The sequence below is a fragment of the Talpa occidentalis genome, unplaced genomic scaffold, assembly GCF_014898055.3.
Source record: "Talpa occidentalis isolate TD23 unplaced genomic scaffold, MPIMG_talOcc4v2.1 talOcc4.7, whole genome shotgun sequence".
Lineage (NCBI taxonomy): Eukaryota > Metazoa > Chordata > Mammalia > Eulipotyphla > Talpidae > Talpa > Talpa occidentalis.
The window spans coordinates 135,441,727-135,710,050 of NW_023605083.1; the positions used below are offsets into that span (position 1 = coordinate 135,441,727).

The 268,324-nt window shown below is 68.9% G+C and overlaps 9 protein-coding genes across 16 annotated transcripts in view; 5 read left to right on the forward strand and 4 right to left on the reverse strand.

The window, feature by feature from the left end:
* The first annotated feature begins 30,658 nt into the window (after window positions 1-30,658).
* Window positions 30,659-147,465, forward strand: RPTOR (regulatory associated protein of MTOR complex 1). Its single transcript, XM_037494972.1, has 34 exons — window positions 30,659-31,616; window positions 45,469-45,571; window positions 49,072-49,154; window positions 66,455-66,613; window positions 73,587-73,733; window positions 79,412-79,587; window positions 89,585-89,644; window positions 101,425-101,525; window positions 101,883-102,027; window positions 107,924-107,999; window positions 108,595-108,696; window positions 112,007-112,090; window positions 112,874-112,984; window positions 115,716-115,790; window positions 116,542-116,607; window positions 116,770-116,961; window positions 117,822-117,962; window positions 120,386-120,503; window positions 121,027-121,167; window positions 121,418-121,576; window positions 128,051-128,169; window positions 130,384-130,487; window positions 130,967-131,150; window positions 132,257-132,367; window positions 136,607-136,712; window positions 138,184-138,298; window positions 139,211-139,335; window positions 139,760-139,864; window positions 142,047-142,153; window positions 143,093-143,220; window positions 144,348-144,434; window positions 145,078-145,194; window positions 145,363-145,492; window positions 145,779-147,465. The coding sequence occupies exons 1-34, from the start codon at window positions 31,455-31,457 to the stop codon at window positions 145,845-145,847; spliced, it is 4,008 nt and encodes a 1,335-aa protein (XP_037350869.1). The 5' UTR covers window positions 30,659-31,454; the 3' UTR covers window positions 145,848-147,465.
* Window positions 147,466-152,990: 5,525 nt separating this feature from the next.
* CHMP6 (charged multivesicular body protein 6) lies at window positions 152,991-156,589 on the forward strand. The gene is made up of 8 exons (XM_037492115.2): window positions 152,991-153,114; window positions 154,041-154,150; window positions 154,237-154,324; window positions 154,673-154,759; window positions 155,411-155,476; window positions 155,618-155,698; window positions 156,134-156,188; window positions 156,459-156,589. Exons 1-8 carry the CDS (start codon window positions 153,052-153,054, stop codon window positions 156,512-156,514), a joined length of 606 nt encoding a protein of 201 aa, XP_037348012.1. The 5' UTR covers window positions 152,991-153,051; the 3' UTR covers window positions 156,515-156,589.
* Window positions 156,590-161,615: 5,026 nt separating this feature from the next.
* LOC129144830 (uncharacterized) lies at window positions 161,616-163,763 on the forward strand. The gene is made up of 2 exons (XM_054689031.1): window positions 161,616-162,009; window positions 162,395-163,763. Exon 2 carries the CDS (start codon window positions 162,398-162,400, stop codon window positions 163,301-163,303), a length of 906 nt encoding a protein of 301 aa, XP_054545006.1. The 5' UTR covers window positions 161,616-162,009; window positions 162,395-162,397; the 3' UTR covers window positions 163,304-163,763.
* Window positions 163,764-170,635: 6,872 nt separating this feature from the next.
* Window positions 170,636-197,379, forward strand: BAIAP2 (BAR/IMD domain containing adaptor protein 2). 5 transcript variants are annotated; one of them, XM_037491905.2, is made up of 14 exons: window positions 170,636-170,726; window positions 178,448-178,523; window positions 179,366-179,452; window positions 183,954-184,015; window positions 184,285-184,356; window positions 184,538-184,675; window positions 188,969-189,121; window positions 190,595-190,819; window positions 190,941-191,142; window positions 191,444-191,645; window positions 191,728-191,796; window positions 191,880-192,042; window positions 192,542-192,576; window positions 197,260-197,379. In XM_037491905.2, the coding sequence occupies exons 1-14, from the start codon at window positions 170,673-170,675 to the stop codon at window positions 197,327-197,329; spliced, it is 1,608 nt and encodes a 535-aa protein (XP_037347802.1). In that variant the 5' UTR covers window positions 170,636-170,672; the 3' UTR covers window positions 197,330-197,379. The 5 variants fall into 5 exon arrangements, with proteins under 5 accessions (XP_037347802.1, XP_037347803.1, XP_037347806.1 ...); XM_037491906.2 differs by having other exon boundaries at window positions 191,447-191,645; XM_037491909.2 differs by having other exon boundaries at window positions 191,061-191,142.
* A 67-nt stretch (window positions 197,380-197,446) lies between these two features.
* Window positions 197,447-219,927, reverse strand: AATK (apoptosis associated tyrosine kinase). The gene is given in 16 exon segments (XM_037491911.2): window positions 197,447-199,222; window positions 200,098-200,191; window positions 200,193-200,284; window positions 200,595-200,754; window positions 200,827-203,347; window positions 203,665-203,814; window positions 204,839-204,960; window positions 205,020-205,104; window positions 205,973-206,106; window positions 206,529-206,578; window positions 206,581-206,615; window positions 206,707-206,825; window positions 207,308-207,387; window positions 209,043-209,190; window positions 211,322-211,455; window positions 219,885-219,927. Coding segments are annotated over 15 exon segments (3,876 nt in total). The 5' UTR covers window positions 211,367-211,455; window positions 219,885-219,927; the 3' UTR covers window positions 197,447-199,181.
* A 7,649-nt stretch (window positions 219,928-227,576) lies between these two features.
* CEP131 (centrosomal protein 131) lies at window positions 227,577-241,166 on the reverse strand. Of its 2 annotated transcripts, none has more exons than XM_054689233.1 (26): window positions 241,148-241,166; window positions 239,982-240,181; window positions 239,646-239,755; window positions 236,780-236,894; window positions 236,472-236,578; window positions 236,072-236,185; window positions 235,797-235,946; window positions 234,971-235,088; window positions 234,555-234,671; window positions 234,347-234,449; window positions 233,538-233,632; window positions 233,059-233,226; window positions 232,646-232,822; window positions 232,461-232,580; window positions 232,244-232,369; window positions 231,259-231,375; window positions 230,572-230,674; window positions 230,052-230,253; window positions 229,819-229,926; window positions 229,593-229,710; window positions 229,375-229,449; window positions 228,707-228,849; window positions 228,457-228,634; window positions 228,182-228,378; window positions 227,736-227,796; window positions 227,577-227,665 (listed from the first exon to the last, which is right to left on the reverse strand). In XM_054689233.1, exons 2-26 carry the CDS (start codon window positions 240,165-240,167, stop codon window positions 227,591-227,593), a joined length of 3,183 nt encoding a protein of 1,060 aa, XP_054545208.1. In that variant the 5' UTR covers window positions 240,168-240,181; window positions 241,148-241,166; the 3' UTR covers window positions 227,577-227,590. The 2 variants fall into 2 exon arrangements, with proteins under 2 accessions (XP_054545208.1, XP_054545207.1); XM_054689232.1 differs by lacking the exon at window positions 241,148-241,166 and adding an exon at window positions 240,440-240,727.
* A 1,634-nt stretch (window positions 241,167-242,800) lies between these two features.
* On the reverse strand, window positions 242,801-250,820 carry TEPSIN (TEPSIN adaptor related protein complex 4 accessory protein). The gene is given in 14 exon segments (XM_037494343.2): window positions 242,801-244,429; window positions 244,785-244,919; window positions 245,080-245,158; window positions 245,234-245,347; window positions 245,434-245,604; window positions 246,068-246,281; window positions 246,708-246,779; window positions 246,859-246,934; window positions 247,065-247,120; window positions 247,123-247,131; window positions 248,479-248,572; window positions 248,648-248,739; window positions 248,930-249,002; window positions 250,761-250,820. Coding segments are annotated over 14 exon segments (1,752 nt in total). The 5' UTR covers window positions 250,809-250,820; the 3' UTR covers window positions 242,801-243,910.
* Window positions 250,821-250,905: 85 nt separating this feature from the next.
* On the forward strand, window positions 250,906-252,670 carry NDUFAF8 (NADH:ubiquinone oxidoreductase complex assembly factor 8). Its single transcript, XM_037492614.2, has 3 exons — window positions 250,906-251,221; window positions 251,304-251,414; window positions 252,336-252,670. Exons 1-3 carry the CDS (start codon window positions 251,138-251,140, stop codon window positions 252,360-252,362), a joined length of 222 nt encoding a protein of 73 aa, XP_037348511.1. The 5' UTR covers window positions 250,906-251,137; the 3' UTR covers window positions 252,363-252,670.
* The window catches only part of SLC38A10 (solute carrier family 38 member 10), a 23,756-nt gene continuing 7,658 nt past the window's right edge, over window positions 252,227-268,324 (reverse strand). Inside the window, exons 7-17 of one of the 3 annotated variants that reach the window (XM_037492611.2) lie at window positions 266,542-266,644; window positions 265,866-266,048; window positions 264,497-264,608; window positions 264,089-264,195; window positions 261,833-261,989; window positions 258,423-258,590; window positions 257,790-258,206; window positions 257,218-257,337; window positions 256,531-256,554; window positions 255,378-255,539; window positions 252,227-255,182 (exon numbers count right to left, since the gene is read on the reverse strand). In XM_037492611.2, the coding sequence (XP_037348508.1) occupies window positions 254,164-255,182; window positions 255,378-255,539; window positions 256,531-256,554; window positions 257,218-257,337; window positions 257,790-258,206; window positions 258,423-258,590; window positions 261,833-261,989; window positions 264,089-264,195; window positions 264,497-264,608; window positions 265,866-266,048; window positions 266,542-266,644 (2,572 nt within the window). In that variant the 3' untranslated portion in view covers window positions 252,227-254,163. Of the gene's footprint in view, window positions 255,186-255,377; window positions 255,540-256,530; window positions 256,555-257,217; window positions 257,338-257,789; window positions 258,207-258,422; window positions 258,591-261,832; window positions 261,990-264,088; window positions 264,196-264,496; window positions 264,609-265,865; window positions 266,049-266,541; window positions 266,645-268,324 lie in introns of all 3 variants that reach the window. The other 2 variants (XM_037492610.2, XM_037492612.2) reach the window with 2 other exon arrangements.

Consider the following 268,324-nt stretch of genomic DNA (forward strand, 5'->3'; position numbering starts at 1 on the left):
AGGAGCTGGCTGGGGTGGCACAAAAAGGATTTGGGGGATCTGGGAGGGCTTGGGAGGATCTGGGGAGTCGGGAGTGGAGGGGTCGGGAGGAAGAGGAGCAGCAGCCCTCGCGGACTGGGTGCTGGTGCTTGGCGCGTGCTGGGTGGAGCGCGGACCCCTGGGCTGGAGGTCGCCTGCCGTGGGGCGCTGCTGGGGGCCCAGGGCCTGGCCCAGGAGGGAGGACTCTCCGCAGGAGCCTGGCAGAGGGTGCTCCAGGCCCACGGGGACCCTGTGCACTGCTCCTGAGTTGTCTCTGTGTCAGCAGCCCCCACCCGGGCCGGCTGCCCTGTCTGAGGGGCCTTTAGGACAGCCGCAGGCTGCCCGCAGCTGGCCGGCCTTGTGCCTCACACGGTGTCACACACCTCGCATCGTGGGGCCACGGCACAGCCCGCTCTGGACCCCAGGACACGGGCTTCCGGCCGCCCCCAGGAGAACAGGCCCTGTGGGTGCAGCCAGACTGCCAGAGACGGCCCGCCCTGGGCTCTGGCCTCCTGACAGGTCCCACCTGCCGCATGGGCTGCACACCTGCACACACACCACGCTCTAACATGCAGGGCACACACGTGTACACATGCTCACGCTCACACAGCACACCCAGTGCATACCTGCAGACACACAAATACATGTGCATACAACTTGCACATGTGCACGGGCTCACACGTGTACACAACCTGTACACACACCACGTACACGGTAAAGGCAGAGCGCGGGGTCCTGCCCGGAGCCCTAGTGCAGGACACACCCCACCCCTGCAGGTGAGACAACTGGACCCAGGGCTGCAGGTGGACAACTGGACCCCTGCCCAGACTTGGCATGGGCATGTCCCTGCCACAGGGCCCCTCGCCACGGGTCTGCCGGCCCCAGCCACGTGCTGATCCCCTGACGCTCGCAGCGGCCATGGGGGACGGGGCTCCGGGGCCTCTGGGCAGGGAGCATCTCCCACCCCCAAAACCACAAGAGGCCGCTGGCCCCATCTGGCCGGGGACTCGGTCCTGGTGGTTCCCTCCCAGCCTGGCCCTCCCGGGACCAGCCCGGAGCTGGCCACCGGGGTGGGCACAGCACGTCTCCCAGTTACGGGCAGTGCGAGCCCTTCTGGGACAGACTGGCCTCGCTGTCCTCCAAGCAGGTTTCTGCGCGGGGCAACCTGGGGCCTGGGACAAAGACCAAGTGCTCGTGGGTTTGCCTGGCTCAGCACGTGTTTCCAGAGGTGCTGCTGCAGGCAGGCAGGGCCGGGGCCAGGGCTGGGCAAGACGGCTCCTGCCAAGAGCGCCGGGGGGTGTGACCACACCTCAGTGCAGCCCATGAATCCACGGGAGGGGCCAGGGATGCAGGGGGGGGGGCGACGGGGTGCAGCAGTCAGGGGCTCTCCTGAGGGCCTGGGTGAGCGCGTGGGGGAGGGGGGGCTCACTGGAGCACTGCCTGGGGGAGGGCCCTCCTCTCCCAGAGTGCAGTGCCAGTCCCGGAGCCCGGGCGCGGGTGGTGCGCCGGGTCAGGAGGCCTAGCACCCGAGGCAGGCCCCGTAGGCCCCCTGAGGGGAGCAGGCTGCAGGGAGGCCGGCGCAGAAGGCTGCGGGGAGACAGGAGGCTGGGCTGGCGGCTGTGGAGGAGACAGGACGGCTGAGAACACGGAGGAGATGAAGTGTCAGGACAAGGCGGGGACGTGTCTGCCGAGGGAAGCAGGAGGAACGCCAGGGAGGGAGTGCGTCTGGGGGTTCACCCTGGGTCAGGCCCTGCGAGTGGCTGTCGGAGCCAGGGGTGAGACTGACCGGTGAGGTCCGAGTTCTGGTCTCCCAGCCCAGGACCTCAGTGCTGTCTGACAGGAGATGGTCCTGGGCCGAGCTGAGCCTGTGGGGCCTTGGGGTCAGGAGGAGCGTGGCGGCCACTGGACCCCTAGAGCCCATGGGCAGGGAGACCGCCAGGGAGGGCTGGGGAGGGGCGCTCCCTGTGCTCAGCCTCGGGCGGGGTGTCCGGTCTCTGAGTCTGGCCACGGTGACCAGGGCCAGCGCTGGCCTCTGCTGCCTGCCAGGGGCCGTCTAGACTCCAAGGACCACCGCACACTTGCCCGCCCTCCCCGGGCGCTGCCGGCCGCCCCCAGGCCCGGCTTGGATGAAAGTGCCTGCTCCTTCAAGTTAATGGCATCTGGCTGGCGCGGTGGGTGCCAGCGCGGGTCCTCGCGCATCAGTTTCACCATCTGCCAAACCCCAGGCGAGAGCACATGAAATATAAAATGAGTCGAGGCATAAAAGTGTTTCGGGATAAAAATGGCACCTGCCGGCGAGGGATTACAGTTATTACAGGCCCGGGGGCCAGGCCATCGCTCACACCTGAGCGGCGCGCGGCCTCCAGCTCTGGCCCCGCCGGGAGAAGCGGGGCGGCGCCGGGAGGGTGGTGGCTGCACAGGCGTCTGGGGTCCAGGGCGGACAGAAGCCATGCGTGCTGGCCTCATCTGGCCGCTGAGCCGGGGCTCCTCGCCGGGGCGCGGGCTTCTGCCCTCCGTGTCCCGCACCCCGCGGGCCGTGAGCGCTCGCCTGCCGGTGCCTCCTGGACCGCGAGGGAAGTTTTCCCACGGAGCTCTCCCTCAGTCGATGTTTGGAATGTTCTTGGTTTTAGGTTTCACTGTCAGGCACTTCCCTAAATCGGTGGCATCTGGTCGCTGCTGCGGAGCTATATTAAGATCCCACCGGCTGGCGTCTGGCTGGGTCGGGAGCAGCAGCACCGGGTGACCTGCCATTTCCCGGCAGGAGCTCGGGGGTCTCACTGCGCGCCCTGGGCGCCCATCCTGAGTAACGCGTCACCCCTGCGGTTGGAGCCCTGCAGAGGGCCGGTGGCCGCGGGGGAGGTGGCTCTGGGCAGAGGGCCTCGTGGGCTGACGTCAGACACTGTGTTGTGGGCTGCTCTCAGATGCTGTGACGTGAGCTGACCTCACACTGTGACGCGAGGCTGACATCAGACGGCCCGGCGGCACCGTGGAGGCCTGGCAGGTGGCTGCCGTGGGTGGGGCCAGCTGTTCTGTGACCTCGGCGATGTGGCCGGGCAGTTGGTGGGCTCGGACCCGTCCGGGAGGGCGCCCGTCAGAGGGGCACGTACGGGCCGGGAGGCGGGGGCCTGGCGCTGCATCTCAGCCAGGCTGCACACAGCCCTCTGGCCGGCTGCGGACAGCAGGAAGCTCTCAGGCCCTGCAGGGTGCGTGGCCCTTGGGAGCAGCGCCGGTTGTGCGCGCATGCACGCGTGAGGGAAGTCTCAAACAACACACGTGGCTGGGAGCCAGTGGAAGGAGGAGGTGGCAAAGCCCCCTTTCTGGCAGGAGCTGGCTTCCTGCGCGCCTTCTGCCCAGGCCAGAGCCTTCGAGGCAGGGCTGCGGCAGGGCGATGCGGCCACACCAGCCATCAGTGACCGTTGCTCAGGCTGGTCCCCCACGCTAGCAGCAGCCCGATCTTAGCTCCACTGGCCCCGCCGACCTCCAGGAAGGGACTGGGGCCAGGTGAGGTTTGCTTCAAGCTCCGTGACCCTCTGATCGCCTGCTAGGGTGTCTGGGGAGTACCCTTCAGGGCCCTGGCTCAGGCTGGGGGCCCAGCAGGGTCTCCTAGAGGGAGTGACATTTAAGCTGAGCACTGAAGCAGAAGGGGGAGTTGCCAGGCGGACGTGTCCTGGGGAGTAAAAGCAGCCGTGCAAAGGCCCTGAGGCACAAGGTAGTGGGGACACCCGTCCCCAGGCGAGGGCCCCCCAGAGGGGTGGGTGTGGGTCGGCGCCTCCTGCGTTGCCCTTGCTAAGGCTCCAGCTTGTGCCGGGGTCATGGGACACGACAGGCAGGTGAGGAGCAGGTGACTATTTTATACCCGCTCTGCAGCACTTGGTGGAGACCCGGCCAGGGCTGGCACCAAAGGAAGCAGGAAGACCGGTCGGGAGGCCGCCCTGGTGACCGGGGAGCGCGACCCGCGGCCCTGGGCAGGAGCAGGCACAGCTGGGAGACCCTGGAGGGGGGACCTGGCCCAGAAACCCCCTCCCGACGGTGCCGCCTGCACAGCCCCTCCGGGCCGAGGCACCAACCCGGAGCCGCGGGGGCGGCGGAGCGCGGGAGCCGGGGCGGGGTGGGCACCGACCGGCCTCTGCATCCAGCCGCGGCGCAGCAGCCAGCGTGGGCGGCAGCTGGGGGGGGGCCGCCCCCTCTGTCTCGCGCTCGGGCCTCCCCCGCGCTCGCCCGGCGTAGTATTGGGGTGCGCGGAGTCAGGCTCCTCCCGCCACGCGCACAGCAGCAGTAATGGGGAGCCCGCGCCCCGGCAGCGCCAGAGGCGCGCGCCCCTTTGTTCCAAGTAATTAATTCGGCTCCGCGACGCGCGCGACGCCCGGGCGGCCCCGCTGGCCCCTGACGCCGGGCGCTCCTGATATGCGGGTTCATTAAAAATTTAATTTGAGGTTTGAAATCTGCCGTGTTTCCTTTAAAAGGACGGCAGAGATGCTGGGGAGGGAGCCCGGGGATGGGGGCGCGGATCTGGGGGAGGGGGATCCCCCGAGGGCGGGGCCTTCCCAGGGCCTCTCTGATTGGCCTGTCGCGGCCATGCTGGGGGCAGGGCGCGGGGTTCCGGCTGCTCCCCCACCCCAGCGGCTGCCCCTCCCAGCCGCTGCGGGGAGGCTGCTCCGGGGACCCGGGGACAGCCAGGGTGGGGGGGGTTTCACGACACCCCCTCCCGCCGCGTGGCCCTCCCGCTCCCTGCCAGGTGGTTGGTGCCATGACCCCCCAGGAGATTGAAAGAAGGGCGCCCCACCTGCGATCACCTGCGTGGCCGGGGGCAGTGATGGGATGGGGGGCAGTGCACGACACCCCAGGGAATCACTGGTACCCCAAAGAGTGCAGTTGGTCCTGCTTCTTCATCTGGACGCCCCCTCCCAGCGCCCCCTCCCAGCGAGCAGCGCCCACAGCCCCCCCACAGGAGGGCGGGTCCAGCGCTGGGGGATGCAGGGGGGTAGGAGGCACTGACGCCCCCTTTCCTGGGAGGGGGAGGGGCGTGGAGAGAGGGGTGGGGGGAGGGCTGGGGTCCCGGGAGGGAGCTCGGGAAGGCTCTGGCCCAACCTCTCCCGCAGGCCCACCAGGCCTGGGCGCTGGGCGGGCCGGGCTTGTGCGTTCCGGCGGCCCCACGTCCTTCCAGAGTGATGAAGGCCAGCGCCTGCGGCCAGCTGGGGAGAGAGGACAAATTGCTTCGCAAAATTGATCTGCTGCCCCGGCAGTTACAGCCCGCCGGGCTCACGGGGGGCTCGCGGGCCTGGCCAGGTCTGGCCGCGTCCATGCGTGGGGCGGACTTGGGGACTGGCCGCGGCAGCACCGCAGGGCACTCACGGGGCCCATGGCGAGTCCCTCGGGGGCCTGGTCACCACCTCCCCAAGCTGCCCCTGCCCAGTGGCCGGCGGTCCCGTCCCCTGGCGAGCCGCGGACTCTGAGGACTGAGATGGGCACACTCCCGAAGACGGGCTGGGCCTGCAGCGCCTCCCGGGGCTCCCGCACTGTGCCCGGCCCCCAAGCCTGGAAGGAGGATGGAACCGGCTGCCCTGGCACACCGGGCTTGCAGAGGGTGCAAGCGCTCAGGGGACCACGGCGAGGCGCGTGGACCGGCCCATGGGCGGAGGGGTCTGCCCGGGAAAAGAGGGTGCGCCCCCAGGAGAGAACACCGGCAGCCCCCACCCCCAGCCCACTCCAGGTGCTTGCCTGGCTGGGAGAAGCCGGCCCACCGCAGCCCCGCAGCCCCGGGGCGCCGCTCTCTTCCCGCCTCCAGGCACTCCTGGCTCCGGTGCCCTTTGCACATGGCTGGGCAGCAAGAGGAGGCCAGGGCGGCCGGCGGTGAGAGCTGTGGCTTCAGGCCCCTCCTGGGCCAGGCTGACCTCCCGCTTGCCCGCTGCGTGACCTCCTGCTGCAACTTGGCCTCTGCGGCCCTGTCGAGGAGTGCGTCACCCCACAGTGGCATACGCTTTGGGAAGGCGCTGGCCCAAGGGGCCTTAGTAAGTGCTGAGGTTTGTTGTGTCCCCCAAGATGCTCAGGTACCGGCTGTGATAGGGAGCGATACAGGAGTGATATGGGGGCTGGTTGGTGCCAAGCCAGGACGCAGGAAGGAACCCGGGCCTCCGGGCAGCACTGCAGGCTGGGCCCTCCCCCCTTAAATTACAAAAAAAAAAAAAAAAAGGATTTGTGGTGAAATAGATCCAGCATAAGATTTACCATTCTGACAGTTTCTAAGTGCACTAAGCACGTCCATGGCTGTGCGGCGTCTCCCCTGTCTCGTCTCCAGAGCTCTCTAGTCCTCCCAAATGAAGCTCGGTCCCCAGGGGACCCCACTTTCCTGCCCTCCCCCAGCCCTGTGCCCCCACTCTCTGGATCTGAGGACATTACATCTCCCCAGTGAGTGGATCCTCCAGGGGGTGTCCTTGTGTCCGGCTTATCTGACTCAGCACCATGTCTCAAACTTCCATCATGGTGTCACGTTCGTCTTTCCTGTTTAAGGCTGTATACTATTCCCCCCACATGGCCAGACCACACCTTGCATGTCCGTTCTCCCGACAATGGACACTTTCGTGAGTGTGACTAACCTGCCATGAACAATTGTCTCTTCACCTGCTTTACCTTGTGGGGGTACATACCAGAAGTGGGGCTGCTGGGTCGTGTGCCACCCTGGCCCAAACGCAGAAACAGAGCTGCCCAGAGGCTCCCAAGGGCTTGCTGGGTCCTCGCTCCTGGGTGGGAGGCAGCATCCTCTAATCCCAGCTTGCTTGCTGAAGCCAGGCCTCCTCCACCCTCTCCCAGGGCCTATTCCCAGGCCTTCTGGAAGGTTCTCCAAAGGGGTGATGGCTGCACCCCGGCATTTATCACAGGAGGAGGCACGCTGGGCCAGGCGCAGTTCTCCTCAGCCTCAGCTTGCCCCCGTCCTTGGTGCTGGGAACCAGCGGGCATGGGCCAATGAGGGCTTCCGGGGACGGACAGATGGAACTGTCAGGAAACAGCAGTGCCTGGGCGCAGGCTTATCACCCAGACGGGGCGCCACCCTGACCCTCAGCTGCTGCTGCATGTTGGGCGTCCTCGTTTCGGCTTGGGTGGCCTACATGGCTCCCTCTGCCCTGGCCTGCCTGGCCTGGGGTGGGAAGAGGACTCTGCCCTCCCAGGAGCCGGGTGCCGGCCAGGGGCCTCAGCTGGCCACAGCACCTGCAGATGGGCATGCTGGCCCTGGGGTCAGGGAGCAGACACTGGCAGGGCCTGTCATGCCCAGCCCGTACTCTTCTGCCCTGAAACAGAGGCTGGTCCCCGAGTGACGGGGAGGAAGGCAGCCTCTGCCCACCATGTGATGTCCGGGGCCGGGGCAGGTAGGAGGGCCTGTGGCTCGTCCCCGAGGCCTGCGTGGTAGCTACCGGGCCTGCTGTCCTGCCATGGCTGCAGCCTGGGCTCACGCTGGGTCCTGCCCAAGCCCCTGCTGTGTCCCCTTGGAGGCCACCACAGCCCTTGCTGCCACCTCCTTTCGCTGATTTTGGCCTTCGCCAGCCTCTGCCCTGTGCAGGCACCGGCCCGGTGGAGGGGGCTGCTCAGGGCGCCTCCAACCCGCACCGCCCCGGACCTCTGGCTGGCCAGGGGTGGAGAGGGGCTGGGCTGTGGAAGCAAGAGTCACGGGAGGGGGGAGATGGGCCGGGCGTGTGCACACGCGTGCTGGGGACGCCCCGAGCCCGCTGCACAGGCTGCTGCCGTGGCTGTCAGCGCACGTCACTGCGGACGCAGCAGGCACCTGTGTGAAGGCCGGCTGGGCACCTGGACTGCTGGGCGGGAGGAGAGGAGCGTGCGCGGGAGCGGCGTCCACACGACAGACTCCGGATTCACCTCATGGCGCTGTCTGTGGGGCCACGCACCCTGGCCATGTCCTCTCCTCGCTGCCGGCTGGGCTCTGGATGCCCCTGCTCACGCCCACCCTCCCTCCACGGGAGAGCCGGCAGCCCTCCTGGCCCCCCAGGTCCTCCCCAAGTCATCCCTGGCCTCCCCAGGTCCTTCCCAGGTCCTTATCGCCCCCCCCAGTTCCTCCCTGTCCTCCCCAGATCCTCTCTGGCTTCCCCAGACCTCCCCAGGTCCTCCCCAGGTCCTTCCCAGGTCCTCCCTGTCCTCCCCAGTTCCCCCCAGCCCCCCAGGTCCTCCCTTGCCTCCCAGTTCCTTCCCAGGTTCTCCCTGTCTTCCCCAGATCCTCCTCAGCGCCCCCAGGTCCTCCCTGGCCCCCCAGGTCCTCTCTGGCCCACACCCCGGAGGCTGACCCCGAGCACAGTGCCAGCTCTGGACCCCCGAGCTTGGCTCCCTGAGCTCCCTCCGCTGTTGTTGAAGTATTTTGCTTTGGGGGGGTCTTGAGCGTCTCCAGAGACATCAATCAAGGTGACGACTGGACCTTAGGAGGCTGCTGTGGGTGTCCACCCTGGGGCGCCCCAGGGAGCTGAAAGTGGGGAGGGGCGCTTTCACATTCTCCCTTTCTGGGTCAAATACCTCTTGCCTATGGAGTGGGGTGGGCACAGCAAATGCACCCCCCGGCAGGATGGCACGGGAGGGGAGGCACCTGTCCCCAGGTGGAGCACAGCAGCCCTGGGAGGAGGGGGAGAGGGCACCATCTCCGGGGGCCACCCCCCGCGGCCCCCAGCTCCCTGCAGCTGGATGTAGGCGGCAGATGGGGCGCCCAGCTCACAGCCAGGAGCCGGAGGGGGCAGCGCACGAGGTGAGGGCATGGACAGCGCCAGCCTGGGCTGCACAGACCCCCCAGCCCTCTAAGTCCGGGTCCCCAGGAGCCAGCCCAGAGCTGCGGCACCAGCCACACGCCCCCCGCCACCCGGCCTGGATTAAGCAAGCCGGCAGCCTGCCTGTGGGGCCCCTCCACCCCCGCCCCAGCGCAGAGGGGCCCACCAGGGGCATGTCCGACCCCCCCTGAGGCCAGAGATGGGACTAGACGAGGGCTGGCGGCGAAGCCCCCGGGAGAGTGCCTGCAGCCCCAAGGGCGGAGGGGGTCCTGGCACAGTCGGGAGGGTCTTGGGTGCTGGATAGACCCAGCGGGCTGAGTCTCAGGGCACAGAGGGCCGGGCTGCCCCTGAGGCCTGGCCCGCGCCCTCCCTACGTCACACGTTCTAAAAGCCCAGCAGCGTTTCTGCCCCCGCGATGACCAGGCTGCGCCCAGTTACCGTGCGGGGCCCTGAGGCCCAGAGCCAGCGGCCAGGGGAGGGCGGGAGCCTGGGCGGGAGGGTCTCCCGGGCCTGAGAAAGGGGCGTGGAAGTCTGAGAGGAAAGTTCGAGATGCGGGGGGCGCGGGCACAGGGGACAGGAATTCACTCAGGGCTGGGCCATCCCAGGGCCCCGGGCAGGGAAGTGGGGGGCTGGGGCTGAGTTAGGGAGGGAGGTGAGGCCGCAGAGGGGACGACCTCTCATCTGTGGGTTCGCTTGAGCCCAGAGCCCCCAGGAGTGAAAGCGGGGGGGAGGCAACCCCACACCCAACCGTGTCCCCCACCCCTTCCCGCAGGAGGCGGTCGGTTGGGTCTGAGTTCCCGTCCCCCCCCCAGTGGGGCCGGGCAGCATGGAGCGTGCCCGGAGCCGGCGCAGGCCCGGGAGGCCGCCGACCGGGACCTTCCCCAGGCCCCGCCGCGCCTCTCGGCACACGCGGTAACTGGGTCTTCCGGGGCCTCGGGCCCTGACCTAGTTGTCCGTCCCCGCCTCCCTCTGTCCCGAGTGTTTGCCCCTGGGTCCCGGCCATGTGCCCGCTCTCTCCCTGTCTCAGCCTCCACCCTGTGCCGCCGAGTGGGCCAGCCTGGCACCAGAGCCCGGAGCCGGGGTTCGGGGTGCCTGGCAAGGTATGTGCTTCTCAAGCGTGTGAGGGCAGATCCCCGCCCTGCTCCAGGAGCACCCTACGCCAAGGAGGCCCTGTCCACGCCCAGGCAGCCGAGCAGCAGGCACGCCGGCCCCGCCCCTGCCCCCACCAGCATCCTCCTGCTCCTCGCAGGGCGGCCCAGGGGACGGGGGCGTCAGCAGACCGGCCACAGCGACACAACACAGCGTGCAGGGCGGGGCCGGGGGCCGGTGCGTCACAGCACTGAGCACAGGGCAGCTTCGAGAAGGAGTGTCCACCTGTCCGTCTGTCCATCTCCCCCTCTGTCGCTGCCGCCTCTGATGGGTGGAGGGACGGGGCAGTCCAGGGAGACCGTGTCCACTGTTGGGCACTGACGGGGTGGCTGCCACGAGCTGGCTCCTGGCAGCATCTTCTTCAAAGGCGGGCACCCCAGGGGGAGGGGCTCCGTCTGGGAATGGCTCGGGCTGGTCCACGACCCTGGCCCCCCACGCCTGCCCCCCGCCCAGCGCCCGATTCCTTGCTGCTCGGCAGTGGGCACAGCTGCTTCCCGCAGCGGCGACCAGCCTGAGACGGGACGGGGGTGCCTGGGGCATGGGTACCTTGTCATCCGCGGGTCACTACCCCGGTGCTGCCCCGCACCCGCAGGCTGACAGGAGGCTCCTCGGGACCTCGCGGGCAGGGCCGCGCGGGCACGGGGCCGGCCTCTGGCAGTGACGTCTGCCCAGGACCCCCCAGCTGACACCCTCCATGTTGGATGATCTGCACCGCCGAGGGGGACCCCAAAGAATTGGGGAACACGGGTGACTTTTGAGTTTAAAACGGGCCGCAGCCTCACCAGCACCTGCAGACGGGCTTCCTGTGTGCGGAGGTTTGTCTGACACGAGGTGGGCGACACCAGCGGCTGCTCCCCTCGCGCCGGGATCCCCCGCCGCCCGCCCCCAGGCCCGTCTCTGAATTCAGACTTTGCTCTGCCGTCTCACCGCCTGCCAGCCGCGCGGAGCTGCCCTCCCGGGCTGCATGAATAATAGAACTGAACTCATCCCTGGTTAAAAATAGATACGCTTCTTAATAAATATTTCACCTACTGTCTTCGGGACACGCAGATTCTCTGACGGGAGCTAGAGCAGACCCTGGGGTCGCGGCCCGGGGCGGTGGGGAGGGCCCGGCCGGCTCTGGCCCTCCTGTGGCCACGGTCCCGCGTGGGTCCGCCCGGGCTGGTGACGTCTGCGCCGGCCCACGCGGGGAGGCCGGAACCCGCACCGGGGCGGCTCGGGAGCTCTGGGCGTCTTAGTCACCTCTGAGTTTTATGAAGGCAAGTTCGCGGTGAACTGCCTGGGGCCCAGCGAGCCTCGGTGCCCAGGAAAGCCAGGAGCAAGCGCTTGTGCCCGCCGCACGGGCCTTCCCGTGAGCAGAGCCAGGTGCCCAGGGTCGCCTCGCGAGGGAGCGGGCGTTCGGGGTGGGGTGGCAGAAGTAGCTGGCCCATTTCAGAAAACTTTGCAAATGCAGCACCGCCTGAGTCCGCGCTAATTAGGACACGCGTGACCCAGATACGGGAATGATCTTCAGGAGTGACTCGCAGCCTGCACCCCTGCGTGGGCTCCCTGGGCCGGCACAGAGGCCAGCTCAAGGTGCCTCCCACCCTCCAGGCTGCGAGAGCATGCGGAAGGGTCCTGCTGACAGGCAGGAAACTGGGCACCGGGGGCGGGGTGCACTGGGGCTGGGCCCCAGGGGCCCCAGAGACGGGGGACCCTGCTGGAATGGCACCCACCCTACCCACTCTCCTTGGACTGAGCCATGGGCCCTTCTCTGCGAGCCCTGCCTGCCCCAGGATGCCCCACCCTCTCCCTTATGCCCAGCGAAACTTGTGGGCATTTTGGCTCAGCACCCAGCACCCAAGATCACATGTAGGGTTCCAGGTCTGTCTCCCTTCAGAGAATGACCTTGAGCACCTGACTTTTAGAGCCTGGCAGAGGTCACGGTAGATGTTATTTCATGGATGTGTGGACGAATAGGTGGACACAGCGGTGGGCGGATGGATGATGGAAGGATGGATGGAAAGATGGGCAAACAGACAGGTAAAGGGGGGTGGGTGGATGATGGATGCGTGGGTGGATGGGTGGGTGGGTGCGTGGATGAACGCATGGATGGGAAAAAACGTTTTATCAGAGTTTAAAGGTGCAGTGATCACAGGGAGAAAATGGGAGCGCTGTCGCCTCCCTCCAGGGTGATCACGTGGGGCTGATACGCTCCACCCTGCTCCTCTCCGCTGCCCGCAGCGCTCAGCTCCTCAGTCGTCGACTGAAACGACGGGCGCGGGGCAGGGGAGGAGGGCCCAGCCCCTCCTGCGGAGGACGAACAGTGATATTTCAAGGCCTAGCAGCTTCCCACGAGGCCCACTCGTGCTGGGGGCGAGGGACAGGCCCGCCAGCCCGGCCACAAGCCAGGACCCTCGGGGCCTCATGCTGGCCCTCGCAGGGCAGAGCTGGCCGGGGAGGTGGCGGCGGGGGGGCGGAGGGTGTCCCGGCCTCATGTGGGCCAGCCCCGTGCGAAGACCGAGACGTCAGGCGTGAAGACACCAGGTATTCTAAGAGAGAGGGGTTTTTCGAGCCCCGCACCTCTGTGCCCACCCCACTGTGCCCACCCTGGTTTAGGGCTTGTGCTCGGACGACACAGGGGAACTCGTGAAATGTTTTCACTTCTCTGTGGCTGAGCAAACTCTTGAAATATTAAACTATTGCTTAATAATTGATTAAAACTAACCTCAGGGGAGCCAACCACCCATTTGGCAGGATCGCCTTCAACTTTTAGGGGCTTTTAGCCCGGCCGCGCCTCTCCCGCTGACTCCCTGCGCCGCAGCCGGGCGTCCTGCGCTGCTGCCCGGGGCTGCGGGAAGCAGGCTCAGGCCCATTCAGGGAAGCGAAGTCTGGGGGATGAGTGTCTATGAGACTGCGTGGGGCGGCGGAAGGGAGTCAGGCGCCGTGGGCATCTACGCCAAGTCCCGGGCCTCGGCAACCGGCGTCAGAGCAGCCTCGGAGCCGCTAGCTGCCAGGTCTTGGTTTCCGGCAGGATGACGGCCGTGCCCGCCTCTGCGGCTTTCACGCCAACACGGAAGCCATCAGCAAGCGGTTCAGAGTTGGGCTCAGGAGGACCGGGGGCCAGGCCTCCCCCGCAGGCCCTGCCTTGCGCCCCGGAGCCTGTCCTGCCCTCCCTCGACCGCCTGCTCAGTTTTCCCCAGGCCGGGGAGGACCGGGTAGCTCATCAGCTGGGAGACTGGCTTCCAAGCAGCTCTGAATTCTGCGAGCAGAGGGGTCCGCTCTCCCCAGCGGCCCGCGGCTCTGCTGTGGACACAGGTGTGCACCTAAGCACACCTGCACCTAAGCACACCTCCCGCGGTGCGCACCGGGTGGACAGGAGCACAGATGCCAGGCAGGGCCTCTCACTGGCCCTGGAGGGAGGGTCCCACTAAGCGTGGCTGAGCCTCGAGGGGACGGAATGAAACGGGCCAGCAGGGAGGGGCCCGCGCTGGGGTCCCCCTCTGGGAGGGCCGGGGAAGGGACACAGAGACACAGACGGGGTGTCCAGTGGTGGGTGAGCTTAGTGCCGCTGAAGTGAGCTCTTAAAAATGGTCAAGATGGGGGCCTCCCCGGTGGCGCAGTGGTTGAGCGCTGGGTTGCGAAGCTGCCCGCAGCCTCTGCGACGCCGGTTCGATCCCCGGCTGCTCCCCGGCCACCAGAGGAGGGTCCCGCATGGCGCGCAGACCCCTCCTGCCGCCCGCTGCTCCCCTCAGCAGTGTCCTTCGGTCCTTCTGCCTGCTCTGCTCCCGCTCTGGCTCTGGTGAATTCTCTCACCCTCCCGCGCTTCTGACTGTACCCAGTGCTTGTATAAATAAATAAATAAATAAATCTTTGGGAAAAAAAAAATTAAAAAAAAAAAATGGTCAAGATGGGGCCTCCCCAGTGGCGCACGGGTTGAGCGCCGCGCTGTGAAGCTGTCCACAGCCTCTGCAGTGCGGGTTCGATCCCTGCCAGCCGGCGAGAATCCCACATGGCGTAGCAGACCTCTCCTGTCGTGCCCACTGCTCCCCTCAGCAGTGGATTTCTGTCGTCTGCTCCCCACTCTGTCTCTGGTGAGTCCTCTCACCCTCCTGCGCCTCTGGCCTGTACCCCAGCTCTTGTATAAAAATAAACAAATCTTTAAAAAAAAAAGGTCAAGATGGTAAATTTTGTGTTGTATATTTTACCGCAGCTAAAAATATTAACGAAAAACAAAACAAAGCTACCAGCCCCCCAACCTGTGTCACAGCGCATCCCCTCTTGCCCGGCCGCGGATCCTTGGCTCTCTGTGGGATGCTGTGGGGAGACTCCCAAGGGTCAGTGGGGCTGCGGACGCCCCTCCCCACCTGCAGGGCGGGTGGGTGGATTGATGGATAAACACACTCATCAAGCTGGGCCAGGTCAGAAGCCACCAGAGTATCATTTTCTGGGTTTTATGGAATCTGACCTGGACCTCGGCTCAGCCTGCTCTCCGTCCCCACGGCCAGTCTCATCCTGCAAGGCCTGTCCCTGCCGCTCTCCTTGCTCCGAGGGCACCAGCTGCCATGGTGTGAGCTGGAGAGAGGCAGCAGCCAGCAGTAGGTGGAGGGGGGGTGCCTAGCCAGCAACCAGGGGGGCTCAGCCAGCAGCCGGGGGGACTCAGCCAGCAGCAAGGGGGCTTGGCCAGCAGCCAGGGGGCCTCAGCCAGCAGCTAGCAGAGAAGTGAGGCCCGCAGCCCGCAGCCCACGCGGCCCATCCAGCCCACACAGGAGTGAGCTGGCGAGTGAGCAATTGTCGCCCTGATCTCAGCCTGGTCCAAGCCTGTGGGGGGACCTGGGGCTGAGGGCCAGGGGAGCCTGAGCTCAGGCGTGCTCCCCCACAGGAAGCAGGAGCTAAATGAAGTCTGTTGTTTTCAGCCTCTTAAAAAAGAAAAACTATAGACCCTTCGCCTTGTAATTTCCTTTCTGGGGCTGTGTTACGAGGAGACAGAAATACTGGAAAGCGCTTAGGAATCATGGTGTTCGGAACACGGCAGCGACCGACTGACGGAGGGGTGGGTGAGATCGGGCGCGCCTGCAAGGCTGCGCTCCTCGTGGGGAGTTAGAGCAAACGAGCGCGTGCATCTGACAACGGGGCACAGACAGCGAGTCCCCGGGCGCGAGGTCCACCCGCGAGAAGGCACCAGAATTTTGCCGTGGCAGTTCTGTGTGGAGAATTTCCCTCCTGCTTAGAAAAGTCTAACCCTCCCACGACGACCACGAGGGCCTCGGGGTGTCCTCCCAGCACACGCGGGGCACACGCATGTCTGACGCGCTCCCGGGGCAAGAAACCCCCGTAGACTTAAACCAAAACCACTCACGGTCTCCGGTGCCGGGGCTGGAGCCACCCAGGCGAGTGGCTGGGCACCCGGCGATCCAAGGGCCCCAGACAGGCTGGCGCGGCCCTGCCAGAGGGCCTCGGGCACTGGTGGGGGCAAGGCTGGTGGCCGGCCGTGCAGAGTCTCCACGCTGGCTCTCCCGCTGCGCCCACGGCTGCCCTTGGAAGTGAGGTTGGGCCACGGCTCCAGAACAAGCAGAGCCCCCACAACCTGACTGGACACCACGGATGCCAGTCGCCAGGCTCCTCGATGGATGCTGCTGCGGCCATGCCGGGCAGTTCGCGCTGCAGGAGGCCATGGCTGGCGTGTCTGAAATCCGTGGGTGGGATGGCACCCGGGGTCCAGCGGGCCCACTGCCACTGGGCCTCCCTCGCATCCCACCAGGCATCAGGGGGCTGGGCCTCCCGCGTGACGGGTCGTCTTCTTCGCTCACAGCCACCCAGTCGACTGCATCTGAAAACAGCCACAGCCCCGGCCAGGCCCAGCCAAACCCCCTTTCCGGGGTGTTGTCTGCCCGCTTCAGGCCCGACCCAGCACCACCCGCTCAGCGCGTGGTCCCCCAAACCTGTGATCACCAAAGAAAAGCGGCCCCCCCCGACGTAGGCGGGGCTCTCCTGGGTGGAACCCTCGGTGCAGCGGCCTTGGGGGGGCAGCCTGTGTGGGCTCCAGCTCTGGCACCCGGCTCTGGGGTCTCAAGCTAAGGGAACACCCCCCGCTGCTGGGGCCTCGTGGGGCCCCCACGGTGACCAGCCGCCAGGACCCGGCCGCCTCTGGCGGACACCACAGCAGGGAGCTGGGAGCCTGCACGGAAAGGGGGTGCCCGTGATCGCCCACAGCCACGGCCGGCTCGGGACGGAGCGGCGGACAGAGCCGTTGTCCCCCCCGCCCCCAAGGTGAGTCCGCGGCTCAGGTCCGAGGCTCAGGGACGGCAGGGCCCGTGGCGTAACCCTTGGTGTTGGCCGGCCTCCTCAGCTCACGAACCCCAGGCCCGAGCGTGCTGCACCCTCCCCTGGGCTGCGGCGGGCTCCTTCCTGTCCGGCGGCGCAGCGGGCAGCCGCCCAGCGCCTCAGGGTGCCCTGAGAACAAAAAGTGGTGCTGAGCACAGCCCCCTTTCTTTCCAGCCCCGCCTGGGTGCCTTGGTCCAGAGCCCCGACCAAGTCAAGGGAAGCTCTGCTCCCCGCCGCGTGCCTGGGGACGCCCCCACTGGCCCGGCCAGCGCCCAGCGGGGTCAGCAGGGACAGGGCCCACAGGGAGGCGGGGACAGGGACAGAGACGCTGGCGCAGGGGACGCTGTTCCTCCTGCTTGGCTGCAAAGCTCACGGCCCCTCCCCCGGGCCACCAGCCTCACCCTCTCCTCCTACCCAAGGGGCAGGAGGAGCGTCCAGCCTGTCACAGCAAGCGGCAGCGGCTGCCTGGGGGTCACCACGACTCCAACAATCTGCTGCAACTGGGTGTTTCCTTGCTGGCCGCCGAGCCAGGCTCTTGGTATAAACGGGCTCACACACAGCGAGGGGCGCCCCCCACCCCGTCCCCTCTGGAGTGCAGGCCCCATGTCCTGCCTTCAGCTGGGGTTTAGGGGAGGAGAGAGTCAGAGCAGCGCAGGCTCCAGACCCAGGGCTCAGCGCGTTCCCCGCTGGTGTTTCCGCGGCGGCAGCGCGAGCATCCGGCCTCCCATACCTTGGCTTGCTTGTTTTCTGGAAAGCGCTGCCTTAGGGATTTGAGTGCCTACTAGTCTCTCTTTACCACGAGGACAAGGACAGGCCTGAGGCCCGGTGCCCACCCCTCCCAGCTCGGTCTTGCAGGAGACAGAGGAGGAGCAGGAGATGACCCCAGCCCTGTGGGTCTGGGGTGTCAGTACAACTGCAAGAGGCGGGGCGCAGGGCCGGCCGGCCTCGGGGCTGTGTGTGAGGCTTTCTGGCCTCTCTCTGGACACTACGAGGCAGCAAATCTTCTTTGGATGGATTAATGGACCGAAGTGTCACGGGGGCTCCTGATTCCCTGCCTGCGCCCCGGCAGGATCCTGGGGCGGTTCTCGGGCAGCAGGGTCGAGTGAAGGTTGATCTTTAGAGGGAGCGGAGAGCTGTGCCTGCGCAGTAGCGAGGTGACGGGGCCGGGCGGGCAGCCTTCACGCTGCCAGGGGGCGCGTCAGGGGGCTTGTCGGGGCGACACTCCCAACCTTGCAGATCCAGACTCAGCCCGCTAGCGCTCGGGCTCTGGACAGACTTGGGGTATGCCAGCCCCAGAGACTGAGTGATGAGCCGAGTGGCCCAGGCTTCTTTCTCTCAGGGGGCGGGCGGCCCTGGAGCCCGGCTCCCCTGGAGCAAGCGGAGCCAAGGGCGCATCACCCTGCCACCCCCAAGGCCTTCGGGGCCGGCAGGGGCGGTGTCTGACGGCGGGGCTGCAGGCCCGGGTGTGTGTGCAGGTGTCGCATGCGGCCAGGACTCCCTCCCACTCTCCCCTCCCGCCCCTCCCACAGCGGCTCCCAGGCCTGGCCCTGGCAGAGGGTGTTGGGGGGGCTCAGTCCCCGCGCCTCCCTGGGAGACGGCGGTGCAGGCCGGAAGTCTGCTTGTGTCGGGCGCATGTATGACCTGGCGCTTGAGAAAGCAGCCGGCGCCCATGGGTGCCGCGAGTCACAGCCGGGATCAGCGGGCCTGGCCGAAGGTGGGACCAGACCGGAGCGCGTCAGCCGGGCGTCCTTAGGAGACGCTTGGGGAGCGCTTCCGCTCAGAGGACAAGGGGCATGTGCATGTGTGCGTGGTGGGTGTGCGGTGTGTGGCGTGTGTGTGTGTGTGTGTGTGTGTGTGTGCCATGTCACTGGCCGCCAGTGTGGGGCAGGGCTGGCTGGGGAGGGGCCAGGTAGGAGGTGGAGCCTGTGGGGGGACGGAGGGGGAGGGGGGCCGGCGGAGGAGCCACAGCAGGGGCGCCTGGACTCTGCCTCTGTGTCCCGCCGGCTTCCCACACACCGTCTCTCGTCCTCCACAGAGTCCTTTGGGGCAGGTTCCCCTCGGCTCCCCCAACCCAGGGTGCCCCTGGCTGGCTGCCCTTCCCGAGGGCCATCACCCTGTCCCCCCACCCCCCCGGGAGCGGGCCAGGTGGGGAGACCTGGGAACTGGCCCAGAGAGCTGACAGAAAGCCAGCCGCCCGCATCTGAGGCCGCCCCGCCTGCGCCCTGGTGGGGAAGGGCCGAGCTGCCAGCAGAAGCCCTTCCAGCGGTGAGGAGGGACGAGGGTCAGCGGTTCTGGGGAGCAACGGCCAGCTGCCAGAGGTGGGGCCTGGCCCTGTCCTGAGTGGTCGGTCGCTGGCTCTGTAACCACGCGTGGCGCCCATCCCTCCCCGCCCCTGTTCTGCCGGGCCTGGGGGCCCTTCACCCGCGTTCAAGTTGGGCGTCTCGTCCCCTGTGGGTGACCGGCTGGCTGAGCAGAGGCGAGAGCCGCCACTCAAGCCCCGCCCAGCTGCTCTTGTCCCCCTGCCAGCGTCTCAGTGGCCCAAACGGGGCTGGGCCTGGGCCCTGCCGTCCCTCCCACACCCGCAGGAACAGCTGCAGGACAGTCAGCAAGTCTGCCCCTTCCCGGAGTGCCCGAGGAAAGCCGAGGACTGCGGCTTACCCCCCGCCCGACCCTCCCGGCGCTCCGCTCCCAGCCTCAGCCCTGCGGGCCTGGTCAGCGCCCAGTGAGCCGCTCGGCAAACACACCCGCTCTCCCCAGGGCCGGGCCGGCAGTCCTGGCGCCCTGCAGATTCATCGTTGTTTTTTTTTTTGTTTTTTTAAGATTTATTTATTATTTATTTACACAAGCACTGGGTACAGTCAGAAGCGCGGGAGGGTGAGAGAATCCACCAGAGCCAGAGCGGGGAGCAGAGCAGGCAGAAGGACCGAAGGACACTGCTGAGGGGAGCAGCGGGCGGCAGGAGAGGTCTGCGCGCCATGCGGGACCCTCCTCCGGTGGCCGGGGAGCAGCCGGGGATCGAACCGGAGCTGCAGAGGCTGTGGGCAGCTTCACAGCCCAGTGCTCAACGGCTGCGCCACCGGGGAGGCCCAGATTCATCCTTTTTATTCCAGGCTTACTAGGAAATAAAAGATGGTGACTGAGCGCTGGTGGATGTTAGCAGAGCTGCCCGGGGCTCGAGTGGAAGGCAGGGCGAGCGGATCCAAGCCGGCTGTGCGCCCGGGGCTGAGACCTGCCCGAGTGGAGGCTGTGAGAGAGAGAGTGTGTGTGTGTGTGTGTGTGAGTGTGTGTGTGTGAGAGTGAGTGAGTGTGTGAGAGTGTGTGAGTGTGTGTGAGTGAGTGTGACGGGTCATGCGGACGTTTCCTTGCTCTTGGCTTTTCCGTGAGGGGCTGCATTACCGAGGAGACCCCGCGTCCAGGCCCGAGCAGCCTGTTTCTGTGCAAGGCCCACGCTCCGTGCTCTCCTCAGCAGGATTTACGTCTCCCCAGATGGAAGGAAAGCCGGGGACGTGGCGTGTGCAGGAGGTGCTGTGGCCAGCACATGGCTGGCCAGATGCTCGGTGCGGATGCTCGGAACGGGGGTTTCCCCGTGTGCTACAGATGCTGCCGCGGGGCCTGCCCTGCCCCTGCCCTGCCCCTGCCCTGCCCCTGCCCTGCCCCTGGCGGCAAGTGGCGGCTCCGGCCTTTCTGATGGGAGCTGGGGCTGGACGGGGGGCCAGGTGCCGGCGCCACGCCCCTCGGTGGGGCGGGTTGACTTTTGGGGCGCTCAGGCACATGTGGGGGAGACCCATGTCTGCCTTTGGAGATGAGCCTGCCGGGATACAAGCAGTCCCGTCTTCACCTCCCCTTTCTCATCCTGCCTGTGCTCTGGGGGTGCTTGTGGCCTTTGCAATGGGAGGAGGGGTGTCTGCAGCGCCTTGAGGCCCTGCTGGGGTGCAGCTGCCCCCTCCAGGGCAGAGTGCGTGTGACAGGGCCTGGGGGTGTCGGGGGCGCCAGGTGTGGGGGGCCAGGGACACCTCTGGTGGCCAGAGGAGCTCCTGCTCTGCGGGTCTCACTTCCAGAGTCTAGCCTCCCGGTGCCCTTGCCGCCTCGCCCGGCATGTATGAGTCACCTGGAGGGAGCCCAGGTGCCCCCACTGCCCCCACCGCCCGCCGGCCGTCAGAGGCCACCAGAGCGAGGACATGCGGGAGGTGGCCATGCGGGGAGCAGTGGGCAGGGCCCCAGGGAGTCGGGGCGGCCAGCCTGCCGGGGGCTGGGAGGAGGGGTCCTGGCAGTGGGGTGAATGTGGCTTGGGGTGTCCTCGAGTTGCCCTGAGGTCGGCTGCAGCTCAGACGGGGACCGTGGAACAGGGGAGAGAGGCCCCGGGCAGGGTGATGGCTGGGCTGGCTTGATCCTGCAGCAGGGGCGGTGGGGGCCAGAGCGCGAGGGTCCTGCCTGGCAGAAGTTTCAAGAGGATCACTCTGTAGACTCGAGGGGCTGGTCTGCCTCAGGACCCCTTCACCGTGCCCGTCCTGCAGAGAAGAGCCCTGCCGGGGGAGGGAGAGCTCTGGGGGCACCAGGCCCTCCTCATTCCCAAATCCCTGCCCCCCTGCAGCATGGACGGCGTGGTGAGGGTGGGGGCCGTGTGGCCAGCCATGGGGGGTGTGCACCGGGTTCTTGTTTTGTTTTTTTTTTAAAGATTTATTTATTTATGCAAGAGGGGCCAGAGGGGCAGGCCAGAGGGGCAGGGGTGGGGTGAGAGGACTCACCAGAGACAGAGCGGGGAGCAGGACAGGTGGATCCACTGAAACACACTGCTGAGGGGAGCAGCGGGGAGACAGGAGGGGTCTGCTGTGCCCTGGGGGTGGCTCCCTGGCCGGGGATGGAACTCTTGCTGCAGAGGCTGCGGACAGCGTCATAAGTCTCGACTTAACCCCTTGCGCCCCCAGGGGGTCCCTCTTGTTTTGTTTCTGTAATGAGGATGTTTGTTACCAAGGGCTTCATCTACACTCAGCGCTGAGGCGAGGAATCAGTCAGCATGTTTCTAGGCATCACACTACTCAGCGGGCCCCACCACTGCGGTTTGTGACTGTGACTAACTCCTGAGGCAGACGTTCCTGCTCCAGGGACTGGAGCGCTGGGGGCGCCTGGGCGAGACGGCCCCTCGAAGGGCCGGTACCCTGAGCACGCGGTCGGGGTGGCCGCAGGTGTGTCCACACTGTCACGCCCCCACCGCTCCCCAAGCCGCAGGTGTGTCCACGCTGCCCCCTGCATGCGCTGCGGGCATGTCCGCGCCGCGCACCCCTGTGCCTGGCTCCGCGTGGTCACCAGGCGGCTGTGAATCGGGGCAGAGAGCTGGCCTCGGCCTAGCCCGGTCACCTTGCGGGAGCCAGTGGTGGGGGGGCTGGCAGCAGTTGTGTCCCTGCGAGAGGCGAAGGGCAGAAGAGGCCCAGGGAGGCTTGTGCTCAAGACGGACCCTCTCGGTCACGGTTCCCCCCGCCCGGCCGGCGAGCTCGGGCCTGCAGCCTGGAGAGTCTCAGTGACCCGGAGCCCCGCCCGCCTCCGCCGTTTCCAGGAGCTTCCATCGGGACGTGGCAGTGACGGGATGTGGCAGTGACGCCGTCAGCCCCAGCTCGGGTGAGGCTTGGCGCCCCTCAGGCTCGTGTGGGAGCGGGCGAGGGGGGTCCCTGCTGGCCCCCAGGAGCGAGCCCGGTGGGCATCCCTTTGGGGGTGGCACGAGAGGCAGTTTTCTGCAAGTCTGCCCAGCCGCCCCCCCCTTCGGGGCGCAGGGATTGGGAGCTGCGTAAACACCCAAACCTACTCAGAATAAATGAAAGGAAAACACACTGAAGGAGGCGGTCACGCAGCGATCACTTTCACTCACAGGTAATAAAACCTGTGCCGCAAACAGCAGCTCGGAGCTGCGGGCCGCGCCGGCCCCAGGGAGCCGCGGCTTCCGGAGAACCGAGGTGGGCTGGCAGACAGCCCTTGATTAAAGCCCGACGTGGGAATTACGGCGGAAGATGGAGTCGTGCGGGAGAGAAACGACCGGAACATGACGAGGATGGAGGAAACAAATCACAGTCACGGATTCCTCCCTGGCCACGCTCGGGGGAGGGAGCCGCAGGCGGGCGCGGGCGCGCTGGACCGGGCGCCTTCTGGCCGCGCTGCCCCCTCGCTACCGGGGCCGCTGGCCTGTCTGGCGCGCCCTTCACCCGAAACCATCAGCCCGTCCTGGTGGCGACGGACCAGCCAGGCCCCTCCCGGCCACATGCCGTCATGGCTCGGCAGCTGCTTCTGATATTTGCCGTCTGCAAAGAGAGCGCTGTGGTCTGGGCCTGACCCGCCGCCGGTGGCCTGCTCCTGACCCACAGCCGGGCTCCACGCCCCAGGCCCAGCCCACCCGTCCCGGCCAGTGACGCTGGGGCCACACGCGCGCGAGGCCCCTCCCCGGGTGCCTCCGGAGGGAGTCTGGCAGCACGCAGACAGGAGCTCTGTTCCCGGATGACGTTGGCCAAATCAGAGACGAGGCTAAGGAAGGAAGCCAAATGGCGCTTCTTGGATTGGGGAAGGTGGGGCGAGGCCCACGCCTGGCGCCGTGCAGGTGTGGTCTGGGGACAGCGGCCGGGACCACCACTGCCGCCCGCACCTCTGCGCCTCCCACACCGGACACACCTGCCTCGGGCGCAGGCCGAGCCGCTCCGGAGCCTGCGCGGGTCCCACCTGGCCGTGACGGCCCCGCCGGAAGGCTCAGGCGAGTTTCCGGCCTTTCTTTCCTTCGCGGCCGCCCCTGGCCCTGACAGCCTGTTCCTGTTTTCTCCCTGCTGGGAGGCGCATGTGATACCGGACGCGACCTCAGTGCCGCCCGGCCAGTAAAAGGAAAGAGTTTGAGGAAAAGGAAAGTGGTTGAATCTGTGGGCAGACGAGGAGGGCAGCTGACCCGGCCTGCTCTAGGGCACAGGGCGGGTCTTTATGCGGAGGGAGAAGAGGGCGAGGGTCTGCAAAGGGGCGGCGCCGGGTGGCGCGGGGCCCTGGGGTCAGCTCGCCTTCTCAGCCGCGGCCGCTCACTGGCTTTCGCCTTGGAACGCGAGGGGCGAACCTGTCAGACGAGGGGGACATTGCAAGAAATACGGGAAAGACAAACTTGTTCGTTCTTCTGCGAGAGATGGGTCCTTTGTAGCTGCATCTCTGGGGCTCCGGCCGGGCTGGGCACGCGGCCTCACTCTGGGCAGAAGGAAGGTGTGATGTGAGCGGGATGTTACTGACACGACTCTGAAACTGCCCGTCCCTCGTGGGCAAATGCCCAGCCAGAAAGGCCTGGCCTTGGCTGGGGCTACTCGGTTGCGGCTTTCGCGCGTCCAAGGGCCCTTCCTCAGCAGACCAGGAGGCGTCGGGCAGGCGCGGCGAGCCGGGAGGGGAAGGCGCAAAGCACGCGTTTCGGGATGCAGCTGCCTTGGTCCCCGTCGAGGCCAGGAGCTGCCCTCCACCTGCTTCTCACCCGCTGTCTCCCAGGTGTCCCTACACATCTCGCCCCACGTCACCGAGTGCGGGCTGAGCCTCAGAGGTGAGAGCCATGGGCCCGCCCGCCTGCCAGTTACATGGGTTCAGCCCGGTGCCCAGTGCTACATGGTGAGTCCAGGGCGTGACACACCAGGACTTGTGCACCAAGGAGGCTGCGTGTGGGGGCAGGGAAGTGGCACCTCCCTCGTGGAGGAGAGACAGATGCACGGGAGATGAGGCCCACGCGGTGATGGAGACAGGGCTGGGGTGCGGTGCTCCCGGCTGGGAAGCTCCGAGGTCTGGGGTGACGCCTGCAGCTCATGGAAGCACCGACAGGTTCCTGGGGGGGGGGGGCTGCTTTGTTTCAGACCCGGCCTCCAGAGCCGGGACACGACATGTCTCCGTGCCCTCGGCCTCGCCAGCGCCTCTGGCTCAGGGAGCTGAACGGGCCGGCGCAGCCTTTGGCTCTCGCTCTCTCTCGCTCTCCTTCCGAGGAAGGACCTTGGTCCGCTAAAAATAAATTGAGACAAATGAATTAAATGAACTTATTAAAGCCTCGAGTGAGGACTCAGGACCGAGAACAGTCTCCAAATAGTTCCAGCTGCCCCAGTTCTCAGCACTCAGCGAGGCTGGTCTCTCATTCAAGGGTTTCTGCAGAGGCCAAGAGACTCGGGTAGGGGCTGGGCAGCCTCCGGATCTGACCTCACCTATGCGTCCAGGGAAACAAGGAGGGCTGTGAAAACCCCGGCAGCTTGGGGCCTTGTCTTCGGGCAGTTTTGATGCCTCATGACCCCCTCCCCCGCCTTGACTATCTAGAAGTTACTGGTTTGCCTGGAGGCAGGTTTGGGGTGAGGGCGGGCAGGGGTGCCCTCTTGTTGATCGTAGCTGACTTCTCATAGCCCCTTCTGTGTGGAGCGGCTTCCCGTGCCTCCTGGCGCACGCCGCGTTTCCCAGCCTCCCTTGCTGCCAGCGGCGGCCACATGGCCGAGCTCCGGCCAGTCGAACCTGGAAGGGATGTCAGGCCCTGGCCTGGCCAGCGGTGACGTCGGCTGCCCTCCCAGCCCCTCCCCCTGCTGGGTGTAGACCGGCAGGGGACACTGGTGTTGCCAGACCAAAGGGTCTGTCCCTGAGGCCCGCCAGGCCTGCGTGGAGCTGCGGTGTGGGTGGCCAGCGGCCCTCTGACACAGGGCCAGACTGGGCTCATCTAAGGAAATGCTCGCAGACGGTTGGGGGTGGACAGTCCCTTGTCCCTTGTGCTTGCTTGGGTGTTCAAAGCAGCCACTCCTCTCCCGGCCTGGGTCGGTCCCGTAAGTCTGGCCCTCCCCCCGCCGCACCCCCACCCCCCGCAACTGTTTTCTCCCCCTCAGGCTCAGTCCTCATGGCCCTGGCCCTAAAATGGGATGACTGTCCAGCTTGGTGCCGCCCCGGCTCTGTCCAGCCCTGGCACCCTGGGGTCCTGCCCAGGGGGGTCATTTAGCGAGGCCTGAGCATGGCCGCCAGTCCACCTGTCCTGAGCTGGCTGCCGGCGCCAAGCGGGCAGGGAGATGCCCCGGCCCTGCCTTCACAGCGCTGCTGTCTGGGCCCAGGGAGTTAAAACCAGCAAGGGTTCTGGTAGGGCAAAGGGGCAGCGTGGAGGAGACAGAGTGGGGCACACAAGGCGGGGTGGTGGGGCCTGGATGCATGTTGCGGCCGAACCAGAATGTTTTGAGAACGCGGGTGCCACGGCCGTGGTGTGTCGGTGCCAAAGGGTAAGGCCTGGTCTGTCGGGGCAGAGACCCAGCCTCGCCCGCCATGAGCCCCTGCCAGCTCTCTGCCAGCCTTGGGGTCAGGCCCCCAGGTCAGCGGAGCCTGCACTGCCCATGCTGGGCGCCAGCGAGGCACGTTTCCCCTAGCGTGACCAGGGCTGGCTTGCGGGCAGCGCTCTCATGCTCCTGTGTCTGCAGACAGCCCGGAACAGCGCTGCATCTGGGCCTACGCTCCCCAGGCCCGGAGCTCCTGGGGATGCAGGCTGCTGCCCGGCTACGGCCCCTCCACCTAGTGGGTGAGGGCAGCTCGGGCACGGGAGGGCAAGGCCAGGACGGAGCCCCTGGGCTCTCGAGCTCAGCTGCCGGCTGGGTCCTGGGGGCGCCTGGCAAGTTCCTCCACTGGGCGGCAGCCCCTGGTCTGCAGGGACAATGGGTGTATGTGGACACTGAGGACCACCAGGGTGGGCACGGGGCTGGGGCGATGTTGCTGCAGCTGTGATCTTAATCCAAGCTTCTGCAGGCGGGTTGAGGCGCCCCTGGGCACCTTCCCAGCCATGAGTGGGCGGTGCTTACCTCTTTGTGACCTGACACTACACCTGACAGCGGCCTTGGGCAGCCGCAAGGGCTGCGCCCCAAGGAAAAGTCAAAATCCTTCATTAACAGCCCCTGGTGTTTTCTAGCTGCCATCTGCACCAGGGGCACGGAAGCCCCTCAGGGCTGCTCGGGAGAGCGCCGGGGAGTGGGAGCTGGAAGATGCTGTAAGTGCAAAGGACGAGTCACCGGGACGAGTCCGTGGGGTCCCCTTGCTGATGTAAGAGGCGGGGGCTGCGTCTGTATCCACCGGTGACTCACCGAAACAGTAATAGTGACGTCTGGGCAACAGTGAAAGTGTCTTTGTTCTTTGTCTTATTTTCAAAACAATGTTTCAGAATGTTATTTTTCAATAGACAGCAAGTAGAAATAAGTATCTAGCTGACCGGGCGCAGGCCAGAGGCAATAGGAGATGTCGCTGTGAAATGAAATGGATTGTCTAGAAAGCACGCGTGTCTCCAGGCCCCGGTGCAAGCCCACGCCCCGTGTTCATGGGGTTTTGATAGACGCGCTGGAATTTGGTTCTTGGTGCAGTTCCGTGGAAACTCGTCCGCCTTTTCGCACACCCACCACGTCCTGCACGCGCATTTCACACAGTGTCTCTGCGAAGAAGCGGCGTCTGTGCCCCTCTTTCGTGAAATCGAGGCTGAGTCCAGCTCGCCGTGCAAGTCCGGGTCTGAGCTGGCAGGTGCCAGAGCAGCTGTGAGCTTGGGCCGGCGACGCCAGGGGCGCGGGGAGCCCCATCCTGGCGACAAGGGGGGCGCAGGGTCCCGTCCACTTGGCAGGTCCGAGTTGGCTCCTGTCGGCACCCCCAGGCCTGGGCAGCAGAGAGCTTGAGAAACTGCGTGGTCCCCTGTGTCTCGTTTCCTTTCTGCTGAGATGGATCTAGAACACGAGCTTGCAAATGAGGATATCAGGAGATTAAGCGAGTTAATGCCCATGAAAGGGCTTGGCTCGCCGTCAGAGCTCTCATGCTGTCCTGGAAGCCTCGCTCCCCTAAGCCCCTAATTCCAGCAGAGGCGACGACTGGCTGGCCTTGGCCCCCCAGGATCTGCTGTTCCCCGAGAACCTGCACATCGTTGATGAGACGTGACTATTACATGAAACCTCGAGTGGGAGCTTAAGAAGAGGCAGCGCTTCTCTCACTGCATTTTCATAGAGGAAGGCGCGCTGCAGGCAGTGCTGTCGAAGGAAAACTCCATAAATTCAGTTTGCATATTTTTTATTGGATAATGGATTTGCTCAATATAGCCCCTACCCTACAGCCTTTCCTTCCCCTTTTTGTTTCTCAACCCAGTCTTCAGGGGCCACGTCTTGGTGGTGGTGCCACCAGGACCCTGAGACTTGGGCCAACGTTGCCTTCGCCCCAGCTCCACAGAGAGCTCCCCAGGGCCCTGGCGGCGGTGCCTGACTGGGAGCGCTCGGAGCTGGGGCGTTGGCCATGTAGGTGCACCTGTTGGGGGCCTGAGCCGGAAGCAAGGCCCATGGCCCTGTCTGGGCGGCTCCCTGGTGGCCTTGCCGTAGAGCCCGAGCTCCGGGCAGGCCGCGCACAGCCCTGACCAACAGCCCCCAGCATGGGCAGGAGCTCTGGGTGGGCTCCCGGGTCTGAGAAGTTTCCCTGCTGTCCCTTGGCTCTTCCTGGGGCTGCGCTGTAAACCTGGGGCGCATCAAACTTCTCTGCTGTGAAGGAAGGAATGTGGGTGACATTTCTTCATAGGCGGTGCTTTTCACCAGAGCCCTGAGATCCTTAGGTCACCCCTTTATTCAAACGGAGAAACAGCATTTCAGTGTATCAAATCATGCCCCTCGGTGCAAAAGCTGGAAAGGAGCTCGCAGGGCCGGGAGCCACGGAGCGAGCGGCCCTGTATTTCCAGGTGGCTGAGCCGGGAAGCAAGGGAGACAGCCTCATGGCGGCGCGACCCCCAGGGGCTGCCGCGCCCGTTCCTTCTGTTCCGCGCTCTTCTCACTTCGCTCTCGACTGAACACCTGACCTGCGGGGGGGGGGGGGGGGCGGCTTGGATCCTGCTAAAAACAGTAATGAAGCTCTGACAAAAGCAAAGCGCTTCGTGTCTATTTTGGTTACCTTCAAGCTAAGCATGGGTTTTTCTGGAAAGAAGGGGCGCTGGCCTGTCTCTCTGCGTGGAAAACAAGAGCTCAGCACAGCCGCGGCTCTCCTGGCTGCCTGACCTCCAGCCCAGCTCCGGATTCTTGATGACAAAACACATTCAATGCCCTTGATTGACTGAGCGGAGAAACCGCAGTCCCGAGGGGGACGCAGCCAACTGGGGCGTCGTGGTGGGCCGGCCGCTCGGCTCGGAGGCTGCGGGCATCGGCCTGCTCTGTGCTTTCTGGGAGACATGATACAGACCCCCGGCATTCGCTCAGACCCCTCCCTGCCCCCGCCCTGGCTTCTGCTGCATCTGGCCGGCACCCCGGGGCTTCATGCCTGCTGGCGCCCACCCGGCTGTGTCTGTGGCTGCTGGTGGCCAGATGTCCACGCTTGAAGGCCGGACACAGGCATCTGCATATGCTCACTCTCTAGGGCGGGTCCCCCTCTGTCCAGGGCGTCAAGGTGGTTCTGTTGTTTCAACCAGAGCTGGGCCAAGAGGCCCCCTCCGTAGCCCCCCAGGTTCACCCCGCACGGTACCACCAGCACCCCACCCCCTTCCGTAGCTTGCCTTACACAGTCTGGTGCATTCTGAGATTTGTAGAACTTATTTTCAGATTAAAGCAGGGTGTCCTTGCTGGTGGGGACAGAGACGCCGACAGTTGGAAAGTGGCCGCTCGCTGGCGCGGGACCAAGATCAGCCAGGTGAGACTCGTGGCCCTGGAATTCCCAGACTGTCATCAGTCATGGGCGCGCTGCCTCCTGGAAGCCCGGAGCCGCTGTCCCAAGTGCATATCTGGGGCGTGAATAAGTTTCCTTTGAATATTGTGCTGTCGTGAAAGATTCCAGCCGTTCCAGAAACTTCAGGCTGGGGTGGGCGGCCCCTCCCCTGCTGGCTTTCTCTGCAGTATAGGCTTTTGACCTGAGTGTCCTTAGAAATTCACCTTTCCAGCTCCTCAAATCACGGAAATGGCAGCTAAGGACACAGGGCAAAGGCTGCACTCATGCAGAGATGGATGGGAACCCCGACATGTGACTCTGACCCTCATTCTGGGACAAGGACCACACGACCTCCTGGTTCCGGGTCACGTTTGTGAAGCAGTGCAGGCAGGTTCTGTCCTGCAGTTTAGGGGGCGCTGAGTCTCCTGCTGCTGCTGGAGGGTGGCTCTGTCCTCGGCAGAACGTCATCGAGGGCCTATGTGTGCCCCAGACGTGATTGCCGGAGGAGACAGCAGCAACAGCTGTTGCCTGCTGGCCCTAAGCCCTCAGGGGTCACAGACTGGACAGAGCGGACCTGCCCACACCCCGTGGCTCAGTGGGTCTGGGGGCGACTGGCAACTTTGGCTGTGGTCTCCCTGGTTACTCTGACAACTTGCCCCAGGGGTGCGTGGGGCCCTTCTCCACCCGCCCTGAGAACACCCAGCCAGGAGGCTGAGGCTCTGCACCGGTGGGCTCAGCACTGTGGCGATGCAGCTGCCGTGGCCTCCGGGGAGCATGTAGGGGCAGAGCGCCTGCGGCCCAGGGTGCCTGGGCCTCACTGCCCTCCACAGGGTGACAAGGCCGCAGAGTCCCAAATCTCTGCAGGTGACTGTGAGGGCATTTTGCAGACAGAGAGCTGGAAAAGGATGGTTCTAGATGCCACGTGTGTTGGTGGATTTGCCTTCGGTTCTAGAATTGGGCTGGAGGGGGGTAGTGATGGAATGATGACGTTTAACCTAAGGACTCTTACTAAATGCTGTAGGTGCTGGGTGAGGGAGTCGGGTGGGGGGCAGCGTTCCTGTGATGCTGGCGGGACACGCCTGCTGGGCACCCTGCGGAGCCCTGGATTCCTCTGGCCCCAGACCCAGGGTGGAAGGAGGGGGTCTGTGGGCACACCCAGCCCCGTGCAGGCCATGCCCGCTGCCCCCCCCCCCCGCACATGCTCCCCGCCTGAACCCCAGCAGGAAACGGAGAAATCAGTGTCTCCGGGGGCTTGCCCCACACAGAAATCTGTCGCTCTTCGCTGTCTGCGCGCGGGCTCCATCAAAATTCAAATGAACTGCTCTGAAAACAAGGCGGCTGGAAGCAAGATTGGAATTGAGCGACGCATTTTTTTCATCTGCTGTCCCCTAAAGAAGATAGAAAAGAAAATCCGATTGATAAGGTGGGGACACGATGTGCACCAAAACAAAAACAACAAAGTCGACTAAGGGCCGCATCTGTCCGTGGCGCGGCCGGCGGCCTCCGGGCCCCGCGGCCTCAGCGCCGGCAGGAGACGCGCTGCGCCCTCCCGGAGGCCCGGGTCTGAGGCAGGGACGGCCGCCTTCCCACTCAGTCAGTTCTCGAGGTCGCGCTGGCGGGATCGGCCTGGAGCGCGAGCTGGTCTGAGCCCGGGACTCGGGGGGGGGGGGGGGTCCCCCCCGGGTGGTAACCGTGGCAACGGGGGCGGGGACTTGCTCCGCCGCCTCGCGGGCCGCGCGGCCGGAGCGCGCCGGGGAAGTTTGGCCCGTCCGCCGCGCCGTAGGCCGCGGTGCATGCTGGGCCCTGCAATATGGCGTCCTCCTTGATGTGCTGATGAGAGGAGTTTCACTGTAGCCCCAAAGCAGAGGGCAAACTCCCCTCGCCCCGCCAGCCCGCGCGACTCGTCCTCTCCGCGGCTCCGCGTCGCCCGCTTCTCAGGACTCGCTCCCGGGCAGGGGAGAGCCACGGGATCGGAGGCCGGGCCCGGCTAGGCCGCGCGGATCGGGGCGGAGAGCCGGCTGCGGCGAGCACGATGGGCCGGTCCTGGCTCTGGGCGCAGCAGCCCCGGCGAGTGCGGGACCCCCAGGGCTGAGAGTGGCCGCAGGAGATCCGCGGCGCGCTGGGCCTCTCCCCGCGGCCGAGACTCAGTCCCGCCGGCGCACCGGCGCCGAGAGCGGGCGGCCTGCCCGTCCTCCGCTCGGCCGAGGCGTTGGAGGCCGGGAGCCGGGTCACCGCGACGCCCGGAGCCGCGCGCGCCTCTGACAGCTGCGATCGCAGCCCCACCGGGTCGCGCAGCCGCGGCGGCCGCCAGGGACTTGGGGCCCGGGGGCGTGAGGGTCCGTGCGGAGCTCCTTGGGCTGCCCTTTACTCCACGTCTCCCCGCCCCCCACCCCGACTTCCCGCGCAGAGCTGGAGATAAGGATCTCAGACTTTTGCCCGAGGAAGGGTCTCCGCACACTCCCCGTCCGTTTCTTTTCCTGCTCTCCCACTTCTGGTTCTTATTTCACCAGCACTGGTACACACTAGTTTTTAAGGCTGGAGGTTCTCGAGCGCTTGCTGCCCAGGACTCCCCCACCCCCTCCCCCCCTGATGGAGTCCGAAATGCTGCAATCGCCTCTTCTGGGACTCGGGGAGGAAGATGAGGCCGACCTTACCGACTGGAACCTGCCTTTGGCTTTTATGAAAAAGAGGCACTGTGAAAAAATCGAAGGCTCCAAATCCTTAGCTCAGAGCTGGAGAATGAAGGATCGGGTAAGTGGATTCCGATCGCGCCCCTTGGATCGTCGTAGTTTTTTCAGTGAAGAAAGTTCAGAGCCGGGTAATTGTTCTTGGGAAAGCCACGATCTTTTTTCCCCAGCCACAAGTTGCAAATTAACTAAGAAACAGTAGCCATTTCAGACTCCATTTAGGGGGTTAAAAATGGAAAAGACTCTTTTGGTTAGTAGTTATCCACTGGAGTAGTTTTAATTCAATTCAAACTTAGTTCTAATTCAGACAAGGTTAAGTGAGTTAGAAAATACAGCCTTGAAAGTATTTACAGACTCTTTGATATATTATACTAAGTACTGTCAACACATAGGGGAACTTGGGATACAGCACTTGTACCCACCCCAATAGTCTGCTTTTTATTGTCCGAGCCAGGTGAAGTGCAGAAGTCTAATAAAGTATGCTAGGAAACAGGCTTACTTACAAATGTTCAGCTAGTAACAAATTAATGAAAAGTTATTTTAAAGTTACAATGAACTCCTCACAGCAGTCTGAGCATTTATCTTCTATCCAAACTTTCCTCCCCTTATGTGTTGTCTTGTCACTGTCACTTGCAGACAGCATTTCTCCTGTGGGAGTTAAGAGTACGAGGGGTTCATGGTTTAAGGGTTCCCTGTGGCTTTGCAGTGTAGACAGAGATTCGCAAGCAGCTGAGCCTGTTTTGCTGAGTCTGTCCTTAACCAACCACCATCAATTTCCTCCTTAGCAAAAGTGGGACTGTCTCTGCTATGCACAAAAAAAGTAAATGTCTTTTTGTGATTTATCTTCTCCTTTAAGACTGCCTTTATTTACTTGAACATGTCAGTGGTGGCAAAAGGGGAGTGGCTGTTACAACTCTGGGCTTCTGAATGTATTTATAGCAGGTTATTATTTTTAAGTATATCGTGTCAAACATGTAAGATTAACTCAAGGCAATTCTAGTTAGTCACTAGTAAGCAGTATTTCAGTTATTGATCTGGTCTACTTTGAAAAGGGTTAAGAAAATTTGTTTAATCCAAAAGTAGTTTAAGGAGTAAAAGAGATGATCATCTTAAGTATTAGTTTCGGAGTTCAAAACTGTGGTAGTTGCTATGGGCAGATAAAAAAATATTTTAAAAAGTCACTGTCTAACTTTTTAAAGTTCTATCTGAAGGTTTTTTTTTTTCCTTTTGAAATGTGGATCTTTCTGCTATCCTAAACCTGTGCTCAAACTGGTCAAAAGTAACTAACGGCTGTATTTTTGACCTTTTCATTAAAATATTAACGTGCGAATGATCAGTGTTCCCTGATAAGCCCCTAGTAGGTTGTTTAGAGAAGGAAAGTCCTGTGAGTCCAGGCACCTACTGAGAAGGCGCCTTGGAAAATGCTGGGGCGAGGCCTGCTGGGTCTGACTGGGCAAGACCGCGCGGGCTCAGTGGAGAGAACTGGCAGCGAGGATCCCCAGTAGCTTGCAAGAGTTTGGCATTTTAATGGCCCCTGTGGTCCCTCTCCTCTAGTTAGACTTGAGGGATCTTTTTGGCACATCCTTCTAGGCCGGAGGTTGCGATTCAAGTGATGCTCAGGCAGGCGGCATATCTCAGTGGAACAGCCCAGACGTGAAAATGGCGTCCGGCCGCAGGGAGCTGGCAGCTCACACTCAGCTCTGGGCGCTCTTCAGGAGGGAGGACATGGACTGCAGGCCGCTGCTAAAGAGCAGCTGGGCCTCGGGCACGTCCTGCTCGCTGTCCTTCCTTTTTCTTTGAGAAGTCAGAAGTAAAAAAAAAAAAAAAAAAAAAAACCAATGAAGACTTCCAATTTGAAAGTACTGGCTCTAATTCAGATATTGCAAAACATGAAGCAGCCCAACACCGCAGGCCAAACACACCCGTTGGTGGGGCTGGTTCTGGCAGGTGGCAACGTGCGTGGCTCCGGCCGGGTGATGGCTCCTCCAGGCAGCCGCTCTGGCTCCAGGCAGCTGGGGCCAGAGGTGGCGACCGCACTACTGTGCGAACCTGGTTGTCCTGCCCTGGGACCGCCGCCCACACGTCTCCTGGTGGCCCACAAGCTTCATCCTGGACCCGCGAGCGGCCCCAGGTGCTTCCCTGTTCTGTCTGCTTGTGGCGCTGGGCCTGCTGAGTCAAGTTGGGGGTGCCTGGAGCTCACGGCTTTCCTGAAGTGGACAGCGCGCCAGCGTTTCTGCCTCTTGGTTTTCGGCTCCTGGTGGAGCCACAGAACTCGCCTCTCGGCTGGGATGCCCGCGGTCTTGGCTGTGAACCAACCCTGGTTTTCACATGCCAGTGCAATTGTGGTTTCATTACTAAGTCACAGTTACTATCAAGTCTGCATGGCGTTGGGCCGATTGTCTGTGTGGTGAATGACAGGCCCGGCCTCGGGACACTTTGGCTTGTCATTTTCAAATGACTAGACTTAGAGGAACAACAGCTGAAACGAAGCTGTCATCGGCCTCTGGCTGGGACAGATGTGTGTTCATTGCCCCGTTTGCTCTTGCTCGTCATGCTTCAACATCAGCGCAGCGCCTGATGTAGGGTTAGTGGCCTTGGTGCCCTCTGGCCTGTGTCCGTGGTGGGCTTGGGTGGGAGAGCTGCTGCCCTGGGAGCCTGCGGTCGGTGCCCGCTGGTCTCTGAGCCCGGTCAGACTGCTTTGAGGCCACATGTGAGTTGCAGGAGCGAGCGGGACGGCCCATTAGCCATGGACAGAGTGAAGCTCGCCGCCCCTCATGCCCCCATGTCCTCCGGCCAGGACTCCAGGCCACTCGGAGGCCTCCCACCACCGTCACCAGACCCAAGGGGCACACCCCTGCCCTTGCTGGATATCAGCAGCGTGCAGCAGTGGGCCATCCCCTCCCCAGCTCGCCTGCCTCCAGGGCTCCCGGCCACCCCGGCTGGTGCATCTTCCCCTCTTTGTGACCCCAGACTCTGCTTCGAGGCCCAGATCCCCTCAGCCCCGACTTCCTGCTGTGCTTTTGCTCTCTCCTCAACGTGCCACCCTCGGCATAGAGGCTAAGGTATAGATGGTGGCCTGGCCTCAGCCCCTCCCATGCTCTGCTCGTGGCCCGCCGCAGCCCTGCTGCCAGGCCTGTCACCTGCCATCCTCGCCTTGTCCCTAGCCAGGCCGGGCAGCCGCCACCTGTGGCCAGACCCCTGCGGTCCCATGCTGACCGGTCCCCCTCCGCCCCTCGCGCCTCCCTGACATCACACGGAGGTCACAGGGGTCTGTTCCAAGTCCCTCCCTCCAGCTGGCCCCACCTGCTCTCCCAGCTTCGCCCTCTGGTCCCGCGGCCTTTTCTGCTCCGTGGCTGGGGAGGCCCGGGACGCGTGTCCCTCCTGCATGTGCTTCCTCCAGTCGCCTTCGCTCTCAGCCCGTCCACCTCGTCCCCAGAGAGCCGCCCCTCCAGCCCAAGCAGCTCCCCAACGGCTCCCGGGCCTCTTCCTCTGGTGGTGCTCTGCTGCCCGCACCCCCCCTCCCCGCCCCGAGAGTGCTCTTGCCTTAGAGTGAGGCCGAGTCCGCCGGTACGAGGCCCACAGAAGGGGCGCAGTGAAACGGACTGGCAGCCGGGGTGCGGGGTGCCTGCCGGGGTGGTCCCTTGGTGCTGAGCAGCCCCGTCATCCCGTGCCTGATGGGGAGACTGAGACGTCAGGGGGACCATGCGACTCACAGCCCTCCCTGCCCTGGAGCCGTCCTGCCCTCGGCATTTGTCACCGAGTCTCAGCAGCCACAAAGCAGCATCTGTGGACTTTTCCAACCTGCTTTATTTATTTATTTTTAAAGATTTATTTATTTATGCATACAAGAGCTGGGTACAGGCCAGAGGTGTAGGGGGTGGTGAGAGGACAGAGACAGAGACAGAGTGGGGAGCAGAATGGGTGGATGTACTGAAATCCACTGCTGAGGGGAGCGGCGGGCGAGGCAAGAGAGGTCTGCGCCATGTGGGTGGCTCCCTGGCCAGGGATCGAACCCACGCTACAGTGGCAGTGAACAGCCTCACAGGTTGCGTCTTAACCCCTTGCATCACCAGGGAGGCCCTCAACCTGCTTTAAAAAAACGTGCTGCGCTCCATTTTGGAGGCCGCTGCGGGCGCGTCCAGGAGTGCTGGGAGCGCCTCCTCCTCGTGTCGCCTCGCAGAACGCTGGAGGCGCTGCCGCTGCTGGACGTCGTGGCTGCATGTTGGGGGCGTCCTCGGGCCCCAATATCCATCTAGGCTCGGGCAGTGCCAGCACCTGGCCTCTCGCCCTGGCAGAGCCTACCCCTCCCTTCTTTACAGCCTCCTTAGAGAGGCGCACGTTAAGGAGTTGGACGGCCACTAAAGAGCCAGCGGTGTCCCCAGTGCCTAGCCGACCTCGCCGCACGGTGACCCGCAGCACGCCGAGGTCAGCAGATGGCAGCGGCGGAAGCCACGTCTCCCACTCCTGCTGAGACCGCGCAGGGCACACCCGCTGTGGAGAGCATGCCCGGGCCCCGGCCTGGCCTGTCACCCCTCCCAAGGCCCGGGGTCCCCCGAAAAGGCGATTCCAGGCATGAGGCCGGCCTCACCGGGCGGCTCCTGCGCTGGAGGGGTCTCGGCTCGGCCACCGCTTGCACGTCCTCCCGAGAGCTTCGGCTCTGGAAATGGAGCATCACACTGAAAATGGCCGTGGCGCTGCAGAGGCCCGTTGTTTTCATGACTTCCCTGAAAACCTGATTCTCTTCGCTTATAAAAATAGCGCCTCATTGCAGACACGTGTCAGTAAGGGGTGGACATAGGAATGGCCGACCCCGCTGGGCTGTGGTTCGCTGGACGTGCCTGCGCCCCTTCCCCCGCCCTCCCCGACTGGACTCGCCCCGGGTGCTTCAAGGATTATGGGGTTGTCTGGTCTTGAAACGCTTGCCCTTGTGGGATCTGAGGCACAGTGATGCCCCCCACCCCGCGCCCTCACAGGTACTGACCCGTCTCTCCTGCCGCCCGAGTGGTGGGGGGCGAGATTTCAGGGGAGCTCGGGCCCTCGACCCCTCGGGCAGCCCGGAGCGGGTTGGCCCCACCCTCTGCAGTGAGGAGTGGGGGCCAGAGCGTGCATGGTGGGATGCCTGGCTCCGGCCCTCCCCCCCCCCGGTGCGGGCTTCTCAGGGAGGACGGGCCATAGGCGTCCATCCCGGCGTGCGGGGTCCTCAGCGTGGGCCGTTGACCTGCCTGCCACCGTCGGGGACCTGGGCAGCACCTCCGGGAATGACAGAGTCACCGTCGGCCACCGCAGGAAGAGGCATTCTGGGCCAGTGCTGAGACCCACTCACAGGAAGGGGGGTTCTACCGCGGGCGCTCGGGGAGGGGTTTGGGGAGAGGGGTCTGCGGGGGAGACTTGGAAGGGCGGGGTGCCCCAGGTGGGGTGGGGAGGCAGGGCGGTGCCGGGGGCAGCCCGAGGATGCTGGCCAGGCAGCGTTAGGCTGACACATGGCCTGGGCAGTTCAGGCCTTGCGGAGTGGGAGTGTGAGTTGGATCCAGTTAGAACTTTCTGCTGGGGGGGGGCGGGGCAGAGCCCCCCACACTGGGGGAATGAGCCAGCCTTGGGGGCTTCTCATGCTGCATTTAAGGCAGGCAGAGCCACGTGCCACCAGGGTCTGCCGGGAAGCGGATGTGAGCGGGAGGGGCCCTGGTGCCCGAGGTGCAACTGGGCAGGGCACAGGGACTCCCGGGGGCAGCCGGGCCGGGGAGCACGCCTGGGGTCCTCCCAGAGAGGCGGAGACCCCTGGCTCCACGATTCGTGGCCCCAAACCCGTAAGGCTGCCGCCTCTCTCTGGAGCCTCAGCTGACTCAGCTGTAACCGTGGACGGCGGCCAGGGTGCTGTCAGGCCCCGCAGATTAATCCACGTGGAAAAATGCCCGCAGATCGTGAAGCAATAAAGTGGGACCGTGGACGCCCTGCCCGACTCCCCGCCCCGGCCCCTGCCTGCCTCCCCCCAGCCCCTGCCCGCTATCCCCCCGCCCTCCTCCCCTGCCTTGGCGCCGGCGCTTCAAGGTGCCTTACCAAGCAAAAAGCAAAAACACCCCCCCCATAAGACAACAGAGCAGACTATATGCGCAAAACCATAGCCCTATTTATGTTTTAAAAAAGCCACCTGTAAAGACGATGACAAGTGTTCAGTCTGCGTGACACTGTTCCAGCAAGTCACCCCGGGACACGGGCGGGAGGTGCCGTGGTCAGGGCTGTGTCTGCAGAGGTTGAGGTAAACGCACCCAAGTTGTCCTGTCCTTAATTTAAAAACCACCTTCATGACTTTTAATATCAGTTCTTTTTTAAAAAGGGGACCTTGGGCCTCCCTGATGTAGTTGAGCGCAGCGCTGTGGAGCTGTGCGCAGCCTCTGCAGCACAGGTTTGATCCCGCCCGGCCGGGGAGCTACCCACATGGCACGGCAGACCTCTCCTGTCTCCCCGCGGCTCCCCTCAGCAGTGTAATTCGTCAGTCTGCCTGTCCTGCTCCCCACTCTGTCTCTGGTGAATCCTCTCACCCTCCCCGCCCACAAGAAATTTAAAGAAAAGCCTTTTTGAACCCACCCACCATTTCCCTATCCCCCCCGCCTGGCCTGGAGCAGGGGCCACCAGGCCTCCGCATCCGCGGTTTGCATTCCCGCAGCATTGAGCTTTGCTCTCAGGGGCCACGCGCTCGCGCGCCAGCCTCCCCCGTCCAAGCCTGGCTCCTCGCGCTGTCAAAGCAAACTGCGCTGCTTGTTTTGGGAAAGTGAGTCTCTTGGAACTGAGCCCGTAGCTTCTCGCTGTCCCCGTCGCTCCGGCTGTAACGGCAACGGGGAGCAGGACACGAGACTCTGTGACCCGCGGAGCCTAAAATATTGACTCTCTGGCCCTTCCCAGAAACAGGATTCGACAGGTCATGGAGAGAAGCCCGTGGCCTGGCCCCGGCCGTCTGGGGCCCTGCTGGCTGTTCAGGGTGCTCAGTGAGAGCCTCTGTTCTGGCCTGGAGCCCGGTGATTGTTCCCTGCCTGGCTTCCCGGAGGCTGCCCCACTGCATGCTCCGCCTGTGCTCGGCCCAGGTGGAGGTCCTCCCATCCCGGGCTCCGGGATCCCCCTCCCCAGCCCCCGTAGTCTCCTTTCTGCTGCCCCGGCCCCCAGGCCCAGCTGCCACAGCTTCCACAAACATGGTTTCTGCCTGAGCTCGCGACCCTGCATTGCTCACTGCAGCTGCGCCTCTGGGTGCAGAGCTGGGGCGCACCCATATGCCTTCCTGTGGGGACCCCACTCCCGTGTGTGTCCTGATTCCCGTCTGACAGCGTGTGATGTAGTGTGGGGGGCGAGGCTGGCACAGTGACTGCGTCTTTCCGAGGTGTGGAGGTCCCTGTGAGTGAGGCGGGCCAGTCCGAGCCGGAGGTGGTCGACCCGGCAGCTCGGGAGTCCCCAGTGCGGAGCGGCCCTTCCACTGGACATCGTTCTGCAGAGGGCCCCTTCTGGTTTAAGCGTGACCCGGAGGTCTCGGGGTGTATCCATGTCTCAGCCTCACAGTGGAGACTGAAGTCGGAGGTGTCAGCCCGCACGACCCCGGACAAGGACCCCACAGGCCTGGAGCAGGGCCCGACCGCTCGGCCGGAGCCCCTCTGTTCCAGCTTCAGGGGGCCGGCGGGTCGGAGCTGGGGACGGGGGTGCTGTCGAACGTGTGAGGGAGTCAGGAATAAAACCCGCCTGTTTGGGCTGCGGATCCAAATCGGGCACCTTGTCACGCTGCCACCCGCCCAGATCCGACTCGCCTGCCTTGCGGGCTTGGCTAATTATACAGAAGCCTCTTCCGGCGTTGATGTTCATTAGCGCCCCAGAGGGTTGTCTGATGACTCCTTCTGGTAGCCGAGTTGTTTAGGAAGGTTCTTCCTGGTCTTGTGTGATTTGCTGTTTTTTCTTTTAAAAAATGATGAGGTAAAAATGCCTGAGCCATCCGTGTACAGTTTAATCAATATTTATAAAAAAGGCCACCGTCCTGCCCCCGCCCAGGCCTAGAGCAGACTCTGTCAGCCCCGCCCCCCCATGCTGACGGGTGCACTCACCCCTGCACTCCTGCACTGTCTCCGTCTAGGCCTGGCCTCTGCAGAGGAGTGGGCTTTGTGGGGTCCTGCCCACAGGCTGGGGGCCCAGACGAGGCCCGCCTGTCTCCCGCAGAGCAAGGGTCGGCGAGGGCAGGGCCTTGTGCCACGGGTACCCCGCGTACGCGCAGCTGCCTCCACCGTGGGTGGACACGCCCCGCAGTGCCTGCCTCTGTGGGGCCCAGACCCCGCGCCGCCTGCTGAGCGGGAGTGCCCCACGCGCTCCTCGGGCCGCGCTTGTCCGGGGGACATTTTCGTCAGGAGAACATGGGAATGTGATGTTTCAGCTTTGAAATCAGTCAAATCTGTGGTGGTTGGTGAGTCATGAAATTTTATAAAAACAAAGGGTCTCTCGGGTGTTTGCAGACCAGATGCCACCAGCGCCCAGACATGTAAAACGAGCCGTATCACTCTGGTCGGCTGGTGCAGCGGGGCTGGGCGCTGTCAGGGCGGAACCGGGCGCTGTCCTTCCCCGACTTCTCGATGCTTCTGCGCGAGCGAGCGGAGGTGTGCGCCTCTGAGCCCGCGGGGGCCAGGCATTCGGCTGCGGGCGAGTCCAGCCAGTCGTGTGGCTGTTCTGGTCTGGGCCACCTGTGGCGCGGGCCTCCGGCCTTCCCCAGCGTGGCGGAGCCCTGGCCCCGCCGGCCCCACGTCGCCCATCCAGCGCCGCTGACCCAGTGGGTGCCTCGGGACCATGTAGCTTAATGGGTGTCCTCAAAGTGAACGTTACTTCGGGGGCTCGCGGGTGGTCTAGGAATAGGATGCTTCACGAGGTGTGTTTGTGAAGAGGAACGGAGTCTGGCTTGACGCGGAGGCTGTTATATTTGATTAGGGACTTAGAATGTCTGCGCACCTCTGAGATTCCACAGCGACTCGAGGCCCAGCTATTGCAGTGTCTGGGCATAAACACGCCCCACACACGGCCCTCAGTGTGGCCCACGCCTGCCTTGTGCCCTCAGGCCCCCACGCCCCCCAGGCTCCCGTGCCCGCTGCATGCAGTGTGTGGTGCTGGCGGCCGGTGGAGGGGCAGAGGCAGCTGCCGAGAGCCTGTGGGCCTCGTCTCCCTCTCGGCGGCGCAGACCTGATTGTTTGGCTCGGCGGGAGCCATCCGTTACCTCCCCCCGCAGCCCCTCCCACCGCCGCCGAAGCCAGCTTTATATGGGCCTATTTGTCACTGAAATGGAGCCCGAGAGACCAAATCCACACTTGGCTTGTCACAGGCCTTGCTAAATTGCGCTCGTGGACGGGCCGGGCTCTTCCGCCTGCCCTGGCGCCTGTGCGGGAGCCGCGTCTCGCCTCGCGGGGGTAGGGGGGCTGCGCTGGGGTGCGGGCGTCTGTCTTTTACTCCACTGTCTGCACAGCCACACGTCTGCACTGAGGTTTCTTCTGAAGAACGTGGAATTAGAAGATTGTGCAGAGAAAGACGTGGGGGAGGCCTGGCCCTCCCATGCCCTGGGCCCTGCCCCCCACACCTGCTCCCCTGGGCCCGGCTCCAGTCCCGGACAGATGCAGCGCCGCCCATGGGGCCGCACCGGGTCGCGCCCAGGCTGGTGTCCACCGCGCCAGCTCCTGGCGGTCCGGTCACATGCCCATCCCACATGTGCCGCCTTGGCCAAGGGCGCCCGACGGGTGTGCACGTTCCCGATGGCGAGAAAGCCCTGCGCCCCGTTGGTGAGCAGAGCGCTGGTGACTGGTCTTCAGAAAGTTGTTTTCTGAGCAAAAACATGGACAGTCCTGTGCTGCTTCATCTGTTTCTGTGACCTTTATACATTTTTAAATGCGCGCTATGTGCAGAAAGACATAAAACAAACACAGAGAAAGGGTCCCCGACAGCAGCGCCGGGTCGGGTGGGCCTTGAGGTAAATCCACGCTGCTCAGTGCGGCCATCGGCCTCGGCACCCCAGGCAGACACTGTCCTCTGGTCGGGAGCAGCCCGCTGCACATGCTCCTGCACATGGAGTCCATGTTGCGTTCCTACGTCACCCTTGTGGGGTCCCGCCCGCGGCTGGTTCCTGCACACAGCTTCCTTTCCGGCATCGTCTATGCGGACTCAGGAAACGATCGCAGTAGTCTTGGCTTGTGACAGACCGGCCCAGATATCAGACCCACCCCGCACCCCACAGTGAGCCCTCCCCTGGGTCCCGGCCCCTTCGCGTCCGTGCTGCGCCGAGTGGGCGCTCGGGCCTGCGCGGGCTCTGCGAGGGCGCCCGGCCTGCCACTCACAGCTTCCGGGTTCTTGAACCGTGTGACCTGTCACATAGCCACACAGAATAGAAGTAGAAGGTAAACAAAATAGCCTATCACTCTCAAAAACCCAAGGAGTTAAGTGACACTAAGTTAAAAGGTCTTAAAATACCCGTAAGTTCTTCTAACCGTTAACTACCGCGTTAGCAATTTACCATCAGCAAAACCACAATTTGTCACGTTAAATTTATGGTGTTCATTTGGATTTTACTGGCTCTGTGGCTGGATTTATATTTAATTTGTTGTTTGTTTTGCATTTATAGCTGCATAAAATTCTTACAACCATAAAGAATTTACACCTAGCTTTGCCCTTACATACTTGAGTAGCGCTGTGATGACGCTCGCATCTCCTCCGGTGAACAAGGGCTTAATCAGTCCATGAAAAGGAACACGGGGCCCCGGGCAGGACGGGTCCTGGCCTCTAAGCGAGCCGGGCCCAGGCTCTGGGGCGCTGGCGCACGTGGGGTGCGAAGCCGAATCCAACTACGAGCTGGTGAGGGCGGCCGCCGCCCCCTGGAGTCGGGCTTGCTGCCGTTGGTGGGGTTTTGTGTGTTGTTGTTTTTTTTTAACTTTCCTGTGTTGTTGCTCATTTTTGTACAGTATTTGATTTCTCCCCTCAGGCGTAGTCCCTATAAACTCCCACCACCACCTCGCCAGGGCCCCGTCTCTGCTCCCCACTTGCCCCCGCTGCCCCTCCCCGCCGCGTCTCAGGTCCGTAGCTGCCTGCCTGCTTTGTGCTTTGTCCCCTTTCCCTCGGGGCTGTTGTTGGAGCCGCCCGGTGGCGGCCACCGTGCAGGACGCAGGACCGCCCCTCCCCCCCACCGTTCAGGCGCCCTGGGCACTGGCCACTCGGACCCTGCTCCGGCGCTGCCGCCCCTGGGGCCCGGCCCACAGTCTGCGGACGTCGGGCCCCTGCACTCAGCGACGCCCGCTGCTGCCAGGCGGGGTCAGGGCCAACCTGCCCCTTGGCGCGCCTGGACGGAAGTCTCCCTGCAAGGGACACTTGTCTGCAGCGGCGTCCAGGGCCTGTGTCGACACCACAGCCATTTGAGGGAGACACAGATAGGAATGCTCGGGTCCCCCCCCCGCGCGCCTTCTCTTTTCTGCTCATATTTAATTCATAACAACGTTTATATGTGGACATGTCCGAGGCCTGAAGTGCTGCCGGGGGGCCTCTGGTTTCACAGTGGGAGGCGTTTCTTGGAAGGGCCCTGAGACTCGGCTGGGCCTGTGCTGACCACGGGGTAGTCACCTCAGCCCTCTGTGCTGGGCAGCTGGTCAGGTGGGTTTACTTGGAAGAGCGATGTCCTTCTGCTGTTTGTCCCCTGAGGCACGGCTGGGCCGTGGGGTGTGCCTGGCTGGCTTCTGGCTTCTGGAAAAGCCCAGCCCCCCTTCGTTCCGAGCCCCCGCCCCACCTCCAAGGGGACAGGTGTGGCTGGCGCAGCCTGGTGGCCTGGAGGTGCCCCAACAGCGGTGGCACTGCCCTGGAGGCGGCTGCCTGGGTGTCAGAGGCTGACCCCGTCGGCACTTTCCTGAAGGGGGCATTTGTGACATTGGTTTGTTTTCTGTTTTGGGTTTTTTTTTTTTTTTAAGAAAAAATAATCTAGATGCTGTGTTTTTGAGGTTCTGCTTGGATTTGTCTTCAGAATTACTCTGTGCGAAGCGCTGTTTCTGCATCAGCATTAACTCTAGTTCTCCTTCTTCCCTTTTAAATGATGTTTTGCTGCAGATATTAATGATTTTGTGGCTCCTTCAGGAACGCTTGCGCGGAGCCTGGCTGCGGGGGCAGGGAGGCCGGCCCTTCCACAGACCCCACCTGGGGAGCTCTGCTCGCTCAGATGGGCCCCGGGTGTGCTGAGAGGCGGCTGTTGGCGGGCCCCACGCCTTCCCGCGCGGTCAAAGACCAGGCGAGGGAGACGCAAGAGAAGCCTCTGGCTGTCGGGGCCTTGGAGAGGAGCTGCAGGGCGGGGGCTGCCGATCCCTGGGCCCTGTCCCTGGGGAAGGTGGCTTTGAGGCCTGGTGGAACCTCTGCCAGGCTGCTCAGAGGGGGGCCTGCCATACTATTTGTCATCATGTTTCCTACACTCCCGGCTCTCTGTGCACAGGACAGGGGGAGGGGGCGCTGTCTCACGGTGGGGGGCGCTGTCTCACGGTGGGGGGCGCTGTCTCATGGTGGCGTTGGGGCTTGGCCACGGCCTCCTGTCTCATCCGTGCTGAGAGCCCTGGCTGGAGGCTCTCCCTCCTCCGGAGAGCCTCAGGATGGTGCTCTTTTCAAGTTCAAAACTAGCCTCCGGGGGTGTCGCTGCTGCATCCTTAATTGCACTGCGTTGGGGAGAAAGTTTTGAGGCGGAGGCGGCCTTTTGAGCTGCCCGGTCTGTCGCGGAGCTGGCCGGCCCTCGCGCTCTCTGTGCTGTGCTGTGTTATTAAAAAACATTCATCTGGAATTTGGGAATGAACTTATCACAGAAATGAAAATGAAATACCAGAAAGAAGCTTTTGGGTACAGCTCAAATTTAAAGGCGCCGTGTCTGAAGTCAGCGGCGCCCCGAGGGCCAGGACTCGCCTTGTGGCCGGCTGGGGCGCCCTCCTCGCGTGACCTCTGCCTCCCGCAGGCAGCGAGGGCGGGTGGGCTCGCGTGCCGATGTGTTCTGGAGGCTTTTCCCTCCCACGGGCAGGCGGCTGTGTGAGAGGGGGTGCTGCGGGTTCCACTCTCCCTCGCCCTGGCGTGTGGAGGGGCCCCGGTTTCACCCTTCCTCTCCGAGGGCCTGGGGCTCACCCCCAGAGCGTGTCGCTCAGCGGGACTGCAGGGGTGATGGCTGGGGGGCGGCGGGACTGTGGGGGTGACGGCTGGGCACGGCATGGAGGCAGGCGCTCTGGCTCCCCGAGGGCCCACTGCAAGTGTCCGTGAGTGTGGTCTGAGGGGCTTGGAGGATTCTGGAGCTGGTGCTTTTGTAAATCAGAACTTACGTATTTTGCCTAGGGTTGTTTAAGCTCATTGATTGCCACCGAGGTAGAGGGAATGTCATTTGGCTCGAGGGTCAGCCGAGGAAGAAGAAATAGGCTGATGACCGGGATGCTGGGCACGCTGTGTGGACGCCCTGTGCCCAGAGGAGGGCCGAGAGGATCCACCAGCAACAGCTTTGCAAGGCCAGGGCTCGGCTCAGGCCAGTGGCCCCAGACCGGCCCCGGGACACCTGGGAATCCTTGCTTCCCCCACATCCCTGGGTCACGGCCCTGCAAAGTGCTTAGTGATTTTAAATAATCAGAATGGCGGCTCTTGCAGGGGAATGTGGCGGCATGGACCCGGTGCCTTAAGATGGCCGTATCTTTTGATCTTCAGTCTGTTTCTGGAAATCACAAGGAAACCTGAGACTAGCCCCTCCTGCCACGGTGCACACGGACCCCTGCATCTGCCCCCCCTCGTGAGAGGAAAGTTTTTGCTGAAATCACCTGGGGGTGGGGGCGGAGGCTGGAGCTGTGCCGGGCACATTTTAAAAAACCTGGAAAACTATATCAGGGAGTTTCATAGTGATGTACTTAATTTTTTCTGTGTTTTTCCAGATGAAGACGGTCAGTGTTGCGTTAGTTCTGTGTTTGAATGTTGGCGTGGACCCCCCAGACGTGGTGAAGACCACCCCCTGTGCACGTTTGGAATGCTGGATCGGTAAGCAGGGCCCTCCTGGCCGGTCGCGGAAGTCCCTGTGGAGGGCTCCGGGTGTGGGGGTCCAGAGTGCAGGGCCTGGCCCTGCTGTCCCCATCCAGTGCGGCCTGGCACTGGTTTGTGTAAGCCTGGGAGTTTTATTTCCTCACAGGGTGATACAGCCTTTTAGTTATTTCAGGTGCATTCACTTGTGATTAGTAGTAGAAAAAGTACTTCAAGGAAAATAAATGGGGTAATGATTATTGAATTCCGTTATTCCTTAAATTTGCCCTGTATCTGGCACACAACAGTAGCTATATTCACTTAACAAAGAGCGGAAGGACCAACACTGCAAACACCCACATCCACAGCAGGAGCCTTGGGTCTGAGGAGGAGCCGGGCCCTGCTGCCCTCCCCGTGGGTCTCCAGGACATGCTTAGGGGGGTGGGGAGACGTTCAGAACCTGCACTTGTATCTGATCGCGGGAGAAAGCACTGTGCTCCACCATCAAGGTGATACCAGCCAAAGGCTTTTTTTAGACGTCTTTTTATAAGATAAGTTTACATCTATTCTTAGTTTGCTGAGAGTTTTTGTCAAGAATCAATGTTGAATCTTACAGAAACACTTTCTCCATGTCTATTGGCACAAGCACCTGGCTTTTCTTTTTAGTCTCTTGATGTGACTTATATTGATTGAATTTAGGCTGTTGAGCCAACCTTGAATTCCTGGAATCAGCCTCATCTGAATGATCATTTTTATGTATTTCTGAATTTGATGGCTAATAATTTGCTAAAGAAATTTGCATCTTTGCTTTTGAGGGATAGTGGTTACAGTCTTCTCACAATTTGTTTGGTTTTGGCGCCAAGATAACGCTGACTTCATTCAATGAATTGAGAGACAGCCACATTTCTTGAGTCTTGGAGAATGAGGTAAATGGTATGTAGGCATAGAGATGGGCATGGACGCAAGGCCACTTGGGGGTTGGGCAGTGGTCAGCTGGCAGCCGGGATGGGTGGTGGTGTGGGTCAGCCTGTCACCGCAGCAGCTGAAGGTCTCAGCGGATCGTGGCTTCTCGTGTCAGCCAGGGCTCTGCAGAGTGGGAACTGACAGCGCATGGCCTGCGTGTGGCCCAGCTCCTATGTGCGCCTCCTGCAGCAGCGGGGGACCGGCCCACCTTGGCACCCAGCAGCGACAAAATGTAGGCTGAACCCGAGTAGCCTGCTGTCCACAGGCAATAGGGAGAGGTTCCTTGTTTGTGGGTGCTGCTGCCATATCGCTGGTGAGATGCCACCAGTACCCCCAAGATGGTCACCCTCCAATGATCTGGGAGCCAGAAAAATGCTGCAGGATTGGGGAGGGAGGGCAGCAAGGAGACTGGAAAGGATTTGTAGGAACTATGTCCTTTTGGTCCACTAAATGGGTCAGTGCTGAATAGTGTTTACACTGACATGCAGATGGTATTGATTTAATTCAGATGTCAGGTGGCTGTGCTGGAAGAATGGGGGAGGGGAGAGAGGCCGGCCCTTCTCCCCCGACGGGTGTGGGACACAGCTGCAATGAGAACAAGGAGGGGGGTGGGCAGGAGATGGGCCCTGGAGGGGCATGCCGGTCCTCCTCTGCCCTGACATGGACTTGAGGGGGTAAGGGAGCCTGCCAGGAGACATGGTGAAAAGGAGGGAAGACCAGGTGAAGAGGCCAGGCTGAGAGCCCAGGAGCCTTGGCAGATAGGGTGGTTCCCAGGAAGTGAGACATTTGGTGTCCGGCCCCAAGGGGAAGAAGCCGTCTCGCCCGGAGGACTTGATGAGGGACAGCCCCAGCTTGCTCAGCCAATCTGGGGGTCTGGCCTGGGAGGCGTCCGGAGGCCTTCAGGGCCCAGCGGGAGGAGCTAATTGATGACTTTATGAAACTGATCCTGACCCCGGCCCTTGCTGCCCGGGCCCCGCAGGAACAGAGAGAGGGTCCCACTGCCAGCTGCTGGCCGCCCCTGCTGTACAACAGCCCCAGCTCCCGCAGAAAGCCCTTGACAGAGCAATAAAGCCAATGAGTCTGCTCAGCTCCCCCACAGGCTGCATTCCCCAGAGTGCCTGCGAGAACCGGGGAGCGGGCTGTGGCGCAAGGCTGTGAGTGGGCGGTGCCTCCTGCTCACCTGTTCTACCGGGAGGAGACACAGACTGGCACTTGCAGATGCTTTCTGGAAAGTGAGTGAAGTGAGCCAGTTGCTCTAAGGAAAACCACGCAGGATTTGTTGCCAGGGATGGGATTTGTGGGGTGCGGGCGTGAGCCTCGGAGACCTGCAGCCCAGGCTGCAGCCGTCCCCAGAGCCGTCAGTGGAAAAGACCATCCACCGCGCAGGGCGGCAGGGCCCTCGGCCATGCCTTGGTCAGGGCTCACTGACACACTGTAGGGCGACATCCTCCGGAGCGGTGTGCAGACCCATGGGGCGGTGGGGGAGGGGTGAATGCCTTAGGGGGCTGCACTTGCTCCTGGCAGGTGACACAGGACAGGGCTCGTCGGGCAGGAGGAAAGACCTTTGCTCAAGTGCAGAACAGGCTCTTGTCAGGTTGGGGGGGAGGAAAACTCACCTGATGTAGTAAGTGTGTCCGTGTGTTTCCGTGTAAATGCGGTGGAGGTTCTTTTTCTTAAAAAGAAAAGATTTATTTATTTATGCATACAAGAGCTGGGGTACAGGCCAGAGGCCCGGGAGGGTGAGAGAATTCACCAGAGACAGAGTGGGGAGTGAAACAGGCAGAAGGACCGAAGGCACTGCTGAGGGGAGCAGCGGATAAGGCAGGAGAGGTCTGCCGCGCCATGTGGGACTCTCCCCGGCTGGCTGGGAATCGAACCCGTGCTGCAGAGGCTGCGGAGAGCTTCACAGCGAGGCGCTCAACCCGCTGCGCCCCAGGGATGCCCTGTAGTGCAGTGTTCTTGTGCTAAGTGAATGAAGAATTATCTTTTATGTTTCCACCTCGGTCTCTGGCGTAAGCGATAGATACAGTATCTGCCCAGCCAGGACCCTGCAGGGAGCCCGGGGACATGCTCCGGGGCTGCTGGCTGGAGAGCATCTGTTCCAGAAGCCCTTCCAGGGCCTGCGGGCCCCCCGCACAGGGCACACTCGCCAGATGAGCCTCCGAGGACACAGAGGGCCTCCGCCATCGCCTTGCTGTCCTCGTGCCCGTCCGGCCCTCCCCGCCACAGGCCTAGCATTTGGGTGGGAAGGAAGGGCCCCTGGCCCATGGAGCCCTGTCTTGATGGAGGCACAGCCGCTGCCTTGTCAGGGGACGCCAGCGTGACGGAGGAAGAGTCAGGCCGCCGGTGGCTCTGACGGGGCCAGCTTTTTCCAGAACAGTGGGCTTGGGGGCCAGTCGGCCTGTGTGGGCACCCCCGCGGCAGAAACTCAGACAAACCTGGGCCCTACTGAGCGGTCCCGGGCCCAGAGGCCCGAGGGGCTGGGCGGGAGGAGGCTGCAGGGCCCAGCTGGGCGGAAGAGCGCTCGTGAAGAACCATCTCTTCTCTTTGCCCCCCAGATCCCCTGTCGATGGGCCCTCAGAAAGCTCTGGAGACCATCGGTGCCAACCTGCAGAAGCAGTATGAGAACTGGCAGCCCAGGGTAAGCCATCCGTGTTTGCTCTTCTCCTCCCGCGGCGCCCCAGCTCCTTGGTGGGCAAGGCTGCACCCCCTGGGGCCCGCCCGGGCCGTCGCGCGCGCCTCCTCCCTCAGCCCGTCCTCCGGCGACACGCACCCCCGGGGCAGGAGCCGGCTGGCCTCGGTTTTCTTTCCCAAGTTTTCCTCTAAGCTCTTTAAAAAGGAAAGTATTTCTCACCCTCCCCCCGAGCTGTGGTTTTTATTTTACACAGAAAATGTGTTCTCGTAACTTCGCTGCAACCTCAACTAGTTAGAGTTATTTCTCCCCTCTTCAGTTTCAAACAGCGAGAAACAGCACTCGGCGTTCAAAGGATGACGCCTGTGCGCGCCTTGTCTTTGATTCTGAAGGTGAGGTTCTTCTAGGGAGCCGGTCCCCAATTACTGTGTCTTTCATCGCGTCGCTCTTAAAGCTTGTCTCCCCTGAAGGAGGCGGCCTGGGCCGCGTGGGCCGTGTCAGACTGCCTTGAAGACCCTGCGCTGTTTGTGCGCCGCCGAAGACCTAATTCCTTTAGCTTTTCTCATTAGCAGTTTTGTGGCTTTAACCATTTAAATAGGAGAGTAGACACTGGGGGTGTTTACAGAGGTGCCTTTCCATCCAGCTTGGCGCGATGGGCAGCTTCTGGACTCCACTGAGGGTGGGGAGAGGGTGGCCTCTCGGGCGCCCGTGGAGCCTGCTCTTGCTCTTTGGATGGAGGCAGGCGCTGAGGGCTCACCTGCTCAGGCCCAGCCGCAGCCTTCCCGCCTGCCTGGGCCCGGGCCCCTGCACCTCACCCGCATCCTGGGAGAAGCGGGGGCAGAACCGAGCCTGTTCCTCACGTAAGGGGCCTGGTGAGTGCTAGGACCTTTGTGTTTTTAAATGCAGGGAAAGCAAGCGTTTCCCGCTGCAGCTTCAGAGTCTCAGGCTGCAGGGGGTGGGTGGGCTGTGCCGCCCGGAGCCCCTGACCTGCTTCTCTGCTCTCAGCAACCTCCTGGGGCCGTGGGCCCGGGCGGCTGGCACCACAGCAGGGCCTCTCCTGTGGGCACACCTGGAGCCTCCCCCAGCGCTGGCACGGGACACCGGGCGGTCACCTGCTCGGCTGTCTGTCCCGGGTGCCACTTCCTCATGTCGGTCATGCCTCTGAGTCAAGGCGGAGCTGAACACGCGTCCCTGTTGCGCTCCACGGGCTCTCTTTGCTGCTGCAGTAAGAGAGGCTGCTGTGCCGTCTGCAGCGAGGTGACAGGGACCCGATTACACTTCTAGACCTTTGGCGCAGGTGCCGGAGGGAGGCCTGGCTTTGGCCCTCACTGTGTCCTCGCGTGGCGTCCTCGCCAGGGCGGGCACAGGACGTGGCGGCAGGGCTCACGGAGCAGCCCCTCGGCCCGCTCCCCGTCCTCCTGGTTTCCTGCCTTATTCACATTTAAGCATTTTGATAGAGGTGGTTTGGGGTCAAGAAGGAATTTAGAGGAGTCCTGACGATATTTTTTCTGGAGGCTGCCAGACGGTCTGGCCCAGGTTTCCCTGCCAGGCCCATCGAGCCCTTTGCTAGATAATTTACCAGCTTGCCGCTGGCGAAGTATTTCTTCTGATTAAATGTAAGACTTTGCCTTATTACTTCCTGGATGGCATAAATATGTGTTCTGTAGGAGATTGAAGGAAAATGCCAGCTGCTGTTTCAGCTGGAAGTCGTGCAGGCCGGTGACCTCGCGGTTTGCTCAGCAGGCTCCGTGGGCGCCTCCCCCTCCCCACCCCCAGCCCCCGATGGAAAGGCTGGATACTGCGACAAGATTTGCGACATGATGCTTGGGCCTTGCCTGCACACCCTCCCCTGTCACCGTTGCCCGGAGCGTCCCCACAGCCTGGCAGCGTCTCCACCCACCCGCCTCAGCCCTGCCCACCTCCTGTCGCCTGTCCCCGGAGCCCTTGTGTGCAGGCAGCACCTGGTGCAGAGCTGGGGCTCAACCTCTCCTGGCCCTTCCTGCAGGCCCCCTCCCCCGCAGCGTTCCTCTGTGTCTGCCGCGGGGAGCCCCCTTACAGAAGCGGGGAGCCCCCTTACAGAAGCGGCAGACAGTCGGGGGAGGAGTCTCTTTGTGTACCCCCTCTTGGGCAGGGAGGGGCGCGGCCCTCGCCTGGTGGCGGTGGACAGAGTCTGGGCTGGCTGGACTTTGGGAGGGCCCTACTTAGTCTGTTAAGTTGCGTGGATGCGTCCACAGAGCCTGCTCCCAGCCCCTCCCCTGCCGGGTGCTGGAGACCCCTCGGCGACCCCTCCCAGCTGCTCTGCCATCTCAGCTCTAGCCTCGGCCTGGACGCCTTTCCCAGTGCTCCCCGAGGACCGACCTTCTTCAGGGACCGCTGCTGGAGAAGGGAGGGCCTCCCCGTGCTGAGCGAGCCCCTCCAGGCCGTCGTCTCGCGCCTCGGCAGCCCTCCCAACAAGGGGCCGGGCTCCTCTGCGCAGTCAGCTTGAGGACTAACTCTGAGCCCAGCGTCTGGTGGGGCTGGCACCTGAGTGAGCCGGCACCCCTGGCGGGGGCACCACATGTGCATCTGGGCACGCGTGGGTGGAGGAAGCTGCCCCAGCTCACATGTGGGCCAAGGGGAGCTGTCGGGCGCCCTCCCGGCACAAGCCGGCACTGACAGGCGGGGGCCCTGGGGGGAGGCGGCCACCCTCCAAGCTTGGTTCATTGTGGGGGAACCGTGTCTCAGGGCATCTGTGAGCCTGGGGGCCACAGAGACTTCTGGACAGCCCTAGTGTCAGGGACTTGCTGGTTGGTGTGATGGGGGCGGGGGGCACGAAACAACTGAGCTGAAGCTCACACCCCAAACACCCCGAAACATGGACTCAGACAAGGCAAGGCCTTCGGTGTCTGCCGCCACCTCCTCAGTGCCTGGCCCTCCTGGGCCATCTGAGCTACCGCCTGTGCTTTAGCCCTTCCTGCCGGCCTCCCTGCCACCCTGCTCCCTCCCACCGCCCCCTGCCCTCCTGCCTTTGGCTGTCACAGGCTGAGCTGTGTGGGCTTCTGGTGTGCCCCAGGTGTAGCCGCAGGGCACACGCGACCCCCCCCCACTCCAGCTCTCCGGGTCACTGGTGTATGCCGGGGTGCAGCTGTGGGGTGCACACAGCGGCTCCCTGTTCTCCACAGCGGCCCCCATCGCCCCTTCCAGCTGGCAAAGCACAAGCACCCCCTGCCACCCCCGCATCCAGGACTCCACGCGTGGGTCCTGTGCAGGCCCTGGGGCGCAAGTGTGGGTCTCCCCAGAGCGCGGATGCAAGGCCCGTCTGGGGCGGTGCTCTCTGCCCGCAGCTGTTTGGAGGCGGATCGTCTTCACTGTCTGCGAGGATGCCCGTGTGGCCGCGGCCCTCCTGTAACTCACTTGCTGGGACATTGTGGTCTGTCGGGTCTGCCCCACTCAAGACCCCAAGCGGTTCTGGGGTGCCCTGACTCGTGGCAGGCCCGCGGCTCCCGCCGCTCTGCCTCCTGTGACCTGACCGTGGTGGGCAGTGGCAGGCGGGCAGCGGAGCCATCCCAGGCCAGGGAGGGCCATCCCTCCTCTGCCAGTCTCGGCCCGGGTCGGGAGCAAGGAGCCGTGTGGGGCGCCGGTCACTTCATTGTCATGTGGGCCTGGCCGGTGGCCTGCCCCAGGCCGCTGGGAGCCCGTGTGTTTCACGCTGCGTGTCCCGACTCCTATGGGATCCTGAGGGGCTGCAGTCCTTGGCCCCTGGGCTGTGCGCCAGGAAACCCCCCAGTCGGCCCCTGTACGAGGTCGGGGCTGGGTCTGGGACGGGGTGCGGGAGGAAGGGCGCCTTCCCATCCAGTCCTGGCCTGCAGCTTGCCTGAGTCTCCTGCATCGTGGGGGCTCAGCCGCCTTCCTGTCACCCTGTGACACCCGCTGGGGCGCCACCGGGAGGGGGGGGCCCTCGGGTGGGTAGCCGGGGCCCCCACGTGCACTCCTGCCTGGTTCCCTGCGACTGTCCCCCGCAGCCTCCCGGCCTTCCCGCTCTTGGTCCTCCACGCCGGCTCTCTGCTAACTGCATGTTTTTATGAGGTTTTCAAGATTCAATTTCCTCCGAAGAAGAGGGTTTCATCACTCACGGGGCAGCCAGGCTGTGGGCCAAGGTGAAGGCAGCTGCGTGCCACTGAGGGGAAGCAGGTGCAGGAGGCGGGCGGCACAGCGCTCCTCGGGGTGCAGCCTTGCCCTGCCGCTGGGGGAGGGGCACCGGGCCGCGGCTGCATTGCTGGCCCCAGGCGCCTGCCCCTGCCCTGGGTGTAGAAAACTGGCTGTGCCCGGGTGCCCTGGGGGGCAGGTGGGGGGCAGAGGCTGGGAGCGCAGGGTGGCGGGAGCTCTCCCCTGGAGGGAGGCGTCCATCCCGAGGCTCAGGGCCGGTCCCCACCACCTTCCCACAGGGCTTCGGAGCAGCCCAATGCCCTCTTTCAAAATTTATTTTTACTGAGGCTCTGCAGTAGCTGGCCAGCCCGCAGGCCAATCCTGACGTCAGAGGCAGGTGAGGCGATGGTGGCGCCAGGCTACGGGCTGAGCCGGGCTGGGCGGTGCCCGTAGGCAACTCTCTGAGAGGGCCCGCATCTTGTTAGCTTTGCTCCACGGAGAAGTCTGAGCCAAATTTTCATAAGAGCCAAGGAAAGAGCACAAATAATCAAGGAAGAGTTTGAGGAAATCAGGATTCTCCAAAACTGCAAATACCTTGGGAACTTGCGTGAGGCGCAGATTGCCCGGGAAGCTGGCAGGGCCGTGACTGACCTCAGAGCAGGTCAGCCAGACCTGAGCACGCAGGATGGCTGCGAGCGCTGTCGGGAGTCCCTTCGTCTCCTCCGCCCGAAGGGTTCAGACTGGGAGGGACATAGGCTCTCGTGGCTGTCACCCCTGTCGTGGCGGGATGTGAAGAGCATGTGTGTGGAGAGCAAGGTCAGGGAAGAGACCGCTCGGCGGCGGGAACTGCACGGGGCCTGTCGGGCACCCCCCCGAATGCTGGCGTTGGGGTCTCTCCAAAATTCATTTCGTCTGTAAACTAATGCAGTTCTAAAGGGGTTTCTCTTCGTTGATTTAGCGCGGCAGAAAAGCCTGTACCAACAGTTAAAGTTGGATCCCACGTGGGGCAGGCCCCTGTGCGGTGGGGCTGAATCCCGCAGGACGCAGGGTGCGTGTCCGTGCCCCTTGCTCAGTCACGTGGAGAATGAGAGGTTCCTTTATTCTCGCTGCTCTGCGAGTGCCTGTTTCGATTGGAATGTGTTTCACTGGTATGAATTCTTCACCTTTTAAGTGGAGGAAGAAGAAAGGAGAGGTCGACAGGGACTTTGGGGGATTCCACAGGCCTCAGACCCCGTTGGGGAGGGCCCTGGAGACAGGCTTGAGTCCAGGGGAGAGCGGGCCCCAGTTCCGAGAGTGGGCGAGCGCGCTCTGACCGCGGCCAGGCTGCCTGCCTCAGGGCGCAGAGAGCCCAGAGTTGCGAGGCTGCGGGGCCTGGGCGCTCGCTCCTTTGCTGCAGGTGTGGTCTGTTAAGTCTTTCCAGAGAGGGGCCTCCCCGGTGGCGCAGCGGTTGAGCGCTGGGTTGCGAAGCTGCCTGCCGGTTCGATCCCTGGCTGCTCCCCGGCCACCGGAGGAGGGTCCCGCATGGCGCGCAGACCTCTCCTGCCGCCCGCTGCTCCCCTCAGCAATGTCCTTCGGTCCTTCTGCCTGCTCTGCTCCCCGCTCTGGCTCTGGTGAATTCTCTCACCCTCCCACGCCTCTGACTGTACCCAGTGCATGTATAAACCAAACAAACAAATAATAAATAAATAAATAAGACATGCCTCTAGAAAATTTAAAAAAAAAAAAAAAGTCTTTCCAGAGAGTAAGCGGCTGGCTTTGTCCCCCCACAAAGTACACAGTCGGACAGCAAAGGTACGCATACAGCCAGCTGTGGCCTCTTGCTTTCCGGGGCAGGCCCAGGCTGCTCCTGTCACCCTCAACGATGCTTTAGAGCCTGTCTGGAGGTGCAGCCGGGAGTGGAGGGCCAGAGGCCGCTTAGCCTCCCGGGTACTAGGATTTTAATTGGCTTATTTAGCGCATTTACGTTTAATGGAATTATTGACACAGCTGGGTTTGATTCTGCCATTCCATTTATTTTATTTTTATCTTGGCTATTCTTGATTTACTTTTACCCTTTCCTTGATTTCTTGTGATTAATTAGGTTTTGAGACATGACTCGTCTTCCCCTCTGTTGGTGACACCTGCATCGGGTCTCAGTTTCGCATTAGCCTAATGTCACCCCCAGGGCCGCGTCTGTGAGCTCGGGCCGGCTCTTCCCGCCTGCCGCTGTGTCTTGTCGACTGGTGAACACCACAGTCGGCAAAGCGCCGCCCCTCAATGCCGGCCGCGACCCGCCCCTGAGCGCGCTTCCTGCCTATGTCTGTCCTTGCGTCCGGGACTGGTTTCCCTCAGCCTGAAAAGCGTTAATACTTCAGTGTGAACCAGCTGCCCACAAATCTAGGTTTTACTTGTCTGAGAATGTTTTGATTTTGTCTCTATTTCATTTTTGAAGGCTGTCTTTGCTGGTTATAGAGTTCCACAGTCACGCGTTTCCATTTGCCCAGTGGAGGCGTTTCCTATAGGAGTGCCTCGGGGCGGGAGCCACAGGCACGGGCGGGCGGAGAATTAAGCTGGGTCACCAACTCCCTGACAAGAATCGCTCCAATTGGTTTGAAGGTTTAGCTGTGAGGCCTGCAACAGTGAAACACACAGAGGAACAGTCTTGCGCTGCCTTCCCCGACCCCAGTGACGGCAATGTTTCCGCAGCCTCGCCCTCCGCGGCAGGGGAAATAAAAGCAAAATTAAACTATTGGGATTGCCTCAGATGACATGGACGGGACATGCAGGCCCTTTGTGAGGTTCGCACTGGCCTAGACCCGCGGGGAGGAGGCTGCAGGTTCACGCTCTCTTCTTGCCCCAAGATCCTGGTCCCACCACAACCTGACCCAGCTCTGGACTGTGCAGACCCATTCCCAGCCCCCTCTGCTTGCCCCTCAGTTCTGGATCAGCTTCCTCCAGTGCCTGTGCCCCTGCAACTCCCGGCCTCCCCGCCTCTCCTGCGTTCTGGGTTCTCCCTCATGTGTCGGCCCAGATTGGGAGCTCAGGAGCAGGACGGGGGGAGACGGTCAGGCTCCAGCCCCGCTGAGGGTTCGGTCGCCACATGGCACGTGTTGAGAGGTGGGAGACCTAAGCGACCGTCCTTGGAGTCAGTGTTGACCCCGGAGCCTCCAGCTGTCAGGGGCCAACAGAGCCTGGGCGGGTGGGTCAGCGGGAGGCGGACCCTGGGGCTCTCCTTGCTCCCCCGCCACCTTCCTCGTCTCTGCTGCTGTTGCAAGCGAGGCTTTTCCTTGCGCTTTGTCTGGTGGGTTCTAGGACGGTGTGTGGCGCTCCTGTCTGCGGTGTGCCGGGAGCCGCTGGCCCGAGTCTCAGGCTGTGCGTGGGGTCTCCTGTCTGTGTCCTCAAGGCGGTGCCGAGGCCTGGCCTTCACCGCGGGCAGCGCATCTGATCTGGGCGCTCCGCGTCTCCGAGCCTCCGGGTTGCTCTGAAACCTGCACTTCAGAACGTCCGTTTGCAGGAACTTCGGGTCGCCCGCACCCGGCAGGCCTGGGGTGCCACTCCCTGGCCCCTAGCCCTGTGCCCGCTAGGGTACCCCAGGCTTGCTCAGGCGCTGCGGGTGAGGTCAGGGAGGGCTCCGAGCACACCCGCAGGTCCGTGCCGGCCGACAGCTTGACCCCACGAGCGCGGCCGGGCGCCAGGTAGGTCGGGGTGGCCGTGCGCCCCCATTGTACTTCGTGAGCAGCTGTGAGTCGACAGAATGGCAAAGTTCCCGTTTCTCCTTGCCAAGCCCGTGACCTGCAGAGAAGCCACCGCTTTCTGCGGACTCTGAGGCGCGAGAACGAGCCTGGAGCCGGGTGGGGTGGGGTGAGGCGTCCCGTTGCTGAGCGAGGCCTCGGGCGGGCCTTGGGCATCCTCCCCCACCGCTCCTGCCGTGTGGCGAGAGCAGGCCGGTGCCTTAGGGGTGCCTGCGTGCCCCCACAGCGGCCCGCTTCGGTGCTGCCACCCAGCGCGGCGCCCAAGACACAGAGGGGCCTGTGACCTTCCGGCCCCGCGATCCCCACGCGCCCACACCCTTGCCCAGAGACTCCCTGTGGGGCGGCCCGGCCTCCCGCAGTCATCCTCAGAGCTTGAGACAGACCCTGACGGGCCTGCTGTGGCTCTGCGGCCCACACCTGCCCTGGATGCCCGAAGCCAGTGGTGGTTGGGCCTGGCAGAGGTGGCCACCTGGTGCAGAAGGCCGGGCGGGGCATGTCCTGCAAGGCCTGCTGGGTGGTCATGCTGGGGGAGAGGTGGCAGCGAGCTGAGAGAGCACTGGGGACATGGTGGCAACCTTGTGCCCTCTGAAGGAGCAGCCCGGCCAGCTGGTCAATGGCGGCTGGGGTGAGGGCAGGGCGGTCCGAGAGGAGGGCACCCTGGCCACCTGCTTGGTGAGGGCAGAGGCTCCTGGGGACAGGAGCCGCAGGACAGCCCAGGTGCCTGCGAGCGCCCCGTACCCGCCTGCGCCTGCGTTTCCAAAGTGCATTTCTCGAGCTGCTCTGACGAAGATGCACAGATTTAATAGTTGAGGTTGAATAATTTATTTCCCGGTGGAGAGGCCGATGGGAGCCCTGTGCTGAGTCATGACAGCCGTCGCCCGCTCTGCTGCCCCTCAGGGCCCTCCGGCCCCTCGACCTGTGGCGCCAGCCTCCGGGACTGAAACCATTTGCTGTGGGCAAGTCAGAGGCGATGCCAGCCTTCTCCCGGCTCCCACGGGCGGTGGGCGCCGCCACTTGCGGCTCGGGCGGGTCGGAGGGGCTGGGGCCCGCCCGCGTGACTGTCAGCGCGGCTCTAGCCCTCGGCCCCCCAGGCCCGGCCCCTCCGGCAGCGCAGCCTCCTGGTGCGGCTGCAAGAACGGAGCACCCTGGGGGCCGAGGGCTGGTCCCCTGCTTCCCCCGCTCCCCCATCTGCTGCCTTTCATGACGTGCAGCTGAGTTTCACCGTCTCTGGGCTGAGGCCCCGTGCCCAGCCCTCCCCAGCCGTCCACGTTCTGGGCAAGCAGAGACGGCCTCTGGGGTCGCGGGGCCCCGGCGGGGGTGAGCGTGCACGTGTCATGGTGGCGCCCCACTGCGCCCTTCTCGTAGTCCCTCTCCTCGTTGCTCTTCCTTCTGCGCGTCCTGTTTCTTCTCTGTCTGGCTCCCCTGCAACCTTTGCTTCTGCCTCTCTCTGTCCCCAGAGCCCCATTTCGGGGCAGGGCAGCGGCGTGGTGTCCTGAGGGCGGTGGGCAGGCTGGGCGGGTATCGCCTGTCTGGGCCCCGCGCCTCCTCTCCGTGTGGCAGCTGGGCACATGCCTGCCGCCATGTTCTTAAAGGACGAGCAAGGGGAGAGTTGTGGGGTTGCGGGGACACCGCGGCTGCCACCCCCCTCCAACCCCGGGCGCTTCCCAGACTCCCTTGCAGCCAGGCCTCCTCCAGCACACCCAGAGGTGGGGCCTGAGCCCGCTCCCTGCACAGCGACAGCAGGTGCTTCCCTGCCCAGGCGGCTGTCCGGCCCCCCCGGAAGCCCTGCCACCGCCTGTCCCTCCGGGCTTTGCTCTCGGCAAGGAGTAGACCAAGGTGAAGGCCTGGGGGGTTGGTTTAGGAACCAGTTCAAGGCAGACCAGAGGTGTAGAAAGGCCCTGGGTCCCTGCCTTGCACCCACCCCCGCCCGCAGGGCTCTCCTGCGGGTCCCTGGGGCCCTCCCCTGGGCGCCGTGGTGGGAAGAAGGCCCTCCTACCCCTCTGCCGGGAGCACACCTCCCTCTGACCTGTCTCCGTCCCATGAGCTCTTGGGGCCACTTGGTGCTTTATGCTTTTCAGGCTGCCGGCACTTCCTGGGCGCGTTTGCAGTGCAATGAAGAAAGTGTAGCCCTGAAACCACAGTCATTCCTAGACTTGGCACCTCTTCTCCACCGGGGACATCAGCGCTTCCGTCCAGAGGGGCTGGGCCAGCTTGAAGCATTAGAGTGGCTGTTCATCAGCCCCTGTCCCTGAGGCCTGTCCCGAGCCCGCCTGGGCCTGCTCAGCTGCCGGCGCCCTCTGGGCGCGTCTCCCCTGGTACTGTTACCAGGCAGGGAGAGGGCGCCCCAGAACCCCCAAACCTGCCCGCTCTAAAGGGGCTCATCCTCGCCATCGAGACAGAACACACGCTTGCGTGCGAGACCGTCAGCGGAAAGGAGCTTGACCACGATCCGCGTGCCGCGCAGACGGGGAGGAACCAAGTTTCCAGATCCAGCTCCCCGGTCCCCCGTCCCCTCGCGGGTGAACGCCCAGCCGAACGGGGCTGGCCCAGAGCAGGGGGCCTAAGGCACCTCCCGGGCGCTCAGAGAAAGGGGCGTATCCGGGAGGAGAAGAGCAAAATCAGATCAAGACCCACGCTGCCTCCGTCCCCTCCCCACGGTCTCACCGCGTCGGCTCCACCCGTCCAGGACCCAGAAGCCAGCGCGGCCTCCTCCCGCGTCTCTGCGCCCCGCACTCCCCCAGGCCCCTCCTGCTCCCAGCCGCTTCCTTCTGGCCAGCTCCACCCTTTCTTGGGGCCTCCCCTTTTCCTGGGGACCCCCCGCCCCGCCGGCGCTTGGGGCATTCGTGAGCTCTGTGCTACACCCACTGCAGCTCTTAGGCGGGACTCCCTGGCCTAGGAGATGGGTCCATGTGGCCCGTGCTGCTGACCTCCCTCCCTGGGTGGGGGGATCGCTTTATCCCGTTCAAACTTTCAACCTGGAAATGAAGTGGGGGTAGCAGCGCATTCAACACTGGGTGTCTCACCACCCCCCAAGTCCACTGGCTGCCCCGCAAGTGTCTTTCTGTGCCTGTCTCAGAAGGTGAGGCTGAGCCTGCACCCCGACCGCCCGGGTGCCAGCCCCGTGCCTGCGCTCGCCCGGCGGCCCGCCCACCCCTGCGCCCGAGCGCACGGCCTGACCTGGGTGCCACACAGACGGGAGCCGGGCAGGGCTGCCGCGCTTTCGTGCCTCGTGCCTCGTGGTTGTAAACACTGCACACTTGAAAGTTTTAATTTTATGGAAAATTATAGATGTTTTAGGCTTTTATTGATATAGATACAGCCAACAGTGTTGGTTCATTTACATATGTTTCATATTAAGTGTCTGTTGACTCTGTGAGTCAGTGTGCTCGGCGCTGTGACAAACGCAAAGAAATGGGGAGGCCGGGAGGCCCCACAGTCTGGAGGAAGCAGCCGGCGCGTGTCCTGGGTGGCAGCGCCAGGTGCAAGCGGCAGCCGGAGGGGTCAGGGCGTATCCCAGAGACACCCACATCCAAGTAGGGGGGACACTTTAAGAAGGGAAGCCCCGACGGGCTGCGCGCCCGGGACTGGGGGAGACGGTGGTATTCAGAGAGCCAGGCTCTTGCTCCTGGCTGTCAGTGACTGGTGGGGTGCGCTGAGCCCTGGGTGCTGGCCTGAGTAGGTCTCCAGCGTTAGCTCTTTTCCATCTTCACGAGAACCCGCCCGTTTTGCAGAGGAGCGAGCGGAGGGAGGGAGAAGCGAGCGCACCTGCGGGGTCACGCTGCCCCCACTCGGCACGTCCGGTTCCTCCACAGCCGCAGGAAAGACATTTCAAGAGTAGCTTTGTGAGCAGTTTGGTGGGTCAGGTCCGATGAGATTCTCGTTTCTTGACTTTACTCTCACGATGGCAAACCGGCTGCTGCAGCTCCAACATCACATCATCGCAGTTGCGTTCAAAGGAAGAGAGAACAGCCGTGGGTTTTCATCAAGGAGAACGTTGTTCCAGGAGCCTCAGACTCTCTCCTCCGGTCTCCCTGGTCAGGCTTGATGTCCGGGGGACTCCAGCGGGGTGTGGCTCTGCTCGCAGAAGGGGCTGGAGAAGGCACCCATGTCGGCCCCCGCTACCCCACTTCCACTGAGCCAGATGCGTCTGGGGCCTTGGCAGGGGCAGCCTGTGGCCTCTCGAGGTTTGGGCTGCAGCCTGGGAGGACGGCCACGCCGCTTGTCCCCCAGCCCTGGGCCCTGGAGGCCGGGCCACCTCCCGGGGCTGCTGCCCCCCGGTGCCGGCGTTCTGGGCAGCTCCACCCAGCTGTGGGAACTCTGAGGGCCGCTGTGTGTCTCTGTTTTCGTGCCTTATTCATTTGTGAGTTTTATTATGGAAAATTCCCGCATCTCCCGTCCTCTGCCTTCACGGTTACCAGCTTGTTCCTCTTCATCTCTGCCACCTCCACTCCCGCCCCCACGCCCGCCCCTGGCTTATTTTGAAACAAATTTCAGACATCATATAATTTCATCCCAAACGCTTCAGCGAATCCGCAGACAGTCAGGATTTACACACACGCAGGGCGGATTTGTGTGCACCAGGGCTTGAGTGAGGGGGCCGCGCACATCGGCCGAGGCGCCCACTCGCCCTCAGAATCCACCCGCAAGTCGGGCCCAGCCGGCCTCCCGCCCTCCCTTCCCGCGCGCCGGCCCCGCCGTGTGCTCCCAGGGGTGCTTGCCGCTGCATTTGGCCAGTGCTGCTCCTGGGGGCTCCTTGGTGGGCTGCGCGGCTGCCCCAGAACCCCCAGTGGGCCCACCGGCGTGGGAGGCATGTTGGGGCCGTGCCCCCGGCGGGCAGCGCCCCGCCTTTCAGGAGTACGCGGCGGTGGGCTTCTCTCCGGAACGCCCCGCGGGCCCCGGCGAGCCGGCCGCCGCGGCTTCCTCTACGCACCGCTTCCTGCTCGGGATCAGTTTTTCTTCCAGTTTTGTCCTGGTCGCGCACATTCCCTTAAATGCTCTCCGGCCAGGCTTCTCCCGTGGCTCGGGGCGGGAGGACACGGCTGCCGACAGGACACGCCGAGCACGTGGTGTGTTGGTATAAGGTGACCCCTGTGGGCGGGGGTGCCACGCGCAAGCCGCTCTGTCTGGTTTTCAGGGGCCACGACACCCTTCAGAGCCGCCACCGCCCCCCATTCCCACAGACTGGACTCCGCGGCCGGTGGGTCTGACCTCGAGGCCCTCAGGTCCCCGCAGGGGCGCGGTACCGGGCAGCTCGCTTCAGCTCTGAGAGGGTGCGGCAGGCACATGGGAGCTGCCCCTGTGGGTGCAGAGCTCTCAGGGGGCAGGAGCTGGCCTGGGAGGTCCCGGCCTCCCTTGGCGTCCCCCCTCCCTAGCTCGGCTCGCGCAGCCCGTCCTCCGGGGGCGTGACGAGTGATGCTGCCGCGCACGCGGCCGCTGTCTCAGCCAGGCCGGCCCGAGACCCGGCCCTTGGCCACCTGCCTGGGCGGGGGCGCCGGAATGTTCCACAGGCCCCGGGCTGGCAGGTGAAGCCGCAGGGAGTGCAGGAAGACAAGCTGGAGCCTGGGTTCGGGATCACAGGGGGGCCCTTAGAAGACAGAGCATGTTTTTTAAATAATTCACGGCTTAGCAGCAGCGGGGAGCCCTGGGCTGCGAAGCAGACACAAGTCTAAGTCAGCCCGGCCCCTGCACAGCCTACGGTGCCCAGGGTGGGAAGTGAGTCTGTGGGCTCCCTTGGGCGCCTGACTCCGCCGAGGCCTTCCCGGCAGGCAGCCAGCTTGAATTCCTTGGGCCCAGGTGTCCTCAAGGCCGTCTACGGGCAGGACCCAGCACCTCGTTCCGCACTTCAGGGGCTCAGGGGCCCAGGTAGCCGTAAGATGAGTGGCCGTTGGATTTTTTAATTAAGGGATTTAGGGAAAAACTGTCACAGTGAAAGCACCAGGAAAGCCAGACAAGCTGACGTCTTACTATGAAATAAAAAAAACCCCTAAAGAGAAAGCACAGGTGCAGGTGGGGGCATGTTGCGGTGCCCCCTGGTGGCCACGGCCCCAGGCACCCTGGGACGGGTGGGCCCTGCGGCTGGGCAAGGGTGGTGGTCGTGGCAGGGAGCAGGATACTGGTGGTGATGGCCACAGCTTACTGGGCACAGAAGGGACCAGCACGGCAACAAGGGGCACCCCTGCACTGCCAGGGCTCTCGCTTTCTCGTGTGGGTCACCACGTCTGACGCAGGGGTTCTCTGAGCAGGCCCCCTCCCGCCCTGCCCAGGGTTTTCCCGGGAGGCCCTGCTTCCTACCGGGGCAGACCAGGGCAGGACTGTCCCGTCCCATCCCCCCACCCCCCGGTGGCCTGTTCTTCCCGGGCCATCGCGCTCACAGCCTTGGATCTGAACTCGAGATGTGTCCATGGCCAGAGAAGGACCGAGGGCAGCAGGACAGGGTCCAGCCCCGCTCCTCGTCGTGCGATGGCCGTGGCCTCGCCCAGGAGCCCGAGAAACTGGCAGGTCCGGCCCCATGGGCTCCGTCCAGAGAGGAGACCCCGCAGAGCCCCGGTCTACCCTTCCCCGCCAGCTGCCTGCGCGGCCTCAGAGGCGGGCTGGCCGCAGGCGCTCCCTCTGCATGGCAGGGCCAGGGGAGACCGCCAGCCAGGACTGCAGCGCCCCAGCCCCCACCTGGGCCTCACTAGCCACAGGGCCCCCGAGTCACCGGGCCAGGCCACACCAGGAGGGAATGAGCGGGCAGCGCCGTCTACGCCCGGGGGCTCTGTCCCGCCTCTCACTCTCGGCTCCCCCAGTCCTCCTGGGGCGCCCGTGTCCCTCACCTCTGCAGGCTGGGCCCAGGGCCGCCTCGCCCACCCAGCAGCCGGCAGCATCCCACTCACTTGTCACATCAGGCCTCGGGCTGCCGCCGTCCCTGTGGGTGCCCCCCCACCTCCCTCCCCACGCTCCCCTCGCGTGCTGACACCTACTGTAGCGCTGCTGTCCCGGAGTCCATGGGGTGTCCCCCGTGAGGCCCCAGAGGTGGCGTGGGCATCAGCACAGGCCTGGGCACTCTCGGCATGGGGGCAGGGAGGGCGAGGGACCAAGGGCAGATGCGGGGCGGGAGGTGGGAGACCTACGTCCTGTTTGGGACGGACCTGGGGGGGCGCCCCTGCCCACGTGCCTGGGGTGGGCGCGGGATGGAGTCCTGCCTGCCTGCTGCCCCGCACGGTTGCGGCCCCTGCCGGCTTGCTGGTGTCTGGGCCTCACCCCCAGCGGCTTCTTCTTGTGTCCCGCGGGCTCTGGACTGGGGCCAAGTGCGCCGTAGGGGTGCGCCCGATGCCTGGGGTTGGCCTGCCCCTCCCCGTTCTCTGCCCCCTCCCTGCACGTGTCCTCGGTGCCCGCTGCCAGGAGCTGGCACCCCGTGCACGTGTCTCCCCACGGCCCCTCCTGGCTGGCCCCTGCTGGAGCGGCCACCCCTCCCCGCCGTCTGCCTGAGGTTTCGGGGCTCAGGTGATGGTGCTTCCAGGTGCTGTGCCCAGATGGCCGAGGGCTCAGCACCCGTGGCACTGAGTGGGCGCGGTTCCAAGGAGAGTGGTGAGGCCCCAGCCACGCCACGGGGCCACTGTCGCGCTTGCTGGAGCAGAGGCCTGGTGGGTAGGGGTAACACGTGCGCTCAGGGCTCCCCTGCTGTGTTGTCCTACAGCTGATAAGCTGCCAGGGCGCCCGAGGTGAGAAGGGCCACCCCTGTCACCTTGCGGAGGGAGAGGCCATGCCAGGGTGGGGCCAGCCCAGCCGCTGTGGCCTCCAACCCTTGCCTCAAGGGGCCGGAGTTCTCAGCAGCCCCGCCAGCTCTGGCCCCCTGGCGTCTAGTGGTGAGAAGGGCAGCCCCTCGCCGCCTCAAGGGCTGGTCAGGCCGGCGCTGCTCTCAGGGGAGGGGCTCATGCCTCTGTGCGTGCTCCGGTTTGCGGGGGTGGCACTGTGCTGCCCAGAGTGACTGGCCAGCCGGTGCTGGCCCCTGCCCTCCAAGGGCCCAGGGAGGCCACCAAGCCCATCTGAACCCGGTTCCCACAGTACCACTTCCCGGGGCTCTCCCGGCACTAAATAAAACGCTGTCAGGTCTCTGTGCTCAGGGGGCAGGAAACCGCAATGACTTTGCGCTTTGGCCTCTGCATGGAGGCCGCTCCCCACGCGACCCCCGAGGCATGCGCGGCATGGGAGCCCCCTGCGTTCTTCCCGCCCCGCTGCCCAGCCCAGCCCAGGGCCTCCCCGGGGCTTCTGACACGGACGCACTCATCCCGATCCCTGGGCGGCCCCGTCCCGCGGCCTGGCGTGTGGAGCTCCCGCCCCAGAGCCCAGCTCGGAGGCCAGGCCGGCGCCCACGTGGCTCTAGGTCAGAGGGGAATGTCCACTCTGGCTTCCTCCAGGCGTGTCCCCTGGCCCGCGGGGTCCTGTGGAGGAGGGGGCGGGACAGGGCGAGCCCCCAGGGCAGCCCCTCTGCAGGTCTCCCCCTCCTGGAGGCAGAGTCTCGGCTTCAGCGCCCTCTCCTGCCAGGGAGCCGCGTGGCGGTGAGGACGGGTCCTGGCCTAGGTCTGAACACCAGCCCTTGCCGCCTGGCTCCTTGCCAGGCACGATGGTCGTGGCACAGCCGGTCCCCTCTGCCGGCAGACGGTAAGCGCGAGCCTTGGCGCTTTTATGGGGCTCGAGCCGTTAGAAGGCCCTCGAAACCCAAGGGGTGGGAATGTGGAGCCCCTCTGCTGAGACCCCCACGCCTGTACCCCTCCTCCCCCCCCCCCCGGCTCATCGTCAGCTTCCCACAGTGTCAGTGAAAGGAAATCACGTCCCGGACACCAGGGCCCCGGGGGCCGGTTCGGCGGAGCCGTGGGACGCGGGCCTGGCGCCATTCGAACGTGGGCTCGTGGCTCCCCGCTCCGGACCCTCCCCTTGAACCCCGATCTGAGTGCCAGGGTCGCGGGAGCCCGGGTGTCTGGAGGCCCCTGGTGCCCCGCAGTCCCCCGTGTCCTCCGGCTGCTTCCCTAGTTCGTTTCCCACGTGACCCTTAGCTGCCGGCTGCGCCCAGGAGGCGGCGCCCTGCTCCGGGAGGGGCCCTGCTCCGGGAGGGGCACACCGTGGCTTTCTTGCGGGCATTTGGGTGCCGTTGCTTCAGAACGGGTCCTCTGGCCACGCCGCGTGGCTGTCCGCGAGTGTGAGGCTGTCGGCGCTTGCGTGTTAGCGTTGGGTCCTGACAATACCCTCGTCCTTTCACCAGCGGGGTGCGGCCACGGGCTGGGCTGGGGGCCTGGGAGGACCCTGTGCCGTGGCCCTGGCCTACCGAGTGTGTCCGTGTTCACGCACACCCCCCTCCCGTCCGGGAGCCCCACGCTCCTGGGGGTGCTCTCGCGTCCCTCAGCCGGGGTGCGGGCGGCGCGGACGGCTGGGCTCCCTGCAACCCACCCTCAGAGTCTCGCTTGCTCCCACCAGGCCCGGTACAAGCAGAGCCTGGACCCGACAGTGGACGAGGTGAAGAAGCTGTGCACGTCCCTGCGCCGCAATGCCAAGGAGGAGCGGGTGCTGTTCCACTACAATGGCCACGGGGTGCCCCGGCCCACCGTCAACGGCGAGGTCTGGGTCTTCAACAAGGTGGGTCCCGTGGCGCCTGCTGCTCTCGGGCCGAGGCAGCCAGATGAGGGATGGCAGGCAGCGTCTGCGGGGCTCGGGCCTTCTCAGGGACCCAGAGTGACCACCCCCTCCCCGCCCCCGCCCCCTGTGGCACCTGCGCTCTCACCGCCCCCCCCCGGGGATTCTGCTCTACTCTGCGGCCTCGGGACCGTCTGCTTCCGACGTGACCCCGGCAGGATTTCTCAGCCGACAGTCTTCTTTTGAGAACCAGTGATTTTCCTAGAAAATAAAATGACGCAGCATTCCAAGGCGCTCGTGCCCAGCTCGGCCGCCATGGCCTCTCCCGCACCCTTGGGGGGTCCTGGTGCTGCCTCTGCTATGGCTCCTTGAGGCGAAGACAGCGCGGCAAGGGTTGGAGGCCCCTGTGCGCCTTCCTTGCTGTGGGGTGGCGGGTGGGACCCTGGTCCCCAGGAGCCGGGCTGTGTGGCTCTCGGCTCCTGCACGAAGGCCGCGCGGTTTGCAGGCTCAGCCCCACGGGCCTCTGCTGGCTCAGGAACGGCACCTTCCACACCCCTCGGACGCCCCCCTCGCTTCCCTCCCCAGGAGAGCTGGGGCCGCAAGTCCCATGCACGTCACCCCCGGCTTGTGTCGGTGGCTCCCCAGACTGGGGCTGGGGCCGGGGGTGTGGTGGACAGGGCTGCACCCGTCCCTCAGGGCTCGGGGAGACGTCGGAGATCAGGGAGACAAGACGGCGGCACTGGGGACAGGGCGGCGCCAACACCCGCCCACCGACAGCGCGCGGGCAGGGGGAGCGGAGATTTTAGACCCTAAATTGCATGGGAAGTGCCCAAAATGAAATAGAAAATCTGAATTAGCTTCGTATCAAAGAAAATGGGTTTGGAGACGTTTCCCCTCACAAAGACTCAGCGGCGTCAGCCCTGCCGGGCTGGACGCTCCTCATCCACCAGCACCTGCAGCTCCCGAAGCGGCGTCTGCCTTGAGCGGCCTCGGCGCAGCTGCCTCCTGCCTGGGCGGGCGAGCGGCTGTTTTGATGTAAATGCCATGAGCTGCGGGTTCCCGTCACCGGGAGAGCGGGCATGCGCGGCCTCTCGGATGCTCTTGCTGCCAGCGTGGCTCGTCCCCGCATCCCTGTCCCCACGGGCCTGTCGCCCCCGCCCCCAGCTCGTGGGCAGTTGTGGCCGCGAGGGCGTCTCAGCGCCTGGACTGCTGCGTCAGGGCGTCCACGTGGGCCTCGTGTGCTTGCACGTCCGTCAGGGCCTAGAGCTCCGTGCCCGCGGCAGAGCCCACTGGGGTCCCGGCAGTGAGGAGCGGAGGCGTCGGGGAGCCCCGAGGCGTGTGTAAGCGGTGCTTCGCTGCTCTGCTCTCCCGGCTTCTCCCGCTGGCTTTCCTTCCCTTCTCCCTTTGCCTGGTGTGTCGTCGGGGAGGGGCGAGGCTGCGGCCGCGCAGGTGACCTCAGCATTCAGTGAGACCCGCGGTCCCGTGGCTAGGCCTGCCCGCTTTCAGGCCGGGCCAGTGATGCGAGCCGTGAAGACCGCCTGCCCGGGGCCCCTGGCCGGCCTGGAGGACCAGAACAGAGTCCGCTGTGGGATCACAGTGGAAAACCAGGAGCAACTCCAGAAGATGCCTCCGAAACCCAACCCCCCGTCTAAATCACACAGGGGCTGGGCCTCCCTGGTGGCGCAGCGGGTTGAGCGCAGCGCTGTGAAGCTGTCCGCAGTCTGCAGCGCGGGTTTGATTCCCGGCCGGCCAGGGAGATGCGCACATGGCGCGGCAGACCTCTCCTCTCTCGCCTGCTGCTCTCCCGTCTGCCTGTTCTGCTCCCCGCCCTGTCTCTGGTGAATCCTCTCACCATCCCGTGCGTCTGGCCTGTACCCCAGCTCTTGTGTAAAAATAAATGAATCTTTAAAAAACAATCACGTTTAAAAAATTAATAAATAAATCACAGAGGGGCGAAAGAAGCCGTGAGAAGTTCTGAAACATTCTGAATGACATGAAAACGACACAACCTGCACAACCTGCGTGGCATGGGCGGCGGCTCCGAGGGCACTTGGCAGCTTGTCCGGAACCGCGCGCGGGCAGTCGCGCTTCAGGCCTGCACTTGAGAGAGCGGGGAGAGAAGAGCAAATTAAACCCAAAGTCGGCAGAGGAAGAGAATACGAGGCGCTAGAGCAGACGCGGTGACACCAAACATGGGAAGTCAGCAGAGAAACGGCGCTCCTGTGGAGACCCAGGAAGTCCGCGTGCTCCTACTGGGGGCCCAGGGGGAAAGGCAGGGGCCCGAGGGGGGCACTGGCACTCCCAGGGCCGAGGGTGGAGCACGGCTTCCCTCAGGCCCGTGCCAGGAGCCAGCTGCGGGCCTGGGCGTCGGCCGCGCACACCTGCTGTGCCGCCAGCACCACGCGAGTCTACCAAGTAGGAGCAAGAGCTGTGGGGAGGAGACAGCTCTGGCGAGTGAATCAGGACGAGTCAGCGAATGGAGAGTCCACAGGCCTGGGCAGCAAAGCCCGTGTCGCAGGATGCAGCCCAGCCTCGACCCGGCCAGCTGTGTGGACATCGACAAACTGACAGGTTTCGGTGTAAAGGAAGGTGACCCAGAACGGCCCTCGCCATGGTGGAGCAGAGCGGTGCCTGCCGCAGGCCAGTGCCGCCCACGTGAAGGCTAGAACCACGGCATCCGACAGTGGACGACAGAGGACAGACAGACAGAGGGGCATGGGACAGAGCGCCCGAAACAAGCCTGCGAAAGGCTGCCAGCTGACCCTGGATGGAGGGGCCCCGGCCAGCAGGGGAGCGAAGCCAGGACCTCTGAGGTGGTCCCTGTCGTGGAGCCCGTTTCTGGCCGCAGCCCGCCAGCATGTCACAGCCGCAGACAGCACGGCCCCGGGAACACGCCGCCCAGGGTGCCTACTTGCAGGGAGCAGCTGCCGCGCGAGCTCCCGTGAGCCCAGCCCCAGTCCTCAGCCTCCGGGCCGCCCTCACTAGCTGCCCGTGCAGGGGAGAGCTGGCGCCTTCGGGCGGCGGCCACCCGCGCTCCTCCGCCCGGGCCACGGCCGAGAGCTGTGCTTGGGGCAGCTCACGTGCCAGGCCCTGGAGGGAATTCCAAACCCATTGGTATTCAACCAGGCGCCCCGCGGGGAAAGGACTGAGCGCCAGCTGCGCGGACCGGATGCTACTGCCCCATGGCGCGGGGAGAGCCGGGCAGACGTCGGTGCCCGGGACCCTCGGCTCGCCCAGGCCGCCTGGTGACGCGTTGCAGGGAAAGCACAGACACCGCTGGGTGATGACCCCAAGCCCCAGCGACTCCACGGGGAGGCGGCGGCGCCCAGAGGACACCCAGGGGTCTGTCTGCCGCACTTCTGCCCGCAGTGGGTGCCGGCAGTGAGGACACATTTCATTGTAAAATATTTGATGCTGAAAAATAATGAACAAAATCAAAGAGGAACAAACTGGATGGAGAGACAGTCCATATTCGTGGGTAGGAAAACTCAAGAACTCTGAAAGAATCCAAGGAGAAATGTCTCTCGTTTTTTTGCATGATGAAATCTCAGCATCTCACCAAATCTCTGTTGGAACGTTGGTAAATTTGGTTGCACAAAAATGGAAGCTTTTATATCGCATGGAAATCATCGTGAGGTCACGTGAAGGGAGCGCTGGCTTTGCGTGGGGACGCCGTGCTGGCCTCAGTGCACAAGCCGCTGTCTGAAGCCAAGGAAAGCTCCACCAGAGCATCTCAGGAGTGGACAGCACGCAGCAGGGCTTGGAGGTTCAGAAATGGAAATGTCCAGAGCATCCAGAGCACACAGACTGAACTCGCCGTGACAGCTGATGAAGAGGCGGGGGCCCCAATGGAGGCAGGGGCCGCTGCAGCCGCAGCCTGGGGGCCCGGCCTGTGACCTCGTTCAGCACCTAGGAGTCAGTTCCGTCGACAGGTGTAGGATAGCGACAGAGGTGTAGGATAGCGTGTGGCTCAGCACAAAGACCATCAGTGCCAAGCTGTCCCCAAAGCAAAGCTTGGGGAGCAGCCGCCGAGGCCACCGGGGCCTGCTAAGCCGCCTCGAGTCTCGAGCTGGAAGCCGCATGGGGTGAGGCGGTGCCGGCAGCGTGCGCACCCGCAAGTGTGCAGGGGCTGCAGGGCGCTGCCAAGCACGTACCGTGCGCTTAAAACTACACGGCCTTCCAGAAATGCACATGTGAGCACGGCCGTGGAGTGGGGCGCAGAGGCTCCCGCCAGGGAACAGGACAGGACTCTGTTCAGGCCACCCTACCTGTGCTGGAAACCTTAGGGATTTTATAACCAAAATCAGACACCTGGTCTGGCCTGGCAGCTCCGCGCCTTCAGATCTGTGAAGACAAGACGGCGCTCGCCCCCACCCGCGGCTGTGACGGCAGGGCCAGGCCTGCGGTGCAGGGGCCACGGCGAGGGCTGGGGAGGTCACTGACTCGCCCTGGCTTACTAGAAACCCAGGTAGACAAACAAGCGATCTGACAGATAAAACGGATCATAATGAATAAATTATCTAAAACCTACTTTTGTTTCTTTGAAATGAAAACACGGCCTTGAATATATTTTTCTTTTTTAAAAATTTTTTATTTTTAAAGATTTATTTATGCACACAAGAGCTGGGGTGCAGGCCAGAGGTGTGGGAGTGAGAGGACCCAACAGGACAGAACGGGGAACAGAACAGGCAGACTGACTGAAATCCACTGCTGAGGGGAGCAGTGGGGAGACAGGAGAGGTCTGCTGCGCCGTGTGGGTTGCTCCCTGGCCAGCCGGGGGTATCGAACTCGTGCTGCAGAGGCTGCGGACAGCTTCACAGGTTGGGTCTTAACCCCTTGCGCCACCAGGGAGGCCCTGAATATATTTTTCTAAGAGAAAGGAGAGGTGCAGTGATTAGGAATTCTCTGTGCTTGCTGCCTTATTTGGGGGGGCAGGGAGGCAGGAACTGCAGCTTAGTCTGAAAGGCTCTTGGGGGCTGCTGCAGCCCTGGGTGCACGCAGGGGTCTGAATATACTGGCTGTCAAGGCCGGTGCAGCCAAGAGGACTTGGGGTCACGCCGCACCCCCGGCCTCTGCATCTGGACTGCAGGGGGCCTGGAGCCTGGAGCTGCCCTTTGCAGGCCTGCAGGGCCGTAATTCTGCCCCAAAGGAAGCTTGACAGGTCACCCGGGACCTCTGGGAAATGAGATCTCCGCGCTCAAGTTCTAATAAGGGTTCATTCTCAAAGGTCGTTTCCTCCCCGCGGCTCACGGGAGGTGCTTCTGCGCTCCCTCGGGGGCGGGCGGCCAAGGCCAAGCTGGCTCGTTAGACTTGACTGACGCGGACCTGGGGAAACGGCCGCTCCTCAAAGTCGTCTTCTCACCGGGTAGAGTCCCCGTCGGGACACATTCTACCGAGTCCTGAGGCCTTCTTGGTCCTCATGGTGGGGAGGCTGGGTGCCGTCCAGACCAGACCGGTGCCGTGAGGCGGGGTGGGGCAGCAAGTATGGTGGCCCGTGGGGGCCATGGTGCGCCCAAACCCTTCCCGGCAGCAGCGCGTCCCCTGGAAGGCACTGGGCGAAGGTCCCTCCCGTAGAGGCCATGAAGCTGAGCCCAGTTCCGGGCAGGCCCGGCCGCTTCCTTGTCCAGCTCTTGGGCATTGGAGAACCCAGAGGCACTGGCCTCCAGCAGGACTGGGCCTGCCCGGAGGCCTGAGCGCTGCCCATGGCACCGCGTCTCGGGATCCTCCTGGAAAGCAGCATCAGGCATCAGGTTTCGCCTTCACAGGCGAGACTCAGGACAGGTGCGTGGTTGACACCTGGCTTCGGGCACCGGTGCCAACCTGGGCCTGGCGGCCTGGCCCCGCCCCCTCTCTGGACCCACACTGCAGACACGGGCGCTCCCCAGGCCAGTGCTGAGGCCCCTCTTCGCAGCGTGGGGTCCCTGGGTTCAGGAGGCGGCGGGCTGCCTCCGTACCCAGGGAGAAGGGCCTCATGTCCTCATGTCCTCGCCAGAGCCCGCATTTGCTGAGGGCTCTTTGCTTATTCAGATGAGCGTGTGTCACCCCACCGTGATGAAATGTTCCCGACCTGGAACAGATTCTAGTAAGCCCCGGGGCTCCCCCCATCCCTGTGCGGCGTGCGCATTTTGTCCTTTGAAGAGACACGAGTCATTCCTGTCACCAGAGCTCCCAGAGGTCAGCCCGACACCCCCGGCCCTGGCCCCCGACCCCAGGCATTCCCGGCCTCCCGCACCCCCGCCCTCGCCCCGCTGCACTGTTCTCCTGGCACTGCCTGGAGCGCGCGCAGTGGAGGGGCCAGCCCCGGGCCCCCCCGGCCGGCAGTGCCACGCACAGGGTGTGCTTTGCACGCGGCTTTTCCTCCTCTCCCAAACGGCATCATGTGTACGTGGTGCCCAGCCTGCGGGTTACACAGTAGTCGCCTCTGACAGGCCTCGCCACGCTTGCAGGGGTCTCGGGCCTCAGCCTCCGCGGTGCCAGATGCTGCGGCCACCGACTCCCTCATCGTGGGCATTCAGGGCCCCGACAGCTGCGGTGGCCCCTGTGCCCCCGGGCCCGGAGCTCTGCCCACACCCCCCAGGAAGCGGGCGCGCAAGGCGGCTCGAACGTGAGCCCTGCCCTCTCATTGCACCTTTCCTGCAGTGGGCGTGTCTCGAGGGGTCTCCCGCTCACACTCGCGGCCGGGGCAGGGGCAAGGCCTGCACGTCCCGTGCCCTGGGGTCCCAGCGCCGGCCCCAGGAAGGCGCCTCCTCTCGGGAAACAGCCGTGCCCAGCCCTTGGGCTGTCCGCGAGCTGTGGCGTCCCGATGTGCTGAGCTCTCTTCACGCCGTGCCAGAGGGGACAGACCAGGGAGGCCGTGGGGCCCCTGCAGGCTCCAGGCTGTGCACCCCGAGCTGCTGCCGGCCACAGCGTGTCCGCTGCCCCGCCCCGGGAGCACACGGGCGGCCGTCGGGCCTGCTGACGCCGCGCTGTCTTACAGAACTACACGCAGTACATCCCGCTGTCCGTGTACGACCTGCAGACCTGGATGGGCAGTCCGTCCATCTTCGTGTACGACTGCTCCAACGCCGGCCTCATCGTCAAGTCCTTCAAGCAGTTCGCGCTGCAGCGGGAGCAGGAGCTGGAGGTGAGGCTGCGGGTTTGGGCGCGCTCCCCGGGGCAGGGGCAGGGTCAGGGGTTTGGGGGCTGCCAGGGTGAGGGGGGCAGCCAGGCCAGGGGCAGGAGGGAGGGTTGCGGGGTGGGGGGGCTCGTCCTCCAAATGAGCGCCGGCGGCGGCATCAATGGGGCTGCCCGTGCCCCCTCAGCTCCACCGTCTCCCCTGCGTGTCACGAAACAACCCGCTAAGCTGAAGAGGCGGCGTGCGGCCCTGCAGCCCTGGCAGGCGCCGGCCTCCTGGCCCCCAGCCTGCAGCCAGCGTGCTCGATATGGGGTGGCCGTGCGTGCGCCTGGGCCTGCGTGGGGTGTGGCTGGGCCGGCGCAGGCAGCGACTGGGCAGGGGACACGGCCTTGGCCTCCTGGGGCGGGCTGGGCGTCCTGCGTTCCCAGCTCGAGGAGGGCGTTGCCGGACACCCAGCAGGGGGTTGAGCCTCTGCTTGGTAGACGTGGATGCCGCGTCCTCAGGGTTCACGTTCTGTCGTGCTGGTGAGGCCTTCTGCAGCTGCGGTCAGGCGCCGGCCGCCCAGGCTGGCCTTGAGGTGGCTCCAGCTCCTGAGGCGGCGCCATCACCATCATCCCGTTGCCGTCGCCTCTGGAGTGGACAGCAGAGTGGCCGCGCGCCTGGCGTTGCTGGCTGTGGGCCTCTCCTGCGTTCATCCTGGGGGGGCGGAGCCTCGGGGGGCTCGAGAAAACCCACAGCCGGGAGGCCCCCGCCCGCCCCGCGTTGGCCATCGGTAGGCAGGGTGTTTGCGCTCGGAGCACGGCGCCGGGGGGCCCCCATGTTCACGCCCGCGTTTGAGTCAGGGCGGGTGGAAGGACCTGCCCATCGGCCCCGCTGTGGGAAGCCTGTGAGACACAGCCCCCCAGCCCCAGAGAGAGCCCCTGCCCGCTCTCCCCCGGCACACGTGTGGAGACGGGGCGGCCTTGGGGGTCTGCTCGCGGCCCGCCTTCCCCGTGCGCGGCCAAGGGTTAATCAGCCTCGGAAACTGCTCATTTCCCTGAGCGCGAGGAGATTTCTGTGCATCGTTGTTGGGGGAAAATGTTTCATTGCCTGATTCCTCGTGGAGGAAGCAGTGAAGACTCGGCTCTCCGCGAGGCGGAAGAGGGTGATGAAAGTCCTGCCGTGTGTTTTATAATTAGCTCCGACTTTTATCTTCATTTTTTTTTTTTAATTACAGTGTCCTACGTCTGTGTTTTCCCTGAGACTTACTGGTATTGGCTGTTGTGCGTTGGTCTCTTGCATAAACAGCGGAAATTAAAATGATAAAATTGGCTCCTGGCTAATCCCGGGGGACTCGCTGTGCAGCGTTTCCCGCGGACGGCCGCTCCCCCACGTGGCCTCTGAGGGCTAATCTTTTTTTGAAAGCCCCCCCTTCCATGAGCCCAAAACCTTCATGACAGGAATGTGAACGCTTGCGCTGGGAGACAGTGATGTGCGAACAGAAAGAAATTGGCAGCAAACCGGCGTGTACCAGTTTTCAAAAAATAAAGAGAGTCAATAAGTGATTGAGCGAAAAGAAGAAAATGATGCCCTGGGCCGGCGGGCTTCGCGGCAGTGACCGCGGGCGCGGGTCTGAGCCCCGTCCAGAGCGGGCGCCCTGCCAGCCCCGCCGCCCTCCCGCCAGCCCGCGCTGTGCCGGTGGCCCTGCGTTGACGATTAGGGAACCTTCAGATCGCTCCTCTTCTGGTGTTCTTTAAAACAAGATTTTGTTTGTTTGGCTGTTTGCCAGTTTGGTACCTGCAGGGTTTTAAAAATCAGCAAGTAAAAAGGGCTCACCAGCGGGACCATTTGGGGCTGCCTGTGGGCCGTCTGCTCCCCTGCTCTCGTCCACCCCAAACCCAGACCTGCCGGCTGCCTGTCCTCGGACAGAAGAAGGGCGGCGCGGGATTGGACGGGAGGAGACGGTCTGCCGTCCGTGCTGGGGGCCTTCCAGAGGGGCCGGGGTGCCCCTGGCTGCGCTCTGCCCCCACTGCCCCCCATCTGGCTGAGCACCCACGTCCGGACTCGTCTGCTCTGGAAGCGTTGCGATCTGCGGTAATGGCCTCGTGCTTTGGTCGCTGCTTCCGCCAGTGATCAATATCTTTGGGTCTTCGGGCTCTTAGCTTCCTTCGATTTGCCTTTGCCTCTCAACCTTCCCAACTTCTGTCCTCTGCGCTTTGGCTTCCAAGAACACCGTCTATTCCCCAGGCGCCCTGGGGGCCCGTGTTGGGGGCTGGGGTTCCTAAAAAATGTTTTCTGCTTCTCTGACTATGACCAGGCAAACGTCGTTCATCCAGAGGCTAAACGGGTGTCGTGGTTCAGCCATTTGTCGGCCGGGCCTTGTGGCTTTACCTTTCCTGGAGATCCCCTCTTCTTCCTTGAGCTCCAGCTTTACATGTCCTCGGTCCCCACATTTGCAGGGGGCTCAGGACCCGGAACACGTCCTTGTCCTCGGGGCCTCTTCTCCCCGTCCCGTCGTTCTGCGGCATCCTGGGTGTCGCTGTCTTCCAGATGCCGCGTTTCCTCTCTTGATTCTCCCCTTTGTTCCGCTAGAGCACGTCCTCAAGCAGCACCCTCGAGGGGGGGGTCTGGGATTCGTCCTTCTCAGACCTTGAATGTTTCCATCCGGACTCTTGTCCCTGTGAGGAACGGAAAAGCTCACTGTAGCTTTTCACAAGCAGCAGCTTGCTGTGTCCACTGCAGTCCCTGAGGCTCATGCCTTACTCACTCGGTGGTGCCGTCAGGACCACCTGGCTTTGACTCATCCCTCGGCATCCTGAGCCGGCGTCACGCTCTTGGTTACAACATTCCTGCCATGGCTCCAGGTGTTTCATCAGCCTTTGAGGCAGGAAGAGCTGGGAGGGGCAGTGCTGCCCACTTGTCTACCTTCCTAGGACAGGGGTGCAGACTTCCTTGACCTCTCACGCCAGCCGGGTCGCACGCCACCCCGCCTGTGCGCCAGACGCTCATTCTCTCAGAAGCTGCTGGCGTTGGGGTCGTCGGGCGCCTTCACGAAGGGCAGGCGCATCCTGCAGAGCATTCGGGCTTGTGTGAGGCCCCTCGGGCCAGCGGGAGGGGCTGGTGCTGGCTGGGCGTGGGGGGTCTGCGAGCTGGACGTCACAGCTGGCCCTGGCGGCCCCGCGGGTCTTGTCGCTGCCGCCTGTCCGGGGTGTGCGTGTGAGTCCGTGGGCGTCCCCTGTGCACGCGCCCTCGTGGGGCACTGGCGTCCGCGGGACCCGCAGCTGCTCGCTGGTCGCCGCCCTGGCGTGGCGAGTCCTCCCTGCCTCCCACCCTTTCTCCCGCCCCTTCTCAGGAAACACTCGTAGGCAGGAAGGGAATGAGCAGGCGTCTGTCATGGGATAACGTTATTCACTTTCCCCCTTAATTTTTAAATATCAATTTGTGGGTTTTTTCAACGAGTTCCCCCTTTTCCTAAGTTACCTCCGTTTCTTCCACAGTGACTTTCCTCGTAGACCCCCCCCCCAGCCTCACCCGCGCGGTCACCGCAGGCCCTGGGCAGATGTGGGGGCAGGGGCCCTGATTTCCCTCTCCGGCCTGGTGCTGCCCCGGCCTCCAGCTCCGCGCTGAGTTAGAGGGCGGGCTGCCTTGCTCCAGATCTTGGGGCGACCCATCTGAGGATGGCTCACGCTCACACTGGTGCTCTCCCCATGGGGTGAACCCGGCCCACGAGAACTCTCTGGCTTGCCCTGGCCATTGGGGTCACTCCGCGGGGGCTCTTCCCGACGCGGGCATCTGCCAGCCCCCTCTTCCTTTCTTGTTGATTGGGGGAGGGATTGGCTGGACTTCCTAGTCAAGCATTTTTCCTACACTACAGAAGGTTCCAGAACATGGTAGAAGCAGTATGAGCAGCTACACTTTAACACCGCCTGCCCATCTGGGTAAACGTGCAGTGGAAGGTGGGCAGAGGGTTTCTCGCTGCCACTGCCAGCCCTCGGCCCACCCAGGGGCCCTTGGCTCTCCGGGCGCAGGCTTGGGCCCCACTGTAATGTCGGGCACGCGGCTTCCACCCACCATTCTCGGGGGCCCACCAGGTGCAGCTCCCAGCACCCTCGCCCCTTTGCCACCTCAGTCTCCCTGAACTTGGCGTGGGTGTCACTGGAAGTCAGCGTTGTTGCATCGAAAACAAAAGCTACCTTCGGCCGGAGCAGGAGTTGCTGCGAGTGGGTGCTGTTTTAGTCTTGCTGGAGTCTCCCCCGGAGCGCCCGCGCCTCCTCTCTGCGCCTGCGCGGGGAGGGAACAGTCAGGGCCTGTTCGGGAACAGGAGGCGCAGTGCCCAGCCCAGCACGTGCCAGAACAGATGTCTCCTTGGCCCAGGTTGCTGTTTATCGTGTACTCTGGACCCTTCCCAAATTCTCCAGAAGGCTCGAGTGAGCTTTTGGAGATGACAATCTTCCTGGTGTCTGCATCTCAAGAAACCCTTCGGGAGCAAGTGCCTCTGGGCTGCCTGGGGGGCCGGCTAGGGGCTCCCGGAGGGCCCCCTTCTCTGCCTGCTCCTCCCAGGCCCCTTGTGCACGCTGCTCACCCCCTGTAGGCTGTTTCCAGAGCACACTTTTAACTGAAGATCAGTATTTTAGACACACACAAACTGACAACAGCGCCTGGGAACTAGCTCGGCCATTAAGATAGTGGGTTCTATGCCCCCGGGTTTGCAGGCCGGAGAGCGCTGGCTCCTGCGTGGAACGCTTTCCTCGCACGTCACCATCATCGGTTCCGACCGTCCTCCCTTGGCTCGCCGAGCCCGTGTGCCCTCTGCGTGGCGGGGCAGCTCCCTTCAACCCCCGCCTGCCTCCTGCCCCCGCGGGGCCAGGTACCCGGCCCGGCCCGCGCCCCTCTCCCGGCACGAGCCCGAGCCTCAGCGCGCGGTCAGTGCCTCCCGCGTCAGATTTCACCGCGCAGACGCCGGAGCCCCATGTTCCCCGCCGTTTCCAAAAAGGCAGCAGAACCCGCGGGGGTCTTGTCACACGCAGGAGACCCGTGGGGCGGCCGTAGGAGCACATGGACCGCGGCGCCTCAGGGTCTCCCGAGCTCAGGGCGGCTGCGGGGACGGCGGGCTGCGAGCCTGCCCTCGAACCCCTCGCCGCCCTGCTTTCCAGAACGATTTACGGTTTAATCCGTCTTCATGCGGGTGGGAACGGGGCCCTGTGCGCACCCTGCGGACGATCAGACAATCAGCTGGGGTTGCCCCAGGCTGCAGTGCGCCCGCTTCCAGGTCTCTGGAGGAAGCATCGGCGAGAGCCGCTCTCCCGCCTGCTGGACAGAGAAATTGGATTTTGGCTCAAGACAAAAAAATTGTTTCTCCCTGATTCCAGCAAAGGGAGGCGCTCTGCCGGGGGTGAGCCCACTGTTGGACAGGCCTGGGGCGCACCCTCGGAGCTGGCCCCTGCTTTCGGCGGGGGCACTTTCTGAGCCCCAAGTCGCATCCCTGTCATGTGGTGGATGAAAGGCTGAGCCCAGATGCCGGGGAAGACCTGGAGGGAAGAGCCCGGGCAGGACAGCTGTGGGCACCGTGGACGTGCCGGACCAATGGCTGGGTGCTGGCCGCCACCCCGTCAGGGGCCCTTGGGGCCCACGCGCCACACCAGGTTCTGTCTTCCCTTTGCGTGCCGTTTCCTCCCTTCACGTTCCTCACCAGTGCTGTGTCCCCGCAGGTGGCTGCCATCAACCCCAACCACCCGCTCGCGCAGATGCCGCTGCCGCCGTCCATGAAGAACTGCATCCAGCTGGCGGCCTGCGAGGCCAGCGAGCTCCTGCCCATGATCCCCGACCTCCCAGCCGACCTGTTCACCTCGTGCCTCACCACCCCCATCAAGATCGCCCTGCGCTGGTAAGTGTGCCCACCCGCCCCGTGACACCCGGGCCTTGGGGCCCCGGTGCCAGCGGGGCCAGCTGGCGGTGGCCAGGCTGCCACTGGCGTTCCCAGCTATACCCTGGCTGAGCTGGGAGGGCCGGTCACGCCCAGAGCGGCCCTGGGGGAGGTAGGCTCGTGATGAGGGCCCCGTGCCTGCACGGCCGCGGCGCTCCCGTGCTCAGCAGCCAGGGAGGACCGGCTCTTGCCTCAGACACGCCGCCCTTCCCCCCCAAGTCCAGTGCCCTCTGAGCTGGCTGAAGAGAGCCTGGTGCCAGGCGGTGGCAGCTGCGCTGGGCCGTGTGCAGAGAGCACCCTGGGGTGGACCCCTCCTCAGGGTCAGGACTCATGCGAGGCCGAGTGCACGGCCGGCCCTGGCCCCCTGCCCCCCTGGCTCCCGCTTCCCCATCTCACGTTCTGCTGGAGCTGTGGCTGCTGCCAGCCCCGAGGCTGCTCTGCAGTGAGGCGGGTGCCTGAGAGCCCAGACTTAGCCTCGGTGCCTCCCCCCACCCCTCTGGACACAGCAAGACCAGTGTGGACCCGGGCAGCCCCGCAGCTGTCTGCCCTGCGGCCCAGAGGACGGCTGCGGCAGGGTGCCCAAGGCCCTCTGAGGTTCTGGCTGGTCAGAGTGCGACGGGTGCTCAGGCTCCGTGTAGCTGGCCCAGACCCGGTTCCCCAGTTTCCTTGCAGACCCCTCGGCATGGGGTGGGTATGTCCACCTCAGACCCTCCGACTCGCTTAGCGAGCATCACTGGGAATGATGGCCTCCCTCACGGCACCCGTGTCCACATTTCACATGGACCGTTCCTGACTTCGGATACAGGTATTTCAAGGTAGAAAAGCTCCGAGTCGCTCCAAATAGGAGGACATGAGCTTGTTATGTAACAGGCCAGATGGTAAATGGCTTGGGCTGTGGGCCAGAGGTCCCGCCAGAAGTGGTGAGCCAATGCATGCGGCAGTGTTCCAATAAAACTTTATTTACAAAAAAGCAGGCTTGGGGCCAGACTTGGCCTGTAGACTAGCTTGCCAACCCCTGCTTTAAAACTGAACCAGGGTTTTAACTGCGAACATGATGGCTGTTCTTTTCTGATGCTCAGTAAATAACCTAAAAATGTTTTTTACCCAGTAAGTTTTCCTCCCTTCCTCTCTTACCCCCCAACCCCCTCACTCCCTCGGTCACTAAGAGGACAGCTTTTAACTGCACTTGTTACATAGGCACAGCAGCTTATGCCTTAGCTTGCTCGTAGACAGCCCTGCGTGCAGGTTCTTGCGTGTGTGACGGTACAGTGTGTGTGTGAGATGCGGTGGTGTGTGTCTGTACAGTGTGTGACGGTACAGTGTGTGTGTGTGTCACGGTACAGTGTGTCTTGTTAAAGAGCCGAGGGAAGCGCCTGCTGTGTTCCAGCCCAGAGGTCCTCCGAGTGAGGCTGTCTGGACACGGCTGATGGAGTGGTCTCATGTGCGTGTGCTGCCGCCGCGGCTCTAGCCACAGTGGCCAGTGGGTGTATTTGGGATCAGTTGAGAGGGTTTTCTCCCCGGGAGGCCCCACGACGTGGCCTTGGCCTCAGCTGGCCCTCCTACCCGCCCCAGCCGCGCCGTGCTCGCTCGCTGTCCCGGTCCCTGGCGTCCACACGGGAAGGGGATGCCCCGGTGTGGTGATGACTCCTGTAGGCAGACCGGCCTGCAGGCGGCCCAACCCTTGCTGCCAGGCTCAGGGCACAGCGGCCACCACCCTTGGACGCCACCAGGGTCATAAGCTCGAGGGTCCAGCAGGGAGACCCTGCAGCACAGCCCCGTGGTGCAGGGCCCGGGGAATGCCGAGAGCACTGGGCGGGGAGAAGAGGCAGGCGCAGGGAGGATGGCTGCGGGCGACCGGGTAGGGGTGCCCCGGGCTCTTTGCCCACTGCCCTGCCGGGCACAGCTTGCTTTGCTGTGTCTGGGGCTGAGAAGGAAGGGGGCAGGGAGGCGGGAAGGCAAGAAGGAAGCGCTGCTTTCCCTCGCAGACTGGCCGGCACCTGGGAGGCCAGCGAGGGGAGCCCACACGCTCCGCAGGCACAGGAGTATGTGGGCTGGGGACAGAAGCCGCCCTCAGGAGGAGAGGACCCCTGCAGGTCTGGCGAGGGCCCCGCCTGCCCCCAGCGCCTCTGCGCAGTTTCTCCAGGACTCTCCCCACCAGGAGGAGACACCCCGGGACCTGCACACTCCTTTCTGACGGCGCCCACACGCGACCCTCCCCAGGGTTCCTCCAGGAGCTGCTGCTCCCCCTCCAGCTCCTCCCACCAGGGTGGGGGCCAGTCCCCTGGCGGCCACTGCCGGTCCCTGCAGCGCCCATGTTCGCTTGAACTTTCCACATTTCGGGAGTGAGAGCGGTGGACATTTCCTGTGTCCTTGGTGCCCTGGCACAGACTGCCCCCGCCCCTCCCACAAGTCAGGAGGTGGCAGGACGGTGCCCGGGAGAGCAGCTGGGCCCCAGCCCGCCCACACCCACAGGCCGTCCAGTCCCCGTCGCACTTCGCGGAGCCTGAGGGCCGGAGAGCCCCGGCACGTTTGGCCAGGCCGCGGGGACCCTCGGGCCCTCGGTAAAGGGGACACCAAGCTCTGTGCAGACACCACCCCGGGGGCCCACGGGGCCAGGGCCTGCGGCGGGGGGGGGCCGCTCGCAGCCTGCTCCTGGGTGTCTCCGGCGGGCCCCCAGCTCCCGCGCAGGCCAGCAGGGGCAGCTGCTGGACGGGCTCCCGCTCGCCGACAGTGACTCACGTCGTGACTGTGGCGGCGTTTATGGATTTTAATTAGGAAAGTCTGAGACCTGTGGCCGAGCTTTCCCCGAAGACAGAGTGAGCAGCACATGGAACGGGGAAGAGCGGACACGGAGAACGCCGAGGCCCTCGAAGACCGTGAGCTCGGCGGGCAGCAGCGCGGTGTGAGCTCTGGCTAGCGAGGGCCAGAAGGCAGAAGACCCAGATCACCTGGACCAAAAGTGGGTGGGCTACCGCAGACCCCACGGCCCTGAGGGCCTCAGGCGCCTCCACACCCGAAGCACCAGGGCCAGTGAGCGCCGCGCTCCAGGACGGCCGAGGAATCCGCAGGAGACGCGAGCCGCCGAAGCTGACCCCGGAGGAAAATGGAGTCTGGGCGGTTGAAGCAAGTGTAGAAACAGAGCTCCCTCGAGAGAGAAGGCCAGGCGCCGTGCGCTTGCCCCAGCTCTGCCGACACTCACCAGCAGCGCCCCAGCCCTCGCACAAGCTCGTTCAGAAATGGGGTTCAGGCGGCGCCTCGCTGCTGCCCAGCTCACGGAGGCGACACTCGTCACCAGCCCAGGAGACCCCATCAGGACCCAGGTGTGGCTCCCTCGGGCCACAAAGTGCTGGCGCCGCCGTCCTGGGGGCCACCCGTGTGGCGCGTCACCGCCTACCAACGCTCGGGGCGTCTGGGAACAGTGGGTCACGCGGAGGTGGACACGGGCCCCCAGCCAGGACGGCCGGGCTGCGATGGGCTATGGCCCTCCCGGAGCCAGACAGAGGGCTGGGTGGCCAGGAAGGAGACAGGCAGCGGTTGGGGTGACGGGAGAGCCAACGGCGACTCAGGTGCTCCAACTGGAGTCTCAGACCTGCCTTTCCTTGTGTGCCAACCGCAGCCCATTCACGGTGATTGAAGCGGCTTTAAGTCTTGAGCGGGAGGACGGGTTTGGCTGCACGTGTACGTGAAAGCATCGAAGGGCTCAGCTCAGAAGGTGTGGGAGCCGGGGTGTCAATGGGGCCTGGGGCACAGGAGAGAGGCTCACGGGACGGAGGGGCAGGCCCGGTCCTGCGGCCCTGGGGTGGCGGGCGGCTTCCTCGCCACCGCAACCTCTGGTTGTGCTGTGGGACGCTGACTAGACAGCCCTGGGGGGTGCCCGTGGGTCAGCCGAGGCACACCGATGCAGGACCAGTGGTGGTGACGCCAAGGAATGACGCTTGTGAGTTATTGCACGAATACTGACTAACTTGGCCAAACTTGAGGCTCCTGTGGCCTCTTGGAAATCAGCTGTCCCGAAGGAAGGGTATCGCGGTGAATCCTTCCGCACGCTTCCGCACGCTGGCTGCCTCCTCGGTTGGCCTTGTCTGTACCTGGCGGCCGGCCCCGCCTCTCCCCTCCAGTGCCGTCCCGCCAGGAAGCGCGGCCTGGCTGGCTGTCCAGGCCTCAAGTGTCCAGGCCTCTTGTTTTCTCCCTCGCGTCCCACAGACCTCGAGTGACGGGGCCGGGCCAGACTCAGGGTGGCCAGCGAGGGGAGATTCGCCACCCCCTGCTCGCCAGGGCCCCGGGGCAATGGCTGCAGCCCCCATGTGCCCGAGGCCCTCCCCGCAGCCGTGTCAGACAGACCCGGAGGTGCAGCCATGGCCAGGGTGGGACCCGCTCAGCTCTCCGTGTCTCGTACCTCGCTGCCCTTCATCATGGGCCAGCCCTCGCCCACGCGAACTCCAAAGCGCGCCCCAAAATCGGGGGTGCAGGGCTCGGAAGCCAGAGCTGTTGTGGTCTGTGTGGTATGTGGGGGCGCTGGCTCGGCAAGCCTGTGGGGGAGCAGCTCTACCTCCTCCTTTGGTCCCCACGCCTGGCATCACCAGAGGAGGCAGTTCTGGCTTCCAAGGCGGGTGGGGCTCGGCTCCTCCCTGGTGGGCCTCGCCGACTCCTGGCACCCGTGCAGGTGTGGAGGCCTCGGCGGCCAACCCTGGGCCCTGGCCTCTGCCGACATGGGCAGCAGCCAGGAGCCTGGCAGGAGAATGCGCCTCCTGGCGGTGCCCCAGCTCCGGTGTAGCCTGGGCATCCGGGACACGTCACGGCACGTTCACGTGGTGACGGCCATGGGAGACCCATGGGGCTCACATGTTGGCGTCCAGCCCATCCCCGGGGCTCATCCATAGCCCCTTGGCTCGAGCTGGTGGCTCTGACAATGCTGAGGGGCCTCGGCCCCTCGCCCAGCAGCGTCACGGCCCTGCCGCCTTCGCCACCTCGCGCCAAGCGGGCAGCCGGTGCCCGATTTGTCAGGGGCTCCTGAGGACGCGCCATCACGTTGGTGTCTTACTGCTCGGACACGGCCGGGCGGTTTCTGCGCCGTGCACTCCTCGGGTGTGGGTGGAGAAAGGCGCTGAGGGGAGGGCGCTGGCGGGGGCAGGGGAGCATGCGGGCTGCTCGGGCTCGACTTTCAAAACTAGGCGTGAAGACAGCTGTCCCCCACGGGCCTCCCCTCCCGCCCACTCTGACCAGCAGTGGCCCAGCCCTCCCTTCCTTGCAGCCTTCACTCCCTGGGTTTAAGACCCAGCCCTGCAGCGCCTCAGCCTGCTCCCCTGTGGGCACTGGGGACTCCCACCTCGGCTGGGCTGTCGGGGTCGGTGCCATCTCTGAAAGCTCAGTGCCCTGGCAGCCTGGCTCCCCGGGCAGGCGCCTCCTCTGGCCTGCCCTTGCCCACCCTGTGAACTGTGGGGCGCAGAGGGAAGTGGGGGGCCAGGGGCGTGGGTTTACAGTACAGAAAGAGCAGCTCAGAAGCAGGAGAGAACCGGCATTAAGAAGGAAGGAGGTGGCAGGGCTTCGGGGCTTGTGTTTAAAACATCGCTTGTTCTTCATGTAAGTTGAGCAGATGGGCCTGTGGCTGAGGACAGCGGAGGCCTCGGCGCCCTGGGGCCTGGCTTTAAAAAGCGCCCCTGGCGGCCCTCAGCTCTCTCCCCTCACGCCACAGCCCTGTTCCCAGTGGCCGGCCCCCAGCCATTCTCCGCCCGAGTTTCTGGGCTGTGAAGACGCAGCTGGTCATCAGGCCGCCCACTGTGGGCTGTGACCCGGCGGGCAGCCTGGGCGTCCCGCGAACCAGCACGCTGGACTGCAGGTGGCACCCCTGCGGAGAGCAGGCTGCAGACAGAGGTAAAGCCGTCGCCTCAGAGCTGACTATCCCCAGAAGTCCAGCGCCGTTAACAGCGTCGATGGCTTCAGAGCTGGCCAGCTATCGTGCTGAAGTCATGGGCCAGAAAGGCCACCAATGCCCTCGGTACTCAGGTGTGTGCTGAAAGCGACACCACCCCAGAGGCCGAAGCCAGGGGTGCCCGCCCAGGTGCCCTGTCACCAGGTCCTCATGGCACCGGGGCTGCCCCCGCGCGCTCGCAGACAGGGCCGGCCTGGGGTAGTGTTCACGTACACGGTAGGGGGCCAGGCGGTACGGACGGCCTAGTCGGAGGACCTGTGGCGCGGCCTCGTGTGCCGGGCTGGCCGGCGGGAGCACAGAAGCCAGAGCCGCCGTGTGGGTGTGGCCTGCGAGCCTCCCTCCCAGCACCTGGGACAGATGCGCTCCAGCCAACTGCTGGCGAAGTGGGAAACCACAGCAATAAATCTTGTGTAATTTAGAAAAATAATCTTTCTCCTTTCGGAAAAAAAGAAGAGAAGATCCTTGCGTGAGGGTTCTTAGCCGCGACCCCAGAAGCGTAATCACAGAAGGAAAAGATAATGAGCTGTGCTTTATCATAATTAGAGGCCTTTGCTTTGCAAAAACACTGTAGAGAATGAAAAATTAGCCAGATTGGGAGAAAATATTTGCAAATCACAAGATAAAGGACAAGTACCCAGAATTCACAGAGAACTCTCAAAACTCAACAATAAAAAATAACCCATTTGAAAACTGGGCAAAAGATTTGAACAGATAGTCTGCCAGGCGGGGAGCTGAGCTGCAGAGGCCGGCGGGCGGGCGGGTGGGCGCTCGCCGGGATGCACCTGGAAAGCCACGGCCAGGAGCCCACAGCTCTTCCCGGAGACCTGCTGTGGTGCGCCCACCCCCAGTGTGCCGCAGTGTGCCCGCGCCCGCTCGCAGTGTGCCGCAGGGACTGAGGAGGAAGCGGCGTGGCCGGCGGGCGCTGCGGGGTGTGCTCTGCCCCCGCAGCCCTGTGCTCCAGCAGCCGCCGTGCGTCTCACCAGGGAAACACGGGTCACGGGCGCATGGAACCCAAGTGCACTGTCCGCAGCGCGTTGCTCACGGCCCCAAGCAGGAAACCGCCCTGAGGCCTGTGGCATGGGGAGGGAGGAGCGGGGGGGGGGGGTGCTTCCACAGATGGGGACCCCCGAGCAAGTGAGGCAGCCAGCGGGGCTCTGAAGCTCCGGGGCGCGGCCAGCGGAGAGCACTGTGCCGTCCCAGCCGCCCGGGCTGCCCGGAAGCTCCCTGGGTCATGCGGGCACCCAGCGGACTGGGACTGAGGCACAGGCTGCAGCCTCCAGAGATGGGCGGGCACGGGGTGGCGGGGGTGGGGGGTGGTAGCCCAGAGCCTCAGGCGGCCAGACTCAGCAGCTCTGTGGGGGCTCTGGGATGATGGGATAACACACCCGGTGGGAAGAGAACCAGCGGGAGGAAGAAAGCTTTAAGAGGTCGTATTTAGTCAGAAATCACACGCGAGTTTAAAATCAGCCAGAAGGGGAGCAGGCACCGTGAGGACAAGGCAGCGGGGGCCAGGGGGCACTGCAGGGCCAGGCCGCAGGGCGCAGAGGCCAGTACAGGATGTGCGGGGCACTCACGCGGGGACACACTCACCGTGACACAGACAGACACAGCCACTGGAGGTGAGGGCTCAGCACGCCCGGCTGGCGAGCCCCTTCTGGCCGTGCCGGCCTGTGTCCGGGCTGCCTGTTCGCGGGGTCTGTTCTCCTGGTCGGCAAACGGAAAGGGTTGTTTGGTAAAATTAAAAATGAATTTGAATGAGAACCCTAACAGTGCAAACAGAGGGAGGCGCCTGGCCCGGCAGCCGCCCTTGGGCGCCCATGCCCATGAGGACAGGGAGGCCGTGTCCGGCTTTAATTCATTCATCAAACTGGTCTAGAAATTCTGGGCAGTGTGATAACTACCCGAAATGAAAGACATCCATATTCTAAAGCAAATTTGAATTATGTATAATCTGATTTCCTCTTTGCCCAAAGAATTCCAATAAAATCCATTAAGAAAAGACCAGCGATGACGGCGCGTTCAGCCGAGGCAGTCACAGCTCCGTGAGGGTGGACGTGCAGGTCCACACCTGGGGTCGGGGCCGCCCGTAGGGTTGTCCCCCCCTGCATCCCCCCGAGTGGTGGTTCTGTCCACTTCGGGGCGGTGCTTGTGTCCACTTTCTTATTCCCTCTTGTCTTACCTGCGCTTCTGCGCGGAGGGCTCCGAGTAGCTCATACTTCCCTGCGTCCAGGACACCCAGCCAGGAGATGCCGGGGAGGGGTCGGCTGCTGGAGCCACGCGGGGGCCGTCCGCGGGAGAGGCGGGCCTGTGTTCCGCGGCGGCCGTAACTTCTCCCTAACTGCAAATACTGCGCAGTATTGACAAAGTGATTTTAAAGGTCACCAGGGAGACTAGATGCTTGAGCATCACCAAACGTTTATTAAAAAAAGATGGATTTATGAAAGACTCGTCCTGCCAGCTCCAAAGTGCATTTCGAAGGTGCGGTTGGAATGAGAATAGCCTCGAGAGCCCACGGAGCAGGACGGAGAGTTCCAGAAACAGCATCTGTGCAGAGAAGGAGCTTTTCTTCTGGGAAAAGAACGAATATTGTTCCCTCTAGTATTGGGGGCACATGGATGACTTCAAAAATGTTAAATTCCTACCTCTTGCCTTAAAATAAACGCGCAATGTACTGAAGATTTAAATGCAAAAAGAGCCTGCAAGCATCCGCCCAGATTATCGGCGGTGGACTCAGAATACCATGAACGCGGCGACTGGGCTTTTTATTTTCTGTCGGGTTCAGCTTAGTTGAAGGAACGGCGCCGACGAGGCACTGGAGTGGATGTTTCGCACAGCAGGCAGGAGGCGAGGCCTCCCCCATGTGCATGCCCTGCCTTGGGGCCCAGACGCGCCCAGGACGGAGGGAGCCTTGTCGGCTGGCACCGCCACACTGGACTTGGCCCCACCTCGGAACGCGTCTACCCGACCACCCGCTGCTTCGGTGAGGTGGCCTGCCCGTCCAGGGCCCGCCTCCGGAAGCCACGGTGGGCGCCCCAGTCGGGCGAGTGCCCGGGCCCTGCGCTCAACCCAGTCCTCACACCAGCCCCTGGGCTCGGCACATCTGCGCCTCCCCGGTTTCCCAGCGTGCTCCCTTCCTCGGGAGACAGGTGAGGGAAATGCTTGACAAGGTTCTTCCAAGCCACATCCTCAGTCAAAGCAGTAAGACTTGGGTGAGAGTGAGACCCGGGCGGCAGGCGGAGCGCCGCTCGCTGGCCCTGAGTCGGCTCGGCCCGGGTGGCTCCCGCGTCCGCCCGGGGACTGGTCTGCAGGGCAGGGGCGGCGGCCCCAGGCTGGCTTTGAGCAGCCGGCCAGGCAGGGTCGAGCGGGGTCCTCCAGCCTGGGGCAGGACCAGCATCCCCTGCCGCCTGTCCGGGCCCTGCCTCCGTCCTCCACCCGCGCCGCGTCTGCCCCGAGCTCGGCCCGGCTCACGTGTCCTGGCCCGGCTCCCCCGTTCCCCCCGAGCCGCACGCCTGATGCGTCGGTGAGTGTGAGCACTCGCCGGTGCCCCTGTTCTTAGAAGGGTTATTTGCTCTTAATTTTCTGGGCGAACTCAACATCCCCTTGTGCCCGTGAAAACAGGAAGCAGCTTTCCCTCTCTCCCTGCGCCGCCTGCGAGCGGAGGTCGGCGGCCACACTCCCGCGCTCGGCACCTGCGCGGATGCTCGGCCGCACGCCGGCTGGCGTGACGTCACGATAATTAAAATGACACGATCGAGCACGCGCCTCTTCGCCTTCTCCCGCATCTTTCCTCTGTGCGCCCGGCGGCAGCTCCCCCGGCACCTTCCGAACAGGGAGGACAGCCAGGCCGGCGTCCAGCGAAGCTTCCTTCCCGGGCCCTGCTGCGTGGGCGCCTCCACCCTGAGCCCAGGCCGCGGAGGGGGAGGGGCGGGCGGCGGGGCGGGCTCCCTCTGCGCCCACCCACCCTGACCGCGACCCCGTGGCAAGCGCCCGATGCCCTCGGTGTGACCCGCTCTCTCTCCTCCTCTGCAGGTTTTGCATGCAGAAGTGCGTGAGCCTGGTGCCCGGCGTCACCCTGGACCTGATAGAGAAGTGAGTACCCGCCGGTGCCCCCCAGGAAGTGTGGGCCCATGCAGGCCGTGCTAAAGACAGCCAGAGAGCTGAGTGCTCTGATCGGTGAAGGCCCCACACGGAGCCGGGCGGGGCCGGCGCTGAGGGGTCTCTAGACAGCGTGTCACCGCGACCTGAGTGCCCATGAAGGGGTCTGGGTGACGCCCCGGGGAGGGGCCATGGGGTGCGGAGCCTGAGATCGCGTCCACCTTTTAAAGAAGCTTTTGCAAGGCCGTGGACTATCAGGTGCACGTATGGACACGTTTAAGGGGAGTCCGCCTGCCGCGCAGGCCGGGAGCACGACTGCCCGGGGCTGGGTGCTGGGGGAGCCGGTCGCGTGACCACCACTGCCCCAACTGCCTGTGACGCGGGGTCGCTCCCAGATCCAGCTCGCCCCAGCACCCTCTGTTCTGTCGGGACCGGCCCACGCCGCCCGGAGCCGTGGGCCGGCGCGTGTGGGAGGCGCGTGGGCCGCGGGCCGCAGTCACAGGCTGTGCGGGCTCAGGTTCAGGGCCGGAGCCGCCGCGGGGCAGGCACAGGCCTGCTGGGTGTGGCCTCAAGCGCAGGACACCGGGCTGGGCAGTGTGGGCCGAGATGCTCCACGAGAGGCTGGGGGGCACGTCAGCCGCGGCATGTGTGGGTGTCTGCTCTCGGGGGGTGCAGCCCAGAGGGGGCGTCTGTGAACATGTGGGGGCGAGGGATCGTACCCAGAGTGTGGTTTAAAAACAGACAAGAGGCAAGAGACGCCTTCCCTGTGGGGCTCAGGGCGGTCCTTTACCCCGGGAGACGCTCAGGCTGACAGCGTGAGGGCGCCCCTGCCGTGCCCTGCCGGGCCCCCCACACTGGCGACCTCTCGGGAGGGCGCCCTGGGAGACGCACCCGCCCCACTCTCACGGCTCCTGACTCCACCAACCCCTCCCGGCAGCACAGGAAGTCCGTGGGGGGACGCCCCCAAGAAGGAACTAGCAGGGGTCCTTGGGGTTCTGCTCCCCAGAAGGGAGGCCTTGCCTTACCCCACACGGTCCTGAGGCACCGCGGGGTCTGCTCTTGCCATTCCAGGGCAGACAGGCCGGGCAGAGCACTGAGGGGCTGGCAGGAGCCAGGAGCTGCGAGAGGGGCTTGGGCCCGCACCTGCGGGCTCTGGGCCGGGCCAGAGCCGGTGGCCACATGGCAGCTGGGAAGGCGGTGGGGCTGTGGGGGGCTGTGCAGCGTAGGGGAGAAGCGCTGAGGCCAGGCGGGGGCATGAGGCCGGGGTGGAGACGGCCCCATCCTCCTTGGAGTCTGCGGCTCCCTCCCCAGCGGGAGAGGGCGATGCTAAGTCTCCCTCTGGGAGACTCCAGGCACCCACTCCCACCGTCCTGCCTGCTCTCATCTGGGGGGGGGGGAGTGGGAGGGGAGTGGGGGGCTGTGCTTTCTCCATTTCAAAGGCACCCAGCACTGTTGTGGGGCAGGGGTGGAGTCTGAACTCTGGGGCGGGGCGGGGCGGGTCCTGCCCCTCCTGAGCGGGGGCACCACAGGGTCTGCCTGGCAGTGATGGCCCCAGCAGCAGGGCCCCCTGCCCACGTGGGGCTGCATGTCTGTCTGGTGTCTGGGGCTGCATGTCTGTCGGGCCCAGCTGTGCCTCCCGAGAGGGGAGCTGGGCTTCTGAGGCAGCTGCAGAGCTTGCCGCAGGGATGGCTGGGCTGCGAGTGTGGGGGAGGGAGCTTTGTGGCGCTCCAGGTGGGGTGACAAAGAGGGAGTAAGAGCCAGTCACCGGAGGAGCCACAAGTCCTTGCTGTGACTCACTTCCTGAGCCTGTGGACGAGGCCCTGAGTCACCGCTCTGCACGCAGCTCGGCAGAGGCCCCGCTGCGGGACTCAGCCCCCCAGCCCGAGGGCCCCGAGACTCGCGTGCCCCTCCTTCCCCAGAGAGCCCTGCTGAAGCCTGGCTGGGCAGAGGTGGGGAGCCTTGGGGCGAGTCCAGGATTCCACCCCCTGGCGCCCTCGGGTGGGAGCCTCGGCCCCCCGGAGGAAGCACCCGCTCCAGTCCTCTGACTCTCGGGCCCCAGCTGCCCCGCGGGCTCTGCGGAGGAGAGCACTGGCGCTCAGCCTGGCCGGGCTGGCCCGGGACGGCTTGTGGAGCCGCACCTCAGCCCCAGAGCCCCAGGAAAGTGGCTGGTGCCTCCACCCGGCTCAGTACCGCTCTCCCCCTACCGAAGCTCTCTGCCCTGAGGCCGGGCCGGCCCTCCCCTTCCGCGGCACCCCCTCAGCAAGGGTGGGCCTCCGCCAGGCTCCTGCTCTGCCTGCCCGGACACTGCTCTGGCCACCTCACCTCCCAGCCACAGGGCAGCGCGGCCTTTGGGAGGCCACAGGCCTTTGCCCATGGCCATGTCGCTGAGCTGGGCTCCACGCCCCACCCAGGCTGGTGCTGCCCTTTAACTCAAAACACGAGTGGGACTGCTGGGCGCTCCCTCACCGGCCATGGCCGTGTCCAGGCTGCCCCTCCGTGGGCGCCACTCTGCGTGGGCCCAGTAGGGCCAGCTCCCGGGATCGCGGTGCGGCTTTGGGTGCCCACATTTGCCGCCCGCCTGCTGTGACCACGTCCCGGGAGCCCCGCAGCCCAGGACCCCAGGAGGACGAATTCTGTCACGGCCGTGAGATTGGTCACCCCTGGAGCCGTCATCTGTATTGAGAAAGGAGAGGCGCTGGCCGGGGAGGCCAGGGTGGCGCAGGGCAACCGCCTCCCTGCTGCCCCGCCCATCGGTGTCACGGCCCTCTCAGTCGCTGCGAAAACGGGCTGACCAGCGCGCGGCGATCCTGCACACGCATGGCGTGCTCTGAGCGGCTGCCCCGGACCTGGACCCGTGCCCCTCCGCCCTGCCCCTCCGGGGTGGCGGCTCTGGAGAGCGGCCGCGGGTGTCATGATTATTCACCACGCTTTAAAGCCCGGGCAGGAGTTTGTTTTCTAATTAAGCTGCTGTGTCTGGAAGTAAATCACAGAGCGCCTCCGCAGCCCGGCCCCGGTCACTGCACCGCGGCCGCCTGGCCCTGCGCGTCATGCCGGGTCCTCGGGGTGGGCGGCGGGAGATCCGTGCTTGGAAATGAGAGGCTCTTTTTCAGCCCTGAAACACAGTAATGAAAGGCTTAAACAGTGCGGGGACCAGGGCGTCGGGAGCCTCTGGGAATCGGGAGGCTCACACCGGCCGCCAGGCCAGCGGGGAGCTCCCCATTCCTCAGCTGAGCATCTGGGTGTAAACAGCGTATTTGAAAGCTGAGACCTGCACCTTGAACAGGATGAGCCCCACACCCCGCCCTCGAGCCCGCCCCGCGGCGGCCAGCGGACGCGTGCCCCTGACCCCGGCGTTCTGCGACCTCCCTTCCGTCTCCCTCATGGGAGTCCTGGTCGGTGCCTCCTGGAGCCGCGGCGAGGCCTTTCGGGGCGTGAGGCTAAGGCTCGCAGTTTCTGGTCGAGAATTAGGGAGCATTTGCTGAGCCCCGTTCTGCGCCAGGACCATGCCCAGGCGTTTTCCATGTGAACCCTCCACCTCCAATCTCAGCTGCAGCCCTAAGGGGTGCAGCTGCCGTGACCCGCCTCTTAAAGATGGGGAACCCGAGCACCCAGATGCCAAGTAGGGTCAAGGAGTGTGCTTCCCCTTGCTGTCGCACTGCGCCTGGTGCCAAGCCCCGCCTGGAGGGGGAGCAGGAGGGGACCAGGGCCTGGTGGGGGTGGGGCCGGTGGGGGCTGCAGGGGCGGGGAGCTGCGCCTTGGGGGCCATCTGCGGCCGTGGGGGCTGCCCACACCGGCTAGCACAGGCTCGGCAGCTGTGATTATAATTTGCTCCACTGTCAAGGCGGAATTGTACACATGTATTATGTTTGAAGAAAAACCATCAAAAGATACCAGTCTCGGTTCACAAAGTACCTTTCTTCCCAACATAAATATGCTATATCGGCTGGTTGAAGGTGAAAAATCAGTAATTCATTAACGCCTGCCAGTCACTGATAGGATGAGTGATGACTCACTGGCGCTAATTCAGAAGTGGGGCCGCTGCCAGGCACCACGCACGGCCCTCCTGCCTGAGCGCCCGCGGGGTGGCCGGGCGGGCCTTCCGCAAGGTCCGGAGGTGGCATCAGGCCGTGTCTGGACTCGCCCTCAGCCAGTCAGCCTGCGCCCTGCGCCCAGGCCCAGGGAACGCTGCTGAGGCTCACAGTGCTGCCCCCCGCAGGGAGGCCGTGCCAGGCTCCTCCTGCTCCCCCGTTTTGTCGCCTTGCACTGAGAGCTCGAGGTTCCAGCTCCAGAACAGGCCGGCAAGAGCAGGGGCACCCTGCTGGACCCCTCGGGGGGGGGGGGGGCTCATAGGGCTGTCCCGCCCCCCGTGGAGAGGAAGGAAAAGGAGGCCCCACAGGGGCCTCCACACAGAGCCCAGGAGCGCCCGAGCCTGCCCTCCTCCCGCCGCGCGCTGCCGTGACAGAAACGGAACTGGGGACGTGACCACTGCAGCGGCCTTTCCAGCGCCGTTCGTGGGTCCAGCCGAGGCATTTTGGGTGGTCTCACTGTATTTTTCTATTAGGATCTAATTTCCACGCTCCCCTCGAGCGCGCGATCGGCGCCGCCCAGCGGTCTCCTACGCGAGCCGCCAGCAGCGACCACTCTCGCACACGCCACCCCTCTGACGCCCCGGCCAGGAGAGCAGCCCCTCCCCACCCGCTCCCGGCAGCCTCAGCCCTGTGGACGGTCCTGGGTAAGGGAGCCAGAGGGCGGCCGTCTGGCCGCTCGGTGGGGCATGGGCGTCTGGCTTCCTTTCGCTGCTGAGTGCTGTCCCTTGAGCCTGCCTGTGGCCGTCACCCAGCGTTGTCACCAGCTGTTCGGGGCCTGACGCTGCGAGTCTCCATGCCAGCTTCTGTGTGGACGTGTATTTTCATTTGTCTCAGGCAGACACGTAGGAGCAGAATTGCTGGGTCCGAAAGTAAAGTCAGACGTGATGTCTCAGTGACTGCCATGCTGTTTGCCAAGGTGCCTGTCGGCAGTGAGTGCGGAGCGCAGGGTTTCTTGCACCCCCCAGTCCCCTCGCGTCCCGTCCGCTGCCCCTCTGGTTCCACCCTCCTTGCTGGAGGCAGGTCCACTGTGGCCCCCTCGGGTGTTTCCCCAGTGGCTGAGCGTGTTGGGCATCTGCTATGGGCGTGTTCTCCTTGGCGAGGTGTCTGGAGGCCGTTCACCCCTTCTCTACGCGGGCGCTCTCGTGGTGTTCTAAGAGTCCTTTGCATGTTTTGGATATAAGGTCGCCATCAGGCCCAAGGTATTGTCTCTGAGGCCACGTTTTAGATTACAGACATGAAACTGTGCTGTGTGTAACTCAGATCTCACGTAGCCCAGCAGGACTATCCCACAGCTAAGAGTGCATTGGTTTGGGACTTCCAACATTTGGTTTGCCCAGGAACGCACGTCGGCTTACTGTGCCCTGCCAGGAACGCACAGAAAAGAGCCATTCCAGAAGACCTGCTCCTGCTGGGGCTGTCTGTGGTGCTTTCACAATTCAAGGAGGCAGCAAGGCTCTCCACAGACCTCTCCTCGCTCCAGGAGTGACCATGTGCTTGGTCTTCCGGGACAGAGGATCACCCTCAGCTCGGCAGGGGAGGGCGTCCAGGGCCACCACACGGAGGCTCCCAGTGCTCCACGCCCTCCTCCCACCTCCCGCTTTCTTTGGATTCAATTTTTACAAAGATGCTCCCTGGGGAGGGCGTTCAGCACATTCCAAGGGCGGTCTGGGGCAGGGGAGGTTCTCCCGGGGGCTAGTCTAAGGCAGGGGTGGTGCTCCCGGGGGCTGGGCTGGTGCTCTTGGGGGCTGGGCTGGGGCAGGGGAGGTGCTCCCCAAGGCTGGTCTGGATTCTGCGCTGCCACATTTTTTAGAAGCTGCCTCTCCCCGAAGGCCGGGGCTCCTTGGTGAGCTCTGCTGGGAGACTTCCCTGCTCGGGCCTGCAGTTCTCAGGAAGGCATCTGGTGAGGACCCCTCCTGATCCCTCCAAACACAATCAGCGTTTTCAGGAAATGAGTGAGGAATCAGCTCAGGCTCAGCCATTTCCTCAGGGCCCAGGCGTGCTGTGCATTGGCAAGGCGCCTGCCCCCCCGCCCCCCCACCCCTGCCAAGGACGCGCGTGGCACTGCCCCGCTGGCCTGTCCCTGTGCTCCGGTCACAGCCCCCAGCGGGGTTCCGTCCTGTGCTTGGCGCCGCTGCTGACCATTTCCTGATCAGTCCTGTGCGAGCCCCAGCATCCCGTCACTCCGCTCAGCTCCGAGCCGCCGCCCCGCAGAGTCGGGGCACGCTGCCCTGTCTGCACGGCTGCCTTCCCCGGGGGCTTGCGGTGCAGGCAGGTCTGAAAGGATTGGCGCAGTAAATAAAAGGGAGAGCCAGGTCAAAATTTCTGACAGGCAGAAATTTTATTTGCGCCCCCGGGCGAGGCTCACCAACCCCCACAGAGGTCAGAGAAGTCGCTGGTGGGGGATGAGGGTGGGAGGTGGAGAAGGTGGCGTGAAGTTGCTCTTTAAAGAAGTTGCTTTCTCACGGCACTGCTTGTTCTCTCATGGCTGTTCCCCCCTGCCCTGGCCTCAACCTTACAGGTCCCGGGCCCCTGTGGGTGCTCTGTGGCCAGGTGCAGAGACCAGGGCGGCCCTCAGCGGCCACCGTGTGGCTCCCAGGTCTGCGTCCTCCCTGGGCGGCAGGATGAGGCGCCCCTAGTCGCTGCCCACCTGGGCCCGAGCTCGCCCCCCGCCACCTTCCAGCTCGGAGCCCGCGTCCAGGCTGAGTCTTCAGGCTGCGGCCAGCCCATGGCCCACAGGTGGCGCCAGCCCTGGTCCCTCCGGCCACTGGTCTCCAGGGTCAGCCCCAGCTGTGGTGTCTGCCCGGATGTGGGGTGGGCCCCAGATCGTGGATGTGCCAGTTCCTACCCGGCTGTCCCGAGCTGCTGCCCTCTGAGCCCTCTCCCTTCCCCTGGGGCCAGTTGGGGTGCCCTTTCCAGTTGGGGTGCCCCACCACCTTCCTCTGCACCCCCCTCGGCCCCGCCTCTGTCTCCCTGCGGCTGACTCGGAGGGCTCTTCCGAGCCGCCTTCCATCCCCCTCCGGCTGCGCCTGGTCTGCTGTCAGCTCTCCTGTCGGGTTCCCATGCAGCAGACCCTGCTGAGGGGGGTCCAGTTCTAGAATTTAGGGGGCTCTTAAAAAATGACTTTCCTGTTTGCTACCAAAATTTTCCATCTTGGTCTTATAAAAATTAAAATTTTTGTCTTTAAAAATCACTTTCCTGGGCCTCCCCAGTGGTGCAGCAGTTGAGCACTGGGCTGCGAAGCTGCCCGCAGCCTCTGCAGCGCCGGTTCGATCCCCGGCTGCTCCCCGGCCACCGGAGGAGGGTCCCACATGGCGTGCAGACCTCTCCTGCCGCCCGCTGCTCCCCTCAGCAGTGTCCTTCGGTCCCTCTGCCTGCTCTGCTCCCCGCTCTGGCTCTGGGGAATCCTCTCACCCTCCCGCGCTTCTGACTGTACCCAGTGCTTGTGTAAATAAATAAATAAATCTTGGGAGTCTGGCGTTTTCTGGGGACTGGTTTCCCAGCCTCTTCTTTCCTCAGAGCTTGCAGGCTGTCCACGGGGCTCCCTCGCTCTGGTCAGCGCGGGGGGCGGCCACTGTGCCCTCGGCCTCGTTCTCATGGCGCTGGCCCACGTGAGGATGCAGCAGGCACTGGGACTCCGGCCAGGTGCAAGGGGTGTCTGCCGGGAGGCAGAACTTGAGCTGGACTTGACGGGACACGCCGTGGCCCAGCGCCCACCTGGGCAGCGTGTCTGAGAGGCCGCTGCGGTGACCTGCTGGACGGGGCTCATCTCTGGTGAAAGGTGGCAAACGTGCAGGTTGCAAATCCCCCACACACCTCGTGTTCCAGTTGGGTGTCTGGGGAGCAGAAGCCGAGACAAGGGGACCTTGCAGGGGCAAGGCAGGGAGGAAGCGGGCCCTGCACAGCCCAGCACAGCCCTGCAGCCACACGGAGCCGTGGGCCGTGGCGGTCCCTGGGCCAGAGAGGCCAGCCCCCATGCCTGTGGCTTTTGCTGGGAGACCTCAGCCAACCCCTGGGAGGACTCCGAGTGTTCCTGAGGGCTAGGACAGGGCACCCCCACGCGAACCGCAGCCCTGAGGCGCTGGGGAGTGGTGGGCGTGCATGGGAACAGTTGTTTTTAAATAGGGAAGCGCCGTGAGTCAGCCAGGCTGTGGCGCGCTCAGCAGCCCTGCGGGACCCCAAGGGGCTGCTACTCGGGAGCACAGGCTGCCATGCTCAGGGCCCAGTCACCAGGAGGTTGGCCCGGAGGGTCCACTGGAAAGCGCAGAGCCGCGGCCAGCGAGTACCAGGTGGCCAGACACACGGTGCATCTCCGTCTGCTTGAATAGGGCGCTCGTGCCAAGCAACCAAGGGGTGGGCTTGTCTCCTCTGGGGATGGGGCTGCCCAGGACAGACCTTCATGTGAGCCGGGCAAGCCTGGCCTCCTGTCAGCAGCACGGGGGCCTGGCGAGCGGTCAGGCGTCAGGCCCTTTCCGATGGTCCCAAGACCACCCCATGGGCCTGCCTGCAGCCCCGCTTGGGGGCAGGTGGAAGAGGCCGGGAGGGCCCCTGAAGGTGGGAGGACAGGTGAGGGGCCACAGCGGAGGTCTCCAGCTTCCATGAAAAGCCCACAGGGGCTCTTGAGGGGGACTGACCAGGGCCTGGTGACGATCCCGAGCTCACTTGTGGGGAGTTACCTGGGAAGACAGGTGAGCTGGGGCGTGGAAGCACCTCATTGCCTGGTCTTGTAAGCTCCGCAGGGAGCGCTGGGGTGCCTGTGTGGGGAGGGCAGCTTTTGCAAAATCAGTGGAGATCCAAACTGGCCAGGGCAGGGCCTGGCCGGCGGTGGAGTCAGTGGCTTCTCAGGGGCTCTTGAGGACAGCGAGGACAGACCCACTGTCACGCGGTGAGTCTGCGGGGCAGCCCGGTTAGCAACGCCGAGAGAGACCTGCAGCCACAGCTCCGCAGCCAGCTGTGCCCTGGACCCCTGTGGCCTCCACCCTGCATAGCAGTCATGGCCGGGACTGAGGCTGCCGAGCACCTGCCTCAGCACCCCTCGGTGATACTCATTGTCCTCAGTGTGCACCGGGAGGCTCCGGCAAGGAGGTTCGTGGGGTGGGCAGGAGGTGAAGCCCCAGGCCGACCTCCAGCTGGATGTCCGAGCCAGCCTGCCTGGGCCAAACTCGAGCCCACGCTAGCTGGGGGTCAACCCAGCCTTCCCTCCGGCCTCTCCGCTTGCCCCTCCAGCTGGACATTCATGTGTGAGGCCCTGAAGCAACCTAGGCCGGGCTGTGGCCTTGCCCTGCTGCAGTCGCCATCTGTGTCCTAGTTCTCGGAGCCATGACAGAAGCAGCTGGCCACGCAGAGGCCGTCAGCAGATGCGGACGCCAGAGCAGGGACGAAGGAAAGATGACAGGCGACGGCTCTGGGCCAGGACGCGCAGCCCTGAGTTGGCCCAGGGAGCAGTTGCTGTGGCCCACAGGGCCCAGCGGGGAGGCCGGACATGGGGGGATACCACTCGACCACCGGGGCTCCCCAGTGGCTGCCGCGGCCCAGGGGGTCAGCCTTTCGTCTCATTCTATACCCTTCGGGTGGGGAAGCGGGGCTGGAGGCCAGCCACAAGGGTGGCCAGGCAGAGCTGGAGCCGTCCGTGCCATCTCTGCCAGATCTGGTCGGGCGATGACAGCGGGCTGGGGCCACTTGAGCAGCTGGGTGACCGGCCCCTGCTCACGCCTGGCGGGGGCTGGGGAGCTGGCGGGCAGGAGCCCAGCCCGGGACCGGCCACTCTGGCCTGATGCTTCCCAGCACCACGAAAGGTGGGCGTGGACACTGAGGCACAGCAGGCGTGTGCCGACCATCTCGGGTCACCCTGACAGCCTAGGATGGAACCACGGAGGTCAGCCTGTCCGGACTGAGCCGGAGGGGAGCCAGATGTCGGGGAGAGGCAGAAATAACCCTGAGCTGCGGCGGCGCTGAGGGTGAGGAGGCGGTGGCAGGAGCCCCGAGCCGCGGCCGCGTGTCTGCTGTGGGAGCTGCCACTTTATTTCCGTCCCCGCTTGGCACGGGAGCTCGCAGCCTCGTGACTCAGAGCAGGGAGCAGCGCCCGCGCCGGCAGCACAGCTGGCACCAGCAGGGCGGCCAGCGGCTCCTCGCGCACCTCCCAGCACTTAGTCCTTGACGGGGCGGAGGCTGAGCCTGAGGGCGCCGCTCACTCATGAAGGGACATGCGCGGCCCTCCCTGCAGCCCCTCCCCGGCCGCCCGCCCTCCGGCGGCTCTGCTGGGCTGAGCCTGACTCGCTTCCTCGCCCCGTGTGCCCTGCTGGGGTCAGCCGTCCAGGCCCCTTGCCACCTGCCCTTGTGCCCTGCCACTCCGGCTCAAGGCACGGACTTCAGAGCCGCCTCTGCTCCCCAGGAGCTGCTCGGGACTTCACCCGCAAGGCACAGGCCCTGCAGCAGCCTAGCCACATGCGGGCACAGGGCTGGGCCCTGGGCCTCAGCCTCGGCCTGGTGCTGGACAGTCTGTGCCAGAGGAGGGCCTGGTCCACAGCGGCTGACCTCTGCCTCCGTGCGCAGGAGGCCATGATGGTGACCTGGCCATCCTGACTAGGCGGAGCCTCCAGCAGCCCAGGCTTGAGCAGGGTCACCCCACAGTGCACCTCACTGGAGGCTGAGGTCAGTGTGTGGGTCCTGCCAGCTGGGCTCCGTGGGGCTCCTGGGGGCCCGGCGGGCACACCCCGTGGCGCTGTCACGCGGGTGCTGGGGGCTGAGTCTGGGGCCCCCAACGCCGCCGCAGCCCTCTCTGTGCTGATGCGGGCATGTTGCTCCAGCTCGTCCTCTGCAGTGACCGTCACCTTGAGGGGCCAGCCATCCTGGGTGTCCCCAGTCCTCGTGGTGAATTTCCAAAGCAGCGGCCGGTTCCCCAACCTGCTCTTGGTGTCAGAGGCGAGGGTGTGGAGGCCCTGGGTCGGGGCAAGCCTCCTGGGAGCTTGCTCCAGGGACACGCAGCCCAGCGCGGGGCACCCTCAGCAGCAGCCGTGGGCCCAGGGACTTGGCGGTCTGTCCGGAGTGTGGGGAGGGCAGGCAGGGCCTGGCTGATGGTGACGGTCTCGTGTGCCCGCTCCTTGAAGGTTTCAGCGCGAGGGTCCTGGTCTCCACAGAGGCCTGGACACAGCCAGGAACCTGCGGGCTCCACGCCCACCGTGTGTGCCCAGCCCGTGTGCCCACTGACGACTCTTCCAGGCCAGTGACCGGCGTCCATGGCATGCAAGGCAGGGCTGGGCCTGGTCAGGTGCCTTCCCGGCTGTTTGTTCACGCCCCCCATGCCCACCGCCTGGCAGAGCCCCTTGGCTGTGCTGGCAGAGGTCCCGGCTCTGCTCCCGGGCACTGGAGCGCTGGTCACCTGGCACCGGCCTGCATGGCTCTCCCCTTTGAGGGCAGGAGGCCCCTCCTGAGGACTCCAGTCCGTGCATCTGGAAGAGGCCCCGGAAGAGCCTGCGTTTGTGTAGCTGTGGAGGGACAGGCTGGTGGGGAAGGGGAGCCGAGGGTGCCGGCCGCGCTGCTCCCTCAGCCTCGAGACCCAGCGGGCCAGGCGCCCCCTACGGCTGCTCAAGCCCTCGGCCTGCAGCTGTCCGCCCCCCGCCCCTCTCTCCCACGCCCTCTGTCACCTGTGCAAGCGTCAGGACGCCCCTGAGGCCGACCCTTGTCCCCCAGGATTCCCGGCCGGCTGAATGACAGGAGGACTCCGCTGGGCGAACTGAATTGGATCTTCACGGCCATCACGGACACCATCGCCTGGAACGTGCTCCCCCGGGGTGAGGCTGCAGCGCCGGGGCGGGGGTGCGCTCGGGCCGCGAGCTGCGAAGCCGAGTGGCGGGACTCCCGGGAGGAAGCCGTGGGCTGGCGCTGGGGCTCGTGGAGAGCGAGCCGAGGAGCCAGGGTCCCCGGGTGCTGGGGCGGGGTCACGAATGCCGGGAGGGCAGGGCTCAGCGCCTGTGGGCCGCCTCCCTGACCCTGCTCGATGCGTCCTGACAGCCGGGTCACGGCACCGGACTCGTGGCGTCCCCATGCACGCTCACCCTTCGCTGCAGCAGGCGTCGACAGTGCGTGTGTGTGTGTGTGTGTTTGTGTGTGTGGCTGGGGACGCCCTTTCATGTCACATCTGCCCCCAGATCTCTTCCAGAAGCTGTTCAGGCAGGACCTGCTGGTGGCGAGTCTGTTTCGAAATTTTCTGCTGGCAGAAAGGATCATGAGGTCGTACAACTGCACGCCCGTGAGCAGCCCGCGCCTGCCCCCCACGTACATGCACGCCATGTGGTAAGTGGTCACGGCAGGCGCGCGGGCGGCGGGGCCGGCACGTCTGCGTGGAGCAGCTCTGTGGGCGGCGCAGCCTGGAGAGCGGCCCCGGCCCAGCAAGGCAGGACAAGAGCTAGCGGGTCCCAGCAGGGGCTTCTAGGGTGGCCGGACGCGTTCTGGGGCCCGCAGCTCTCAGACTCGGGCTGGGGGGTAAGATCAGGAGCTGCTGCCGAGCTCTGGATGCGTCCTGAGGCTGGTTCCTGGCCCGAGGCCTGCTCGTGGCCCTGCGCCCGCACACGCCCGCAGGCCGCTCCCCAGCCGGCTCCCAGCTGCTATCCCCGAGGGCAGCAGCGTGCAGCATGTCGGCGTTATCTCCGGCCCCGGCTTCTCCCCATTTCCCAGCTCTTCTAACACCAGTGGAGTTTGAGGCCATGCCCAGAGGTGGAGGGGAAGCAGGCGGGGAGGAGCCTCTGGGGGAGCCCTGGCACCGTCGTCAGACAGAGCGTCCCCGACCTGCGCACCCCAGAGCCATTCCACAGTGCACACCTGTGGCTGGGCGTGTGGGCGGCCCCTCCCGACGCGGGCGCCCTGCCCCTCCCCGACGGCCCACGGGAGCCAGCCCTGTCATCTGGGACGTTACCCAGACGCGCCACACAGGCCGCGCCACCCCGCGGAGCAAGACCGTCCTGCGCTGCCGGCCCCTCGAGGAGCTGGGCACGGGGTCAACGCGCAGCTCCTGGACATGACCGGGAACCCAGGCTGGGCCTGGAGAGGGCGTCGTGCAGAGCCTTCCCAGTGACAGGATGAATAACGAGCAGGACACACGTTCCTGCAGGAAGAGACCCTCAGAGCAGCCTCTTCCCTTAGGAAAGCGAGGCGTTAAGTCCGGCCTGTTTGCTCTGACCCAGGCTTTCCGAACACCTGCTGTGAGAGACGGGAGGAAGGAGAGGCTGGGTGGAGGCAGGGCCCTCTGGCTGCAGGAGCAGCCGTCAGGCTGTGGGAACCGGTGCCGGGGTGGTTGTGGCACGTGGGCTCCTCCAAGGCGGCGGGAGCCGCGCTGCTGTGGGCAGGAAGCAACCGCTTCGCCACCCCACCAGGACCCTGGATTCGGGCGTCAGCTGCAGTGTCTGGACGGGGCGGGACGCAGTGCTGCCGCCGCTGCTGCTGCTCTGCCGTGCCCGAGCCCAGCTGCCCCTGCTGCAAGGCCCCGCGGACCTCAGGGCCAGCTCACTGTGTGCGCGCACGTGCGGGGCGCTGCTCAGACGCCCGATGAGAACGCCGCCGTCGGGAGCACGTGGGCTTGGGGCCGTCACGGTGGACTCAGCTTCTGCTGCGTTCCTAACCAAGGCCAAGGAGCCTTGGCCTCGGGCTCTGCACTGCGGAGCGCTGGGTGGCCTCGCCCACCCCCTCCAGGGGCCCCTCCCCTCTCTCCCCCGTGTGTGCTGGAGCTTGGCTTCCACAGGGAGCAGCCTGCGTGAGGCTCGTCCTCGGGTGCTCCTGGGAGCAGGGCCATGCGGCCTGGAGGCAGCCTGAGGGGAAGCTGAGCTATAAGACTGTCCGACTGGGCCCCGGGGCCCTCCCTGGCAGTCCGAGGTGCACTGCCCCTGGGCAGAGCGCTCGGGTGCACGTGGGCGTAAGGCAGGCTTCGCAGGGCCTGGCCCCGAGCACCATCTCTGCAGTGGCGGGAGAACCTTGCCCCGGCCGGCCCCAGCCCACGCCCAGTCGCCTCGCTGGGAGAAGCCCCCGCCGCCCCTGCAGGCTCCCTGTCTGGGGCTCGTCTCCGGGCCTCGCAGCTCAGAGTGGAATTTTCTCCTCCAAGCGTCCAGCTCTGTGCCCCCGGCAGCCTGTTCGCAGGGAGCAGCCCCTTCCGGACCAGAGCAGCAGCCTCTCCCGGGGGCTTTGCTGAGGGGTCGCCAGAGCTATGGGCCCTGGTGGTGGCAGCAGGACACTCTAGACCAGGGCACCCCTGGGGCCAGCTGCCTGCCTGGGGTGCGGGTGGCCTGTTTTCAGGGGAAGTGAGTCTCGTCCGCCGAGTGTGTCCTTCGAAGTCACCTCCCGCCCAGATCTTGAGCGGTCTCAGTTGTTTAAACGCTGTCCCTAAGCTCCTCTTCAAGAATGACCCCCATCCCAGGGTCCTCAAGCACGCCGGCTCCACGCCCAGCCGCGCCCCCACAGAGCCCCTGAAGCCTCCCCACCCGGGGACAGCAGCTCAGCCTGCCTTCCCCTGCGAGGGCGGTCACGCTAGGCTTGCTGGTGGGGCTGTTGTCTGGCAAGTCTCCTCCCAGCAAACAGCAGGGACACTCCCACCGTGCATGTCCACCCTGCCTTCCCACCACTGGCCATGGCGAGACGGGGTGATCGGCTCAACTTCCTCCCCGTGCCGGGCACTGCGAGGTCCAGTCAGTGCCCCCCACCCCAGCCGCCGCTGCGCTTCACTGTGGAGTTACACCTGCTGCTGACCCTGCATGTCCACACGCAACCTGACTGCCACCGTGATCCTGACTGAGCCAGTTTGGTGGGCTGGAAGCAAGAGAGGGCCCCGGAAGATGAGACCTGGGCCCTGGCATGCACCGTCAGCCAAGCCCAATGCATCCTCGCGGCAGGGTCGGTGCTGGTGGCAGGGCCCATCGCATAGGCCCAGCTGGCCCAGCACTCAGCCTGGCCATCACCTAACTTAGAGACTGGTCCCAACTGTTCTGCCGAGTCAAAAACACTGGAACACTTGCGGCCCGGGGTCTGGAAGGGAAGACGGGGCGCCATCCACCGTGGGGAGTGCCAGTGGGTGGAGACCCCTAAGGCCACGGCCTTGCCATGCAGCCCCTCTCGGGGTCATGTTCACTTCCACTCCGTCCTTCATCCCAGAGGCTGGTGGTGTGACCCCAACCTGGATGGCATGTGCCAGGCGGGGAGAATCGGCCTCACCCACGGTCACTGGCCAACTGGCATGGAGGTGTCCGGTGCCAGGTGCCGGCCAGTGCCAGCTCCTGGCCAGGATGACCAGGCCCCATGAGGCGCGCCCAGGCGCCCGCCCCTCCCATGAGCAGGCCCAGCTGCCACTCCCGGGGAGCAGTGAGGAGCCCCGGAGTGACTCATTTGCCCCTGGCCATCTCGGCCTGGCTGGTGCCGGAGGCTGAGTTGTTACTGGGCGAGGAGAGAACAAGGCCTAATGGAAATCAAGGTTAAAACCAGGTGACAGGCCCCCGCCCCCCGCGCAGGCAGCGGTGATGAGGCGCCGGGCTGCGCCCTGTTTAATTTTTGATGCGGAGCCATCAGGGAGCCGTTCTCCTTCCTTCCAATTCAGCAGGTCTGGAACCCTGAGTCCCGCCAGTCACCTGCGTGGGGCCCCATCGTGGGGGCTGGCGCTGCCGCCCGGGCTGAGGGAGCTGCGAGCGCCCCCCGGCACGCTCCCCCGCCCAGCCTTCTGCCTTCTCAGGCCTGTTTCCTGAAAACCCCAGCTCATGCCCGGATGGCACGTTTGCAGCAGTGACTCATGCAGCAGCCCACAGCTCGCGTCCTGCGCCGCGGTGCCGGCCGGGACTCGCTTAGCTGCTCACAGCGCCTGCCTCCCGGATCCGCCGAGCAGAGCGCCCCTCGCGCGGCGTGGGAGGTGCGAATCCAGACACCTCCGCGGGGCTCCCGCACCAGCCTCCGCGCCAGCAGCCCACCCAGCGGGATCCCGAGGCCCCTCTCCCACCCCCCTGCTGAGAACCCCAGATAAGGCTCCAAGTTCATTTTGACTTTACCCCAGGAGATGCAGCCAGTTTCAATCAAGAGTAAAACGCTCAGTGGAGGCGAATCTGCAGATGAAAGGGGTGCGCAGGGGGTCTCTAGCGCCTCCCACCCCACCCTCTCCCTCTGTAAAAAAGAACCCAAGGGGGGCCTCGCCCCTCTCCCCTCTGCCTCCGCTCAGGGCTGACTGCCCCTCCCCAGGGCCGGGCGCCGCCCCCGGCCCTAGCCCCCTCCTGCATGGCTGCCCCCCACCCGCAGCCCCCCAGCCTGCACATGAGCCGAGGCCCTTGGGCTGCTGCGCAGGGGATGGCTGCTCTGGCTCGGATCCCGGGATTGGCAGGGATGGGGCCAGCCTGACGGAGCTCAGGTCGCGCTTACTCGCTCGCGCGCGCGGGGCCACTCTGTGGGTGTCTGCGCTCCCCACAGAGGGGTTGAGCAGCCGGAACTGGCCTCTGCATGGCCTCGTTCTTCACAGCCTTCCAGGAACAGCCGCCCGTCCCCCGGGGAGCCTTAGCGGGAGGCTTAGCGGGCCGTCAGCCTTCCGGCCTCGCGGTCTTGACGATTGGCCGAGGAGGGCCCGGAAACTGGCTTTGCGGGAGGGAAGGCTCCAGTGGAAGGTCCGGCAGCAGGACCCCAGGCTCAGGGCCCGGCCGGCGGCCGGCCTCCGCCCCAGCCGCACGCGCCTCCTCGCCTTCGGGGGGCTGCTCCGTTACGTTCCGGCGTCGCCCAGAGCCGGGCTGCCGTGGTGGACTCTGCCTCCCTCCCTGCTCCGCGTCCTGCAGGCCCGTTTGCGGAGCCCGTGGGGGTGTTTATCACCCGTGGCTGAAGGCACTTTTGATTATCTCCTGATTGCCGCTTAATTACGTTGGCGGGGGAAGGGCACACTTGTGCGGAGGGCCAGCTGGGAGCGAGGTTTATTCATGTATTTTAATAACGAAAGGCTTTTTCATCTTGTTCGTGCCAGATTCTTGCTCGGGCCCTTATTAAGGGGTCCTGAGAGGCCACCTTCTGGCATTCAGGCCGCAGGCTGGACGCCCAGTCCCCATGCTGACCGCCACCCTGTGTGCCCCAGTTCAGAGCGCGAGGATCAGGAGCCGCTGGGTCCCTGGGAGGCCACCTGGCCAGTGGCCATGAGAGCCTGGGCCACGTTTGCAATGTGGTGGCAGGACACGCAGCTCCGGGTCCTTGCTGCGGCTTCCTGGCCTCCAGGGCCTCCCACAGGCCAGCAAGGGAGACATGGTTGGGACCCCAGCCCTAGGGAGGCGAGCACATGCGCGGTCTCACAGCCACACCCGAGGCCAGGGCTGGCTGCCAGCGCGGGGTGGGGGTGGAAGCCCCTTCTCCAAGACTCCTTAGACCGCTCTGTGGGCGTTGAAGCTGTCGCCCCCCCCTCTCGTGCAGTAAGTGCTGGCGAGGCCCCCTGGCCTGGGCCTCGGTGGCAGTGAGGTCCGGCCGGACACAGCAGCTTGGGAAGCAGATGCGGGGGCCTGGCACCGTCGCATCCTCTGCGGGGCCAAGCGTTCCTTCAGAAGGTGCCTTCAGTGCCTTCAGTTCTCACGCGGCACCCTGGCTGCCTGGCTCGGAGCCAGCCCCGTCGGTGCTCTGGCCTCCCAGCTGCACAGGGGCCTGCCTCACAGGGGTGGAGGAACACCTTGGAGTCCCCAGGGTGTCGGGAGCCACAGCCACCCCTCAGGCTGAGCCCGGAGCCAGAGCTGGAGTGGGCTGTGGCCCCTCCGCCTGGGCTGGGGCGCCAGGTCGGCACAGGACGAACTGGGAGGATGGTGCCCAAGAGAAGGTGTGGAAGACCGTCACCTCCGCACACCAGAGAGTGTGGTCTTTCCGCCTCAGGCTGCACCACCAGTGCATGGGCCCCCCTGTACACCCCGCCTTTGGGGGCCCAGGCCCTGACCCTGGGGCTGCTGGTGCCCACACCCGCCCAGCTGGCTCTCCGGCTCATGTCTGGGGCTGCGTCTGCTGCCACCCAGGGCTCTGCTCATGGGCGCTGCCGGGCCAGGGGGCACGGGGGTGGGGGGATGACCTTGGAAAGTGGGGGGGGCATCCCTCTTACCCCAAGCTTTGTTCTGACGTTGGATACCAGCGGCTGGCAGGTGCCGTGGGTGCCCGTGCGGCTAAGCTGGGGCCGCCCAGTGGCTGCTGGTGACCCCTGGGCCTTCCTCTGCCTCCCTAGGCAGGCCTGGGACCTCGCCGTGGACATCTGTCTCTCTCAGCTGCCCACGATCATCGAGGAAGGCACCGCGTTTCGGGTGAGTCCCTAGGTCACCGGGGTTGGCGGGAGCCCCTGCAGGCCCAGCCGTCTGACCGGGCCCAGAGAGGAGACTCTGGGCTCCCGAGGGTTCCCCATGGCCTCCTCTTCTCAGCAGTGAGGTGCCGTAAGTGGGGGAGTCTCAGCCCTGACACCCAGTCCCTGCGTGTTTGGACAGGGCGGCAAGCGGGACACGGGGGGGCGCTGGGCTCACCCACCACTTAGAATAGCAGAACCTCCCCAGGGCCCTCCACCGCGCCGACCTCGCTGCCTGGCTCCCCAGGACTCTGCACCGCAGCTCCGGCTCGGGGTGGGCTGGTGATTTGGCCCCAAATGCAGCTCTGACGTGCCCCTCAGACATGTGGGGTGTTTTCGGGTGCCCTTTACCTGCCGGGAGGCTGCTCTGTGCATCGGCCGCAGCATGAGGAAGCGCGACAGCTGGGCCGGGGCTTCTCCCGGCAGCTTTGGGTGGAAAAGGTGGGGTGTGTCTGCGTGTGGCAGCGTCTCCAGCTGCGGACACCTGTGAACCCGCCCGCAGGCCAACCTGGGAGGAAGTGGGGCGGTGGGGCCCCTGACTGCCCACTCTGTGTCCACAGCACAGCCCGTTCTTCGCGGAGCAGCTGACCGCCTTCCAGGTGTGGCTCGCCATGGGCGTGGAGAACCGGAGCCCTCCCGAGCAGCTGCCCATCGTCCTGCAGGTGCGTCCCAGGCCAGCCCAGGCCGCGAGCCGGCGCGCGCGTCACCAGGGAGCCCTGCCGTGTGCAGCCAGCCGGCCATGCAGGCACACTTCGGGCGTACAGCCCCGGCCTGCTCCCACGGGCCCGCGGCGGCGCGGGCGACTCTCACCGGCCCCGTGGGACTCCCCTGCCAGCACCTTGAGGTTTGGGTCCCAACCCCACTGGGTGCGGTCTCGGCTGCAGCCCCACCTGGCGTGAGAGTGCTTTCTGCAGGGGCTGACCCATCGCCCCAGGGAAGGGAGGAGGGAGTGGCGGGGGCGGGGGGCTGCCACTCTCACAGCCCGCTGTGCTTGCGGGGCAGCCGCAGCTCGGGAGGTTGGCGCCGCAGTGAGTGGGGGCGGTGGCGGAGAACCGACATCCATCGCAGGTGGGCGGCTCAGGGCCCCTCGGGCTCCGGCCTCTGGTGTGTTCTTTGGGGGGTGGCAGTCGGGTCACCACCGAGAAGAGCCGTCTGCTCTGGAACAAGCCTCAGACCGCGCTTTGTGCCCCGAGGCTGATGTCTCGCTCTTGAGCCTGGAGATCGGTTTGCGGGTGGGGCGGGTTCGCCTGCCCTGTGGAGTGGGGCGAGCGTCCCCACGTCCAGCCGGAGGACCCGGGCCTCCCTCCCCACAGGACGCTGCCACCCTGCAGCACTGCCGCCGCCACCCACGCCCGCCCTCCAGCCCCCCTCGCCCGGAGGGTTCGTGGCACACAGGCGACCGCTCCCTGTGGCCCTAGCGAGCGTGGCCGCGCCTTCCCGCTGCTGGGCTCTCCCCAGAGCCACCCGGCATCGAGGCCACTCACTTGGCACAACTGAGGTTCCGCCCCGTCCAGGTCACCCCCACCCTGGCGGGAGGAGTGCTGACCGCCCCGCCCTCTCCACAAACATCACCCCCTCCCAGACTGGGGCGCCCACCCGTGCCGCGGGCCCTCGTGCACATGCGGGCACAGCCACCCCACTCCCGAGCAGCCCCCATGTCCGTTCTGCTTGTGTGGACAGTTGGGGGGCCTCCAGGACCTGCCGAACTGCAGAGAAGGAAGAACCCCAACCCCTGGGAAGAGGACAGAGGGGTTTGGGAGGACTGTGCAGTCACCCCGGCGGGCGTCCGCCCAGAGCTCGTCCCCGGGTCGCAGCCGCGGCCGCTGCAGCGGGCGTGTGGGGTGTCGCCATCACACACACGGGGCACACTGGTGGCTCCCATCTCACTGACCTGGGGGGTGCCTTGGCCCCCGCGGTAGGCACCTCTCCAGGCAGGTGCCGAGTGCTCTCCAGGGTTGGCACCTGGCTCACAGTGGCACCTGTTGCTGCGGACGGGAGACCCCAAGGCCCACTCTGTTCACCCGCGTTCACCTCGACTCCCGCAGGCCCGGGCGCGGCGGCAGGAAGTCTGCTAAAAAGTGCAGACTCGCCGAAAGGGTCCTTGTCGTAAAAGTCCTTTGGACTTACACCGGCTTCCAGTTTTTAAAAGTACGAATAACGGAGGGACGGGAAAGAGGCTTGCTTGACAGCTGCGCGGCCGGGCCTGCTGGGGGCTGCAGCAGGACTCTCCCCGCGCCCGGTGATGGCCCCGAGAGACCACTCATGGCGGCCCTGGCACCGCCGAGTCCAGATCGCACAGGGACCCTGAGGCCGGGCCCGCCTGCCAGTCTTGGGATTGTAGCCCATGGCGCTGGCTGCCCGAGGGGAAGGCCACCCAAGCCACACTCACGGCATGAGGGCGCGTTGGGCCCTCTCGGCGTGACTCCGGCCCCCGCTGTCCAGCTCCGCCGACTGCACCCTGACTGCACCCTGACTGCACACCTGCACCAGCTGGCAGGTGACGAGCAGAGGTAGATCAGGAGGTGGACCCACGGCACCTGCCAGCTTCCGCCCAGACCCCCTGCGCCCCAAGACGCCACTCAGGCGTCGTCCGAGAAGAGCAGGGTGGCCGTGCCCCAGACCACGGGCCCCGGTCTGAGAAGCCTCCCCATGGCTCTGGCCCACCCAGCGGCCCGCCCGGTGGAAACCTCAGCATGCACCCCTTCTTGACTCCTCCCAGCCCCTCCCTGGAGCCTGGTGGCGCTCAGGCCCTCCCTGCTCTGTCCCCACCTTGCGTGACCCTCCCTCCACCCTGCCCCTGCAAGGGACCCTGCCAGCCCCTGCCCCACCCTGCCAGCCCCTCTGCCCCACAAGGGCCTACCCACACTGCACCTGTCCCCAGGCCCACACGGAGCCCAGCAGGTCCTCTGTGCAGGGCCGCCGCCCCCCGGGGCAGAGGCCCGGGGCCCAGGGGTTGGGGCGGAGCGGGCGCTGCCCCACAAACACCCACGTTACAGCGGGCCGTGGCCGTGGCTGTGCGGCCACCTGGGGGTGGGAGAGGCTTCCCAGCCCACATAAGCCAGCACCCCAGAACCTCTCGGGGAGTGGCGGACGTCGGGCAGACATGCTGTCTGCCGGAGGGCCCCGTGTGGCGGCGGACGGGGCAGCATAGACGGCACCACGGAAACTTAAGACTTTGATGTAACTTAAAAAAATCGTGTCTGCCAGAGGCTGCCCTTTCTAATTTGTAAGACTCTTTCATGGCAATTAGGAAACGCTGAACGTCGAGTAGGAAATACGGACACGCGTGGGCTGTTTACCAGAGAAACAGCCAATTAACCTGTGGGGAAAAAACCCAACCTCGCTTGTCATCAAAGAAATTTAGATTAAAAGGGTATTTTATTTTTACCTATCAGCCGACAGCCACGCAGCACAGGCTGTCACTGTCCCAGGAGCTTTTAATTTGTGAGCTAATTGAATGGACCGGCTGGGCAGGCTGTGGCCACCCGCTCTGGGAGTGAACATGAGGGGCAGAGAGGTTCAGTGACTGGTCCGAGCTCACACCTCTCCCCGGCCCGCCTCCCCCGGGCCCACCTCCCCGCCCACCGCCTTGCTGCCCTGAAGGGAGGCCATCCTGGGGGTGGCGCCACGTCATGGGGGCGGCCGAGGTGGGGCGGGTAGCGAGCGGCGAGTGCAGGCTGTGTTCTGTGACTGGGCCTGGGCCTCGGAATTTCCCAGGCAGGCACTCAGAGCGCCAGGGGGTCCACCCCGAGCTGTCCACAAGAGCCTGCCGGCCTCGGGCCCCGCCCATGCCTGCCGGGAAGGGCGGGAAGGGCGCTGTGGCCATGCTCCTGGCCGGCCAGGTGAGGAGGGGAGCAGGAACAGGGGCAGACGCCGGCATGGCAGCTGCGGCACGGCTGGCCCTGCCCCGGTGCTTTGCGGCGGCTCTCCCGCGGCTGGAGAACAGGCTCCCTGACGCCCCCCCTCCCGCAGGTGCTGCTGAGCCAGGTGCACCGGCTGCGAGCCCTGGACCTGCTGGGAAGGTTCCTGGACCTGGGCCCCTGGGCAGTGAGCCTGGTGCGTAGCTGTGCCCTGACCACGGCGGGCGGGCGGCCACCTTCTCCGTGGGGGGGTCTCAGCACTGCTGTGGCCGTGGGCGGCCGCTGCCTTGCAGACGCTGGCCCCGGGGTTCTGCACCGCGGAACCCACGAGAGGGGGGCCATTATGGCGCCGCCTCATCACCTCAGTGAAGCTTGGCGGTGGCACCACGCTCCTTAGAAGCAGGGGACACGGCCACCACTCAGAGTTTGGTTCACGCGATCACTTTTGGTTTTGATTGAACTTGGCCCCTTGACTGGCGCTCCTGCCACGGGAGCTTCTGCTCGACGTGAACAGAGGCTGGCACGTGAGCCGTGGCTGCAGCCCGCCAGGTTGGCCTTGACCAGAGGCGCCGGGGGAGGCGGGGGACACAAGGCCCAGCCAGCCTGGTCACAGCCCCAGGTGCCAGCCGGCGCCTGTGGGATGGCAGCCGGGCTGAGGGCAGAGCAGGAAGGGAGGCAGCCCTGGGCCAACCGCCCTCTGATAGCCCTGCCGAGAGGGCACCTTAGTGGAGCACCCGCGCCAGCCCCACCCCACCTGACAAGACCCCAGCTTCTCCTGCCGTCCCCGGAAGGAGGTCAGCTCAGGGAGGTGGGCACAGCAGGGTGCAGGATGGTCCATCGATGACCGCAGCCTCGAGGGGCCTGGGTCCTGCCTGACAGCGGTCCCTGCGCCCTCCGGGGGCCTGCCCGGCTGAGCTCTGCCGCCTCGGCCCGTGCCCACGAGTGAACGAGGCGCCCCGCCCCGCCCCTCTCTCCCCAGGCCCTGTCTGTCGGCATCTTCCCCTACGTGCTGAAGCTGCTGCAGAGCTCGGCCCGAGAGCTGCGGCCGCTGCTCGTCTTCATCTGGGCCAAGATTCTCGCCGTCGACAGCGTGAGTGGCCTGCCCTCCGTGGGTGGGAGCACCGTGGGGTCACCAGCTGCCTGGCCCCCAGAGCCGAGCCGAGCCCGGCCGTGCGGTGTAGGGGCCAGGCCTCGCCGCCTCCTCGCTCCCCTCTGAGGGGCCCAAACCGCTCATCCTCCCCCCTCCCCAGACCTCCAGGCTTGGCACCCACCACCCTCCTGTGGCCAGGCCAGCGCGTCCCTTCCAGAACAAAGTCGTGCTCCCCTGGGGCCTCTGGCCCTGCCCTTGCCCCACACCCATCACCCCCCCCCCCGCCCTGACAGGAAGGCTCTCTGGTCAGCAGGTGACCCTGACCCCACTTGCCCCCCGCGGCCTCCGGGGGCATGAGAGCTCCACACAGGGCTGGGGCACGCGCCGGGGGGCAGGGGCAGGAGGTGGGTGTGGCCGGGAGGAGGCTGGTAGGCCAGGCACCCTCCCGGAAGGCTGGGGGGCCGCGTCCTGTTTGTGGTGACGGACCTCGTGGCCCCAGGCCCCAGGCCCGCCCTGTGCTCAGCTCTCCCGGCTGGGGCCCCCCGGGGTGCTTCGCCAAGGTGGAGAAGGATGGGGGCCCCCTCAGCGGGACCCTCCTCTACCAGGCACGTGTCGCGCGCCCACCGTGTCATGGGGGGCTCCTGCAGAGTCAGGGGAGACTAGGAGGCCTCTACTGCAAAGGCAGGCCTGTCTGGGGGAGGAACACCGCTCCCGGGGGTGCAGCATGGGAGAGCCCCGAGCCACCAACAGCAGGGCCGGGGGCACTGCGGGGACGCAGGGGGCGCAGCTCAGGGCAGCCCGGCCCTGAACCCTCAGGGCGGATTTCTCCAGAGAACCCGTTTCCAGAGGTCTCTTCCCAAACCAGCCGCGTGCACGTGACGCCACGCTACGCTTCTGCGGGAGACCGTCCGCGGAGCGGAGGCCTGGCCTGCGCCGTCGCATCCCATGATGCCGGGGGCGGCAGGCGGCGTTAAAGCCCTTACGATACGTCTGTTCTGCGCCAGACTGTTCAGTCAGGACATGGAAGACGTTAACTTCTAGAGATGAAAACGACAATACGTGACGTGAAGAATGTACTGGACGGGATTACCGGCCAAGTGAACAGCGGAGGGAAATCTGGTGGGCGTGAGTTGCGCCAGACGAGGCTCGGGGAGATGGCCTTGGGCCCAGCGGGCGGCCCCGTGCGGGCGGGCCCTGGAAGGGCCGCCGAGAGAGTAGTTGAGGACGTGCTGGCTGGACACGTGCAGGTGTGGCCAAAGCTGTGAGCCGAGCTCTTTAAATCTCTCAGAGATCTGCCCGTTCAGCCAGAGTGGGCCCCGCGCAGTGCTGGCCGCGTGCGCCCGGCGGGGCGAGGAGACAGCGGCCCGCGGGTGGGGGGCGTCGGGTCAGCCTGGCCGGAAGCCTCGTCGCAGGAAACTCTGGAAGCACAAATCTAGTCTGTGCCGTTCCTGCCCTTGGGGCCCTTCAAGGAACGGTGGGTTTAGTTGGAATGAAACGACGTTTCTCCTCGGCGGCTCCTAAGCCGGAGCTGCAGCCCACACCTTGCAGCAGCACACGATGGCCGCAGACCTGTAGCCGCCACTGCGGGGCCCAGGAGAAGCCCCAGGGGCCCCTCCTCGGGCCAAGCAAAGGCTTCCACACGCACCCCAAGCTCGGCGTGGAAGAGCGAGCTCGGGAGCTGGGCCTGCCGAGCGCGGAGTCTGCTCACCACTCCAGCTGCAGGGGCAGGAGCGGGTGGAGGGGCACGGGCAGCGGGGCCACGCGGACATGGTGCAGGCAGGGGCAGCGGGCGGGCAGGGGCTTCGACGGTGCAGTGTTGGGGGGTGGCCCGGGGGGCCGGACGGTGAGCACCACCGTCAACAGGGAGGTCAAATGAGCCCCTCCGTCAGGTCCACTTGAGAAAGCCAGCCCCTGGCTCCTCGAGACCACGCAGACGCCCCCGCCCCAGGGCAGCGGTCAGAGGACACCGCCAGCCCCCAGGGGAGGTGCCGTGGCCTGAAGTGTTACCAGGCTCGCCGTCCGAGGCCGTCACAGGGCACCGTGCCGAGCGCCATCTGTCAGCGGGCACAGGAGCGCGGACTCCCAGCGTGGCCGCCCCCAGCAGCCTGCCCACGGCCTACCCTGGGCCCTGCTGGCCGCCTCTGGGAACCCACACTCAGCCCGCGGGTGGGCGTGATCAGGGCCGGGGCCACCCTGGGACTGGTGGGCAGGCGCAGGGAGAGGGTGGGAGCAAGAGTCCTGGTGAAGACAGAGAAAGGTGGCAACGCCCCCACGGCTCCACCCCGTAGTAGTTCCCATAGGGTCCAGACCCCAGAGGAACCGTCCTGCCCACTTACCCCGTGGGGAGGAGCCCGCAGAGGGGCGCAGGTGCATCCCTCGGGGCGTCTCACGTGGACGAGGGCCCTGGACCCCCGCCCTGCTCTCTTGTCAGGCGACAGCTGCAACTGCGGCCTCTCGCCAAGGACAGGCCCCCCCCCCCGCCCCCAAGCCGCCCGCGGGGTATTCCATGGGCCGTTGCTTCTGCTGTTAGCCCCCAGGTCCCTGTACTTGCTGGGGCTGCTGGAGGAGAACGTGGCTGCGACCCCGTCCTTCCCGCCCCGCCTTTGGGCCCTCCCGGGGCGCGTCGGGAGCCTCCTTCCAGCTGCTCTTTCGGTTGAGGCCAGGCTGCGGGTGCTGTGTGGGGTGCCCACCCTCCCTGCGGAGACTCAGGCCTCCTCTGCTCTCTCCCCAGTCGTGCCAGGCCGACCTGGTGAAGGACAGCGGGCACAAGTACTTCCTCTCCGTGCTGGCCGACCCCTACATGCCTGTAAGTGGCACCGCCCGCCCGCCCACTCACTCACCCAAGCGGGCCGAGGTGGGCGCGGGCGGGTGTCCAGTGGCCCCGCCCAGCTGCACGCTCTGCGGGCCGCCTGTCACTTCTCTGCTGGGCGCAGTCCTGTCTCCTCCGGCCCATGAGGGGCCGGCCCAGGCCCTGTGCCCGGGGACCACGCCCAGGCGAGCCCGCACATCCCTGCTGCCGAGCCCTGAGCAGGCCATGGGGAGGGGGGACGCCGTGGGGTCGCGGGTGCATTCGCAGCGGGAGGCGGAGGAGCTGGGCGCACCTGGCCCGCGCCAAAGAGCAGGGGCTGTGAACATGGAGAACAGAAGCCTCTGGGGGTGGAGCGGGAGGGGCCGGGTGAAGTCTCCTGGCAGCCGCGGGCGATCCAGGAAGGCCAGGGATTGGCTGCCTGGGCTCGTGAGCCGCGGAGGGCACCTCGTAGAGCCAGCGGGGGAGGGTGGCCAGAGCGGGCCGGGGGACAGAGGCTGGGGACTGGCTCCTTCCACCGTGCACGCTGGCCAGGACCCCCCAGCCCCCTCACCGGCCCAGGGTGAGGGGAGACGTACGGAAGCTCGGCAGGCTTGGTGGCGACGTGGCACATCCTGCGGCCTCGGGGCCCAGAGGACAGCCGGCCCCTGACAGGCCTCCTTCAAGAGGCTGTGCCCACACCACAGAGCTGGCCGCTGCCGCAGCAGAGCTCCCCCTGGGACCACCAGGGCAAGCAGCCTCTGTCTTGCAGGCGGAGCACAGGACCATGACGGCCTTCATCCTGGCAGTGATCGTCAACGGCTACAGCGCAGGGCAGGTGAGCCGCTGCCCCGGCCTGGGTGTCTGAGCGGCAGGGAGACGGCCATGCGCACCCCGGCCCCAAGGGGAGCGGCCCTGCGGCTTAGCCAGCCGTGGAAGTTGGGGTTTGAAAGGGACGCGCGCGAGCCCTGGGGTGCACGGTGTCCTTGCTCCCCCGCAGGAGGCCTGTCTCCAGGGCAACCTGATCGCCATCTGCCTGGAGCAGCTCACCGACCCGCACCCGCTGCTGCGCCAGTGGGTGGCCATCTGCTTGGGGCGGGTCTGGCAGAACTTCGACTCGGCCCGGTGGTGCGGCGTGCGGGACAGCGCACACGAGAAGCTCTGCAGCCTGCTGTCCGACCCCATCCCCGAGGTGAGGGCGCCGGCGCTCAGGGTGCGGGGAGGGGCCATGCAGTTCTGGGTCCTGGCCGGGGGGCGAGGTGCGCAGGCTTCAGGCTCTCTCCAGTTTGTTTGGTTTCCCAGTTTGTTCAGAGAGATGCAGGGCACCCCGAGTGCAGCCTGGCGTCGTGGGGGGAAGGTGGACAGGGAGAGGAAATGCCGGCGCGGCGCGTGTCCCTTCTGCCCGCCGAGCGTGTCCCTCAGGCCCTGCCCACCCACGCTCCCCGGACGCTCTGTCCACACCCATTTTAGCCTCTTTCTGGGGGTCACCTTCAGGGCTTCCGCGATGTTCCCCCCACATGCTCTGACCGCAGGCCCAGGTGAGCCGAGGGCGGCCCCTGCCTCCACCCCCTGCGCCCGGCCCGGCTCATGGGTCAGAGCTAATTCCAGGTGGAGCCCAATCTTTCGGGACCCGGGGGCCCGATCCTGAATTGCTCCACATGGGTCTGCCAGGAGCCGCCAGACGGGCCCGGCTCCCTGGCGTCCTGGGCGCAGTGTCCAGTGGGACCATCGCGGGCCATCTTACCCCTCCCCCAGCTGCCCAGGACAGGACATTTTAGAAACCAGGGGACGGGTCAGCAAGGTGGAGCTTTTCTCCTGCATCCGACGGGCCAGAGGCAGGCGTGGAGCACGGATCCAGGCCCCATGGGCGGCCACACCCGAGGCCCGTGGGCTGGGGAGCGGGCTGCTGGCCTTTTGTTCAGGGAGTTTGACCTCCACTCCCCATGCCTGGGCCGGGCCGCAGGACCCCAACCTGCTCCAGTGCCTTTCCTGGCCGTGAGAGGGGCCTGGGCCAGGCGCTGGTACCCCACGTCCTGCCCGCCCGTCTCACAGGTGCGCTGCGCGGCCGTCTTTGCCCTCGGCACCTTCGTGGGCAACTCAGCGGAGAGGACAGACCATTCCACCACCATTGACCACAACGTGGCCATGATGCTGGCCCAGCTCATCAGTGACGGGAGCCCCGTGGTCCGCAAGGTACGTGCGCCTCCCTCCCCCAGCCCGGGTCTGGCCAGCGTCTGTGGCCATGGGGCAGGCCTCTGGTGTCTGTCCAGTTCCCTGGCCGTGGCCTCTTCACCAGAGACTCGAGTGGCCTCTGGCAGGCCCCCGCCCGCCCTGCTCGTGGCGGCCTTGCTCACCACACCAAACTCACAAGGGCAGCCAGTGCGCCGTGCCCTTCCCACCCCGTCCAGAGATCGCTGCTCACCGACCGCGCCCACTCGTGCCATCCCCACCGTGACCCGCCCCGCCAAGCCGCCCTCGGGCAGAGCATACACCAGTGGGCAGGGAGGCCGCCAGGCAGCGCCATGATCCCTCGTCCCCAGACCCTGGGGTGCCTGCTTTCCCGGGTGCTGGCGGGGAGACTGGCTGCGGGAGAGGGCACGGTGGGGGTGCTTGCTTGTTTGGGGGCAGACCCCCAGTTTACTGGGGAGGCTGTGACCTAATGCACATCCTGCAGCCCGATCCCAACCCCTTTGGCTTGCCCCTGCTTGCGTGGGACTTACAGAGGCAAGCTGAGGGCCTGCTGACCCGTCCTGGGCCCTGCGCTGAGCACAGGGCCCAGCTGCCTCCCCAAGTCCAGCCGCTGGCATCAGAGCCCCTCCCCCACCCCCAAAGCCTCCCAGGGCCTCGGCAGAAGCAGCAGATCCGTCCTTCCCTTGAGTGTCCATTAAAATTCTTGGGGCGAGGAGAGGCCACCAGAGAGGCGGCTGGTCTGAGCCCCAGCGTGGGCTCCGTCCCCTGCAGGACTCAGTGGCACCAGGTGCCCAGGGCCTCAGCTGCACGGCGGAGCCGGGTGTGGCCCCCGTGGGGGGAGAAAGGCTCCCTCCTCTGTCATCCCGGCCCTCCTGGGCTCACAGGGTGTGGAGGGGAGGCCGCGCCTTCCCTGAGCCGGCTCGGCTCAATGAAGCCAAAGCCCTGGTCAGGAATCAGGGCCCAGAGGCTGGCCTGGCACTGCCACAGGCCCTGGGTGGCACTTGCCCACCTCCAGGGAGGCGTCTGCGGGGAGTGGGAGGAGCCCTGTCTCAGTCCCATCCTGCTGCCCTTGGGGCATCTGTGCCCGCCCTCAGCCTGCTCCAGCCTCAGTCCTACCAAGGAGATGCAGAGGCTTGGGGGAGCGGGGCCACAGCTGTGGGCATTCCTGGGGTGTCCAGGAGGCCTCCCGGGACCTTGCGAGCCTTTCTTCACTAGAGGACCCAACTGCCAGCAGCTCCTGTGAGTCGCCAATCACATGTGACACTGCAGGGCCCACGGCCTGAGGCCTGGGAGCCAGCGCCAGGAGCCCCGGGGCTCCGTGCCCCAGCACTCGGCCACTACCTGGCCTGTCCACCCACTGTGGGGCCACAAGGCGCCTCTGCTGGCCCCAGCCAATGGCCAGTGAGGGAAAGAAGGGCCTCATCCCAGGTCCTCAGGAAGTCACGGGTCCAGCATCAGATAGGCCATCCCAGCAGCAGAGGGCTCTGCATGCAGACCTGATGGGGTCTAGTCAGCACGTCCCGCCGCCCCCCTCTGCAAGCTGTGCAGTCCCGGCTGCCCACCAGCGGCCGCCCCTTCGAGCCCAGGGCCAGGCTGCAGGCACCGTGTGACCCCCACGCCGGCCACTGTCTGAGGCCTAGTGGGGAGGGGCCACGGGCCTCTCCCTGTCACCACTTCAGCAGGGGGGCACATGCGCCCCCACAGGCAGTTTGTATTTGTAGATGTGGGTGACCTCAGGCCTCCCAGGTGGTGTCCTGTCCACAGCAGCATCCAGCAGCGCCTCCCTGACCAGCCCCTGGCCACACCCCTGGCGTGACGGTGCCTGGCCCCAGAGCTGGCCTGGTCTCCAGGCGGGTGCCCCACTCTCCCCAAGAACTTTCTGGGCAATGGGGTTGGAAGTGAGCAGCCCCAGGTGGCAAGGCGGGGCCCTGGGCGGGAAGGCAGGACAGCAGGTGGGGCAGAGCACCCCTGGGGCCAGGCCAGGCCGGGGGCTGGGGGGCCAGCCTGGACTGGATGGAGAGAGCTGGGGCCCAGCGCTTTTGAGCAGCCCACGGATGCGGCGGCTGAGCCCCGTTGCACCCCGGCGGCCCCGGCCCGGAGCTCCCGCAGACTGGCTTTCTGCCGAGTCTTCCTGAGACAGAAGTGGGAGCTGCTGGGGTTTTTGGACAGCCGGCCGGCAGGCTTGCAGGTCCCCGAGTGCTGGTGCAGGGTCCATCTCCCTGGACTGAGCTGTGTGTACCTGGGCAGCCCCTCGGGCTGCTGGCCCCTTCCTGACCACACTGTGCTGGACACCGGCGCTCGCTGAGAGGCCCGAGCCCCGCCAACCTGGCCGTCTGAGGCGGCTCAAGCGTCGGGTGCTGACTTTCCGGGCTCGCTGCCCCCGCAGACGGCTGCCAGCGCCTAAGGGTCGCGCTCTCCTCCCGCAGGAGCTGGTGGTGGCGCTGAGTCACCTGGTCGTCCAGTACGAGAGCAACTTCTGCACCGTGGCCTTGCAGTTCATGGAGGAGGAGAAGAGCTACCCGCTGCCTTCCCCGGCCGCCACAGGTGCTGCCGCCCGCGCCCTGCCCACCCCACCCCCATCCCGCCTGAGCCCTGGTCCCGCCCCCGCCGCGGGCAGCCCAGAAGGGCCCTCTGGGCCTCTGCCTTTTTCCCTCCTTTTGACCCAGTGGGGGGAGCAAATCCCTGGCAGCAAAGAGCCGGCCTCCCCTTCACACGCGAGCCCCAGCCCCACGTGGCCGCCTCTGCGGGGCCGGGGCTGCTGGTCAGCAATCTCTGCTTGGGCACTGGGGAGGGGAGGGCCGGGCGAGGCCCCCCGAGACCGAGAGCGGCGCCTGTGCTGCCCCTGCGAGCCCACTTCTCAGGGCCCTCCCCGCGGCCGCCGGCTTGGACGGCCCAAGCACACACCCAGCCAAGGTCTCTGCTCCTGGCAGCCGGGCCTCTCCGGCCCACCCCCACGGTCCCCGGGGCCCTGCGGCTCCGTGGGCATCGTGCCGTCCGGGTTCGCCGCTGTCCCAACGCGTTGGAGCTGCGACCCGGGCAATCAGCTCCTCTCCTCTCCTCTCCCCAGAGGGCGGGAGCCTGACCCCGGTGCGGGACAGCCCCTGCACCCCCAGACTGCGCTCAGTCAGCTCCTATGGCAACATCCGCGCTGTGGCCACGGCAAGGAGCTTGAACAAGTCTCTGCAGAATCTCAGCCTGACGGAAGAGAGTAAGGGCCGGGCCGCGGGGGTGGACTGTCCGGGACTCCTGTAGGCGCCCTGCCCTGCCCGCCGCCCCCATGTGCAGCCGGCAGTGGGTCTGCTGACCCGTGGCGCCCTCTCCCGAGCTGGCCACTGCGGGCGCGCCACACTGCAGCCCCGCCCCAGCACCAGCTCCTGGTGGGTGCCGGCTGCACGCCCAGCAGCTTCGGCCAAGGTGGGTGGGCGCTGGCGCTGACCCCTCCCTCTGTCCATGGCCAGCGGGCAGCTCGGCGGCCTTCTCCCCCGGGAACCTGAGCGCCAGCAGCAGCGCCAGCAGCACCCTGGGCAGCCCTGAGAGCGAGGAGTACATCCTGTCCTTCGAGACCATCGACAAGATGCGGCGTGTCAGCTCCTACTCGTCCCTCAACTCCCTCATCGGTGAGCCCCGCGCCAGACCCCCGCAGGCAGCTCCTCGCACTGGGCTAGCGAGGTCCGGCCGTGCTGCTGAGACCAGGACGAGCTGGGGTGCACGGGGGCAGGGCTGGCCGCCCAGCTGCAATATCCCTGCATGGTCCACCCGGTGCGTGTGGGCCGGCGCCTCCCTCAGCACACACGGCGCTCCCAGCAGGTGCCTGGCCCCTTGCTGAGTGTGGCGCAGGCGGCTGGCATGGGGCTGCTGGCTTCCTGTGGGAAGGCGGCTCTCCCCATGCTCTGTGCTGCGTGGTGGGCCCTACCGGGCTTCAGGCCCCCTCAAGATCTGACAGCCCCCACCCTCAGCGGGGATCCCAGCTGGGGCTCAGCTCTGCCTCCTGCTCACCTCGAGGGGCCTGCCCGGCAGATGAGGGGCGGGCGTTCACCCACCACCCCCATACAGGACGCGCCCGGTGGCCCCTCTGCCGGGGTCTGACCCAGAGCCACGGCACGGGCCCAAGCAAGGCCCTCCTCCAGTGGGGAGCCCCGAAACTCTGGCGGTCGAGACCCACAGAGCCAGCTCCAGCCATGCACCCCAGGGTGCCTCTTTGCAGGCACACCCTTGCACATCAACTCTGTCCTGAGCCCCAGGAGTACCTGCCCCGGCACAGACTTAACCGCAGCTCCGGGCACCCCACCCTGGCTGTAGGAACCGAGGTTATGCCAGCCTCGCCCTCTGTTTACACCTGCTCATGGCAGTCACCGCTTCCCCATTCACGGTCAGACACGGTCCGCTGTCCACACCTGTCCATTGTCCGCTGCCAGCCGTCCTCCTGCAGGGGTGTCAGGCCACCCTCTCTCGCTCCTTAGCTGCATACTGGGGGTGCGGGCCCCCCCTCTGGGCCCCTCGCCAGCACCCCACGCCCGCACACTGGGCCGGCCCCCACCCACAGAGCTCTGATCCAGACCCAGCGCGGCTGCCCGGGGCCCAGCAGGGTTCTGCCCCCTCACCCGGGACCTAGCCAGCCGCCCCACCAGTCATTCTGAGGGTGCTTCCTCGGCTCCCTGGCCCCGGCTCCCTGCCTGCTTCTTCTCCTAAGAACACCCCACTGCCGTCCTTGCCTGCGCGCATCCGCCGCCGTGCCTGCCCTCTCTCCAGACACCTGCCCTCGGCTGTCCCGGGCTCCCCCCGCCCCAGCCTGTGCCGGGGGTGGGCGGGGTCGCGTGCAGGGCGGCTTCCCAGGAGTGAGCGTGCTGGGAAGGAGGGCGCGCCGTGCTGCTTGCTCTGCGGCAGTGGCCAGCGGGCCTGCCCCTCCCCTGGCGTGAGGCCAGGCTCCAGGTCGGTTGGTCTGTCCAGTGTCCACTTGTGTCAGTCACCTGTCCAGAACCTGACACTTCCCAACGTGTGTCACCTGTCTCTTCATTTTTAGCAGTGTGTCACAATTCTGTTTTGTTTGTTTGTTTTCCATAGAAGAACTGGGGTGCAGGCCAGAGGTGTGGGGGGGTGAGAGAACTCCCCAGAGACAGAGTGGGGAGCAGAACAGGCGGATCCACTGAGATCTACTGCTGAGGGGGCAGCAGGGAGATAGGAGAGGTCTGCTGCGCCGTGGGGGTCACTCCCTGAGGGGGATAGAGCTCAGGCGCAGTGGTGACAGCCTGAGACTGACCCCGAGGCCACAGATACTAGTTCCTGATCACGCGGAGCCATTGAAACGCCCCTTCCCAGCTGTGGTTTTATTTATCTGATATTTTTATCTGATCTAAAAGTGTTACATTTTAATTTATCTTTTTCTTTAAAATCTACCCTTTGGTGTCTTGAATTCTTTTTTTCCTCACTGTCTCGAAGATATTTTTCTACATTTTCTATGAAATTCAGGACTGGCGTTTTCCTTTTTCTCCCTAAATAAGCATGCACTGGATCAAGTCTCTGTGGGGAGGTTGTGGGTCCGGCGTTGTTGTCCCACGCGGGTCTCCAGCTGTCCCAGCCCCTTCCGCAGAGGCCTGTCCTTTCTCCAGCAGGTCTGGCCAGGCCCGTGATGGATAGAGCCCCCCAGGATTGGGCCAAGCGCCCAGAGAGCGGCTGGCGGGCTACAGCCCGGGCCAGGGCCTCACTTGGCGTCTTCTCCCGTTGTCCGCACCTGTCCTCTGCCCCACTCTGGGGGGCTGTCCCCTGGCAGGACGCCCTCCCAGGATGCGTGTGGCTGGAGGAGACCCCTCTTCGTAGAGCGAGCTCTCGACCGGGCCTGGGCTGGGTTCCCTTGGCCTGAGCCTCCGCGTTCTCAAGTCAGCGTGTGACTCGCGTAACGGCACGACCGCCTGGTCGAGCCACCTTGTCGTCCTCTGACTTTAGGTCGTGGTCTCTTCTGGGGCTGTGCGCTGCTGCAGGGGTGCCAGGAGGGCCCCACTTCACTCCTCACCTGTCCCCTCTTGATGTGATGCTGGCTCTAGATTTTCTGGGGATCCCTTCCGCGGGTGATGGGAGCTCCTGTCCAGTCAGTTAGGGTTTTAGTTTTCCATACGTGAAGTGAACTCACGGTGTGTCTCCCATGACCCTGCGTGTTGCCGTCCACCCCCCGCTACATGGCGGTCACAAAGCTGGGGCCTGGCCCACCCTGCTTAGCTGCCATGCCCTCACGGGGCATCCCCTGTCCTAAGTCTCTGCAAGCAAGGCCGGCCCGTGCTTCCCGCCACGCCTTGCAAGCTTCTGGGGTTTGTCCGCTCTGGCCTCGTGGAGCCATGGAAGCCATGTCCATGCTGGCCTCGTGGAGCCGCAGGGGCTGTGTCTACTCTGGCCTCAGGGAACCGCGGGGGCGAGGAGGGCGTCCACTCTGGCCTCGTGGAGCCGCGGGGGGCGTGCCCGCGCCTGTTCTCTGGAGCGGTCTGTGTGACACGCGTGTCTGTGTTCTCTGGCGTATGAGTGGAATTTTTCCCAGCACCCCGGGGCTAGTGGGCTTTGTGTGGATGGCCTTCGGCGCCTCGCTCCATTTCCTCAACGACCACGGCGGCGTCACGTCAGCCCTCCCTCACGAGCGCCTTCTCATGGGCCTGGGCCTCTGAGCAGCCCCCGCTTCAGCCAAGCTTCCTCTCTCCCTTCCCGGGGTCTCCTGAGCAGCCTCACGACCTCACTCGCTGGTCTCTGTAGATTTGCCGCCTTTTTCATTTCTATTATGTTTATTTGCGTTTTCTCAATCCTGGGAGACGTTTGTTCATTTTAGTGTTTTCGAGCTCCAGCTTTGGCTTTGCTGTGTCGGTCCATTATTTACAGCTTTAGTTCACGTCCCGGTCATTTCTCTTTATTTCCTCTATGTTCTTTGGGTTTGTGCTCGTTCTTCCTCACTTCCGCAGTGGACAGTAAAGATGGCGCCCCTTCCGTCCTTCTGAGGGCATCCGCAGTGGCCCCTCACCCCTCGTCTGCGTCCCCATTTGGTCGGCCCTGTCTTCACGGGTGTGGAGGTAGCCGTCAGGCCCCCCCCAGGGAGTAAGAGTTGGCATGGGGTCCCTGCTAGCTAGAGGCACCCCACACCGAGAACCAGCTCAGAATCTGACCTGTCCACTGACCTTGAGAGTTGAAATCCAGGTCTGTGTGCCTGGCGGCGGGGTGCGGTGCCCCAAGTGCCCGGCGGCGGGGTGCGGTGCCCCAAGTGCCCAGCAGCGGGGTGCGAGCCTCAGCTCAGCACAACTGTGTCTGGGCAGTAGGTGCTCCCAGCGGTGCACTGCAGCCCGCGTGAGGCCATCCAGCCTTGGCACTGCAGGTGGAGGGTGTGAGGGCGTCTCATTGCCCGCAGGTGGACAGCCCCGGGGCCAGAGCAGGTGTACCCCCCAGGAGGAGGCCTGCTTCCTCACCCTCCCGCTCACACAGTCAGGCTCACCGGCACTTCTAGTCTGATTCAAGTCTCTGAAAACGGGTGGGAAGGGTCTGGGGTGCGGCAGGTGCTGGGAGACGGGCTGAGGCCCAGTCGGCCTCGTTCAGTTCTGGCGCCCACTTTGCCTGAAGCTGCCGTGTTTAAACTTCACGGCCTGCATAGAAGCCTCACCGCCATGCTCGCCTGTTTGAAGCCCATTTTTCCTTTCATTTCAACCAAAGAGCAGCAATCTCTTCAGCCACTTCCACTGACTGCTGCAAAAGAGGCTTTCTGGGAGGGCCTGTATGCCCCGCGCCAGCCCGGGGGGCCTCCCTGGCCAGACCCTCATCGGCACAGGGGACTTGGTACGAGGCCTGCGTGCGGGCTGCACGGTGCGGGCAGAGCCCCAAGAGGCCTTGCTCACAGGGCAACACGATGGCGGGAGGGAGGCACAACCCGCCCTGGCTGGGGCTCCGGGGCTCGGGCAGCAGCTGCGGGTCTTCACTTTTGGCAGAGGAGCAGCGGGTAGCACGCACCTGCCAACTCGGGGAGGCCGGCCGGGGCCCCCGTCCCCAGGCAGGCCGGCTTCCCTGGGGCCCCTCCTGTCAGCACCCAGCCCCCCAGGTCGGCTGTAGCTTCAGGGCCTGTCACTAGAGTGTCCCATGGGGATGGCATCAAGGCTGACAGGACATGAGACACGGGGACGCCTGCCCACGGCCCCCAGAGGTGTCCCCGCAGGTGGCCGCGGCCGGGCTGGCAGGCCCAGGTCTCCTCCCTCCCGGGGCTGGACCCAGAGGTGGCTTCAGCGCTCTGAGCAAGTTTTCCCGTGTCTTATGCAATTTAGAAAGTAGCTGCTGTTGCTGTAAAAAATAAATCCTAACACCAATAGTTACCATCTTTTATTACTTTTAGTCTAGACGTGCAGATAGGCCCTCCGCGCCTGGGGAGTCCAGCCGCGCCAGCTGCACGCCGCCGCCTCCAGTCCCTCCCCGGGGACTGCAGCTGCGCTCGGCAGGTCCAGAACGTTCCGCTTTGTAGCAGCATGTTCCACAGCGAGGCCGAGACGGGCGGTGGCAGGCCGGGAGAGACACCGCGCAGGCGGCCCCGTCCTCGGCTCACTGTGGACAGTGCGGGGCTGTGTCAGGCTCTGGCAGGAGTGGGTGCCGCGCTATCGCAGCGGAATCTTCCTCGAGGAAGCCAGCAGCAGCGCGGGAGGGAAGGCTGGGTGCAGAAGGGTTCTGACAGGCAGGACCCAGCAAATAGGGCCCACGTCGCTGGGCTGGCGAGCAGAGCCCTGGCTGGTAGTGGGCTTTTGCCCTGGCCTGCTCCCCACCCTGCACCTCTGTCCGGGACCTCCCATGGCTCAGCCGGGAAGGGGCAGAACTGGGTCCCTCTGGGGGTCAGCACCGCTGCCGCTGCCCCTACTCGGTCTGCTGAGCCGTCTCCCACGGCGGCCTCCCGCACTGGGCGCTGGGGCGGCTCTTCCTCACCCGCCTGTGTGGATGGCCACGTGGGCGGCCCCGGGACCCCCGGGCTGCTTTATGCAGACGCCCCGCACCGGGTGGCTTCTCCAGACCTCCACGCAGCGTCTTCCCCTGGATCTGCCCTGCCTGCCAAACCCCGTCCTTGGAGCGCGGGTCCCCTTCTGGCGCACCTTCCCCCGAGCGCCCAGGACAGGGCCTGGATGGGAGCGCGCGCCGCCAGGCGCACGGCCTGTTTGACGTCTTTCCCGCTCCTGCTGTTGAACAAGCTCGCTCTTTCCAATAACCCGCCCAGCGTCCTCTCAAGTGAAAGGCCTGCAGTTGGATGCAGCAGAGGCAGCTGTCCCCCGGCCCACACTCCCTGGGGGCAGGAGAGGGGGCGGTGCCCAAGCTCCGGCGCTGCCCCTCCCCGCCGCCCCTCCCCACCGCTGCCTGTGCAGCCGTGTCCTCTCCCAGGTTGCCCTCAGCCCCCCGGGACCCAGCCTGGTGCTGACCCTGCTCCCTGGCCCCGGGCACCCTGGCTGTCCCTGGCAGGTGCTCAGCCCGCCGCTGACCCTCCCTTTGGTCTGAGCCCTCACGTCTGCTGGGGCCTGTGATTAGGCTGTCCAGTTCTGGTCAGCTCTTCTCCAGCCACTCCCCCTGCATCTGGTTGCTGTTGGCGCTGCTGACCTTCCCTCCTGGAAGGTGTTTTCCAGGGCGCATCCCACCCCCAGGAAACCCTCTGCTGTGCCTCTTCCGCGGGGCCCACGGCCCCTCCTCTTCCCATACCAGCTGCTGTCACAGGCTGCGGGAGGGCTGCAGTCAGGGCACTCACAGCCCTCGGGGACTCCTGGGATCTGGGGGTGGCATGGCATGTGGCGTGTGGGCCAGGCCAGCAGTGAGGTATGGCATGGCCTCGTCCCACTGCGCCACTCCCAGGGACGAGGACCTCTGGTGTCTCAGCACGGACCCAGAGGGAAGGCCTGCCCTGGCTGCTTTCCAGCAGGGGAGGCCATGAGGCCCAGCCTGCGTACCTGCAGGGACCTGGCCCTGGGCTCGTTGCCAGAGTAGCCAGGCGGGTGCTGGCCCAGCTCTGGGCACCCCAGGTGGGCAGGTGGGGCTTCGGGACAGGCAGCGGGCGGCAGCTGTGCAGTGCAGTGGCGCGGCGCGGCTGCTGGAGCCTCCTGTCTCTCTCCTAGGAGTCTCTTTCAACAGCGTCTACACTCAGATCTGGCGCGTTCTCCTGCACCTGGCGGCAGACCCCTACCCAGACGTGTCCGATTTGGCCATGAGGGTGCTCAACAGCATCGCCTACAAGGTGGGTGCAGGCCGCAGGGGCCGGCCAGCACAGCCCTGCACGGGTGGGCTGTGGGATCTCCCCCAAGTGGCGGGACTTTTGGGGGCACCCGCAGTCCCGGGGTCTGCATGACCCGGCCGCCCCCGCTCGATCGGCGTCACTGCTGTGGCCACCCCACCACCGGGCTCCGCGCACCTGCTCTTACCATCAGTGTGTCTCTTTGCTGACTTGGTGTTTGATTCTCCTGATTCTAGAAGCGTCAGTCACAGGTTTTAGTCCTGTCTGCTGGGGGCTGTACCCCTCCCCCAGCCCCTCTCTCTAGCTCTAGGCATGTGTTTGGGGGGGCTCGTCCTGCCTGGTGATTTCACCCCACACTCGCATGAGCTCAAGGACACGGCCCCTGCTGCCCACAGGGACCCCTCCCTTGCAGACCCCACCACTTGGCGCCCCCAGCTCCCTCTGTCTGCTGCAGAGACCACCGGGGTGCCCGGGGCCTCCCCATACCCCCACAGCCTGGGACGGCCGGGCAGCCCCTGCGGAGCACGGCCCCGCGTGGCGCCGGGGTCCAGGAGCAGCGGCTTCCTTCTCCCCCGGCCCCCAGCAGTGGGCGGTACCTGGACAGCTCCGCGGTGGGTCATCTCGTGAGAGGACCCGAGTCATCCACGAGTGCATTTGGGATCATCCTGTGTTCGATCCCGCGCTCTGCGTCTCGCGCCCTCCCTGGTGCCTGCACACGCCTGCCGGGCCTGTGGGGCGCGTTCCTCCACCGAGGGGTGTCTTCTCGCCCCCGTCTGCTTTCCTGCCTGAGCCATCCCTGGCCTGCGGCTGAGACCTCAGTGTCCTCTCCCTGTGGGTCCCTGGGGTGCCAGCAGCCCCCCTTGGCCACAGCTCCGAGCCCGTGAGCCTTGTGGGTTTCGCTGACGTCTTTGCTTCAACCCCATCAGCGTCCGTCTTCCTCATCACCTCCTGCTGTTTTTCTGGAAATTTTGAGGCGGCCCGTGTTAGCCTCAGTTCCTTTCCTCCCCGGACTCCCCAGGCTTGGGGGCCTGTCTGGGGCCGGCAGGGCCTGGGCCCCTTTCCTCACTCAGAAAATGACAAGCGTCTTTCACAGGCTGACGACGCTTTCTTGCCATTTTGATCTGCGAGAAGAGAATACCCGGAAGCGCCGGTATGGCTTTGCCTGTGGCGTCAGCGACCTTCTTACTGTTGGCTGCCCACGGCGTGAGAGGCCACTGTGGGCGGCCAGCCAGGCCAGGCCCCGGCTTCCCGCCTCGTCCCCCCACCCAGACAGGCCCCCCGGCAGCACAGGCCCTGTGACCGCTCGGAGCAGGAGGCAGGGAGGGAGGCCGGCCGCAGGCGGGTTGTCAAAAGAGCCGCACCCCCTCGTCAGCTCCTTCCCTCGCCATCGCTGACTGGCGGACATCCGGCTGCCAGCCTTCCGGAGAGCCCAGTTAAAGCACAGAGCGAAACCATGTCCCTCCTGGACACCAGCTCTCAGGCCAGGCAAATCTTTCTCCTGGCAAAATGTCCGGCCCGCGGACGTGGGAGGCAGCTTACCGCGGCCGCTGTCCTGTCTCCATCCACCAAGCGCCACGTCCAGAGACACTGTTGCACCTGCCCCTGAGCCGGAGAGGAAGCAGAGGCTGGGCCGGCATCCTTCCTGGACGCCGTGGTCAGCCGCGCTCGGCCCCGTCCTGCCAGCCCGACGGGGGTGTTCCAAGCGTGTGGCCTGGGCAAGGAGAGGGCTGAGCCCCAGCCGCCACTTGTCCTGGAGGTGGCCCCTGGCTGGCCAGGCAGCACAGGGCCCGAGCCTCCAGGGGCATAACTGACTCCGCCAGCGCCCACTGGGGAGCAGCCGAGGGCAGCTGCCCACGGCCGCCCTCGTGGGAGTGTAATGGTCCTCGGCCCCTTGTGGCCTCTGGAACGAGGGCTGGGACAGCTCAGCAGAGGGGGACAGGCTGAGGCGTCCCAGGAGGCTTCCTTAGAGGGGGAGGCGGAGGGCCAGGTGCCTTCCTGAGCGCCACCCCGGGGGACTCCCCGGGACCCCAAGTCCTCGTTAGCTCTCCAAGGAGGCCACCCTGGAGCCTGGCCCCCAGCTCGCAGTTTCTAGGAAAACGCAACAGCGTTCTGTGTACAGGCTGACATTTGGGGACACGCCTCGCAGGAAGCCCCACAGGTGCGTGCTGTGGTGCCGTGGAGGCTGCCGCCCACGGCCCTGCTGCCCTGCTCTTTCAGGCCACCGTGAATGCCCGGCCACAGCGCATCCTCACCACGTCCTCCCTCACCCAGTCAGCGCCCGCCAGCCCCACCAACAAGGGCATCCTCATCCAGCAGGCGGGGTGAGTGCTGCCCCCTCCCCGCGCGCCCCCTCATCCTCCCGTCAAGCCTGTCCCAGAGCAGTTAGGAGCCACCAGTGCCCCCCGCACGCTGTCACCACCAGAGCTAACTGGACTGGCTTGTGGCCCCCGAGTTCTACGACTGAGGGCCAGTGCCCCTTCCACGTGGTGACCAGCAGGGCCCTCCCTCCGGCAGTGCTCATATGTGGAGCACCCTTAGGCACCCGGCCACGTCTGGGGAGCCCCGACCAGCCGGCCCCTGCCCCAGAGCTCCCACAGACGGTTCTGCACCAGCAGGCCCAGCTGGAAGGGGCTAGACTGGGCGCCCACGCTGGGTGGCTTGAAGTCACGTGGACTTGCTGGCAGGGGCGGCCTAGCTGGTGGCCCGGATATGCTCCTGAGGGCTGGGGTGGGAGCCCAGGTTGCTCAGAGTTTCCTTTTGGGGTAACCCAGCATCTCTCCCCCCGCCCGTCCGATGGCAGAGGCTCCCCGCCAACATCCAGCGCCAGCAGCTCCAGCCTGACCAATGACGTGGCCAAGCAGCCGGTCAGCCGGGACCTCCCTGCAGGCCGACCAGGCACCGCCGGGCCCGCAGGGGTGCAGTACACCCCCCACTCCCACCAGTTCCCCCGGACACGGAAGATGTTTGACAAGGGCCCTGACCAGGTATGGACAGGGCTGTGTTGTGGGGGCGGGCAGCAAGGACCAAGCCGGGCAAGAGGCAGGCCTCAGCGCCAGGGGTTCTGCCAGGCCCACAGACCTCATGGCACGCCCAGCGAAGGTGCCGTCCCACGTGGGCAGGGCCCTCCTATCCGCAGCCCTGCTTAGGCCGTCACCGGGCGTGCTCTGCTGCCCCTTTCCCGGCAGAGGCCGCTGCCGCCACAGTGGGGCTCATCGTGACCAGTGGTTTGTTTCTCCATAAACACCCCTTCAGGCTGCGTGCGGCCTCTGCCCTGGGTGGTAGGAGGAGTTTCAGGAGGGGCTGCCTGGCACCTGCCTGAGGCCCTCGAAGTACGGGGAGCCAGCATGCCCCGGGCCTGCACCACCTTGTCTGGACAGCGCCTGGGCTGCAGAGTCTGGAGGCAGCTCGGGATGCCCCCAGGGCCGCGCTGCCCAGTGCCTCAGCTCAGTGCCCTCACAAGCTCCGGAGATGTCTTCAGAGGAGGCCTGTGGGAATAGGGTGTCACCTTGCTTGCCAGCACCCACTTTACTGCCTGGGTGGCCATGCAGCAGGACCGCCTGCCCCACCCAGGGTAGGCTCAGTTGCCTGGCTGGACGCTGGCGCAGGCAGCAGGAACAGGGTGTCACTGCCCCGGGCCAGGACCCCTACAACAGGAGGCTCGTGGCTCTCCCGGCAGGAGTTGGGTCCCTGTACGGCGGCCCCTCTGGGATTGTCCCCCAGGGGCTGCCCCAATGAGGGGCTCCTGGTGCTGGCCACGTGACACGCCGGCAGTGGCGCCCCAGGTCCAGCCTGGGAACCAGCCGAGAGCACACTGTGCGCTGGTGCCATCAGGCCTGGGCCTGCGCCCTCTCGGGAGCCTGGGGGGCCAGTGGCAGCAGCACTGCCGTGCTGGGCTCCCAGGACTTGTGGCCCCGAGGCAGGCGGCAGACGCCCCAGGCAGGTGAGCTGGGCCGGGCCCCCTCCCTCGGGCTCCAGGAGCCCCTCATCACCAGGACGCGAGGTCACCAGGTCAAGGCCTCTCGCCTCTTGCAAGCTCGTCGTTGGCCGTGAGGGCCTCACTTTGTTCCCCTCCTCTCCAAACGCCCGGAAGACGGCTGAGGACCCCGATGATGCCGCGGGACACAAGGGCTTCGTTTCCGCTGCGCTGCAGACGGGGTTCTGCGACTGGAGCGCCCGGTACTTCGCCCAGCCCGTCATGAAGGTAGAGTGCGTCCCCTCTGGGGGAGGCAGCATCCCCTCGGGCCTGCAGGGTCTCCTCCAGCGCCCCTCCCCCCCCCTCTGGCCTCAGGCCTGGCCATTTGCCCCTCTCTGCTCTGAGGTCACCGTGCAGGCCCCGTCCCGGCCACTCTGCTCCTTCCACCCGGCCTGGCCTGCCCCACCTCTGGGCTCCCGTGCGGCCACCCCCAGCACAGGCTGGCGCCACGTCCTTGTCACGGTGGCTGCCGTGGGCAGTTACAATAAAGCAGCAGGGGTCGGCCTCGCTTACCTGCCCGCCCTCTCGAGGCTGCCTGCCCTTCCGGGCCTCTAAATGTGTTGCCGGCCCGCATTGGCCTCGTGTCCCCGTGAGGACAGCTCGAGGCCTGTGCCTCCGCCCCCGGGCCTGCACCTGGCTGGGCTGGTGGACAAGGGGCTCCAGCTCTCTGAGGTCCCGTCCCCTGGGCTGCTTCTAGTGCATTCTGGCTTGTTCCTCGAGAGGCTGTTGGGTCCGGTTCTGCAGTCACGAGGGGCACATGTCCCGTGTCAGCAGGTGACGGGGGCTCATATTCAGCCCCATATAGCGTGAGGCACGATTAGAGACCTTCCCCCGCAGAGGCGCCGTCAGGCTGCCCCAGGCGAGCCCCGTGGAAAGTGTGGAGAGCCCGCCGCAGCGTTTCTCCCCCGCCCGCCCCCACGAGTGCACCTGAGTCCGTGAAAACGCCTCGTCGCTGGTGCCTGAGCTGGGAACAGGCTGCTAGTGGCTGAGCCCTCTGTGAAAAGGGCGCTAACAGGTGTCAAGGGGCCTGACTTTTCCAGAGCGCAGTTTGGTCACAGGTGCCGAAGCCGTATCCCACCCTTTGGCTACAATGTTAAGAAGCACCGCCAGGGCTGCGGGGCTGCCTGTCGCCCCCACAGCGAGAGCCGAGATCGGCCAAAACGCCCGCCCTGGAGAGGCTGAGAAGTTGTGCAATACTTGCTGCATCACTAGCACTATTAAGGCTGAGCCCTAAAATGAACGCCACAGGACATGCGCGTGACGAGCGTGTCAGCGTGGACGCAGAGCAGGGTGGGCATGCTCCAGGCGTGCCCTGTGCGCTGAGGCCTGCAAGGCAGGGAGCAGGCCCGGCCCACCGGCCCTGCGGGCGCCACACTGGTCTTCCCTCTGCTTGCTGTCTCCTCCAGCCCCTCTCTGGCAGAAAACCACGCCTGTGCGGTCACGCCCATGGGCCGGGTCAAGGCCAAGTCAAGGCCACGGAGCAGGCGCGGGGCGGAGCTCAGGTTGCTCGCCGGTGGCATTTCTTTAACCGCAGCCTTGTGCCTGCCAGGCTGTCCCTGTGGGCACCTTGGTGTGGCGACGAGCAGCCTGAAAAACACCTCCGTGACCTGCCCGCAGTGCTGGAGTGGCAGCCGCGTCCGAAGCACTCTAAACGCTTGAGTCTCCCCCAGGGACCAGCTTCCTGTGCTGAGCACCAGCGCTCCGACGGGGTGAGGGGCCTGCCCCAGAGCCTGCTGGGGAGCAAAGTCCCCCGAGGCGGCGAGTCCAGGCTGGGGCCGAGGTCTGCGGGCGCGTCCTTCTCGCTACTGTGTCCCCGGCGCCCTGGCTGAGCTGCGCCAACACCCTCCCCCGCTCGCCCCACGGCCCCCGGGGTCTCTGAGAATCCCGCAGAGCATCCCGCCTGCCGCCTGTCGGGGGAGACAGCATGCCTGTGTGTGTGCGCGTCTGTGCGTGTGTGTGCGCACACATGAGCGTGCAGGGGCTGCACTGGGCGTCCCTGACACCGGATGCTGTGGCTCCAGGAGCTTCTGTCAGCACCGGGCGGTGTCCGGGGGCCCATCAATCACTCGCGCAGTCACACCTGGGAAGCAGAGACGGGGCTGTCCTTTTTGCTTCACGTGCTTCTGGGTGGCCTTAATTTCTTAGAAAAGCCTTGTGACGGCGAGCAGAGCGTGTCGTTCCGGACACGAGAGCCTTGACAGCCTGTGCCCGACGGTGCAGGGGTGTGCGAGGGGCGAGCGTTGGGGTGAGCATGCGAGGTGAGTGTGAAGGGGTGATCAGGAGACCGTGGGAGGGGCTGGGCTGGCCCCGCACGCCCGTACACAATCACACCAGTGCGGTCCTTTATAAAGTGTGTTATTAAAACCAGAATGGAGGAAGAAGCTGAGCGTCCGCGCCATAGGCGCCAGCTGGGCCGCAGGGCCTGTGTCGCCGGGACCACACTGGGGCCAGGCAGCCGTTTCCCGCGGCCCCGGGTGGGCTCCAGGCTGACGTTCTGGGCCTGCTGTGGCAGCGACACCGGGCTTGACGGCCTCGTGCATGGAGCTCAGCAGGCGGGGCCCGGACTGTGGTGGCCGCACCCTCAGTCTCCCGCGCCTTGAGGGGAGACCTGGTGCCTGGCCCGCTAGGATTCTGAAGTGGACACTCCCACGGCTCTCAGGGATGCCCGGAGGACAGCGGGTGGCCAGGACAGCGGGAGGGCCCGCTGCCGGAGGAAGCAGCACTGGCTTGGGGGACAGCCGTGAGAGCACCGACCAGCTCGGGGGGAGCGGAGGCCCAAGCCCTGGAGCACGCGGCCTCCCCCAGGCCCTGCTCAGCTGCAACCAGCCAGGGACGCAGGTGACGTCGTCTCTAAACATCCTTCAAACACAGAAGACCACGTGGAGACGGCAGCCCCCGCCCCGCGCGCCCCCTGGCGTCAGCGCCACCAGCTGATCGTCTTTGCAGAAATGGACACGCTGAGACGGAAGTCAAGAGGGACACTCCAGGGCCCAGGTGAGCACAAGAGAGTTGGGCCCATGAGATCCCGGCCCAGGGGAGTGGCTCGCCCCGGCGGTGGGGCTCAAGAAGGCTGCGCCGGTCGAGCCCGGGCCAGTGATGGGCACGGACAGGCGTGTGGACGACGGCTCCAGAACCCGCCCTCGATGCCAGGGCCCCGCCCCTCGGCCGCTAAGGTGAAGCAGCAAATGCCCCGGGAGACTGAGCTGCCAGAGGTCACCCGGGGCTCAGAGGGGAGCTGGAACAGTCGCCCCAGGAACCTTCCAGCCAAGGAGAAGCTGCGGAAGGAGCAGGCCCGTCTGCACCAGCCCCGCAGGAACGGGGCGCCGGGCACAGGCACGCCGAGGCCAGGAACGACACGTCCTCAGTGGTCAGCATGGGATGGACCAGTGTCCGGCGATGCACTGGGGCCGGGAGCCTAGCCCAGGTCGACTCAGCTGTTCCCTCAGCCCTGACTCAGCCAGAGGAGAGCCGTGTGAGCGCCGCAAACCACAAAGCACGTGGCAGAATCCAGCAGCCACTCGTGATGGAAACCACCACGAACAAGGGGCAAAAGGACCCACCGACCCTTGCCAAGGGCCCTGCAAGGGCCTCCAGCGAACGTTGTCCTCCCTGGCAAGGCGGGGGATGTTTCTCTAAAATCGGGATCCACCAGCAATTCCACTCCTAGGGATCTACCCAAAGGATGCCGAACCTGCACCCCTCTGTTTATGGCAGCACCATTTACAATAGGTAAGCTGTGGAGACAACCAAATGCCCAAAAATAGATGCTGGATCAAGAAGATGTGGTCCATGCACACGATGGAATGTTACTCAGCCATCGAGAAAGATAAACTCATGCCAGTTGCAGCAACATGGATGGAGCCAGAAGGGATCATGCTCAGCGACATAAGCCAGAAAGAAAAAGAAAAATACCGGACGGTCTCACTTCCAGGAGGAGTGTGGAGGATCCAATTAAGGAGCCAGGAAAAAGGAAGTCATCATAATAAGGCAAAGACCCAAGTCACCAGGTGACTGTAAGCAGAGCCGTCCTCGGTGACGGTCGCGGGTGAATGGGGGTGGGAATTCCACGGGACTAACCCGAGACCAAAAGGCACACATTGTACAAAAATGAAAACTCATGTAAAAAATATATGAAATAAAATAATAATAAAAAATAAAATACAATCGGGATAGAGCGGGGCCGTCGCTCAGGGCTGCTGCTTTACAGACCCGGCAGCGGCGGGCGCGGGACACGCACCACGCGCGGGGCTGGCCTTTCCGCACCGTCTGATTTCGGCTCTGGCCGCAAGCCGCACCCCGCCAGGGGACCGGGTGCCTCTGTCCCCGAAAGCAGGGGCGGAGCAGGGGGGATGGTGGCCGGGCGCGGCCGGCCCGGAGAGCCCGCGTCTGCGGCCAGGAGGAGGCATGTTCGTCGGCAAATGGTTGTTTTCAGTGGCTCGGCGTAACCTGCTGTCTCTGTTGCTGAAGATCCCGGAGGAGCACGACCTGGAGAGTCAGATCCGCAAGGAGCGGGAGTGGCGCTTCCTGCGAAACACGCGAGTCCGGAAGCAGGCGCAGCAGGCCATCCAGAAGGGTGAGCCCCAGGGGAGGCGGGAAGGGCCCCAGCGCCCCGGGCCAGCCCTGGCAGGTGGGGGGAGCCTGGGCGGCCTGCCCTCCAGGGCCCTGCGGGGAAGGCCCCGGTGCTGGGCGGGACCGTGACTTCTTGGGAGCAGCCCCAGCCCTGGTCGTCTGGAGCGAGCAGCCTGGGGCCTCTCATGGGGGCAGGACGGGAGCGCGAGCTCGCTTCCAGCAGCCTCGCTGAAGCGCCAGCCTCTCCTGTCCCCTCCCCGGGCTGGGCTGGCACGGAAGACGGGCTTCTGCCCTGGCGCTGGCCCCCCCAGTTCCAAGCGCAAGTTGTCAGGGGTCTCCCCTCCTCCTGAGCCTCGCCACCCCCCCGCACCCCAGGACGGGCCCGCGGCTGCCCCACTGGGCTATAAGGTATAGCCCAGTGAACCACTGATTGACGGTCCCGTAAAATCCCGGTGTCGTTGAAGTTGGTCAGCCTGGCCCGTCCTCTGCCGCTCACTCCTTCGCCCCTGGAGAGCTCCGGTGCCTCCTAGACGGTCCTGAGCACGTCCTCCCAGCCTGGGCGTCTCAGGCCCCTGTGAGGTGCCGTGGGCACTTATGCTTCTGACCGTGAGCTGAGGGCAGCTGCGTGGAGGCCCTGCCCGCGCCTGCGGCCTGGGACGCTGCCAAGTGTGCCGCCTGGGCCCTTTTCTGGGCGTCTGCCCAGGTTCCCGCGGAAGGCTGGGGCAGGGCTGCCACACACACGGCCAGTCGTCCACCTAGGGGGCTGCGCGAGAGCTGCGCTGGCCGGCCTTCGGGTCAGCACTGAGCCAGGAGTGGTCAGAGCCGGACGCTCGAGAAGCAGCAGCTCCACTGCACCCGTGCACGGGCGGTGGGGGGGGGGCCCTGCAGGGTCTGCAGCTAGACTCGGGGCGCCCTCCTCAGTGCAGCCGCGCTGAGCATCGGGCCCGCGTGGGCTCTCTGAGACCCTGTGTGAGGGCAGGCTGGAGGGCGGGCCCTGTGCCAGCCACCCCAGCCAGCCTTAGTGCCCAAGGGCGTGGCTACCCTGGCGGCAGGCTCACTCAGCACCAGCAGGGACGGGCCAGGGCCATGGCGCGGTGGGCACTCCCGAAGCCCACCTGCCGCCACCCCAGCCACGTGCTCTCTGGCCACACGTGAGCCACGGCGCCGCCCCTCCCGACTGTGAGCCTCAACCTGTGCCCCCCTGAGCCGCCTGACCGTGGCACACCCTATGCGCGCACGCCCCAGGGCCCATGCACCCCTGCACTGCCGTGGTGGTGGACAGGTGGCGGGCCTCAGTGGACACGCGCCATGTACAGCTGGCCAAGCCGTGGGGCCCGGGGATCAGGGAGCACCTGGTCACGCACCCCCTCCCGCCTCCTTCGTCCCCTTGGCACCCGAGCACGAGGTGCTGGTGCCCCCTGGGGCCACCCCACTGGCCTCCTGGCCCTTAGCTGCCCGGTGGGCTCTCTCCGCAGGCATCACGAGGCTGGACGACCAGATCTTTCTCAACAGGAACCCCGGCGTCCCCTCCGTGGTCAAGTTTCACCCCTTCACGCCATGCGTGGCCGTGGCTGATAAGGACAGCATCTGGTGCGTGTGCCCCCCAGCGCCACCGTGAGGGAGGGTCTCTGGTGCCGGCCCCTGCGGAGGCCAGTGTGCGGGGGCGGCCCAGCACAACGAGCACCGCGCCGGACACATAACCCGCCCCTGCCCTCAGCAGCCAGGGCCGCCACGGGGCCTCACCCCTCTTGCTTGCGCCTCTTTTTCTTATTGTGGCAAAATACACAACAGAGACGCTTCCGGGGCTGTTTGTTGGGTGGTTGGTTTGAGTAGAACTGGGGTGCAGGCCGGGGTGCAGGCCGGAGGGCAGGGGTGAGAGGACTCCCCAGAGACAGAGCGGGGAGCAGAACAGGCAGATCCACTGAAATCCACGGCTGAGGGGAGCAGCGGGGAGACAGGCGAGGTCTGCTGCGCCCTATGGGTCGCTCCCTGGCCAGGGATCAGACCTAGGCCTCAGCAGTGACAGCCTGAGCCTGACCCCGGGCCACAGGGAGGCCCAGAAGTTTCCACTTTAAGTGCATGATTCTGTGGCACTAAGCCCATCCCTGGGGTTGTGCGGCCTCCCCCCGCCGTGTCTCCAGAGCCCCCGTCCTCCCACACCAGGCTTTGTCCCCGTGGGACCCCCACCCCCTCTCTGCAGAGAGGACCCCTTGGGGGCCCTCAGGCAGGTGTGGCCTGCTTCTCCCACTTGGTATCGTGTCCTCAAGGGTCCTCCACACGTGGCTGGACCTCCCCTTTCCAGGCCGGCTAGCAGTCCCCCCGGCGTGCACGTGCCTTGGCCCCCACCCCCGGCAGGCCCTGGTTCTCCCTCTGGTCCTCCCCACACGCCATCCCCGCTGCCCCTCCAGTCCCTGACGGGGGCTGTCCTGGGTGCGGGCGGGTCTCCGTGGGCTCGTCTGAGCTCGCCCGGCGGCGGGGAGCCTGACGTCTGTGTCCCCTCAGTTTCTGGGACTGGGAGAAAGGGGAGAAGCTGGACCACTTCCACAACGGAAACCCGCGGTACACCAGGGTCACCGCCATGGAGTACCTCAACGGCCAGGACTGCTCGCTCCTGCTCACGGCCACAGGTGAGTGGCGCTGGCCCTGGCCTCTGCTGCCCTCGGCGCCCAGGTTCCTGGGCAGAGGCCGCGCCCGGCGCTCATCTAGGACACTCCGCGCCAGAAGGCACTGCGGCCTCGTCCCCTCCGCGGGCCGGGCGAGGGCAGGCTGAGCGACCGTGGAGGGCAGGGAAGAGGCTCCCCCGACACCCCCCCGGCCACCCACCCCCGACTCAGCCCGCAGGGGTGCTGAGACGGCCGCCCTGCCGGCTCCCGCCCCTCCCTCGGCGTCCGGCCTGAAGTGTCACCGTGTCCCCTCCCGCCGAGTGGTTTTCTGAGCGCTCACCCTGGGCCCTGAGGCCGGCGGGAGGGAGGCGCCCCCTGTGCTGCCACGGCCGGGCCGGCCCACCCCGACAGCGCGGCCAGCGCCAACCTCCCCCTCCCCTCTCCCAAGACGACGGCGCCATCAGGGTCTGGAAGAATTTCGCTGACTTGGAGAAGAATCCAGAGATGGTGACGGCCTGGCAGGGGCTCTCGGACATGCTGCCGACCACCCGAGGTGGGTCCCTGGCGCCTCCCCAGGGCTGGGGGCTCGGGCCCAGCCCCCCCAGCTCACTTCAGCTTCCCTGGAGTCGTGCGCCCGCAGCTTCCCCGCGCACCATGAAGGCCCTTCCCCTCGGGCAGGAGACACCGAGGCGGGTGGGGGTGGGCCGAGGGGCGCGCAGGTGCGTCCAGGCAGGGGGGCAGGTGAGTGGTGGCCGCAGGGCAGCAGGCCCAGCGAGTGGCCAGCCCGCGGCAGGTCCCTGCTGCGCAGCTGTGAAGGGGCGCCCTCCCTCGGCCGGCCTGGGCTGCTCTGCACGCTCGTCCACCCTCAGCTGCTCGGTGTGAGTCTGGCACGTCCCTCTCCCTGCGTCCCAGCACCCGGGGGAGGCTCAGAGGGCAGAGCTGCAGCCAAAGCCCCCCTGGAGCAGGCAGAAGCCCACCTCCCCGCAGCCCCGCCGCTCGCCCCCCGCCGGCACTCGGCTCCCCGGGCAGCGGACACCTGCAGGCTGATTTCCGTCACCTTCTGGCCGTGGGGCTTCCTACTCCTCTCCAGCAGCTGACCTGCCCCAGGCCTGAGGGTGGCCCTCGGAGCCCCCGTTCGAAGGAGGCCAGCTGAGGTCAGGGCCGCCCTGGGTCACGTCCTGTGGCGCGTGTGCGGGCATGTGTGTGAGTAAGCCAGCGGGTGCGGTTCCGGAAGACGAGAGGGGTCTTGCCTCTAACTATTCCCAGAAGCTCTTCAGGGAAGAGAGGGTGCAGGTGGGGGCGTCGAGAGGAGGGGGGTGTTGGGGCGTCCGCCTGGGAGGAGAGGAAGCCGAGGGGTGGGCAGCAAGCACCCCAGCAGGATACCACTGGGGGGCCCTGCCCTCTGCAGCCCGTTGAGGCACCCGAGGTTCGGGTGCTGGGGTGCTGCCGGACCGCCCAGCCCCACCGAGGGGGCTACTGTGGGGGTGTTTCTTACCCCTGCCCCGGCCACCGTCCCCTCACCCCCGCGGCGTCCCTGGAGAGCCCGCTGGCGCGGGCAGGGCTTGGCACATCACTCTCAGCCGCCAGCTGGCGCCTCCTGGGCCTCGCGTCCCGGCCAGGACGATTGAGCAAAAAGAAAGATGTGGGAGGGAGAGGGAGCCTGGGAGACCCCCGCTCTGCGGATGGTGGGGGCCCCAGAGGGGGCGCCCGGGAAGGGAGGGGCCCGGGAGCCGGCATCCCGGCCCTGCAGCCCGCCGGCTTCCCGCGGGCCGCCCAGCGGGGCCTCCTGCGGGGGCTGAGGCTGGGGAGCACCGTGTGGGCAGGTCCCCTGCACGCCCATCCAGGCGGCCGCCCGCCACCCGCTGGCCCCCCTCGCCGCGCAGGGCCTCTTGAGGAGCCTGGGGCAGGCGCCGCGTCTCCCCCTCGCCCCCCAACGCGCAGCGTCCCCGCAGGGCTCCTGGGCGAAGGGCCGGGCGCTCCCTGAGCACGTGGCGGAGAGCCGCCTCCCGCGGGGCCCACACTGGGGCGCTGGCCGCCTGCTAACACCTGCCGGGAGGGAGGCCCCCGTGTGCCCGCGCTCCCGTGTGCCCGCGCTCCCGTGCCTGCGCTCTGGGGGTCGGACGCGGGTCCAACCTCAGCCTGGCGACCCGCTGGGGGGGGGGAGGCCGCGCTGCCCGCACCCGGCCGTCCCCCAGGAAGCGAGCGGGGGCGTCCGTGATAATGCCCGCGGGACCCCAGGCCCCAGGGGGCGAGCGCGGACCCCGCCCCTCCGGTCCAGAGCCGAGGCCCGCTGCGGCCAGCGCCGTCCCTGGTGGCGGTCTGGCCCGGGGGCTGAGCCGAGGGGCGGGCGCGGCGTCCCGGACACCAGGCTCCGAGGCCGGGTGCTGTGTGGCTCTCCCCTCCCAGCGTCCTACCCCACGACCATCCCTGCCCCCGCGCCGCCATTTAAGGGGGAAACGCCTCGCCTGAGAGGCTTCGGAGGCGGACCCCAGAGCCCACACCCAGCGCCCAGCCAGGCCAGGGTGGGAGCCCACGGGGCCAGGGCCACACGCCCGCGCGGTCAGCTTCCGCGCCGTGGCCCCGTGCGCCGGGCTCTGGGTCCCTGTGCTGGGGGCGCGGCCGTGTCTGCCCCGCCTCTCCCGGGGGACGCTCCTAGGGTCCCCGGGGTGGCGGGGTGCCCCTGGGGGCCGCCGGGCTGGCGGCAGCGCTGGTGGCCAGCCGTGCCTGTCCCGCAGGCGCCGGGATGGTGGTGGACTGGGAGCAGGAGACCGGCCTGCTCATGAGCTCCGGCGACGTGCGCATCGTGCGGGTCTGGGACACGGACCGGGAGATGAAGGTGCAGGTGAGGCGGCTGGGGGCGCGGGGCTGCGGGGCTGCGGGGCGCTCGGCGCCCCACGTCAGTCACGGCCGACCTGCACTGCAGCGTGATCAAGCCTGTGCTCATCCTCATGTTTTCCAGTATCACTTTATCTCTGCAGATGAGGAAATATAGAAGGCGGTGGGGTGAGAATATTTTAAATTAAAATGATTAATTATTTGACTGTGCGCTTCTTAAAGTAGCGTTTATTTTCAGTTTCAGGGGAGAGAGGGAGGCCTGGGCATCCTGGAAACGTGACCAGGGCCAGGGCAGGGGCTGGAAACCTCGGTGACCCCTTTGTCCACGGCGGGGGCAAGGGGGGCAGCTCCAGAGGCCCGGGAACCCCTTCCTCCCAGTCCTGGGGGAGCAGTTCCAGGATAGAGTGAACCCCCCAGCCTCTGCCCACCTGCCCTCAAGGAAACCGAGGCAGAAAGGAGGAGGGAGCGGAGGGGCCAGCTGTGGGGTACTGGGCCCCCCCACTCTCCCCACCACCTCCACTGCTGGAAGGGGCTGAGCGGGCCTGGCCCTAACCCCCACTCCCCGGAGCTCGGGGCCCCCAAGGCCCATCCTGTCTCTGCTGCCCGCCAGGAGGGAGAGAGAGGTGGTTTATGAGCAGTGGAGCCCGGGGACCTTCCCCCGGGCTAATTGGGGGCCTTAGGAGGGAGCTACCAGGACGCCTCCCTGGAAGTGCGCCGTCTGCCTCCGAGGGAAGCGGGAGGCTGCAGGCAGCTCCCCCGGGGCCAGGGCCTCTGGTAGCGTCTGCCAGCTGCAGCCCCAGCTCTGCGCCCCTGCCCTCCCCACGGGGCTCAGGCCCAAGGAGCTCTGGGCTCGGGCCCTTGGAGGGTCTTCCTGGAGGCCAGGGTGTGACGGCCAGGCCCTGCGGCTGCAGAGGGCCACCGCACCTCACTGTCCGTCTGGCCCTAGGACATCCCCACGGGCGCCGACAGCTGCGTGACGAGCCTGTCCTGCGACTCCCACCGCTCCCTCATCGTGGCCGGCCTCGGCGACGGCTCCGTCCGCGTGTACGACCGGAGGATGGCGCTCAGCGAGTGGTAATGCCCGCCCCCACCCCGCCATGGCGCCAGGCCGCCTAGACACACAGCGACGCTCTAGCCCCACGGAGCGAGCCCTGAACCAGCTGTCCCTGCTCCGGGCGCACGGAGCAGCTCGTCCCCCCCAAGCCCCGGCCATAAGGTCGAAAGCAAGGGTGGCCCTGGCTCAGTTTCTCACCTGAACCCCAAGCCAGCCGTCTCCCGCCGCCTGTGGCCGAGCACGTGACCAGCCAGGCTGTGGTGCTGGGCACGGGCCCCTGACTGCTTCCCAGCCTGTGCTGTCGCCTCGCGGCACCTGTGACCCCAGTGCGGCCCCGGCCGCCTGCCCGGCCCCACGCGGGGAGCTCAGGCCAAGGAGCTCCTGCGCCGATGTCTGCCTATAGGGGTGGGTGAGCCCGAGACGGGCCTGGAGCAGCAGGGACGGCCTTGTTGGCGGAGGGCTGGGGGCAGCAGGGACACACAGCAGGTCTGAGCTGGGCTGGGGGCTCCCCCGCCCCCACGGGGAGGGGGCTGGGCCCTGGACCCCGTTCCTGTGGGCTCCCTGCCGACAGCGAGGAGCACCCAGCAGGGTGGGGGGATGGAGGTAGGGTGATGCAGACCTGGGGTTCGGCCGCGGTGCAGTGCTAGTGCTGGGCGCCGAGCCCCCGGCCTGCGCGCGTGGAGGCGGGGCGAAGCTCAGGCTGCTGTTGTAAAGGCCTCCCTGGCCTGGCGGAGGACTCGAAAGCTGACCCGAAAGGAGCTGAGGGTCACGGAGCACCTGAGGGTGGGACTGGTCTGCACTCCTCTTCCTATGGGCAGCAGAGACGGGGGCACCCGTGGCATCCCCAGGGCCACGTCCTGGCCTGACCCATTCTGTGGGGCCTGTGTCCCCTCGGGCCCGCTCGGCCACAGTCTGCGCCCCTGGGCCAGCCCCGCCAGGACGCGCCTGTGGCCCGGTCTCAGTGGTGCCGTGCTGGGTGGGAGATGCTGGGGGTGTCGCTGGGACTCACCGCACACCTGACTCCGTGGCTCTAGTGGGTTGGTGGCCGGGGGTGCCCGTAGCCTGGCCCCACCCCACCCTGCCCGAAGACAGCCCAGCGGGCGGCGAGGCCGCCCAGCCCGCCCCCCTGACCGTGCCCTCCCTCCAGCCGCGTCATGACGTACCGTGAGCACACGGCCTGGGTGGTGAAGGCGCACCTGCAGAAGCACCCCGAGGGCCACATCATGAGCGTCAGGTGAGGCGCCAGTGCCGGCTGGGCTCCGCCGCCACCGCTGTTTCCCTCCTGCCCGGGTGTGTCCTGGCGTTCAGACAGCTGGCACGACCGTGCTCGGGCAGCAGGAACGCGCCCCAGGCCTGGCCGGAAGGGCAGGGCCAGCTGGGGCCGGGGGAGGTCCCGGGAGCTCTGCCAGGGGGGCGGGCAGCTGCCGCGGGGGCCCTGGGCTGAGGCCGCGGTGGTTACCTGCCCGTGAACGGGCCGGCGAAGTGTGATTTACCGCCACACAGCCGCGCGCCTCCAAGGGCTTCCCCCGCTTGTAATGGGGAGCAGAACACAGCGCTCCCGAGGGGACGCCTCCCGGGGTGGGGGCAGCCGGGCCAGGGTGGGGGGCGGCGGGGGGGCGGCTGGCCGAGGTCCCCAGCGCGGAATCTAATCTCCGGGACTGGAAATGAAGCAGATCACTCACGCCCTCCCCCGCGCCTGCCCTGCGGCGGCTCCCGGCTCGCGGCTTCTGCCTTGGGTGGGCAGCTCTGCTGGTGGGGGCAGTGCTGGGGGGGTACACGGGGGCTCAGCCCGCCCTGCAGCGTGTGTGCGGACGGCAATGCCCCACGGCCGTCCCCCGGGCGGGCAGCACCCCCCAGCCTCACGGCGTCTCTCGCAGCGTCAATGGGGACGTGCGCGTCTTCGACCCGCGGATGCCGGAGTCGGTGAACGTGCTGCAGATCGTGAAGGGGCTCACGGCCCTGGACATCCACCCCCAGGCCAACCTGATCGCGTGGTAGGCGCCCGCTCCCCCAGGAAGGAGGCTGGCCCGGGGCTGGGCGCGACCTCGCTGGGGTGGGGGAGGGTCCGGGCGTCCCCCACAGCGCCCGGGCCTGCTGCGGCCTCGGCCGGGCCGTCCTCCCGGGAAGGGAGGAGGCGCTCAGGGCAGACCTCCCGCCCCCAGCGGCTCCATGAACCAGTTCACGGCCATCTACAGCGGGAGCGGGGAGCTCATCAACCACATCAAGTACTACGACGGCTTCATGGGCCAGCGGGTCGGCGCCATCAGCTGCTTGGCCTTCCACCCACACTGGGTCTGTGTCCCCCGCCGGCCGGGGAGGGCTGGGGCGGGCCCGGCAGCCCAGAGCAGGGGAAGGGGGGTGGGGTGGGGGAAACCCACAACCCGCCACCCAGGCCGCCTCCCGCCCCGGCTCGGCCCAGGGCCGCCGTCCCCCTGCCCTGGGAGCGGGCTGCGCGCGGGGAGGTACCTGGCTCTGCCCGTGCTCATGCCCCTGCCCCGAGGCGGGGCCGGCCCTGGGCCCCAGTCTGGCGGGGCAGCGCGGGCCTTTGAACCCCGACTCACGCCCGCCTCCCCCGCAGCCGCACCTGGCCGTGGGCAGCAACGACTACTACATCTCCGTGTACTCGGTGGAGAAGCGCGCCAGATAGCGGCGCCCGGCCCACACGCCGCCGCGAGAGCCTGCCCCGCACGGCGCCGAGGGCTCGCGGAGGCCCACGCTGTCTGTCTGTCTGTCTGTGTTCCCTGCCCCGCCAGGAAGCCCGGGAAGGGGGCGGAGGCCTGTGGGGGCGGCCCTGCCCGCACCTGCCCGGGGCAGCCCCTCCACCCCGGTTGTCCTGGGATCTCTAAGGGGGGAAGCACCTTCCTTTTGTCCTCCGAGCGACACGCAAGCAGCAGCTGCAGAAGGTCCCGGGTCGGAAGCCGCCTCCTGGCCTGCCGCCGGGGCGACGGCTGCTGGACACGCTGGCTGTGAGCGCGTGGAGGCCTCCTGGCCCTGGCACCCCACCCCCACCCCCGGGCTGCCCTCGGACGTTCCCAGCAGCTGGCGGAGGCTGTGGCTTCGCGGGGAGGCGTCCGGCCGCGGCCCTGGCCAGCTCTGGCCGACTTGGCTCAACGGTTAGCCCAGGCCGCCCCTCCCCCGCGCAGGCGAGACCTTCGTGCTGAGTTTGGGGCCCCCCGCACATCCCGCCAGCAGGAGGGGGAGGCACTGGACGCTGGGCCCCCGCCTCAGGCCGGGCTCGGCTGGAGCTGCCTTCCCCGCAGGTGCCACGGGGCACGACCCCCACACATGGCGCACATGCGTGTGCGCACCGGGTCTTCCATCAAATGTGCGGGCAAGGGCGTACACGCGTGTGCAGGCCTCCCCAGGCGCGGGCTCGGCGAGGTGCAGCTCCTGGGTGGCCTCCACAGCCTCCCGCGGGGTACAGCGGAGCGCCGGGGCGCAGCCGGCGGAGCAGCTCCTGGGAGCGCAGCGGGCACGTCTGCGCCGGTCGGCGTGGCCAGAGCCGGAGGACAGTGCACCCGGGAAGGATCCGGAGGGTGTGCTGAGAGCCTGGGGACCGGCACCCACAATGATGATATTCTGGAAAACATTTTCCACTTCTCTTGGGAATCAGGATTATCCAGAGAAGTGACGGGCCCGGCTGAGTCTGCCGGCAGCGGGGTGTGCGCGGACGCCGCGGCGGAGGCCTGGCCCGGGTGCGGACCGTGGCTGGTCCCAGATCTTGCGAGGGACTGGACGGGGCGGGCCGAGGGGGCGGCCTTCTGCCCACAGGACGTGCTGCCCCTGGGGAAGGTTCTGGGGTGGGGCCCGGAGCCCGCGCCAGCCTCTTGGCTGGGTGGCAGAGTGGGCTCCGGAGAGCGGCAGGAGGCCCCGCTCCCACCGTCACCCGTCAGCCCTGCGCCCACTCCAGCCAGTGACGCCGGAACCTTCTGGAAGTGGCCAGAGCTGACTCAGGGAGGGCTCCGCCGCAGGCTCTGGGCTAGCTCGTGGTTCTGCTTGTTTGGGTCACAGCCACGCCTGGCAGGTCCAGGGCTGGGGCCCTGCGCACCTGGGGCGTCCGGGCGGCGCCTTCCCAGCGCCTGTGGGGCTCAATCATGAAGTGCCTGCGGCTGGAGCGAGCGCGACCCAGAGGCCGTTACCCCTATTTATTTTACCAAGACGAGGATTGAGAAAGACGGACAAACGTGGAACCGCGCCGGGAAGGAAAGGCAACGACCAGCAAGAAACTTAATAAAAAATAAGTGCAAGAGACGCGGCGCGCTTGTCTTCAGGCCCCTTGCGCTGCGCTCGCTGCCCTGTGGGCCGGGGGCTCCCGCCGCCCCTGCGCACCAGCCCACGGACCGCCAGGCCCGGCCGCCCGCCCCTGCGCTGCCGCCCGCCCCTGCGCCCACAGCCGCCCGGGGCGAGGCGCCCGCCTGGGCACGGCCTCCCGGAGGGCTCGGGGCCGGCTCCCGGCGCCGCGCTGGCCGGATGGGCCCGCGTGGAGGACTCGGCGCCGCCGCCGCCCGGGTCCTGCCCGGAGGCCCCGCGGGGCGCATCGGGCGCGGGCACAGGGACCGGCGCGGCCGGAGGGTGGGCAGCAGCGAGGGGCGCCCCCCAGCCAGCCGTGCGGGGTTTCCCCGCGGACTCGGCACCAGCACCCCACTCCACCTGCGGCCTCAGCCCTTCGCCGGCGGACCCAGCACCAGGCCGGGCATCCCCGGGGCCTGCCGTGTAGACGCCGCAGGCGCCCGGGCGCCCTTGGCCGCGGGGACGACCAGGCCTGGCCGGGGCAGCGGGGCGGGGCCTGGGGGCGGAGGGGCGGGGCCCTGGGGGCGGGGTCTGGGGGCGGAGGGGCGGGGCCCTGGGGCCGGAGGGGCGGGGTCTGGGGCCGGAGGGGCGGGGCCCTGGGGGCGGGGTCTGGGGCCGGAGGGGAGGGGTCGGGGCGGGCCCAGCTCCGCCCGGCTCGCGGGGGGGGCGGTCGCCATGGAAACCAGGGCCGCGCGCCGGACGCCTGCGCGGACGCCCCGCCGGCGCCGACCGAGAGGGCGCCCGGGGTGGGCGCCCCGCGCCGGCGAGCGCGGCGGAGAGAGCGAGTTCCCCGACGAGCCTCAGTCTGCGCGCGGCGAGCGCCGGACCCGAGGGCGGCGGGGCGGGGGCGGGGCCGAGGGGGGCGGGCGCCCCACGTCCGCCCGCGGCCCCAGGCGGGCGCCCCGGGGGGGCCGGGACGGGGCTGGCGGGGTCGTCCTCGGATCCGCTCCAGCCCGCGGCGCGGCGGCCCCCGGTGACCCTCCCCGGTCTCGGGCAGGTGGGCGGGCGGGGCCGGCAGGACGGCGCCCGCGAGAGCCGCTCCTGGGGCTCCTGGGGCTCCCCGGGGAGGGCTGCCCGCCCAGGCGCGCACCTTCCCCTCCCCGCGCCCCTCCCTGGGGGAGACCCGAGACGCAGCTGCCCCTGCTGGCCCAGCAGACCCTCAGCGCGGACTGGGGCGGGGGGGACGCGGGAGGCGGGGTCCGCGGGGTGGGGCCCCGAGATGCTCGCAGGGGCGTGTGCCCGAGAGCCTCAGCCCAAGGGGCCCTCTCGGGAAGACTGGCCAGCGGGTCACCCCAGGAAGGAGGGAGGCCGGAAGGGCCACCCAGGGCCTGACCAGCGCACAGGGGCCAGTCCGGGCCAGGATCCGCAGTCGGGGAAGGCAGCAGAGTCACTGACCCAGGCGCCGCCTGAAGTGCACACGTGGAACCACGGGGGAGGGGGGTAGGGGGGGGCGCAGGGACAGGTCTGGGGCATCAGAACCTCCTGGCAGTATCCCCTCCATGGGGAGCTCCCCAGCCTGGAGGGAGGGAGGGCGGCTGCCCAGAGCTCTCCCCAGCTCTGTGTGGGGACCCAGCCTCCCGCCGGACACCCCCGCCCCCCCAGCCTGTGCAGCGTGGCGCTGCCCCTGGCCAGAGACCAGCAGCCCCCGGAGCAGAGGCCAAGCGGGAGCAGGTGAGGGTGCAAAGACAAAGACGCCCGGCTCGCGGGAGGGGTCACAGCCGGCAGAGCAGGGAATGGGGGCGCCAGCTCCCTGCAGGGCCCACGTGCGCCTAGGCTGGGTACCCCCGTGGCGCCCACCGGACCTGCCCTCAGGGCGGGCGAGGGCTCCATGGAGTCTCAGAACGCACCGCAGACCTGCGGGCACCAGCTCGCCAGCACCGGGGCGCACAGATGGCGCTCGCACCGACCCACCCCTGCGCGGGTGCGCGGCTCCCCGGGGCCGCGGCTCGCCCGTGCGCAGGAGAAGCCCGAGCCGCAGCGCCACCACCTGGGCCCAAGGACGGCGCTGGGCAGCGGCCCCCACACCGGGCCTCGGGGCCCACAGCTGGGCACTTGCTGCAGAGGGAACCCGATGCCACACACGGGAAAAGTGTGTTTTTTCACAAAAGCCTCGTGTGCTTCAAAAGGCCTCGTGCAGGAGGAGGGGACACCCGCAGGGGCCATCCCGGGCCGCCAGCCACGCCTGCTCAAAACGGACAGAGGAGCTGGACAGACGCCCCCGAGGGTCGGCGCGGGCCAGCGGGCGCAAGGAGCAGCTTGGCATCACCTGTCACTGGGGGACACCAGGACCCCCGGGGCGGAAGGACAGTAGCCAGCCCCCCACACCGAGGTGGCGGCCCCCAGCAGGCCGGGCCAGGGAGCCCGCGGCCCCTCCTAAGCATCTACTTGGGAACGGAAAGTGGGGTGCGGAGCACGGGGGCGCCTCAGCCCCAGGTCAGGTGTCCCGGCCCGTGGGGGTCCGCCCAGGCCTCCAGGGGCTGCTGCCCAGCGGGGGCTACCACCCAGGCCCCGTCCGCAAGCGCCCCGCTGCCCGACCCAGCCACACCACACGGCCACTGCGGGCTGGACAGTCCAGGGCCCGCCGGCAGCCTGCCTGCCCCAGGCACAGCCCCAGCCGTGGCCCCAAGCCCAGGCACCCCTGCCCACGGGGCGGCCCTCAGGGGCGGGTCTGCCAGCACGCCCCCCCTCGGCCCCAGCACTCCAGCGCCCAGGCCTGCCCCACCCTCGCCCCGCCCCGGGGTGTGAACCCAGCCCTGGCTCCGCTCCAGGCCCTCTCCCACCGGCCCGGCAGGGAGACCTTGTAAAGATCAGGCTGCGTCTGCTCCCCCCGAGGGCCCGCAGCCCCCCACAGAGGATCAGCAGCGGCAGGCCGCACCCCGCAGGGTGTCCCGGGCAGCCGGCCGCGCCTCCGTCTCCCCAAGGGAGCGTCCCAAGCACGGGCCGAGTCCCTCGGACCGTCACCCCGCAGGGCAGACTGGGGCAGCGGGGTCGGTGGCCAGGCGAGGGGGGTGGGGGGCAGCAGTGGACAGAGGGCGCCCGGTCGGGCACTTCTCCCAGCGCCAGGTCAGTGGCACAGGAGGGCCCCGCGCTGTTCTAGGGCCACCCGCCTTCCCGCGAGGGCCCAGGGCCACTGCCGGCCAGTGCCGGCCTCTGGCGGGGGGACAGCGCGGCGGGCGCGGCTGGAGGCCGAGGTGCTGGCTCGACGCTGGCCGCCCTCCCCGGGCTGTCCTGCAGCGCCACCGCGTGGCCACCACGGCCGCTCCCACGCCGGCCGCGCCGAGGGGGTGGGCGCCGAGGGGGTGGGTGCCCAAGGGGGTGGGCGCCCAGGGGGTGGGCGCCGAGGGGATGGGCGCCCCGCGCCGGGCCCCCGCGGCTCTTGCCCTCCGCGCCGCGGCCCAGCGTGGCCCAGCCACGGCCCTCGAGGGTCCCCGCGGGCCGGGCCCTCTCCCCGGGCTCCTGCGGCGGCGCCTCTGCACGGCCCAGGTCCAGAGTCCGCCGCCCCCCGCGCCCCCCGCCGCAGTGCCGCTCCCCGCCCGCCCTCAGGCCCGGGCCGCCGGGAGCCCGAGGCGCCGGCCCGGGCAGTGCGGCCGCGGGGGTCACGGGGACAGCGCGGGGTCCTGGCCGGAAACGGCCCGTCTGGGAGGAGACGAGACGCGCCCCCGCACCCCTGCACCCCCCGCCCCCGCCCCGGCTGCTGCGGGCGGCGCCTCCAGGCCGGGCCCTTCCTTCCTTCCTTCCGGCAGCACCCGGGCGGGGACACTCCCGGCCCTGCAGGGGCTCCCGGGTGCGGACAGTGAGCTGGGCAGTCCTGGGTCCGCCCACGCGGGTCACCTGCCGGTCACCAGGCCCCGGGGCCCAGCCCGCCTGCCTCCAGGTCCCCTCCAAGGAGCCGCCCCTGCAGCTGGTGGCCCTCGGGGCACTGGGGGACACTGCAGGGCTCCCCAGACCACGGGCTCCCTGCCGTGGCCTCTGCTATCCTCCTCCTGCTGCAGTGGCCCCGATGGCAGGTGGGAGGGGCTTTGGGGTGCCCCCCACCCCTGCCCCCAGGGCTGTCCCCCAGTGGGGTAGGGTGTCGGCCCCTGGGTGGGGTGCACTGCCCAGCCCCAAGCACCCCAGTGACTGGTGGCTCTTCCCACGGCCCCCTTGGTCCTAGGAAGTCGCCGCTGCCAGCGGCTGCTGCTCCTGGCCTTTGGGGTCCTCCCGCTCCCCAACTAAACACCCCCTCCGCCCCCAACTAAACACCCCCTCCGCGCTGACGAGCCTGTTCTTGAGTTCACCCTTCAGTGTTTCTGACCATCCGTTCCCATGGGGCCCCGCGAGCGGCGGCTGGCTGGGGCTGGGACGGCCCGCACCCCGCCCAGGGAGTCCAGCGGCCAGTGGCAGGGCAGGCCCCACGCATCGGTCCTGACAGCAGGCGGGTGGGCACCCCCTCCCATGCGGCAGCCCGTCTTCCCCTGAAGACCCTTCTCTGGAGGCAGCGGGGTGTGGACTCAGCCCCTCCCAGCCTGCACCCATCTCAGGCGGCCCGGGCTGCTGCTGACCAGGACAGCGTCTCGCAGAGAGCAGAGGCGGCAGGCCCGGCCTTCTCTGACCACCACCCCGTGCTGCGGGCCGGCGCTGGGTGGGTGACGGCTGCGGGGACTGGGGGCCGGGCCGGGTCCTCCCTGGGAGAGGAGACCCAGGCGGGAAGCCCAGGTGGAAGCGGGGGGCTCCGCCTGACCGCCCCGACGCCCCACGAGGGTTTCCTGCCCAACAGACGGTGGCTTCTGTAGGGGGGCTGGGGCCCTGACCACAGGCTGGGCGCTCGCAGGGCTGGAGGCAGAGAGGTCAGCGAGCCACGCGGGCAACACTGCCCAGGCCCACTTCTGCAGACACCTTTTTTTTTTTTAAAGATTTATTTATGCAAACACGGGGTACAGTCAGGAGCGCGGGAGGGTGAGAGAATCCACCAGAGCCAGAGCAGGGAGCAGAGCAGGCAGAAGGACCGAGGTACACTGCTGAGGGGAGCAGCGGGCGGCAGGAGGGGTCTGCGCGCCATGGGGGACCCTCGCCCGGCAGCAGGGCATCGAACCGGCGCTGCAGAGGCCGCGGGCAGTTTTGCAGCCCAGCGCTCAACCGCTGCGCCACTGGGAGGCCCATTCTGCAGACACCTTTTAGTGCAAGAGGTTGCCGGTGTCTCCGCGTGCGGCGGCCGGTGGGGTGCAGGGCGAGCGATGACTCCCGCACAGGACTTTCCAGGTGGGGGAGCCTGTCCCCTGGTCACCCCGCAGGAGACTGGCCACTGAGTCTCCCCCTGCACCGCTAGAACTTCCCGGAATCGCACACCTGGAACGTTCCAGGCGCCACCGTCAGTCCGGCCGCGCGCGGCGGGGTGTGCGGGGCGACCGCCGCGGCCGGGGTTCGAACCCGGGCGCCTCCGCAGGGCCGGCGCGCGCTTCGCGCTCGGGGCTGAGCCCGCGCGGCCGCCGTAGCGGGGCGGGGCGGGGCGGGGCGGGGCGGGGCTACGGCGGCCGCGCGGGCGGCGGGGTCGGGCCGGGCGGCGGGGCGCGGGCGGCGCCGCCATGGGCAACCTGTTCGGCCGCAGGAAGCAGAGCCGCGTCACGGAGCAGGACAAGGCCGTGCTGGTAGGGGCGGGGACCCCGGGGCGGGCGGCGGGGGGCGCGGCCGGACCCCGGCCTCCGAGGCCCCCGGGGCGGCCTGAGCCCCAGGCGCGGGGCGGGGCCGCGAGAGCCGCGTCGGGCCCTTCCGGGGAGCGGCCGGGCCCCCCGACCCCGGGCCGGGCGCCGAGGCGGCTCCGGGGCTCCCTCGGGCTCCCCGCGAGCGGCCTCGTGCCCGCGGCGGCGTCCGTCCCGGCCGGAGGACACGGTCCCCCGCCGGCCCCTCGCGGGCGGCTGCGCCGGAGCTTCAGGCCGGGGTGCCCCGCACCCCGCCGCCCCCGCCCCCCGGCCCCCGAGTCCCGCGCGCCGGCCGGCGGAGCCGTGGACGGGCCGGCGCCTGGAGTGGGCGCCCCGTGGGCAGCGGCGCGCGGCCTGCCCGGGTCTCCAGGCCTCGCCAGGTGTCTGCGCTGCCGGCCACCCGCTGCGGGCGATCAGCCCTAAAGACAACCCGGGGGGTGCCTAGCCTGGCCCGGGAGGGGGATGCCGGGCCCACGCGCGCTCGACCGTCACCCCTTGAGCCCCGTGACAGCGGGGAGCAAAGTGCACGCTGCCGCGTCCAGGCCGCTGGGGAGCAGCGGGCGGCCTCGAGGCGCAGGTGTGGCTGGCGGGAGTGGTCCTGAGCCCACGGCTTTGGCAGCAACTCTCGGGTGCAGCAGTGCCTGGGGCGGGCTCCCCACTTGGCTGTGGCCAACACAGTGGGGGCTGCCCTGGGCGCTGCTCAGTGGCGAAGGCGGCCCCCGCTGGGGAAGCCAGGCCTATCTCCAGCACTGCCCCGCAGCTCAGGGGCCGAAGCCCCTGTCAGGTGGCTGCCGTCAGGGCCCCCTGGCCCATAAGGGGTCCCCCGGGCCTGCGTGGTGGCCTGGGCATGGACGCAAGGCCTGGTGTCTCTGCAGCAACTGAAGCAGCAGCGGGACAAGCTGAAGCAGTACCAGAAGAGGGTCACCCAGCAGTTGGAGCGCGAGCGCGGCGTGGCCCGGCAGCTGCTGCGGGACGGCAAGAAGGAGTGAGTGGCCGGGGCTGGCGCGGGGCTGTCCGGGAGGGCGGCGGGTGGCGCTGGGCGCAGGTCCATGCGCGGGCTCTCCTCTGCAGACGGGCCAAGCTGTTGCTCAAGAAGAAGCGCTACCGAGAGCAGCTCCTGGAGAAGACAGAGAATCAGATCACCAGCCTGGAGGCCATGGTAGGTGGACACAGGCCCCAGTCAGGCCGGCCTGTGGGGTGCCTTGGGACCAAACTGCTTCTTAGCTGGAGGCGGGGCCAGGGAGCCTTGGGGGGGGCCGTGGGCGGGGCATGGCGGGGCTGGGTCCCCTCTGGTGCCGAGGGCACCCGCTGCTCAAGGCCTCCACTGAGTTGCCGGCCCTCGCCACACCTGGATTCCCCTGTCCCCAGTCCCGCCCAGAGCCCCCACCACTGGGGGGGGGCAGCAGGGAAGGACAGGGAGGAGGCCCCTCGGCCCTGACGCCCCTCGGCAGCGCCTGACCCTGAGCTGGTCTGGAGGGTCCCTACCACATCGGTCTGCTTACCTCAGGTCCAGAGCATTGAGTTCACCCAGATCGAGATGAAGGTGATGGAGGGGCTGCAGTTTGGAAATGAGTGTCTGAAGAAGATGCACCAGGTAGAGCTGGGGCACGGGGCTCTCCCAGGCAGGGCCCAGGCTGTGCCCGGTTTGTGTCCGACCCAACCTGGGGGAGCTGGTCGCAACCAGGGCGGGTTACCATCTGGTGGGACAGACTCAGCGTCGCAGTACCAAGAGGGCTGCTCTGTGAGCTGAGGCCAGTTGGGGCTGGAGGGCTTCCTGGAGGAGGAGCACCCAGCCTCTCAGCATGTAACAGGACTGGGTGGCCAGAGGAGCCCCTAGACCGAGCCATGGCCTGCTGCCCTGAGGGTCATCGGGGAGCTGGTCAGCGTGCATAGGTCACGTGCAGTGAGCCTGGCGGTCAAGCCAAGGGCTGCTTGGAGCCAGCTACCAGGGAGGCCTCTCCTCGCCGAGAGACCGCTTCTGCCAGTTGCTCTTCGCCTGCGACGGCTGGGGCTGGCTGGGCAGGCCTGGTGAGGGGGCCTGTGAGGCTTCGGAAAAGGTGCCCCGGCCGCTTCCTCGCCTCTGGGCGGGACCCTGCTGGGACAGGAGTGAGCGAGATGGTCCCGGGCCACGGGCACCAGCCCGCCTGCAGCGGCACAGGTGGGGTGCGCGGTGCCTGACTGGCCAGGGGGCCGTGGCCCGGGTGTCTGTGGCTGGCTGACCAAACCCAAACGTCTCACTGCTCAGGTGATGTCCATCGAGGACGTGGAGCGGATACTGGATGAGACCCAGGAGGCCGTGGAGTACCAGCGGGTGGGTGTGGCCGGGCCCTGGGCGCTCCCGCCCGCTCACTGGCTGGCCCCTGAGGGCTGTGCCTCCCCCTCCACCCCCGCCCCGGGCTGCCCTTCCCCCATCGCCCACCTGCGCGGCTTCACCTCGGCTCCTTCTTTGCAGCAAATAGACGAGCTGTTGGCGGGGAGCTTCACCCAGGAAGACGAGGACGCCATCCTGGAGGAGCTGGACGCCATCACTGAGGTAAGAGCCCTCCCGGGGCTGGACACCCCCCCCCCCCCCCCCGCGGGCGCCGCCAGGGACCCAGCACAGCCCTGGCTTGGGGCTCCCTGACGCCACCAGCACTTGGCTACACCGAGGCCCGCTGCCACCCGGCGCCACGGGGAGAAGCTGCCCTGGGAACAGGGCCTGGGGTGGCCCCCAGCGCCTGGCGAGTGGGGAGTGGCCACGCCGGGGCGGCAGGGCCAGGGTGCCCCCCCCAACACCCCCCCCACCGGTCCCGGGCCCCTCCTCCCCAGGCCCCCCGCCTGGTGCTTCACTCCGGCCACGCGCAGGCCTCGGGTCTGTGTGCTCCAGCCGAGGGTGTTACTCGCGCGCCCCAGATCTGCCCGTTCCCCACCCGCGGGAGCAGGGCTGGCGGCCTCCCGGCGCCTCACAGCCTTGCCTGGTCTCCCGCAGGAGCAGGCAGAGCTTCCGGACGTGCCCTCGGAGCCCCTTCCTGAGACGAACCCAGGTACCCCCCTCGCTTGCCCTTTGCCGCCGCAGGAGAACAGAGCCGGGCGCCCGCCCCTGGGGGACCTGCCGGCGCCCGCCTGGGAGGGCCGAGGGCCGGGGGTGGAGCCTGGGCCCCTGCCGTGTGCTTCTGCGCCCGCCGCCCGCCTGGGTCCGCGCCCACCCCGCGTGTTTGCCGACTGCCCTTGCGGAGCCGGCCTCGCGCTCCAGCGCTGAGCAGCCCGGGCGCCCGCGGGGCCTCCGCACTGGCGCCGTCTCCTTTCCTCCGCAGAGCGCGTGCCGGCCAAGGCCAGGCCCCGGCAGGCGGAGCCGGTGGCAGCCTCGTAGCAGCTCAGGCGTGGACTGGCAGGGGCTCCTTGCAGCCGGGCGCACGGAGCAGGCGTGGCCAGCCGCCGGGCTCCAGGAGGCCGCGCCCCCAGGCTGGCGGGGAGGCTGCCCCGGCGCCGCTGCCGTCTGGCCGGTGGAGTGAACGGCCAGGCCAGACGGGACTAAGGCCGGGCCCGGGGTCCAGCCGCCAGGACTGCTGCGTGCCGGCCTGACCCTCAGCCGACTGTCCCACCGGAAGGCGCCACGAGCTTCTCCCCCGTCCGCTGGGCCTGTACCCCTCCCCCGCCCCCAGCTGGCGCCCGGTTCCCACGTGGGTGCAGGGTGCAGCTGCAGGGGCGCTGCCCCAGCCCCGCCTGTGGAGCCGCACCCGCCCGTGATGGACCCTCAGGACGGCCAGCGGCCAGGCTCCCAGAGGTGCTGATGGGACCCGCTCTGGCACCACAGACCCCCATTTCCGTGGGTCTCCCTGCGGCTAGCACGGAGCCTGAGAGACCGAGGCTCCCGGCCCCAGCCGCAGCGCTGCGGGATGGACGCCGCTCCCAGCCCCGCCGCTGGGTGGACGACCTTGCTGGGCTCCGCTCCCCACTGATGCGCGAGCGGGGCGGGGCCTGGCGCCTCACCGCCTTTGGGGCCCGATGAGCCTCAGAAATGGGCCCACCTGGCCCCAGCCAGGGCAGCCCCTCATTAAAGTCGGAGCCTCAAGGCCTGCTGCCTCTTGACCTGGGGACCTGGGGCATCTCCCCTTTGCTGTCCCTGAAACATGCTCCTGGCCCTCCTGGGGCAGCCGCTTCAGGGCTGCTGGAGCCGCAGAGGGTTGGGGGACGGAGGCGCTTCTCCCCGGAGTGGGCCTTGGCCGAGCCGGCCTGTGCTCAGGCAGCCGCCCCCAGCCACTGCCCTCGCTGAGGCTCAGCGTGCGCCACCGCCTGCTTCCTGGGGTGCTGGGGCCCCTCCTCACTCTTGAGGCTTTGATTCCGTGGTGGTGGCCAGGGCTGGGAGGCCAGGCCTCAGCCCCCTGCGCGGCAAGGAAAGGTGGCCGCCAGCCCTGGAGTGCCGGGGGGGAGGCCCCGTGCCCAGGGGAAGCCGTCTGTCCCGGGCTCCGGGGTGACTGTGGGTGGCGGGCAGAGCACCCAGGCCCGGGGCGGGTAGGCAGGATGTGTCCCTGGTACGGCGCATGGGAAGTGGGAGGTCGGGGTGGAAATGGGGTGCATCACAGGGGATTGGGATGGGGGGTGCGCTGGCCATATCATACCCTGTTCCGGGCAGGGGCCACCATCTCTCTGCAGCCAGCTTTGCCACAGGGTGCTCCCTGGCACCCGTGCCACTTATGGGCCGCCCGCTGCCCTGCGCCCACCCGCTGGGAGAGTCTGGACCAGCGGTTGTCACAACCCCGGACTTCCTCGGCTGCGCGCGCCGCCTTTCCTGGGGAGACCAAGAGCCACACAGTTGGCCGGCCGCACCCACAACTTGGGGGTTCCCGCCACCGGCCTCCTCCCCCTAGACTCCGACACGCTGGCCTGGGGCGGGGGCAGCGCTGCGGCGGAGCTGGCCTCACAGACAGACCCAGGCCGGGCCTTGACCGCGAGAGCCAAGGCGCTCGTCTGGGTCTCCCCAGTGGACACCCGGGCCCCCGCCAGGCCATTTGTGACCCTGAGCTGCCCCTGCCCCTTCCCTGGCGCCCGGCATCCTCAGCCTCCGTCCGGCCCAGCCGACCACCCCTGCGTGCTCCTGCCCGTGCAGCTCACCTGGGTGACCGTGGGTCCGGCTGGGCCCGGAGGCTGGCGGTGGCCCTCACCTCGGGGCGGTCTCGCTCCAGGGCCCCTGGGAGCCCAGCTCCCCGCCCTCTGGGTGACCCCAAGCCAAAGCCAGCCTAGGAACCGGCCCCGGGGGAGGGCGCGCCCTCCCCACCTTCCTGCGGGAGCTTCGCATCCTACGAGGGTGCCCGGGGCCGGCTTGCGTTGCCGTTCTGCGCCGAGCGGATGGGAGTCCGGGTGGGGAGGCCGCCGTGGGCGCCTGGCGAGGACGGCTCGCTGGCAGCAGCGGCCTGGCTGGAGCCGGGCGTGGGCGAGCAGCCGCGTCCCAGGGCAGGGCGCCGTCGGCCGTTGTCCCGGGGACGGGCGGCCGTTTGCTGTCTCCCTCCCTCCCCGGGCCTGGGTGTGCCCGTCTGGACGCTCCAGCCTGTGGACGGCGTGTGTTGGGGCTCGGCAGGGGCTGTGGCCGGTGAGGCCCAGCGCTTCACCCCTTTGCTCCTGACGCCCCCCATGGGGAGCAGAGAGGCTGATGTTCAGCGTCGCGGCTTCCTGGCTCCCTGCCCTGCCCTAGGCAGGGTCCGGCCACGTAGCTCTGGGACCGCAGGAGGCCACGCGGGGCCAGCCCACACGCCGGGGCACGGTCTCCGTGGCGTTTCCCACATCCCCGCGGCGCGACATGGGGTGTTCCTGGCGGCGCCTCTGTGCGGCATGCGAGGGCCTTGGGGGCAGAGTGAGGCGAGGCCGGCCCAGGGGGCCGGCAGCGAGGGCCAGACACAGGCCCACCCACAGGCCGGCTTTTTCCGCACCTGTCACTCAGTCCCGCCCACCGGGCCAGGCCACGTGGACTGTCCCTGCCGGGCCGGTGCTGTCCCTGCCCCGCCGAGGCGCCTGGGGAGGGTCCGTGGGCCATGCGGCGCGTCTGGAGCCTGGGGGGAGCTGCCTGGCAGCCCCCTCCGCTCATCCCGCCGAGTCCTGGCCGGCCTGCTCTCGCCTGTCCACCGCAGCGCCAGCCTGGGTTGGGGGGTGCTCCCGCGGCCCGGGGTTCCCTGGTGATGACGCCGGCAGGTGCCAGCATGTGCTTGCTGGCCCGCTCAGACCTTCCAAAGATGTCCGTCTGCGTCCTGTAAGTTCTTATTTTTAAGGCTTATTTATGCTACAAGAAGTGGGGTGCAGGCCAGAAGTGCAGGGGGAGAGGACTCCCCAGGGACAGAGTGGGGAGCAGAATAGGCGGATCCACCGAGACACGCGGCTGAGGGGAGCAGCGGGAGACAGGAGGGGACTGCTGCGCCCTGGGGGCTGCTCCCCGGCCGGGGATGGACTCAGGCCGAGCCGACAGCTCCGTATGCTGAGACTGACCCTGTGCCCAGGGAGGCCCCTGTTGGTCTAAGTTCTTAAGCCGGGGTGGGTGTCTCTTCGCTGTTCAGTCCTGAGAGCTCCTCACGTGCCCGGGACGCCGGATTCTGCTCAGGTAGGAGCCAGGAAGCTCCCTCCCAGTGTCTCCTCGCTTCCTGGGGCACGTTTTTTGATGACACCCAGGTTGTTGGGGTGGTTCTGCTGGGCAGCCAGCCCCATCTGCGGCAGTCTTCACCCTCGCGTCTCGGTCTTCGGCTTGTCACGCGCAAACTCGTTTCCGAGCTGCGGGGGCACCCGGCGTGGACGTCAGAAGGTGATGTCCCCCCTTCTGCACGCAGACGTCGGGGTCCCGGAGCCCCTGGAGAAGACGGTCATTTGTTGGGAGTCCAGCGGCGTGTGCTGAGCGTCTGTCTCCAGGCTCCGTCCCCACGGCCTCCCTGAGCTCCGGGGCGTGGCTCCCCGCCGTGAGCATCCCAGGCGGGTCAGTGGCTAAACTCTGCAGAGCAGCAGCAGCGTCTGAGCAGCTGGCAGGGTCTGTCCTGGGCCTGGGGGCGCTGCGTCTCCCGCTGAAGCATGGGCGCCTCTCATCGAGCTTTTATTTTTTTAAGATTTATTTATTTCTACAAGCCCTGGGCACAGTCAGAAGCGCGGGAGGGCGAGAGAATCCACCAGAGCCAGAGCGGGGAGCAGAGCAGGCAGAAGGACCGAAGGACACTGCTGAGGGGAGCAGCGGGCGGCAGGAGAGGTCTGCGCGCCATGCGGGACCCTCCTCCGGTGGCCGGGGAGCAGCCGGGGATCGAACCGGCGCCGCAGAGGCCGCGGGCAGCTTCGCAACCCAGCGCTCAGCCGCTGCGCCACGGGGGAGGCCCTCATCGAGCTTTTAGACCCTTCAGGGTATTCCCTTTCTGCTTGTTTTCTGAATTCCTGTGAGCGCTTTCCTGGCCCCCGCTTTCGGACTGTCTCCCACGCAGCGTCCTGCGCCTTTGCCGCCCCCGCGGGTGCGTCCTGGGGTGTCAGCGGCTCTGGGGTCTTCCAGCCACGCGATCCCGACAGAGCCGCACCTCCTTCCCCGTCCAGGCGCCTTTTGTTCCGCGTCCTCGCCCCCTGGCTCTGGCGAGATGCGCACAGCAGTGCCCGTGTCTGTGCCGCGGGCGGGAGGCGCAGTCCCCGCAGAGCGAGTCCGTGTGAAGCTCGCCACCCCTTCCCCTTCCCTCCTCTCTCTCTCTCCCCCCTCCTCGGGGCAGGTGGTCTCGGCGGCACCTGGCATGCAGACGCCATCCCGAAATGTGCAGATCGGGGCCGATTTGCCCCGTACCGTGAGTCCATGTTCCCAGGGGAGCCGCTGCGGCTCAGCACAAGCCCCAGGACGTAGCACTCCTGTTGGGGCTCAGTGTGGCGGGGGAGGGGGGGGCAGCTGAGGGAACAGCAGAATCCTCAGCCAGAGCTGTGTGTGGGCGGGGGTGCAGCAGGTCCGTCAGGGGGCTCCAGGCACCCCTGGGCTGGGCTGGGTTTTGGAAGCGGCCTGGGGCTCATTGCTGTGTCCCCCGTCCCCCGGCTCCCCCGCAGACAGTCATGCCACTCGGAGGCGCTGACTGCAGCGCCCCAGGCACCCGAAGCCACATGAGGGCATGAACCACCAACAGGCCTGCACGGCCCCTGGGACGAGCCGCCTCTGCCCGCGCTGCCCCCGCTGGACGAGCTGCTGTTTCTCCAGATGGTTCTACGGTTTTGTTTTTTTTTTTTTTTTTTTTTTAACACATTTTTTTTTTTTTATTTATAGAGGCATGTTTTATTTATTTATTTGTTTGTTTATTTGTTTTTGTTTATACATGCACTGGGCACAGTCAGAAGCGCGGGAGGGTGAGAGAATTCACCAGAGCCAGAGCGGGGAGCAGAGCAGGCAGAAGGACCGAAGGACACTGCTGAGGGGAGCAGCGGGCGGCAGGAGAGGTCTGCGCGCCATGTGGGACCCTCCTCAGGTGGCCGGGGAGCAGCCGGGGATCGAACCGGCGCCGCAGAGGCCCCGGGCAGCCTCGCAACCCAGCGCTCAACCGCTGTGCCACCGGGGAGGCCCCGGTTTTGTTTTTAATTTTTTTAATATTTTTTTAAAGATTTATTTATTTATGCACACAAGAGCTGGGGTGCAGGCCAGAGGTGCGGGGTGAGAGGACTCCCCAGAGAAAGTAGGGAGCAGAACAGGCAGATCCACTGAAACCCACGGCTGAGGGGAGCAGCGGGAGACAGGAGGGGTCTGCCGCGCCCTGGGGGTCACTCCCTGGCCGGGGATGGACTTGTGCTGCAGAGGCTGCCCACAGCTTCGGAGAGGCCCCCTCCTTCGTCCCGGTGCTCCCTGGGACGGCTGACGGCTCCGGCTGGAAACCTGTGAGCTGCCAGGTGGGGACCGGGAGGGTGACAGGCCGAGTCAGGCAGCTCCTGGTTTTTCTCTTCCCTCTGGGCCTCTCGGGCAGGCAAACAGAAACCCCTGCAGTAGCCTGAGCGGGCGGGAAGCCTGGGGGTTGGGGAGCCCCAGAGAGGGCGGAGTGGGAAGGACCTGAGTGCAGCAGGACCGGCTGCCCCACCCCGAGCCCACGAAAGGCTTTGAGAACTGCGCTCGGCTGCAGTCGGGCGCCGAGGCCTGGCCCCAAGCTGCTGGTGCACAGGGAGCTGCAGGTGTGGGTCTGCAGGGGCAGGCGCCAGCCCCAGTGCCGCGGGTGGTCAGCATCCAGCCTGGGGTCAGTCCGTGCCCGTGAGACCGACGGGACTTCTCCGCTGATACCAGCCAATGAAGTGGACACCTCAGGATGAACACACGGCAGAGACGCCCACCGCCTCGAAGGCCCTCCCAGAGGCTCTCAGCGGGAGGAAGGCGCGAGAGGGTGTGCGTGGAGAAGGCTCGCGGGCGTCCAGTCCTGGCAGGGGCCGGGCGTGGGGGCCGCTCCCGTGGGTCAGTGACACTGACAGGGCGTCCCAGTGGGGCAGGCGGAGCAGGAGGAAACCTGAGGAAATAATGGCCGTAGATTTTGCAGATTTGGTGACATTAATCTACAGGTTCGAGAAGCCAGCACTTCCCAGACAGGAGCCCAGAGGAAACCAGGCCTGGACACGCCGTGGCTCGCCGCTGCAGAGGGACAGTCTGAATGAGGCCGGGTTGGTGGCCGGAAGCCGCGTGTGCCGGTCAGAGCGACAGCCCGGCCAGAACCACCTCGGAGTGAGGAAGGCGCCAGACAAGAAGGGACTTGAGTGTCCACCCGCTGCCGTGGACACGGCCGGGGTCGGGGGTGGTGCCGGCACGCAGAGCCGCGGTGGCTGTCGGGGTGGGTCTGTTCCAAGCGCCTCACGTCTGTGCCTGTTTTACGCAGACACTTCCTGGGGGGTCGGGCAAGGCATGTGGGTGTCCGGCCCAGCCCAGGGCTCCCACTCTACTCTGTCAGGGCAGGGCTGGCCGGCACACGAAGCCCCGGGTGGCCCTGCGGACGCAGACATACCGGGAACACCGCAGAGGCGTCCAGGCACCTTGGAAGAAGGCGGGAGGGGACAGGAACAAAGAGAGAAACCGGAAGCAGTTACACGGCAGGCCAAGGCCGGCAGGCCACTGGCGTGGACAGTCCCCACGCAGCTAAGGACAGAGACATCAAGCGGGGCCTCACACCCTCTCTGCTGGAAGGAACCACTGTGTGAAGCAGGATGAGGTTAAGAGTCAAAGGTCGGGGAGCTGCGCCGAGGCAAATGGCGGACAGAGCCGCGGCTGCGAGGTGCTGCCGGTCCGTCTCCCTCACCCGAAACTCGGGGCAGGACTCAGGGAACCCCACACCCCGGTGTCACGCCCGTGGGAGCGAGTCCACCCGCCAGCCCAGTGGACCTTCTGAGGACCTTTCGTCCTCAGACAAGGAGAAACTGCTCCAGAAGCCGCCGGCCCGCCAGGCCCACGGGCTCTGGGAGGGCACAGGGTGCCGGGAGTCACGGGGACCCCACAGGACGCTTGGGAACGGATGGAAAGGGAACGAATGTAACGTGGCGTCGGGGTGCGCCTGGAGCCGGGCTCGCTGGGAAGTCGCTGACGGTAAATGCTGATGTCACCAAAGAGCCTCACGTCGATTTTTTTTTTTAAGATTTGTTTATGCTGCAAGAGCTGGGGTGCAGGCCGGAGGTGCGGGGGTGAGAGGACTCCCCAGAGACAGAGCGGGGAGCAGAGCAGGCGGATCCACCAAAACCCACGGCTGAGGGGGCAGCGGGAGCCAGGAGAGGCCTGCTGCGCCCTGGGGGTCGCTCCCTGGCCGGGGACCACGCTCAGGCCAAGGCGGTGACAGCCTGAGACTGCCCACAGGCCACAGGGAGGCCCTGAAGTCAGTCACTTAAACCTTTCACCTTAGTTAATTAAAAACCAACAAATTAAACCCAAAATAACGAGTAGAAATCACTGAAATGACAGTGGACACCTGAAAGCCATGGGAGCCGCTGGGCCCCTGGGAGGCTGCCGGAGGGGGAGGGAGCGGGTGAGCCCTGGAGGACGGAGGACGGAGGCCAGGCCTGGGCTGGGGAGGGGGACGGAGCCAACTGCAGGGGCCCAGGCCCAGGCCCTCCCTCCGAGCTCAGAACCCAGAGCTCAGAGCCCCTCGGGGCAGAGGTCCTGGCAGCAGGGGGCGCCTCCCTGGCAGCTCCTTGGGGCTGCTCCCCCACTGCACGCAGGCCTCAAGGTCTTGGGAAGTGCCCCGGCCCTGGGCTCTGCGGGGCCGGAGGGGGCTTGGAGGACCCCTTTGAGGAGCAGCCTCTGGGGGCTCACTGCAGGGGAGATGGCTTGGAGCTTCCACAGTGCCCACCTGTGACCCTGGGGTTCAGCACGGGGTAGGGGGAGCCCGGGGTGGGGGGGGCTGGGTTCCTGGGGGAAGCCTGGGGGTTCTGGGGGGCGGGGCCATGCCGCTCTCCCTGGCTGCTCCCTGGCTTCCCGGAAGCTCCGAGCCCCTGACCTCCCTTCCTCGGGCCCAGACTACTGGGGGAGGGCCCAGGGGGCAAGGGCTCTGCTCCCCCCCACCCGCCCCCATGGTGGGGTCCAGAGCCTCAGGCAGGTGGTGGAGCCGCCCCTCCTCTTCCCCGCCCCAGCGCGCAGTCCTGCCAGGGGGCTCTCCCCGCCAGGCGCCTGGGGCAGCTCCTCGCATGGCCCCATGGCCCCTCGCCTTGAGGAGACCCCACTCCCCACCCCCCCTTGCAGGCCAGTGGCTCCTCGTCACGCACCCAGCTGTCCCGCTGCTCTGGACTCTGCCTGGCCGGGACGCACGCTGTCCGGGAGACCACGGCTGCTGGGGCGCGGGGGCCAGACCCAGACTCGCCTGTGGGGGCTCTGACACAGGGGTGCTGACACTCCAGCCCGCCCGCGTGACCCCCACCTCACGCCAGCCAGCCTGGCGGCACTGGGGACCCTCAAAGCCGAGCGGAATGGCCAGCGGGTCACTCCGGAGCGTGCGCGAGTGCCCCACTGCTGACTCAGGGGCCGAAGATGGGGCGCCGGGACCCCTGTGCTGAGGGACACGCCCTGCAGGCACGTCTGGGCCCTGGGGTCGTAGGGTGGCTTCCCCTCGGGAGGGGGATGAGAAGGTTCTGGGACAATGTGGGGTCCCCCAAGGGAATGCCCTGTGCCACCTGGTGTGCCCCTGTGGCGCTGAGCCGCCCTTCCGGGGACGCCCCTCCGTGCCTTGGGCATACACATTGCAGCCCAGCCTGGCCGTGGGGCGAGGCCCCTCTACTGCGCTCAGAGGCAGCCGCCCCCCACCAGCCCCTCTTCCCCTCCAGGGGTCTGCGGCCTCCCCACCCAGTCACACGCGCCCTGGGGAGCCCTCCAGCCCCTGCCCAGGCTCGGGCCTGGTCCCCAGCACGGCCCTGCGCCCGCGGGCTGTCCACCCCTGCGGTCCAGGGCGCCTGGCTCAGCAGCCCATGCTGGCCTTCCCGGGCTGTCCGCCAGAGGGCAGTGAAGCCTCGAGGCGCCGTCCCTGCCCTGCCGTCTGGCAGGCCGCGCAGCAGGTGCCCCCGCGGGACAAAGCTTCCCGTGACCGCAGGCCACAGAGGCCCGGCTCCAGGCACCGGGGCTGGACGCTCCCGGGCGTCTCAACAATGAATGCGCCAGCCCTGGCCTCTCGGAGACTGGACGCTGGCTGGCCCCTGGCAGCTGCGGTGGCCTCTGCATGGGCCCGGCTGGCGGAGTCTCGGCTTGGACTTTGCTGGTGCGGGACCCGCGGCCTTCCCGGCAGCAGCTCTGCCAGCGCAGGGCGGGAGGAATCAGCCCGGCCACGCTCCTGCCGCCAGAGCAGCCGCCAAGTCCAGGGACACCTGGCCGCCGCCGCGCCACGGGCCGGGCTCACCAGCCTGCAGACCCCGGGGCGAGGCCCCGCCGCACCGAGCCCCCCGCCAGCTGCGCCGCTTCTCCTGCCCGTGGGCGCCGAGCCCGCGTGACCTGCCCTGCGGCACGCTGGCCCCCACCAGCCCCCACCGGCCCCCACCGGCCCCCACCGGCCTCCGCGGGAGCTGCCCTCGGCTCGGAGAGGCCAGACGCGCAGGTGGTTTTCTTAAGTTTGAAGCTAAAGTGGCCTCTCTGGAGAGCACAGCCCTGGTGGGCAGCAGTCCGAGCGCCCACACCTCCCGGGCACAGAGCACGGCTGCCGTTCCTGGGCCACGCGGAGGCTGGGGTCGCCCTCCCTCGGTGCCCCCCGCCAGCCCGGGTCTCCTGCTGGACCTGCGGGGGCCCAGCCGGGCTGCGGTTCTCGGGCTGCTTTCCCGCCGGTCCCGGCTGCTCCGGCTTCCCCAGCGCCTGCTGCGGGCTCGGCTGCGTCCTGGGTCGAGTGTCCTCTCCCGCAGCCCCGCACTCTGAGGGGAGCGCGGGGGTGCTACTCGCTCCCCAGAGAGGCCTCCTGGGCTCCAGTGTCCCGAGCGCAGGCGGAGCAGTGCCGGGAAGACAGCGCCACCTCCAGGAGAAGCTGCCTGCGGGCCCCACCCTTCTCCAGGGTCCCGCGGGACCAGAAGGGCACCGCGCCGGGGCCCAGGACAGGGAGGGGCAGGCGGGCCCAGGTGCCCGCCACGGCGACAGCTGCTTCGGGCTGTCCTGCCCCGGGGCGCCGGCACCTCCAGTGCTGGAGACCCAGGGTCGGGGGGAGCAGCAGCCGCCACCCCAGCCCCCGCCCCGCGGCTCCGAGCCCCCCTGGGGAACCTTGGGTCTTTGGACAGAAAAAAGTCAGATCTCAAGGCTGAAGACAACAGTTTAAAATCTGGCTTTAAATAAACGTGGAATGAAAAAGAGAGCGCGCAGGCCTCCCGCAGCTGAAATTAGAAGCTGCCATCCTGGGAGGCGCCATCTGCGCGCGTCTGCGCACGGCCCGGCCGGCCTTTCCCGGGCGCCCCGATCCCGGGCTCGAGGGGAGATCCCCGCCCTGCACGCCCTGCGGGCCGCTCAGAGCCCCTGGCGGCTCCTAGAGGGCGAGCGCCGAAGCCAGAGCAGCTGAGCGGGCTGGAGGCCTCGCCCCCGCAGGGCCGCCCACAGCTGGCCGCCCTGTGCCCCCCGGCGAGCCTGGGCTGGGGCGCGTGGGACCCGGCGGCCCGGCTGGGCCTCGCCTGCCCGTACCCTCCTGGGGCGGCCCCGGAGGCCCCACCGCGAGCCGCAGGGTGCGCTGGCAGGGTGCGTGCTAGCAAGCGGGGGGCAGAGCTGGCAGACGCGGAGATGTGAGGGGGGCAGCGCCGTGGAGCTCGGAGACTCGTCGCGCCCCTGTGCGCACCCCCACACGCCCACGGCGCTGCAGTCACGCAGCGGGATTATGTAAGGGCCGTTGCTGGGAGCCTCCCCGCCGGGCCGCAGGGGCGGCACCTCCCGCCCCGGAGACGGCCCCTCGGGCCTGACCTCTGGGGAGCCCCGGAGCTGGGCAGGCTGGGCGCTGGACCGTTCTAGGCCGCTCCCCAGCCCCGCCCCTCCCCACAGCGGGGGCCAGGAGGACCCCGACTTCCAAGCCACCCTGCTCCTGCCCTGCTGCCAGCCCTGGCCCCTGCAGGTGGCTCAGCTGGCCTCTGGGGTGCCCACGCCACCCCCAGGGAGGGAATCCTGAGCCTTAGGTCAAGGGTCAGCAGATTTTAGGAGCAAAGACAAATTTGCGGGGAAGACGAGGGGAGAGGCGGCCGCACCGGGCGGCCGGGGAGCAGGCAGGGCAGCCCAGCAGTCAGGGCGCGGCAGGGCCAGGGCCTCCACCCCCGGCCGGACAGCAGCGTGGGCGTGCTCCGAGGGGTCGGGGCCACCGCTCCACCCGCTGACCCCACGGGAGACCGGGAGGCACGGGCTGGAGTCTGTCCCGAGGCGCTCGCACTTCCTTCGTGGCCTGGGGTGTGGGCATGTGAGGCCCCTCCGTCCCTGCAGAGGGTGGGCTGGCCCAGGACACGCAGCGGCTGTGACGGCGAGGAACCGCGTGCGTCCACCAGCCAGGGCGCCACGCCACGCGGCGGTCACCTCCCGGGGCTGCCTCTTGCCTCCTTCCACCCCCGCCCTCCTGGGCTCCTGGCCGGCGTCCATGGGCACGCTGGGGGTGCCCGCTGCAGGGTCGGGCTGCCGGTCTGTCCTTCGCGGTATCTGGGGGTGGCGCCGGTCAGCCCCTCACCCTGTCACGCCCAGGTGGGCGCTCTGATCCCCGGGCGGGGTCTCCTGCACCCGAGGCCCCTTCAGGGCCGCTTTGCAAGTGCCATCCTTGCGTGCCGGCTGGTGGCTAAGCCTGAGGATGCGCGGGCTAGTCGTCCGCCTTAGCTGGCACCTGTGGCAGTGCCCACGGACAGCCGGTGCCCCGTCCCGTGCTCACAAGCCCGCGGGTGGGCTGGGCCTTGCGGCCAGAATCACGCGCTGCCTTCTTGGGCAGAGCCCTGGGCCGGGGGCTGCAGGTGCTGCCCTGCCCTCCTGCCACTGGTGCCCAGGGGAGGGCCGCAGCCGGCCAGGAGCCCCGGACGCCTTGGGGGCAGTTGTGCTTGTGACCGGCGGCGTGGCCCAGGGCGGCTGGTGCGGAGGGAGGACGCGCGGGCAGCAGAGAAGGGAGAAGGGGCGTCCTCACTCCAGGAGCCAGGGCGCCTGCCTCAGTCTCTCCCGCGCTGGAACTTTCTAGTTACTGGTGACAGGAGCGCTAATCCAGGAAGACGGCGCGGCTGCCAAGAGGAAGGGGGAGGGCGGCAGGGGAGAGCAGACGCTCCCCCGACGCCCGAACTTCCTGGTGATCCGAGACCCGCGGCCGCTCCCCCCGCCGCCCCCGAGCTCCGCCGGAGCTGGGCCGCGCTGGCCAGGGAGGTGGCGGCCCGGCGGCTCGGGGCTCTGCTGGGCGCTCACCTCAGAAAGAAAAGCGCTCCTTCTGTTAGCAAAATCCAGCAGCCCAGCGCCGCCTTGCCAGGAGAACAGCTTGCTCGGGAAGCAAAGGCTGTCATCCTGTAATTAAATCCGAGACCCCCTCCCTACTGACGCCGAGATGGAGCCACTTACATAACCGACTAAAAATAAGCTGATGAAGAGATGCGCGCGTATCCTCCTGCCTCCAGCCCTCGCCTCCCGGTGCCGGGCGCGGCTCCCGGGTCAGACGCGCCCGCCGGCCGGGGCCCCCCGGGGCCCCCCGCGCGTCCCGGGGCCTCCCCAGGGCTGGCGCCGCGGCCTGCTGGGGCGGGCGTGGGAGCGCGGTCGGGGTCGGGGTGGCGGGAGCCTCGTGGCTGGGCCCGCCGCCTGCCGCGCTCCCGCAGACCCGGACCGGCCCTCTGCCATCATCCGGCCCGAGGGTGGGAAGAGGGGTGCTGTGCCTGGGGGGCTGGGGCCGGGGTGCTGGTGGACACCAGCGCCTTGGTCCCTTGGGGAGGAGCCCAGAGCTTCTCTGTGGCGCCGATGGCTTCTTGCTGGTCTTGGGGGGGGGTGGGCGGGCCCCAGGCCCAGGGGCTGGTTTCCCAGCCATGCTGTCCCCCACAGATGAGGCTTCTGACGCCCCCAAACACTTCCGAAGTAAAGTGCTGGCCAGGGGTCATCTCCCCCACCCCCGGAGCAGAGGCCGAGGGACCTTCCACCCCGGTCAGGAGTGTCCACTGCTCGGGCCCGGTCCTGCCCCCGTCCTTGGCCGCTGCTGCCCCTGGAGGCTCGGGCGGGCGCCGGGTGCCCCTCCCGCTCTGAGCGCCCCGCCCGGCCCGGGCCCCAGCGGGGAGAACAGGGGCGTCCTCTGGCCCCGGCCCGCCGGCGGCTCCTGGCCCGCTGGGGGCGCGGCCCAGGCCGGGACGGCTCCCCGCGCCACGTGCGCTCGCCCCGCCGGGCAGGGCCAGGCGGCCCCAGCCAGGCCCGGGGTCCCGGCTGGCCCCGGAGGCGTCTCTGCGCCCCGCCGCGTCCGCCGCCAGGAGCGACCCCGCCGGGCTGCGGGCCGGTTCGCGGCCCCGACCGCGGCCGTCCTCGGCCGGCGCGGGCAGCCGGGCCCGGGGCGTCGCCGGGCGGGGCCGGGGCAGGACGGGGGCCGGCGGGGGCCCGCGGGGAGCCGGCTCAGGCCGCGAGGCCAGGGGCGCCCGCCCGGCCGCCCCGCCGCCCCCGGGGTCCGCCCGCGGGGCCGTCGGGGTCGACCCCCGCCCCCACTGGCCCCCCGGGCCCCGCCGGCGCGCCCCGCCCCGCCGCCCCCCCGCGCCGCCCGCCCCCGCCCCCGCCCCGCCCCCAGCCCGGCTGCCGCCCGCGCCCCTCAGGCTGTTCCCGGGCCCGGCCCGCGCCGCGCCTCCGCCTCCTCCCCCGAGAGCGACCGCGCGGCCGGCCAATCGCCGCCCGCCGCTGCCCGCAGGCCCCGCCCCGCCCCGCCCCCGCCCCGCGCCGGAACCCGCCAATGGGAAGGCGGCGCGGGGGCGGGGCCTGCCGGTTGCCTAGCAGCGGCGGGCCGGCGGGGGCGGGCGGCCGGGGGCGGCGGCCGGGGCCCGGCGGGGGCGGGCGCAGGGGCGGGGCCGGCGGGCGGGGCCGGCGCGGCTATAAAGGCGGCGGCCGGCGGGCCCCGCGCTCCCGGCCCGACCCGCGCCGCCGCCCCCCGGCCGAGCCGCCGCGGACCGGCACCATGTCGCTGTCGCGCTCGGAGGAGATGCACCGGCTCACGGAGGGCGTCTACAAGGTGGGCCGGGCGGGCCGGGCGGGCCGGGGCGTCGGGGCGTCGGGCTCCGCGGGTCTCGGGGCTGCCCGGGCCGCTCACAGGTGCCCCCCGGGGCGCAGCGGCCGGGCGGGCGCGGGGCGGGGCGGGGCGGGCGGAGGCCGCGCTGCCCGTCGGCGCCCGGGGCCGCCCGCTCCCCGCCCCGGCCCCGGCCCGGCCCGGCCCGGCCCGGCCCGGCCCGGCCCGGCCGCGCTTATGTAAGCCGAGGCCGCGCGTCCCGGGCCGCTCCGGGGGACGGGCCGCCGCCCCCCTCCCGGCCGGGGCTCCCGGCGGCGCCGAGCTGGGCCCGCGAGCGCCCGTCCCGCCGGCGCCCGGAGCCGTCGCGGCCGGGCGGGGGCCGCGGGCCCGGGGCGGCGGCGGGTCCAGCCCGACCTGAGCTCGCGGGCGCGGCGGCGGCGGGGCTGCGGGGCCGCGCGGGGCTGGGGCGGCGGCCGCGGAGCGGGACCGGCCTCGGCGTGTCGGCGCCGCCCGCAGCCCGCGGCCCGTGTCCGCCGCGCCCGCCGCCGCCTGGAGGCCGAGGGGCCGGGGGGGGGGCCGGGGGGGGGGCCGGGGGCCGGGGGGCCGGGGGCCGGGGGGCCGGGGGGGCCGGGGGCCGAGGGGCCGCGCCGCCGGCCACAGCTCCGCGCACCGGCCCGCCCGCCCGCCCGCCCCGCGCGAGCCGCGCCGCGAACTTTGCTGACGGGACTCGGGGCGCCTGGCGCGGAGCCCCGAGCCGGGCAGCACGGCCGAGCCGCAGCCCCGCGCGAGGAGGCGGCGGCTCTTCCCGTGGACGCGGGCGGGTCCCCGGGCTCCGGCTCCCTGGGCCGGGCGGGCGCGCCTGCCGGTGCCGCCTTGGGCCGGGGCGGGCGGGCAGCACCGCCCCCGCCCTCCCCGCTCCCGTCGTGGAGCCGAGGTTCCGCCCGGCCCAGGTGGCAGCCTTGGGCCGGCCGGGCAGAAACCCGCCGCGCCACGCGGGCCGGACCCGGCCGTGCGCTCGGGCCGGCGCGGCGGGCACAGGGGCAGCCCGGCCCGGCGTGACCTGCTCCGCGCGCCCGCCCTGGCGGCGACTCGGGCTGCGGTTCCGGCGGTGCTGGCGCGGGGCCGCGGGCGCTTGGCCTTGGCCTTGGCCCTGGCGATTGCGCTGCGCGGCTTGGACGCTCCTCCCCCGCCCGGAGAGCCCCCGCGGACCCCCAGCCCCTCCCGCCGCCCTGGCCCTGGCCCGGCCGTGTCCGGGAGCCCACAGAGCTGGGGGGGAGGAGGCGGCTCTCCTCACGACTGAGCAGGGGGACGGGGACTGAACCCCCCAGGGGCCTCCTGGGCGGGCGCGGGCTGGGGCGCAGGCAGCGGAGCCTGGAGCGCTGGCCAGTGCCCGGGACCAGGGAGGAGAGCAGGTGGGCCGGTGCTGCTCACAGCAAAGCGCAGCTGCCCGGCCGCTCCCGGGGCTGCCTCAGCTGCAGCCTCGCCCCAGGCGGCGACGGGGGACGGCGGTGACCCTTTGTGTTCCTGTACCTTGAGAGAAGGCCCGGCCCTGGGTGACCCGGTGACCCATCGGGAGCCCGGAGGAGCCCGTAGTTCTCAAAGCCCGGGCTTGGCCGTGGGGGCCTGCGGGCTGGGTCGTGCTGGCCCGAGGCCGCTAGTCGTCTCCACCCGGCGTGCTCGGGGCTGGCTGCCAGCGGGGCGGGAGCCAAGCAGGGTTGCCCCGCCTGGTTGGGGCGGTTGGTAGGGCTGGTACAAGCTTGTGGGCGCCAGCACAGCAGGAGGGAGCCTGGGCACCGGTGCCTCCGCCGGCTCTCCCGGTTGAGAGCGGCCACCCCCTGCCCTTGCCGCGTCTCGTCCGTCCCCCCTCACGCCTCAGCAGGGGTCTTGGGAGAGGTGCAGGGTGCGGCCCCAGCCCTCGGCCACTGACCGCAGGCATCGTGCCCTCACCCGCGGTGGGTCACGCCAGGCCGCCGGCTGCGGTCAGAGTCTGGCCTCCCCAGCGGACAGAGCTCGGGGCGCCCGTGGGCAGGACGAGAGTGGAAATGCCTGCTGGGGAAGCAGACGAGGCGGCTGTTCTGCCAAGGAGGTGCCGGCCCCGCCTGAGCACATGTGTGGGTGTGTGCGCGTGTGTACGTGTGTGCACCTGGTGCGTGCTTGTGCATGTGTGGGCTTTGCTCTGGAGGTGCTTTCGCGTGCCCAGCAGGGTCACCTCTTCTGCTGAGACCAGGGGACCCGCTGTCCCAACGGGCCCTCGGGGTCTCCCATCCCGGAGCCCGCTGTGCGCGCCTGCGCCAGGCAGCCTTTCCTGGAGGGACCTCCCGCCCCCTCCCGGGCAGCCCCAGGCAGCGCCTCCCCGGCAGCCATGGGCTCCACAGCCCGGGAATCTTGCTCTTGAGGCGCCCCGAGCCGAGGGTGTGCTGGCCCGCGGCCTCCACGCTGGGCGGGGCATCTGCCTGTGCCGCCTCCCTGGGCCTCGACTCCAGCACACACCCTGCGGGGGTGACTCAGCTCTAGACACCATCCGCGGGCACCCGGGTGCCCCTGCGCTGGGCAGAGGAGCGGCAGCGCCCTGGGGCCCCGGGCCTGGTGGCTTTGGGCCGAAGTGTCCCAAGGCAGCCCCAGCCGCAGCCAACGCTGGGCAGAGCCCATCCCCTCCTGCTGAGCTGAGCCCCAAGGGCTGGCTCCGCCATGCCCCCCACTTTCACAGATCTGGGTCCTGAGCAGGGACTGTGGTGTCTGATCCTCTGGGCAGGGCGTGGGCAGGGCTGCCCCGCTGCCGCCCCCACCAGCCGCATGTGACTGCCCTCGGTCGTCTGGGTTGTCATCCGCTGGGGGGTCTTCCGCCAGGGCCCCCCCGGACTCCCGCTGCTCCCAGCGGTTCTCCTGAGGTCTCTAGCTGGGGGGCGTCCTCGTTGTAGCTCTGCTCTGTACCCTGGAGCCCAGGGGGCAGCCCCAGTTGCTGCCTCCGAGGGAGTAATTACAGGGGCAAGGGAGCCCTGCGCTGCGCGGCCCAACTCCTCTGGCCCCGAGGAGCTCAAGGGCGCCCACCCGGAGGGGCGGGACCGGGCCCCTCACGCGACGCTCTTGGGGGAGCGAGGCTGGGGACGGTGTGGCTCCCCGGCCCGACGCCTGCCTGGCTGCGCTCTGGGTTGTGTTTCCCTGTCATGTCTCCGGGGTTTTCCTCGAAGCGCCTGGGCCCTGCTCTGCAGGTCCGTGCCAGCGCGTGTGTTTCTCAGCCGCGGGAAGGCAGGTGGGCCCGGGGCCGCGCTGGCCCTGCCTGGCCATGCTGGGACGGTCACGGTGGGCTCAGCGGGTGGAGACGCCGGGGAGGGCTGCCGTCGGGCCCGGGGACGCGTCGGGGTTCCGTGGACAACTCGCAGGACGCGCGTGGGGAGGCTGTGCCCCCCCGGGAGCTGGGCCGGGCCGCAGGGCGCTGGCGCCGGGAGGAGCCGGTGTGGTGAGGGCCTCGCTGCTCCGGCTCGCTCGGAAAGGAAATGGGCTCGGGAGGCCGACGCGGGCCCGCCCACCGCCCCGTCCCCCTGCGCCGCCGCGAGCTGGCCTCTGCTCTCCGCCGCCGATGCCCGTGTCCCTGTGCCCGCCTGTGGGCCTCCCGCTCCCGCCCGCGGCCTGTCCCGCCTCGCGGGGCCCAGCGGGGCTGACCTGTGTGGACGACCCACGCGGTGTCCTCACCCTGGCTTCCCTGGGGCGGCCCAGGCCGGGCCCGCTCGCACTGCCCGAGGGTCGGGCGGCCAAGCAGCCTTCCGGGGCACAGGGCCCGCCCGTCCGCGCCCTCCCGTCCCGGGCCCCCGCGCAGGTGCCGGCGTGTCCTCGCGCTGGCGTGCGGGTCCCCCCAGCCAGGCCTCCAGGCCGCTGCCTGTCTCCCTGCCCCGGGGCCCGGTGTCCCGAGGGTTTCAGGCAGGGATTCCAGCTCCTGCTCCGGGACGTCCTCGTTAGCGGTTCGGTGAAGCAGCGGAAAACTCCCGGCCGCCGCAGCCGGGGGCCGCCGCGTGTGTGGGGTGCAGGCCGCGGGGCGGCGGCCAGGCTAGGCCGCTTTGTCTCCTCTGGGGGCTGAGCTGGAGAGGGGCCGGGCGTGGGCCCTCTGGCCCCCGCGGCCTCACTTTACCGCCGGCTTCCGGTCACCGCCCTTCCACGGTGCTGGGGTGGGGGCTTCAGCCTGCGAATCATTGGGGACACTCCGGCAGCTCTCGGGGTTCCCCCAAGTTCCAGCGGGCCGGCGTGCTGGGGGTGGGGCGTCCTGGCCTCGGTCTGAGGCCAGTGGGAACTCGGGCGGGCGAAACCTCCCTCCCTCGTCCTGACGACTCCACCGGGCAGGCCGCGCCCCAGAGCGCCACGCACGGCCCGGCTTCGTGGGGACACAGCCATGGGACCCGCGGCCGGCCGGGGTGGCGGCGAGGGCGGGGCGGCAGGACGCGCCTCTGCCATGGGAAGGAAGGGTCGGGCTGTGTGTCTGGGCCGGGCCGCGGGGCTCCTGGATCATCCGGTTCTGCTGCGGGCGGGCAGCCCCACCCGGCCTTTCTGGGCGGGCTCCCCAGCACGAGCGCAGCTGCTTCCTGTAGGCCAGGGGCCTGGGCGGGGTCTGCGCCTGGTTCAGGAGGTCAGGCTGGGGAGCAGACCCCGAGAGAACACGCGGGCGGGGGGCAGGTGTGCCGGACCCCGCGAAGGGCGACTCCCACCAGCCCTGGGAGACACAGGCCTCAGGAGCTCTGGCTGCCCCTCCCCCCGGGGCCCGTGCCACGGCCTTGGGCCAAGCCCAGGACAGTCCTGCAGACTCTGTCTCTGGTGGGTGCTCCAAGGCCCGCGCTCAGGCTGGGCCGAGAACTGCCGTGGGCCCTGGGGTGCCTTCCCGGCCCCTCGCACCCGGTGAGCTTGGGCAGCTGGGGCCCCTCAGTCCTCGGGCTCTCCCCCTGCACCCCCTCCACCCCAAGGCAGAGACCAGCATCTCCTGCTCTGGGCCAGCAACGCTTGGCCAGTCCTGGCACCCGGGGAGGGGGTGGTGGCTGTGGCGGGCAGCCCCTGGTGCCTGGCAGATCCGTGCAGCTTGGCTGGGCAGCGTGGGGCAGAGCGGCCGGTCCCAGCACGGAGGCCGTGTTGCCCTGGTCTCTCTGTAGGACGGTGCTCCTCCCCGGACGGTCACCCCTGGTGGACTGGGCAACAGCCCCGGTGCTGGCCCTGCTCACCCTGCCCGGTGTGGCGGAGGAGGGAGGGGCGTGTGGCCAGGCAGTTAGGCGAGATCCCTCGAGGCCGCAGGCCACGTGCACCGGCAGGCCAGGGGCACCTCCAGGCCTGCCCTGGATGGACAGTGCCTGGCCCGGCCCTGTGGAGGAGCACGGAGCTGGGCGGCCGGGCTCCTGCTTCTGTCCTGCGTGCTGGCGACCGTGGGGACGCCTGGGCCCAGGTGGAGAGAGCCACGGGCTGCTGGGCCCTGGAAGCGGGGGTGCAGATCTCCAGGAAGGGGTGTGGAGGAGGCAAGGCAGTGGGTAGGGGCCTCCCCGCCCCGCGTCCAGCAGACCCTGGGTGTCGGGCACGTGTGGACCGAGCAAGCCTCCTGCCGGCCACGCCGGGCCCCGGCCCTGCGGCCGCCCTCCCTGCACAGGGCGGGGGTGGCTCGGGGGACGTCACTTCCCTCCGGCAGAGGGCAACTGCGCGGCCGCCTGCCGGGAGGGCCTGAGCAGGGCCGCCCAGGCCTGTCCGCGCTGGGCAGAGGCAGGAGCCGGCCGGACAAAGTCCCTTGGCCACGCGCCTCTAGAAGCGAGCTGGCCGCTCTCCGGCCCCCGGGCGGGAGCGGGGGTGTCCGCCGCCCTTTGTCCCGGCGGCCGGGCCGACCCAGGACCCAAGTGGATCAAAACGCTGTCACCGTCAGGCCGGCCTCTCCTGCCCAGGACGCCCCTGGCTCCTGGCCTTGGGGTCCTGCCAGCAGCTGCCCGAGTCGCTGGGCTCCGGCCCCGCCCTGCCCGGGGGTCCGCGGCTGTGGGCGAGCAGGGTCTGGGCAGGGGCCACGTCTCCGGCTGGGCCGGGGTGCGCGTGTTCTGGGGAGCCGCAGCGCCGGCTCCTGGAGGTGTGTGTTGCCAGCACCGACTGCGTAGGCGCGGGCTCAGCCTGGTCCGGGCCCAGACAGCCCCGGGCGGGCGGGGCGGGGAGTCCCGGGGCGGGCAGGGCCGGGAGGACCTGAGGAGGCTGGCGGGGCTTGCGTGGGGGCCTCTCCCTGGCAGGGAATGGGGTCCTGGGGCTCCTCTGCTCCCGGCGTCCCTGGGGCCAGCGTGAGGATGGCACGGGGAAGCCCAGGGCACCCGCTGAGAGTCGCGCGGGGTCCGGGGCTCAGCAGCTCATTGGGGCCGGGCCGCCCGCCTTCCCTTGTTTGCGGACCTTCCCTGCCGCACGCCGAGGAGGACACTGGGGGGGTTGGGCTCCAGAACCCCCCTTAGTTGCCGTCTGTCCGTCCGTTTGCTCAAACGAGCCACGTAGCTGCCGGCAGGGCTGGTCCCGGGCCCCGCAGCAGGGGTTGCTGTGAGCATGTGCGTGGGGGGCCCGGGGGCCTCTGCGGGAGCGTGGGCCTGCCCGGAGCCGGGGCGGTGGGGGGACCTGGAGCCTCCGTGGCAGCAGCGCCCTCCCAGCACCTGCACGGCCACGCGGGGCCTGTTCCCCGCTCCCCAGGAGGCCCGTCCTTGGGCCCGCGGTGCTCACACCCTCGCCCCCGCCCTGGCCTCAGCCCCCCACGGCCACGCAGAAGCCGGGCCTACCGGGCGGCTGGAGCCCCCTCGCCGGCATTCCTCGTGCGTGAGCTCAGCTGCCGCGGCGTGGAAACAAAACTGGGTCCATCCCGCGTCACCCGGGGAGCGGCAGGCGCTGTGGGGCCCTGGGTGCCGGCAGCTCCCGGCCTGTCTCTGCGCTCAGCGTACGTGGTCGGGGCTCAGAGCGGTGAAGCCTCCTTGGAGGGGAGGCCGGAGCTGCTGGGTCCCGCCGCCGCCAGCTCCGGGTCTGCTCGCCACCCCTTGGGGCCCTGCCGCAGCCGTGTTCGTCACCGAGAGCAAGACGCGTCCCCGCTGGCCCCCAACACACGCACCCGCACCCCAAACCCCGGAAGCAGGGCCACAGCTGCCCTCGGGCCAGAGCTGCTCCCATCCGTCCCCCCAGCGCCCGCCGGGCCGCGCTTCCCCCCGCCCTGTGTGGAGCCGGTGGCGGCGAGCACTCAGCCCAGGCCCTGCTGCCCGGGGGGCCTGGCCTTGCCCCCAGATGCGGCCTCCGTGCGCCCCTGCCCTGCACCCACCACACCCCGCCCCCCTCCCCGCCCGCACACCCGGCCCCCCTGGACCCCACCCCAGCCCGCCCCGCACAGAGCCAGGGGGCGCCGCTGGCGTCCTCAGCCAGGCCTCTGGGCACGTGCCGGGCGGCGTGGAATTGGCCGTTGCCCGCGCACGTCTGTTCCCGGCCTTGTGAGCCAAACGTTCACTTGGCCTCCGCGGTGAAAGTCTAATCTCTGTCTGAGAGCGGCCGAGACCGGCAGCGCCGCCCCCTCCGCCGGGCACGGATCAGGGCGCCCGCGGCGTGGCTCACGGCGGTGTGGAGCCCGGCCGGAGAGCCCCCGGGCCCGCCGGTGCCCATCCTGGGCGGCCCCCACCCCCGGGGACAGGGGCGTCTCAGGGCCGGCGGGCCGGGTGGCGGGAGCCTGAGGGGCTGGCGCTGACCGAGCCCCCGCTGCTTCCCCACAGGCCGTCATGGAGCAGTTCAACCCCAGCCTGCGCAACTTCATCGCCATGGGCAAGAACTACGAGAAGGCGCTGGCAGGTGAGCGCCGGCAGCCCAGGGGCACCCAGTGGGGCGCATGTCCCCCAGGCCCTCGGAGCTGCAGGCGGGGCTCGGTCTCCCGAGACCCCCACCCGGCGCCCCAGGGCTGCTGCGGCTGCTCCCTGCTGGGGGGTTCGGGGCCCAGACTGGGGCGCCCCCTTGGCCATCTCTCCGGCGCGTGCGTCACCGCCTCTGAGCCCAGCCCGCCGCCGGCAGGGAGCAGTCTCGGCCCCATGGGGGCCCCACCACCGCCCGGCCGGCCTGGGGGCAGGGAGGGGGAGCCGTGCTGCCTGCCGGCCTGTCACCTGGGACAGACCCCGAAGCTGCCGTCCAGGTCACGGCCTCCTGGCTGGTCTCCTGGGGGCGCTGACCCCAGGCCTTGGGCACGAGTGTCTGTTCCTCAGGGCCGTGTCCCGAGCAAGGCCTGAGGTGGTGGCCGCACAGGCCCCACCCCGACTCGGCCCGGCAGGCCGAGGGCAGCAGTGTGGGGCCTCTGGGGCTGCCGCCGAACTGCCGGCCCGACCCGGCCTGCTCCCCGCGCGTCGGGAAAGCCGGCGATACCGGCCACGTCCAGTGCTCCCGGCGCCCTGGGCCGGGCCCGGCTCCGAGTTCTCCACGTGAATCTCATGTCCCCCCTTAACGCGGCCCGGCGGCCGGTCGTGTCTCCTGGCCAGCCGACCCCTTGGGCAGTGAGGGTGGGGGTGGGTCCCGTGGCCGCCCCACACCCAGGGTGGGGTGCCCAGGGCGAGGCCGCACGCCCTCAGGACTGGTCGAGGCTGCCGGGTGATCGGGCTGGCGCTCTGCTCAGCCGCGCGCCAAGGAGTCACCCCTCTCTCCCCCAGGTGTGACCTATGCGGCCAAAGGCTACTTCGATGCTCTCGTGAAGATGGGCGAGCTGGCCAGCGAGAGCCAGGGCTCCAAAGAACTGGGTAAGCTTCTGGGTGGGGCACCGGCAGGCGGGGTTGCAGTCCTGACAGCTGCACCCTCGTCAGGCTGGGGTGACGATGTGGAGTCCCTGGGAAGTGAGTCAGATGGTGGCGCCCCCACCCCAGCCCTTTAGGCCCAGGGACTAGGGAGGGGGCGCAGGCCCGGGTGGCCGTCCACCGGGCATGGCGGGGGGCGGTGGTCACTGCAGTGGGGCCGCGGCCAGGCCCCCACGCTGCAGCCCGGGCAGCGCTCGGTTCTCTCCGCGTCCAGCTGCCCAGCCCCAGGAGCGGCCGTTCGGTGGCCTCTGTCTCTCTCGTCTGGGCACATGGCTCCTGGGCCGTGCGGGGCCCCTGCTACCAGGGCGTGCTGCCCGCTGACCACAACCCCCGGTGGGGCTGCGGCAGCATCGGGCTTTCTCTGGGGCTGGAGTGGAGATGCGGCTGCGAGTTGAGAGGTGCGCGGGGCCCCCCGGTGGCAGGCCGGTCAGGCCTGCTTGCGACACTGAGGGTGGAGGCTGGGGCCCCGCGGTGAGGGCCAGGTCGTGCAGCAGCCGGTCTGGGACCCTGGGGGTCCCGCTCCATGCTCTTGGGCTCCAGTGGCAGCTGGGGGGCCTGGACCCCAGAGAGCAGCTGGGTGTCGAGCGTCTCACGCACAGCTCCCGTCCGTCCGTCGGCCGGAAGGGCCACGCCTCGCGCGGCTGTGCATGTGGGGGCCGTGCAGGGGCAGGCCACCCTCCCTGCTGCTCTGCTGTCCCTGGGGCTGCCCGGCCCCTCCTGGCTGGGGCCCTTGGCGCCCGCCTCCCCCCAACTGGCGTGGGCTGCGCGTTCGCTCCAGACACAAGTGCGGCCGAGCAACCCCCACCCAGGGCGTCTGCGTCTCTGATGGCCAGCGGTGTCCCCGGGTGAGCCGGGAGGCTGGGGCCGGGCCCGTGGAGCTAAAGGTGCCTCCCCCACCCCGCGGGGCTCCAGCAGCCGGTCTCCTGCCACGGGTCTAGGCCTCGCGTGGAGGCCGGAAGGCCCCATGTGGGTGCGCGCTGCATGACCAGCCGCCGATGCTTCCCCCACCCGCAGGCCACAGTGGCCCTTCGCCGCCGGCTCACTTCCTCTGTCGGGGTCTTCAGTGGCCCCGGGGGTCCTGGGGCCCCGTCCTTGGCATGACGCCCATCTTTTTTTTTTTTTAAAGATTTATTTTTGCACACAAGAGCTGGGGTGCAGGCCAGAGATGCGGGGGGTGAGAGGATTCGCCAGAGCCAGAGCGGGGAGCAGAACAGGCAGGCTGAGGAAGTACCCTGCTGAGGGGAGCCGCGGGGAGCCAGGAGAGGTCTGCGCGCCCTGTGGGATTCTCGCTGGCGGCCGGGATCGAACTGGTGCTGCAGAGGCTGCGGGCACTGGGGCAGCTTCAGTGCGGCTCAACCGCCTGCGCCCCCAGGGAGGCCCCCGGGCTCTTTCTCTCCAGATAGGGCGGCAGCTGTGCCCTGAACCCCACCCCCTGCTGCCGGCCCCGCCCTGTTCCCCCCAGAGCCTGGCCCTGTCCTTCCTGCGGGGCCCCCTCCTCCTGGAGCCAGCTGCAGGCCTCTGGCAGCCGAGCTTTGAAGGCCCCAGCGCCGTCCCTCCCCCCCACGGAACAGCCGCGACCTCCGGGGCACCTTTGCGGGACTTCCCTGCAGAGCAGCAGCTCGGCCTGGGCTGCCCAGGGCTGCCCGCTCGCTTTGATGCCCCGCCTGGCAGGGGAGGGGGGACGCTGCCCCGCCCTGGCCTGCTCTGGCCGCCGCCGCCGGCTCTGCCTCCCCGGGCCCTCGCTGTGCTCCGCGGGCCGGGCTTCCGCTGGGGCGGCCGCCCCTGCACAGGACACACACGGCTGGGGCTGCCGCTGCAGAGGGCTCAGGGGCTTGGCAGGGAGCGGAGGACACACGTCCAGCTCAGTGGCCGCTCCGGCCTCCTGTGCTCCCTCAGGAAGGGCGGCGGGCCCCAGCCCGTGTTGTCGCGCTCGCCGCCTCCTCCCAGCCCCCCAAGGTGTCCTGTCCCCGGGTGTCCTTCGGGCGCCCTGGCTCCAGTCTCTGCAGGGAGGGCCTTCCTGGGCCACGGCGGCCTCTGTGCCTTCGGGCATCGCCCCGCTCTCACTGGCGTGGTGGGCAGGGCTGGGCAGGCGGGGGCGGCCACGCCTGTGCCCCTGGCTCCTGGCACCGTGTGACCCTGGGCAGGTGACTCAGGCTCTGTGCACACACTCCGTGCCTGCCCGTCCCCTGCTGCTCCGGGAGGCGAAATCAAATAGTCCTCTGGAATGTTCTGGATCCGGGGGTGGCGGCACCACCTGAGGTGAAGCTGCCAGCAAACATGGCCCCTTGCGTGCTCCTGGTACCCGTCGGCCCTTGCTGTCCCTGAGGCCCCTGCCCTCCGGGAGCCGCTGTTTGTGGTCCGGGCGTGTACACGCCTGCCCGCCCCACCCGCAGTGCCAGGAGGGGTGCCGGGCTCCCCAGCTCTGCCAGGAGGTGGCTCCACACCTGAGCCCGGCGGCTCGGCCTGAGTCACGCTCCTGGTGTGCCTGCGCCCTGGCACTGGGCAGCCCCCTGCCCACCCTCGGCCTCCTTCCTGAAGGGCACCGCCTGGCTGTCCGCCGTGCCCGTGCAGGGCTAACCCTTGGCTGCTGGACCCCGGCCTGCGAGGCAGTTTCCAGGTACTCCCGCTCCCCAGCAGGGCTCTGAGGGCCTTTGGTGGGGCCATTGGGCTTCTGTGCGCTCAGGGAGGCTGCCGTGCACACCTGGCCCGTGTGTCCAGCCCCGGTGCGAGGGCAGCTGGACAACAGGGCGCTCAGGGTCTCCTGCCTTCCCTGGCTGCTGGCCTGACGGGCGCCCCCTGAGAGCATCTGCTCCTCAGCTGGTGGCACCGCCCAGCACAGGCGTCGGCCGGCCACGGCCTCTGTCTGGGGCTGCTGCTGGCCCAGCTTGGGGGCCGGGGGAGCTGTACCCAGGCCCCAAATGCAGGTGACAGGCGCCTGCAGCCTGCCTGCCCTGTTGAGGGGCGAGTGGCGGACCCCGTGTGCCCACCGTTCTGGGCACCCACACAGGTGCTGTCACGTCCCCTGTGCACCTGAGGGCCCGAGGGCACACCCCTCCCGGCTCGGGGGTTGGGGGTCTTGCGCTCAGGCCCCGCCCAGACCTGACTGGCACCGGGGGCGGAGGGATGCCAGGTGTCCCCGCGTCCTCCTGCTTGAGAAGAGTCGGGGGGCGCGGTACCGATGTCAGGCGTGCCCCACCTGTGGCGAGGCTGTGGCCGCTGGGGGCCTGGGTGAGGGCCCAGGGGCTCCACAGTGTCCCGCCAGGCCGGGCAAGCCGCGGGGAAGGCGGCTGTTCTGCCTCCGCGCCCTGGAGGACTCGCTGCAGCCGCGACACCCCTCGGGTCTGGGACTCCCACTGGTCGCCTGAGGTGACGGATGGGGGCCTCCGGGTGTTGGCCTCAGCCCACCGCCATGCCCTCCTCGGCCCGCACTCACCCCTGCGAGCTGTGCCGCCTGCTGCCCGCTGCCCCCACCCGGGCTCCCCCCCAAGCTCTGATGCCCCAAGGGCAGAGGCGGTGGGGGAACCCCAGTTTACTCTGGCCCCACCGGGGCCTGCTGCACGTCACGAGGACGGGGGTTAAGCGGCCCCCGGCGAGCTGGCACCCGAAGGGAAGGGCCATGCCCGGCACAGGTGGCCGCGCAGAGGCAGCCAACAGGGGCGCGCGGCTGTGGCGGGCGCGTGAGACCAGGTTCTTTCTGGGGGGACACACGGAGCGGGGGGCTTGCTGAGCGCGTGCCGAGTGACAGAAGCGGCCCACGTCCACGAAGGGAGCTTTCTCGGTTCCTCGGAAGAGCGCCGGCCGCCGGGACGGGCTGCGGGGCGGGCGCGAGAAGCCGGCTCTGCGGACGGGGGCGGGCCGCGGCGGGGCCGATGGCAGCCGAGCGCCCCCGGGCAGTCGCCATACGTGGCCCGGCCGAGGGGGCATGGAGGGCCTGGCGCCGCTCTGGCGCCCGGAAAGCAACAGCCCTCGAGGGCGACGTGGTGCGTGGTCAGCTGGGGACCGGCCCTCCCCAGAGGAGGAGGGGGGGGGCCTGGGGTGACTCCGGCTGAGCCCCGTCCCCCGCTGCTCGGCCTCCTCTGGGGAGCGGCCCGCGGGCAGGCCGGGAGCAGGTGTGGGCCGGGCCTCCTGGGCTGAGGCGGCCCCCATGGGCGTCCCGGGGCGTGCTCCGGGGCCTGCTCGCTCTGCTGCCGCCAGGGCCTGGGGGCAGGGAGGGCGCTCCTGTCCTTGCCGTGGCCCTCGGCTCTGGTGGGGCCCTGAGCACCCCCACACACACGTCTGAGGCCTGCTGTCTTGTGTGGGGTGTCACCAGCCGGCGCCGTGCCCGCCGCCTCACCTGTCTGGCCTGGCGCCCCCGGGCACCGCCTGGGACCCTGGCCCTGCCCGCAGGCCCTGGTGGGGGCCCGGCGACTCAGGCGCTGACCGCCCCCCCTTTTGCTTGCACGTGCAGGCGACGTCCTCTTCCAGATGGCCGAGGTGCACAGGCAGATCCAAAACCAGCTGGAAGAAATGGTGAGTCCGGCCGCGGCCGAGGCAGCCGCTCGAGGAGGGCGGGGTCAGCTGCGGGGGCTCCTCGCCCGCCCCCTGGGCGTACCGCTGCCCTCCGGGCCGGGCCTGTGTGGGCCGCGCACCCCGGAGCAGCCGGCGGGGCCTGGGACGCGTCTGGGCGCCAGGGACGCTGGCCGAGGCCGGAGCCGCCCCCGGTTGGGAATGGGGGGCGCGGCGGGCCCGGGGTGCTGTGCGGCCCAGCCGGCCCTGGGCTGACCCCGCCTCCCCCGCAGCTGAAGTCGTTTCACAACGAGCTGCTCATGCAGCTGGAGCAGAAGGTGGAGCTGGACTCCAGGTACCTGAGCGTAAGTAGCGCCGCACCTGCGCCTGGGCGGCCCCTCCCCGGCCGCCCGAGCCCGGCCTGTCCACGGGAGAGCCGGTCCCGGGACGCCCCCGGGGCTGTGGCCGCCGCCACCCCCAGCGAGGGCCGGGGCCGCGGGGCGCCCAGGGAGGGCTCAGGGGTCTCGGCCACGTGCCCCCCCACAGGCCGCGCTGAAGAAGTACCAGACGGAGCAGCGGGGCAGGGGCGATGCGCTGGACAAGTGCCAGGCGGAGCTGAAGAAGCTGCGCAAGAAGAGCCAGGGCAGCAAGAACCCCCAGAAGTACTCGGACAAGGAGCTGCAGGTGGGCCGGGGGGCCGGGCGCGGGGGCGGCCGCAGCGGGAGGGGGGAGCTGCTCCTCAGCCGGCCCCTGGTCCTCCGTGCAGCCGCTTGGCTCCCGGGCCCCGGGCCCACTGGGACAGCAGACTCGAGTCCCGGGAGTCGGGGTGAAGAAGCTCCTTGGGGGCTGGGCAGGGTGAGCCATGGGGGTGTGCAAGCCCCACGCGGCGTGTCCTGGCGTCAGCCCGAAACCGGGGCAGCAGGACGCGGTCACCCCTCTGTAGGCCGTGGGTGCTGCCGAACCCCAGCGCCCCGGGCAGCGTGTGGGAGCGCGGTGGGCTGCTCCTCGTCCGGGGGCCACACGCTGGAGACACCCCACCGCCCAGGGGTGGTGATGCCGGGAACATCTCCAGGGGCCCTGGCCTGCAGAGGCTGCTGCGCCTGGGTGTGGGCGGGTGTTCTGGCGGCTGAGGGCCTTGGGCACCTGGAGCTGCGCCTCTCCTGACCCTTGACCTTCACACACACTTCAGCAGCTGAACCCCGCTTGGCGGGGGGGGCAGCAGCAGCACTCGGAGCCTTCCCCCCGCACTGTGTGCGGCGAGGGGGGGCCGCACCCCCCTGGCTGGACCAAGTGGGTGTGCTGGGGTGTGGTGCCCGCTGCGCCCAGCAGGGAAAGTGCCCCTTGGGGCTGCTCCCCACCCACGAGCTCAGCCGCAGCCAGGGCCGGAGCGTCCAGCCGTCAGGGGTCCTGGGAGCAGGACCGGGTCAGAGCCCGCCGTTCCCGGCTGTGCCGGGACTCCCACGGGCTCGTTCTCGTTGTAGGTCAGGGAACGGGTGCTCGCGCGCATTTGGGGCACAGACTGGAGCGGGTTCCATCTGGAAGGGGAGGCGCGCCAAGCACAGCCTGCATGGCTGGAGGCCGGGCCGTGGGCACTCGGCAGGGGGCAGGTGGGGCGGCCCTGGGCCCTGTCCTCATCCTGAGGAGCCGAGCTGCTCCCCGCAGCCCACACCCTCCGCTTCTCGCCCCTCATCAGGGCTCCGGGGGTGGCCAGCTCTGGGCACATGCGCCCTGAGGTCCCGTGGGAGCGGATGGGGACTGCTCCTGGCTTCCTGTGTGCCCCCCGGGGCAGACCGAGTAGGCCCGGTCCCCTCCCGCCTGCCCTGTGATTTCTCTCCCTGGTCTCTCCCTCCTGGGGTTTAGGGCTGTTGGACTCGGCCTGGGGCTTCTTGGAGGTGGGTCACGGGGAAGCCCTGCCTGCTGCCCCGCAAGCAGGCTGACTGCTGGGGGAGGGGGGGCGCCCAGCGCCACAGGCGGGCCAGGAGGGCATGGCCTGGGCCTGGCCCAGAGGCGGCAGGGCCGAGAGCCGCGTGGCGCCCTCCCCGCCGGCACACTGGGCTCGCAGGAGCCCCTGGGGGTTGGGGCCCCCTCCATGCCCGCGCGGAGAAGCGTGGGGGGGGGCCACGGCCAAGGGCGAGGAGCTGCGGGTGGGGCTCGGGCGCCCCCCCTCTGAGTCACCACTGAGCGGCCTCGCGTCGCCGGATCACTTTTGTCTTCTGGGATTACAGGCTGCTCAGCCCGGTGACTAAGTGGGAGCCAGTGTGGTCCTAACCGCTTCCAGCTGGGTGTTTCCAGGCGCGTCGCCATGGCACCGGTGGCACAGCCGAGGCGGGTGGGACCCAGCACAGGCGCGGCCTCTCCACCCGCTGCTCTTTCCCAGGGAGCGGGCCACTCCTCCGGCGCGGGGTGTCCCTGCCCCAGGCAGCCTGGAGAGGGGGGCAGCCAGCTCTCACCCGGCCTAGATTCCCGGATCCGCCCGAGGAGCGGCGGCCTCCCCCGGGAGCGGGCGACCTAGAAAGGGGGTCAGCAGAGCAGCCGCGCCCCTTGGCCAAGGGCAACGCGTGTCCCAGCGCTTGAGGACAGGCCTTGGCCCAGGGTGAGGGCAGGGCCGGGGCGCACAACCCTGGTCCCACCCGGCTGGTCCCTCCTGCCTGCTCCCAGAGACCCGGGGGCACTGCCCACCCCGGCCCGGCCCCCTGCCGTGCCTTGTGTCCCCAGCGTGGGGAGCTTGGCGAGCCCCTCCTGCCCGGCGCGGCAGCGGCAGCCCCGCTAAGGAGGCCAGGAGCTGTGCGCGCACGCCCCACTGGCTCTGCCCCCCCACCCCGGGGAGCGAGGGGCGGTGGGGAGCGCTGCTGCAGCCTAAAAACCCAGAAACCGTGCACGGCACGGAGGGCAGTGGCTGGAGGGCCCGGGGAGGGCTGCTCTCCAGCAGGCAGGCCCAGGGGGCCCTCGGCCCGGTTTAAGCCGCCGCCCCGGGCCACTGCGGACGGGCCCTGGCGTTTCTTTCGGCAGGCGCCTGCGCGGGCGGCCGTGGGGCCTGCCCTCCTGCCCTCCTGGCCTCCGCTGGCCTCCCTGCCCGAGGCTGCCTGCGGCTCGGGGCCCACGCCCCCCTTCCCCGCCCCCAGGCATGGGGCTCCTTGTGCCGGGCTCCCCGGGAGCCCCCACCCCGGGCCGGCTGTGCTGGGGTTGGTGGGACTCTGGAGGGCTGAGGTGCTGGCCCAGGGGAGGGCGCACGGGCTAAACCCCCACCCACGCTCTGCCTCTGCCTCTGGAACGGCGTGGGGAGGCTCCTGGGCCACAAGTCACCCCTGCTGCGGCCATGGGGCTTCCAGGTGCCGGTGCCAGCCCTGCAGGAGGTGGGGCGCCTCTGCCTGCTGCGCCGGGCCTGGCCCTCCAGACCCTCTGTCCTCCGGAGGTGCCTAGTCCCCAGGCCTTTGTTCTCACAGCCCCTCCTCGCCACCTCCCCCGCCCCCCACACCACTGTGCCTTTGGGCACCCGAGCCGGGCAGGCTGAGCCGCCCACCTGGCGGGGGTGGCAGCGCGGCGTCCTGAGGCTGTGGGTTTTGTAACCAGAGGAAAAGTACTGGGAGCGCTGGGAGGGGGAGGGGCGGCGGGAGGAGCAGCCACGGGGCTCTCACCTGGGCGCGGGCGCCGCCCCCGCAGCCCGGCCTGCTCCCCCGCGCCCAGGGTGCTGCGCAGCCGCCCCCGGCTCGGCTCTGGAGCCTGGGCCTTGCCCTTGAGGCTGCAGACCTGGTGTGGATCGGGGTAACCTTTCAGCTCCCCGGGGGGGTGAGTGGGGGGTGTGGGAGCAGGTGCCAGGTGCCCCCTGGGGACGGGCCACGGACAGGTGCTGGCGCGGGGTGCAGCGGGCGAGCCCGGAGCACCGCGCGGGGGAGGCGGCAGGAACAGCCTGCTCCACTCCCTCCAGCCGCCCACCCACGCTGAGTCAGAGCCTGCGAGGAGGCTGTGAGTCAGGGGGAGGCCCCTGCTCGTCCCGGCTGCAGGCCGGGGAGCCCGCCGGGCGTGCGGTGGGCTTCGGGGGCTGGTGGGAGGGGAGGCAGGGCGAGCAGGGCAGAGGCTGGCACGGGGGCTCCCATGGCAGGCGGCCTCTGGCGGGGGCTGCTGGGGCCCTGCAGACCTGGGGCGTCGGGCGCTCCCGCGACAGCTGCCCACGCCTCACGGGGGCCTCGCAAAGCTCCAGCCCGCAAAGTCGGAGCGTGTCGGGTGCGAGGCAGCGGCTTCCGGGGCTGGGCTGCCGTCGGGGCTCATGGGAGGTGTCCCCCGACTCTGGCCCGCCCGGCCCGGAGCCCACGTGTGCAGCCACAGGGCCCCGGGGTGGGACGCGCGCCCCGCGTAGAAAGCCCCGCCGCGGGCCTGGTCTGCTCGCGCCCTTCCCCTGCTCTGCGAGTTGACAGCCGCGCCCCCCAGTCGGTCGCTGCCCTCCCCAGAGGGCCCCGCGTCCCTGGCTGCCCCCGGGCCGGCCTGCCCTGACAGTGGGGTGCGGGGGCCTGGAGCGGCTGGGCTTCCATTTTTGTGGGGGACTCGCCTTCAAATCCCACGACGCCGATTCTCCGCCTGCGACGGCGCCCCAGGCTGACGCGCCCACGCCGGTGCCCCAGGGACAGCGGCAGGGCCGCTCTCCCCCACAGGCCCGGCTCCCCACCCACCGTGGCCCTGGCACGTTCTAACCACTCACCCCCTGGAGAGGGGGCGCGTGGTTTTCCCCTCAAGGATCCCTGCCGCCCCCATCTCGCCCTCTCCTGAGCCTCCTCTGGGCCGGGGCCTTCAGCGCCCCCATCACAGGAAGAGCCCCAGGGAGACAAGCCGGGCCTCTCTGCTCACAGTCCTTCGGCTGGGCCGGGGTGCAGCCCCCCCGGTCAGCACGGGTTGCTGGGAGCTGCTCCAGGCTGAGCCTCCAGCTCCACCGTGGGGGGTGGCAGCCCCATGCCTGCACCAGCTGACCCCCCCCGCCCCCTGCAGTTCATCGACGCCATCAGCAACAAGCAGGGCGAGCTGGAGAGCTACGTGTCGGACGGCTACAAGACGGCCCTGACGGAGGAGCGCCGGCGGTTCTGCTTCCTGGTGGAGAAGCAGTGCGCCGTGGCCAAGAACGCCGCCGCCTACCACTGCAAGGTGAGCGCCCAGGACGGGCCGTGGACGCTGGTCAGTTCCCTGTGGGAGCTGCTGACTGCAGGGCCTCCTGCCTGACGGGTCCACGTGCCTGGAGGCACCACCGGCCCTCGTGCCCTGCGCCCTGGCCTGCCCCTCACGGGGGCCTCCGGGCCCACAGCTCTGCTCTCCCTGTGGAGCAGTGTCGCCCGGATCCTGAGGCCAGTGTCTCCCTGGGCCTCCCTGGCCCGTGTCCACAGCTGCCACGGCTTGGCTGGCCCTCACCCGCCCCCACCCCCTCCGCACATCTCCATCAGCTCTGGCCAGCCTCTCCCTGCGCCTGGGGTACAGCAGACACTGGGCACTGCCCTGGAGGCCCACGGGGCCAGGTGACGCCCCCTTTGCCAGCCCCGCTCAGCCTGGCCCTTGGGCCCTGCTCAGCACCAGCTGCCCGGCCTGCAGGCCGTTCCCTCCCCGCTGCTCCAGAGGGGCCTCCTGGGATGCAGGCCTGGTCACTCTCCCAGGGCCGCACCCACTCCGTGCCCAAGTCCCAACCCCGCCTTGAGGCCACACTCTGACGTGCTCCCCCCAACCCCCGTCACAGCTCCTGGGGGTTCTGCCCCGGAAGGCTCCATCATGTCCCAGGACTTGGCCAGGCCTTGAGCGGTTCAGACGCCCCTGGGCCAGAGACCCCCATGACGGGAGCTGGGGTGGGAGCTCTTGGGGCGTTGGAACATTCTGGAACACTCCAAGAGCTTGAAAGCGTGGCTAGACAGCTCGGCCAACCAGGGTGGCCCTAGCTCCTGCTCTGTTCTCACCAAGGGGCTCTGCAGGTCAGCAAGGCACACGGCCTGGGCCTGGCCTCCAAGGAGACCGCTCCCTCAGTCCACGGACAGCGGTGCCCCTGGGGAGGCTGGGGGCAGGGCTGCCTTTGTCCCTCCTGCCCTGTGCCGGGGCTCACTGGCAGCCAGGGGTGGGGGGGATGCAGCAGGGGAGGCCGGGCGGCTGCAGCCTCCAGGCTCAGCGGCAGCAGGCGGCAGCGCCCTCTGGCGGCAGCGCAGCCCTCAGGCTGGCCTGGCAGGGCTGGGGGGCGGGGCCCGTGCCCGTGGACCACCCCAGCCAGGGGTGCAGGCGCCCTCCAGGCCTTGCCTGGGGCTGGAGCGGCGCCACTGCCCTTGGGGCACTGGGGGTCCCGGTCCCCTCGGACACAGAGCCCCTCCAGAGGCGACGCCCCACTCCCCCGTGCGCCCCGGAGAGGTTGCCAGCCTGTGGCCTCTGCTTCCTCCGGCCCTGGTGGCCACTGCCCTGCACGGCCCCGGGGTACACCAGCCCCTCCCGGCCAGGGGCCAGGGACACACCGGCGCCCGCCACCTCGTGTGGCCCTCTCCCCCCGACGGGGCCGTGCTCTGCCTGGCGGGCGGCAGGGGCCATGTCCTGCAGGGCGCCCGCGCCCCACGTGCCCACCTTGACTCCCGCCCTGTGCGGCTCCCTCCTCAGGGCAAGGAGCTGCTGGCGCAGAAGCTGCCGCTGTGGCAACAGGCCTGCGCCGACCCCAACAAGATCCCGGACCGCGCGGTGCAGCTGCTGCAGCAGGTGGTGGGCAGCAACGGCGCCATGCTCCCCAGCGCCCTGTCTGCCTCCAAGTCCGACCTGGTCATTTCGGACCCCATCCCGGGGGCCAAGCCCCTGCCGGTGCCCCCCGAGCTGGCCCCGTTCGTGGGGGTGAGTCCGCGGCCGCCGGCAAGCTCGCCCGGGGTGGGGGGCCCGCCCCGGGGGGGAGGGTGCTCCCGCCGGCCGCGCCCGGGCCGCCTGCAACGCGCGCCCTTGCCGCCTCTCCCGACAGCGGCTGTCAGCCCAGGAGAACGTGCCCATCCTGAACGGCATCTCGGGCCCGGACAGCGAGGACTACAACCCCTGGGCTGACCGCAAGGCCGCCCAGCCCAAGTCCTCGTCTCCCCCACAGTCCCAGGGCAAGATGAGCGACTCCTACTCCAACACGCTCCCCGTGCGCAAGAGCGTCACCCCGAAAAACAGCTACGCCACCAGTAAGGGCCCGGCGTGCGCCTCCCCCCGCAGTGGCGGCACCCCGAGGGAGGCCTGGAAGCCCAGTGCTCGTGGCGCCGGCCCGCACCCCGGGACCCGTGGGCGCCCCCTTCCTGGACCGGAGGGCTGCACACATGGGGCCCGTCAGCCCTGGCGATGGGCGCCAAGGGGGGAGGGGAGGCAGGGGGGGGGCCCGGACGCCCGCCGACCTGGGCCATGGGGTTTGCCGACGAGCAGGTGGGAAGGCGGCGCCCCCTCAGGCTGCGGGGGACCAGCGCCCCTCACTGCTGCCCTGTCCCGCAGCAGAGAACAAGACCCTGCCCCGCTCCAGCTCCATGGCGGCCGGCCTGGAGCGCAACGGCCGCACGCGGGTGAAGGCCATCTTCTCGCACGCGGCGGGGGACAACAGCACGCTGCTGAGCTTCAAGGAGGGCGACCTCATCACGCTGCTGGTGCCCGAGGCCCGCGACGGCTGGCATTACGGCGAGAGCGAGAAGACCAAGATGTGAGTGGCGGGCGGGGGGGCGGAGGCGGCCGGGCGGGGCCGGGCGGGGCCAGGCGGGGCCTCTCACGGGCCTCCTCCCCAGGCGGGGCTGGTTCCCCTTCTCCTACACCCGCGTCCTGGACGGCGACGGCAGCGACAGGTTGCACATGAGGTGAGCGGGCGGGAGGGGCTCTGGGAGCCGCGGGGGGACTTGCTGCCGGAGCCGAGGGGCCCGAGCTGAGCCGCGGCCTGCAGCCTGCAGCAGGGCAAGAGCAGCAGCACAGGCAACCTCCTGGACAAGGACGACCTGGCCCTCCCGCCGCCCGACTACGGCACCTCCTCGCGCGCCTTCCCCGCCCCGACGGCCGGCGCCTTCAAGCAGAGGCCCTACAGCGTGGCCGTGCCCGCCTTCTCCCAGGTGAGCCGTGACCGCGGGGCCAAGAGGGGGCGCAGCGGCCCGGGCGCTGACGGGGGCCTGCCGGAGCCCCCGCGGGACCAGGCGAGTGTGCGCGGCGCTCCTGGGTGTCCCGCGGCCAGCCGGCGGCCCCCGGGCAGGGGGAGGGTGGCCGGGGCGGAGGCCAGCTGAGGGCGCCGCCGGCGGCGAGGCCCTGGTTGGGTGTCGGCGCAGCCCAGGGCAGCTCCCCGGGCCCCTCCGTGGCCGTCGCAGACCCCCGATGCCACAGCGCCCCGCCGGGGCTCCGACAGCCGCCCGCGCTCCTTGGGGGCCTTCCCCGGCCCGGGGGCTACCCGTGGCCAGCAGGCGCCCTCCCGCCAGGGAACGGGGGAAGGTCCTCGCCGGCCCGGGCGGGCGGTGTGCGAGGGCGCCGGTCCCGTCTGGCCGGACAGGCAAGGTCAGCTCGGCGCAGGGGCCGGGCCCGCCGCCCGCACACCCTGACCGGCCGCCGTCTCCTTCCCAGGGTCTGGACGACTACGGGGCGCGGGCTGTGAGCAGGTAAGGGCCTTGCGTGCGTGCGGCCTGGGCCGTGGGGGGCGGGCGCCGCCCTGCAGAGGGGCGGGAGGGGCGGCAGGGGCGGCGCGGCCGCCGGCCAGGCGAGCGCGGTCGCCGAGAGCCCGGCTCGGGTCTCTGAGGGGGCGGCCCCTCCGGGCTGCCTTCCTCGTCGCACCCGCCGGCAGGAGCAGCCTGGCCCCGCACCCCCAGGCTGGGGACCCACCCGTCACTCTGCTTCTCTGGGCCGCCCCTGGGCTGCCTGTGGTCAGCAGGGACCCGGCCCAGCCCTTCCCCGCCGCCTCCACGCACAGACCCCAGACCCATGGGGCGGGCGCCGCACCCCCCGGCCGGCCGGCTCCCTGCCAGGCCCGTCGCCTGCCCCCCGCCGGCGGTCCGCAGCGGCCTGTCTCTCTCCGCAGCGGCGGCGGCACGCTGGTGTCCACGGTGTGAGGAGCTGCTGGGGTGGCTGCTGCTCGAAGCCCCCCGGCGTGTCTGGTCTCCAGCGTTCCCGCCTCCGCTCTCATCGGTTTGTCTTGGGTTTCTCCTCGTCCACCTGCCCCTCCCCTCGGTTGGTGCCCCCAGACTCTGACCCCAGGGTCCATGGTGCTGCCCCTCTGCTCCCCGCGCGCGGCCGGGCGGCCTCGGCTCCTCCCGTCCGCGTGCTCGCGGCACGCTGTCCCTGCCGGCCCGCCCGGCGCGAGCCGGGTCTCAGGTTGGAAGAAAAAGGCAACGATCTGACAAAAACAGCCGCTCTGGGAGGCGGTAGAAGGACTTTCCCTCCCGGCCACCAGAAACACCTGCATGGACTCGCGCGCCCGCCGGCCCGCGGGCCTCCCGAGGAAGCTGGCGCTCCTGTGAGGGAGGCGCGGCGGGGGCCGGGGCAGGCGCCGACCTCCCAAAGACCGCGGGGCGCCCGCCCTGGAGCCCGCAGCTCTGCGCGGCCCGGCCGGGGGCGCCCCAGGGTGCGGCGCGGGGCGCGCAGCCCGTCCGCCCTGAACGCTCCCGCCTCCGCGTCTCGGTGACTGGAGAGACGCGCCGGCTCCGCGGCTCCCGGCTCCGCCCGCGCGTGTCCTGACCGGGCAGCGGGCGGCCTGCGCAGCTGCGGACGCTCCTTTCTCTGGCGGGGTTTGGCGGGGCCCTCCCGCGCGGGGCCGGGGCCGGCCGGCGGCAGCGCAAGCAGCGGGGGAGGGCCCGGCTCGCCCGGGCCACGGGGGCCGGGGGCGGCTCGCGGAGGCCGAGCGCTGGAGACGCGTCTCCTTTTTTTCTTTTTTTTAACCTCGGTCGTGCCCTGTACTGCAGTCGTTTGAATAAAAGTTTTATTTATTGCACTGAGCTGGGTGTGGCGCCTCCTTGCAGCCCCGTGGGCGCCCCCGCGGCCCAGGCTGGAGGCCCGGCGGGGCCCGGTGGCCGCGCCGCGGGGACGGTGCTGTGGGCCGCCGGCCTCTCCACCAGGCGCCGGGGCGGGGCCGCGAGGCCCCTCCCGGGGCGCCCCCGCAGAGACCCCCTCCCGCCCCCGCGCCCCCACCAACCCCCTCGTGTTTCCTTGCAGCGCCGAGGTGGAAGTGGCCCGGTTTTGAGCCGCCCCGGCAGCGTAGTAAGTGCCCTGGCTTTCGCGCTGCCTCCGCGCTCGGCGCACCCTCGGCCTGCCGGCGGGCGGGCGCAGCAGCAGGCCCGGGGTCTGCCGAGGCAGCCTCTGCTCTGGGCTCTGGGCTCTGGGCTCTGCTTCCCTTCCACCCTCCCTGGCTGCGTCCTGCCTCCTCGCGACACCGGCGGGTCTGACGGGCCGCTCGCTGCGCCCGCCCTGTCTGGGTGCCGCCCGCCTCTGCTGGGCGCTTGGCCGCTATCGGGGTGCATCTGGTGACGGGCCGGCCGTGGCCCCCTGGGCTGAGGGTCCCTGCACGCTGGCCTGAGGCCGGGGCTCGGGGTTTGGGAAAACACCGCCCGGAACGAGGCGCTCGGAAGGCCCCGCGCTCGTGCCACAGGCAGAGGCCCCCACCCGTGGGGACAGGCGCCCCCCCCCCACGAGGCCTCCCCGCCCAGGCGCTCAGCCGCACACGTGGCGTCCACACGCCCGGCCCCGCTCCGGTTCTCGGAGGACTGCCCTGCAGAGGCAGCAGGGGACGTGCGAGGACGGCGCTCGCTCTGCCCACCGGCCGGCACACGCCGCCCGCTCACCCCCACCGCCGAGCCGCCGCATGTGCTCCGGGAGGCGCGGGAGACACCGGCCGCCTCCTCAATGCCCGTCTCCTGCCCGGGCCGTGCAGACCCCACTGGGCTGCCGATGGAGCCCTCCCGCGGGGGAGCCCGCCGCCAGGAGGCCACGTGGCTCCCAGACGCGCCCCGGGTGTGGGGCGGAGACCAGGCTCCCGGAGGCATCAGCAGACGCGGCCTGCCCGGAGCAGCGGTCAGGAGCCCCCGAGAGACCGGCACGGCTGCGTCCTCAGCCCCCGGGGAGGCAGCTGGGAAGGAGAAGACTCGGCCCCACAGGGGCCGCCGTCCTGAAGACGGAAACCGCTGCCGCGGCAGGAGAAAGATCCGCAGGAAGCAGGAACCCGCCCTCGCTCCAGCTGCTTCGGAGCCGCTCGGACAGCGCCTTTGTGGCCACTCGGCTCCTCTCAGAACCGCCCTGTCCGCTCCAAGCACAGGCTCCGAGACCACCGGCCGGGGACCCGTGACCCCACCACGCAGAGCCCTGGGGCCGAGAACCACCGACTGCGGGGCTGGACCCACCTGGGCAGTGGGACTGGGGCCCTGATGCAGGTGTCCCAGGGGCTGCCCCGGCGCCCACCTCCTGTACCGTGCAGTCTGCAGGGACTGCCGGCCCCTGCACCCCTGCTCAGGAGGCCCTGGGGAGAGCCCCATGGTCCCGGCTGGCGGCAGCCCCCACCCCGGCATCACCTCGGGCTCCTGAGCGATGCCCCTCTGCCAGGGCAGGACCTGCGTGTCTTCCGTCTGGGGGCCTGTGGCCAGTGTCTGTCCCAACCCCGGGGGGCCTGGAGCCTGGGCGTCTGCCCCAGCAGTGACCAACGCCCACGTACCCCCCAGAGACCCCAGCCACAAGGGACAGCGCTGCTACAGTGGACTGGCTGGAATCTTGTCCCAGACGCCACCTCAGGGTCAGGGCCCCGGGCGCCCCCTGGCCCAAGCAGGCGTCTTATGGCACCAAGAGGCTGAGCGGCCACCGGGGGTCTCTAGCCGGGCCCCTGAGGGGCTGCAGAGGTCCTGGAGAGTTGTGCCCCAGGCTGAGGTCTCAGGACCCGCCGTGTGGACAGTGAGGCAGCTGTGGCTTTGGGGGGAAATGAAGAAGGCAGGGTCAGAGATCAGAGACCCTTGGGGGTGGGGAGGACAGCCCTGCAGTAGCCCCTCGGGCCCAGCCCGCGACGAGGGTCTCTGAAGCGCCAGACCACGAGGGCCGGGGTGTGCCCCCACCTGGCCAGTGCACAGCTCGCCCCCCTCTGCGAAGCCCGGCCGATGGACAGCCCAGCGTCCCGGGGCCTCCGCCGTGTGCCTTGGGTGGGGACCGCTGAGGGCACAGCGCCCTCCTGCAGAACCAGCCCCGCCTCGGGCCAGACATGGCCGAAGCGCGCCTGCGTGGCCAGAACTCAGGGGGCCCAGAAGGAGGTGTGCGTGGCCCACAGGATGGCGGTGGCTTTCCGGGGCGCTGGCGTCCACCCGGAAGACACTCTGAGCGTGTGGCGCGCGGCTCTTGGGCCTCGAGACAAGGCGTGCGCGCTTGCCACCCTGCTCGTTGCTGTCCTCAGCGCCCGCCGCCTGCTCTGGCCCCGTCCTGGGGGCACAGGCACACAAAGCCGTCGCCCACCCTAGTTGCCAGTCAGCACCGTCCTGGGGAGCTGGGTGGGCCCGCGCCTCTTCTGGCGCTGGACGGAGCACCCGCACGGCGCCCGAGGATGCCAGCCCAGCCGGCGGAGGCAACGCTACCCAGGTAACGCCCGGGCGCCAAGCGCTGCCCGGAGTGTCCTGTCCACGCGAGCCTTTCGTGTCCACGCGCCATCCGTGCTGTCCCTGGAGCGTCCTGTCCGTGCAAACCCCGTGTGTCCGCACGCCATCTGTGCTGTCCCTGGGCAGCCCGTCGTCCCGGCCTGAGGCCCGCGGCCGCGCCTGCGCAGGTCCTCCCCGGGAAACTCGAGGGGGGGCTTGGCGAGGACCAGGCCGGCGCTGCCCCGTGCTCACCTCGTCCATCTCGGTCTCTCGTCTGGCGAGTCTGTCTGTCCACTGTGGCCCTGGCAGCGGGGAGGGCCTGGCTCATGGATGGCGGACACGAGCCCTCGTCCCCGTCAGTGTGTCCGCGGTGTCGGTGTGGGGGGGGCTGTGCCCCCGTGCCCGCCCTGCCACCGCGAGCCGAGTCCACCGGACACGCCTTTCCAGGCAGGCGGCAGGCGACGGGCATGGGGGGCGACCCCTCGCACAGCCGCAGGCGTGCACGGGCCTCCCCACACCCGCCCTGGGGGCCGGCGGTGCTGGTGAGGGGCACGTAGGGGCAGCTGGCACCCGGGACAGCGGCCCTGCCTGGCTCTCCCCGGCAGCCTCCACTGCCCACCGCCCTGGTCCCTAGGCCCGGCTGTTGGGGCGGTGCCTGCGCCTGAGCGCGCGGGCAGCACGGGGATGCAGCAAGCCCCGGGCCCGCCCACCGAAGCCCCTCTCCTCCCCCTCCCCCCCTCTCCGCAGGAACCCCTTCGCCGACGTCCAGCTGAAGCCGACGGTGACCGACGACAGGTCCGCCCCTCTCCTCAGCTGAAGGTCGCGCGTCCCCCCGCTGCTGTTCGCGCACACGGTCTGCATCTGCGGACAGGCTGCCCCCCAGCCCTTCGCCCGCCCGGCTCTGCCCGCCCTGGCCGGGCCCGCCTCTCCCCGCGGAGGTGGCTCTGCAGGCACCAGGAGAACACGCCGCCCTCTCGTGGCCACCGTGGCCGCTGTCTACTCAATAAAGAGGCGCTCCTGGGCCGCCGGCCGGGCCTCTCGAGGTGAATCTCCTAGGACACGCTGCTTCCTCCGCCGCCCGCCAAGCGCTCCGCCGGGCCTCCCGCTCCCGCCAGCAGCTCGGGGGGTAGGAGGCTTGCCAATCCTGCCCAAGCCCGGGCTCCCGGCCATAACAGGCCGCGGGACCCCAGCTCTCCGCCCTGCCCCGGGGCCGGGTGGGTGTTGCTGAGGCCTGGGTCCCCACACCTTGTGTCTCTGCGGCCGAGATGCCGTCGCCGTGACCCGCGTGGTGCCAGCCCCTCTGGGGGGGGGAGGTCTCAGGCTGAGAGGCTCCTCCCGACCTTCTCAAGAGGGTCCTGGAGCCTGAGCCACTGCAGCCCGCCCACACCCCAGGCTGGGGGACAGAGCCACGGGGCAGGTGCTGGGGAGGGGGCCGTCTCCAGTCCACCCCCTCCACGCTGAGGGACAGGTGTGACCCCTTGGAGGGGCGGGAAAGGGCCGCGGGGGACAGTCGCCCTCCCTGGCTCGGGAAGAACCCCCAGGGCACGTGGGGCCTTGCTCACTGCAGGGTGCTGCGCCCACCCCAGGCAGAGTGGCAGCAGGGCCCCAGCACGGCCCACGCACCCTCCTGCCCTGGGCATCACCTGCAGCCGCAAAGAAAACACAGGCCACCGTGAAGGCTGTTTCTTAGCTCCATTTCTCTTAAAAAACAAACCAAAGAACAGGAAAACCATTGCGCCAGCATCCTAAGCCTCGAACTCAGAAACAACAGAACGCAAACCCGAACACAAGCCCCAGCCCCCACAGCCCCCACCTTTACGTCTCTTTGGCAACAGTGACGAGAGCCGGGCGCGCCCACTCCCAGGTGGCAGTTCCGCTCCCAGCGCCCCGCCTTGGCGGGAGGCGCCCTGACCGGGCTGGGCAGCAGCGCGGCCCCTGCTTCCTCTGCCAGCCAAGCCGGGCAGCATCCTGCAGGGCAGCTGGCGGCACCGCCCTGCCACAGGCACCTCTAAACCCGGCGTCGGCAGGGGGTGGCCTGGAGCAGGCTGCCCACCACCTGGGCTCCAGCGGGAGGGGCCGGGCAGCAGCTGGGCAGACCCTGTGTGCAGGGGCGCTGATGGGTCTGACAATGAGGAGAAGTACAGCCACAGACTTGAGGTAAGGGGGCACACGTGAGCCTGGGGTGCTGAGTAAACCCAAAACCAGGAAAGGGCGGAGGAAGCAGCGCTGGCTCAGTGACCAGCACTTCCCAAGGTGAGGACACACGTCCCGCGACGCGCCCAGCCAAGAGCAGGTGACTTGGCCGCAGAGGTCAAGCAGTCCAGCAGCGATGACCGGGGGAGGAGCAGCAGCAGGATGGGCGCCATCAGCCCTGAGGGCGACACGCATCTCTGGGGGCTAACAGCAAACCCGAGTGTCTCCGACAAGTTCTGCCCCCAGGGCAGCACTGGCGAGTAGGCACAGTCACTGCCCATCAGGGCCAGGGAGGAACCTCTCGTCCTGCTCTCGTCTCCGAGCACCGCGCGGAGCACTGAGGCACCAGGAGCTGCCGCCAGCCGCCACCAGGAACGCAGCTCCCACTCGCGCAGCGTCACCATCCTCGCTGCTGCCCGAACAGGACGGACAGGGGCTCCGGCCACGTAGGCTCCAAGACGGGGCACCACCTGGCCTCAAGCCTCTTTATAGCCGCCCCCAGCACCTGCCACGGAGCCTGGCAAACAAGGGGTGCCCTGTGAGCACTAGGGGAGACGCCGAGACACAGCAGGTGCCTAGAGAACCCCTGCTTGGACAACCACTGCTCCCCAGGGCTCCCGGGCCGAAGCTTCACGCCCTGCCCGGTCTGCCTCTCATGTCCAACGGGGCCCGTCCTCTTCCTGCCATAGCGGCAGAGCCCAAGCCAAGCCAGCTCAGCAATCGTCCCCAGAGCCCTCACAGGCGGAGAAACTGAGGCTGGCCAGGGCCCCACACTCGCCTTCCAGCAACCGGCTTGTTCGCACAGACACCCGTGGACGGCGCACCCGTGCTGAGGCACAGCAGCCGGCAGAGACCCGGCCTGCCCAGGTGGAGGGGGCGGAGCGCACCTCCCGGCACGGCGGGCGGCCTTCCAAGGGGGCCTAGCACAGTAGGGGCGTGGGGGCTGCCTGGCAGGAAAGAGCTCCCGGGTGCCAGGGCCGAGAGTGCGGCAGGGAGGGGAGGCTACGGCCCTGCCCCCAGGCTCCCACGCCCGAGGCCTTAGCCACGGGCTGAATTTGAACCTCCGGACCCCCAGGCCCCGGGCCAGTGCCGCGGGGGTGGGCGTGGAGGAGGGAGACCCGCAGCGGCGGGACGGCCCTGGGGGAGCGGCCGCTGTGGGTTCGGGGGCTCAGGTCAGGCGGAGACCAGCCTGGGCAGGCGTGTCTGGGACCCCGCGCCTCCCCGGAGGACGCGGGGCCAGAGCGCGCCGCCGTGGCGCCCCAGCACCTGCGAGCCTCAGCTTCCCCCGACACCCGCGCGCGGCGTCAGAGAACCAAGCGCAGGGCCTCGCCCTCCGGGCCCTCCCGGCGCCCGCGCGGACCCCCCGCCCGCCCGCCCGCCCGGCGGACTCACCTCCCACGGACCCGGCGTCCGAGTCGCACACCTGAGTGATGGAGAAGCGAGACGCGGGCGCCGGGGAGACGGTGAAGCGCGAGAAGGGGCCCGGCGCGGCGGCTTGGGGCCGCGGCGGCGGCGGCGGGCGGGGCGGGCTCCTCGGGGCGCAGCAGCGCGAAGCGGTCGTCCCACTCGAAGCTCCCGCCTGCAAGCGGCGTCGCGCGCACCGCGTCAGGAGCCGGCGCCCTGACGTCAGCGACACGCGCCGCAGCCCCGCCCCGCCGACAGACGCCCGCCGGCCTCGCCCCCGCCGCCGGCAGGCCCCGCCCCCGCCGCCAGGCCCCGCCCCACTCGGGTCCCGCCCCCGGGCCCCGCCCCACTCGGGCCCCGCCCCCCGCCGATGACAGGCCCCGCCCCGCTCGGGTCCCGCCCCCGCCGCCGGGCCCCGCCCCACTCGGGCCCCGCCCACCGCCGCGGGCGCCCCGCCCCGCTCGGGCCCCCCCGCCCCAACTCACCCTCGGGCGCCGCGGAGCCGTCCGGGGAGCCGTCCGGGGAGCCGTGCGCGGGGCGCGGCCGGCTCGGGGCCGCGGGGGCGCCGGGGCTGCCGGCCGGGAGCCCGGGGGCCGGCTCCTGGGCGCCGGGGAAGGGCTCCCCGCGCTCCCGCGTGGGGCTCTCCTGGAGGGCAGAGCGGCACGTGGTCGGCGCCCGGCCGGCGGCCACCCCGCCCCCGCGGCCCGCCCGGCCCACCTGGTCGAAGAGGTAGACGGTGACGTCGTCGAAGAAGGACACGGCCTTCTTCTTGCGCGCCAGGTCGGCGCGGAGCGCCGCGGACAGCAGCCCGGGCACCTTGAGCAGCCCGCGCAGGCCGCGCGCGCTCTGGCTCTCGGCCACCACCACGGGCACGGGCGGCGCCTCCTCGTCGCTGTCCTCGCCGGGCTCCTGGACGCTGTAGCAGCGGAGCTCCTCGTCCGACTCGTCGCTGTCCTCGCTGTCCTCGTCCTCCTCCTCCGCGCCGCCCCCGGGGGCGGCGGGGCGCCCCGGCAGGGCCAGGCGCAGCGGCGCGCGGGGGGCGCAGGGGCCTGCGGGCCGCGCCGTCGCAGGCGGCAGCGCCGGGGCCTCCCGGGGCTCCGGGCCGGGGCCCTCCGAGCTCGGAGGCGCGGGGGTCAGCAGAAGACTCTTAGAACACCCAGGGCTGGGCAGCAGCTGCAGCGGGGCTGGGCCTCGGGGCCCGCGAGGCTCCAGTCCGGGGTCAGCATGGCAGGTGCTTGGCTCCGGGGGTGGGGGCACCCCCCTCAGCACCCCAGACTCCAGGGACTCCTGTGCAGGCTGTGGCCCGGGCCCCTGCAGGCCCTCCAGGCCCGGCTCTGACCCACAGACCGGCACCTCCCTGAGCTTCTGCTCAGGGCCCCGGGGCGGCTCGGGCTCGGCGTCCAGGTCCGAGAAGTAGGCCGAGTCGCGGTAGGGGCTCTTCTCTCCGAGGCTGCCCAGGGAGGCGGAGAGCCGAGTCTCGGGCCCAGGGCTCACCACCTTCGAGGTCTCCCCGAAGGCCTCGGGCTCACATGGCTCGTGCGCCTCCTTGAGCACAAACTCGGGGGACTCATAGTTCTCGGTGTCATAGCCACTGTCCAAGGCTCGGGGCTGCCCCCCAGGGGTGCTGGCAGCCAACGGGCTGAAGACCTCGCGGCTGCCATAGTTGGCTGAGGATGGGAGGTGCAGGGAGCCCAGGCAGCCGGGAGCCCCCACCTGCGGCTGCAAGTGTAAGGCTGACGGCACATCCAGCTTCTTGGCCCGGGGGCCGGCGCCGGCTGAGCCAGCAAGGATGCCAGGGGTGGCCACAGGCGTGTCCTCGGCCTCGCTGCCCAGCGCCACCAGCTCTGGGTCACTGCCACTGTGGTCCAGGGCCCAGGCTGGCTCGGGGCCAGTTGTCTGGCTACCGGTGGCAGGTGAAGCGGGCAGCGTGGTGGGGGCATTGGCCCTCTCAGCAGGAAGGGGGGCTCCCTCCTGGGATGGGGAGGGAATAGAGGGAAGGGGCAGCTGGGATCCAGGGGTGCTCTCGGCCTCCTCAGCAAGCCTGGGCTCTGCCTGGGGGTTGCCACCCCCGGCTGTGGCTGCTTCTGCCCAGAGGGGTGTAAGCGGGCAAGCGGCAGGTGCCACGCCCTCAGCAGACAGGTGCTGAGGTAGATGGGGGAAGCCGGAGCAGCGGCCCAGCTCCTTGCTAGGGGAGACCACCTGCAGCCCAAGGAGAGGCTCCCTGGGGTCCTCTGAGGCCAGGAGCTGGCCCAGCTCTGCACCCAGGGAGCAGCCAGCGCCCCAGGGCTGCAGTGCCCGGCTGGTGCTGTTGTTGTTGGCCGACATGTTGGAACTCCAGTGTCTGTGCTGGGCAGTCCTGAGCGCCTCGGCCTCCCCCAGCTCCTCCCCCAGCTCCGCCCCGCCCGGGGATGTCTCCGAGGGGGATGTACCCAGTGGGTCCTCAAAAAAGGGGGGGCAGAAGGCTGCCTCCCTCCAGTCGGGGTCCTCGGCTCCAGGCTCTGCCAGCATCAGGGCACTGGGCGAGGGCGAGCACGAGGGGCAGGCTGGCCCCTGGCCTTGGCTCCTGCACAGGGAGTCACCGCAGTGGTCCCACGAGCCACTGGTGGGCACAGGGTGGCCCAGTAGCTGCTCCGTGACCAGCGAGTTGGTGGCGCTGCCGTCGGAATCATCGCCCCGGGCAGGGCCGTCCAGGCGCGGGGCTGGGGCACGGGGACTGGGCATGCAGTCCGCGCAGTCCGGGTCGTGGCCGGCGGCGGGCGCGGGCTCCTCCAGGCGGATGAAGTACTCGCTGCCCACGGAGGGGCTGTGCGCGCTGAGCACCGGCACCACGCCCGGGGGCGCGCCGTCCAGCGCACACAGCTCCTGCAGGCGCGGCGCGCCCCCGGGCGGCGGGAAGGCCTCGGCGCCCCGGCCCACCTCCCATTTGTACTCGAAGTTGAGGCCGCGGCTGGTCTCGGTCACCGTCAGCACGTCGTCGCCGTCCCCGTGGAAGCCGTCGCCGGCAAACTGCTCCAGCAGCGGGAAGGACGAGGCGGCCGCGAGCTCACCTGCGCCCCCGGGCGCCGGCCCCGCGCCCCCCCTGTCTGTGCTGGGCCGCAGCGCCCGCCAGCGCCGCTCGAACTCTTCCTCCTCCTCCTCGGAGCTGCGCCGCGCGCACAGGTAGGTCAGCAGCAGGTGCACCTCCTCCGCCGTGGGCCGCTGCTCTGGCTGCAGCCAGCAGAACTGCATCACCTCGTACCTGCGGGAGGCGCCCGCCAGGTGGGCAGTTAGGGCCCCGGCGGGACTTCAGGACTTTCCCACTTAATTAAAGGACACCCCCCAACCTGCTGAGGTGGGCATGGGGGTGGGTGACCCCCGTGCTGCGGCCTCTCCCCTTAGCTCAGCCCTCCCCGCAGGCAAGAGGCTTGTGTTGGGCGGAGGCGGCCATTTCCCTGTGGACAGCGGTCGCTGCCCAGAGGAGGCTGCCGGCCAAGAGAGCAGCCGGGGGAGCCACTGCCCTAGGAACTGGGAGCACCCGTCCTGCAGGCGCCTCCCCCCAGCGCCCAGGGCCCTCACCAGCGGTCGGACAGGGTCAGCTGCAGCTGGGGCTTGGGCAGCTTGAGCTGCTGCTCCCGGACAGCGAAGGCCAGCACCTGCCTGTCTGAGTGGTGGGGGTAGGGCTGCGCGCCCAGCTCGAAGAGCTCCCAGATGGTCACGCCCAGGGACCTGCGGGGCCACGAGCACGCTCTGAGCCCTGGGCGCCCAGGGGCAACTCCCGTCACCCCGTGGCACTGGGGCCAGGACTCCCCCGCCACACCCTCCCCGAGGACAGCCAGGCCCAGCCCGCGCCCACATGAGCCCAAATAAAAGCCAGGCGGCCTCCGTGACCATGTGCGTGCTGTGCTCCTTCCCTCGGCCCCGCGAGACGCGCACCACGCCAGCTGCGGAGCCCCCCGTCCCGCCCGGCGTCCCGGTGGCTGGGAGGAGGGAGCGGGGCCCAGGGACGGAGGATGAGCTGCCCGGAGGCCGGGAGTGGGCAGGGCAGCCAGCGCCCAAGGGCTGGAGCAGACAACACCGGGCTCTGTCCTGGCACGTGGCCTCGCCCAGCTCCGCCTGACCAGCTGTCCAGGGTGGCGGGCGCAGACAGAGATGTCACAGCGGCCTGGGTTAGTGCCACCTGGGTTAGCGGCGAATGGGGCGGGGATGGACAGGCCGGGACCAGAGGGCGTGGTAGGCCCGCAGCAGGCACTGGGCTGGCCCATGCATGGGCCTCTGTGGGAGGCCAAATAGGCCCTGGGAGCAGTGGGGGTAGCAGGGCCCGGTCAGGGTGGGAGCCGGGGCCACCCTGGCAGCGACGTCCAGGGCCTGTGGCGCTGGCCCGGCTCGGTCAGCCCATCTGGAGGTCCCAGGTCCAGATGCCCACCCTGTGCTCAGTCCTGTGTCAGGGCTCCTCAGGGGTGCACAGGCTATGGTTCCGGGGCCCACCCACTGCCCCTCTGCAGGAAGAGGTGCCTTGGCGCCCTGGCTACCAGCGCCCGCCGGTCAGTTGTCCCCAACAGGCGTCCCCGCCGAAAGGCACATCCCCTGGGGCGTCCACGGTGGGCAGGAGGGGCGTGACTGGGCACTGGGCACTCTGTCCCGCGGCCACACCCTAGAGCCACGAGGCTGGGCAGACCAGCCTGCCCCTCAGCACCGCCGGCCTGGACAAGCAAAAGCTGGAGGGTGGGACTGGGGCCCACCCGCCGCTCACCACACATTGCTGGCCCGGGTCTGGTCCACCACCAGCAGGTTGCAGTGCACCTCGTCCACCAGCTCGGGCGCGATCCAGCGCAGCGGCACCCACAGCTGGTCGGCCGTCACGAAGTAGTCCTCCTGGGGGCGAGCGCAGCGTCACCCCGGCCCCGCGCCGCCCGCCGCCCGCCCACACTTACTCTGTATCGGTGATGGGCCAGGCCGTAGTCGCCGACCTTCACCGTCAGGTCGGCCGCCAGCAGGCAGTTCCTCAGGGCCAGGTCACTGGGGGTGGGAGGGCGGGGTCAGCAGCAGGGCCGCTGGGGGCGCTCCGACCCTGGCGCCTGGCCGCTGTCGCTGGGGGCTGCTTGGCCAGGCAGTAGCAGGAGGGCACAGCTGACAGGCCGCTCACCCTCCTTCTGCCCACGCCGGCCCAGGCCCCAGCAGAGCAGGAACCAGGCCCCGAGGGGCTAGGACGTGCCAGAGGCCGCAGGGACCCTCTCCTGACTCAGCCCACCCCCCCCTCCCTGGACACCAGTCAGCCGACTCCCCTCAAGGGCGGGTGGGCCCAGGGACACCTGCACGCCTGGAGTCAGGAACGGGCTGGCCCCAGGGCAGGTGGGGTGCGGGGTGTGCTCTGCGGCCGGGTGGGCCACCCCCACCTCCAGCCCAGCGCTGGCCCTTGGCCTTCCGGGGTGCCGGGTGCGGGCGACCGCGGGCCAGGGGTGCGGGGCAGGGCCTGGGCCGTGGAGGCTGGCGGCTGCCCTCTGCAACAAAATCACTGATGCTGGAGTCGCGGAGTCATCACTCAGCACCAGGATGTTGTTGGGGAGGACGGCCCGAGCGGCGCCGGCTGGCGGGTCACGCGTCCTCTTCTTCCGGCCCACCCCCCGTTCAGCGCCCTGGCCCGACTCTCCGACCTCAGGGGCCGGGCGGCAGGATAGAGCCGTCCACCCCCCGCGGGCCTGGGTGAGGGGGCAGCCTGGCCGGGCCTCCACCCCGCTGCAGGCCCCCGGCCAGCTGGGCAGTGTGCCTCCCGCCCAGGACCCCGGCCCTCAAGAGCAGATGCCACGCCCGGTGCCCAGCCACTGGCGACTCCTGAGGCAGACCCAGGGCAGCCCCGCGCCGCCCTCCTGCAGGCCAGAGCCCTCACCTGTGCACGTAGTTGTTGCGATGCAGGTGCAGGACGCCGCAGGCCACCTCGCAGGCCATGCGCTGCAGGGTCAGCGGGTCGGGCGCCATGGACTCGGCCCCCCGGCAGCTCCGCAGGTAGCCCTTGAGGTCCCCCTGCCGAAGGGGCAGCACCATCACCCGCCGCCCGCACGCTGGCCGCCCAGCCCAACCGCCCTGGCCGCAGCCGCGGGAGAGCAGGCCGGACTCCGGCCCAGCAGGCTGGCGCGCCCCGGAGGCTGGGGCGGTGCAGCTGGCCGGGGCCTCCCTGACATGGCTGGCGCCAGGCAGGACCCGGAGGGCGGGGAGGCTCTGGGGGTCGCGGCAGGGCCGGAGTCCCCTCCAGGGAGGGGCTGCCCTGAGCCTGAGCACTGAGCTGGGTGTGGGCGGCCCCGGGCCGGCGGGCTCCAGGCGCGGTGAGGCCGAGCGCGGGCGGGCGGCTGAGCAGGCGGGGAGGGGAGGGCGGCCGGGGCGGGTCCCAGGCTCCACAGCCACCCGGAGCGATGTGGGCGGCGCAGGCGCGGGGAGGCCCGACTCACCAGGGGGCAGGACTCCATCACCAGCAGGTAGGGCGTCTCCTCGGCACACCGGCCAGGCAGCGGAGCAGGTTGCTGTGCTGCAGCGCCCTGCGGAGCCGACAGCTGCCCCTGACTCCCGGCCGGCGGGCAGGAGGGGCCGGCTCTGCGGGCCAGGAGCGCCCGCCCCCGCGCCACCCACCTGTAGGGCTGGGCCTCCTCCAGGAACTGCGTCTGCTCCTGCACGCTGGCGCTGGCCTTCAGCTCCTTCACCACCACCCGCGCGCTGCCGCCGCCCGCGCTCACCTCCCCCAGGAGCACCTGTGGGCGCCACGTCACCACCACCGCGGCCCCGCCCCGGGCTCCTCCTCCCCCCGGAACAGGCCACCTCGCCTTCTGCGCCTCAGTCTACTTAGCCGCGAAGTGGGCTCCGGCCCTCCCGGGGGGCCTCCTGGCTGTCATTCTCTCATGTTCACCTCCCCCCAGGCTCAAGGGCCCCAGCTGTTCTGGGCTCTCTCTGGGGGTGCTGGGGGTGCGCAGTAAGGAAGAGGGACCCGGCCCCCCCCAGCCAGGGGTCGGGGAGCAGCCAGGACGCAGCATCTCCTCGTCCTCCCACAGCCCTCAGGAGCCCCAGGAGACTGGCCCCCGCGTCTGGCACCGGGAGCAACAGAGAAAGGACTGGGGGGGGAGGTCCCATGAGGGGCTGGGCGGGGTCTGGAGAGGGGCCCCAGGGCCGGGCAGCTCCCAGGAAAAGCAAGTGTCCGACCCCTTGCCTGCCGGGCCAGGGTGGCGGGGCAGCTCACCTTCCCGAACCAGCCGCGGCCGATCTCCTCCAGGTACAGGAGGCTGTGCCGGCCCAGGTCCGCCGACTTGAGCAGCTGCACTGTAAGGGGTGGGGGCGCAGGGCTCCGGCTCAGCCCCCTCCCCACGCCCGTGCCCCCCGCCTGCCCCTGCGGGGGCCGCCTGCTGGCTGGGGAGCCCCCCACGCCTGGAGACTGCCATCAGGAGCGGGGCGCCGGGGCCTCCTTCCAGGTGTGTCTGGGAAGGCCGTGCCCCCGGCTCCAGGGACCAGCCAGGCCAAAGACGGGGCGGGAGCTGGGGCGGCCAGGGCAGTGCTGCAGCAGCGGGGCCGGGCGAGGCCCCGGGGGCCCCAGCGGCCGCCCCTCACCCCACACAGCCTGGCACTCCGGCGCCACGCATGCCATAGGCGCCTTTGTTGAGGGCTGCCTGGCGCTGCCCTGCACGGAGCACACTGGGTCCATTCTCCTGCCCAACAGACTGGGTGAGGTCAGCGGGAAGGAAGGGTCAGCAGGGCCCGCAGGGCAGGCCGGGACTGCTGAGCCCACTCGTGCCCCGCCTGCGCCCTGAGGATTCCCTGAATTCTGCTCCCACGCCCAGTGCCCCGAGGCCAGCCAGGGCCAATGGGAGTGGGCGGTGGGGTGGGGCCGCGCCCTGGGGGCTGTGGGCCCAGATGCTGGGCTCCCTGCCCAGAGACCCGCCCGGGTCCCAGCCTGCAGAAGCCCCTCTCCGCCAGGGACGGGCGGGAGCTTGCAGGCCGCCAGCCAGGGCACCCGGGACACACCGCAGCCGGAGGAGGCACGGGGCCCGGCGCGACCACAGGGTCTGCCCAAGAGCTTGGGGTGCGCCTCCTCCTGGGTGCCCGCCCGGTGGTTACCCTTGACCGTAGCTGGGCTGCCCTCCCAGCGACCCCTGAAATCCCCCCACCCCAGAAGCAGGGCTTCGCCTGGAGACAGAGAAAACCAGCAACCATGAGGACAGTCCCTGGCACCTGCCCGGGCAGGCGTGGCCCTCGACCCCTCTGGCTCCCAGCGCCCAGCCACGTCAGCGTCGCCCACTGGCCGGGCCTCAGCCAGGAAGGCAGAGCCCACCCTCGAGGCCTGGGGCGGGCAGGTCTGAAGTCCTGCCTCGGGCGGACAGTGGGGCAGGGGCCCTGGGCAGTGGCCTCGTGGTCAGGCCATGAAACCTCAAGCAGAAGCAGGGGGCGGCCTGCTCTGGGCTGCAATAACAGGCCCCTCTGCCCTGGGGGCTCCCGGGGGAGCTGCAGCATAGATCCCCTAGGAGCTGCCAGAGGACCTGGGGTCAGGGACCCCTGCTCGGAGACAGAACTCCAGCATCAGGCGCCAGCCTGGCCGTGAACGGAGCCAGCTGTGCTGATGGGTAGGCCGCAGGCCACCTGCCCCACCCCGGCCTGAGTGAGGGAAAGAAACGCTGATTCACGGCCCCGCCCGCAGAGGGCACCCCTGAGAGACCCTGCCCCGTGGCGCCCTGCCCTGCAGGCCAGCTGGTGCTGAGCGTGTGCTGGGACCCGGCCTCCCCGAGGCAGCGAGGGGCCCTGCCCCCCAGCACAGGGGGCCACCCCCGGGTGTGCCTCTGCACCGAGCCCCGGCAAGAGGTGGTGGGCGGGGGGCTGTCCCCAAGCCCACCCGTGCCAGCCTCCTGCCACTCCCCCAGCACTGGCCGCCGAGCCAGCTGCCCCCCGCACCCCTCACCACGCGGGCCTGGCCAGCAGGCACTGACCTGATCTCCCCGGCTGCTTGGCCATGGGCAGGGAGACCTCGGTGAGAGGCAGGACATACACGTCCGGCCCGTTGGGGGCCGGGGCCGCCGGGGAGTCCTGCACGCAGAAGCCGGCCGCGTACTCCTCCCCCTCGGCATTCTCCAGCTCCTGGGCCAAGGAACAGGCAGTGAGCGGGGGCGGGAAGGGCCGGGGGCAGCCGGGCTCTGAAAGGCCCTTTTCTTCCTAGGCCGGCTCCCACCTCCCCGAGAGCTGGGGTGGGGAGGGCTGGGGGCCCGACCCACAATGGGAGCCCCACCGCGGCGGGACCCCAGCTCGCGCTCTCCCCACGTCCGGCCCCTCCCCTAGACGCGGCTCTCTGGCTGGTGCCAAAGGCAGAGCCCCAAAGCTGGGCTGCCCCTCGCGCACCAAGCTCCCGTTCCGTGGGGGCAGCACACCCACGACACAGGGGTGCTGGAGGCCAGGGCCAAGGCCAGCCGCCGCCCAGGGTCAGACCCCGGCCCTCACGGCCACCTGGTCCTGCCCGGTCCTGCTCGCCCTGGGCAGCTGCCTTGGGGCCAGGGGCTCGGGCAGACCAGGGGCTCCCTCCCCAACCCACCTGGCTCAGTGGACGAGCAACTGAGAGCCCCAACAGAGGGATGATGGGGACCCCACCACCCCACGGCCTGGAGGGCACCTACCCTGGCCATCTGCCTGCAGGCCTGGACCTTGACCCTGGGGCGCAGTCCGCCGACTCCCAGGGCTCCTTAAGAGCACGCCCCGGCAGCCCCGGGCTGGGCCACACCTGGCCAGGCTGCTATTTTGAAATGGGGCTGCCACACCTGCCCATGGGGAGCCCCCACCCTGGGTCCAGAGCACACTCCAGGGCCAGAGTCTCCGGAGACGAGCAGCGCCAGGCCCCAGCCACGCCCCCCACCCTGCCCCGCCTCTTGAATGGCACCTGCTCCGACCCAGGGCCCGGGCAGGGAAACTGAGGCCCAGAGGGTGGAGGCCTCCTGGGGCGTTGCTGCCACTGCCCACTCAGCAGTGCCAGGCGTGCAAGCAGAGGACCGGGGCTGGGGGCCTGCAGGCACCTCCCTAGGGCTGGGAGGCCGCCGGGCCAGACCCCCAGCTGGCTCCACGGGGCACACTCCTGCCAGGCCTGGTCCCCGTTACCTGGCGCTGCCCCCAGGGCGCCCAGCCCGCGGCGCCGGCACAGCGGGCGAGCAGGTAGGACAGCGTGAGCATCGCTGCAGCCGGTCCCAGCAGGCGCTCTGAAGGCCGCCTCCCAGGCGCGGCGCGTTGGCGCTGGAATGTCCGGCACCATGTCCCGGGGGAGGGGGGAGGGGGGCTGAGGCTGGGCCTGGTCAGGGCCTTGTTCTCCAGGGCGTGGGGGGGCGACTCAGCCTCTGAGGGCCCACCCCTGGGTGCCGCCCGCCCTGCCCCATGGCCTGGCCCAGGGCTGCCTGTCTCGGATGAGGCCTGCAGGCAGGCGGTGCCGGCCGGGCCCCCACCCCGGCAGGAGCAGAGACAGCCTTTGCGCAGCTCCGGGCGGTGCCAGACCCCTGGAGGGCCGGGGATAGCAAGTGCCCACAAGGCCTGGCCAGGAGGCAGGTGCCGCTGCCCAGGCCCCTCGGCCGGGTGCTGTGCCGTGTGGGGGTGCGCCCACAGGGGAGCAGCAGGTGGTGGCCGGGACCATGGGGCGCTCGCCCCCCTCCTGGCCCTGCAGGAACCCGCCCTCCAGCCCGCAGGGGCAGCCGAACGCCCCGGCCTGGTCAGCAGGAGCTCGTCCCGGCTTCTCTGCCGGGTGCGCCCCACGGAGCTGCAGCAGGCGGGGGCAGGGTGGGGGCCCAAGGGTGGTTCTCGGCCATCTCGGATGGCTCCGCCACACAGCCCCCGGGGGCTGGGCCCTGCCCGGGCACTCGAGACACTGCTGCCCCGTGGGCACTGCCCCGCGGCCAGCGCGGCCCTCGGCCCTGAGGCGGGGGTGCAGAGCCGCGCAAGCCGGGCCGAGAGCTGCTCTTGGCTCCCCAGACGCGAGCCCGGGAGGCCTGGGTTTCCCTTCGCCGCCGGAACGAGCAGGGATGTGGCCTCCAGCCTCGCAGCGGCTCCGGGAGGCCAGCCCACCCCAGGCTGCTCCGGCCCAAACCTGCGAGACCTTCCCTGCCTGGGGCTGACGTCGGGGGCGGGGGGTCTCCCCGGGAGTCTCCAGAGGGGCACCGGGGCCGGGCCTGGGCCCCGAGCAGCCGCCTGGAGGCCGGGGGGCCATCGCCCGGCCATGCAGGGAGCCCTCGGCCCTCACCTTGAAGCCGACGCCACCCTTCTTGCAGCACAGGCAGGCCAGCATGAGGGCGACGGCGGCGAAGAGGCCGGAGAAGGACACGGCCACCACGGCCAGCGAGGACGACCAGGAGAGCTCGCCGAGCGGGGCGCCGTCTGCGGGAGAGGGCAGTCAGGGCAGCCTCGACCGCCAGGCCCCACGCACCCTTTGGGGGCCACCGGGTCCCACCCTGCCCTGCTCCCAGCCCACCTGGACTGGGCCTCAGCGCCCGACCCTCGCTCCGAGGCCAGCCTGAGCCCCACATGCGGCCAGGCGGGCGCAAGCTGCAGCGCCTCGGCTGGCCACTGGGGGCCGCTCTGGCCTCAGCGGGGGCACCTGCCAGGTTCCCAGCCTGGGAGGTTCACAGACACCCCCAGAGGTCAGGGTCTGGAACAACAGGGACGCCCAGGTCTCCCCCAGAGTCCAGTCACCTGGCCCCACGGCAGAGAGCGAAGGGGGGAAGTGGGCACTGCAGACCCCAAGGGGCCGGGAGGAGCTGCTGCTGTCCACTGCCGCGTGCGGGTCCGGCAGCCAGGCCAGGGCCGTGAGGCCCGTCCAGCCTCTGGGGTGAGGGGCCCTTTGTCACCAAGGGGGTGGGTCTGCTGGGCAGGCACCAGAGTCCCCCACTCCCCAGGGTCTGGGGTGTCCCGCCGCCCATTGCCAAATGGCCACCAGGAGCCTCCCAGGGGCTGCTACTGGATGGGGGGACTCCCTCTGCAGGTCCCTCAAGGCCAGCCCTCACCCAGAGGGGGCGGGACGTGGCCCCCAACACACAGCAGGGCACCGGGGTCTGCCCCAAGCCAGGGACCTGCTGCCTCCCCCTCCCGCCCCGCCCACCCGCCAGAGCCAGACACACGGCCGGGGACAGAGGGGGGCCGCCGGCTGTCCACCCGCACAGCGCAGGGCGTGCCTCCCCGCACCCCCTGTCCAGTCCACCCTCCCTCCCTGGAGGCCTCCCGCTTGCGCCCTGCCCGCTCCTGCTCCCCCCGAACAGGTGTGGCCAGGCGGCCGCACCCTCTGGGCTCCCCACAAGCAAGCGCCAGGGACCCCGGGCGCGCGGATCTGGCCCATCGGCGCACGGAGGCCCGCCCCGCTGTGGGAGGCCGCGGTCCCGCCCCAGAGTAAGCCGCCCGCCCCCGCCCAAATCCCACCCAAACCCCGCCCGCTCCTGTGTCCGGGCCGGGGCGGGACAGAGGAGAGAGGGCGGGGCGGGCGCCACCGCACAGTCCCCAGGCCGCCTCTCTGGGCCGCGGGGCACAAAGGACACGGCTGGGCTACTCGGTCTCTGGGAGGCCCCCGGGCACGCGCCGTCCCCCTTGGGCTGCCCAGGCCGGGCCCCTCTCGCCTCCACACGTCCAGCCGGGCCGGCCACCGATGGCCACCGGTGCTGCGCTGCCCCGCCCCACCCTTCAGGTCCGCTGAGCCGGGCCAAGCCCCCCAGGGCTGGGATGCCAGCCCCTGCCGCCCCCAGCCTCGTGGAGACACGCAGGCATTTCTGGGAGCGGCAGGCAGGGCCGGCAGGGCCTCCCACCTCAGTGCCTCAGTTTCCCCACTCAGCTGGGAGGGGCCTCGCCCGCTGAAGGGTCTGGAATTCCTCTGAAGAAGCAGCGGCCACGTGGCCCCCGGGCTGGCCGCGACCGTGAGCTGCCCCGCAAGCTGGCATCAGGGGCCTCGGCCGCCATCGGCAGGACTGGGGGCGAAGGGTCGGCAGAGCAGGCGCGGACCCGGCGGCCAGGACCCCCGCGCAGGACCCCGGCCATGGAGAAACAGGCAGCCCGTGCGCACGCGCGGCCCCCCAGAGCCGGCTGAAACCACCACCTCGTCCACGCCGGCGGCAACGCGGGGCAAAGGAACCAAGAAAGTGGCTCTGGTTAGAATCCATTCAGAGGCAGAGCGCCCGGGACGCGGCCCCCGAGGCCCCGAGGAGGGGACACCCGAGGCGGAGGACGTGCGCCCCGAGGGCCAGGCAGGGCCAGGCGCCCACAGGGACACTCGCTGGCCAGGGTGGGCCCGCGCGCAGCCCCAGCTCTGCACGTAAGCGAGCGGATAACCACGCGCACGTGGGGCGCCGGAACCCCAGCTGCACACTCACCCAAGAAGGCAGACGACGGCCAGCAGCGGCCACGCGCCCGGGTCCAGACGGTGCAAAAAGCAACGTGGCGCCGGCCCAAGCAGGCAACTGGCCCGAGCGCCGAGTCAGCCCCACTGGCCAGCCCTGGGCCGCGGTCAGGCGGGCTGGCCTCTGTGGCCCCCGCGCAGGGAGGGCCTCGGGATGGACGAGGAGGGCCACTCGCCAGCCCCCCCACAAGCCCGGGACAAGGCTCAGGATCAAGACTGGACAGCAGGGGCCTCCCTGGTGGCGCAGCGGTTGAGCGCTGGGCTGTGAAGCTGCCCGCAGCCTCTGCAGCGCCGGTTCGATCCCTGGCCGCCAGGCGCGGGTCCCGCATGGCGCGCAGACCTCTCCTGCCGCCCGCTGCTCCCCTCAGCAGTGTCCTTCGGTCCTTCTGCCTGCTCTGCTCCCTGCTCTGGCTCTGGTGAATTCTCTCACCCTCCCGCGCTTCTGACTGTACCCAGTGCATGTATAAACAAATAAATAAATAAATAAACAAACAAACAAAAAAATAAATAAAAATAAATCTTAAAAAAGAAAAAAAAGACTGGACAGCGGGACTCACGGAGAAGACGCGGTGCGGCCACGACCCACACGCAGGCGCTGCCGGGGCCCCTCCCGATGGCGGGAATCGGGTCAGGTGACCCCTCCGGAGGGCAAGGGCGGCAGACGGCCACGAGCGGGGCCCTCGTGGGGTTCAGAGCCGGAAACGGAGCCTACTGGGTGGACCCCGGAGGCCGATCGGAGGCATCTGCAAGCTTTCGCCGAAGTGGAGGGAAGTGCGTGCCCCGCACGGCTGCCGCCCACAGGCCCTGCCACCTCCCCGCGGCCTCCGCTGCCAGCCCGGGCAGCCGGTGCACTGGACCCAGACGGAGGCAGCCGGAGCCACCCAGGGGTGCCCCAAAGCCCCCTGGAGGCGGACTTCTCCCCGAAACCAGGTGTGTCCCTCGTGCCCAGCGCCCCACCCACCCCTGCTCTCCCCAGCACCTCTGCTCGGCACCCTGGGCCCAGCGCCCAGCCAGCACCATCCTGGGGCCTCCGCCACACCAGGACCCCCAAGGCTGAGCTGCTTCAAGTCCCCTGGGGAGTCAGGGCCGGCCCACCCCATGCACCCTGGATGGTGTTCCCCCCAAGTGCAGCCAGACCCCCAACTTGGTGGGTGCTGGGCGACCTCCCGGAAGCACGCCCAGCCCAGGCCAACATCCACCTCCGGCCCAGCGGCCCCTGCAGCTGTCACCACAGCCCCGCACCACCTCGGTCCCGGTGGGCCCGGCCCAGCCCCCACCCCGGGGTGTCCCGGCACCACCTCACCTGAGGCCCACGGGGCTCCGTACGGGGTGGGGATCCCAGCAGGCCTGGGTGGGGCCCCTGAGGACACCCCGGCCCCCTCCCCCGCTCCCCCCAGCTGTGACACAAACAGGATCCCGCGCAGGAAGGAGCTCACGCAACAGGGGCGTGCCGGGCGCGAGGGGCCCCGGGGTCGGCGCGCAGGCACTGGCCGAGCCCCGGGAGCCCCGCCACAGCCCCCAGCACCCCCTCCCACACTGGCTGGAGCAAATGGCAGCACCTGAGGGTCCCCAGGCAGGAAGGAGAGAGCTGTGCCGTGCCCCATGGGCATCTGGGGGTGTCCCCTACCAGGGGAGGGGCCCCGCCTCTGTCCCCTCCCACCGCCCCATCTGAGGTCGGGGGAGACAGAAGAGGGGAGACCCAGAACCCTTGTGTGTCTGACTAGAGAGCTCCGGGGCGGGCTGCTGGCCCGGCCAGCGCGTCTGCCCGCCGCCTCTCGCTGCAGAGGCCCCATGGACAGGCCACCCCCAAGCGCCGCACTGCGAGGGGTGGTTATGGAGGGCAGCGGTCCCAGCTGAACCCCCAGTATTCCAAGTGGAGACACTGAGGCACTTTCCACCTAGTGCGCTCTGGACAGAGGTACAGCCAATGCCCCCTGGTGCTCTGACTCCACCCCCAGCAGGCCAGGAGTCTGAGGGGTGTCGGGGTTAGGGCCACAGCCCCCGACCTGCCAGGCCTCCCCCCACAGGCTTCACAGCCCCCAACCTGCCAGGCCTCCCCGCCTCAGTCGGGCCTCTTCACCCAGAGTCCTGCTGTCTTAACTGCAGGGGCACACAGTGCCATGAGCAGGGCTGGGACTGGTGCAGGGGACACCGATCATCTGGGCAAGGATGGCGGCAGCGTGAGTGTCCAGTGCTAAGAAATGACCACAGTCGCCCTGCCAGCCAAGGTGTGACCCAAGCGACAGCCCCAGCTGCGGTCAAGTCCACAGTACACATGGCCTGACCCACCCAGGCCCAAGCTGCCAGGCCCAGGCGCCCCAACAGCTCAAGGCCCTGGTGAGCGCCCCCAGGGCAGGAAGGCCTGCCAGGTGGCTGTGGCTGCATGGTCACACAGCGCCCACACCAGACCCTGGCCACACATCCACAGGGGGCCGAGAGACTGAGGCCAGCACCGTGCCTGCCCTCTGCCACCCAGGCCAGGTGCTGCCCGTCCAGGGGATCCAGGGCCTGGGCCCTGCCCCAGGGACTCGGGAGGGAGGCAGCTCACAGCCCGCGCCCCACCCCTGCACGCGTACCCCCGTCCCTCCCTTGGGCACCCACGCCCTGCACATACTCCCTAGTGGCCTGTGTCCACTCGCACTGCGGTTATCCCACCAGGGCCACAGCAACGCCCCGGCCCCACCATCAGGCCGGCCCAACGGGACCGCCCGCACCCACAGGCACAATGGAAGCAGTTCCCCAACTTCACCCCAAGGTGACGTCTCTCCCACCGGCCTGAGAAAGCCCGGATAGAGCAGCGGACACTCACCCAGGCCCCCTGACAGCTGAGGTCGCCCACCCCAGGGCCTGCCCAACACTGCTGGGCACCAGGCAGGGGGACAAGATCTGGAGAAGTGGGTCCCTCCCAGCAGGCCGGCCGCTGAAGGCCGAGCCCACTGCCCCGGGGGAGGGCCCCGCCCGGCCAGGCGCAGGAGGCCCCGCCCGGCTGCCGTGACAGGCCACCAGGGTCCCTCCGCTCGGCCACATCCCGCCTGACCTCACTGCCCGTGACAGGCGGCCCAGCGCACGTGCCCGTCCTCAGGTGCTGACCGCACGCCCCGCCCTGGGCCTGCCTGTGTCCCCGGAACCGTGTCCCGGGCTCCGGGCGCACTCCCACTTGGCTCCAGCGGCCGGGCCACCCCCGGGGGCCCTCAGGATGCCTCCACCCCAGGCCCAGGCAGCCCCGGCCCTGGCAGAGAGGGGGTACTCGGTGGCCCCATCCCCCGCAGCGGCCCAGACTGGCAGCTGGGAGCCGGCCCTGCCTGCGCCTGTAGCCCTCGTTGCCTCGCCAGGGACAGGGCGGCCGGCGCGGGTCTGCCTGGCTCCTCACGCCAGGGCGGGCCGGAGCGAGGCCCGGAGGTGCTGGCGTCCCCCTGTAGCTGCAGTCGGGCCAGCGCGCGGCAGATCCGGGGCGCAGCTCGTGGGAGGGAGCGCAGACCAGCCCCCACGAGCCAGAGCCGCCCGGAGGGGGCCCAGGGCCGCCGCACACAGAGCCACAGGGGGCCAGGCTGGGCCCCCCCGCGGCGCCCCAACCCCTGGGCCCCCTGGTCCCTCTGCCTCTCTCCAGGACCTGCCACTGGCCGCCGGCCCCTGGGCCCAGGAGACGAGGCCCCCACAGCCGCACAGGGTCTCGTCCGGAGCCGGGCGGACGTGGCGGGGGCTCCGCAGCCAGGCCCCCCGCCGGGGAAGGGCACGCGGGGTCAGGGTGGACATAGGGCCTGAGGGCGGAGGGTCGGGGCAGCCACCTCAGGACAGGCTCCAAGGCAGGCAGCAGCAGGCACAGCCTTTGCATGGACACCAGGAGGACCACCTGCGGGCACAGGCGTCCCTGCCCACCATGACGTGGGCCGCTGCCCGGGACTGGCTCCCCCTGCCCCCCACGACCCTGCCCCCATCCAGGGCCCAGGCGCTTGGAGGTCAAGGTCAGGAGGGCTTCAAGGGGCCCAGCACGCCAGGGCCAGCTGGGATGGGGCCGAGCAGGAGGCGCTGCAGGCCGGGTGGGCCTCACAGGCCCAGACCCAGCAGGCGAGCTGGAGGTGGGGAGAAAACCCAGACATAAAGCCAGACTCCCGGCACCCCGCTTCACAGCCCCCCCAGTGGCAGCGGGCCGTGGGGGAGGACATGGCAGCAACTCAGCGGGATCAGGCCCGCCCCAGGCGGCAGCGGCCTGCACGGTGTGCACCAGGGCACATGTGAGCGCTCGCGTGGGCAATGCCAGCGTGGGCGCCCCTCACGGCAGGCGCGGGCAGGTGAGGCCGGTCACGTCCCCTGGGTGGGTGCAGGTGTGCAGCCCGGGCTGCGGGCGCCCGCGGGTCTGCGTGCTCACAGGTGAGAGCCCCGCACCTGAGCTGCGGGCACAGGCGACGCGGGCGAGGGCCCGTCGGAGAGACGTCCCCTGGGGGGACGGGCACAGCCTGGCTGTCCAAAGGATGCCCCAGAATCCAGAAATATTTTCCCCCAGGAGAGGGAGGCCCCTCACTCCCCACGGCGTGCACCCAGAGACACAGCCCAGCTCGTCCAAGGGCCGCCTCGCCCCCGCTGGGGCTGGCCGGGGAGGCCTGGGCAGGCCCCACAGACCGCTGGGCTCGAGAGCTGCTGCCGGTGAGCCCACCAGCTGGGCAGCAGGACCCGTGCGCCGCGCCCATCCCCTGCTCGGCCCCCAGACCGGGACTGCTGGGCCTCGCTGGCCTGCGTGCCCCGTCCACACCGGGGTGTGGCCTGGCGGGGAGGGCACGGGCCAGGACACGGCAGGGGCACAGCGTGAAGCTGAGAGGCTGGGGGAAGCCGAACCTCCCGGAGCTGCCCATGCCTGGGTGGGCAAGGCGGCCGAGGCAAGGCCACCATCGGACGCCCCCGCCCAGCCAGGCCCAGCTGGCCTGAGGCCGGGGAGCCCCGGTCACCCTCAGGTCTTGGATCCCACGCCCCGCCCGCCGGCCCCCAGGTGAGGCCCCTGTGTGGGCGCTCAGAGGGGCCGCAAGACACAGGCTGCTCTCCCGCCTCAGACCCCAGCATCCTGTGGGCGGCGCCCGAGGTGGGGCAGGCCTAGGGCCCCTCCAGCCAGCAGACCAGGAGTTCCGGCTGCAGGCCGGGAGAGCCCTACTGTGAGTGCTGGGGCTCGGGGCAGGCCAGGCGCCCCACTTTCCTGCCCACGGGCCCCCGGAGCTGCCACCCCGCCCGCAGCGGGCCGTGCTCCCCCCTCGCCTGCCGGCACAGTTGGAGCCGTTAACTGGCACCTTGTAATTACAGCGACCGCAGCTGCGGAGGCCAACGTCAGCCAGCGCCAGGTCTGAGGGTGGGGGCTCCCCGGGGCAAGGAGGGGCGACTCTGGGCCCATAAGACTCACGGTCCTGGGGACTGCCCCCGCCGCCCCCCCGGGGCCAACAGCTCCGAGGCCCAGAGCCATCTGGACAGCTGTCCCTGGAGATGGCCTGGGCCTGGAGCCGCTCTGCACGGCCACCCCCACCCGCCCTCCGGCCGGAGGCCACCGCTGGCCTTTAGGACTGCAGGGGCTCATCGCTGAGAGGACAGGACACCCTCGGCCCAGCAGGCAGACCTGCCCAGCCCTCTCCCTGGGGGAGCAAATGCCTCCAGCTGGAGCGGGGGCCGGGGTCTGCTCCAGGGAGGGGTCCGGAGAGCCCCCCGCAGCTGGGGCAGGAAGCAGCGGTGTGGGCGGGACCGTGGTCCCCCTGGTCATGCAGGCCCAGCTCAGGGCCGGGGCTTCTCTCCCACTTGGCTGGGCCGGAGCCCGACAGGCAGGGGAAGCAAGCGCTCGGCCTGCTGGTGTCAGGTGCGGGCCTCCAGCTGCCCCATCCCTTCAGCCCACCCACTGCCCCCCGGAGCCGGGGCCAGCGGCCTGGGAGAGCCTGCCGCTGAGCCACTGGCCTGGAGGGTGAGCGGCCCGGCCCGTAGCCTGCTGGACGGGGCCACCTTGGCTCCCTGCCATCGGGGGTCTGGGCACCCACCCCGTGTGTCTCTTCCGAGCCTCCGCCCAGCGGGCCGGCCACTGCTCCCATCTTCCCACGCAGGCGGCCAGGTGGCCGGCAGGGCTTCCCGCACGGCCCCCACCCTGGGGGAGCCTCCCACGCTGAGACCATGGCCCGGCAAGGGCCCCGGCGGCCGCACCCCGACAGTGACGCTCCCGCGCCTCCCCGGGGTCCTAGTCCCGGCCACTTCCCCCTCTGGACGCCTGGGGCCAGCGCAGGCCCTCGCGCCCTCCTACCTGCCCTGGGAGGCGCCACCCAGGCCCCCGGGCCGCTGCCCAGCCCCAGCGCGGGCGGGGGGTGCCAGCCCAGGCCTGCCCAGCCCCGGGGCCGCCCTGCTCGGAGCCTGGGCGAGAAGGGGCGCCCCGGGCCAGGGCGCGGGCCGGGCGGGCCGGGCGCGGACTCACCGGGGTCGAGGTGGGAGCTGAAGGCGAAGCTGGGGTTGAAGAAGGACGACATGGCCCGGCCGGCGGCGCGCGGGCTCCCGGCTGCGCCGCGCTCAGGACGCCCGCGGCCCCGGCCCGCGCCGCGCCATCGCCGGCGCCGCCGCAGGTGGAGCGCCCCGCCCGGCCGGCCGGCCCGCCGCAGCGGCCGGGGGCGGGGGGCGGCGGGGGCCGGGGGGCCGGGGGCCGGCGGGGGCCGGCGGGGGCCGGCGGGGGCCGGGGGGGGGGGGCGGGGGGCGGCGGGGGGCGGCGCGGGGCGGCGCGGGGCGGCCGGGCGCGGGGAGAGGCGCGGCCGCCGCGGGGCTCGGCTGGCGCGGCCCGAAAACACCGGCGGGAGCGCGCGCGAGGCTCCCCCGCCGGGGGCCACGGAGACGCGCGCGGGGAGCCCGGGGCGCGGGGGGCGCGGCGCGCGGGGCGGGCTCGGAGACGCAGCACCGGAGACCCGGAGGCGCGGGGGAGGCGCGGAGCCGGCGGGGGTCTCGGAGGCCGGGGGCTTGGGGGGCACGGAGCCTGGGGGGCACGGAGGCGGGGGGCACGGAGGCTGGGGGGCACGGAGCCTGGGGGCACGGAGGCGGGGGGCACGGAGATTGGGGGGCACGGAGATTGGGGGGGAGGCACGGAGGCTGGGGGGCACGGAGGCGGGGACGGCTGGGGGGCACGGAGGCACGGGGGGCACGGAGGCGGGGGGGGGGGCACGGAGGCGGGGGGCACGGAGGCGGGGGGGTCACGGAGGCAGGGGGGGGCACGGAGGCGGGGGGCACGGAGGCCGGGGTCTCGGAGGCGGGGGTCTCGGAGGCGGGGGCGCGGCGGCGGGGGGGGGCACGCGCGGGGGCAGCTGGCACCGGCCACACTGGCAGGGCGGGGGCGCGATTCCAGCCGAGCCGCCCGCATGGGCCCGGAGGCACCCGCCCCGCCCGTGAGGGCCGGTTCCGTGGGGGGCGGCTCCGGGCCGGCCCTCCCACCGCAGCGCCATCTTGCTCCAGGCCGGTGGCGGCGGGCGGGGCCGGCCCGGGGCAGGGAGTCGGGGCGCGGGGTCCCGAGTGCTGCGAGGCTTGGGCGCTCCCCGGCTGCCCCTGCAGGGTGGGGTGGGGAACGGCAGGAGCAGGTTATGCGCCAGGACCCAGACCCGCGGGGACAGCAGGGACCCCAAGTTCCTGGCGGAGGGGACAGAGAAAGGCGGGAAGGCTGGCCTCTTCGGAGAGGCCGCCATGACGCCCCCTTATCCCAAGGTGGCCCCTTCCCATCAATGGGCGAAGGCAGGCGCCCCCACTTCTCCCTGTGTAGGGGCCCCCAGCGCCCACCTCAGGCCTTGGAGGTGGACAGGGCCTCCAGGAGCTTCTCCAGGCCCTGACGGTGCCCACGGCGGGTTGAGGGCCAAGGAGCCACGGGCACGGGCCCCAGGGCCAGGTCCCCCAAGACATCACCCAGATATGGGGAGGCCCTTGAGAACAGGCAGGGCAGGACCAGCAGCTCCAAGCTCCTCTGCCCAGGCCCTCCGCCCGCGTGGCCGGGTCACTGCCCGGCTCCACCGAATGCCCAGGACACGCGGTGGCCACCTGCAGAGAGGGGCCTTGGGGCGGGAGGGCCTCTGTGCGCAGAGCTCCTCCCTCGGGCCCAGGTGGGGCAGGAGGACCCCAGCGCTCCGGGCCCAGCACCGCACCCTTGGAGGAACCAAGGGCCTTGCTGCCCCCCAGCAGGCCGGCTGCAGCTGGGGTGCCCTGAGCAGGCGCCCTCCTGAGAAGGGGCGGACCCCAGGCTGGGGCCGGAGAGGACTAGGAAAGCCCTAGACCCGGCCCGGGGCCCCCTGAGGCCCCACGCGCGCGAGGGACGGAGGGGCAGGCCCGGAGGCGGAGAGCGGCCGACGTGAGGCCCAGGACAGCGCAGGCTCAGCCGCCCGCCCACCGGCAGGTGCTCGGACCAGGCTGCCCCGGAGAGGAGGGCGGCCCCGGTCACCCGGGTGCAGCAGGTGCCCAGGGGCCACGACAGGGGACGGTGCCTCTCGTGGGGGAGGCGGGATATTCTGGAATTTGGTAGAAGTGGGGGCGCCTGCCTGGGTGTGCGTGAAGCCCACAGCCCGGCACGCTGGCCGGGGCTCTGCGGCCCGTAGCCCGTCGCTCCGGCTCCTGCCGCGCCCTCCACACGGGCTGCGCAGCCGAGGTCGCTGCTTCAGTGTCGTTCCTTCAAGGCCAGTGAACACGGAAAACCCGTGACGCGCAGGAGCCGAGCGTCTGGGCCAGGCAGGAGTGGAAACCGGAGCCCCTGGCCCTGGGCGGCTCGCCCGCGCCGGCTCCCGGCCCCCGCCCTGCGCCCCGCGCCCTCCAGCCCCTGCTCTGGGGCAGCCCCTGCCTCCTGCTCGGCCCTCGCGACACCGGAGCAGAGAAGGGCTGGCAGGGGGTCCGGCCACAGCCCCGGGGGGCCTCCTGCCGCCCGTCCCAGGTCGGGGCCGCCGCGCTCGCCCCCTCAGCAGCTCGGGCAGGACCTCCGGCTTTGCCCGGACGGAAGGGTCCGGGGCGCCACTCGCCCACTGCGGGGGAAGGACGGCCGCCCCTGAGGCCCCCTAAAGTGACAACCACGTGAGCATCTCCGCACCAGCGGCGGCCCCTCCCACACACGCCGACGCCCCGGGGAGCGCCGGCCCCGCCTGTGGGACCCCACGGGGCTCCCCCGCCCGCGCGCCCAGATCCACCCACCCTTTCCCACTGCCCCAGCCCGGGTGGCGCTTGTGCCACCTGCTGTGCTCACGCTGCCCCCCAAGCGTGCTCTGGGCGGTGCAGAGGGGACGGCTGGGCCCCATGCGGCGCACCTGCCTGGAGGGAGCCCCACCCCCAGAACCCCCAAGCCCACCCAGTGCAGCTGTGCGTTGGGGGGTGGGGTGTGGGGGGTTCTGGTGTTTGCCACAGAGACCCAGAGTCAGGGTGAGGCCACCGAGAGAAGAGGCGGCGGCTCTGGGTTCCCAAGGGCCCCCCGCTGAGGTCTGGGAGGGCCTGGGGTCCTGGGGGGGGGGGCCGGGAGGCCGAGGTCCTTGTGCAGAGGTGCCCGCGGAGAGCACAAGCTGTTCCTCTCCTATTTCCACGCCCCGGGGGTGCCAAGCTGAGGGGTGGGCAGGAAGCCATTCCCACGGGTGTTCCGGGCAGCTGGGCCTGGCCCAGGACAGAGATGGCGCAGCCCCAGGGACTGGCCAGCCGCTCGGGCAGGTGCCGGCTCAGGAGCCGCCCTGGGCGGGCAAAGGTGGTCGCACAGGGCCTCCTGGGGAGGGGTTGGGGCGGGGAGGTCGCCGCAGCGCCTCCGGGCCTCGCAGGCGTGGCTTCCCAGCCCCTGGGGTTTTCAGTCGAGGTGAAATTCGTGTCACAGGAAACAAACCACTTGGGTGCCTCTGCGTCTCGCTCCCCACACTGTCCTCCCAGAAAACAAGCAGGGCCTGGTAGGCCCAGGCCCGGGCATCTGCCCCCACCCCGGGGCCTGGCCCCGCTCCCCACCCGTCAGCGGGTCTCACTCCCGGGAGGACGAGCCTGAACATCTGTCTCAGGCCGGAGGCGCCGCGCCTCCCTCCCCGGCCGCGGGCACACCCAGACCGGCCCGCCGCACACAGGCTGCCGTGGGCTCACCTGCCGGGTTCCAGGGGCTGGGGGGTCAGTGTGCCCAGCCAGCGGGGACATGCCCATGCCAGCGAGCCCCCAGGGCAGCTCAGACCAGGTGGAGGCCCAGGTGCGGGACAGCTGCCGCCTGAGCGGTGAACAGGCTGGGAGGGCAGCGGGTATGAAAGCGCAGCCCCCGGCCTGGCGGCGCCGCCCTCCCAGGAAGCAGCCTGTGGGCCCGGGCGGAGCTGCCCTAGCGAGCAGCATAGCACCAGCCCCAGGACGGGGGCCCGGGGAGGCACGGGGCCGGCAGGGGAAGGGCAGTCCTGGGGAGCCCCAGCCCAAGGGCCGCTGGGTCTGCGGGGGCACGGGTGAGGATGGCCGGGAGCAGGGCCCGCAGGGGAAAGTGGAGCCCGGCCGGCAGGCCCGGGGCTGAGTGGTGACAGGCCCAGAGGCCGGCAGGTGGGGGACCGAGGCCTCTGGAGCCCCACCACGGGGCTCTGCCACCATCACCCCTTTCCACCTCGCTCTCCCGTCTTGGCACTGGAGCTGTGACTCGCTGGCAGGTGCTGGCTGCAGCTCACAGCCCTGGGAGGCCTGGGGATGAGGGGTGCGGGGGTCCCTGCCGGTTTGGGGGGCATCCGGGACTCTTAGCCAGAACTGCAGGCGCTGCCAGCTGAGGCCGTGGGGTGTGGCGGGACGGGGACGGAGGGAGCAGTGTCCACGCGCTCTGCAGACAGGACCAGAGCCTGGGCTCTCCAGGCCTGGCCCTGCAGGATGGACCCCAAGATCCCAGGTGGGGGCGGGGCATCAGGGGCTCAGCTCAGGAAGCCCTGGGGCACAGCACGGCCTGGTCCCCGCTGCTGGCCCCTTGACCTGTGCAGGGCCCGCCCCGCCGGCTGACTGCCCCCCGCCCCAGGCTGAGTCCCGGGGAGCCGGCTCGGGCTTCCTCCTGAGGCCGGCAGGAGCTGCAGGCCTCCTTGCTCTGGGGCTGTCTGGTCAGCTTGAGACAGGCCTGGGCCCAGTGGCCTCTCGGTGGCAGACGGCATCCAGCCAGGGCCCACTGGCCAAGCCCCCTGGCCTGGATTGACAGGGAAGAGGTGGCACTGGGGGTCACCAGGAGGGCTTCCCAGAGGAGGTGACTGTGAGCCGGGCGAGGGGCCCTCCTGGTGAGGCCTCTTCTGGTCCCATGCTTTGCCCTCCACACCCCAGTCTTGTCTTCTGAGAAACGGGGGACCGCCCGGTGGCCACCTAGCAAGAGGGCATCAGAGGCGCCTCCTGGGGCCACGGGCATGGGTGTTTCTGCCACGCTGGGACCTCAGGGCGCTGAGAGGCTGCCCCTGTGGCCCCTGCAGCCGGGGTTTGGCCTGGGCCGGGGGCCCTGAGGAGGGGCAGGAGCGACACCGTGGGGGGCCGCGTCTGTGCTGGCCTGAGCCCCCACACTGCGCCCACCCAGCTGCCCCTGTCCACGGCAGGGCCGGGATGGACGAGGACTTCTCCCAGACGGCCCTGCCGGACAAGGACATTGAGCTGCTGCCCAGCGACCTGAGGCACCATGGTACCCCACGGCGGTGTGGGGGGGCGGCCCAGGGCCCCCTGAAGCCCCTGTCCCTGCACTGACACGCCAGACGCCCCGGGGGCAGCGGGCTGTGTCCGCACGGGGCTCCCAGGGTCCTTCAACTACCTCAGGCTCCTCCCGTACACGCGGACGTTCCGGGACTGCCCCCTGCCTGCCCCCCACATGGACCCCATCAGCTCATTCCAGGGGCCCCGCTCTCCTCCACCCGACTGTCAGCCACGGCCCCCGCAGGCCTCCAGAGCCCGGACCCGCACAAGTGGCTCCGTCGGGTGGAAGCTCAAGCAAGGGCCGGAGCGGGAGCCCCTCAACCAGCCACAGCCCCCCACCCCCAGAGACCACGGCCCCCGGGGAGGCAGGGCTGAGCCAGAAGTGGGGTGCAGGGCCCAGCTTCCCTGCCTGTAAAGTGGGGGTGAGCCTGCAGGAGCCCCTACCCGCACCCTGTGGACTCCACGCCAGCCGGTCCCGTGGCCACCAGGGTCCAGCAGAGCCGTCTCAGCCCAGGGACACTGCACCCCCAGGGTGTGGCCTGTGGGGGCCAGGCAGGCCCTGAGCTCCAGCTGGAGCCTCCAGGGCTTGCACCCCCCTCCCCTTCTGCCCTGCTCTTCCTGAGGGCCCCTCCCCCGCACTGGCCGGGTGGGTGAAGTGCCCAGGCGCTCTGGTCGCCCCCACCTGGCCTCCCGCCCAGACCCCCAACTTCTCGCCCATTTTGGCTCCTGGACTCCTCACCTCTGGGAAGGGAGTGTCTCGCCCAGGCTGAGCGCCGGCCCCAGGCTGAGCACCGCCGACCGGGTTCCGGCCCAGGCGCAGAGGCCGGGGAGGCCGCAGCCGGTTAGCGAGCCCGGGTGGTGTGCGGAGGTGGTGGCCCTGGCCCGCCCCGGGCCCTCTCTCCTCCTAGGGGCTGGTGGTGGGGAGAGGACCGGCCCCGCGCCCCGCATGCTCACGCGGCGGGCATGGGGCCTACACGCCGGACCGTGGGGGTGGGTTACGCCCCAGGCGCCTGGGCCGGGAGGGCCAGAGGAGGGAGGGGTCTGAGCCCGGGGCCACCCGTGGGCAGGGCCCCGCAGGGGTCAGTGAGCCTGACCACGCAGCCCCCTCACCTCGCCAGCGGACGCGCCCCCTTCCGCCACCACCTCTTACCCCCAGCTGGGCCCCCTAGTCCACCTGGGCAGCCTTCCTCGGGACAGCCCCGGAGCGCCCCGGGGGCGAGACTGGCCCCTCAGCCCCTTCCTGCGGCACAGCCCAGCCCCCCACTCAGCCTCTCGGGGCCCGTCCTCACCCAGACGGCGGTGGCGGGCAGGTCCCGTGGCGCAGAGACCCGGGCGTGGAGACCTGAAACCACGAACGTCAAGAGCAAATGGCCTTTATTATGGGCGAGGGCTGGCGCGTGGGGGTCACCAACGAGAGCACGGCGGAAGCGAGGGGGCTGGAGGCAGAGGGCACGGCCCCCCCGCAGGTGAGTGGACAGGCGGGCGGACAAGGAGGGGAGAGTGAGCAGGTGAGCGGGAGCCGTCACCTTAGTTCGGGGGACACAGGCCCTGTCCAGGGGACACACTGGCATTCCCAGGAGGGATGAGGACAGTGAGCCAGGTGGGGGTGCTCTGCCTCAGTTTCCCTACAAGGCACGGGAAGGGCAATGCCCGCCCTGTGATCCAGCCCCACGGGGTGCCATTTCCTCGGCCCTGGGGATGCCCCGGGGCCACCCAGCTGGTCTCGCTGCCGCGCCCAGCTCAGGTCGGAGGGCTCCGCAGATGGGGAAAGCGAGGGGCCGGGCCCTGGGGCCGGGCCCTGGGGTCCGTGCTCCCGCAAGTGGCCTCGGCCCTCCACGGCCTCGTGGGTTGGGGCCGAGAATGTCCGCTGCCAGGACCGTCATTGGACGGTGCGGGGGCCCCCCCATAAGCATGGGACCCCGTAGGCAAGAGGAAGCTCCCCCCCATGAGTGTGGGCACCCCACACTGCCCCGGGCCAGAGCCCAGACAGGGAGCAGCGGGAGGGAGGCAGCGGCTCGACCCAGCCTGCTGGGACCTTCAGGCACATCCATCCGGGTGGGCAGGGAGCCGGGCAGGAAGGAGAGGTCTCCCAGAGGCGTCGGCCTCTCCAGGGCGGGGGGTTCAGGGGTGCCGCGGCCTCTGGGCGGCAGGCACAGTGGGTGGAGCCTCAGAGCGCCTTCCTGGGGGCGCGGGCCACGGCGCCCCGGAGCCCGCCCTGTCCAGCTGAACAGGGAGCCATTCCCTCTGCTCTGGGCGGGGGGCGCGAATTGGGCCCACAGGCCGGGCAGCGAGGGGCGGGCTGAGAGCGGGCAGGCCGGGCGCCCCCTCCCGGCCACCCGAGGGAGGGGCCTCCGGCCTCCAGCGCTGCCGCCAGCCCGGGAGAGACAGGCAGGGCCACGCCGGCTTAGAAACACTTCTTTACTGTTACACACCGCGCGGCCGTGGCCTCCACGCAGGGCCCGGTGGGCGCGGAGGAGGGGCCCCCACCTGGGCCCCCCAGCAGGGCGGCGGCCAGGTCCCCCGCTGCGGTCACTTGGCGCTGGGGAGGGCTCGCCTGCGCTGCTCCAGCAGCTCCTCCAGGTGGTCGGCCCGCTTCACGGCGGCCTGTGGCAAGGTCCACGGTCAGCCGGGCCCCGCGCCGCCCGCCCGCCCCGCCCCCCGGCCGGCCACGCACCTCGTGCTGCCTGCGGAGGCTGCTCACGGCCTCCTCCTTCTTGGCCAGGGCCAGCTTCACCCTGCAGGGTGCACACGGGGCTTCTGGGCAGCTCCAGCCCCGTGAGGGCCCCACCCCGCCAGAGGGGCAGCTGTCCCGCTGGGTGAGCGGGGGGTCAGCGCAGGAGCTGGGTGTGTGGCTGATCCAGGCCACACCGAACAGAACCCCAAGCGGGGCCCTGACGCCCCCAGGGGCATCCCTGTAGCGCCGGGCTCACGGAGCCCACCCACCCATCCTTCAGAACACGGGGGTGGCTGACCCAGGAGAACTGAGTCTGGGGGAGCAGCGGGCTATGGACCGCATGTAGCTGGACCCCGGAGCTGTCTCCGGAGCCCCGCAGACGGGAGGCCCGCCCTGCCCAGTCCCCCAGTGGCCTCCCCCAGTGGCCGCCCTGCCCCGGTGCCCACCTCCCGTGCACAGCCTCCAGCTCCGCCTGCTTCTCCCGCGTCAGCTGCTCCAGTTCCACCCGCTGCCGGGCCTGCAGCTCAGCCAGCTCGGCCCTGGCCTGCCGGGTCGCCTCCTCAGAGGCCGCCAGCCGGTCAGCGAACTCCTGCCGGAGCACCTGGGCCAGGCTGCTGCGCTCTGCGGTCAGCTTCTCGCTCACCTGGGGGCAGGGTCGTGAGCCACGGGGGCTGGCCGGAGCGCGCCCACCCCCGCCCGCCCGCCCGCCCGCCCCACTCACCGCTGAGGCCTCGGCCAGCTCCCTCTCCCTCTGCCGCAGCAGGCCCTGCAGGCGCCCAGCCTCGCCCTCCGCCTCGCCCAGGCGGCCCCTCAGCTGCGCGCACCGTTCCTGCAGCTGCCGCTCCGAGCGCTCCAGCTCCGCCAGCTCCGCCTCGTACTTGTCCCGGATGCGCTTGACACTGCGGGGGGACCGGTCAGGGGCGGCTGGACGGCCAGCTGGCCGCGCCTCGCCCGCCCGGGGGGCGCCTCACCGGCTCTCCGCAGCCCTCTCGCTCTCCTCCCGGGCCAGCGTCACGTCCGCCTCCAGCCTGTGCACGACCAGCTCGATCTCCCTGTCGCGCGCTATCCGCGTCTCCTCCTTCAGCTCCCGCTCCCGGGCCAGCAGCCGGGCTTCCTGCAGGGCGGGGGCTCCGTGGGGCCGGATACTCCCCAACTGGACCACAGGACGCAGGACAAGGACAGAGGGGTCTCCCCAGCCCCCAGCTGGCCTCCAGGGAGGGGCTGGCCAATCCTCACCCAGAGACCCAGGCTGCCACCGGACTGGCCTGTGTGAGCATGAGGCACCGCCACGCCCAGGGGTCAGCATAGGCCGCCCTGGGGCCAGCCTGCTGTCCTGACCCTGTGAGCCCGCGCCTTGGACGCGCCCCTGCCATGCAGCCAGTCAAGCGCCCACGCCTCTTGGGTGGGCCTGACGCTGTCCTGCAGGGTTGGGGAGGGTGCAGGCGGCGTGCCCCCGGAAGGCACTGGAAGACGAGGGGTGTGGCCCCGCACGCCCCGCACACTCCGACCCATCACGCCCACGGCTTCTCCCTGGGCCCAGCCAGCGGCTGCCAGGGTGTCAGCTCCACACCAGCCCACCCACCCCGACGAGCGCCTCAGGGCCCCATGTGGCCGGCTGGAAGCCGGGGCGGGGCAGCACCTCCTTCCTGGCGCAGCTGGCCTCCCACGCCTGCCTCTCCGCCTCCAGCTGGTCCTTTAGGGCTTGCAGCTCCATCTGGGGGCAGCGACAGCGTGAGCCTGACCCGGAGCCACACGCCCGCCAGGCAGGGCCCGGCCAGGCCCAGGGTGGCCCCTCAGGTCAGGCTGGCCCTGGTGGTGCCCGTCATGCCGGGGCCGGGAGGGCGGGCAGCCGCGCACCTGGTGGCGGCGTTCCTGGCCCTCTCTCTCCTTCTCAAACTCGGCCCTCAAGGCCCGGCCCCCCGCCGCGCTGCTCTCCTCCAGCTGCTGCCGCAGCTCCTCCAGCTCCGCACGCTGCCTGCGGGCCGGGGCCGGGGGTCAGCACGGGCGGGGCAGGGCCGGGGAGGAGGCTGGGGGCTTGGGGCGGGGAGCAGGACGGGCTGGTGGGCAGGGCCTCTGGGCGCACCTGGCCGCCTGCTGGCCCAGCCTCTCCTTCTCCTCGGCTACCTCGCTGTAGAGGCGCCGCCGCTGCTGCTGCAGGGCCCGCTGCTCCTGCTCCAGGTGCTGCTCGAAGCTGCGGGGCAGGCACCAGCTCAGAGCGGCCCGGCCCAGGCCCTGCACCCCGGGGCCCCCGTGGCCTGGGCCGCGGCTCAGCTGGTGCGCGTCCTGCCGCCCTGGGGTGCGGGTGCCCACACTTACCGCTGCTGGGCGCGCTCCCGCTCCTGCTGGCCCAGCGCGGCTTTCTCCCGCTCCAGCAGCTCCCGCAGCTCCCCCAGCTGGCGTGCGCAGTCCTGGGCTGCCCGCTCGTCCGCCCGCAGCAGCTCCGCAGCGTGCAGGCCCTGGAGCCGCTTCACCTCCTGCCTGTGCTTGGCGATCAGCCTCTGGATCTCGGGCTCCAGGCCTGGGGGGGGGCACTGCACTCAGCGAGCCTCACCCCCGGGCCCATAGCTCCCGGGCCCCAGCCCAGCAGGGGGACCCCCAGGAGGCCTGGACTAGCCCGAGGAACTGTCCATCTCGGCTGGGGGGCCGCGAGGGGCCTGTGAGCAGGAGCCGCAGCCGCCCGCCCAGGCCCCTGTACCTTCCCGGCCCCCGGCGCCGTGGCTCCCAGTGCTCTGAGCTACGGGGTTGCCCCTGGCAGCACCCCAGCCCCCGGAGAGGGGCCCCTGCAGCAGGCTGGAGGCCCCCGCCTCGCGGCCCAGGAGCCCTGTGAGGCCCCCACCTCTGACCGTGATCTCCTTGATCTTGCGGGTTTTCTCGTGGATCCACTTCTCCCTGCGGACTTTCTCTGTGGCGCTCATCAGCTCTTTGAGCTTCTGGATCTCCTGCCGGCGAGAAGACAGGAGGCTGGTGGCGGAGACGTCGGACGCAGGAAGAGGCCGAGGGCACCCCATCCCTGTCCCTTGACCCCCAGGTTCTGGGAGGCGCCCCCCGTGGCCTCCACGTCCTCTGCTGCTCTCTAGGGGCTGGGGCGGGTGGGTGCGGGAGGGCAGCCGTCCAGCCCTGGGAGCCCTAGGCCCCCTGCTCCTGCGTGGCTGGGCCCCCACCCTGGCTGTCCGCGACAGCCACTGGAGCCTTTAAAGACAAAGGTGTCTGCTCTGGGAAGTGCTCGGGACCATGGCTGCCCCAGGGGAGGAGCTGCTGAGCCCTGGGGAGGCCTACGTGTTGCCATGACAAAGGCCCCATGCCTGGAGCCAGCAGGGAGGTGCCAGGTTGGTGGCAGGCGGGGCTAGCACAGAGCCCGCCCTGCCCAGGGCCTGGCAGTCCACAAGCCCTGGGGAAGCAGCCCCAGGAGGAGAGGACGGAGGCTGGGCTGCTGCGGGCCTGTTCCAGCGTCCGGGGGTCTCGCTCCGTCCATCACAGCCCAGACTCGCTGGGCTGGGCAGGCGGGGGGCCCGCTGGGCCTCACCAGCTCGTGTTGCTCCTGCATCTGGGCCACCTTCTGCTTGTGCCTCTGGTCCCCCTGCGTCAGCTCGGCCACCAGGGCCTCGCACTTGCCGCTCAGTGCCTTTTTGTCTTCGATCAGCTGCGGGTGGAGCAGAGCTGATACCTCTGCGGGGAGGCCCCACTCCAGCGCCCAGGGTCTGCGTCCCACCCTCCTACCCCCACCCAGGAAGGCCAGCACCACCCGGTCTGCAGAGGGCCCTGGGGTGGGGTGGCCCTCAACACCCTAGGGTCCAGCTGACATCAGTGAAGCCCCATGGCCCTGACAGGGCCTTCTGGGGGGAGTCCCAGGGCACCCCACCGCCACGTTAGAGAAGCTGACCACACCAGCCTCGCCAGGGCTCCAGCGGGCCTCACCCGGCCACCCACAGCCACCAGCAGAGCACGGCCAGCGGCCAGCAGAAGCCACGGGGCTCCCTATCCCTGCAGGTGCCAGGCCCGGGGGTTTTTCCAGGAAAGGCCCCACCAGGGACGGCTAAGCTGGGGTGGGCTGGAAGCCCCCTCACCTGGGGACCTGGCTGCCCCAGTGGCCCCAGACTAGGAGCAACGTCCCAGGACGTGGTCAGCCCAGAGCCACAGGTGCTATCCTGCCGGACACCTCCCCCAGGCCCCGTCACGGAGCGACTCGAACTCCCTGGAGCATCCACCCAGCCCCGGGGTCCTCCACAGATTGGGGGGCTGGCACTTGGGCTCACGACCCCGCCTTTCCGGCGTGCTGCCTCCCGGACAAGGGAAGCGACCAGGTCCTGAGTGCCCGACGGGGTGGACCCGCTCTGAGTGTCTGCCCACCTGCCCGTCCCCCTGCCGTGCTGCTGGGAGCACTGTCGTGGGGCCTCTGCTCCCCAAGTTGTGGACGCTTCCCCAAAAAGGAGCATCAAAGAGGCTGCGGTCTGGGAAGCCCCTGGGGCCCGGGCGGCCTCTCCCGCCGCAGGCGCTCCCCGGAGCCGCACCTGGTCGATGAAGGACAGATGCCGCTGCACGGCAGCCTCGTAGTGCTCCCTCTGCTGCCGCAGCTGCCGGCCCAGCTCCCGCTCTGTCTCCTTGACGCGCCGGACGGCGAGGTCCCGCTGCTGCGCCTGCAGGGCCGGGGCAGGAGGTGCTAGCACTGAGGACCAGGACCCAGCGGGGCGGGCAGGGGCGCAGGGCAGCCGGGGCGGGCCGGGTTACCAGCGCCCTCTGCAGCAGCGCCGCGGCCTGCTTCTTCTCCTCCACCTCGAGCTGCAGCCGCATCACCGAGGCGCCGGCCTCTGACACCTGCTCCAGCCGGCCCGGCCCCTCCTCGGGCCCCTGGGGACACACGGGGTCAGGCGGGCCCTCCCCTGGCTCCGCCCGCCCTCCGGGGACCCGCGCACCTGGGGGGCTGAGGCCGGCCAGTCCTGCCCCGCCTCCTCCATCTCGTGCAGGAAGCTCACGATGCTCTGCAGCTTGGCCTCGGAGAGCAGAGTCCCACCCTCGGGGGGGCCGGTGGGGGCACTGAGCTTCCCAAGTTTTTCCAGGTTGTCGGCCGTCAGGGAGCTGCCGTCGTCCCCCTGCGCGGGCAGCACGTGGGGCTGTTAGGCAGCCAGAGAGGGCTGGCGGGCCCGGAAGGAGGGGCCTCTCGGGCTGCCCAGACCCGCACTGGGCACCTGGCCGCCCCCATTCTCCCGAGGTCCTGCGCTCGCTGGTCCCTGGGTGAGCGCAAGACTCAAGAAGGCCCCCCGGCCCTGACCAGGTCCCAACGGGCAGGAGGGCCTGCCCGCCCCGCAGCGCCCGGCCCTGGGGTCACCTCATCGGTCCAGGCGTATTTGTCCTTCTGGTAGGCCCGGGGCCGGGGCAGCGGCTCGGGCTCCTCCTCCAGTAGCTTTAGCGTGTCCAGCAGCTCGTCCAGGGTCGCCCTGGACTTGGCCCTGCCCCCAGTGGGGTCCACCACCTCCGGGCCCTCACCTGCCACGCCCTGGGAGCAGGAGGGAGAAACCCGCAGGGCCATGAGAGGCCAGCCCAGCAGAGCGGGGGCCTGGCTATCCTCACACCCTCTGTGAGCACCAGCTCGGCCGCCACCCCAGGGACAGGGCACGGCGATGGTCCCGCCTGGGCTCGCCCGCCAGCCTCAGCGCCTGCTCTGAGCTCGCCGCCTGCCGCAGCAGAGTTGAAGGCCAGGAGCGCCAGAGCGGCCGCGTGCCCGGCCCGGAGGAGGGGGCAGGCCCAGGCACGCCTGCGCGGATGAGCCCAAGCCAGGGAGGAGGGAGGGCCAGGGCCCCACCAGACCTGCGGCTCGTTCTCCAGACGCTGCTGGGGCTCTGCAGATGCGCCAGGGGCAGGGCGGCGGCGGTCCCTCTGGCCCAGGGGGCACAGCTGCGCTCCTGCCACAGACACAGCATCACCACAGGCGCCCCAGGGAAGGGGCCCGGCCAGGGGCCACAGACACCCCAGGGCCGGGGTCACTGCAGACCCTTGGCCTTCCGGGGAAAGGTTGGGGGTCTGGAGTGATGTGACTGCCTTCCCCACAGGGCACGAGGCCAGCTCCAGTGTGAGCAGGACGGGGGCGGGGACAGGCTGGGGTTTGCTGCAGAGCGAGGGCCACACGGGCCGGGGCATGCTGTCCAGGGGCCACACTTTTATTTATTTATTTTTTTTATAGAGGCATGCTTTATTTATTTGTTTGCTGGTTTGTTTGTTTTGTTTATACAGGCACTGGGTACAGTCAGAAGCGCGGGAGGGTGAGAGAATTCACCAGAGCCAGAGCGGGGAGCAGAGCAGGCAGAAGGACCGAAGGACACTGCTGAGGGGAGCAGCGGGCGGCAGGAGAGGTCTGCGCGCCATGCGGGACCCTCCTCCAGTGGCCGGGGAGCAGCCGGGGATCGAACTGGCGCCACAGAGGCCGCAGGCAGCTTCGCAACCCAACGCTCAACCGCTGCGCCACCGGGGAAGGGGGGGCCACACTTTTAGAGGCCACTGTCCTCACCTGAGGCAGGAGAGAGCCTGCACTGGGGGTGGCCAGGCACGGGGGTGGCCAGGCACGGGGGCAGCACACCAGGGCAGCCATGTATGGACGGAGGCAGGTGGGGGCAGCTCACCAGCGTTGTTGGCCTTGAGGGTGTAGTGAGCGGTGCCCCCCGGCTTCGGGGGCGGCTCAGGCTCCAGGCCGCCTGCCTTCCGAGCTCGCTTCTGCTGCAGCTCCTAGGGAACCTCCCGTCAGCCCTGCCCTCCTGCCCTGCGTCCAGGGTGCCCTCAGGGCCAGCATCCTTCCCGCCCGGGCCCCCGCTGCTCAGGACCCCCCGGCACCTGGATGGCCGCCTGCCTGGCCTGGCGCGCCTGCTCCTCCCGCGCAATCCTCCTGGCCGCCGCCGTCCGCTGCTGCAGGTCCAGGGGGCTCGCCTCGCCCGGCCACCGCCGCTGCCCCTGCAGACCCCGAGCCCCAGCAGGTGTGACTGGGGTCCTGGGTCCAGGCCTGGGCCTCCAAAGGGCCCCCGCACGCCTCTGTCCTGCAGAGGACGGGCTTCCTCCCCGGGCTGCGGCTGGGTGAGGGCTGGCTCTGCGTCCTGGGGCGGGCTGGGACCGCCGGCCCACAAGGTGCCCCCCACCCTGGCCCTGCCGACCCGCGGGCGTGGGCGGGAGACAGCGAGGCCCCAGGTCAGGCTCGGGCCCTTGGGTGTCCGAGCTTTCGACAGCCCACATCGCAGGACCCCCGGCGCGCCCACCTCTTGCTCAGATGCCAGCAGGTGGTCCAGGCAGGCCGCTCCCGCTCGGCGCCGTGCCTGCTGCCGGCGGAACCAGCGCTGGATGGTGACGGCCGCGCGGTTCACCTGGTGGATGAACCTGCAGGCGGGCAGGGCCCAGGGCCCAGCTGTGAGGGAGATGCCACCGGCCCCGCAGCACCCAGCCTGGTGAGCAGCCACGGACAGGGAGGGGCCAAGAGGAGGCGGCCCCACCCCCAGGGCCACAGGCGGGGCCAAGGCGGGGCAGAGGGCGAGGGGGCAGCGACCCCTCTTGCCCTGGCTCCTCTGCAGCCCCAGGCCCCCCCCCGCCGAGGCCCACACTGCGCTCGCATGTCCTACGTCCACTCCTCATTAAAGGCCCCGGTCTCGCCCTTGGGCCTCCTGTCCACGCGCCGCGCCAGCCAAACCCTCCTGCTCCCAAGTGGAACCGGGGCGCTGCCCACGCACGCGCATGGCGGGGGCTCCTGGCTGCGCCGGCGCCTCCCACCCCCAGGGCCTGGGCCCAGGCGCTCGCGGGACACGGGACGGTCACCGCCCGTCCAGCTGGAGGCTCGGGGGCCACATTCTGGTCACTAGCGGCTGCGGGTCAGGCGTGGCCATCACCAGCTGGGGTCATGGCAGAAGGATCCCCCAAGCCTCAAGGGCCCAGCCCACCCGCGGGGAGCAGCTGGCCGAGGTAACCGCCCGCCGCAGCCCCGCCTCCAGGAGCTGCCAAGCAGCTGCCACCCGGGCCCCGCCCGCCGTGGGGTGCGCGGGCCTCTCCCCTGGACCCGCGCTCCTGCCCGCCTCCCACCCGCAGCCCAGTCACCTCTCGGCCTCCTCCTCCGTCACCTCCGTGCGCCTGCCGGGCGGCCCCGCGCTGCTCCAGGCCACCTGGGCGGGACTGGCGAGGTTCTTGGGTGGCTTCTGGCAGCTGCTGCCCCCGCGGGCCTCGCCAGTGGCCGCCTTGACGATGTTGCTGGCGGGAAGGGCAGAAGCGGTCGCGCCGGCCCCGCCGCCCGGGAGGCCCTGCCCTCGCCGCCCAGCCGGGCCCCGCCCGAGGGACACCCCGCACCCCAGCCGGCGGCAGCAGAGCGGTCTCACTTGAGGGAGGGGGGCGCGTGGTTGGAGCTCTTGGGGGGCGGCGCCTCCTCCGCGGGGCTGTGCTGGTTGCGCACCATGGCGGTGACGCGGTTGCCCACGGCACCCTTGCTGCTCCTGCGGGAGAGGCGAGGCGGCGGCGGCCGGTCGCCGGGTGTGGGCCGGGGCAGCGGCCACTCAGACCCGTGGCCCGGCTGGGGGCCCTGCTCTGGGGTGCGGCTGTGCTGGGGCTCCAGGGGCGGCCTTCAGGAGCAGAGTGGGCGCTGCCGCGGGGCCCGCCCTGCAGGAGGGCGGGCAGACCAGGGCGAGCGGCCCCTCGGGCCTGGCTGGGGGACACCCCCCCACCCCCAGGGGCCCTGTCCTGGCCGGGCGGGATGCAGAGTCGCAGGGCCGGCGGCCACACCTGTTGTTGGCCGTGAAGCTGGGGGCCAGGGTCACGGGGCACTCTCTCTTCCGGGGGCACGCCGGTGCCGCGGGGGTGCGGGGGCGCGGGGCTCCGGGCGGCTCGCCCTGTGCACACAGACCTGTCTCAGCCCCAAACCGCTGCCTCCCCCTCGGCGCCCGACGGCCGGCCCCGGGGCTCAGCTGCAACGCGGGCAGTGCTGACCGGGGACACTGGCCTCCTCACGCGGCCGTCTGTGGCGGCGAGAGCCACGGCGGAGCCAGCGGCAGCCGCCACGGGAGCTGCCCACCCACGCTGGCCCCCCTCACCGGGACATTCCCCGTGGCTCCCTGGTCACTGGAAGCCCTGTCCGGGCTGGCCAGCCTCTGTCTCCCGCCCGGGCTGTCCTCAAAGAGCATCAGGAAGTCGGGGCGCTCTGCTGGCCTGTGTCGGAGAGAGGACAGCAAGCAGGGCCCGCGGCTTGGTACAGGGAGGCCGAGGGCATGGCAGGGCGGTCAGCCTCCACCTCGGCTCCAGCCCCGACAGGCGGCCAGCGGGTGGGGCAGTGCTGGGGCCGGAGCAGGGCGGCCCCCGTCAGGAGCCGCAGCAAGGCAGCCCCGTGACCACGGACCCCCGGGCGGACCTAAAGATGGCCACGGCGCCGCCAGAGTCCTCCCCGGGGGGAAGCGCGGGGTGGCGGGGGAGCCAGGTTGGGAGGGCTGGCTCCAGGGCGCCCCTGTGGTCTCCCCTGCGCGGCTGGAGGAGGCGACGCCCAAACACCTGCGGGGGACGGGGCTGCGGGGTCCCCACCGGAGCTGACCAGCCACAAGCAGGGGACCCACGACCTTCCCGGAGCGGGACGTGGGGCAAAGGCAGCTGATCAGAGGGGGGCGGGGGGGCCAGATGGGGGCAGAGAGGCAGACCCAGGGACAGTGGCGGGACACAGGCGGGCTTACTTTTGGGGTGACAGTCTTTCTAGCATTGACCTGGTGGCAGCGCCCCAGCTCTAGATGCCGGAAGAGCCGCTGAGCCCTGCGCCCCTCGGGCCGGCAGCCTGGAGCTGGGTCTCAGCAAAGCAGCCCTTGGGGCCTCGGCCCTCCACGGCCCGCCCGCTGGCCCAGCCTCGCCTGGGGTGCCTGAGTGCCACAGCCACAAGGCCGAGGCTGGCGCGCAGGGAGGCTCCGGTGGCCCCTGTCTGCTCCCGGAGCAGGCGATGGCGCCGCCGCCTTGGCCAGGACCCCGGGCCACACCCTGGGGCCGGCCACCCAGGGAAGAGGCTGCAAGCTACCACCCTGGGGTTGTTGAGGCAAGGCTCACCCCCTGCACCCCGGAACCCAAAGAGGACACGTCCCTCACGTGCAGCGGTGGGTGCTGACCCAAACCCGCCCAACCTAGTGGAAGACTGACCAGGAAGCCCCGAGCAGCGAGTTTCCCTGCGGGCGGCGGCCGGACGCCTGCGTGGGGGGCCCGGAGGCCAGCTGGGTGCAGGCCGCGATGGCGAGGACACTGAGCTCGGATGTCGGCACCCGCCCTGCGGCCAGCAGCGGACCGTAAGGCCCTCGCCACAGCAGGGGAAGGTGCCCACAGGGCAGAAACGGCACAAGCCCAGCTCAGCCGTCCCCGGACCCCCTGCACCCCAGGCTGGGCTTCAGGGAAATGCTACAGCTGACCCTAAATCTTTAAAACCGGGGGGGGAGTCCCCAAAAAAGGGGGAGGTTCCAGGTTCCCTGCCCCACCCAAGGGAGGGTGGAGCTGAGCAGGGAGAAGCAGCTGCAGAAGGGACACAGAAGGAAGGAGCAGGATGGAGTCAGGAGGCGCCTGGAGGAGGCACGTGGAGCCGAGAGACACGTGAAGAAACTGTCCGCCTTTTGGTCGTGGACGGGGTGACACAGACGTGGGCGAGAGCCGCGGGGAGGGGACAGTGGCAGTGTTTGTCTTGATTTTGCTCTTTTCCTCCCAGACTTGTCTGGTTGTTTCTGACCCTTTTCTGTGGGTCCCCACTGGAAGGTGCTTTAGACTTGGGGCAGCTTTGGGGCCTTGCTCTGGGCCAATCCTACTTGGGTGGGCTTTACCCACGAGGGAACGGGTCACTCTGGGTGCTCAATTTAGAAACTATATTCTTTGCCTTTTCTGTGTTGTTTCCCAATCGTATTAAAGTTTCTTTTCAGCAAAGCCTCATATGTTTTGTGTTGATGCGGCGGATGGCAGAGCCTATTCAGAGCAGGCAGGCTTGGGAGCTCTGGGGCACCCCTCTCTCTGCCCCGTAACAAACCCACACCGAGGACACCGCCCGGGCCACGGCCACAAGGCCCAAGCAGGGCTCTCCTGGGCGGCTGGCCCCAGAGACCAGGAGGCGGCAGGGGCCGGTCAGGACACAAGGGCGGGCCGAGGCTCCCAAAGGCCCAGGAGCCAGCAGGCTCTGGGCGGTCAGGACGGGCTTCCCCGGTGTGACCAGGCAGCTCAGGCCTCAAAGGAATGGCCTGTGCGGGCACAGAGTGACGGGGGGAGGGGGCGTGGGGCTTAGGGCGGGGGCGCCGGCGGCCAGCAGTGGCTGTGACGGGGCCAGGGCTCCCGCCGTGTGTCTGCCTTGCGCGGATGGCTCCCCGACAGCGACAGCGGGCGCTTTCCCGCCAAGCCTGTCCCCGGCCGCAGTGCGAGGGCACGGGGCCACAGAGCGGCCAGGCGGGGCAACGGCTCCTGAGCTCGAGCACGAAGCACAGCAGAGACCTGGTTTCTCAAAGGTGCGCACATGCACGGGGCCAGGGCTGCGGAGCCCCTCCCAACCGCGTGGCCTGAGGCAGCCCCCCACCCCCATCAGGAGCCCCAAGCAGAAGCGGGGCTCAGGGGAGGGGCTCTGGGACCACCAGACACTGCACCTCCTTCCTGCCATCAGCAGGTCCCGGCACCCCAGGGCAGAGCCCACAGGCCCCCAGATGAGCCCCAACTCGCCCCCGCCACCCACGCCACCAGACATGCACCAGGGACATGGGGCAGGGTGTGCGGAGCTCCAGCTGGGGACGAGGGGTGCAGCGTCTCTGTTGGGGCGGAGGCTGGCTCTGGGGCACAGAGGCCTGATGTCTCCAGGGCGCTGGCGGCCCCCCACCCAGTGGACGCCACAGCGTGCAGCTGGAGGAGCTGCGAGGCGGGAGGGGTGTGGTGGAGTTGCCGAGGGCTGTCCCCGGGGTGCGGGGTTACCTGCAGGAGCCGGTCCACGCCGGGCCGGCCGGCTGCTGGCTCACCTGGGTGGCACTGCTGGACCTGCGGAGGTTGTTGGCGGCCAGAGGGCCCCCAAGCCCCGGGCCCCCCTGTGAAGGGAGGGAACTGGTCAGGAGGCGGTAAGGCGGGGCCGGGGTCTCCATGCGCCTCACTTTCTCACATCCGCACTGCCCCCCCGCAGGTGGAAGGGGGGCACGCTGAGGCTGGGCCAGGAAAGCTGCCCGTCCAGGTCACCACGCGCGAGCAGGGCCCGAGCCGGGCCCCAGCCAGCCCACACTTGAGAGCACACAGCCTGGGGCGGCCCAGCAGACTCACCAGTGCCCTCCTCCTCGGCTCGCTGCCCACCACCACGGAGACGGTGCGGGCAAGTGGCCTGGTGGCCGAGGCGCTGTTGGGGCGCTGGGACACAGGTGGGGGGAGGCCTGTCAGACTCAGGTCCACACCTTCCGGACTAGCTCGCGGGGGGCCGGCGGGGCTGCTGACGGCCCGGGAGGCCTTCATGGTGGACGGGAGCCCTGAGCAGACAGGAAAGACGTGAGGAAAACGCCCCAAGGCCAGGACCCACCGCCAGCTCTGGGCCAGCCTCTGGCACCTGGGGGCACTGGCCTGAGAGCCGGCCACCACACCCCAGGGCAATGTGCGTGGGGAGCAGGATAGCTGCACAGCCAGGGGGGCCGCCTGAGGACAAGATGCCACCTCCCAGGGGGCCCTGCCGGCAGGTGCCAGCGCAGGGGCGGCGGTGCACAGGGCCCAGCACTGCTGTGTACCCCCACCTGCTGCAGACGCGCCTCGCTGTCTTGAGCTGTGCCCCCTGCTTCCCGGAGGCCGCCCAGGCCCACGGTCCCGACCCTGGATTTGGTCTGGAAAGTTCCAAGAACCTGCTTAATTCTGTCCAACCCAGGGTCCCCAAACTTTTCTGGTGAGGGAATCCCTCCCCTGAACACCGGGAGCTCCTGGGGCCAATCCGCCGGCCCCCGCCCCTCTGGGCATCTGCACCCCTCTCCCTTCCTCGGCCCCCAGGACAGAGGGCGCAGCTCGGCCAGCGTCACCTGCTCACCAGGGGCCTGGGGCGCCTGCTCAAGCACCCTCACCCTCTGCCCCAAGCCCGCCTGGGGTGACCGCCCACCACCTGGCTCCTCAGCCCCCCCGCCCCCCGCGGTCCACACCCACCGCCGCAGCCCGGCCGGTGCGGGGGCGGCAGGAGCACGGGGGCGCGGGCGGAGGGGGGCGCCGCCGCTGTGGGCGCTGGCGCCCCGGACTGCCCCGCGGGGCCCGGCAGGCGCGGCCCCCGGCCGCCCCCACCCCCGCCCGCGCCGCGGCCCCGCTGACCCCGCGCCGGCCCCAGCGCCCCGCAGCCCCGCGGCCGCGGCCTGGACCCCGCGGACAGGCCGCGCGCGCCCGGCCCCCCAGCTGGCCGCCCCGGCAGGAGGGGGGCTCGCGGCGCGGCCCCCCCACCCGCTCGGGCCTGGGGCGCCCCTCACCTGCGCGCCCCCGCGCGGGCGCGAGCCGGGCTGGCGCGCGGGGTGCGGGGTCCGGCCGGCGACGGGCAGCGGCGGGCGGCGCTAGCAACCCCGACCAGCAACCGGCCGCCCCGCCCCCCCCACCGCGCCGCCCCCGGATTGGCCCGCGGCCGCCCTATCCGGCTGTTCTGGGAGCCCATTGGGCCGCGGGGCTGTCCTTCGGGAAGCCCGGGTCTGGGCGGAGCCTCGGGGAGAGAGGAGGTGCGATTGGACGCGGCCGGAGGGGCGGGTCTGTGGGCGGGGCCCGGAGTAGCCCCGCCCCCGCGGGCGCGCCGTGGTCCTCGACGTCCCCTCATCCTGGGCGCTGTGTTTCGGTGTTTCCCAAAGTTTTGGCGGCCTCCCCGCAGCCCACGCCCCCCGCGGCGCCGCCCCTGCGGGATCCGACGCTCGAGGCCTTGAGACTTCTTTTTTGCGCAGGGCTGGGGCGCGGGCCGGGGGGGGGGGTGGGGGGGGTGCTGGGGCGCGGGCCGGGGGGGGGTGTGGGGGCGCGGGCCGGGGGGGGGGTGCTGGGGCGCGGGCCGGGGGAGGGGGGCTGGGGCGCGGGCCTGGGGGGTGGGGGGTGTGTGCTGGGGCGCGGGCCGGGGGAGGGGGGGCTGGGGCGCGGGCCTGGGGGTTGGGGGGGGGCTGGGGCGCGGGCCGGGGGAGGGGGCTGGGGCGCGGGCGCGGCCTCCCGGGACAGGGCGGGCGCAGCAGGCGGGTCCGCTGGGCCCGGGTCACTCCCTGTCGGGGGCTGGACTCGGCCCCGCGGGGACAGCCCGAGACGACCCTGGGCCCCAGGGCGGCCCTCGAAGTCCGCCCGCGCCACGAAGCCCCGTGGAGGCGCCACAGGCCCCGGCTGTCCCGCTCTCGGCCCGCCCTGGGGCCGCCGCCCTGTGACGCCTACTCGGTAAACCTCGCGCTCCGGCTTCTCGAGCCGCGGGGGCCGCGCGCTGGGGGCCGTGTGGGGAGAGGCGGGTCTGGAAGCGAAGCCGCCGGGTGCACCGACCCGGCCCGCGGGACTGTCCCGCCCCCGCCCCCGCCCGTCCTCTCGCCTCACCGCAGCCCGGGGCCTCTGCCGACCCTTCTGGGGGCAGGCGTCGCGGGAGACGTTAGCCGCGGGCGGGCATGGACGCCTGCCGGGCAGAAAAGAAACTCTACTTGGAGTTTGCTGAGTTGTTTTGACCTGAATGTTGAATTTTGTCTCTTCCTTTCGCTGCATGAAATGACCACGTGACTGTGGCCTTACTGGGGAGGGTCACACGGCCCAGGATAAAGGCCCCTTGGCGGGACCGACTCCGGCTGGCCGAGGGCCCTTCCTGCCTGTCAGAAGGACGCTGGGCTGTGGTTCTCTAGACCGAGTGCGTGTGGAATGTGCACCGGGACAGATTAAATTCTGGGCCATAAAACAAACTTTAACAAGTCACCAGCGTTACACGGTGCGTTCCCTCACTGCATCAGGACTACAGTAGAAATAGCAGAAAACCACACTTTCAAATAACCCTGGGGCAAAAACACTGAAAAATAGTTCAATCTGGGGCTCCCCAGTGGCGCAGGGGTCAGGTCTCAGCGCAGTGAAGCTGTTGGCAGCCACTGAGGCCCGAGGCTGATGGGCGGCCAGGGAGCCACCCACAGGGCGCGCAGACCTCTCCTGCCGCCCGCTGCTCCCCGCAGCAGCGCCTTCCAGTGCATCCGCCTGTGCTGCTCCCCGCTCTGGCTCTGGGGAGTCCGCTCACTCCCCACACCTCTGGGCTGCACCCCAGTGCTTCTACACATAAATAAAAATAACTCAAAAAAGAAAACTCAATCTGAATAGACGTAAAATACAGAAATTCACAGGACGCAAAACAACACCCAGAGAAGAATTTACAGCAGATGAAGAAACGGAGAGACAAAGGCAGTCGGAAAAACCACCCCCAAAAGTGAGTTCTTTGGAGACTGATATTAACAAACTTCAAGTCAGACTGACCAAGGGGGAGAACGGCGCCGACACGAAAGAGGGTCCCCTGGCTCATGGGGAACGACCGCTTTCCTGAAAGACAGAAGCTACCGGAACCCGAAGAACCAGGCAGCCGCGTCCTTCCGTGTCGGCCTCAGAAACTCGAAATGAAGAAAATGGCCCCAGAGCCCACTGGGGCGTTTAGGGCAGAAACAGGCCCTGCCCGAGGCGTGGAAAGAAGCTGTCGGCACCGTCTGTCCACGCGTCTGCGCCCCCCAGGCAGCTCGCAACGTGCCCAGACATGCCGGCCCAGCAGAGGCGCAGAGTGTGCAGGCGGCCACCGCAGCCACGCTGCGCGCAGGGGACTGGCCCTGAGGACGACCCCGGCTCAGCAGGACCCAGGCCGAATCCACACGTCAGCCTCGTCCCTCAGGCCAAATGGCCAGCATCGGCCTCTCAGAGTAAGGTCTCCTGGCGACACCCGCGGCCTGCAGGCAGGGCCAGGCCCGGCCCAGGGCCCCAGTGGCTGATCTCAACAGGCTCCGTCCTGATGCTGCCAGAGCTGCCCAGCACCGTCTGCCCTCCCCACGTAGGACCCCCCGGGGCCAGGCTGGGCAGGCAAGGCCACTGCCGCCCACGAGCCGTGCTCTCCCGAGGCATCTGGCGGCCGCTCCGGCCTCTGAACGGACCAACGCTGGGAACACCTGCAGGGGAGGCGGCGCACGGTGGCAGATGCTGCGGGCACCGGTCGGTGCGCAGGCCCTCAGGTGGGCCGGGACCAGGCGGGCCCGCGGGCCCAGCCCCCACCATCACACGTTCAAGAACGCAAAGGCCGATGGCTCGGAGCCAGGAGGCCCTTTGGCTGCTGCCCTCCGCGCCGATGTCCAGGGGGTCTGGGGGCCCGGGAGGGGCTCCTCCACTGCTGTCCCGGCACCTGCCAGGCGAGGACAGGCGACCAGCTCCATGCCAGCAAACAGGGAGCTGCCGCTGTCGTCAGGGGTGTCTGCACCCACCGGGCCAGGCTCAGGTTCAGCCCCGTGGTCTCCAGAACCTGCCAGTCTGTTCTCAGTCCCTGCGGTGTCCTGTGGGCCTGGAAGGGGGGCGTCCCCCAGGGGAGTGGAGGGCGCGGGGGCTGGGCGCGGGGCAGGACAGGGGGGTGAGAACAGGGTGGAGCTCAGCGGCTGCAGGGACGCTGGGCCGCCCAGGAAGGGCACAGCGTCAGCCAGCAGGTCAGACGGGCCCCCGCAGGCGGCGGCGGGTTCTGGGCTGGCCGCGGGCCTCCGGGCAGGGGGGCGCTGTCCGCACGAGGCTTCAAAGTGCCGCAGCACCTGGACGAGGGAGGGACGGGGGACGGTGAAGGCCCTCACAGGGCGCAGCCAAGGTCAGGCGGTTAAGGGCCTGAATTTTCAGCGGCCAGAGAAGCGGTGGGGGGTCTGGAAGGAAACCAGACCCAGGAGCTGGGCCCCAGAGGGGAGAAGGTGGGGAAAGCCGCCTCGACAGTCAAGAGGGCTTCCTGGAAGAGGCCCTGAGGCCCGTGGGCGCCAAGCTGCGAGGGGGAGGGGCCCCGGGGCAGAGCGGTGGAGAGAGCTGGGGCCCAGGGCCCTTAGGAGGCTGCGGCGGGGCGACGGCTGTTCTGAACCGGGAGGGACTGGGAACCGGGGGCTCCCCACGCCTGCTGCCCACCTTGGTGGCCTTGCTGGTCACAGGTCCCGGGCTGCCTGCGCTGAGCTCCTGCAGCCGCGGCCGGGAGAGCAGAAGGACGTGCTCCTGGGCCAGCAGGTCGGTGCCCCCGAGGGTGGCCAGGGCTCCCAGAGCTCTCTGCGGGGCCGAGGCAGTCGCAGGGACCCCGGGAGGGAGGCCCGTCTCCCCGGCCACCGCCCTCCTCTGGGCCCCGGGCCAGGCCAGCCCCCAGCGCTGGAAGCCAGGGCGCACCCCTCCCAGGGAGGCCCCGCGCGGAGCCGCCCCTCTCGCCGCTCACCATTTGCTGGCACTCGCTGGCCCCGTCCAGGCGGTGGATGAGCAGCTCCAGGACCGCCTCGCAGTTGAGCCGCCCGCACCTGCGGGCAGGAGGCGGCTGGGCAGGGGAGGCCCTCCCGCGGGGCCGCGGGGCCTGGGACGCGGGGGGCACTCACTCGCGGACGAAGTGCTGGGCCTCCTCTCGGCTCAGGAAGGCTCGGGGCCCCCGGGTCACCGCCTGCACCAGGCTCAGCTCCGGCTGGCAGTCTCTCAGGGTCGCGGCCTCCGCCCTGCGGGACCCGGAGTCACGGCGGAGCGTGGCCCCAGCCGGCAGGCCCCAGCGCAAGGCTGAGGGACACCCAGAGGCGCGCCTCACCTTTCCGCCAAGTCGCTGGGTGCCCCGCTGGCCCCTGGGGGGCTGTCGCTGCCGGACCGGCTGCCGGCACCGGAGGCCTCGCTCAGGCCGCTGCTCCCCTGTGAGGAGCTCTGGGGGCGGGGACTGCTCTCCGGCTCGTCCCAGCCCCCCCCGGCCTGCCCGGGCTGGTGTCTGGCGGCTGGAAGGACCCGCAAGGGCCCGTCAGAGCCAAGGACCTCAGGCCCCCACGCCCGCCTCCCGGGAGCCCCTGTCCCGCAGACCCAGAGAGGCGGGCGGGGCCCTCGCGCCCACCCCGCAGCACGACCGTCTGCCCAGCGCAGGTGCCTGTTCCCTCCGCCCGCGCCCGCAGAGCCTGGGGGGCTCGCCGCCGACCCCCAGGTCCCGCAGGGGCCACAGAGCAGCCGGGAGGCTCTGGGCTGTTGAGTCCCGGTTCTGCTCCTGGGGAGCTGGGGCCCCGGGAAGCCCGCCCCGCCCCTCGGGCGGCAGCAAGGAGAGCCCAGTGTCCAGGAGCCCGCGGGCGGCGCCGGCCAGCAGGGAGTCGCCGGGCAGCGCCCTCGTAGCCCCCTTGCCTGGCGCTCCACCCCCAGCGGGTGACGAGGAGAAGCTCGCTGCGCGCCCTGCAGGGGAGCCAGACCCCTTGACAGCTCGGGCACCTGGGGTGGTGCCAGGGGGCGGCGGCCGGGCCGGGGGGGCACCGAGGCTGGCTGAGGGCGTCACGGCAGGCTGGTAGGCGTCGCCCCGCGGCAGGGGCCTCTGGGCTCCTGGGCTGCCCGGCCCAGGGCGCACGGCGTGAGCCACCGCCTCGGCGGCCTTCTGGATGGTGGAGAGGAAGACCTCGCCTGCGGATCCTACACGGAGGGGGAGGGGAGCTGGCCCTTCCAGAAGCTTCCCGGTCACCGCACTTCAGCGCACTCCCCAGCTCCACAGAGCCCAGGGCGCACCGCAGAGCGGCTCGCCTGGAACTTGGGCCCCCAAGGTGCTCACGCGCAATGCTGGGGAGCCCTCTCCTATGACAGTGCTGGCACCCCAAAGAGAGGGAGGCTCGGGGCTGCAGGAGCGCCGGGGGGCCAGCGGCCGAGGCAGCATGGGGCCGGGTCGCCCAGCACGTTGGGCCTCGTGGGCATTCCCAGCCAAGCCTCCGGCCGGCCCGGCCCCGCCTTCCCACCTGCCACCCTCTCGCAGGCAGTGATGGGCAGGGAGATCGGCCCTGGGGGCTGCCCGGGGCCCACCCCGTGGAACCCACCCCACACCCCTAGGGCCCATGCGGCACTCACCCGTGTGGGCCCGCTCTCTGCTGTAGCCAAAGCCCTGGGGAGCGCCCTGGGGCCGGGACTGGGAGCCCATGCCTGCGAGGGGCGGGGGGGGGGTGTCAGTGCCAGCAGCCCCCACTCCCCGCACAGGTGGAGGGAAGGGGCCGGGCTGTACCTGCAGGCGGCAGGGCTCTGGGGGGCGGGGCAGGTGGAGGTGACGGGGTGTCAGAGAACAAAGCGCTGCCCAGGTCCTGGACGAGAGGGCAGACGGCTCAGTGGGGGGTTGGGGCGCTGCCCCCTCCCCTGCAACTCGGCTCCGCCGCCAGGCCGGCTCCTCGGTGCCCCCCAGGGCTGTTCTGGGAAGCGGCTGGCCTGGCTCACCTGGGCGGCCGCCCGCACCTTCTGGTACAAGCTGTTCCCGTGGAGCGGGTCCGGGGTCCTGCGAACACTGCGGCGGAGGCTGGGGCTCAGGGCGTGGGGCTGCGGCCTCCAGGGGGTGCAAGCCAGGGGCGCAGAGCCTCCCGGCCCCACCTCTGCACCCCTCCCGGCCCTGACTTGAGCCCCGAGGTACCACCCCCAGGCCGGTCTCTCCGCTCCCCAGAGCGCCCCAGCCCCTCCGGCTCCGCCACTGGCCCCAGCCCACAGGCCCCGTGGCCCTTGCGCCGCGTCCACGTCACGGCCCAATTCACCCGGCGCCCACCCAGAGGATGGGGGCTCGTCCCACCCAAAACCCTCCGAGTTCTTCCCGGGACGCGCCGCGGGCCCACCTTCCGCCCCCTCCCCAGAGGTCCCCCCGAGCCCGGGCAGGCTCCCTAGCTCAAGAGCCCCAGCGTGGGGTGAAGCCGCCCCCGAGCTCTTCCGGCCTCAGGCCTCTCCCGCAAAGGGCACCCGCCTCTGTCAGGGGCCGTCCGAGGGCGACCTCCCGGCTCCCGTGTCACAAGAGTCTCCCTTCCGCCCCTCCCCGCTGCCGGCCCCGAGCTGGCCCCGAGCCGCGCAGCCCGCCCTGTGCCCGGCACGGCTGGTGGGAGGCGAGTCCGCAAGCGGGTCGCGGGGGCAGAGCCGTCCCCACGGGGCCCACCGCCAGGCCCCAAGCGCAGCCTCCCCCCGTGCCAACCTGCACCCCCGCACCCCTTCGCCAGCCCGAGCTCAGCCCAGCGAGCCCTGGGGGCTGCCCCGCCAGCCACGCCCCCCGCCCTCCAGCCTCCCGGGGGGACGCCCCAGCCGCCTGGCCCGCGAGTGAAGGGGGCTGCTCCGCCCAGCCCTGGGGAGCCCAGCTCCCAGCCCCGGGGCACCTCCCAAGCGTGCGGGCAAGCGGGGTCCAGGCTGCTCCTGCCTGTGGGGGGCCGGTGGCGGCCCTGCTCGCGTCCCCGGGGAAGGGGCGATGCGACCCGGGGCCTGGAGGACGGACACGCTCGCCAACCACTGAGCCTCTTCCGGGCGACGGTGGCCCCTCGGGGAGCGGCCTGCGTGCTAGGGCAGCCGAGGGCGCCGGGATGGGAGTCCAGGAAGTGGGTGGACGCTCGCCTGAGGGTCAAGTCCTTCCAGAGACTCCTCAGAGCCAGGCGGGGGGACGGTCCACGCGGAGGCGACACCAGCTGGGACCCCCCTGGGCCCCCACAGCCTCCCGCGAGCCTTCCCAGAGGTCCCGCTGAGAGCGCCGGCGGGGAGTGCTGGCCAGGGGAGGGCGGTCACGGCCAGGACCGGGCAGGGCACCGGACGGCCCAGTGGGCGGCTCAGACAGAGGCACGGCCTGGGATGAGCTCGGGAGGGCCGCGCCCCGGGACGGTCCCCGCACCTGTGGCCTCCTGGATGAAGGCGGGGTTGCGCCTGAGCAGCAGCAGGAAGGCCGGGGACCCGTGGGCACACAGGTGCAGCAGGATCTTCAGCACCTGGGGGGTCAGGGGGGGCTGGGCCTGGCTCCTGGCAGCCGCTGGCTCTGCCCGCCCCCCCCAGCCCAGCCTCACCTTGAGCTTCACGCGGCCGGAGCCGCCGTGCAGACGGCTCAGCAGGTACTCCAGGAGACACTGGCTGCTGCCCGGGGACTCGTGGGAGATCTCTGGGAGCGCCGGGTTAGGGGAGCAACGTGCTCTGGACACACCCCTGCCCCGCCCCAGCCTCGGCTCCAGGTCCCCGCGAGGCCCTGGGCTCCGGGGCCACCCCCAGCAGTAGAGGAGCCGGGGAGCCTGCACGGGAGAACCGGGACCCTCCTGCGGCCCTGGGCCCGGCGTGGGAGGCAGGGAGGATACTGGAGATCTCCTCGAACAGGTAGCCTGGGCAGGGGACCTCGTCGTCCGACGTGCCCTTCAGGAGGATGGGGAGCTGCCGGGCGAGAGGCCCTGGCGGTGAGTCCACGGCCGCTCGGGAGAGCCCCCCAGCGCAGGGCCTGGCTCCCAGGCGGGGGTGGGCCTGGAGAAGGTGGCCTCCAGGCAAGGGGGGCACGGCTGGGGCTTAGACCCGCCAGCAGCGTCCACAGCCCCACCCAGGGGCTCCCCGGGCGGGACCCCACGGAGAGGACCCAAAGCAGGACTGAGCCCGCGGTCCTGCTCGCCGCGACGCCCGGCCTGGCAGACCCGGGCAAAGGGGCGGGAGTCCGGCAGGAGGCCCCAGGAGGGCAGCCGGGGAGGGGACACTCGGGGGGCAGCGAGCCTGGAAGAGGCGGCCGGCGCGGCTGCGGGAGGGCGCGCGGGTGAGGGGCTTGCGGGTGAGGGGCATGCGGGTGAGGGCTTGCGGGTGAGGGCGCGCGGGTGAGGGGCATGCGGGTGAGGGCTCGCGGGTGAGGGGCTCGCGGGGGAGGGCTTGCGGGGGAGGGCTTGCGGGTGAGGGCTCGCGGGTGAGGGGCGCGCGGGTGAGGGCTTGCGGGTGAGGGGCGCGCGGGTGAGGGCTTGCGGGTGAGGGGCTTGCGGGTGAGGGGCGCGCGGGTGAGGGCTTGCGGGTGAGGGCTTGCGGGTGAGGGCTTGCGGGTGAGGGCTTGCGGGTGAGGGCTCGCGGGTGAGGGGCTTGCGGGTGAGGGCTCGCGGGTGAGGGGCTTGCGGGTGAGGGCTCGCGGGTGAGGGGCTTGCGGGTGAGGGCTTGCGGGTGAGGGCTTGCGGGTGAGGGGCTTGCGGGTGAGGGCTCGCGGGTGAGGGCGCGCGGGTGAGGGCTTGCGGGTGAGGGCTCGCGGGTGAGGGGCTTGCGGGTGAGGGCTTGCGGGTGAGGGCTTGTGGGTGAGGGGCTTGCGGGTGAGGGGCTTGCGGGTGAGGGCTCGCGGGTGAGGGGCGCGCGGGTGAGGGCTTGCGGGTGAGGGCTTGCGGGTGAGGGCTTGCGGGTGAGGGCTCGCGGGTGAGGGGCTTGCGGGTGAGGGCTTGCGGGTGAGGGGCTTGCGGGTGAGGGGCGCGCGGGTGAGGGGCGCGCGGGTGAGGGCTTGCGGGTGAGGGGCTTGCGGGTGAGGGGCTTGCGGGTGAGGGCTTGCGGGTGAGGGCTTGCGGGTGAGGGCTCGCGGGTGAGGGGCTTGCGGGTGAGGGCTCGCGGGTGAGGGGCTTGCGGGTGAGGGCTTGCGGGTGAGGGGCTTGCGGGTGAGGGGCTTGCGGGTGAGGGGCTTGCGGGTGAGGGGCTTGCGGGTGAGGGCTCGCGGGTGAGGGGCGCGCGGGTGAGGGCTTGCGGGTGAGGGCTTGCGGGTGAGGGCTCGCGGGTGAGGGGCTTGCGGGTGAGGGGCGCGCGGGTGAGGGGCGCGCGGGTGAGGGCTTGCGGGTGAGGGGCGCCGGCTCCGACGCCCCCGAGCAAGGGCGGCGCGTCCACAGGGCCCGGCCGCGCGGCGTCCTCCTCGAGGGCCGAGCCCCGGGGACACCGCCCGGCGGGGCCGCCTCCGCGCAGGCCCTGGGGCTCCCGCCGGCGCTCCGCGGGCTGCGGTCCCCCGCGGGCGGGCGGGCTCGGGCCGGGCTCCTCCCGGGGCCGCGTCAGGCCGGAGGGCGCCCCGGCCCCGCGCTGCCGGCAGTCGGGCTCGTCTCTGGGCCCGCCCACACCCGTGCGCGGGGGCCGGCGGGGGGCCGGGGCGGGGCGGCGGCGGCTCCGGCCGCGGCCGCCCGCGCGCCCCGCACTCACCCTGTGCAGGAAGCTCAGCCGGTCCCGCAGCGGCGGCGCGGCCGCCATGGTGCCGGTCACCTCCCGTCCCCGCCCACTTCCGCCAGGCCCCGCGCCCCCTCCAATCACCGCGCGGGGCGGGCCTCGCTGGCCTATAGCCCGCGCGGGGGCCGCCTCCGGGAAACAGTTTGAGCCCGAGCCAATCCGAAGTCCCTTTCAAAGACTGGCAAGCCCTCAAGCCAATCATAGGGTCCCGCAGGTGCAGCGCGCACTGAAAGCTGGCCAATGAGAGGCGCGGGAAAGACTACGGGCGGAAGCGCCGACCTATGGACCCGTTATGCACCGGAAGGGGCCTGGCCTAAGATGGCGGCGCCCGTGGGAGCCAGGGAGCGCCTCTCATGTCGGGGAACGGAGCGGTGTGGGGGCGCGTTCGAGGCCGCCTCCGCGCCTTTCCCGAGCGCCTGGCGGCCTGCGGGGCCGAGGTGAGGGGCGAGGGCGGGCGGCGGGGCCGCGGGGCGGGCGCTGGCGAGCGGGGGCCGCGGGTGACTCCGTCTGCGCCCGCAGGCCGCGGCGTACGGCCGGTGCGTGCAGGCCTCCACGGCCCCGGGCGGCCGCCTGAGGAAGGACCTCTGCGCGCGGGAGTTCGAGGCCCTGCGGAGCTGCTTCGCCGGCGCGGTAGGTTTCCCCACCCCGGCGGCTCGCGGGGGCCCTGCCGCGGGGCGTGCAAACGCCCAGGGGCGCCGCCGAGCCCCCGCCCCCGGCCGGGGATCGGCGCTGCCCCCTGGCCTGGACGCAGCCCACCCTGTCCTCGCGGGCCCGGGCCCCCGGCGGGCGGGGCGCTGCGCCGAGAGGCTCGGGAAGGTCGCTGCGTGCGCGTGAAGAGCCGCAGCGACGTGGTCACACGTTTCCACGAGCGACCCCAAGATGTAGGCTTGGGGGTGGGGGTGCTGGAGGCGGGAAGAGCCCCCTGGGGAAGCCAGGAGAGGCGCCTGCGGGGGCTGGCTCCAGCGACTCCTCCGGGAAAGCTGGGGAGGGGGCCGGGGCCAGAGGTCCGCAGGGGCCGCCCGCACGGCTGACGGGTTGCGGCGGCCGGACAGCCGGCCCTGGTCACCACCTCACATCCAGTGTAGGCGTCCACCCGGCTGCCTGGTCCCCGGCCGCGCCTCCCTCCGGCTCCTGGGCGTGTCTCCCTGCAGCCCCCTGGAGGTTGGAGGGCCCATCACCCTTGTCGTCGGGTCACCTGCCCCCCCCCCAGGCACCCCTTTGCTCCACCCGCACACCTGGCACCCAAAGGGTGGGACTAGGGTGCTGAGATGTGCGAGCAGCCAGGAGGGGCTGTGGGCTACCGTCCGCTGTCTCCTTGCGGGCCCGCGCCTGCTGCGTGCAGCTTGACTCTGCTCTCCTCCATGGAAAGGGGTTCCTGAGCCTGGCCCTTGGGGGTGCGCCTGCAGGTCTGTGCCCCCTAGCAGCTGCAGGCCTCGGCCCAGGGGGGCTGAAGTGCAGCGTCCACCCCGCCCCTTCGGCCATGCACCCACACAGCCGGGCGCCCCGCCGCCTTGGAAGAGGCCCCTTCAGATAAAGCACTTTTTCTTTCAGGCCAAAAAGACCCTGGAGGGCCATTAGGAAGGACCAGCCGCTGGTCTCCATGAGCTGCCCGAGGCCACGCCATTGGGGGTCCGACGACCCCAGTTCTCAGGGCCAAGAGGAAGAGGACCTGGCCGGTGTAGAGGGTTGGGGTGAGGACAGGCATTGGTGACGAGCAATAAAGCAGGGGTCAGCGCTCGCGGGGTGTCTGTGTTGTATTCCGTCTACAAGCTTGTCTGACGCGGCTGCAGCCGCAACCGCCAGCTCACAGGACACGCCAGGTGTACGCCATGGGGGCCTGCAGGGAGCCCTCCAGACTCGGCGGGATGCAGGGGGCCCTGTGGGCCCGAGTGCAGGTGGGGGGACCCAGGGTGGCTTTGGAACCCAGCTGCAGGGCACAGGCTGAGCTGCCCTTCCGCAGCCTCTGGAGGCCTTGCCTTGCACGCCCTGCCCGACAGCCAGGTTGGGGCCGTGGGTCCCGGCACCCACGGCCAGGGCCACTCGTGAACCCCAAGCGGGTTCTGTGCTCCTGTTTCTGCCTCACAGTTCCAGAAGTCTGGAGCCCCCAGGTGTGACCGCGCACCTCTGAGGCGAGAGCCTCCCTCCTAGTGAACTGGGTCCCAGGAGCCTGGGGGCTGCAGGTTGGGCAGCCAGGTGGACAGCCAAGCTGCACAGTGACCACAGGAACTCAGGACAGCCGAGGCCCAGGGTGGGCTCTCCCGTCTCGCCCCTCACCTGGAGGGCCGATGTCCAGGCCTGCTGGGCCCCTCTCCCGGCCCTCCCGGCCCCCCTGCTCGGCCGCACACCCAGCTCCCTGCTGCCTCGCTCCGGCCTCCAGGAAGGAGTGGGGGCACCTCAGCCCTGCCTGCTTCTGCAGCTGTGTCACCCGGGCCTCACCCCTGTGCTCTGCCCACTTGCATCTCAGCCAGGGTGGGCGGCCCAGACTCCCATCCTCGGGGTGGGGCGGGGGCCCTCGGGGCTGCACCTGGCCTCCACCCGCTTATGCCCCGTGCGGCTAGGTGGCTGGCCATGCCGCCCTGCTCTGGGACGGAGCCCTTACAGGCAGGGCTGGCCCCCACTGCCCTGTGGTCAGAAAGCACAGCACAGTCCCGGCCCCCAGACCCGCCCTGGGGTGCTGCCGGGGAGGGCAGCGTTGCCTGCGGTGCGGTGGGAGCAAGGCACAGCAGAGCCCGCACCAGCCACACGTCCTGCCTGGTCCTGGCTGGCCCTGCTCTGGCACCATCTCGGCAGCTGGGTGTGAGGGGCAGGGGGAGCTGCTCCCAGGCAGAGGCCCAGGAAAGCCCCAGGACACCTCCACCAGTAGGCAGGCCGGTGGGCCATGCTGGGGCAGGCGGGACCAGCCCAGGGCTCCGATGCCAGTGCACCAGCAGCCCCGGCCGGCAGCGCTGTCCCTGTGGCCTGAGTCTTGGCACCTGAACCTTCCGTAGGAAACTTGCCTCAGGAGCTGCCCAGATATGGCTGCTTTGGGGCGCTTCCTGGCACCCCCCAAGGCTGCCGCCCCCATGGGCCCTCCGGTGCGAGCGGGGTCGCTCCGAGCAGCAGGGAAGCAGCGTTTATTAGTCTCCAGGAGGCTCACAGCCAACAAGAGTGAGAACCAGCCGCAGGGAGGTGGGGCGGGCCCAGGCGGCCATGGGGGCCCTCAGCCCGGCTGGCACGCGGGCCCCTGGGGTCTCTGCTGGGCGCAGCGGCTCTGCCACCAGTGAAACCCCAGAGGGCTGGCTGCGCTCTCTCCAAAGACCCGGAGGCTGGAGGGCCACCACTGGCCTGCACTTGGGGCGCCCCTCGGGCTCGCCTGCTGACCAGGCTGCAGCCCCGGCGCTCAGGCCTCCTCCAGGGCGGGCGCCTGCTTGACCCGGCGGCCGTGCACCACCCGCAGAGTGCCCCCTGCGGCCTGGTGCAGCTGGGCCTCCAGGGCGCTGCGCAGGTCACTGAGCTGCACGCCAGGCAGCGGGTCAAGGCTGATGAGGACCGAGTCCTCCAGGGCTGGGCCCCCGCCAGCAGGAGGGGCTGCGGCACGCCGCCGCCTCCGCAGGTCAGCGTCCCCCTGGACTTTCAGCTCCCGATTGGGTCTGGCGTTGTCTGGCTTCGGGGCCCCGGCGACGGCTGGCCTGGGCCCGGGCCCGGCGTCCGGCCTCTGTTCGGGCTCTTGGACAGCAGCGTCCTCCCCAGCGGCAGGGGCCTGGTCCCCGCCAAGCGCGTCCTTCCTGTCCAATGGGCGGCCGCCCCGCTGCCCGCCCTGCCCCCTGTCAGAGATGGCCGGGCGTGCGGGCGGGGGAGGCGTCCTCCCTGTGGGCGCGGCGCCCCCAAGCCGGCCCAGGTCTCGGCTTCCTGGTGGGGGCTTCCCAGGAGGGCCCCCAGCCCCGGCCTCTGCTGCCGGGACATCCGCCTCCTCTCGAGCGACGCCTCCAGGGGCCGTTTCCTTCCGGGATTTCTTTCTTTCATCGGTGCCTCCGGCAAACACGCCCTCACTTTGCCCGAGGGGGTCCCCAGGGCCATGCTTCTCCGGGCTCTGGGGTCCCCGGGCAGGGTCTGGCTCCGGGACCTGCTCCAGCAGGCTGGTGCCAGCGCCCTGGGGTGCAGCGGCCCTCGGCTGGGCCTGGGCAGCATGGGGCTCTGGACGCAGTCCACCCCCAGGAGGGCCTGCCGGTGGGGGCCTGCCTGGAGCCCCCTGGGGTTCCTCCCAGGGGCGCTGGCCGGGCCCTTGGGGAGGGGCGGGGTGCCGCCCCAGTGCAGATTCCAAAGGCTGGGCAGGGGTGCGTGGCACGGTGCCCCCCGCCTTCCCATCCTGCACCTCCTCCTTACTTCGGGGAGCGGCCGCCCCAGGCTCTGGCGGCCCGTCTGCTGCAAGCGAAATTGGCGTCAGGTCAGCTACGGGCCCGGGCAGGAGCCACCGCTGCGGGCTGGGGCACCACTGGCCGGCAGTGAAGGCGTCCGAGCCTCAGCCGACCCCCAGCCCGCCCCGGGTCCCCGACCTGGGCCGCCCCGGCCCCTCCCCGCGCGGTGGGTGCAGCTGCCGCCCGCGAGCCCACTTGCCGTCCTCCCCGTCCTGCCGCTGCTGGTGGATCTCCTTGTGCTGCTCCTCGATCACGGCCAGCAGCTTCTCCTGCTGGTCCAGGAGGCGCTTCTGCTGCACCTGCTGCTCCTGTATCACCTGCAGCAGCACCGCGTGGTCCAGCATCTCCGCCCGGCCCGCCCCTGGGTGGGGAAACACCGCGCTCAGGGCCCGCGTCCTCCCACACGCGCCTGCAGCCCCCGGCCAGCTGCTGCGTCCTCGCCGCGTGTGGCTCGCACACGCCTCGCGGGCCCCGTCCCCTCGACTGTTGCCTCTGGAACCGACCCCCGGAGAAACCCTGCGAGGCCCCGCGCCAGCGGGCCAGGCTGCTGACCGGTCCCGGCCATTCAAGCCCGAGCGCCTGAAGACCTCCGGGCCTGAGGCTTCCCCAGGGTGGGAGTTTCAAAGGAGAAAACCACTTCCGTGGCAGCGGGGCTGGGCAGCAAAGTCCACGCCCGCCCAACGGTGCCCCCACACCTGCCCCGACACGGGCGCACGCGAGCAGACCGCTGTCCGGGCGCGGCTCTCGTCAGCTGGCGGCCGGGGGGCTGGGGAGCGGGTGGCCCCCGGTGAGCAGGAAGGCTGCGCTGGGTGGGCAGCCGAGCCTTGGACCCACGGGCACGCTGCACCCCAGCCTGGGACTCCACGTGAGGCCGGGCAGGGACGAGAGGGGCATTCCCAGAAGCACGCGCACAGAGGCTCACGGGAGGACGGGGCCCCGCAGGGCAGGGCCTCTCGGCCACCTGGCACAGCAGCCCAGGCCCCAGGACCCTCGCGGCGCCTGCCTGAGAACACCCGGGTCTGCGGCGGCGGGTGCCTCCCTCCCGAGGCCACTGGCACTCCGTTCCCGGGACTGCAGACCCGACCGCCCGGCCACGCTCACGCTGCTGCCCTGCAGGGCGTGACCCTGAGACGGCCTTCGGGGCAGGGACGGCCCCACACGCCACCCGTGCCCTCCCAGGGCGATGTGGGAGACGCCGGCCAGAGAGCGCCGCGGGCAGAAGCGAGGGTGGAGGCGGCCGGCTCTGCCCACAGGCGGGCCCCCGCCCCACCCAGCAGCCCGGGCACGCGGACACCGCGCAGGCAGGGCGGGGGAGGCCGCCCGCAGCGCCCCGGACGCCCTCCAGTTCGTACCTGCCACCAGCTTTTTGATCTCAGCTGCTCGTCCCATGGGGAGGCGCACAGGAGAGAGGCAGAATAGGACACGTGAAAACCCTCTTTCCAGAAAGGAAAACGAGTCAAAGGGTCAAGCGGGTTTCGGCGGCTCGTGACGAGGACGGGACCCAAAAGACAGGCCCGAGGAGAGACACAGGAGCCCGTGCGCCCCCAGAGCCACCGAGCCCAGAAGACCCACGCCTCCGGCTCTGCCCCCGGCCAGGCGGCACCAAGCACATCGCTCGCCACGCACGGCCCGGGCGCAGGGGTCACCAGCCGCCGCCCTGCACCGCAGAGGCCACACCCGAGCGGCGGCGCGCGAGCTGGGGCGACACCCCGAGGGGCAGCCAGAACACGGCTCCCCGGAGAGGGAGGCCCAGCCAGCGTCGTCTCAGGACAGGGCCGGGCTCCCGAGCGGGGCCAGCTACCCTCCGCCCGGCGCCCACCCCCACGGCTGCGGGCACAGCGCTGGAGACGCCAGCCCGGCGCGAGCGAGACCGGGGCCCGCGCCCGAGCACGGTCACCACAAAGGGGCAGAGGGCGAGAGGAAAGGCTGCAGGGAGCGGGGTGGGAGAGGCGGCAGGTCCTGCCCAGTGGCCAGCCGGGACACGGGAGGGGGCGCAGCGGCCGGCCAGGCCGGGCAGGGGGACGCGCGGGCGGCCTTACCCTCCAAGCGGCTGCCGGCACGGTCCCTGGCCTGGGCCTCCGCCGTCCTCTGCTCTCGTGGCTGGGCCTGCGCCCCGGCCCCAGGACCCGGCTTCTCCTCCGGGAGGGGAGCCTGCCCAGCTGGACACACGGGAGACTCGGGTCTGTGGGGGCTCGGGAGGACGGGGCGCCCAGGAGATGGAGGGGGAGGGACAGGCGGTGGCACCTGATCCCTGACACCCCGCCACCTGCGCAGCCCCGCCCGTCGGCCCAGCCTCCCCCGACCTGGGACGCCGGCGAAGTCATAAAACATCCAAGCCCTCGTGCTCAGGGCCGCGAGCCAGCGCCCCCGCCTCGCCGCTCACGCCAGCAGCGCCCCACCCCGAGAGCCCCCAGAACACGGGGCGGAGCGGCCCAACGTCCAGGCCGGCCACACCCGAAGGCGTCCCAGCGGCTGCAGAGCCCCAGGCGGTGGGTCCCCCGCGGCTGCAGACAGCTCCACACCCACGTGTCACGTGGGGACTGGCCGGGCCCTCCCGCCTCTCCCCCAACCCCCCATGTCCACTGCAGCCACCGGCCAGGTGGACACCTACCGGGCTCACTCTTCTCCTGGGCCCCCTGGGCCTGGCCTGGCTGCAGGTCGCCGTCTGCCTGCCCCCCCGCATCGGCCGGGGCGGCCCGCTCCTCAGCCAGTGCTGTCCGGGGCCCTGGCTGCAGACCCCCGTGGCCGGGCCCCAGGCTGTCCTCCTCGGGCGCAACAGCTGCCTGACCATTGGCTTCTGGCACCTTCCGGGGATCTTCAGGATGCTCGCGTCTGGGGTCCCTCTGCTCAGAGTCGGGCGGCGGCAGCACCCTCTGGCCCTCGCCCTCCGGGGCCTGCCCGCCCCCGAGTTTGGAGGGACGCTTGTTCTCCCCCAGCCCCTCCTGGTCCTGACCTTCGTCCACCACCACCTCGTCGCGAGGCACGGGAGGCTCATGGCGGTGGGCCTCGCCCATGGGGACGGCGACGCCTGGAAGGAGAGGGAGAGCGTCGGGGAGGGCCCGGGGGACTGGACGCTGGGCGGGCGCCCTGGGCCCCGCTGTCTGGCCGCAGAGAGGCGCTGCTTCGAGCAAACATCAGGGGCCGCAGAGCAGCCGTTGGGGCAGAACGTCCCCGTGGATCCCCGTGAAGCAGGCAGAGGCCAGACTCCTCCGAGATGCGGGGCCCTCCCGTGGGCGCCACCCACCTTGCCCGGGGCGATCCAGCTGCGCCTCCTCCCGCTTCTCCAGGGGGTCTTCCCTCTGGGGCGCGTTCACAGGGCCCTTGATCTGGGCCTGCTCCATCTCGTCCTTCTCGCCTGGCAGCTTGGGCTTGTCGCGGCCGTCCTGGGCCGCTTCGGCGACGGGGTTCTGGCCTGCGGCAGACAGTGAGCTGAGCGCCTGCGGGCTCCGGCGCTCGGCCCGCCCCGGGCCGTGACCGCATCTCCCAGGCAGGTGGCGGAAGCGAAGCAGTTGCTCCTTTTCCTGGCCAGTCGCGAGCAGTCATGTAGCACAGGACACTGTCCTTTTCCCGGTATTCGGAACAAAACACGTCAAAATGCAATTCACACCAAGCGGGAGCGGGAAGGGCCCCACACGTGCAACACCGGCCATCCCCACCAGAGGGCAGCATGTGCCCGCCCAGCCCGAGGGGGCGGCCCCCAGACCCCGGCCCGCAGGGGGGCACCACCAGCCACACTTGAGGAAAGAGCCCAGCAGGCTGATGTGCAACCCTGCCACCCGGCTGCCCACTGGCAGGGAGGCACCCTGGCGCCCGGGGCCGACGGCTCACAGGACTGGGCTGGGGAGGCCGAGGGGAGCTGCGCCGTGTCAGGCGGGGCGTAGAGGCTAAAGGGCTATCCGGTGAGAGAAGTTTCACAAAGGGAGGCCCAGGGGCCGACGCTGTGCCCCAGGCGCAGGCCCTACTGGGCAGGCCAGGTCCTGTTCAGGACAAGGGCAGCGCGGTTGAGGGCCAGACCGGCCAGGCCAGGGGGAGCCCTGGTGTCCATCGGCAGCCCCGGCCAGGCCGCGCCCCCAGCAGCAGCCATAAATCAGGAGTCTGTCTAGCACGCAGAGTTAAGAGGGGGCCCGAGAGGGAAGGGAAACACGACAAAACAAACAGGAAACCCCTGCTCGGCCTTGGGACTCACGGCCTCTGGGCGGGCAGCCGCTCAGTGGGGGACAGGCCCGCGTGCAGAGTACCGAGCAGCACCAAGGCCAGGTGGGGTGACGCTGGAAGGGGTCCTCCAGAAGCCCTGGGGTGTGCCGCTCCCCGCCAGGGCACTGGGCAGCACAGCAGAGGCCCCGACTCCAACCCTGGGCCCTCGGGCGCTGGACATGGTGTCTTTCAACTGAAGGGGCTTCTCATCAGGCCAGTGCCCTGCCAGCCCCCTTGGCCGCAGTAAAACCAAAGTCAAACTCCCCAACGGGCAGAGAAGTGGCCTGTGCAGTGCCCCCGGCTCGGCTTCCCATGCCGCCTGACCCGCAGGTCCCGGGAGGAAAACGCGCCCCAGTGACTGGCAGTGACCGCGTGGCCGGCAGGGGGCGCTCACGCCCGGCGCAGACACAGGCTCACCCCCCCACCCCCCGCGGGCTCGGAGCAGGGCATCCAAGGCTTGTCCCCTTCCCACTGGATGTCAGCCGGCCCACGGCCCCCCACCCTCCACCCCACCCCCGCGGGCTCGGAGCAGGGCATCCAAGGCTTGTCCCCTTCCCACTGGATGTCAGCCGGCCCACGGCCCCCCACCCCCACCCCACCCCCCGCGGGCTCGGAGCAGGGCATCCAAGGCTTGTCCCCTTCCCACTCGATGTCAGCCGGCCCACGGCCCCCCACCCTCCACCCCACCCCCCGCGGGCTCAGAGCACGACATCCAAGGCTCGTCCCCTTCCCACTCGATGTCAGCCGGCCCATGGCTCCCGGCTCCTGAATTCTGGCTGGGGGAGGGGGCTAAACGCCCTGAACCCCGGGCCTGGGGCCCTGGAGCGGGACAAAGAGCAGTTCTGGGCTGCAGCTTCCGGAGCAGCCCCTGCCCACCACGACGGGGCCGCCACTGAGCAAGACGGGCCAGGGCTGACACCGAGTCTGGGCCACAGCCAGCCGGCGGGCCTCGAGGCCCCTGCCCTGGGACTGCCGGCTGCACGGCTCCTCTCCCTGGGCCTTTGTGTCCTGCCCGCTGGAAGACAGCTCCCTGGACCCAGCGTCCCTGGACAGGCTTCTCACAAACTGCTGCTTGCGGGTGCCGACGCCAGACGCCCCCAGCAGCACGGGAGCCAGCAGCACGGGGAGGCACACCCGCGCCACCCTGGCCTGGGGTCGCCCTCTGCCCCGCGTGGCCTGACGCGGTGCTGCCCGCAGGCTGCCCTCCCGTCCAAGCAGCGGAAGTTTGGGCCCCGTCCAGTGCATACCCAGAGGCGGTCCTGGCTATTCACCCTCCCGGCCGGTGGCAAGTTGGGCTGCAGGAGGGTGCAGCTCCCCACTTTTGGGACGGGGTCACGGAGGGGGAAGGACGGAGCCAAAAATGTCACAAAATTCGAACCCGCCTGCAGGGCCCTCTGGGGCACCCGCGCACTCAGAGAAAAATGGCCTAATTAGCCTTCTTTACTGGATAATTGCTTTGGTGAGCCTGGCTCGGCCCGCACCCTCTCTCCTCCGTGCTCCCCGGCCCCGGGGCCCTGCAGGTCGGTGCAGGGCTGAGGGCAGCGGGCAGCTCTGGCCCCGAGAGCCTCCCAAGGGGGCAGCAGCCTGATGGGGCACGTGCACGCGGGGGCCCCGCCCAGCTCTGCTCCTACCAGGCAGCCCATCAATTACGGGGGAGGCCGGGCGAGAACAGCGGAGGCGCTGAGCAGGGCACGTGGTCCGGCCATATGTTCCGCTGCGGCCTCAGGGGATGGAAACCAGCTGTGGCCGGGGCTCCAGGTGAGCCAGCGCCCCACCACCCCGCGCAGCTGCTGTGGCCCCAGGGAGGCAGCTGGCCCCGCAGACACCCAGGGCTTGCCAGCGTGGGGGCACCACTGGCCGAGACAGGGTGCAGGCCGGGCCCACCCCCTCTTCAGGGCTCTTCCCATCAATTTACTGAATCCACAGCATGCAGCGGGCACTCCGCCGGCCCGACCGCTGCCTTCTCTCTCCGCCGCGTGGGGCTCCCCACCCTATCAGGCCTGCCCTGCAGGGCCCACATGGGGTCTGGGGCCACCCCCCCATCCCTGAAGGCAGGGCGCAGCTTCTTCAAGGTCTGGGCTCCCCAGGAGGCCCAGAGACTGTTCCTCCACTGTGTGGCGGGAGGGTGGACAGCCAGTTCCTCCAGTAGACAGGAAAGCCCTCAAGGGCCCTGTCAGAAGCGGCAGGCGAGGCGCAGGCACCTGAATGCCACCAATGAAAGGCTGCAGGGGCAGGCTGGGGCCTTGGGGTCTGCAGGGGCAGGCTGCAGGCCTTGGGGTCTCCATCTCACCCGCGCCACGGGCTCTGCAGCGAGGCAGGCACGCCCCCCAGACCCCAGCGCAGTGGGCATGTCACCGCAGACAGCACCAGCACAGCCCGGGGCCCCGCACACTGGACAGGCCCGGCAGGAGAGACACCCTGGCGGGCGCCATGGCACCTCTGCGCGCGGCTAGCGTGTACCTGACAGCCGGGCTGGCTCCGCCTTCACAGCGCCCTCCACCTCCACACGCCGGCCCCCGGGGGCGTCCTGTGCCAGGTCCACAGGGGTCTCCTCGCTCACTGACAGGGTGCTGTGTGTGCTGACCACCAGGATGCCCAGGCCGACCCAGAGCACCACCTGGGGAGACAGAGACCCCAAGGGCAAAAGGGGCACCCGAGCCGCAGGCCACTTTGGCAGAGCAGCCCGGTATGTGGTGTGGGGGAGCGGCGGCCGCCTGCCAGGGGCCATGGGCCTGGGGCCCGCCCACCTCTGGCCACAGAGCTAGGTCTGTTGACAGCTCCGGCCAACCTGGAGGGGACCTGGCACCTGCCTCGGCTGGTGGAGGGGCTACGCCTCACAGGCCTGCATGGGGCAGGACAGTGCCCAGGGCCTCCGGGTGCAGGACTGAGGGGTGGGCTGAGAGGGGCCGGGCAGGGTAGGGCCTCAATGGGCACCCTGGGGACACAGGGAGGCTGGCGGGGCTGCCCTTCAGGGCTGGCACCTGGACCAAGAGTGAGATTCCCGGCTGCCAGACGTGGGATGACCCCGGAGAGGAGGCAACCTCAGTGGGACCCGGTCTGAGTGCAGCCCCAGGCAGCGCCAGCTCTAGCACGCACTCAGGGAGAGCGGGCAGGTGCGAGGCAGGGCCGCCCCGGTGACGGCCCAGGACGCCGCGGGGACCCGAGGGCTGGCCGCAAAGCACAGTCTCGCGGGACGTGAGACACACATAGAGTTCGGGCATCCGTGAGGCATGAACCACACCGAAGGCCGGAGGAGGGTAAATGGAGCCAAATCATCACGGGACACGGGCCTGGGCTGGAAAGCGGAACAAGTGGATTTGGGGGCGACTCCAATAGGTCAAGGTGCCAGCCACGGTGCCCTTGTGCCACCCAGGAAGCGTAAGCAGGCAAAAAACTGCTTTATCTAAAAAGCAACAAGAAAGAAACAGAAAAAGGAACAGATGGGACAAATAAAATCTAAGAGCAGACAAGAGCGAGCACCCCCGTCGGTAACCACGCCAACCGCAAACAGCCCCGGACACTCGTCACAAACGGGAGCAACACGAGACAGGATCAAAGTCCCCCCGCACCAGCGCAAGGCACACCTGACGTGTGAAAGTGGAGAGCAGAGGAGGAGCGAGGAGCAAACCGTGTAAATACAGCCCGGGATGCAGCGGGGGGCCACCAGGCCAGCGCGGGGAGGAGGCGCCTCCACAGACAGGAGGGGCCTCGCGGGTCACCCCTGCCCCTGCACGCCCCCGTGACACGGCTCCACGGGGAACAGCAGAGCTGGGCCGCCGCCACTGCCCCCGCCACACCGCAGGCGCTCGCCACAGCTGGCCTCAGGCAGCCTCAGGGCATGCAGAGCACCCTGGGGCCTGCAGACAAGACCGGGAGAGCCCCGAGGGGTCGGGAGCTGGAAGAAACCACAGGAGAGAGACGCAGCCGCGTGTAGGCCCCCACGCCGTGAGCAGAACAGCGGCGCCTGCCTCACAGCCACCCTGGAGGACGCTGGCACCAGCCCTAAGACCTCATTGGAAGGGAAGGGCCAGAGCAGGAAAGGCCGTCGTGCGGAAGAACAAAGCCGGGGCCTCCGGCAGCCCGCGTCCAGGCCTGTCCCGGCTCCACGGCGTGGACCCAGCAGCGCCGGCCCCAGCAGAGGCCGCGGGGCACAAGGGAGGCCGAGGACAGGTGGCCGGGGGGAGGGGCCAGACGGTCGCTGAGAAGGCGAGGCTGCCCCTGAACAGCAGGCGGGCGGCGGGGCGGGTGCACTGCGGTGCCCAGGGAGGCCTCAGGGCCTGAGCGCGGCGCCACGGCTACCGGCGGCGGTCACCGAGCCGGAAGCGCGGGCTCACTATGGGCACCGGTGCTCTGCCCGCGCCACGCCTCGCCTTACGCCAGGGCAAAGCCACCCTCCTTGGACTGCTGGCCGGGAGAGGCCTCAGGGAGCAGCCCCAGGCCCACACGGGGTCCCTGTCTAGGAGGCGCAGACACCACCCGCATCCTGAGGCACCCGTGGCACAGACACCTGGCCCGCAGGCCTCAGGCACGAAGAGAAGCGGCTGCAGCCTGGCACGCAGTCCGGGGCGCCCACACCCAGGCACCCGCTGGGGGCTGGGCAGCACCAAGGCCTCTCCCGGGGAGACCTGCGCCAGCGGGGCTGGACCCTCGGAGCCGGGGCTCACGGCCCGCTCCAGCCACCACCGGGGCGCTGCCTCCCGCCCTGAGCTGCCCCACCTGGGAGGAGAGCGCGTTCTTGTGGATCTTCTTGTAGATCAGCGCCGGGCAGATGAAGCAGATGAGGCTCCCCATCGTGGCGCCTGTGAGCCCCAGGATGGTCTCCACTGGGGAAGGGTGGGCGAGAGGGACGGGAAAGGGTAAGTGGCGGCCCGGGTGCCCAGCGAGCCCTCCCTCGGCGCTGGACGCTGCCAGGAGCAGAGGCGGGCCCAGCAGAGCCCCCAGGGCCTGAGGGCCCAGCGGACAGCACGGACGACGCAGGCGGGATCGGCTTCCCAGGGACCTGGGCGGGCCTCCCCCGCAGGCGTCTCCTCGTCCCCGCGCAGGTGGGGCCTGTGGCAGCCGGAGGGCAGAAGCAGGGGCTCTGGGGGATGGCGTGGTGGGGGAGCTGCAGCGGCCCCCACTCACCATTTGGGATCATGATGCCGCCGACCATGGTTCCAAACACCACGAAGAGGGTGAGCGCTTTGAACCGCAGCGGCGGCATGTAGCCCCCGGCCGCGAAGGTCCCGTCCTTCTGCTGCGGAGAGAGGGCAGACCCGCTTGGGATGATGGCCTCCTTGGCCACGCCCACCAGCCAGCCTCCCCTAGGGTGCTGCCAGACCCCCCGGGGCCCCCAGGAGGCTGGCAGGGGCGCCCCGACAGGCAGATACAGCCAAGCGACCCAGCAGAGTCGCAGCCAAGCAGACGCCCACTCGCCAGTGCCACCGCAGCCCTGCTGCCCAGCTAACGGCCAGTGCCAGCCCATGCTTTCCTGACAAGGGTGCCAGCTGGGTCTATGGGATCCACGTGGGCACACGCGGGCCAGGCACACAAAGGCCGCCATCCTCATCTCAGCAGGCGGGTGAGGCGCGGTCCAAGAGGAGGGGCGGGCAACACCAGGAGGTGCGACCAAAAGCCCCTACCTCCGTGCCCCGCCTGTGAACATGGGGTGCCAGGACCCAAAGGGGGGACAAAGGCTTCCAAAACACCGGGCACAGAGAGCCGGTACCAGCCAAGGCGAGGAACACCAGCCCTCGGCGGAGCTGCAGCTCACTGGGGCGGGGCAGCCCACAGGCGCTGGGGCGGCGGAGGCTGGGGACGGTGGGGGGACATGGCACCACGGGGCCCGCCGAGGACGGAGAGGCATGGGAGATGTGCGTGGCCTCGAACGCCGCCGCGGCTTTCATAAGCAGTACGGACGCGGCACACGGGGACACGGAGCTCCCCGCAGAAGCGTGTGCCCGCAGCAAACAGGAACGGCGGGGCCCACAGCCAGGGGCCCATGGCCGCCCGCCTTCATCCCGAGGGGCAGAGCCTGCGCCCGCCCAGCTCACAGGGCGAGGGGCAAGCGGTAGGGTCCGCCCTGCGGGGCCCGGCCTTAGCCCATAGGGTGGCCGTGGGCAGGCATGCTGGCCACAGGACAGCAAGCTGAGTCCGGCTGCCCCCAGGCCCTGGGAGGCCCTGGCAACGCCACAGCTGGACAGGAGATAGAGCCGGGATGGGAGAGACCGCCATGCAGAACCCTCGGCTGGGCGCGCCTCCTGCTTGCAGTGCGCCTCCAGGACCGGGTGGAGCCGAGCACTGCAGACCTCCGCCCACCTCCAGCCCCCCAGGCGTCTCCACCCTGGCTGTGGGCTGGGGTCACAGGCCACGGACGCCGGGGTGGCCTCGCCACTCTCCAAAGGCCACTCAGCCCCGCTGAGAGACTTTGTCACCACGGAAGCCCTTCCTCACCCCTGGAGACACTGCCACGGCCGCCCAGGGAGGCGCCGCGGGGCCTGGGGAGCGGCCTCACCTGCTGCTCGAACAGCAACGTGTTCAGGGCCTGGCGGCAGGGCAGGATCATCATGGGGAAACCCACGGCCACCGACAGCACGAAGCCAGCGCGCATCATCTCCGTCACCAGGTTGGAGGGGAAGTGCATGAGCACGTTGCCCGCCGTGGCCTCCGCAAAGCTCACATACCCGAAGAAGCCCACCTGCGGGGGACAGCAGGCGTGGGCCCCCGACCGGGCCGAGAAGCAGGTGGCCAGATGGATGGCGAAGGGGCCCCGGGGTGGCTGTCGGGGCGGGCCAGTCCCCATCTGGCTCAAAGTCCCAGCAGGGGGCCGAGGGCCAAAGCCCCGAGCATGCAGGCACCCACCACCCCTGCCACCTCCTTATGACCCCTGAGGGCATGGGGCGGGCTGAAACCCAGCCTGGCGCCGTGGTGCCCGCTCCTGGGGTGGGGGTACTCCCGCGTCAGCGAGCTGGCGGTGCTCATGGACACTCCCTCGTGACAGCGGGTCAGGGAAGGTCTCATAGAGGCCAGAGGACAGGAAGAGGAGCCCAGGGGCCCAGGGATGCCAGCACCCCAGGGTGGGGCCTGGCGACGAGGCCCCGCCCCCTGCACCAGGCCACGGTGGCGGGGGGGGGGGGGGGGGCGGGGAGTGCCAGTGCTGGGGCCCACAGGGGCTGAGGACAGGGTCCTACCATGACATAGAAGGTGGTGACCACGTTGAGGGAGGAGGCGAATATGGAGCTCATGGTCTTCACCGACGGCTCGTCCAGGCTATCGTAGGTGGGCAGCACCTGGCTGTGTGGAGACAGGGCTGCACACCCAGCAGGACGCCGCGGGCCGTGCCCGCCCAGCCCCCTACCTGCCGCCTGCGCTGCGGACTCAGGCCGAGCGGCTGAGACGCCCCCGCACAGGCGCCACCCTCGGCGACAGAGGACAGGCTAGTGGCTGGAGCCCCGGGCCCGGCACAGCTGGGCGGGAGGTGGTCCCGTGTGGGCGGCACATGGGGCCGGTGGCCACACTCTGGAGGGGCGGCCGGGGGCGCTCTGTTCTCTGGGGTGCACAGTGGTCAAGGGAGCTGGGGCCGGTGGTCACACCGTGTACAGGCTGAAGCCTGGACCACCTTCAAGGCGAGAGGATGGGGTTGCTCACTCCACAGGGGGCGCCCTCACCGCCCTGCACACCCCAGGTCACCCGTGGAGCGGCACCCTACCCGGGGCCCTGCGCCAGGCCTGGCTGCTCATCCCTGAGGCCCGGCCGGGGGGCAGAGGGCCTGCAGAGAAACACGGGACATCTGGGGACTAACCGCTCCTTGGGCAGTGGGGGCATCAGTCCCCAGCATGGAGGTGGAGACCCTTGTGGGTGCTGGGGTGAGGCGTGCGGCGGACCAGTGCAGGAAGCACTGCCGGCCCGCACCCGCGCTCCAGGGCCCGCGGCCGCACCCCGCAATGGCCCACACGCCCGCACGCTGACTCTCCAGCGGTAAGAGGCGCTGCCCCCAGCCCCAGACCAGGCCTGCCTGTGGACAGCCCCTCTGCCCAGGCAGAGCCCGGGAGACCCACGTCACCAGGACCTCACCAAGATATAAGCCCGGAAAGGGCCGCCAAACAGTGACCGCAAAGGGAAGGCCCGGCCCCCAGAAAGGGGCCCCGCAGGCCGGAGAAGACAAGCCAAAGGGCAAGGGCAGGCAGGAGGTGCCCTCTGCCCGGGCACACACAGGCTCCAGGACCGCGGTCAGCGAGCTGGCTGCGCCTGCCCGGGGGCCCTACGCTCCCACGGGCCAGCACCGTTCAGGGCAGCCCGCACTCGGCAGGCCGCGCACACCCCCCCCAGAGCCCTGCCTGCGCCGAAGCCACACCCGACAGGGGCCACTGCCACGTGCCGCCATGCAACAGCCCGGCGCAGGTTTGTTTTTAAAAGCAAATGTGCAGACCAAACGGGTCACAGATGGGCAGGCACGCAGGCCAAGGAGGCACCGCCCGCTGCCGCCGCGGGGACTCCAGCAGTAGAGCTGGCGCACGCCACGGAGCGGGAGCCGCATCGCACGCGCGTGGGTGTGAACCAGCGGCGTGAACAAACCTCCCCCCAGCGCTTGACGGCTGGCACAGCCAAGCCCACCAGAGCCCAGGACCCACGCTGCCAGCCCCCGCCCCGCACTGCTGCTCTCTTCCTGTGGGCGCCGAGCCCCCACCAGGCGCCGGCAGCCATCGCTGGCTTGTCGTGTGGTTGAGAAAGTGACGCGGCGGGACCGTGGAGGGGCCTGGTCGGTGCCGACAGCACCGGTGCCCTAGAGAGGCATGTGGGCGTGCACACACATCAGCACACACTCAGGCGTGCACGCACAGCACACACGTGTGCACACACCTGCACAGAGGTGGGCAGGCGAGCGTGCACACACAGGTGTGCATATGCATGCACGCACACAGGCGCGGTTGTGGCAGCGTCCCAGCGGCAGCCTGGAGTCAATGTTTGCAATTT

Coding starts and splice junctions, on each gene's coding strand:
- RPTOR (XM_037494972.1), top strand. CDS start 31,455: ATGGAGTCCGAAATGCTGCAATCGCCTCTTCTGGGACTCGGGGAGGAA. Junction 66,614..73,586: donor AGGTCTGGGTCTTCAACAAG/GTGGGTCCCGTG, acceptor GCTGTCTTACAG/AACTACACGCAGTACATCCC. Junction 73,734..79,411: donor AGCGGGAGCAGGAGCTGGAG/GTGAGGCTGCGG, acceptor GTGTCCCCGCAG/GTGGCTGCCATCAACCCCAA.
- CHMP6 (XM_037492115.2), top strand. CDS start 153,052: ATGGGCAACCTGTTCGGCCGCAGGAAGCAGAGCCGCGTCACGGAGCAG. Junction 154,325..154,672: donor TCACCAGCCTGGAGGCCATG/GTAGGTGGACAC, acceptor TGCTTACCTCAG/GTCCAGAGCATTGAGTTCAC. Junction 154,760..155,410: donor GTCTGAAGAAGATGCACCAG/GTAGAGCTGGGG, acceptor CTCACTGCTCAG/GTGATGTCCATCGAGGACGT.
- LOC129144830 (XM_054689031.1), top strand. CDS start 162,398: ATGAAGTGGACACCTCAGGATGAACACACGGCAGAGACGCCCACCGCC.
- BAIAP2 (XM_037491905.2), top strand. CDS start 170,673: ATGTCGCTGTCGCGCTCGGAGGAGATGCACCGGCTCACGGAGGGCGTC. Junction 184,676..188,968: donor ACTCGGACAAGGAGCTGCAG/GTGGGCCGGGGG, acceptor CGCCCCCTGCAG/TTCATCGACGCCATCAGCAA. Junction 190,820..190,940: donor AGCTGGCCCCGTTCGTGGGG/GTGAGTCCGCGG, acceptor CTCTCCCGACAG/CGGCTGTCAGCCCAGGAGAA.
- CEP131 (XM_054689233.1), bottom strand. CDS start 240,167: ATGAAGGCCTCCCGGGCCGTCAGCAGCCCCGCCGGCCCCCCGCGAGCT. Junction 234,450..234,554: donor CCAGGCAGGCGGCCATCCAG/GTGCCGGGGGGT, acceptor GAGGTTCCCTAG/GAGCTGCAGCAGAAGCGAGC. Junction 233,633..234,346: donor CCTCAAGGCCAACAACGCTG/GTGAGCTGCCCC, acceptor TGTCTGTGGCAG/GAGCGCAGCTGTGCCCCCTG.
- NDUFAF8 (XM_037492614.2), top strand. CDS start 251,138: ATGTCGGGGAACGGAGCGGTGTGGGGGCGCGTTCGAGGCCGCCTCCGC. Junction 251,222..251,303: donor TGGCGGCCTGCGGGGCCGAG/GTGAGGGGCGAG, acceptor CTGCGCCCGCAG/GCCGCGGCGTACGGCCGGTG. Junction 251,415..252,335: donor GGAGCTGCTTCGCCGGCGCG/GTAGGTTTCCCC, acceptor TTTTTCTTTCAG/GCCAAAAAGACCCTGGAGGG.